The sequence below is a fragment of the Argentina anserina genome, chromosome 6 (assembly GCF_933775445.1).
Source record: "Argentina anserina chromosome 6, drPotAnse1.1, whole genome shotgun sequence".
Taxonomy (NCBI): domain Eukaryota; kingdom Viridiplantae; phylum Streptophyta; class Magnoliopsida; order Rosales; family Rosaceae; genus Argentina; species Argentina anserina.
In genome coordinates, this window is record NC_065877.1 from 36,167,210 (window position 1) to 36,375,228 (window position 208,019).

The 208,019-nt window shown below is 38.4% G+C and overlaps 40 protein-coding genes across 48 annotated transcripts; 23 read left to right on the forward strand and 17 right to left on the reverse strand.

The window, feature by feature from the left end:
• Positions 1 to 2,505: 2,505 nt before the first annotated feature.
• LOC126800307 (nuclear pore complex protein GP210) lies at positions 2,506 to 14,528 on the forward strand. Its single transcript, XM_050527652.1, has 21 exons — positions 2,506 to 2,820; positions 3,326 to 3,591; positions 4,248 to 4,411; positions 4,493 to 4,709; positions 4,911 to 5,257; positions 5,964 to 6,143; positions 6,245 to 6,380; positions 6,464 to 6,612; positions 6,875 to 6,986; positions 7,078 to 9,825; positions 9,940 to 10,052; positions 10,214 to 10,285; positions 10,761 to 10,836; positions 11,503 to 11,610; positions 11,781 to 11,922; positions 12,668 to 12,739; positions 12,826 to 13,036; positions 13,193 to 13,259; positions 13,373 to 13,464; positions 13,655 to 13,715; positions 13,856 to 14,528. Exons 1-21 carry the CDS (start codon positions 2,645 to 2,647, stop codon positions 14,212 to 14,214), a joined length of 5,868 nt encoding a protein of 1,955 aa, XP_050383609.1. The 5' UTR covers positions 2,506 to 2,644; the 3' UTR covers positions 14,215 to 14,528.
• A 1,926-nt stretch (positions 14,529 to 16,454) lies between these two features.
• Positions 16,455 to 19,193, forward strand: LOC126800310 (uncharacterized). Its single transcript, XM_050527657.1, has 6 exons — positions 16,455 to 16,742; positions 16,843 to 16,883; positions 16,996 to 17,159; positions 17,272 to 17,371; positions 17,460 to 17,629; positions 18,248 to 19,193. Exons 1-6 carry the CDS (start codon positions 16,603 to 16,605, stop codon positions 18,791 to 18,793), a joined length of 1,161 nt encoding a protein of 386 aa, XP_050383614.1. The 5' UTR covers positions 16,455 to 16,602; the 3' UTR covers positions 18,794 to 19,193.
• Positions 19,194 to 19,757: 564 nt separating this feature from the next.
• Positions 19,758 to 21,447, forward strand: LOC126800312 (protein SODIUM POTASSIUM ROOT DEFECTIVE 2-like). Its single transcript, XM_050527660.1, has 3 exons — positions 19,758 to 20,740; positions 20,826 to 20,901; positions 21,058 to 21,447. Exons 1-3 carry the CDS (start codon positions 20,537 to 20,539, stop codon positions 21,180 to 21,182), a joined length of 405 nt encoding a protein of 134 aa, XP_050383617.1. The 5' UTR covers positions 19,758 to 20,536; the 3' UTR covers positions 21,183 to 21,447.
• A 3,807-nt stretch (positions 21,448 to 25,254) lies between these two features.
• On the forward strand, positions 25,255 to 27,830 carry LOC126799874 (uncharacterized). Its single transcript, XM_050527139.1, has 3 exons — positions 25,255 to 25,423; positions 25,519 to 25,632; positions 27,484 to 27,830. Exons 1-3 carry the CDS (start codon positions 25,379 to 25,381, stop codon positions 27,661 to 27,663), a joined length of 339 nt encoding a protein of 112 aa, XP_050383096.1. The 5' UTR covers positions 25,255 to 25,378; the 3' UTR covers positions 27,664 to 27,830.
• A 2,051-nt stretch (positions 27,831 to 29,881) lies between these two features.
• On the forward strand, positions 29,882 to 33,289 carry LOC126798153 (serine/threonine-protein kinase D6PK). The gene is made up of 3 exons (XM_050525010.1): positions 29,882 to 30,194; positions 30,642 to 31,825; positions 32,331 to 33,289. The coding sequence occupies exons 2-3, from the start codon at positions 30,666 to 30,668 to the stop codon at positions 33,211 to 33,213; spliced, it is 2,043 nt and encodes a 680-aa protein (XP_050380967.1). The 5' UTR covers positions 29,882 to 30,194; positions 30,642 to 30,665; the 3' UTR covers positions 33,214 to 33,289.
• Positions 33,290 to 34,353: 1,064 nt separating this feature from the next.
• On the forward strand, positions 34,354 to 37,363 carry LOC126797684 (uncharacterized). 2 transcript variants are annotated; one of them, XM_050524369.1, is made up of 6 exons: positions 34,354 to 34,701; positions 34,784 to 34,869; positions 35,596 to 35,901; positions 35,990 to 36,073; positions 36,641 to 37,060; positions 37,215 to 37,363. In XM_050524369.1, the coding sequence occupies exons 1-6, from the start codon at positions 34,354 to 34,356 to the stop codon at positions 37,225 to 37,227; spliced, it is 1,257 nt and encodes a 418-aa protein (XP_050380326.1). In that variant the 3' UTR covers positions 37,228 to 37,363. The 2 variants fall into 2 exon arrangements, with proteins under 2 accessions (XP_050380326.1, XP_050380327.1); XM_050524370.1 differs by having other exon boundaries at positions 36,641 to 37,363.
• A 461-nt stretch (positions 37,364 to 37,824) lies between these two features.
• LOC126797446 (U-box domain-containing protein 6) lies at positions 37,825 to 38,995 on the reverse strand. The gene is made up of 2 exons (XM_050524074.1): positions 38,781 to 38,995; positions 37,825 to 38,629 (listed from the first exon to the last, which is right to left on the reverse strand). Exons 1-2 carry the CDS (start codon positions 38,993 to 38,995, stop codon positions 37,825 to 37,827), a joined length of 1,020 nt encoding a protein of 339 aa, XP_050380031.1.
• A 553-nt stretch (positions 38,996 to 39,548) lies between these two features.
• Positions 39,549 to 41,981, forward strand: LOC126797447 (uncharacterized). Its single transcript, XM_050524075.1, has 3 exons — positions 39,549 to 40,039; positions 40,294 to 41,719; positions 41,880 to 41,981. The coding sequence occupies exons 1-3, from the start codon at positions 39,549 to 39,551 to the stop codon at positions 41,979 to 41,981; spliced, it is 2,019 nt and encodes a 672-aa protein (XP_050380032.1).
• Positions 41,982 to 47,416: 5,435 nt separating this feature from the next.
• LOC126798132 (serine/threonine-protein kinase STY13-like) lies at positions 47,417 to 50,211 on the forward strand. Its single transcript, XM_050524977.1, has 6 exons — positions 47,417 to 47,935; positions 48,320 to 48,452; positions 48,551 to 48,746; positions 49,155 to 49,279; positions 49,377 to 49,535; positions 49,618 to 50,211. The coding sequence occupies exons 1-6, from the start codon at positions 47,805 to 47,807 to the stop codon at positions 49,930 to 49,932; spliced, it is 1,059 nt and encodes a 352-aa protein (XP_050380934.1). The 5' UTR covers positions 47,417 to 47,804; the 3' UTR covers positions 49,933 to 50,211.
• Positions 50,212 to 51,099: 888 nt separating this feature from the next.
• On the forward strand, positions 51,100 to 54,279 carry LOC126799843 (SUPPRESSOR OF GAMMA RESPONSE 1). Its single transcript, XM_050527106.1, has 6 exons — positions 51,100 to 51,168; positions 52,050 to 52,170; positions 52,332 to 52,518; positions 52,740 to 53,233; positions 53,417 to 53,773; positions 53,851 to 54,279. The coding sequence occupies exons 1-6, from the start codon at positions 51,161 to 51,163 to the stop codon at positions 53,905 to 53,907; spliced, it is 1,224 nt and encodes a 407-aa protein (XP_050383063.1). The 5' UTR covers positions 51,100 to 51,160; the 3' UTR covers positions 53,908 to 54,279.
• A 495-nt stretch (positions 54,280 to 54,774) lies between these two features.
• Positions 54,775 to 55,041, forward strand: LOC126797449 (uncharacterized protein At4g14342-like). Its single transcript, XM_050524076.1, has one exon. It carries the CDS (start codon positions 54,775 to 54,777, stop codon positions 55,039 to 55,041), a length of 267 nt encoding a protein of 88 aa, XP_050380033.1.
• Positions 55,042 to 55,683: 642 nt separating this feature from the next.
• LOC126798468 (CRM-domain containing factor CFM9, mitochondrial) lies at positions 55,684 to 58,888 on the forward strand. Its single transcript, XM_050525450.1, has 4 exons — positions 55,684 to 55,797; positions 56,189 to 56,507; positions 56,838 to 57,239; positions 57,503 to 58,888. Exons 1-4 carry the CDS (start codon positions 55,724 to 55,726, stop codon positions 58,727 to 58,729), a joined length of 2,022 nt encoding a protein of 673 aa, XP_050381407.1. The 5' UTR covers positions 55,684 to 55,723; the 3' UTR covers positions 58,730 to 58,888.
• A 1,237-nt stretch (positions 58,889 to 60,125) lies between these two features.
• Positions 60,126 to 62,568, reverse strand: LOC126799431 (uncharacterized). Of its 2 annotated transcripts, none has more exons than XM_050526634.1 (2): positions 62,177 to 62,568; positions 60,126 to 61,518 (listed from the first exon to the last, which is right to left on the reverse strand). In XM_050526634.1, exons 1-2 carry the CDS (start codon positions 62,237 to 62,239, stop codon positions 60,421 to 60,423), a joined length of 1,161 nt encoding a protein of 386 aa, XP_050382591.1. In that variant the 5' UTR covers positions 62,240 to 62,568; the 3' UTR covers positions 60,126 to 60,420. The 2 variants fall into 2 exon arrangements, with proteins under 2 accessions (XP_050382591.1, XP_050382590.1); XM_050526633.1 differs by having other exon boundaries at positions 60,126 to 61,521.
• Positions 62,569 to 67,381: 4,813 nt separating this feature from the next.
• LOC126797499 (golgin candidate 6) lies at positions 67,382 to 72,957 on the forward strand. Of its 2 annotated transcripts, none has more exons than XM_050524124.1 (19): positions 67,382 to 67,474; positions 67,567 to 67,670; positions 67,808 to 67,935; positions 68,029 to 68,081; positions 68,245 to 68,391; positions 68,510 to 68,583; positions 68,661 to 68,730; positions 68,918 to 68,971; positions 69,116 to 69,211; positions 69,373 to 69,423; positions 69,533 to 69,619; positions 69,728 to 69,841; positions 69,931 to 70,002; positions 70,329 to 70,511; positions 70,693 to 70,796; positions 70,955 to 71,003; positions 71,082 to 71,147; positions 71,309 to 72,070; positions 72,205 to 72,957. In XM_050524124.1, exons 2-19 carry the CDS (start codon positions 67,591 to 67,593, stop codon positions 72,745 to 72,747), a joined length of 2,733 nt encoding a protein of 910 aa, XP_050380081.1. In that variant the 5' UTR covers positions 67,382 to 67,474; positions 67,567 to 67,590; the 3' UTR covers positions 72,748 to 72,957. The 2 variants fall into 2 exon arrangements, with proteins under 2 accessions (XP_050380081.1, XP_050380082.1); XM_050524125.1 differs by having other exon boundaries at positions 67,576 to 67,670.
• Positions 72,958 to 73,978: 1,021 nt separating this feature from the next.
• On the forward strand, positions 73,979 to 76,263 carry LOC126799052 (glucuronokinase 1). The gene is made up of 6 exons (XM_050526169.1): positions 73,979 to 74,243; positions 74,352 to 74,501; positions 74,602 to 74,790; positions 74,875 to 74,991; positions 75,081 to 75,241; positions 75,865 to 76,263. The coding sequence occupies exons 1-6, from the start codon at positions 74,016 to 74,018 to the stop codon at positions 76,106 to 76,108; spliced, it is 1,089 nt and encodes a 362-aa protein (XP_050382126.1). The 5' UTR covers positions 73,979 to 74,015; the 3' UTR covers positions 76,109 to 76,263.
• A 2,298-nt stretch (positions 76,264 to 78,561) lies between these two features.
• LOC126799897 (uncharacterized) lies at positions 78,562 to 81,644 on the reverse strand. 2 transcript variants are annotated; one of them, XR_007672663.1, is made up of 4 exons: positions 81,193 to 81,644; positions 80,754 to 80,918; positions 79,584 to 79,734; positions 78,562 to 78,748 (listed from the first exon to the last, which is right to left on the reverse strand). XR_007672663.1 is itself a non-coding variant. In XM_050527159.1 (3 exons), exons 1-2 carry the CDS (start codon positions 81,595 to 81,597, stop codon positions 80,760 to 80,762), a joined length of 564 nt encoding a protein of 187 aa, XP_050383116.1. In that variant the 5' UTR covers positions 81,598 to 81,644; the 3' UTR covers positions 79,265 to 79,734; positions 80,754 to 80,759. The 2 variants fall into 2 exon arrangements, 1 of the variants encoding a protein (XP_050383116.1); XM_050527159.1 differs by lacking the exon at positions 78,562 to 78,748 and having other exon boundaries at positions 79,265 to 79,734.
• A 15,764-nt stretch (positions 81,645 to 97,408) lies between these two features.
• LOC126797450 (uncharacterized) lies at positions 97,409 to 100,248 on the forward strand (the record flags this gene model as incomplete). The annotated part of the gene is made up of 9 exons (XM_050524077.1): positions 97,409 to 98,108; positions 98,210 to 98,265; positions 98,337 to 98,418; positions 98,523 to 98,602; positions 98,860 to 98,970; positions 99,194 to 99,303; positions 99,555 to 99,638; positions 99,809 to 99,846; positions 99,977 to 100,248. Coding segments are annotated over 9 exons (1,332 nt in total), but the record flags the coding sequence as incomplete, so codon positions are not given.
• Positions 100,249 to 100,369: 121 nt separating this feature from the next.
• LOC126800876 (uncharacterized) lies at positions 100,370 to 104,076 on the reverse strand. Of its 2 annotated transcripts, none has more exons than XM_050528296.1 (14): positions 103,942 to 104,076; positions 103,535 to 103,724; positions 103,289 to 103,441; positions 102,845 to 102,949; positions 102,235 to 102,318; positions 102,042 to 102,157; positions 101,850 to 101,951; positions 101,646 to 101,759; positions 101,467 to 101,523; positions 101,322 to 101,388; positions 101,160 to 101,213; positions 100,985 to 101,059; positions 100,829 to 100,864; positions 100,370 to 100,649 (listed from the first exon to the last, which is right to left on the reverse strand). In XM_050528296.1, exons 2-14 carry the CDS (start codon positions 103,640 to 103,642, stop codon positions 100,536 to 100,538), a joined length of 1,185 nt encoding a protein of 394 aa, XP_050384253.1. In that variant the 5' UTR covers positions 103,643 to 103,724; positions 103,942 to 104,076; the 3' UTR covers positions 100,370 to 100,535. The 2 variants fall into 2 exon arrangements, with proteins under 2 accessions (XP_050384253.1, XP_050384254.1); XM_050528297.1 differs by having other exon boundaries at positions 103,535 to 103,664; positions 103,942 to 104,062.
• A 2,487-nt stretch (positions 104,077 to 106,563) lies between these two features.
• Positions 106,564 to 108,285, forward strand: LOC126800873 (elongation factor Tu, chloroplastic-like). The gene has a single exon (XM_050528294.1). It carries the CDS (start codon positions 106,629 to 106,631, stop codon positions 108,009 to 108,011), a length of 1,383 nt encoding a protein of 460 aa, XP_050384251.1. The 5' UTR covers positions 106,564 to 106,628; the 3' UTR covers positions 108,012 to 108,285.
• Positions 108,286 to 108,855: 570 nt separating this feature from the next.
• On the reverse strand, positions 108,856 to 110,597 carry LOC126800874 (GDSL esterase/lipase At5g14450-like). Its single transcript, XM_050528295.1, has 5 exons — positions 110,284 to 110,597; positions 109,988 to 110,197; positions 109,739 to 109,911; positions 109,333 to 109,606; positions 108,856 to 109,227 (listed from the first exon to the last, which is right to left on the reverse strand). Exons 1-5 carry the CDS (start codon positions 110,567 to 110,569, stop codon positions 108,980 to 108,982), a joined length of 1,191 nt encoding a protein of 396 aa, XP_050384252.1. The 5' UTR covers positions 110,570 to 110,597; the 3' UTR covers positions 108,856 to 108,979.
• A 4,499-nt stretch (positions 110,598 to 115,096) lies between these two features.
• On the reverse strand, positions 115,097 to 116,692 carry LOC126799819 (GDSL esterase/lipase At5g14450-like). Its single transcript, XM_050527075.1, has 5 exons — positions 116,446 to 116,692; positions 116,151 to 116,360; positions 115,894 to 116,066; positions 115,450 to 115,723; positions 115,097 to 115,344 (listed from the first exon to the last, which is right to left on the reverse strand). Exons 1-5 carry the CDS (start codon positions 116,690 to 116,692, stop codon positions 115,097 to 115,099), a joined length of 1,152 nt encoding a protein of 383 aa, XP_050383032.1.
• A 936-nt stretch (positions 116,693 to 117,628) lies between these two features.
• Positions 117,629 to 119,264, reverse strand: LOC126799198 (GDSL esterase/lipase At5g14450-like). Its single transcript, XM_050526347.1, has 5 exons — positions 118,904 to 119,264; positions 118,602 to 118,811; positions 118,347 to 118,519; positions 117,979 to 118,255; positions 117,629 to 117,906 (listed from the first exon to the last, which is right to left on the reverse strand). The coding sequence occupies exons 1-5, from the start codon at positions 119,160 to 119,162 to the stop codon at positions 117,659 to 117,661; spliced, it is 1,167 nt and encodes a 388-aa protein (XP_050382304.1). The 5' UTR covers positions 119,163 to 119,264; the 3' UTR covers positions 117,629 to 117,658.
• A 787-nt stretch (positions 119,265 to 120,051) lies between these two features.
• Positions 120,052 to 122,159, forward strand: LOC126798857 (uncharacterized). Its single transcript, XM_050525931.1, has 5 exons — positions 120,052 to 120,300; positions 120,572 to 120,669; positions 120,793 to 121,149; positions 121,548 to 121,587; positions 121,714 to 122,159. Exons 1-5 carry the CDS (start codon positions 120,059 to 120,061, stop codon positions 121,790 to 121,792), a joined length of 816 nt encoding a protein of 271 aa, XP_050381888.1. The 5' UTR covers positions 120,052 to 120,058; the 3' UTR covers positions 121,793 to 122,159.
• Positions 122,160 to 122,286: 127 nt separating this feature from the next.
• Positions 122,287 to 123,185, reverse strand: LOC126798858 (WEB family protein At2g17940). The gene has a single exon (XM_050525932.1). It carries the CDS (start codon positions 123,088 to 123,090, stop codon positions 122,332 to 122,334), a length of 759 nt encoding a protein of 252 aa, XP_050381889.1. The 5' UTR covers positions 123,091 to 123,185; the 3' UTR covers positions 122,287 to 122,331.
• A 560-nt stretch (positions 123,186 to 123,745) lies between these two features.
• Positions 123,746 to 126,753, reverse strand: LOC126800668 (uridine kinase-like protein 5). The gene is made up of 14 exons (XM_050528066.1): positions 126,630 to 126,753; positions 126,432 to 126,523; positions 126,235 to 126,304; positions 126,023 to 126,138; positions 125,806 to 125,902; positions 125,501 to 125,580; positions 125,079 to 125,273; positions 124,869 to 124,952; positions 124,721 to 124,781; positions 124,525 to 124,585; positions 124,320 to 124,413; positions 124,174 to 124,246; positions 124,020 to 124,102; positions 123,746 to 123,943 (listed from the first exon to the last, which is right to left on the reverse strand). The coding sequence occupies exons 1-14, from the start codon at positions 126,751 to 126,753 to the stop codon at positions 123,746 to 123,748; spliced, it is 1,428 nt and encodes a 475-aa protein (XP_050384023.1).
• A 349-nt stretch (positions 126,754 to 127,102) lies between these two features.
• On the reverse strand, positions 127,103 to 130,154 carry LOC126800667 (probable methyltransferase PMT9). Its single transcript, XM_050528064.1, has 8 exons — positions 129,909 to 130,154; positions 129,648 to 129,812; positions 129,370 to 129,552; positions 128,658 to 129,252; positions 128,463 to 128,575; positions 128,153 to 128,373; positions 127,663 to 128,004; positions 127,103 to 127,469 (listed from the first exon to the last, which is right to left on the reverse strand). The coding sequence occupies exons 1-7, from the start codon at positions 130,104 to 130,106 to the stop codon at positions 127,689 to 127,691; spliced, it is 1,791 nt and encodes a 596-aa protein (XP_050384021.1). The 5' UTR covers positions 130,107 to 130,154; the 3' UTR covers positions 127,103 to 127,469; positions 127,663 to 127,688.
• A 1,503-nt stretch (positions 130,155 to 131,657) lies between these two features.
• On the forward strand, positions 131,658 to 135,627 carry LOC126800868 (E3 ubiquitin-protein ligase RGLG2). Of its 3 annotated transcripts, none has more exons than XM_050528287.1 (12): positions 131,658 to 131,818; positions 132,162 to 132,528; positions 132,624 to 132,708; positions 132,795 to 132,935; positions 133,028 to 133,141; positions 133,237 to 133,334; positions 133,921 to 134,000; positions 134,091 to 134,196; positions 134,314 to 134,441; positions 134,542 to 134,785; positions 135,216 to 135,272; positions 135,361 to 135,627. In XM_050528287.1, exons 2-12 carry the CDS (start codon positions 132,214 to 132,216, stop codon positions 135,439 to 135,441), a joined length of 1,449 nt encoding a protein of 482 aa, XP_050384244.1. In that variant the 5' UTR covers positions 131,658 to 131,818; positions 132,162 to 132,213; the 3' UTR covers positions 135,442 to 135,627. The 3 variants fall into 3 exon arrangements, with proteins under 3 accessions (XP_050384244.1, XP_050384246.1, XP_050384247.1); XM_050528289.1 differs by having other exon boundaries at positions 131,705 to 131,818; positions 132,174 to 132,528; XM_050528290.1 differs by having other exon boundaries at positions 131,760 to 131,818; positions 132,355 to 132,528.
• A 938-nt stretch (positions 135,628 to 136,565) lies between these two features.
• Positions 136,566 to 137,628, forward strand: LOC126799901 (uncharacterized). Its single transcript, XM_050527163.1, has one exon. The coding sequence runs from the start codon at positions 136,894 to 136,896 to the stop codon at positions 137,440 to 137,442; it is 549 nt and encodes a 182-aa protein (XP_050383120.1). The 5' UTR covers positions 136,566 to 136,893; the 3' UTR covers positions 137,443 to 137,628.
• Positions 137,629 to 139,086: 1,458 nt separating this feature from the next.
• Positions 139,087 to 143,221, forward strand: LOC126798461 (pentatricopeptide repeat-containing protein At4g35850, mitochondrial). The gene is made up of 11 exons (XM_050525441.1): positions 139,087 to 139,497; positions 139,611 to 139,676; positions 139,782 to 139,879; positions 139,987 to 140,104; positions 140,192 to 140,398; positions 140,908 to 140,984; positions 141,172 to 141,265; positions 141,727 to 141,792; positions 141,894 to 141,971; positions 142,130 to 142,231; positions 142,832 to 143,221. The coding sequence occupies exons 1-11, from the start codon at positions 139,144 to 139,146 to the stop codon at positions 142,925 to 142,927; spliced, it is 1,356 nt and encodes a 451-aa protein (XP_050381398.1). The 5' UTR covers positions 139,087 to 139,143; the 3' UTR covers positions 142,928 to 143,221.
• Positions 143,222 to 144,090: 869 nt separating this feature from the next.
• Positions 144,091 to 145,843, forward strand: LOC126799501 (pre-rRNA-processing protein ESF2). Its single transcript, XM_050526713.1, has 6 exons — positions 144,091 to 144,403; positions 144,502 to 144,569; positions 144,673 to 144,762; positions 144,859 to 144,989; positions 145,332 to 145,481; positions 145,566 to 145,843. The coding sequence occupies exons 1-6, from the start codon at positions 144,192 to 144,194 to the stop codon at positions 145,581 to 145,583; spliced, it is 669 nt and encodes a 222-aa protein (XP_050382670.1). The 5' UTR covers positions 144,091 to 144,191; the 3' UTR covers positions 145,584 to 145,843.
• A 119-nt stretch (positions 145,844 to 145,962) lies between these two features.
• LOC126798466 (ras-related protein RABB1b) lies at positions 145,963 to 147,763 on the reverse strand. Its single transcript, XM_050525446.1, has 6 exons — positions 147,627 to 147,763; positions 147,385 to 147,524; positions 147,125 to 147,207; positions 146,614 to 146,818; positions 146,437 to 146,505; positions 145,963 to 146,317 (listed from the first exon to the last, which is right to left on the reverse strand). The coding sequence occupies exons 1-6, from the start codon at positions 147,670 to 147,672 to the stop codon at positions 146,225 to 146,227; spliced, it is 636 nt and encodes a 211-aa protein (XP_050381403.1). The 5' UTR covers positions 147,673 to 147,763; the 3' UTR covers positions 145,963 to 146,224.
• Positions 147,764 to 150,575: 2,812 nt separating this feature from the next.
• On the reverse strand, positions 150,576 to 153,604 carry LOC126798215 (proteasome subunit beta type-7-A). Its single transcript, XM_050525106.1, has 9 exons — positions 153,526 to 153,604; positions 152,505 to 152,667; positions 152,245 to 152,386; positions 152,020 to 152,116; positions 151,843 to 151,912; positions 151,640 to 151,744; positions 151,410 to 151,508; positions 151,226 to 151,313; positions 150,576 to 150,940 (listed from the first exon to the last, which is right to left on the reverse strand). Exons 2-9 carry the CDS (start codon positions 152,646 to 152,648, stop codon positions 150,864 to 150,866), a joined length of 822 nt encoding a protein of 273 aa, XP_050381063.1. The 5' UTR covers positions 152,649 to 152,667; positions 153,526 to 153,604; the 3' UTR covers positions 150,576 to 150,863.
• A 2,141-nt stretch (positions 153,605 to 155,745) lies between these two features.
• Positions 155,746 to 158,121, reverse strand: LOC126799884 (cytochrome P450 724B1). The gene is made up of 9 exons (XM_050527148.1): positions 158,008 to 158,121; positions 157,577 to 157,901; positions 157,267 to 157,419; positions 156,873 to 157,130; positions 156,642 to 156,731; positions 156,542 to 156,566; positions 156,218 to 156,325; positions 155,975 to 156,086; positions 155,746 to 155,891 (listed from the first exon to the last, which is right to left on the reverse strand). The coding sequence occupies exons 1-9, from the start codon at positions 158,097 to 158,099 to the stop codon at positions 155,768 to 155,770; spliced, it is 1,287 nt and encodes a 428-aa protein (XP_050383105.1). The 5' UTR covers positions 158,100 to 158,121; the 3' UTR covers positions 155,746 to 155,767.
• A 3,069-nt stretch (positions 158,122 to 161,190) lies between these two features.
• Positions 161,191 to 162,356, forward strand: LOC126797451 (uncharacterized). Its single transcript, XM_050524078.1, has 2 exons — positions 161,191 to 161,697; positions 162,030 to 162,356. The coding sequence occupies exons 1-2, from the start codon at positions 161,191 to 161,193 to the stop codon at positions 162,354 to 162,356; spliced, it is 834 nt and encodes a 277-aa protein (XP_050380035.1).
• Positions 162,357 to 163,592: 1,236 nt separating this feature from the next.
• Positions 163,593 to 165,699, forward strand: LOC126797505 (28 kDa ribonucleoprotein, chloroplastic-like). The gene is made up of 4 exons (XM_050524133.1): positions 163,593 to 164,135; positions 164,241 to 164,342; positions 164,553 to 164,834; positions 165,345 to 165,699. Exons 1-4 carry the CDS (start codon positions 163,683 to 163,685, stop codon positions 165,414 to 165,416), a joined length of 909 nt encoding a protein of 302 aa, XP_050380090.1. The 5' UTR covers positions 163,593 to 163,682; the 3' UTR covers positions 165,417 to 165,699.
• Positions 165,700 to 165,831: 132 nt separating this feature from the next.
• LOC126797504 (transcription factor GTE6) lies at positions 165,832 to 169,640 on the reverse strand. Of its 2 annotated transcripts, none has more exons than XM_050524131.1 (8): positions 169,528 to 169,640; positions 168,946 to 168,995; positions 168,405 to 168,837; positions 167,820 to 168,011; positions 167,091 to 167,180; positions 166,878 to 166,936; positions 166,429 to 166,579; positions 165,832 to 166,300 (listed from the first exon to the last, which is right to left on the reverse strand). In XM_050524131.1, exons 3-8 carry the CDS (start codon positions 168,819 to 168,821, stop codon positions 166,229 to 166,231), a joined length of 981 nt encoding a protein of 326 aa, XP_050380088.1. In that variant the 5' UTR covers positions 168,822 to 168,837; positions 168,946 to 168,995; positions 169,528 to 169,640; the 3' UTR covers positions 165,832 to 166,228. The 2 variants fall into 2 exon arrangements, with proteins under 2 accessions (XP_050380088.1, XP_050380089.1); XM_050524132.1 differs by having other exon boundaries at positions 165,832 to 166,113; positions 166,199 to 166,300; positions 168,405 to 168,995.
• Positions 169,641 to 172,938: 3,298 nt separating this feature from the next.
• Positions 172,939 to 175,587, reverse strand: LOC126797452 (uncharacterized). Its single transcript, XM_050524080.1, has 6 exons — positions 175,442 to 175,587; positions 174,646 to 175,040; positions 174,328 to 174,555; positions 174,158 to 174,250; positions 173,680 to 173,793; positions 172,939 to 173,259 (listed from the first exon to the last, which is right to left on the reverse strand). The coding sequence occupies exons 2-6, from the start codon at positions 175,036 to 175,038 to the stop codon at positions 172,939 to 172,941; spliced, it is 1,149 nt and encodes a 382-aa protein (XP_050380037.1). The 5' UTR covers positions 175,039 to 175,040; positions 175,442 to 175,587.
• A 430-nt stretch (positions 175,588 to 176,017) lies between these two features.
• LOC126797454 (uncharacterized) lies at positions 176,018 to 179,651 on the reverse strand. The gene is made up of 4 exons (XM_050524082.1): positions 177,379 to 179,651; positions 176,976 to 177,287; positions 176,768 to 176,870; positions 176,018 to 176,644 (listed from the first exon to the last, which is right to left on the reverse strand). The coding sequence occupies exons 1-4, from the start codon at positions 179,649 to 179,651 to the stop codon at positions 176,018 to 176,020; spliced, it is 3,315 nt and encodes a 1,104-aa protein (XP_050380039.1).
• Positions 179,652 to 196,168: 16,517 nt separating this feature from the next.
• Positions 196,169 to 199,841, forward strand: LOC126800969 (uncharacterized). Its single transcript, XM_050528399.1, has 5 exons — positions 196,169 to 196,718; positions 197,390 to 197,426; positions 197,535 to 197,771; positions 197,849 to 197,896; positions 199,179 to 199,841. The coding sequence occupies exons 1-5, from the start codon at positions 196,417 to 196,419 to the stop codon at positions 199,662 to 199,664; spliced, it is 1,110 nt and encodes a 369-aa protein (XP_050384356.1). The 5' UTR covers positions 196,169 to 196,416; the 3' UTR covers positions 199,665 to 199,841.
• A 386-nt stretch (positions 199,842 to 200,227) lies between these two features.
• On the reverse strand, positions 200,228 to 203,301 carry LOC126799439 (glycerol-3-phosphate dehydrogenase [NAD(+)]). Its single transcript, XM_050526644.1, has 11 exons — positions 202,923 to 203,301; positions 202,495 to 202,571; positions 202,327 to 202,399; positions 202,010 to 202,227; positions 201,808 to 201,915; positions 201,645 to 201,708; positions 201,533 to 201,570; positions 201,328 to 201,448; positions 201,199 to 201,253; positions 201,071 to 201,119; positions 200,228 to 200,702 (listed from the first exon to the last, which is right to left on the reverse strand). Exons 1-11 carry the CDS (start codon positions 203,233 to 203,235, stop codon positions 200,553 to 200,555), a joined length of 1,266 nt encoding a protein of 421 aa, XP_050382601.1. The 5' UTR covers positions 203,236 to 203,301; the 3' UTR covers positions 200,228 to 200,552.
• Positions 203,302 to 208,019: the final 4,718 nt, after the last annotated feature.

The following is a 208,019-nucleotide window of genomic DNA, read 5'->3' on the forward strand; positions in this document are numbered from 1 at the left end:
GTTTCTAAAACATGACTTTTGTTTTGAAATTGGGACTCGAAAATTCAATGGTGTTTTTTTAAATGACATGTTTTAAATACCATTGAAGGATATATGTATAGTAGTGGCAGTGATATGATAACTAGTGCCTGCATTATTTTGGATTATTGTGGTACATTGAACTTCTTCTATTTTAAACAATCTAAAAGAAAAATAAAGATAAGAGGGGAATCAACTCCTTATCTTCCAACTCATAAGCCAAAAGTAACTAAATAATGGCTAATTCAACATTATGTTGTTGTAATGAAAGATAATAAAATTCTTATATATATATATATATAATATTCAATAAGTATGGACATAGCTGATCTTTCCTCTAAAATGATTTAGATTTGGGAATAAAATTCTCAACTAATCATAAAATTTGTGAAGAGATTGAAAACGTTGTTTGTCACATCTTTATTTATAGATCGAGGAAGAGATGAAATTGCAAGTATATGAATTTTATTGTGACTTAAACAATCAAATCGTTTTATTCTCAACGTCAATATAATTTGCCTTCAGATTTACGAATTTCAAAACTTTCATCCAAAATAACATATTTCATCATTGATCTAAAACTAATCTTAAACGATGATAATCAAATCCTTTTTTTTTTGCTTGAGAGATCGAGAGAGTGATGAAATTGCTGACATATGAACTTTATTGTTACTCAAACAATTAAATTGCATTACTCTCAGCTTAAATATAACTTTTTCTTAATTCTATGAATTCCAATACTTTCATCCAAAACAACATACTTTATTATTGGTCTAAATTTAATCTTAAACGATGATAGTCAAATCCTATTTTTTTAGACACACAAACCTTGGTTTACAACTATTTGAAGACCCCACATTTGCAAGCTAAAGACTCAGCATGCAAAGCCAATTTTAAACTTTGAAGACATATATAAAACATATATGAAAGCTAAGGGAAGTTTTAGGAGATTGTATACTATAAATCCAAATTTACACACAAGGAATAGTGTATGTACCTTTAAGCGACAGATTAAGGAGCTATCTTAAGCTTCTTTTACTATGCTATAGCAAGCGTGCAACAATAATGATGTAATATGAAAGCTAATGAAAGCTTTAGGAGTTTATATGATGGTTGTTGGGCTAGACCCCAACTTTCTCAAATTTCATACGAGTGATGTGTGAAATAAGTCTTCGTTCATTAACTTTAAGAAACATTGACCCTAGTTACAGCTAGCAATGATTGTTGAAACTTTCATATTTTATGTCTTTATATTATTGAAATATTTTATGAATTTAAGTGTTTCCCCTCAAAATTTGTAGTTCTAAATTATTAAACTCCTCATAAGCTCCATATGAGGGTTGTTATTGTTATTTTGTGTGGAATATATGGTCTATGCATATGAATATTTATTATTATTCAAACAATCAAATCACATTACTCTCGTCTTCAATATAACTTGTATTTAGACTTTAGTTATACGAATTCCAAAACTTTCATTGAGAACAGTCATGGCTCTAAATTTGATATACACCGATTCAATTATCTCTCATACTCTTTCTTCATAATTTATATGTTTAGACTCTAGAGAAGGTTGCAAATCTAATAAATAAACCACATGAGATATATGGTGTTGTGGAGGTTATGGGAAAAGAGGAAAAAGTTGGGCCTTTGGTCGTGTTTTATTGTTAGTTGTTTTTTGGAAACAATACTACATAATAACGTTTATCATATCTACTCACAATATCAGTGTTGTATCCGTAGACTTGTTTTCCATGTTTTCAAAATCGAGTGCGCCGAACACGAATAACCTTTTCCATAACGCTTTTTAGATTTTTTTCATTAACAAAGTGTTATTTGTTTACCTCTCACACTCTTCTTTATATAGGGTGGGAAATGAGTGAATTGGTAAGTCCTTTAGTAGCCCAAAACATATTATGTATTTTGTTTGATAATATTGTCCATATTTACTATATATGTGCATGAATGAATTGCAAGTTTAGATATTACTGATGGGAAATCTAGTCTTCGGATTCGTTCAATCACTCATGTCAACTATGCATACAACTTTGTGATAGATGCCATAGCTATTCCCACTCTCTTCTTCTTTTGCTATTTACTTTGATTACGTTACATATATATTAGAGGTTTTAAAGGTAAAATTCTTACATGTTCAGAGTTTTGATTCTCAATTATGTTAGCATCAATCTCAACCGTTGAATTCTAATTATTAATAACAACCAACGGTGAATATATTGTCAACCCATTAGAGTACCGGTATTTTGAGTACGTAAGAGGTTGCCGTTTTAAAGTTGTAATTCTCTTATTTGTGTCAGAAAAAAGTAATTTTCTCTTTTCACCCGGTTATACTGTCCTTTGGTGCATTCACGTTTATACTGTGGAGGTAAAAAAATTTTACTCACTGATCGGTGAGTCATGGGTATATAATTGGCCTCAGAAAATCCAGGGCAATTACAAACTATTACTACTTTCCTCTTCTACCTCACTGGCTCACTTCTTCTCCCAAAACCCTAAACCCTAATTTTTGGGTCTCTCTGATTCCTCCTCCTCTTTCAAACCCTAAGCTAATCTCACTTTCACTAGTATGCTAATCTCCCCTGAGCTCTAGTACTCGGCGCTGTTGAAGATGTCGTCGAGCTTCGTTTTCTTACTCGCTCTGCTTCTTTTGACTGTGGCGGAGCAATCGGCGTCGCATTTGAGCTCCGGCGGACCGCACATTGCTGATGTCAATATCCTGCTGCCTCCGAAGATGACGCACCCGGTCGAGTATAGGCTTCAGGGAAGCGACGGCTGCTTCAAATGGTGAGCGAACTAGGCTGGTAGTAGTTATTGAGCTGTTTATAGTGAGATAGGGAAAGCTTTAAGCTCTGTTTGGGTAGGTTTGAAGTGCTCATCTGTATAATGTTAGGTAATTTGGATATTTGGTTTCATATTTTCAATACTGTAGTTGAAATCGAACATGTTTTCGACAACATAGAAGTAGAGCTTTACATGTGGTTTCATTAAGCTGTATCTTACTTGCTTGCCCTTTTTGAGTTTAGGATTGATAACATTTTGATCAGGTTGGCTAACCACAAAGCTCTGTTTGGTCAGTCAGAACTTTTGGAAAATAATGTTGTAGAAGAATGGATATATTCTCTAGTTTGGATGTTTGATATCAGTTTTGTGTTTGAAATGTAATTCTGTTTCATTTAATGGTGTTTCATGAGGCGTTTCGTCCTTTGCCTTTATGTCTAACCAGTGCTTGGATGAATTATGTTAATGTTTATATCTCTCTTTTTCCTAAATTCAGTGTTGCTTTTCGCAGGTCGTGGGATCATCATGATATTCTTCATGTTCTGCCTGAGCGTAATTCTACTAGTCTCTGCTCAACAAGCGCACGCTTGAGATCTGTTGCTCCTTATAGTGGTAGGAAGGAGACAGCTGTGTATGCTACAGACGTATATACTGGAGTCGTGATTAGATGCAAAGTTTTTATCGATAAACTTTCCAGGATCCAGATATTTCATAATTCAGTTAAACTTGACTTAGATGGGCTTGCCACTCTTCAAGTCCGTGCCTTTGATAATGAAGGTAAATATATGATGTTGATCGTACATATGATCATTGCAATATGTACGAGCTTATTAAATTATCTATTTGAGTTGTTGAAAATGCACTGAATTGCTAATGCCCATTTATATCGCTGTTCTCTCTTTTTGTTACCAAATTAATAGACACTGATATCTCTTTTATTGTCTTGGGTAATGTTTTGGGTTGTCACTCAATCCTTATTAAGTAATGCTTGGTACTATATTGATTTCCCTTCTTAGTTTCACAATGTGCAAGTCTGGTTTATAAACAGTGACATATAAACTCTCCTGCTTTCTGTGTGCGTGTCTAAGTGTATAAGTATATACTTTCCTGTAGTTGTAAAGGGACTGAGATTTTTTTAACAATTTATACTAGAGATCCAGCAGCTTGGCCTGTTCATGCTGTGCTGTTAGATTGTCTGATGGTGCATATATTATTCTGTGTTCATTAGATTAGCTTACTGCATGCATCAACTGACATCAAATGCATGCTTGTTTAAGTTGTACATGGATTTTAAAATTATTAGGAGGTTCCTTATATGCTGACCTACTACATTCATTTTCCACCATTGTTTGTTAGTTGTCTTCCCTTCAATTTAGTTTTGATTTGGTTCAGAAAACTTTTAAGTTTAAACAACATGCCATTGTCCATTGCAGAAAATGTGTTTTCGTCACTGGTGGGATTGCAATTCACGTGGCAGCTAATATCTGAAACCAGTGTATCTCATCACCTTGTTCATGTTCCTCTTAAGGACTCACCCCTGAGTGATTGTGGCGGATTGTGTGGAGACCTAGATGTCCAAATAAAACTTGAAGATAGTGTATGCATACTTCTTCTTGGTGTGAATAAGCAATATGCCACTTATTTATCAATCGGTATCTAACAATATCTCTTGCAACAGGGTGTCTTCTCTGACATGTGTGTTGTAAAAGGAATCGAAATTGGGCATGAGATTGTCTCTGTGCATTTGCTTGAGCCACAATTCAAGCACATGGCTGATAAGATTGTCCTAACTGTAGCCGAAGCCATGTCACTCGATCCTCCCTCACCTGTACTTGTCCTTGTTGGCGCTGCTGTTCGTTATAATCTAAAAATTATTCGTCAGAACAAGGCTCAAGGTTCTAACTTATTCCTTCTTCAGATAGAGAATTTTGAATTTGTATTTTTGGGCCTATTCCAGTGTGTTGTCAAATTATATGATCCTAATGATCATAGTTATGTATCGTATCATATTCAACTGTCTTTCAATAGTATAAACATGCTATTCTAGTGACGCCCCGCCATCATACTCTTGTTGATTTGGCTTTCAACCTTTACAGTTGTAACCTTGCCGTCTCCACATCATCAATGGTCTTCATCAAACTCTTCAGTTGCTCATGTTGACTCTCTGATGGGATTGACTAATGCATTGAGCTTAGGGGTAACAAATGTCATAGTTGAAGATACAAGGGTTACGGGTCACATACAAGCATCCTCACTCAATGTTGTCCTCCCAGATTCTTTATATTTATACATGACACCTCTGTCTGCTTCTGGTGATCCTGTGCAAGGAACTCAAGCAATTCCTTCCATGACCCGTTGGTTTGGTGTATCTGATCATCAATACCTCATTCAAATGAAGGTGTTCTCCCAGGGTCCAGATGCACAAGAAATTTACATCACAGAGGTATTGCATGCGTCCTTCCAAGATATTGTTTGCATAATGATATATCCAGTTGTTATGCATTTGGGAATTATAGGTAACGAGTCTCCTTATAGATTAGCATAGTGATAAAGCCATCATTGTTCCCACATAATCTGATTCTTATCTTGTGTATGTTTTCGAATTCTATATATATATATGTGTATATATACAGAGCTTTTCAGGTGCGGACGTCCCGATTCCGGTGACGGCAGGAAGCAACAGCGCGGCGGACCAGCACAACCGCACTACCTCCCGACGATCCCGTCTGTGCCGGCCGGAGCTCCATTGGCGACCCACGGCGGCCGAAATCTGCAAAATTCAAGTTTCTGGGCAGATTCCGGCGATTTTGCAATTTCGGCCGCCGTGGGTCGCTGATGGAGCTCCGACCGGCACAGAAGAGACCGTCGGGAGGAGGGGAGTGCGGCTGTCGTGGTCCGACCCGCCGTTGCGGCCTGCCGTCGCCAAATCCGTACGGTCGGTACGGTACGGACGTCCACACCTGAAAATTCTCCAATATATATATATATATCCAACTTTACAACGTTTGGGTCCTCATTTTTCAAATATACTTTCACATTTGATGATGCATGGCCCTTTTTCTATTAGAATAAATTTCTTTGATTTACTTCATAAATGTCCATTATGGTTTTTGCTACCTTCTGCTGATAAAATGCTTTACTGATTGCAGAATGATGATCTAAAGCTGTCAAAAACTCAGTCAGATTATTGGCAAATTTTTCCTCTATCAGATGATATAGCGGTCAAACATAGCTGGCAGAATTCTGTAGTCCTAAAAGCAATTTCACAGGGACAGGGAAGATTGACAGCTTCATTGTCTTTTTTTAGTGCGTTAAATGAAACGAAGGAGGTAATGTTCATTTTTATTTGTTATTTTCATTATCTGATCTTTGCATTTTTTGTTGTTTTCTCTGTACCTTTTTTGCTTAAATCGGTTCATTTGTCTTGCAGGTTCTCAAGGTTGTGCAAGAAATCACTATTTGTGATCAAGTGAAGTTTAGTTTGGACACAAATTTTGCATCCCCAATCATTCTACTTCCCTGGGCCCCTGCTGTTTATCAGGAGTTGGAGCTGAAGGTTTCAGGAGGTTTGTAGTTCTTTGTGCTCAAATTTTCTTAGATATGATTTTGAGATGTTGATTAATTGCTCATAACACTACTAATTACACAGGTTGTGCAAAAGTATCTACAGACTACAAATGGTACTCCTCAGACATGGGTATTGTGTCTGTATCTGCTTCTGGGGTTGTCCAGGCTAAGAAGCCTGGTAAAGCTACTATTAAAGTGCTATCCATTTTTGATTCATTCAATTATGATGAGGTAATACAATCAGAGAATCTATTAGTTGTCCTCCTTTTGCCTCATTGAACTGAGTATCTGCATACTTGCTCGTTTATGCTTCTTACTTTTGCCAATGGCTGCTTGATTTGAAACTTTCTCTGAACAACTGAATGGTTGATCTCAAGATTCTTCCACACACCCATCTGGACCCCCAGCCTCATTTGCTATCAATTTTCACATTCCTTTTTTGTTATCCCAATTATCGATTCTAGATTTTATAGTGTTTAGTCCTCTATTGTAGGTGGTTGTTGAAGTTTCTGTCCCTGCATCTATGTCCATGCTGCCTAACTTCCCTGTGGAGACTGTAGTAGGATCACATCTTCAAGCTGCTGTAACAATGAAAGCATCAAATGGTATTGTCATGTACTCTGGAGCCACAGACTACTTTAATTTTGTTTCTGGCAACTTTTATTCTTCATTAATGAGTGGTGACATTTCTTGCAGGTGCCTACTTTTATAGATGTGATGCTTTCAGTTCCTTCATAAAGTGGAAGGTAGGGAGTGGGCCATTTGTCTTTGTCCAACGGGAGGTATCTGATTTACACATGTTAGGAAATACTGAGTTCCATACATCGAGTTATGGTTCTCCATGTTCATGGGCAGAGTTATATGCTTCTGCTTCTGGTCGAGCTACTCTTCACGCTACATTACCTAATAAATACCAAAACTTTGAAAGCCCTTTTCATGGACCTATTGTCTTAAAAGCATCTTCGCGTATTGCGGCATATCCACCACTTAATGTTCATCAGGCTGGTGATGGAAATCATTATGGTGGTTACTTTTTTGATTTGGCCTTAACAAAAACTGATAGTCCATTGGTAAAGTTGGATAAAATGTACCTTGTTCCTGGAACACATCTGGATGTCATGCTTCTTGGTGGTCCCAAACAGTGGAAAAATGGTGTTGAGTTTGTGCAAACTGTGGTAATCTTAAATAAAGAGCATGGTCACACTGATGATGTTGGTGCTTCGGTGCAACAGTTATCTGAAACCTATAAGAGTTTGTACAGAGTTTCGTGTGAGAAGCTGGGAACCTATGATATTGTGTTCAAACGTGGTAATCTTGTTGGGGATGACCATCCTGTGCCTACAGTGGCTGACGTGTCATTGTCTCTTATGTGTAGTATACCTACCTCGATTGCTTTGATAGCTGATGAACTGCTAAATCGACTTGAAGTTATAATGACAGCAATTCAGGCTGACCGTAGTTCAGGGAGGATTCGTGTCTCTCCCATTACTGTGGCAAATAACCGCACCATTAGATTAGCTGCAGTTGGCATTAGTAGTGATGGTGAAGCTTTTGCAAACTCATCATCTCTTCATTTGCAGTGGGAACTTAGCAGTTGTGATGGGATGGCCTATTGGGATGATGCTGATAATTTACAGAGATCAAAATACAGTTGGGAAAATTATTTGAGCCTGCAAGATGTGTCGGGCGTGTGTATTGTTCGTGCTACTATTGTTGGCTGCCACAATACTATGGGTCTTCATACTACTAAACCATTGCTTGAGAGTTCAGAGAATGTTCTTACAGATGCTATTCAATTGCAGCTTGTGTCTACATTGAGGATTAGTCCGGAGTTTCATTTGGTAGTTTTCAATCCAAATGCTAAGGTAAACCTGACAATTACTGGTGGGAGCTGTTTTCTGAAAGTTGCTGTAAATGATTCTCAAGTAGTAGAAGTCTTTCAACCCCCAACAGATTTACAATGCTCACAACTGATGCTTTCCCCTAAAGGTTTGGGGACAGCACTCGTGAGAGTGGATGATATCGGGCTTGCTCCTCCACTTGCAGCTCTTGCTGTGGTACAAGTTGCGGAGATCGACTGGATAAGGATCATATCACCAGAAGTTATATGCCTTATGGAAGGGAATTCACAGACTATTGATATAACGGCCGGTATTAGTGATGGGAGAACTTTTGACTCTTATCAGTTTTCCTACATTAGTGTTCGAGTGCATGTTGAGGATCAAATAATTGAGGTGTTAGATATTAATGACATCTCAAACACAGGTGGTGCGTATATAAATGTCCCAAAATTTAAGATTTTTGGTTCACATCTTGGGATTACAACTTTCTATGTCAGTGCTTTGCAGCAATCTGGGCATAAAATTTTGAGTGAACCAATAATGGTTGAAGTCTATGCAGCACCAGAAATTCACCCCCATGATATATTCCTTGTACCTGGTTCATCTTATGTGCTTAAATTGAAGGGAGGCCCAACAATTGGTGTTAATGTTGAATATACTAGTATGGATGATGAAGTGGCAAGAGTAGATAGAGCATCAGGACGATTATCTGCAAGCTTACCTGGGAACACTACTATTCGTGCCACAGTCTTTAAAAATAGAGATACTGTGATCTGTCAAGCATATGCCAGTGTTAAAGTAGGAGTTCCTTCTTCAGTGATATTGACTGCACAAAGTGAACTGCTTGGTGTTGGCAAAGAAATGCCACTTTATCCTGTGTTTTCTGAGGGTAATTTGTTTTCTGTTTACGAGCAATGCCAAAATTATCAATGGAGTAGAGAAGATGAAAAGGTGTTGAGTTTCTATGGATTAGAGCACTTGAATAGTGAAAAGTATGGGTCTCAACTAGACTATGCAGAAAAATTTCGTTTTACAAGCCATATTAGTGAGGAAGAGCTTGGTTTTATAAAAGTAGTGCTTGGAAGATCTGCTGGGAGGACAAATGCCGCAGTCTCATTCTCATGTGAATTCATATCTTCCAATTCTATATCATGGCGAAGAAATTTCAATGCCTCTGTATCAATATTGGTGGTGCCCGATCCCCCGCTTGCTCTTGGAGTTCCAATAACCTGGATTCTTCCTCCTCATTACACTACAACTAGTCTTTTACCTCTAACTTCATACTCACATGGCCAAGGGGATGGTCAAAATCATAAAGGAACTATCATCTATTCTTTATTGAGAAATGGTCCCGACAAGAATGAAGTTCTGCAGAAAGATGTTATTTCCATTGATGGGGACAGAATACAGACATCAGAAAGTAACAATCTTGCATGCATTCAGGCAAAAGATCAAATGACAGGTAGAATTGAAATTGCTGCTTGTGTCAAAGTTGCTGAGGTGGCTCAAATAAGGATTTCAGATGACTGGTTACCATTTCGTGGGATCAATCTTGTTCTTGGTGCTGAGCTTTCTCTCCCAATAACCTATTTGGAGGCACTAGGTATCAATGTTCCGATTCTATCAAGTAATTTTGGTTGTCTGAATGGAAAAAGAAATTTAATTAATGTTTTTAGATTTGAGTCTTAAGTCTATATTGTGGTTTTGCTTGGACCAGGAAACCCTTTTTATGAAGCACATGACACCGTCCTCTTTGATGTTGAAACTGACAATCCTGATGTTGTGTCTGTAAACACGACGCTCGCTGGAAGTGGAATCATCCATCTCAAGGTCTAATTTATTATCTGATTTCCTTCAGAAGAAAAATAATAAATCTCTTATTGTGATGAAATTTAGTACTGGAAGGAGTGGAAGCACATTACTTCTACGTTTGTATATGTTCAGCCTGTAACATATTTTGACTGCTTCATTTTTCTCCTTTGTGTTTGAAGGCAATGCGACACGGTAGAGCTCTTGTGAGAGTATCCATTGCTAGTATTCCGTTGAAGTCCGACTATATCCTGGTACATTTTTAACCCCTCTAAAATCCTGAAAGTGTTGGAAAAGTAATTAGTTGCCATCTCTGTGGAGCTTGTGCGTTCACATATATCTGGTAATCTGGAAAGTTAGAGGTTTCCAATGGATTATTCATTATCTCTTTTCTTTATTGTTTGTAAAGTGAAGGAAGCTGGGGGTTTGGGTTAGAAAGTCGTACAAAGTTCTGACAATGTCATTAGTCATTACCCACAAATGACTTAAGTTACTCTAGTCTATTTTATTCCTCTAAACTCTAAATCTCATATTCCTAGCTGATATTATCATAAATTAAATAAATTGAAAGCTTTACTGAGCAAAAGTTGTTGGTTGTAAATATAATATATTAAAGCTGTGTTATATGCTCTGTGGGTTCTTGTTTTGGAAATCTTTGTGGTTTGTTACACACGTACTCTGTATGCTACTGTTGCATCTTCAAGGTCAACTGAAAATTACTTTCTTCAGATATCAGTGGGAGCGCATATACATCCTCAGAACCCAGTTATTCATATAGGAAGCCAGGTTAACTTCAGCATAGAAGGTAGGTCTTTGTAACTGTGATTCTTTGTAACTATTTACTTTCAAGAAGTAAATTCAGATTGTATCTACATATATATGTAATCATACTATGTATGCATCATTTTCCACTTTATCTTAGTTAGATGTATCAGAAATTGTCTTTATTGAACTGTGATTTATGATGGAGCCTTTCGAGTTACCATTTTCGCTTATAATAATTAGGACACAAGTAGATAGTCAAAGTGATACTGTTTCTTATTTAGATATTTCCATGTTATTGTTGAGTGCAGTACACTGCTGGGTTTAGATTGTCTGAAATCTTACAGGCAGTTGGGTATACTGCGTTTAATTTCAAACATACAACCTTTTATCTTTCCCATGCATGGAGTTGATGTCACAAACGTATGTTGGGAATTCAATTCTGTGTGTTGGTTGTGCATAACTCTAAGGCTCTCAGCCGAATATATTCATGCATAAAAACTGGATGTATAGATGTGCAGATATTACATTGTAGTAATTTAAGGCATACATGATGAGGAAGAGTTAATTCTTTCACTAGACAAACATTTTCTCAGGTTTCTAAATACCTCTTTTTTTGTGAGCTTTCTGTGAATTAAAATTTGAAGAGAAAAGTTGATCTCTACCTCACTTGTGTTACACTGGTAATCTATTTACCATGATTTGATAGGTTTAAATGATCAAATATCTGGTCGGTGGCTCAACGGCAATGAAAGTGTCATATCTGTCTCCCCATTATCTGGAGAAGCTGAAGTAATTGGTGTGGGTACAACCCAAGGTACAAGTAAATAAAACTCTACTGCATCTCTAATTAATATGACACTTTCCATTTCCCTTCAGTATACTCTGATGTAGGTTTAAATTTTGCTGCATGATTTGATGTCAGTTCACAAGTTTATCTAATAACTTTTACCTTACTCACACTCATAACTTCTTACCTGTGGACAGTACGCTTTGAAGCGTCAAGCATGAAGTTGCGAACAACAGTTACAGTGCTAACAGATGATATTGTTTCTGTTGATGCTCCAAGAGAGACATTGTCAAATGTTCCCTTCCCTACTAAAGGATATAACTTCTCTGTGAAGATCAGGTTGGTCACCCAGACATGTTGTACTGGAAAAAAATGTTAACTAAAATAAATCTTGTAGTCAGTATGGTTATAGGTGTGTCATTAAAAAAAGCCATATTGAGTTGGTCGTACGTATAGAGGAAGAATTGCTAACAACCAAACAGTATGTATATATATAGGAGAATTTTAAGGTGCGGACGTCGGTACCTTACATAAGGTACGGATTCGCCGATTCTGATGACGGCAGGCCGCAACGGCGGGGCGGACCATGACAGCTGCACTCCCCACCTCCCGGCGGTCCCTTCTTTGCTGGTCGGAACTCCATCGGCGACCCACGGCGGCCGGAATTGCGAAATCGCCGGAATCTGCCAAATTTGATTTTTGCAGATTCCGGCTGCCATGGGTCGCCGATGGAGCTCCAGCCGGCACAGACGGGATCGCCGGGAGGTGGGTAGTGTGGCTGTGCTTGTCCGCCGCGCCGTTGTGGCTTGCCGTCGCCGGAATCGGAACGTTCGCATCTGAAACGGCCTGTATATATATATATATAATTAAATTCTCAGTAAAGTATGTTATACATTTATTACCCTACATATATTCTTGTCCAAAAAAATTATTACTTTAGATTCTAGATGTAGGTTGTTGAAGCTAGGAGTAAGACCACGATGTATTGATCTACAATATCTTGATGCATTAATTGTTTTCATGTTTTTTTTTCTATTAATCCCTTTTACATTTTTTGTTGGTTTTTTTTTTCAAAATCTTACAGCGACAAGTTTAAGGCATTTGGGAGCACCAAGGGACTCCAGTATCTCTGTAGCGTGGACCCTCCTTTTGTTGGGTATATTTTCCTATACTATGTCTCTTGGCTGTGATTACTGATTAATCATTTTCATGCTCTAATATTCTTTTTCTCATGGACTTAAGGTATTCAAAGCCATGGATTGATCTTGATACTGGTAACTCATATTGCCTATTCTTCCCTTACACACCAGAGCATCTGGTTCGTTTCAAGTCCAAGGAGATGAAACCAGATATAACTGTTTCCATCAATGCTTCACTGAAAGGAGCTGATCATGTTTCGGGATCCGCATCTGCTCTTTTTGTTGGAGGATTTTCTGTTCTGGAGATGGGCAAGGTAGGTATAGCAGCACGCATTTTGAATTTTGCTGAGACATTAAACTTACTGCACTTATGAGTTCCTGATACTTGGATTTTCTTTGAAGTAGATCTTTTCATATGAAACTAAAATTATTGTCGAATGTTTGATATCGTGGTTGCTTGAATGTTTCAGGATTCAGTCCAGTTGAATCTGACTCCAGATTCTAACAAGACTATTATCACAATTCTGGGAAATACAGGTAAGCATTAAGAAGCCTGAACTTTTTGCCAGCCTCACATTTGTCGCAGCTCTCCTCTGGTGCAATACTGGTGGCTCTGAAGTCTGACCTCACTTCTTGTCTTCTAATTGTAGATGTTGAAATTTATTGGCGTGACCGTGATTTATTACTCATTACTCCCATCCATAAAGAGGGTTTTGGGATCGCTGGGCGTGCAAAGTATGAGGTGAGCATGATGTTAAATGTGATTTGCTGTTAAATGTTAAAATGAAGAGTATTGGTATGGGTTGTGAATTTTTATGGTGATGTATGGATGAATGCTTATGCAATTGTGATACTTACAAATTGCTTGCTTAATTTTATGTCATCTGTTGAATTGTGATTCCTTCTGGGATTGTCATTCTTGTACACTTCAGGTCAAAATGCTAGGCACCAAGAGATTCAAAGATACCATATTCATCACGCTCCCATCTAATGGTGAGCAATCTTTGTCCTATATTTTGAAACTAAACTTTAGTAACCATTCATTTTTTCGGAGACAGACAGAGACGAGAAGATTAATATAAATATATTCCAAAAAAAAGAGAAGACTAAGATAAATGACCTTTCTGATGCAGGTCAAAGTGTGGAAATTGATGTCAATGGTGACCCTGGAGAGAAAGCAGCATCAGAAAGTACCGCTATCAGTTATACCCATTTGCCAACCATGCTCGGAGGCCTTGCTCTACTGATTTTGATAGTGGTTGTTTTCAAATATCATTCTGACAAACCGGATAGATCTCATATACCTGTTGCTCCTGCTGCCCCAAGTATGGCATCCCCAGTCACACCTGAACGCGCCAGCCCTGCTGTTGTGAGTGAACTGTCACCCCGGACACCTCAGCCCTTCATGGATTATGTGAGGAGAACGATAGATGAAACCCCGTACTACAGGCGAGAGCCACGAAGGAGGGTTAATCCACAGAATACTTTCTAGTTTCTTGGGCTGCATGTTAACAATTTAGATAGGACACTCAGATCTCAGAAAGATGTACCCATGTAAAATGCAAGTACTCCGAGCCGGGCATTGTTGTCAATTTTTGGTGTAAATGAGGCCAGTCCGATGTAGTTAGTCTGTAACTCTGCATATCTAACAAACTGCTCCATCAAAATCCCTTAGCATTATGCCGTAAGACTTGAGTTTGAATTTACTTTTGTTCAATGGAAAAGTAGATTGAATTTAGGTTAGTAGAACTTTCCATTCTCAAAGCATCACATATTCGATAGGGACTAAGGAGTAAGAATTTAGAACTTGGACCTCTTGAGTGATCGGCACTAGATAGTGGGATGTAATTTTCTATATCATCTACCGGTATAAGGAGGGATAATTTTGAACTTGGACTTAACAAGACATTTTGTTCAACCCTTGCATAACAATTTGAAGCTTATTGTCACGAGCTTACTCTTTCGCTATGCAACTCGTGCGGCCTTAGCAACTCCCTTATGTTAAGTCAGCCTTAATCTTGCAAACGCCATGTTAGAACAATTGAAAGGCAAAGAGAATATCTCAAAAAAGAACTTATATTGAACAAATAAAGAAAGCTTACAAGTATGCTCCTTGCTTGATTGCTTGCTTACTTGATGGATGAAATGAGAGGGGTGCCTTGCTATTTATAGGCATCTTCATCCTACCTCACTAGTTCTAGAGAATTCTAGGACTATATACAATGTAGATGACTCTAGAGAGTTCTACACAAGTCTATTCAAGTCTAAGTGATACCTTGAGTGTTCTAGAGAATTCTTGAGTGGTCTAGTTCTCCTAGCCTCTCCAAGGTTCTAGAGATGTCTGGAAATGTCTCAAGGCTTCTTGAGACTTCCAACGTCTTCTAGCATCTTACATGACCTTCCAAGGATTTCCGCCATATTCCGGATCCGTCTAGAATGCTCAAGGTAAAATTTGGATAAGTTTGACGGGATGTGACATTATGCTCACATCTTATAGCTTATTCTGAATTTGAAACACTGGATTGTTCGGAACTCAGACCACAACCAATGGAATAAGATGCAATCGGAGAAATTGTCTAATGCTCTTCACCTCTTATAGGTTTCAACAGTCTATTATATGCTTAGCTTCGTGATTAATTTACCTTAAATTTTCTACCACTTCGATACCTCATGTTCTCTAGCGAGTGAGGAATGAAGTTGGCCGATAGATACAATCATTCAAATCAAAATGGTAAAATATATGCAACTGGGTTTTGCCTAGCCGGCTTAAAACAGTTTCAACTGAAACCAGAGAGGTAATATTATTTTTTCCATAACGTACTCGATCACCTCCGGCATGTCTCCCGGCATATCCGGCGCAATTTCCATTGTATATTGAAAGGCGCATTCGTTTGGCCCCAAGGAAACGTCAGGAAACGCTCCATAACATGTCGGAAATGTGTCGAGAACGAGCAAATACGCTCTGAAAACATTAGAAAAATACATTTATACCCATAAATGGGTATGAGTTATGACTTCAATTAAATCGAGAGAAATGGTTCAGTTGTCCATTCTGACATGGCTCATCAATGATAATATTTTTTTACGATAAACTCTAATCAATCCACCAATAAAAAAAAAGGAATTATTTACTATTAGAATCCTGACTGGTGCGGTGCATGTGAAAAATTCGTAATGATAATCCCTCAATTTATTCTTCCTACAATCTTATTTTTGTCATCGATTAGTGTTTGAATGACAGTGAGAAGTTATGGTAACAAAAAATAGTGAGAAGTTATCTCCTGCATAGTTACCAAACTGTTTTTTTAATCTTTTTTTATAAATTTTTCTATTTACTATAATCACCCTTACAACATAGTTTTTCATGGATTGATTCATTTATAATAATTGAACATTTTAAAATTTTCAATTTATTGGTGAAATTATTGACAATAAAATCACGTTTCTAATTATAATAATAGAGATTGACGTATAAATTAATTTTTGCACCTCATTCTTTAGGAAAGTTGAGTCATTCCACTAGTTGAGATCACTCTCGGATGCTCATCTAGGATCATTTCATCCATTCTGTTTCATGTCTTCGACGCTCTTAATTAATTAAGTAAGTTATTTTCAATGTCTCTTTATCATTTCGTAGTTAAATTTGGTTGTAATTTTCTATATATATATATATAATGAATTAAAAAAATTCAAAAAAATAAATTCCAGGGTTTAAGCCTTCTTCAATGTATAAGCTTTCTACTACTTTTGGAAACCAAGAGCTTCCTCTATTCTCACTTGCACTCTTTCATTCTCTTCTCTTCTCTTCTCTTCTCTCTCTTAGGGCTAAGCTCTCACTTCCTCTTCTTCTTCTATAAAGCTCTCGAATTCGAAACCAGCCATGGATTCGCACACCGACGACGCCAACCTCGACGGAGAGCCTGAACACATTGACCGGCCGGACCACCGAGTTCCCGAGGCGGAGGACGAGGACTACAAGCCGTCATCTCAGCCTCACACCGGCGACGGCGCCAGCCCCGGGTATAACTTCTCTCATCCTCCTCCTAACTAAACGACGCCGTTTTTGTAATCAGGCTTAGGGATGAATCTCAGCTTAGCTTATAGTTTGTTAATTCCGTAGGAAAATCTTTATAGGGGGTTTGGCGAGAGAGACCACTGCAGGTAGAATTTGAATTAATGATTTGATTGAATTCGTATCGATTTTTTTTTATGATTAAATTTAGGGTTTGTGAGTTTAGGGGTGTTGAATTTTGTGGTGTTTGTGGTAATGCAGCTCAATTTGTGAAGCATTTTGGTAAATATGGAGAGATTGTAGATTCGGTTATAATGAAGGATCGGAAAACCGGGCAGCCCCGGGGGTTCGGGTTTGTGACCTATGCTGATCCCTCTGTGGTTGATACTGTTATAGAGGAGGCTCATGTTATCAATGGAAAGCAAGTAGGGGCTTTGTTCTTTTATTCGTTTTTCGATTACGAGCTGTGTAGTGTTTGTTTGTTTTTTTTTTCGTCGTATGAGTTCGGTTGTTGAGTTGTGTTGTGGTTTTTGATAGGTGGAGATCAAGAGGACGATACCTCGGGGAGCAGCGGGGTCGAAAGATTTCAAGACAAAGAAGATTTTCGTGGGTGGAATTCCCACAACAGTGAATGAAGGTGAGCTGTTCTGTTTTTTTTTTCAGTGTAATGTTATCTGCAAAGTAGCTGTGGTGGTACTTACATGCGTGTTTGTGTAAATGGGCAGATGAGTTTAGCGACTTCTTTTCACAGTTTGGAGAGGTTAAGGAACATCAGATTATGCGGGACCATTCTACCGGTCGCTCACGGGGATTTGGATTTGTTACCTTTGAGACAGAGCAACCAGTTGATGATCTCTTGGACAAAGGGAACAGGCTTGAGTTTGCTGGAGCTCAGGTAAGCAGTCTTCTGAGAGAAAGGCCTTAACATGTTATTAATTGTTTGAACTCAGAATTACTAGTAGGCGTTAGCTACTATATTTGTTTTGCGCATTATCTCTTGAATTTTGCATGGATTGTCAGTTAAGGTGATAGAATGTTGTAGGCTAGACTCAATAGATGTAACTGTGTCCCACTATCTTCACACGAGGAAAGGTCTTGAACTTATACATCTTTTCAAAACTTTAAAAGCACGGAGAACGTAGTATCTTGTTTGTCAATATGTTTGTTGCATATTTTGTTCTTATGTTGGCACTTGCGGTATTAGTCCTTATTTGTGAGCTACTTGGAAGACTCCATGATGGCATTATTATTTCAGTTTTCTTCCATTTTCTCTTGAGCTTTCTTGGATTTGATAAAAAGATTAGTAGATTTACAATCATATGCAGTTGTTATTGCTTAACATAGCTGCCTGCATATCACTGAAAGCGTATTATTTTGTTAAATTTGAAGACCAGTTTAAAAAACCATTTACAATGCGGAAAAACCCTGGAATGATTGTATGGTTTAGTCGTTTCTTTCACTAGATGCATCCATGATCAATCAAGAGGCTTAATATTTTGTTCTTTCTTTGTAGGTGGAGATAAAAAAGGCAGAGCCAAAGAAGCAGAGTGTAGCCCCACCCCCATCAAAACGGTACCATGATTCTAGGCCTGCATATGGTGGTGGTCCTGGTGGATATGGAGATAGTTATGGTGGATTTGGCGGTGGAGGCTATGGTGGTGCAGGTGCATATAGGTCGAACACAACGGCCTATGCTGGTAGAGGCACTGGGTATGGAGGATATACTGGAAGTGAGTTTAGTGGTTATGGAGTGTATGGTGGTGGCGGTGGGGGTATAGGGGCTTATAGGGGTGAAACCTCAATAGGAGGCTATGCAAGCCGTTATGGAGGAGCCTATAGCAGAGGTTATGATCTTGGAGGTGGTGGTGGTGGTTATGGAGGAATAGGTGGTGAGAGTTATGGGGGATATGGAAGTGCCAGTGGTGGAGCTGGTGGTGGTTACGGGACTGGGAGTGGAAGTGGCTATGACGCCGGCTTTGGAGGAGGCTACGGAGCTTCCTTTTATGGTAGAGGATATGGTGGTGCTGGTAGTGGTCGATATCATCCTTATGGGAGGTAGTGTGTCTTGTATTTTAGGTCCAAGGAATCCTTCCAGCCAAGTGAGAAACTAGCTTCTGTTTTCAGTTTCATTTATTTCATCTCAGAGATGTTCCTGGTTTCTGCTCTTTAATTTCTTAAGAGGGCAAAATTCCTTCACCCAGAAATATGCGATCAAAGTGACCTGGTCTTTGTCTTATCTTTTCTGCTAATCGACATCAACAAACTGCACGCAGTGCAGATGTAATACACATTTCTTATTCCGTACCTTTTTTTCGTCTAAACTGCTCTCTCGGCTTCTACTGTGTAATTTGTTATGTACTTCGTAAACATCAAAGAGTCGTCGGTTTTGTTATGTTTTGATCATGTATATCAGCCTGTTCATTCGAGGGATTTATTTATAGTGGTCCTCATTACCAATATGTACAATCTTTCCAAAAACCCCTTCTCTGGTTTGCTATTAAGAACCATCTCACATGGAACAACCTGTGTAGCGAATAGAACCATTCATAGCTATTCTATCGTAAAATTATTAAGAAACATTAGTGAGCTCATGTGCGCCAATAATGGGAGACCTCCTGTCCCATTTTGATCTATCATATTGAAGGCCAAGACAAAACTGTCAACAATTCTAGCTCTCTGGTGGTTTCTGAGCTATTATAGCATCCATCACAAGCACCTTTCGGACTGCTTGGGGGGTTCTCTAATCTATTCGTATTAGGTGAGTGATCATGCACTACTTTACTCCACTATATGCTAAATGACCTAAATGTTTTGAGTGACTTCATGTCTTCATCGAAGTGAATAGAGTATGTTAACATGCTGCGAAGTCATAATTAAACTTCGTAGAATGCTCAGTAAAGTTTCAATTTTTCGTGAAAATATTTATGGAAACAAGAAAAAAAGATCGATCGTGTTGAGTGTTAGATGATGCATTGTTCCATAAGTTGTTCAGATGCTCACCAGATGTTGCTGCTTTTCTTTCCTTCCCTTATTTGTTACACCTAAAACGTTTCAATGAACATTGTTCATGAATTAAACAAGCCAAAGATGCTTATCCAAATTAATCCAGCTATATATATATATATGTAAGCATATTCTTTTATTTTGATCTAACTTGGAAGTACCTAGCAGTCCTCAGTCCTCACATGTCATAAAGCATGGTGCTTCTAGTTCTTACTCCCTCCACTGGTCACTGTGAGCTTTCCTTTTCCTTACTTCCACTTCTCAATCATATGAAACAGGGTTCCTGATCGAAAAGCTTGGTTACAGTTTTCTTCTTTAGCTGAATGGTCACATGAACTTCTATCTCATTTAGGCTTTTATAGAATTGGTTGCGGGTTTTATATATCTTTAGGAGTTCACATTCACATGGCAAAATTTAGTTGGGGTTTGTTCTTGTTCTTAGAAATGTTTACAATAAGTGGTCCTTTTCTGGGTTCCTGGATCTCCTTCTAATGTTTCTTGACCATCTTAGATATTCCAAGTATAAATTATTGAGTCTTGTTCCATTTTCTCCTTCATAGGCTCTATCGGGTTCTGTTCAGCTTTTGGCTTCCCCTATGAAAACTTGACCTTTTACTCTCCTCTCTACAACCCCCCACCCTAGTAAAGCATAAATTAATTCACAGTGGTTTGTCTGGGATTTTTTACATCACTCTGACCGAGTTGGAAGGACAGATCAGGTGTGTGGAACTGTGGATTGCTTAAATAAGCTGTTAAGTTCTTGTCCTCGATCTCTTCAGATTTGTTTCTTTTGGTTGAAATGGGGAAGCTTAGTTTAGGGAGGGTGCTAGACTCTCTTTGTCTTTCTTCTGGTTCAAGTTCTTGTTTCTGCATGAACTACTCTGATGAAAACCAATATGAGTTTGAGAAGAGTCCATTGATTCCTGGTGAAAAGGATCAGTTTATGAGACTCAAGGATGTTGTTGCAGGAAAACAAACTCTGGCATTTCAACTCAAACCCAAGGTGACTATCCCTATCATTTTTCACTTTTAAGTACATATAGATATGTTTGACAAGACAGAAATCTAATTTGGTGAATGATATGCAGATGGTGAAGTTAAGGGTCTCCATGCACTGCAACGGATGTGCCAGGAAAGTCGAAAAACACATTTCAAAGATGGAAGGTATGTGAAAATCTCTCAACACATGCAGGACTTTCAGTCGCACATAATAACAGAAACAACGCTGTTGTTCTTAATGGTTGCATGACTTGCATCTGTGCTTATTTTCTCTAGCTTCTCACATTCTTGCTTATTTTGTATCTTACTTCACCAAATCAGGGGTGACTTCTTACAAAGTAGACCTGGAAAGCAAGATGGTGGTTGTGATCGGAGATGTTCTGCCTTATGAAGTGGTGCAGAGTGTGTCGAAGGTAAAAAATGCCGAGATTTGGAACTCGCCGTGATGATCATTATCATCAATACATGTTTTGCTCTCTATCTGAAAGCCCTGCTTCTTGTTGCCCAAGTGCCAATCCTCAAAGAAATCAAGGATTTTCAAGTTCTGGTTTGTTTCCCTTTACAATTATGCAGAGGGGGGAAAAGAATGACTCCATATAAGTATATAGCTATTGTCAATCGCATCTTCATTGTAAGAATGTTAGCTCTTATGCATCATAAATTCCAGAGGATCTGTAGGCCAACTCATCTCATCATCACTTCATTCTTACATGTCCGGAAGTCGTGCACGCCTTATGAGGGTGTATAAACCTCTTTTGGCTACAAAATTAGTGATACTTGTATCATATTAGAAGTGGATAATATCAGATAACACAAATAAATGTAACTACTTTTTGGTTTCATATACGGAGATATATGCATTCTTAGGATGCCTGAATAAAAATCAAAGAAAAATAGAGTCATATCAAAAATTTTATGAAAATTCTTCTTCAATAATAAATCATTGATGTTTTAAATCATATTCGGATCAAAACAAATAAACGTGACAAACACAATAAAATAACACACGAAACTATAGTGGAGTAAATGCATACTTTAAGCGTTATTTGATCACACCACTGTTTCCTTCTTGGACTAAACCCATAGCTTTCATAATAGTCCTGACTATACCAAACCAGTCTCAAATCACAATCAGATAGTTAATTAATTGAAATATATTAAGTAATTAACAAATAAATATCACTCTTCAGTCTTAACAAACTTTCCACGACCTTACTGCCAATGTCACTTGAGTTTCCCACGGTGAGATAATTTTAAGACAGAAGTAATATTGTCTTTCCACATATGGTCCGATCATATTCAATGCTTATCCGAGCACTTTTAAAATAACATCAATAAGTAATCAGATATAGTATTCGAAAAAATCGCCCGGAAACGCGCTGAAGATACAGAATATGCATCGGAAATATCGAAAAACGCTATGAATACGTATCAAAAGACAGTTATACCCCTCCTCAGTTCTAAGCGCGAGTGCCGTCAAAAACGACGCGTCGTTAGCCGCTGTTGATATAAGAGACCGATCTTGATCTTCCTCTTCAAACAATCTCGGCGAGAATCTGGTTCGGCATGGTCTCGGCGGAGTGGCCGTCCAAGAACTTCAATGACCGCCGCCACTCCTCTTCTTAGCAGGTTCGAATCTGGAACTGTTTAGGGTTTAAATTAGGGAATCTGATTGGATTATAGTGATTGCTGTTAGTGCTTTTGAGTTGTTAGAACGATAGTGATGTATACTGAATCGAGGGATTGTTAATCAAATTGAGCTGTTTTGTTAGTTTCTTTGAACTAAAGGAATCGAATTTAGGCTTTTCATTGGCTATGAATATAAGAATACTATACAGAGTGCGATCATTATGAAATTTCAGAATCTGGATGGTGAATTAATTTTCGTGGCAATGCCTTTTTTGTTCAGCTAAGATCGATGCTACTCTATAAGAATGTCGGACATTTTGCGAGGACTGTAGTCGTGTGTATGGTGTTTGTTGTGGAATCATCTAGTAGTAATTGGTTGGTCTGGTATCGAATTACGGTGAATAATGGGGTATCGAGTCACTATCACTCAATCAGTGAGTGATTGGAAATCTTTAGTGTAATCGCCTAGGTGAATGTCGACTTTCTGGATAAGCATGGCTCTAGTGTCATGGCCTTATGGCAGCATTGAACACAGACAGGTATCTGCCTCAATCTTGTTTATAGGGAGGAAGCCCTTTCTAATGAGGACCCTTAAGTTGAGGACTTTTCGGCTTATTCCACTTTTGATCTTATATTTTCATCTCAACTGTTCAATTTATTGGTATTTATGAGTAGATCATTTATACAAATTTTCAACCAGCGTGAACTTAAGGGTCAACTAATTAGTTATCGGAACTGCATAATTGATGCCAGTGAATGGAAATTTTCTTTCACTGTATTCATTTCGAAGTCCGACTAAAACCTTCCTTCTTATTTTGCCTTTTCTTTTGGTTGAAAAAAAAACTACCTTTTTCACCTAATACATACACCATCAACCAAACCTCCATTATGTCAACTCTAAAGTCCTGTATCTTCCTTGAGCGCGATGAATCTTAAACTGTGACCGGAGACCGATCGTCAACTAGTAACCGAGCCCAGCCAACCCAATGGGTAAGCAACTAAGCATGTATATATGCTCTCTCTCTCTCTCTCTCTCTCTCTCTGGTTCTTTCTTTCTCTTTTTGTCTCCCTCTCACTCTTTGACATGCTTTCTTCAATACATGGCCGCCTGGAAATTATACAGCTCGCTTTATGAAATCTTGGCTCCACCCTTGGTGATCACTAGATATCAAGTCGATCAGATTCTTCTATTAAACATTTCTTTTAGTTTGGAATAAGTGAACAAATTTTGCATTTTGAGGTTAGTACGTTTTGACTCAAAACGTAAAAATTAGATCAAGTATGAATTTGTCGACCATACATACGGACACTGAAGCTTGAAGTTATCAAACACTAAATTTTTTACAATTAGTAAAACACTCGGGAAATATATTAAATCATCAACAAGACAACAATGCTGGTCTTCCAGAAAGACTGATGCTCTCAGCAACTGAAACTGGTTTCTATCTTTCGTCAGTAGTCGTATTTGTTCCTCTCTGATCTGCTCCTTCCACTCCCGATCTTGATATCAATGAACTTAACAATGCTCCACAGACGATCAATTTTAATTCAATCTTTTAGGTAAGCTTCAACTCTTCTTTAGTAATCACTAGTCTAACCTCAAAGCTCCAATTTTACACGTACTCATCATGATCTGAGGGTACTTTCTTGATACCTCGACCATCATCGATCATCTTCATCTTCTTGCAAACTAAAGCTCACTTAGGGCCTCTATCGGTCCAAGTAATACCATCAGTAGTGTACGCCGTCCTAATTTTTCTATTACATCTCCATCTCCACATACTATTATAACTAGAAACTCTCCTTTAATTTGATGTCAACAGCTTCACAAAAAAATAGATTTGCCAAAACTACACACCCATGCTAGAGAGAATGATAAGTTAAAATAATAATATAGGAATGGTCAAAAATGTAAAATAGTAAGAAAACAACAATTACAAGAGATAAAAAAGAAAGAGGTGTTGTAGTTAGCCCTATTTTAGTTGCTAGTGGAAAGTTGAATCCGTGCAAAGGCACGAGTAAAATGCTAGTAAACTATAAATTCCTACTCTTCAAGAATGTGCTCCAAAAAGAGCAAGAGACCGCCGAAAATTGAGTAGATATCGATAGCGTTTCATGTATAACTTGTTTAGTCTAATCAACATATTGCAAAAACGTCATTCATTGCATGAATATCCAGCTTCTAATCAGCAATCGAAAATCTCCTTCGACCAATTTAAGGATCAACAATAAGTACATGTATGGAAGTTGGTACGTTATTTAGTTTTTTTTGTTACAATTATTTAGTAAAAATTTTGAGTACCATTGTTCAGTAATTAGGTGTATGAAAAAAAAAAAGGAAAAAAAAAGGTTGGCTTTCATGTTAGGCCTGACCAGAGACGGATCCATGATTTAATAATAAGGTGTGCTAAATTTCGGCGAAGCCCAAAAAAAAATTTAAGGACTTCGTAGTAGATCAATGATAATTTCAACATGGAAATAATAGTTTACGCCTATTAGAACAAGCCAGAAGACTGAGATTCAAGTTAAATGAATTATCATATGTACTTTGTGTTGATAAAAAAACTAAAAAAACTAAAAAAACATAACAAATAAACCCAAAAAACTAATATAAGAAGTAGATACGAATCAATCGATATATACATGAGATTTCTTAATCAATATGATTATGAATGAGGATTTTTTAAATAAAGTGATTAGAATTTTAGAGTGACAAAGAATTACAGAGGACGAGAGAGAACGGAGTCATGTAGCGGTGGATAAGAAAAATAGTCTTGACTTTCAACCTATTTTTTTAATATTTTTTTTTCTTATGCTCTAACGTAATAAAATTTGAGTTTCTTTTGAAAAAATCCGCAAACCCCAGCCCCCCTCTGCATCCGTGCATCCGTGCTTGGGCCTGACCTTCATTTAATCTCACTTCTGTCTCTTCCAACTTCGACCAAGAAAAACTGGAAGTCCTTCTCCTTTGTCTGAAATATCAGCCACAGAGAGAGAAGCAGAGCTCGTAACAATGGCGATGGTCTCCTTGAACCTCGGCAGCGGCCCAAATCCCAAGGTACGCAGAAATTCATAATTTCCCGCTGTTTTTATTATTATTATTATTATATAAATTGGATAATTAATAAGCTCCTCCATTTCCGATTTGGGTAGGTGCTCCAAGTCAGTTGCAGAAAGAGAGAGAGGAGCAGAGATAACTATGACCCCTACAAAGTCATCGAAATTACTCCTCCGCCCAAGAACCTCGGCGTCCGTTGCTTTCCCTCTGTAACTCTCTCTCTCTCTCTCTACCTCAATTGCCCTTTGCTCATTTCCATACCTCATAAGTTCATATCCAAGTTTCTGCTATTGTTTATCAGCTTTGTGGTTTTGGGATTTCGTAGTTGCCTTTAATCATGTTTATGCTAATTAATTATTATCTTAAGGGATGTCATAGTTGGGATGTGATGAGAGGGCACAAATTGGGATTGGGGTTTAAGTGCATATGCTTCTTCCCTTGTTTATTTTGTGTGGGCTGTAATCCACTATGTCTAATCCATCATGATTAGCGCTCAAACAATGTGAGTATCAGGCTTGAATGGTGGTGAGTAGTGATTAGGATGCTGCTTCTTTCGTGTGCTGATAAGATTTTTGAGGAAAATTTTGAAGTGTATGAATCTGGAGATTGGGAAGAGTTGGTACCAGTTGCGTGATCGATGTATTGAAACGTGAAGGAGTTGTTATTTGGAACCACTTTTGCTTTGGGGTGGCATGATCGCGTATTCCGATGGATTGGTGTAGGCAAAATGGCCCTTTTTAGTAGTTAGAGAAGAATAGGAGACTGAACCAATATACATCCCACTTAGGAACCTTAGTATAAGCCTTTAGGACCAGTTAGGAATCTTAGCTTTTAAAATATTTACTCTGTTTTGAAACTGCATTAGTATATGTGGAGACCTTTGAACTTGTGGAGATGTGGTCTAGGACTAGAAGTAAGAAAGGGGTTCTCTTTCTTGAAACATTTTCAGTGCAAATTTTAGCTGCTGTTTTAGTATACATCTCTTCCTCAGTGCATGTTTCTCCATAACTTTCCAAATCTATGAGAATCTGAATGATTTGTAGGACAAAATGAGTGTTGAAATGTAGATGAGCAATTCATTTAATTGGAATCATTCCTGGCTAACTTTATCAAGCATGAAAGAGAGCAATAATATGTCAGCTTTAGAGGATGAGAGAGTGCTAATTTCTGTAGAGATAGGGAGTCTCCAATTAGAATTCTGGATTCAATCGATTAAAGTTGTGATGGTAAGCTCTCTAACAGAGGATAGCAGTACTGAAAAATAATTGATGAAACAGTAATTGAGAAGATCTAGCAATGCTGATTTTCTTTCTTCTTTCCGTTTTATTCCTTTTGGACTTGCCATCAAACATAATTAACAGATGGCCTCTGATGATCTGAAAAAGAAGTCTGTAACAGTTCAGGTAGTTTTAACTATTTGAAGGATGACATGGGTCATCTTGAGGAAGAGATGGTACAATAACCAAGCAACATGTCAGTTTGGGTTGGATATATTTAGAGGAATGTTTGTTTGCAATTTATGCTTATAGTTTGAAGCACATGGATCATCTGAGTTCTTGGTATCATGGTAGTATTTTCTTATACTTGAAAAAAAAAATCTGCAGTTCTGTATTAATCCATCCTCTTTTTCTGCTAAGCAATTGTTGAAAACCATATGAAACTTGAACCCACTGAGACTCCTCCAGTCTCCATCCATTTTGTCTTTGTATGGATGAGCTCAGATTCCATTTAACTCAAACACCAACCACAGCACTATGCATGAGCTCAGAAAATCATGAAATAGCAATAGAAGCTTCCTCATACTTTATGTACACTCAACAGTGAACACTAATTGTTTTATGTCTGTCATGCTGTTCGTATTAATCTGTTACTTCATTGATGGGGATTACTAAGTAGGCCCAATATGATTAGTAGAATTGTGTCTGTCTTGTTGTCAATATTACTCTGTTGCTTCTATAATGGGAATCAATAGGCCCTATATGATCAGTGGGATTTGAAGCATAATGTATCCTCCATGTTTTCCTCGTGCATATTCTGATTGCAACTTCTCTCTTCTGCAGAACATGCAATGCGGGGAGATTGTGACAATCGAAAGCCAGACTTATGCAATCTCGGCTGTAACTCATAGGTACCAGCTTCGAAAGGGGAAGTACCAACCAAGCGAGAAGAGACTCGATGTCTTATCCACGTCGCGATACGTCTTGAATTTATACTTGGATAATTTACTAGAACAGTCTTGAGACTTGTAGCTTAAGTTAGTTCCACTTCCACACACTGTTGAAATTCTCCATGATTTGATTGTGCAGTTCTTCTATTTCCTTATGCTAACTTTGTTGGTTATCCATGAGCTTTGTAGTAGTTTTCCCAGTGTTGGAATGTAACTAATGTAAGCCTGTAAAAGTAAGAGAGGATGTGATTGGTAAAAAGTAAAAACATGTTTACCTGACTGGTGACAGCGGTCCCGCCAGTTGTGATATTGTCTAACCTCCACCACCGAAATCATTACACGTGTCGAAGACCCGGTGATTAGTTTCCCCTGCCAAAAAATCCACAGCAACCTGTCATGTTCCAAATCCCATGTATCAGAACCCGTTCGATTTCCCCGACCCGAATCACGACTCCAGGTCAAGGGGAGTGGGTTAAAATCGGGTCCCACTCTCTCAGCTCAGGGCATGTTACATGTTACACGTAAAGTGGTTACTCTTACAGTCTTACAAGGACTACCCAACTACCGTGTGTTCCCTCACACCAGAACCTCCGCCCCCACGAAAAAGCCCTCAATGTGGCGGGTCCCCGACGGCGTGGCGTTTTGGGCCCTCATGTCCGAGGTACGTGACCCGAATCAGGGCAACTCGGGGCACCGCGGTGTGGAAAAGAGGACTCTGCCCCTTCCCCTAAGTGATTGGCCGGTACAATTAAAAAAATTGGGTTCACCGCAGGCGGCACCATAGTTTCATGCGCCGGGCATGACAGCCGTCCACGTGCACCTGGCGACGTTCACGTGCGACCATGTGGCGCCCGCGAAAGAAGTTAATGGGGTTTTATTTTTGGTAGCGCGGTTACTTAAGCCCACCATGTGATTACTATTAATATAGTTTTCAATACGTTAGATGAGCCTTTTCCTTGTTATTATGGGAGTAAATTAAGACATAAATTATTGGTGAATATTGGTAATTAAATTAAATTTTTAAGGGCTTGCATGTGCTCCCTGAATCTTGGTGTTTTTGACCAATGAGATATGTAAGAAAAACATAGGGAGGGGGATTGACGGGGACGGCCAATCATATGGGGACATGTCAGCTGGGTTGGATCGCGGCAGGTCATTTTAGAATCAATTGGGGATATTCTTTTCAGTGTCTGATAATTTTTCTTGTTTGGGAGACTTGTATAGTTGTATTATTGGAAGAGTAATATACTGGATTTTTTTAAGGGGACAGAAGTCTGATTTGATGTATGAGAAGAGAATAATGGATAAGCATCCTATATCATAAAACATTGGTTTGGATCAGAGGGTGGAGTTAGGTTTAAGTAGAGAATATCGATTTTTGGGATAGCTGTTTTCTTTTGTGGTTTTGAACTTTTGATCCACGCACTTTTCTTAAAATCATAAGATGGTTTTTCTTTCTAGGATTCCATATAAGCCTTGAACCATAATTTATTTTGTAACATAAGACAAGGAGATCTCGAACTCAACGAAATGTTGTTGAGTTATTATCTCAACATAAAAACAATTTCATAAAAACTTTGAGTATTATCTGATAACGTGATAAAAAGAGTGACATATATTACTATGTCGAAACGTCTCATTCGCATCAAGGCAAGAATCTAGCTCTATCCCAAATTCCCAATATAGTTACCATCATTTTATAACTATATAAGTCATAACCATCTCTATGAAAAATTTGTAAGTTATGCTCCAATAATCTAGCTTTACTCAAATACCACGGGCATTAACTACCAAATTTCAAAATCACTTGCAAACGTGTTTAAACTTCCCCCCCCCCCCTAACATCTTGTCCATGCTCACACACATCATACCTAACTTACGGTATTGTATCGCAACAATTCGACAATAGCTTATCCTAAAATCACAAATAATTTTCATTAATTCACATATATTGTATATAAAATTCATATAACCCAGTTGCTTTCACCTACACTCGTGTTAATTTGTCAACACAAAAGAGTTCCCTGACCACATAACACACGATCAGAAAATAATCAGCACAAAAAAAAAACCGTAAAATGAGACTCCATTAATTATTTATATTCACAAAAAAGGAAATACAATTATCAATTCAAATAATTAAAGGCGTGAGCGCCCAAAGTAAAAGAGGCAGGTGCCCCCCCCATAACCCATCCCCTAACAGACTCTCTCTCTCTCTCTCTCTCTCTCCCTCACTAAAAACCATTTCTTTGTACAAAAGAAGAAGCAGAAGCAAAAAAATTATCGCAGAGGAGGAACCACTCGAAAACAAAGACGGCTTTCGAGCATAAATTGCTTTTGCTTCGTCTTCTTCACAACGCGACGAAAATCCACAGAAGCAAAAACACCCCCCCTCCATTTTTCCCCCTAAATTTTATTACTATTCTCTTCTTCTTCTTCTTCTTCTTGTTCGTCTTCATCATCTTCTTCTTGTGGCTTTCGTCCTCTCTTGCGTTCTTGCTCCGATCGGATCTGAAGCTCTCTTCAGACTCAAAAGCCATTTCACTTTATCTCTCTCTCTCTGGAACCCACCAGCCATGCAACACTGCTCTGCTCTGTGATCAGGTACCCCACTCTCAGCTTTTACTTACTTTTTTATTTATTGAATTCGAGTTGGGTTTTTGTTTGGAATCGAAATTAGGTGCGGGGTTTTGGGCTTATGATCAGTCAGGGTTCTGGGTTTTCTTGGTTCTTTCACCAAAGTTGGAATTGGGGGGAAGTTGTTGCTGTTGCGTTTGGATTGTGAAAGATATGTTCTTTGAGTGATTGAGTTCTATTCAGGAATTGGGTTTCTATTAAATTTGATTGTGAATTAAGGCTGTTTTGATTTCTTGGATTTGATTAGGCTGTGATTATCTTGGTGTTTTTTTGTGTTTGTGGTTATCTTTGATTGTATAGCTGTGCAGAATTGAATATTCGATATTCGGATTATAGTTAATGTGTGATTAATGTGATTAATGGCCTTTGTATGTCATCTGTTATAATATGTGTGGTGAAATTTGGGATTTGCAGTGGGCGTTACTGTGTGCTATAGCAATGGATTCATTGGCTGAAGGGGTCATTTCTGTACCAAAGGCTCGCTATTTGGCGCCTGAGGGAGGCGAGACTGGGACTCCTCGTCCCTCTCAGCCTCCTTCTCCGAAGCAATTGAGGAGTGAAGCGGCTTCATCCACGTCTAGCGTGGCGGCTCATGCTTATGAAGTGAAGGCAGCAGTTGGCTATTCAAATGGTTCTGTGATTAATCTGAACAAGGCACCTAACCACGGCGCGCATCAGGAGGATTTACTCAGTATGGGGAAACGGTACCAGGGTTCAAGTAAAGGAAAGGTTGAACATGAAGGCTCGAATGATGTTCTTGATAAACCAGCCGAAATTTCTTATCAGCATAAAGTTTCTATGGTGGAGGCGAAACCTTCCATCCAGCATCCTGTTGATGATTCTGAGGAGTTTACTTTGAGCGGCTTACCGGAATCTAGGAGTTATGGTCTTGGTCCAGGTAAAGGAGTTGCTGGACGGCAAAATGGTCACTTAGTTTCTCATTCCGGAGTAGGCACTGCCTTTTGTCCTAGCCCTCAGAACAGTTTATATTCTGCCGCTCCCACTCTCTATTGTGAAGCCAAACAGAGTTTTACCAATACAGAAAGTGAATGTACAAGCAGCATTGAGAAGTCTGCTGAAACTGAAAGTGAGGTCACTAATTCCTGTGAGCTTATTGAGAGCAGAAAGACCAGTATCTATAGAGGCAGCACTGGAAGTGATGTTAGTGATGAGAGCAGCTCCAGTAGTTTGAGCAATAACATGTACAAGCCCCACAAGGCGAATGATGTGAGATGGGAAGCAATTCAAGCTGTCAGAGATCATGATGGGATGCTGGGTTTGAATCATTTCAAGTTAAAGAAGAGACTGGGATGTGGAGATATAGGCAGTGTTTATCTGTCTGAATTGTCGGGAACTAGAACTTGTTTTGCCATGAAGGTTATGGATAAAGCTCAACTGGCAGGTCGCAAAAAGCTTCTGAGGGCTCAGACAGAGAAAGAGATACTACAGTCTTTGGATCACCCTTTCCTGCCGACATTGTATTCCCACTTTGAGACAGAGAAGTTCACATGCTTGTTGATGGAGTACTGCCCTGGAGGTGATCTGCATGCACTCAGGCAAAAACAACCTGGAAAGTATTTTCCAGAGCATGCTGCCAGGTTAGATATTCCTTTTCCATTTCTCCTTTCATTTTATTATGATGACTACATCAATGCCACCAAATTACCTCATTCCGTCAATCACATGATATTTACAAATAACTATGGTTAGACCTTGTAGAAACTCGAGATAATTTTGGATCAGAAAAACCTTTGCTCAGAAAATCTCACAAATTGTGAACATATATACATTTTTGCAATTCAAAACATACAGCTCCTGTCTATAATTTGTAAGAACATATTGTTAGGTTTGGTGTAATTTGGGGCTTTCCGTGAAATTTGTGCTTTCACTGTGTAAGTGTGTGGTGTATATGATGTTAATGTTCTTTTTTTTGTGAACTTGAATTGTTTGAATGTAGATTCTCTCTTTCCTCTCTTCATTTCTGTCTTGTTTACATGCACTCAGACGAAAGAGAAATAAAAAAGTAGAGAGACGGAAGTATCCGCATATGTTTATTGACTGAGGTGATAACATGCTAATAAGATTAATTTATTCATTGCACAGGTTTTATGTGGCTGAGGTTCTGCTTGCTTTGGAGTATTTGCATATGCTTGGGATCATTTACAGAGACCTCAAACCAGAGAATGTTTTAGTGAGGGAAGATGGGCATATAATGCTTTCAGATTTTGACCTTTCATTAAGATGTGCTGTTTCCCCTACCCTGGTTAGATCTTCAAACTCAGGCATGGAGACAAAGAAATCAGCATATTGTGTTCAGCCTGCCTGCATCGAGCCAACTTGTGTAATGCAGCCTGATTGCATTACACCGGCGTGCTTTGCTCCACGCTTTTTCTCAAGCAAACCCAAGAAGGAGAAGAAAAAGACCAAACCAAAGAATGATATATATAATCAAGTGAGCCCTCTCCCTGAGCTTATTGCAGAACCGACAAGTGCTAGATCAATGTCCTTTGTGGGAACACACGAGTACCTGGCTCCTGAAATAATAAAAGGTGAAGGCCATGGCAGTGCTGTGGATTGGTGGACATTTGGGATCTTTCTCTATGAGCTTTTATTTGGCAAAACTCCATTCAAGGGAGCAGGAAACCGAGCTACTTTGTTTAATGTTGTCGGGCAGCCTTTAAGATTTCCAGAATCGCCTAGTGTCAGCTTTGCAGCTAGGGACTTGATCAGAGGTCTTCTTGTGAAAGAGCCACAGCATCGTCTTGCTTATCGGCGTGGGGCTACAGAAGTGAAGCAGCATCCGTTTTTCCAGAGTGTGAATTGGGCGCTGATCCGCTGTACAAACCCACCTTCGGTGCCACCAAAACAGAACCTGTTGGACACTCCTTCACGACCTGATACTCCGAAAGCAGTAAGCACAGACGGGAAGGTACCAGGTGCTGATATGAAGCCTTCTGGTAATTATATAGAAATTGATTTCTTTTGATTCTTCTTGTATCCCTTGTTTTCTTTGGATGATCAAGTCTCCAACCGATTCATATGTGGTACTACAATCAATGGTTTCTTTCCATTGCAAGGAATGTACGATTTTAGTAGTTCCTTTGATTTGCACATGTAAAACTGCCCATTATCATGGTAAGCTCTGGATTTTACAGCATTGAAGAAAAAAGCATTGATTGAAAATGAAGAATGAGATTTCTGATATTTTACCCTAATTAGTCTGATTATGACGTCATGTCTGATTTTACCAGTATTAAGAGATTGTCCAAATTGGGCTTTGGCTTGACTTTTTATCAATAATTATGTCACATTGACGGTCTCTTTCGTGGAAATTAAATTATAGAACATTGATGTAATTCAGCAATTTCCATGCCACCTAAAGTTCCTTAGATCCATTAACCAAAAAAAAAAAAGTTCCTTAGATCCACGCGCTTTGCACCCAACTTTCCCGGCACCTGCCAGCTGACTGGTGAGCAGCCATCTTCCATGGTCCCCATAGATTTTATGCGTGCACGAAATATCTTACCCTCCCTCCGATCATCTTGGAGTCCTAAGGCTATCGATAATCCTCGATGATTAAGTTCAAATGCCCGGTTAAAACGAGAAAATTAACAATATTATCAAATTTAATTATGGTTTGGTTTTGTAATTTAATTATGGTTTGGTTTTGTTTGCAAAAATATTTAAGTGTAAATCGAGTCATGATCGTGAAAAACTAATCGATTAACGATACAATATTAGGTTTTAACTAGTACATATAAGGTAAGAGTTTTTACTGTCATTACGAAAACTTTTATTATTTTTCTTTAAGTTAAACTGTTATAGATAAAATCAATGTCATCATATAATAAAATTTATAACGTATAATCTCGTGTGACATTAAATTTGTAACATATTATCTTCTAACACACGTTTAATTCGAAATTCAAATAATGCAGCTTGCATTTAGTTATGTTGATGTGAAGAAAACATTTCGGGGGTTAAATATTACACAATTAAAGTGTGTGAGAAATCATAGCCGAAAATATCCCGCAAAGCACCGGCGCGTGTCCACCACGCTCTGGACAGCGGTGTTATTTCTTGCTTCCCAAAACTTAGTGACACACCTTATCACGCTTCGTCTGCCATGCCCTTCGCTCACCCACACCATTTTCGCTTCCTCACAATCCTAACGAACCGCTGCTATCTCTCTCTCTCCAAACCTCTCTCACCTTCTCAGGCCCTTACAACAATGGCCTCCGACGACCTCTCCTCCCTCCCCGCCGCCTCCGACGACGACAAGTACGGCTTCCAGAGGCCCGAGATGTTCTCCACCAAGCTCGCCGGCACCGTCGACGCCTACGACCGCCACGTGTTCCTCTGTTACAAGAGCCCCGAGGCTTGGCCCGCGCGCGTTGAAGGCTCGGAGTCCGATCCGCTCCCCAAGCTACTCGCCTCGGCTTTCAAGGCAAGGAAGAATGATACATCCATCAAGGTCGGTTGCCTCTTTGCTCTTGTTCGCACTTTGATTTTGTTCGTGAAGATTGTTTGTTGACTCTGTTTTTTGTGTTTGGTAGACGAAGTTGACTGTGTGTGAAGGCCGTGACGGAACTGAGTTTGCCGACGGCGATCTCTTGATATTCCCGGATATGATCAAATACAGGTAAGTAAATTTTGTTGTGTTGCTTTGATCGGAGTTGTTCGGAATTATGATGTGTGGATTAGGAGCTAGGGTTTTGTTTTGGATTTCATATTGTGAATCTCAGGTTGAGCTACTTTTAGTATGTTAGCAAGTAATTGAAAGTTTGAGCTACTTGTAGATTGACTTTGTTGACTGTACTGGAAGTAATTAGAATGAACTGGCCAGGGAATATTGATTCAATTTCGATGTATTTTGACTGCGCATAGTTGTGCTTTTCACTTGTATTGCAAAATTGCTGCTACTAATTCTCTGTGAAGAGTTGTTATCTGTTGATTGTATGTTTCACATTAGTATCAGCTAAAGAAGTTTAGACTAGTCTTGACTGTTTTTTTAGATCAGTTGCTATTTTTATCTGCTGCTCTGTGCGAGAGCTTGAAGTAATTAAGAACGAAACAAGGCAGAAAAATATAGTTTAGGCACTCATACCTGTGAGCTATGGTCTGTTGAAATAGAGTGTCATGACCTATTGTCTAACTCAGATGTCAACAAACCCTTTGAAACCACTCAACTCTAGTTCCTGTCGTGTTAGATATTTTATCTGCTCAACATGAAGGTTTTATTGTGATAAATTGACTGATTTTGCTAGGTGTGTAAGCTTAGAAGTTTAGCTATACATATTTCTTCTCTCAGTAATGGTTATGTTTGGGATTGTTTCTTATGATTTTTTCCTTTGCTTTTATATGAAAGGGGCTTGAAAGAGTCAGATGTTGATAGCTTTGTGGATGATGTTATCGTGAATTGTAAGCCATGGGCATCTGGAGCACAGGAGGTCTTGACCGGTTCTCATGTATTTGTGTGTGCCCATGGTAGTCGAGATCGTAGGTGTGGTGTTTGTGGCCCTGTTCTCATTGATAAGTTTATTGAGGAGGCCGAAGTTCGAGGACTGAAAGATCAGGTGTTTGTTAGTCCCTGTTCTCACATTGGAGGCCACAAGTATGCTGGGAACTTGATTATCTACAGCCCTGATGCAGATGGAAAGATCACTGGTCATTGGTAATATTTATATTAACAATCGTGAAATTTAATTGATAATATTGGATTTGCATGACAGAAATTGAGTGTTGTCTGTTTTTAATTGCAGGTATGGCTATGTTGCACCTGATGATGTACCGGAATTGCTTGATGACCATATTGGGAAAGGGCAGATTATAGAACGACTGTGGAGGTTTGTGCTTCTTTCTTTCCTTTTGTCATGTAATGCCATCATGCAACTCATTAGTTTTTAGTATACAATTAAATGTGGAGAAATATAAGAGCGTTGATTATAATCTGATTATGTATGATTATGGCATGGCATAGTGGAAACTAATATGTTGATACTAACATGTAAATGACTCTGAGTTATGTTAAGAAGACATGCATCACTGTTGAAGATAATCAATATATGTCTGCATATCCATTTGACCATCCAATAGCATGAGTTTATTCGTACTTTCTTTTTTTTAGTGTTTGTGGGAGTTTGCTGGCTCCATCATGAACATCTGTGCTATCAATGTGTTTCCACCCTGCCACAGTAGTTACATAAATGAGATATTCTACTGTTAATCTTGCAATGCGTCATCTTCTTTCAAAACAGGAGAAAGAACGATAAACTTTCTTTTAGCTGTAATTTTATGATGTCTAGTGTTTAGTTACTTCTATCATAAAAAGAAGTAACTAATATCTTGTTTACTTTCTATATATGAAGCTTTTTAGTTTAAACCACGGACTTGATGAATTTCATTTCTAATAGAGGCCAAATGGGAGTTTATGTCGAGGAAGCTGAGAAGGCTAATGGACACAAGCATCCCAATGGAGAAACCAAAAAGCTGAAGGACCAGAAGCTTCCAAAGGGAGAAGATTCTGAGAGAAGCAAGGAAAAGCCCCAAGAAAATGGCTCTCAGATTCAGAACACCAATGAGAACTTTGCTGGTTGTTGCCAGGGTGCTAATGGAGTCTCATGCTGCAGAGATGGGAGTTTGGAGCAGACCAGTGAAATTGAGGAGAAGAAGCAGAAAGCAACCACAGAAGCCACCAGTGGCAAGAAGGATGGATATGCATGCAAACTGGCAAGCTGCATTGGGAAATGGGAGCAAAGTGATATTCTCGCGGCTGTTGCCGTTGTGGGAGCAGTGGCAACTGTGGGAGTTGCAGTCTATAGCTTTCACAGAAGGTCAGGTTGAAATCTTTATCACGTCCTTGCTCTTTAATTGTGGATGTGTATCTCTAGTTCCTCGTCTTTTGATAGAAACCCTATTATTACATCATTCAAATAATTCTCTAAACCTCCACTTACTATAAAAGGAGAATATTTATGTTCTTTTCAGGAGGGTGGGATGAATTCCCAAGGTTAAGCCATAGTTGAAAAGATGTTCCTGATCCCCTTCCCTAGAAGTTTTGTGCACACTATTGATATCTGTCGTTTCTGTGAACTGGTGAATGGTTTAGTTTTATATATAGTGGATTTTGTCATGGGGCTCTTGATGCTTAATTAGGATCTGGTATTTGGCCATGTTTCCCTCTTTGATTGTCCCATGCTGTTCATTGTTAATGACCGGAAGGCTTCTGAATCTTATTGCAAATTTTGTGCTAGTTTTGTTAGTACTACCATCTTATTCCTGAAAATGATAAGACTATTTTTCCAGTGCTCTAGTTTCGTGGTTGTTCTCCATTATTGCCATATTAACTATCGATGAAGGTTTAGTGTAAGACCACATCAGTGCTGATGGCGTAAACCGACTGTTTTAGCATCCTGCAATTGGAAAATATTGAGATTGCTTGAATTACATGATTAAAGTGTTTAACATCAGTCTGTACAAAAGTTTCAAGTGATCACACTTCACATTAAATCTTGTCAGTAGTAGCCAAAGTCATATGTACAGTTAGACAATTATGCATCTACCAAATGGACCAAAATGTATCCAAGTTTCATAGACTCTACTGCATGCTGCTGAGCTTTGCAAGCACTCTCAGTGCAGTACTCCCGGCAACCTCTTCTTCTGCATCTATTTCTTGCATAATTTGCTCTATAACCACATTCCTCGACTGTTGATTTCTCCGGTCGTAACTCGAGCATTCCCTTAAAAGCAACAGCAATTCATCTGCCATAGCTTTTGCCCTCCATGTTCCCTCCACTGTCAACTGCAGTAAACCGGGCATTACTCCTTCCCTCAAAATCAATCCCCTAGAGTTTTCTCGGCAACTCTGGCATATGAGCAGAAGGATTCTCACCGCGTGTTCTTTGCTTTCCATTGACCCCTCTTCGAGGGTCTCAACTAAAGCCCCAATTGCCCCACAAGTACTGGATATTTCCTCGAGCGGAATCTTGGTTGAAGAAACAATGTCATCAAGTAATGCAATAGCCTTCTCAACCAGTTGGGATTGTTTTTCGCAGCTGCAGATTATTTGCAGCAAGGAGAAAACTACACCAGACGAGACCAAAGATGGCAAAATATGATGGCAAGTCGAGAAGTTGTGAAGTGTAGCAATGGCATCAAGTCTTGCTTGCATGCTGATACTGATCATGTTCATGCTATGACCATTAGCATTATCATAGCCTCCATTGAGAATTCCAACGATTTGCTCAATGGCGCCAGACGAGGCAATTGATAACTTGTTTGCCTTGCAAGATGATAGAATCATCAAAGCTGTTATTGCGAGTTCCATCAACGCTTTGCTTCGACATTGGAGGAGGCTTATCAGCGCCGGTAAAGCCCCAGATTTCAGAATCCATCTCTTGTTTCTGGCAAACAGAAGAAGACATAGGTTATTCACTACCACCACAAAAAGGCCAAAACTTGTTAAAACTTTTAGTGTGTTGTAGAACATAATGCGATATGAAACAATTATGAACTGAATATGAAGTACATGACGAAGAGTGGCGGACGACTAACCTTTCACTACCAAAGGCGAGACTAAGCAGAGCTAAGAGAGCAGCTTCAATGGCTTCAAAATCTTGGGAATGAAGCATTGATATCAAAGGAAGCATAACACCTCTCTCAGCCAAACTCTGCCTTTGCTTGCCACTTAGGTTACCGAGTTGAGTAGCAGCTTGAATCTGCGCTACTACATCGCCGGTGACTAGATTTTGGAGCAGAAGTTCCTCCATTGGAGGAGCTCTCTATGCTTCTGTGTGTCTCCAAGTTCTGATTCTTTGATTTACAAGGGATTTTGTTTATTGTGTGGGATTGGTTGCTTCAAGAGGCTTGCACTGATTTGCTTTTTGTGGGTATATAAGAATCCATTGTTTGAGATAGAAGCAACCTACCTTCTTTGGGTCAGCCTTTTTCTGAGTGTCTGATTTGGAAATACAAAAACGATTCCCGAGGATGAATCTTCCACATCCTTTTGGGGAAGGCAAACGCCGTCATCTTTACCTTCTTTCCTTTTGCCAATAGGAATTTCATCATTCAATATTTTTATATTATGGTAAGTTCTTTCGGATAGTAACAAGATCCTCAAGGGGTTAAAAAGCCGAGACCTAGGGTTCTTGTGGTAAGTTTTAATCTCACCATTTTTTTTTAGTTACTGGAGAGTCCGTTAAAACACTTGTATAAGTACAACAAGAAAGAAACACATCTGGAGAGTCTCTCGGATCTTTGATCCCTCGCCGTAAACTACAGAGAAAATGGCCAACGCCGACTCTTAAACAACACCACCCCATGACGTCACACACCACCGATTCCCCTCCTCCCACTAAACACCGCAGCTGCCGCGGCAAAAGGAAACCTAACCCTGTCGATGTAGAACCTCACTCCGAAACCGAACCCGACCTGCACCGGCCTCCTCGCCTCACCCGAGAACAATCATTGCGGCTGCCGACCGACCCTCACGTCCGGATCGGAATGTACGTGGCTCTTGCCCACGCCGGACTAGCTTTCTCACTCGCGCTCCTCTACGGCGTTACGAAGCTTCTAGGAGGCTACTGGCGTCCTATCCAATGGGCCATTCTGTGTTCCATGCCGCTCCGCGAGCTCCACACCGCTCTCGTCTCGTTCTGGTCTGACTCTCTCAATCTAGGCCTCTTCGCAACCCTTATTGCCATCCCCCGTGCAGCCGTACGTGCCACCACCGCGTCCCTTGTCGACTCCCGCACTGCCATTCGCCGGCTGCTGAAACGGCCAAGCCCGCCTCGCCCAAAAAAGAATATCAGGCAAGGTCTAAAATAATGTGCTCAGATTTGTTTTTAAAAATTTATTATACATGCATGGCATACGTACAAACATGCACGTACAGTGGTGTGAACCCTAGCAATGAACGGGTAAAAACTACTACAACTTGCTCTCATTCGGAATTTCGGATCATAAGGGTGTGTGCTATGCATGTATCCTAGAAGATTGGTCTTTATTTTTGTACATTTTCAGTTGATTCTATAAGTTTTCTGAGGCTTGTTATTTTCTTCTTCAGCTTCTCGAAGATTGTACAAAGGTTGATCTCGTTTGCCCTATTTGTGATTATTTATGAGAACATTGGCCTTTACACTCTCCCGGCATTTTCAGTTGCTTTCTTTTTAGTTTATGTTTCTGGTTACAGAAGCATAGTGATCGATCCTAGTGTGGCTACTACACTTTCGGCACTTTCGCGCAGCGGTAGTAGGTTGAAACTGAGGAATAGAAACAGGGTTAGCAGGTATATCACTAACTTTATGCTCAAAAGGTTGAATACCACGGTTGCTATTGGCTTGATCATGGTTATGATAGTGGGGACTTTGTTTGGGATGATTTTCTTTTCGTATAAGATTGGAATGGAAGGGAAGTTTGCTGTGATTTCAATGAAAGGGCACTTGGAACACCAACTAGAGCAGAACTACAACTATGCGGAGAGGGTTGGGTTGAACAAGTGGATGGATGACAATCAAATCCCGGAGTTTATTGATGATTATGCGACGAAGTTTTACGAGACAGTGTTGCAGAATATCGATTCTTGGGCAGCGGATTACAATGTCACTGAGATTGTGGACAATATGAGGCATTATCTAATTAGTAATGATTCTTCTCCAGTGGATGTTAAGAGTAATGGCAGTGTTGGTAATGTTGATCACGAGCAGATCATTAGCAATATCAACCAGCCTTTGTCCGAGAAATTTCATACCATTCAATCGAGGGTGAGGAATAGAGAATGGGGAGTGATCTACAGGAATATTGATGATATTTTTCATTTTAGGGAATTCTTGTCTTTGATTGCTAAGGAAGACTTGGCAAAGAAAATCAAAGCAATTTTGTTACAGGGTTTGAACCTTTCAAGAAGGTTACTTACTAGTAGTACTACAGTTTTAGCAGGAGTATTAAACCTATTGTTGTTCATGGCAGTCTCACTTGTTTCCGGTGCTGCTGGATTGTTCAATTTCATCTTCGAACTGACAGTGTTTTTCTGGCTTTTGTATTACCTAATCACCACGGACTCGGGAGGTGTTATGGATCATGTTTTGGGGATGCTACCACTTTCAAGATCGACGAGGGTTAGATGTGCTCAAGTGCTTGATCATGCCGTAAGCAGTGTTTTGTTGGCCGCTGCTAAGGTCACATTCTTTCAAGGATGTCTTACATATTTCTTGTTTAGATTCTACCAGATTCATTTCCTCTACATGTCTACATCCCTTGCCCTCATGAGTGCCGTTTTACAAATTACACCGAATTGGCTTTTGTCAATCCCGGCAGCGCTGCAACTGGGCATGGAAGCGAAATATATAGACGCCATTTTGTTGACATCATTTCATCAGATACTGCTGGAATATGGAACTGCTGCTATCCAAGATGAGATTCCGGGCCAGAATTCCTACCTCACCGGCCTTAGCATACTCGGTGGCATTGCTCTTTTCCCATCCATGTTAGAAGTAATTTACTCCTCTTGATGTCCACAATGCTGCTCATATCTAAATTATATAATGTGAGACGCATTTTAACAACCATATTAGCTAGGTATAAAATGAAGGTGATACACTTGCTAATGCTATCTGCATCAGAATTGATTTGAAATTGTCCTATCCTTTTCAGGGAGCAATTATGGGTCCTTTGCTGATGACAGTCATGATTGCCTTCAAAAATCTATATGTAGAATTCGTTCTTGCTTCTGGACGTACAGTAGACCAGTGCTGATTGATATTAAATGTAATACACAATTTTGTAGCAACGGATTTAATATCTAACGAAAATGGTCTAAATTTTTCTATCATATTGAATGGTTCTTTTGTACCGAACCAGAAAACTGAGATATGGTTACTTTATGTATAAGAAGATTGTTAACATGCAGAGACCTCTACGTACTACAATACTGCCATTTACACCTGCATCTTTAGCAGTCATTTTTGCAGGATAGCTCAGAGCTTTCTTGAAGATTTCTGCTCTAATCTGCTGAAGGGTGGACTCAATATCACAATGGTTGTGAGTTGTGACTTGTGAGAACTAGTGGAGACTAGTTGAACGTGCTTATGCAAAGTTGCAAAATGATGTAATATGAAAACAGAATTTCTGCCATGAAATTATATGCATTGGTTGCAATTTAGTTAAATACAGTTTAAGGGCAAACGCCACAATGATATGCTACTTGGTGTTTTAAGATTTAAAAACAAACAGTTCCACAATGATATGCTATTTGGTGTTTCAAGATTTGGACACAAAGTCACAAACAGTTAATGCATCGATATTACAAATTAGTGAAATAACTATGCTTCTGTTTACATGCTTCCACTTTGAGCTTGATGTGAAACTGCTTTTACGAGCTGATACCTTTTGTTTGAGTTTATGTTAGTCCCTAGATCATTTGGCTTGATTTGTTTTGATGTCTGAAAACAGTCTAATGTTTTTTTTCAAGAATGTCTGTTGGCAATAAATCTGAATTTGTGGTGCGCTTATATACTAAAAGGGTTGTTTAGCAATCTTTGGACTTTTGGTTAGTCAAGACTAACAGAATTGTATCAATTGTTGTACTTGTGTCTAGTGATTTTAGAAAAAATTCTAAATGGCACTTCAATATTCAACTTTCATATTTGCTAATGCAGAAGCAAAGACGATCTTGAAAATGAATTGGGTTGCCACTTATAAATGAATCTTGTGTTTAATGTCTACTATCTTATGGCCTCTGTCATTTACAGACTTTACAAGAATGTGATGATGCTTTATCTCTAACATGATTTGTAACCAAAATAAACATGATAAATTTTTATTCCTTCATAACAAATATATATCAAAACCATGCAATTAATCAAATCACCTTACATAACATAAATCCATATATTAAAGTACTAACTAGTCTTGAAATAAAAAAATAAAAAACAAGAATAATGTTTGAACTAGCTTCAAGCTTCAAAATCGTCATCATCATCAATTATAATATCACTATTTAAATCATCATCTAAATGTCATCATCACCATCACCTCCAACACCGACACCTCCAACAACATCATCTCCAACACCAACATAGGTTTGGTAGAGGGGATCGGTAGATGTAGTCTTTCTAAAGTCTCAATCTCAAAACCTAAAAGACCTCGTCCAAAAAATAGTTTTTTTAATAAAACAATTGTCTATTAAAAAAAATCTTGAACTAATTTTTTTTAGGCCTTCAACTTTCGCGCTTCAAAACAACCGGCCCCTCATATACCCCCGACCAATTAACCCTCCGTTGAGAAGATCCCGAAATATTACATACATAGGAAAAAATGTCACAGAACACTTAGCATCAGTGTTCAATTGGGGAACAGATATCAAATGATGAGATAAGACAGGTACATAGAGCACATTGTGAAGTTCTATTGTGGGAGTAATACGAATGGACCATTTCCTTAACACAGGGAAGGCCTCACCATTAGCATTAGTAACGTAGGGTATTGGTGGAGGGGACAATACGGTAAAATAAGATTTGCCATAAGTCATATGATCAGACGCACCAGAATCAATAATCTATGTATCAAAACTAACAAAGTTAGAAATATTGAAATCCATACCAATTTGACCACGACCAGCTATGGAGGCTGTAGGTGGTGCTCCTCCTGTTGTATGGTGATCATGTCCAACCACACCATAGATATTTGGTTCCTGAACTAATTGAATAGCTGCTCTCGCCTTGGGACGATAATGAGGCCACTTAGGCCTAAGGTGTGGATACAACTTCCAACAGGTTGCACGAGCATGGTTAGTATCATGACAATAAGAGCAAGGAGGGCGGGGTTGATTCCCGAAGCCTGGTGGTGGTTCTTGTTGATGAAGTGGAGCTGAAGTTGCTTGCGGAAAGGGTGGTGTTGGAGATCTAGCATGAACAGTAAGGCTGAAAACGACATCCGGTGCCTGAAGAAGACTTTCCTGCTAAGACTCATCCTTATGGATATAGGTGAAAGCGGTGATTAGGCTAGGAGGTTCGGTCTTTCTGAACAATTCACCTTTCGCACTGTTATGCTTTGCATCAAGACCTTTCAGGAAATAGTGAACTCGTTCAAGCTCCTTCTCTTTTTGGTACCAAACAATATCCTCCTGATTTTGATCAGGCAAAGACGTTTCGCATCAATCTCAGCCTAAATATTCTTCAGTTTGGTGAAATAGTGTGCCACCGGTTGCCCATCTTGTTGTATTGCCAAAGCGGTGCACATTAACTCATGAATTTGTATGAAATCAAAGTCATTAGTATATAAGCATTCCAGTGTCTCCCAAATTGCCTGCCCAGTGGCACATGCCTCTACCAGATAAACTATCTCGTCATTCATAGCTTTCCACAAGACATACATGACAAGACCATCGTCGTCATCCATTTATTGTAGGCAACAATATCATCATGACTAGGAGTCGTAGTGACTCCGGTGACATGCCATATCTTGTGCATGCCTCGAAGATAAGCGGCCATAAGTCCCTTCCATTTACGGAAATTAGTCTTGTTGAGTTTAACGCCCCCAAATGAACCACTGTCAGAACCTTTGATAGATACTTCAAATGCCGGAACATCAGGGATCTGAGAACTCTATGCTTCATGTCCAGAACCCAAAAACAATTTAAAAATCAGGAATTATGCAGCAAAATCACAAAAAAAAAAACTGATAAAAAATATGTCTTCGGTGCACTTGCACTGTCTGTGGACCTGCACTGACAGCCAAGGCTGCTGAATCTGGGCCGGGCTGGGTCGGATCGGGTCGGATCTGGGCCGGGCCAGGTCAGGTAGTGCGGAGAGTAGCCGAAAGAGCCGAAAAAAACGGGCGGAGGAGCGACGTCGGAGGGCAGCAGCAGCAACGCCGGAGGAAGAGAGCTACGACAACGTCAGAGACCGTCGGAGGGCAGCGGCAGTGCGGAGGAGTGACAGCAATGTCGGGGAGGGCAACGGTGACTTAGAGGCACAAACCGGAGCCGGACGGGAGGAGGCGGAGGGCAGCGGCGGCAACCGGCTGGAAAAAAGAAAAAACCTAGGAAAAAACATAGCAATATAAGGAGAGAAGAAAAAAATGGCTCTGATGCCAAGTTAAATTAAATTACTGTATATTTTCATACACGGATTGGCCCTATATATAATCTAAAGACCATAAATCACGTCCTTGATTCACGCTAACATGTGATATGTCGAATGTTTGTGTTTTCATTGATTAGATTCATATGGTTTATACTCCTGCTGTTCTAGTAACTGCTTATGATCGATATGTCTAGTGTATGTGCTTTCTTTGAGTACATTCATATGGTTACTCCTGCTGTCCTGCAACATTTATACTACATTTCTGGATCCTGAACAATTTGCATTAGTGTCATTGTATGCTTGGAATGACCAACCCTTGAAACATATCAATAGAAGTTCCGGTCCGGGGATTCGGGGAAGCGAGATCTACTGTGGTAGAATTTTGTTTTAGCAGCATATTTATATCAAAATTGAAAAATATATGGTTTGACATGTATGCGTTATATATATATATATGTATTTATCATATATACAGTATATATATATATGCGTATACAAACACACCACTACATGTTTAACTATCTTAGTAGTCCCCAAACTGTTGGCAATTGGGTAATGCATCAGAAATGAGGAACTTTTTTTGTTCTTCCAATCGACTGTGATCTTTCATCGTAGTTGTCCATTGACACAGGGGGTACAAAGAATGTAAATCATTGTGTGTACTTACAGACCCCTCTTGGCTCTTCATCAGTAGATGTTGTTGTGTTCTGCTTGTCATTGATGGGGAGTAATTTCCCAAGTTACCTTAACGAAGCACACAGAATACTTAAGCCACGGCGATGTTTTATTAAAATTTTGATCATATTGCCTGAGTGATATCCTACTCCAACTGATGGAGTGATGGATTGTAATTCACAGTGGCTGGCTAATAACAGAAGTGAAGAGCAGATTTGATTCCAAAGAAGTTCACAAAAGCAGTATGTGATATGGGATTCATTTACCTCTATGGCAAAGGTATCTTTCTGGTTCTCTCATTTCCCTGGATTGGTTGATGGTAAAGTGTCTTTGTGCTGAATTCTGTGTTAGCTAACTGATGTGCATTATTGCAGGATTTATCTAATAAGATGTCTATATTGTTTTACTTGCAGAAAACAGGTTAGGTTTTGATTTTACTTCAATATTAACATATAGATGTTTCTGCTGAATATGGATAAAATTATTACCTCTTTATAGTTTATAACATGATATGTGCTTAATGTAATGCATAGATTTTGGTCAAAAGAATGTTAAATCATCAATTTGTGAGTCGGACTATAATTTGCTTCAGTATTTTGGAGATTATGTACATGTGAAACCACCTGTTGTAGGAGGAAACCAGAGACAGATAGTTACCTATTTTTTCTTACATCATCAGTTTCACAAGGAGCAAATTTCTACGGTAAATAAAAAAGCGAGGTGATGAGACGAACTAAATCGACGTTTTTGTCAACATTTGAAAACTGAGTAAGCAAAGCACACTATTCTCTGACAGAGACTCAACGCCTCTATGACTCTATCTACTTCCAGAACACATCAACTTCCACACGCGCAGAGGAAGACTTGTAGTCAAAATCCCAACTCAACTCTTTTTACTTCTTCTTGACCTTGTTTTTTTACCTCACATTCTCCACCACCTTCATCAATCCAATATCTCAACGGGAAAAACTTGAGTACAAACTAGTATGTACGCGTGCATCTAAACTCTCATTTATTTGCGCATTTTAGAAATATAAATACATGATTTTAACCGTTCAAAAGTTTAGTTTATTACTAAAGATCATTTCTGTAAAAGATCAACATAAACAAAAATCGTCTTCATAGTCGATTGCATCAAACAAATTGACGGTTGATCATGAGACTACTAACTTTCACCATAACTGTTCATTTGTTTGATGCAATCGACAAAACAAACGATTTCTGTTTATGTTGATCTTTTACAGAAATGATCTTTAGTAATAAACTAAATTTTTGAACGGTTAAAATCATGTATTTATATTTCCAAAGTGTCCAAATAAATGAGAATTTGAACTTACGCGTACATACTAGTTTGTACGCAAGCTTTTTCCTTTCTCAACTACCCCCTCCTCTCTCCTCTATTTGTTTTGGGGCCTCCCTTTCCTTAATCCACTCCACACTACCCCTGCTCTGCTTCCTCTACTGACAGAAGTTCTGAGCTTCCTTCCCATTTTTAAAACTCTGACTCTGTTGGTGGGTGCCTCTGGTTTTTTTATTCTCTGCCTCCCAAAGAAAGGCACACATTTGATTTGTGGGATCTGCAGCCGTGTTTTCAGGGCATGGGTCTGTTCTTTCAAACCTGCTACGCCATTCCCTTTTATTATGGACTATAAAAGGAGGTCGCTTATTTTAATGCTAATTTTGTTCCTTTAAGTAGTGTTTTTGCCATTTTTAAAGCTCCCTGCTTTCATTGAAATGTGATCATACCATAAAAGGGTGTGTGCAGTTTTGGGTAGTGGAAATAAATCTACTGAGTTGAGCTGAGTTTGGAGAGGAAAGTATGGGATCTGGTAATGGGGTTTATGTGGTTGGGGAGTTTGATTTGGATGCCAAGTGGCTCACCGATCCAAAGCATCTGTTTGTTGGTCCCAGAATTAGGGAGGGTGCTCGTGCCAAAGTCTATGAAGGAAAGTAAGTCAACTTCAGTCTCTGTGTCTGTGTCTGTGTCTGGATTTCTCTCATTTTCTGTAAGTTCTGGAACTTATGATTGTAGTAAGAATTCTGTTTTTTTTGGGTCATAAAAAGGTTGGATTTTGATAAAGTTCTATGCCAAATTGGTTAAATTTCTGAAGTTATGATTGTGCTCAGAGCTCAGTTGTGGGTTCAGTTTTGTGGGGTTGATGAGTGGGGTTAGGAAAGAGTTAAAGATCTGAACTTTGCAATTTATCCCAGCTTTTGAAATTAAATTTATCCCAACTTTATTGTTCTGCAACTGCAATTATGGTCTTTTATGATGGTAAGTGTTGAATTACAATGATAGATTCTAACACAGTAGTTCTGGTTTTGTATGTTCAGATACAAGAATCAAAATGTTGCTGTGAAGATTGTCAATAGAGGAGAGACCCCGGAAGAGATTACCAAGAGAGAAGCACGGTTTGCAAGGGAGGTGGCTATGTTGTCCAGAGTGCAGCACAAAAATTTAGTGAAGGTTGTTGTCTAACTCTAAGTTTCAAGTATTTTGTTCACAATAAGACACGGTATATGTTTGCATGTTTGATGGGGTTTCTTCATTTTGTGTCTCACCAGTTCATTGGTGCCTGCAATGAATCTGTCATGGTCATAGTGACTGAGCTTCTTTTGGGTGGGACTTTGCGCAAATTCTTGTTCAGTATGCGTCCAAGGTGCTTGGACAAGCCTGTGGCAGTTGGATTTGCACTTGACATTGCTCGTGCTATGGAGTGCTTGCACTCCCATGGAATTATTCACCGGGACCTGAAACCTGGTACAGATTTACTTGTATAATTTATGAAGACTTGGTTGTTTTGGATATTGCTTGAACTAGAAAGTTGCTGTGTGAGTAGATTAGTTGACTGCACCGGTTAATACTTAGGGAATGGTGGAATACAGAAAACTGAACGATCATAGTATTAAGCACTAGAGGTAGCTGATATTCTGGTAGTAAAAACATGATCACAGGCTTGTTTACTAAATCACTTCATGATCAGTAATACTGTACCATTAGCTTTTTTGTTTCTCTGATTTGTTTGTTAATCTCCAACTTTTCTGGAATATTGGTTGTGTTGGGCATAAATGTATGTAACAAAAAAGTTAATGCAAACCAACTTTAGTATCTGAATTCTGAAGACAGGGTCGTTTCAGATCTCACATATTAGTACTATCCTTTTTGCAGAGAACTTGATTTTGACTGCAGACCATAAAACAGTTAAACTTGCGGATTTTGGCTTAGCAAGAGAAGAGTCATTAACAGAAATGATGACTGCTGAAACTGGGACATACAGGTGGATGGCGCCTGAGGTACTGTCTGCGGATTCAAAAATTAAATTTATTAATGATATGTCTTGTGAGTGGCCTTTTATATCAGAAGACTGATCATGTTTGGTGTTGGTGTTAGCTTTATAGCACAGTTACACTAAGACATGGAGAGAAGAAGCATTACAATCATAAGGTGGATGCTTACAGCTTTGCAATTGTATTATGGGAACTCATTCATAATAAGGTGCCATTTGAAGGCATGTCGAACCTGCAAGCAGCATATGCAGCTGCTTTTAAGGTACCAAAATAGTCATATTCACAACTAACTGATCAAGTGTCTTCTTTGGCATCAAAATCTAAGGTTGTAAACATTGTTTCAGAACGTGAGGCCAAGTGCTGAAGATCTTCCAGAGGATTTGGCTTTGATAGTGACCTCATGTTGGAAAGAGGATCCAAATGATCGCCCCGACTTCAGCCAAATTATACAGATGCTACTGCATTATCTATCTACAATTTCACCGTCAAAACCCGCAATCCCCCAACGGATATTCAAATCTGATAATGCTGTACTACCACCAGAGTCCCCCGGTACTAGTTCTCTGATGGCTGCACACAATGAACCGGGCGAAACACCTAAAGTAGACATGCAAGAGAACTCTAAAGGTTTCTTCTTTTGCTTCAACCAATGTTGTTGATACTTGATACTCATCTAGGCTACTAGTCTTAAAATACTGTGGAATTGGGACAGTTATCTTAACCTTAGTTTGGTCTGATGGAGATCAACTCGATAGAAATTTAGAATTCTGGAGTTGGTGGGTTGCTGTGATGTAATTACGTTGTAAAAATAAGGTTCATCCGAAAACCTTTTGCTCCTGTTCAAGATAACCCCTTTGACCATGTCATGATCTGTAGCAATTTAGCAATTGATTGTAACACAATAATGTATCAGGAAGTGTTTTCTTCTTAAAAATCAAATGGATATGCTATTAAACTTTTTCAAATCAAATTGAAAACCATAAGGATTCAATGCAGCAAAAAGTTACTGGGGATCGAACCCAGGTCACCGGCGTGACAGGCCGGAATACTTATCACTATGCTAAAACGACTTGTTAGTCAAAACTTGTTGTATTGACATTTTTGACTGATATGTGATAAATAAATCAGGCGTCCAACTAGCCTCTGATAACGAAGTTTTTCAGTAGGTACTTGATCTGAATATTATGCTAACCGATGGATCTGCTTAAATAGGAGTATCAATGGGAGTGCAATCCAGCATACCGGTCTCCGTTAGTATATCGAGGATGTACTTCTTCTGACACAGATAGATACCATCACTTCCCTGACTACCTTGTATATTACTTGGAGAGCAAGTAGCTTATGACAATTCTCATTCCTAAAATGGCACTGACGTGATTATCGAAGCTTCAGAAGCCTCAGCCTCGTTTTCCGAACCAATGGCCCCCAAAGACCCAAAGGTCCGTCAACTGGGTCCCACTATAGTCTCCTCCAGTCTCCGGAACAGTTACATCATAACGGTTAACGACCAACCACCGCGTCATTCAACTAATTCCTGAGGGGCAAAGACGTCACTCTATGAAAACATTTCCACATATACCTTGGAGAACAAGTAGCCCTCACCTGGAATTTACCATAATAACACTGGCCCGCGTCCCGACGCCCGACAAGCCTTAGCCCACGTCCACCCGAACCTAAGCCTAGTGAAAAGATACCAATACCCGAGCCTAGTTTGGAACCGGGTTTCTTCCCGCTCAGACAGACCCGGTCTTCCCCCACTTTAACTTAGTTCAGTGTAGAAAGGGGTTGAGCTTCTAAGACACACTACACTTTTTTTTTTCTTTTCTATTTTAGTCCTTCTCCGAAGTGGCTTCTTCTTCTCAACTTCTGGTCTTCTACTTCGGAGCTATGGCGAGGTGAGAAACCTTAAAACAGCTTTGTGTTTTTGGACATATCAAACTAACGAAATCTAAATTTTAAGGAGGTCGTGGTTTTTTTTTTTGGGGAGAAAGATTTTGTGCTTGGTGATTGAGAACTGATGCAGTTCAGAGACCCTATCTTCAATGTAAATTTTGGATTTTGGTTTCTGGGTTTGATTGAGACTGAAAGGTTGGAGCTTTTGAATGGGTTAATGGATTTGGGAGTTTGGATGATCAAAAATAGAAACTTTTTCCCTCTTATTGGTGTTTTGGGAGCTTCTTTACCCATTTGAGGTTTATACTTTTTGAAGATTGGTGTTGAAAGCGTCTTAGTGAATCAAAAGCTTCATGAAGTACTTTCTTATAGATTCAATGTCAGGGGGTTCCTCTGTTTGTCTTAACTACTTTGCATTGTAGCTAGAATTGGTTGGGGATTTGATCAGGTTTTTCAGGCTGATAGAGTTTAGATTTATTTTTAGGACTTGGCTGATCAACTTCAGAGGATTTCACTAGCTTATCAAACCAAAGATTCTGACTTTTTGTAATTTTCATCGCCTTGAATGCTTGGATTTGAGCTGGGATTTTGGGTCTTAATTTGGGTGTGATAAGAAAGATAATGTGGGCTTTCATTTTCAATTTTTCTTGTAGGTTTCTCTGAAAAACCCATTTCAGCTTTCTCCTTTTGACTTCTGCAATGTTGGCTTCATTTTGTTTCAATTGGAATTGATTGCGTTGGGGGGTTTCTATTAAAGTTTTCGATGTTTTCAAAGATTGTTTTAATTTTCTTTCAATGTGGTTTCTCTGTTAGTTAATTATCTAATTAATGAAAGGTGTGGTACAATTGAAACTGAGGCTAATGCAGTATATAATCGTTGCAGGACTTGGCTGATGAACAGCCGAGGAATCGCAAACAAAGTCAAAAACTGTGCTTCTCCTATCCAAGATTGTGAGGCGAGTCGGGAATGCCCAAAGTGCCGTTATGTTATCAGCAACGAAGATGTAAGCAAATTTTGAGTTCAGATCATGTTATTTTGATTGAGTTCTATATATGTTCTTTTGCATTGAATTTAAAGTCTGTATCAAAATAAGCTTGATAGAGAGGTGTTTATAATAAACTTGTTCAGCCCCTTAATAGTATAATTCTTGGAACTCTATTGTAGGTTTCACCAAAGTGGCCTGGCTTTCCGACTGGGGTGAAGTTTGATCCACATGATGCTGAACTCATAGAGCATTTAGCTGCGAAAATTGGTGTTGGCGACTCAAAACCTCACATGTTCATACATGAGTTCATCCCAACTCTTGATTCAGACTCCGGCATTTGCTACACTCATCCTGAAAACCTTCCTGGTAAGGAGCTTATGAAAACTTCATTCCTATTCTCATATGACTTTAATGATTCCAGGCATTGATCTTTGCTTTGGTGCATGTACTACTGATATGAGTGGACTACAGAACTACCATTCCTCTCTTTTTGTATATAATGATAATTGATAAATTATAGTTGTATGCAGTATGCTTCTTCGTTTTTGCTCATAAAGCTAAACTTAGGTTCATTTTACTTGGTTCAGGTGCTAAGAAAGATGGAAGTAGCTTCCATTTATTTCATAAAATATCTAATGCTTATGCAACCGGTCAGCGGAAGCGTCGCAAGATTGACAATGAACAGGGCTTGGCTGCACAGGTTGTTCGTTGGCACAAGACCGGCAAGACCAAGGCCATAAGAACTGGAGTTCATCCAGGCTGGAAGAAGATCATGGTGCTTTATAAAAGTTCAAACAAAAGATCCAAAGAAGATAAGACTGACTGGGTGATGCATCAGTATCATTTGGGAAGTACGGAAGATGAGAAAGAAGGTGAATACGTGGTGTCTAAGATATTCTACCAACAACCTAAGGAGACCAACAAGAATGATCAGAATTTGGTCATTGAAAAATCTGAAAGCTACACTCTTCAAGGTTCTCCTCTAACCCCCATAACATGTCCTCCAACTACTCCTGCACCACAGGAATCCAGTTGGCGTGACGCTGATCCTGACGAATATATGCACAAATCTCCTGACAAGGTTGGGATTAATTTTTTTTCTATATTTGTATTGTGTTCAAGCTATTTATCTACTGAGAAATCTATTTGATATGTTCATATATATGCCTATGACAATTAGAATTTTATGTATACTGCAATTACATCAAAAACTACTATAGGAAGAGAGGTCTTTATGATTCTATTCATCTATTCTGTGGTACAGGTAGCAGATTATGTCCCAGAAGTCTCTCAGTATGCCCAACTTAGGAAGTTCGAGGACACTGTGTCTTATGTTCCTCAACTTGATAGTCAGTATGATGACAATATTGGGCAACCTATTTGTTTGGCAGGCGAATCTCAAGTTGATGAATACTACAGTATACATTGTGTGGATGACGCCTTGTTATGCAAGGAGACATTTAATTCTTCCACTACTATAAATGATGGTCCAGTTCCAAATCCCATGTTAAACACTGACAGTGCTAATAATATCGGGGTGACTGGAAACAGAAACACACCATTGGGAATTAGTGACCTTGAGAACCTAGAGTTTGATAGTCAACCAGATTTCCAGCTAACTGTAAGCTTCATTTCCCTTTCTTTTCTGCTTATGAGATTTGTGAAATAAGGTAACTAATAGTAACATCGAAAATGCAGGGTTTACAGTATTGTTCCCAAGAGGATTCACTTGATTGGGTTGACTGGCTTCAATGAGCTTCGGGGAATGAAACTGAATTCCCAAATTTTGTGCAAACGGTGGTAAACATACAAGCTCGGTAGGCCTCAAGGCAGGTGACCATGAAGCTACAGTAAGAATTTGTAAGCTGTCTACTGCTGAGATCAGATTGATCAACCTCAATTGGCTAATGAGTGTATTAACTAATTTGACCATTAAGTTTAGTTGTTTGTATCAAGCTGTTTTTGCAAATGATGTATATACGCTTTGCTAATATGGCAGTAAAAAGCATCCCATAGGATTTTGGGGTACTAAAAAACCATTGTGGCAACCATTACATCATTGGCAATAGCAGATATGTGCCATATAAGTATTGTATTAAATTTGTATCCATATTTATCTTGAAACAATGGTATTCTATATTGTAATATATAACTTCGTGTATCTGATTTCATATTAAGTTACATTTTTCAGGAACCAACTACATCTGGTGTCTTCCCTCTAATGTATTGCATATTGTACTTCTACTTTTGTTTAGCTTAACTAAATGTAATCACGGTGAAACAACTATCAAGTAGAGTTTGTTGTGTTATCTCTATATTGTAATAGGAGGATGCTGTATTTTAGCAAGGCTCATAAAGCAAGACTCAAGAACAACATAATTGTGCTTTCATCTTTTCTCTATCCAATCCTTTTAGGAGAGGAGCTTACTCAATGATTTAGGATACCTATCAATCTTAGGAAAAGGCTTCCAAGTCGCAGTTGGTGACCGACTTTGTAACATATATACAAGTCACTGGGGTTTAATATCAGAACCTTCATCTTGTTTGTAGCTGAAGCAAAACTCCCTACACAAATCAATATTTGCGTTTGCCGTCGGTGAGTCTTCGTTTTCCAGAGCCAAGATGCAGGCCAGTGATAGGTTCAACATTAATTCCCAGCTAGAACACCTTCAAGCTAAGTACGTGGGAACAGACCATGCTGACTTGCATAAATATGAATGGGACGTGAATATTCAGCGTGATAGTTATGCTTCCTATATCGGCCATTATCCGATTCTCTCCTATTTCGCTCTTGCTGACAATGAATCCATTGGCAGAGAACGCTACAACTTTATGCAGAGAATGATTAAGACCCGCGGTCCTCCCCCACAAAGAGAAGAGGATGATTGAAAACATCCCCAATTGTCTGATATATGTACAATTGGGGATGTTGGTTGTGCAGGTCTAGTTTAAGATCAAGCTTTTGTTGCTTGTAGGTTGTAATTTTGATTTCCCAAGTCATAATTAAAGCACTCTAGCTACCTGGAAAGGGTTTAGTTATATTATGATCATAATTGTGAACATGAGTTCATCTATAATAACCAGATATTTGAAGAAAATTTGACATCTAATGTACTTTCATTCCAAGTCTCTTGCTGTTTCATGGTTTGTGTTATGAGTATATGTCTGAATGGTCTGGTTGTATGAAGCTTTGTAAACTCATGTTCTCTTTATTTGCTAGTTGATTCCGACAATATGTTAAACATGCCACATTGAAACTCCTGGAGTAGTTTATGGCATACCGACCAAACAAAATGGCTCAAGGTATTGGGGACCAATGAAAGGTTGAAGCCATTGCCTGTAGATAAATGGTTTCATGACTTACCGTCAACAACAGCAACAAAGTGAGAAAATCATATAACTAAGGCAGTCCCAGATTGGTAAATAAGTGGGAGAAACCGACCCGGTTTAGTAAAAACAACCTTAAAGTCGCTAAAAATCCCCAAAAACCTTAAAACCCTGGATTCAGTCAAATGTTGTAAGCAATGGAATGACATGAAAACAGGGGAAGAGTGAGTTCAGAGGGTCATCGATGTTCGCTACGAGGAACCTCCGCAGACACTGCTTCAATTCCATCTCGTCTCTCCTCCAATCCAATCACTCCAAGTACTCTCTCTCTCTCTCTCTCTCTCTCTCTCTGATTTAGGGTTTAGAGCACCAATTTATTACATTCAAATCATTTATGTGACTACCCATTTGCTCTAAGATGATTCCCAAATTGAAAGACCAATGCTTTCTTAGTTGGATTTTTTACCCAGAAACTAATTCATTGTGGTAGTCTCAGTCTTTTGCTTTAGTTCTTACCATTGTTTGACTGGTTCAGCATGGTTTAGATGGTGTTCACTAATTTGTAGAATTAAGTACTATATTTAAAATTTGAAGCATTTGAGATGCATATTGTATCAATTTGTATGTTAATGGATTATGTTACTGTTGGTATGAGTAGTTAAGGACTCAAGGCCAATTTGGTGAGTGTTTGAATATGTTTTTTCTGCAGGAATGTCTCGGTTTTAAGAGATGTTGGTCCCAAGCTGATCTCGAGCAATGTGGTTCGGCCTAGTAGAGGTAGTGAAGATTGTATTTCTTCTGCATCTTCACCTTTACATCCTTCGGATGGGTGGTCACGGCAAATGTCCACATATAGGGGGTCATCGTCATCTAGAGGATCGACATCTACAGGGAGGGGCATGAGAAGTAAAGTAGCAAGAAGGGTGGAAAAGGAGACAGGAAGAACTCAAAAGGAGGTTCGGAGGGCGAATAAGATTCGAAAAAAGCTGATGACTGAAAATGAGAGGCGTATTTACAACCTCAAAAGGGTATGTTTCAGTTCAATAGCACTTAAGCATTGGTTTCTGCTATTATGAACTCTGGTTAACAACTCTGAGCTTGTTACTGCATTTAGTTTTTTCAAATCCAGTGCCAAACAATTGTATCCGAACATATTCAATGCATGCAATCTATTATATGTTATGCACACACTTTTTCTCAGGTTGAATCTTTTGATATCACTTCATCAAATGGACCCAATCTTATGAGGAAGCTTGACTACCGCATATAGATGTCCTTTAGCATAAAGTGTCCTTGCTATATGCTTTTACAGATATCACGTTTCTCATGTAACCATATTAATTATCTGAATCATGCAGGCCAAGAGAAAAGTAGCATTGCTACTACAGAAGCTAAAGAAATATGAGCTTCCAGATCTGCCAGCTCCACGTCATGATCCGGAGCTATTTACCCTAGAGCAGCTTCAAGCATTTAAGAAGATTGGTTTCAGAAACAAAAACTACGTTCCTGTTGGTGTTCGTGGGGTATTTGGAGGAGTTGTCCAGAATATGCACATGCACTGGAAATTTCACGAGACTGTACAAGTTTGTTGTGATAATTTCCCCAAGGAGAAAATCAAGGAAATGGCAACAATGCTTGCAAGGCTGAGTGGTGGTATTGTGATAAATATACATAATACAAAAACAATCATCATGTTTCGTGGAAGAAATTACCGTCAGCCTAAAAATTTGATACCTTTTAATACCCTTACGAAAAGGAAGGTCTGTGAACATAAGTTTCCCTCTTAAATATGTGTATATATGTTTGATGCTCAGGAGGGTTGCAATTTCACTGCTGGTATTTGCATATGCAGTGCATGTAGAGATTTCCTATATAAGGTGTAGGCTAGTTGCTTCATACATTGAATTTCCAATTCATTTTTCTATGGTTAATCAAAATAAATTGAGTTAGGATAGCTCAGGGAAGTTCTATTGCAGGATATAAGGGAATCGGTAAATAATACATTCTTCATCTTTATGTGCAGGCATTATTCAAGGCCAGATTTGAACAAGCTCTTGAGTCACAGAAGCTAAACATTAAGAAGATAGAACAGGAACTACGCCGAAGTGGTGTTAATCCTGAGGATCCAGTTGCCATGGCCAGTATCCAGAGAGTTGCCTCTTCATTCTTCAATGCAATTGATCAGAAAGACGGGACTCCTTATGTATTCCATGGGGATAAGCTGTCACTAGCAGAGACTGAAGACAAATTGAGACATTTAGAACCTCCTGATAAAAACGAGCAGGAGGAGTTAGACAAGTTCATCTCAGAGATTGAAGATGCAGCTGAACGTGAGTGGGCTGCTGAGGAAGCAGCAGAGAAAGAAGAGTTTGTTAGATTAAGGTATTGGAACAAAGAAGAATTTGGGGGAAGATACAGAAGATCTGAAGCATTTGAAGGTGACAACTCTGATGATGAGCCAAAACAGACAAGGGAGCGGAGGGATACACGTGGCCAGCAGATGCCTGTTGATAGTGATCGTGAAGATGACGAGGAGGATTCGGATTGTAATAGTATTGCACATACTAGTGTTTTTGACAGTGATGCTGATGATTCGGATGGATTGCAAGAGAATTTCAAGCCGTCTACAGTGAGCAGGGTAAAGCAATATCAGATTGGGAGGGGGGGAAATGAGCAACACTTTAAGAAAAGTGTTAAAGCTAATAATAGAAAGATCATGGAAGATGAAGGTACTGAATCAGAAAACACATTCAGTGATCTTGAAAATGCAATGTGGCACTCTGATGATGCGGAGGAGCAGGCATTATCACCATCAAGAGCTGTGAAAAATGAGTACCTAAGTAGCAGTGATGACGAAGAGGACTTGAAGTTAAATTACGTGAAGCTAGCAAAGAAGCAACAGGTAGATAATGCTGATGATTCTGATGAATCTCATGATGAATTCAAGGTATCAAGTGGTGCAAAGGGGAAGCATGATAGTGGATATTTAAAAGGAGAAATTGATTTTAACAATAGAAGAAAGTTGGTTGAAGAGGACTTGGAGTCGGGCGATCTTTTTAGTGATGATGAAACTGCAATGTGGGAAGCACAGGCAGTGAAAAATTCACGGGCATCAACTTTAGGAAGATATAACTACAAGAGCAGTGATGAAGAGGATTATCCAGCAGAGAGAGAAGAGCAAAGGAAAGGGGATGATGTCAAGCGGACAAGAACATCAAAAAAGTTGGATGAGATTTGGGACAGTGATTAGATCAGCGATTCTAGCTAGGGCTGCATTTGAGGCTCAAAGCTTCGAACATGGAAAGATCATTCTGTGTGCATACTATCCCAAATTTTCTTGTTTTTTTTAATTAATTACAACTACAATTACAGAAGTGTTACATGAGAATGATGAAATGTACGTTATTCCCTGAACGTCCATGTCCAAGTTTTGGACAACAATTTCGCACTGGTTAATTTTCACTTGTATATGAATTCTCAGTCATCAGATGATAGAAGGTTTACGTCTACAAACACGTAAAGAGACCAAGTTAAATCTCCCGGAAACCTTGTCATGTTACATGAATTCTTGGCTTGCTTCATGAGTCATGACACGAGTAAATTCCAGATGTGAAGCAGGCAGTGAATAAAGACTACTTCCCCATTGATGAATGATACAATTACCTTCATCTTGGGTAATGTAATTTCGTATCGGAAACTTAAATACATATTGGAAGTATGTGTTTGGAACTAGCTTGCTAATGTGTCGGCTTTTCGTTTTCTCCTATTCTGTAGAATTGGTTTAACAAATACAACCACCTTATACACCATTATACTCAACTCTAACTATTCTAGTTCTACTACAAAGCAAACTTTACTCGAGGCCAATGTATGTGTCTCTCATTCTTCCCCTATTTCCTTTTTTTGGTTTAACAAATACAACCACCTTATACTCCATGCTACTCAGCTTTCTGCCAAACAAACAGATAAGAGCCCTAGAGCTATGCGTAAATTTCACTCCAATATGGGTAAGAATGACTTCTGTGGTATAAGTCAAACAACTGGCTGACCCTTTCTATATTTAGTAGTAAATGGTCTCGATCGTTAGACCATAAGTGAAATGAGGAAGGCGATTTTCAACGCTATAGTTTTTGCCTTATTTTCTAATGTATAGATGAAGGGTCGGAAGATGAGCACAAGTAGATGTGTAGGTTTAGAGAATATAAACAATTGTGGTGAAATAACAAAGCTTTATATATAGCTAGTGGGTTTTGGAAGGTTTAAGATGGTATTCATGTTTAGGAGGTCCATTTTTGTATACTTGAGACGTGCACAAGACAATTTGGGTCTTAAATGAACGATGTCAATTAGATATATTTCTTCAAACTAGTCAATACATAGTGGGCAATCTGATTTCTATAAGCTCAGAATTAGTCTTTGCGAGACTGTCACCCACATCTAAGTTGCAGCGCATGATTTGAACCAGAAAAGAATGCAAAAGTCTTTCAGAAGTCACAATTCTATAAGCCATGTAACCTAAGTTTACAAGCCATATAATGACATGAAGGTGTCAAGAGAAGGATACCAATATGTTCAATTACAACTCCCAGTAAAGAAAAACCTGGGAAATGACATTTGGGATTATGCCATAACAACAAGAGGTGGTACCAAAGCTCTGGAGAAGATTTACCCCTCAAAGAAAATCCTCCATTTAAAAAATTGATATGGTTCCAGAGAAACCCAAGAAAGACAAAGAAAAGGAAATGTACATAAATTTCCCATTAAATTTGCAGGATTCTATGATGTTCTTCTCAAAAACACTCTAAGAATGACCTATCCTTGTATCTCTGCGACACAATAGCTATCAAACTCTAATGGGGAGCACTATTCGGTCCAATTCACAGAGTTCTATCAACAATTTGCCTGTTCAACTGTTTGAACAGGCACTTCGCTTTTCAAGTCTCAGCCATTTTCCCTCTTGCAGTTTCCCGGCAACAGGTACTCGTACTTCTCAGCATTGTTCAGCAAATACGCAGGAAGATGAACAGCTGAATAAGATCTAGGAATAGGTCCCATCTTTCCAATGATCTCCCTAAACGTGTACTCCTCGGGTATCATGTCAAACAGGTCAGTCCCTTTGCATATCACATCCTGAATCCTTTTTGGGTTCAAGTAATGAGAGAACCTCACCCGATCATAGTGGCTGTAAGCTTTCATCTTGAATATGAATTCACTGATATGGCGGAAACAAAAACTACAATGCCACCCGGCATCTGACAAAAGGTAATTGCTCTGTCTGAAGTGAGCATATGTAGTATTACCGGTCTGGTACCTGTGAACTGATGCCCTCCAGCTCTTTTCATCAACAAAATACTCAAACGAGTACAAGTAGTTCTTCAGTCTGAGATGAATAACAGGCGGGATGTCATCACACCACCTCAACAGATTAATTGTGTGGGCACTAGGAATCTCATCAACATCAGACATTATCAGCAGATCATCATCTTCTATACCAGCTACTCTCAGAAGCTGGTCTAGTGCTACTCTCTGAAATGCCTCCTCATAAAATGGGTTCTCGCCTTTCTTAAATTTTCCTCCAGTTGTTACATAAGTGAGCCGGTCTTCAACAAACTTAAACCGGTCCCTGTTCTTAGCAAAGACCAATGGTTTGGGCAGGCCGGTAAAAGTTGAGTTCGATTCCAGCAGCACAAACTGGGTAATATACGGATACAATTCATTCCACCTGATTGTAAGGATATCTACCTCATTACTGAAGAGAACTGCATCATAAACTCGTCTTGGCGACTCTCGAGTACTCCACCCGTGAAGTCTGCAGAGAGTCTCCATAGACACATTCTCGTGATAATAGTGTGGAAGATCAATGAAAGACTTTGGAGGAGATTCCCAGATAGGCCGTAGAAAATATGTAACCTTCTGCCCATGTAAATAAACACCCAAGATGCATAATGGAAGAATGGCAAAAATGAAAATGTATGTCTTCAAATCAAACCCCCGCAAAATGCAGCGGAGTCTGGACATGCTCAATGCTGCTTCTGATCCCTGCTACCAAATGAAACAATAACTTCCTTAAGACATCCTGTTTATGTATTCACAGAAGGCCTATTAAAAATATCAAAAACTCAATACAACAAAAACTCCTGCCTATTCAGAACTATTTATATTTCAATATAGCAAAATCCCTAAGAGCAGCCACAGAAATAAACCACAAAGGTACAGGAATCCAATTCAGAATCTCAAGCAATCTCATAATCTTGTGAAGCAGATAAATTTTTTAAGAAATAAAAAACATAATTTTAACATAAACAATTAAAACAGGGTAATCACCATGACGATAACGAAAGAACATAAGAGAAGAAAAACATAATATACAGAACCACAGAGGAACCAGACAAATGACTCGCACCTTAAAAAAAGAAAAAACATAAAATCCACAACTCCATTTCCAACGCCACAAAAACAAATGAATAGCAATAATCCCTTCCTTTTCATTAAAAACACCAAAAATATCCCATAACAAAACACCACCAACCAATATATCGATTAAAACATCACAATGGCATCACAGAACAACCTCAAAAAACAACATTCCTGTATCAAAAAACACACTATACGAATCCAAAGTCCATCGTTCACCAAAAAAAATGCAAACTTTAACACACAACACACACCATATTAACAACATACAACAACATAGTACCTCTCCACAAACGTCGTCGCATATATCATCAGTCTTCTTAGAACTGTAATACCCATCAGACATGACTCAAAGCCCAACTCCTCCTCAATAAAAAACCAAAATGGCAATGAAGAAAAGGGAAATGCCCAAAAGGTTACACCCTCTGCCTCTTCTCCTCTCCCTCTTTTACCAGATTCTGAAGCACCCAGATCTTCTTTTCCTCATCAAAACCCAAAAAAAGGAAAACTACAGGAAATCAATAAAAAGGCCAAATTTTTGGAAACAAAATCAAATTTTGGCAAAGATGAACCAAAAAAGCTTCAATCTTTAAATATGGGGTGTTTCCTCTCTGGACCTCTCAAACTTCCGTAACGCCAATTATAGCCGTTTGGGTGGTTTTGAATCGCTCTCACCTTCTCACTCACTTTCTCTGAGAGAAGGAGAAGAAGAAAGAACAAGGACAACTAGAGGGAGCCCCCCTTTATATATTTACATGGTTTTATATTTAATTAACCCCTAATTATGTTTCATTTGGACCGTCGGATGAGGCTGGGGGATGATCTGACGGCGGAGAGATAGGGTGCAGGAGTGGTGGTATAGAATGGCAATTGATTTCGTTAAAGATAGTAAAATCATTACGGTGTAACCCGTGGACTTTCCGAATTTAGCCTCCGGGGGGTGGGTGGTATGGGTAGGAGTTTGGCGAGGAGTAGAGGGTAGAGTTGTCAATTGCTCTTCGGTGGTTTATCGGCGGAGACAGTAACTGGTTTATCGGCGGAGACAGTAACGGAGTAAAACCTGTCGCGGTTTGACGCGGTCAAGTGAGGAAATTTTGATTTTGTTGAAGATTTGGAATGATTTTGTCTCTCTAAACCCAAGAAGTCATGGCTTTGGTAAATTAAAATATTTGTTTAGAACTCTAGACTACGTACAATGTTGTTTCTCATGTCGTGTTTGATATGTCATATTCGAACATCATAGCTCGAATTTGTATTAGTTCAAATGGAACATGTTAAAGAAGATGAAAGTTACAAGGAACCCAATATGACATGATAGAAAGTTGAATATGATTGAATAGGTAGATAGATAAATTGGCCATAATGTGAAAATGTAAAGCGATATTTATCAGCTTATATTATTACCAACCGATTTAGATTAACTACACAAAATCCAGTTTTTTAATTTGGTCTTATCCGATTTTTATTGGGTCATAATAAATGAAAACTATACAAAATCAATTTCCATAAAAGTAAATTCGTGTAAGGACTAATTCTTGAAAAATCTTTGATTTGTTTTCTGATTGTAAAAAACCAATTTTTAACGTGATTTTCAATAATGAATAATCTTTTTACTCGGGAATTCCATAAAAAAAAAACCATTTTACTCCTAAAAACTTTTCCATAACCAATCCTTTCACTTGGGAGTAAAAAGGACTGTTCAACAGCACTTTCCTTCTATCCGATTCTTTCAATACTTCTAGAGTTCTAGTAGTCATTTGAAACCAAAATCCAAATCACTTCTGTGCATGCTTTTAGGATACAAAATTACAAAATTTCCGAATGCCATAGGCGCGCTGCTTATTCTCTGTCTCTTTCCCTTGAGTCCTAAAGTTTCAGTCTTAGATGTAGTTTGCTTCATCGAATTGATGGATCTATGACTATAATTTCAATCTTTTTTTTGCGCATATAAATGCCGAATCTGATGAATTGGATCATACTTGTAGATATGTGTATCATTTTGTGTGATATTCAATTTCCTTACAGATGAAAATCAAGTAAGAAAGTCGTAATATTCTCAAATTTTCATATACCACACGTCACTAGCTACCAAACAATTGCTTACGATCGATAGTAAAATCAAGAAATCGAAATAATTGGAACACCACTTTGATAGCCAAGTCCACTTGTTATAGGAATCTCTTCTGTTTTCTCGCTGTGACATGCAAATTAAACCCTTTTGCGGCTGAGTGAAAAGGATGCCCTAATGCCCTTCCTCCCTTTGGTCCAAGCTCTCCTTTCTCTATCCTTTTGAAAATCGAAGACAGAGTTCAGATTTTAATGTTTGATTATATATGATCGTGAGGGTCTGGTTGGGTATCGAAGAATCCATACCCCAGCTTTAACTTGTGGCTACCTGTGTATGTGCATGGCTTAGGTTTATGTTTGATCAATATATTCTGACCTCCCGTGTAGTTCCAGTGCAAGTAACTATGAACTATATATTATATGAAAGGATTGCAAGTTTGATACCATGAATGCTAGCTTTTATAAGTTTCAGTATTCTAGAGAAGTTGCATCAAGTTGTTAGGGTTTCTAAATTCTAATGTATGAATAAGAGTATGAGACTAACAGAGAATCGAGTTGCAGATAAGTTTTAAGAATGGGAAGAGAATAGGGAGCTAGGGTTTTTAACAAATTATGGTCTCTTCTGTGAAGTAGACAGCACAATGAGGGAGACAGTCCCACTGTACGTTATTGTGGTGGGGTTTTGATACTTTGAGTAACAACAAACGCAGTTTCCTGGAAAGTTCAAAGGAAACATCGAAGTTTTGGAATAGCAACGATCTCATGCATGCCAAAACCAAACGCTAGCGCTTTGCCGCTTCGGCATATACTCATAGCTAGCGCTGTTCTATCTGTTCTATCTCATTATTCAGAAAATGGCAGAGTAGAGATAGCTTGAACTAAGAAAATGGGTCGTTGCACTTCGATAGTTCGATTAGTATTTAATTGGTCAATACAGTATGATATCAATTTGATACAAATGTGTCTTAATTTCCTCAATTCCTCACTTCCTCGTATGGTAATTGATGCCCTTCATCATCCCTAGCTGGCACCAACGACTAAAGTAGGGGCTGTAGGGCTTAACTGGTGGATTAGGGTTTTGTTGGCACATACATGTCAATGGAAGTTAAGGAAATTATATACTTTTGGCAAACTTAGGAAGATCTAACCTTCTCTGTATGGAAAATTGGAAATACATCTCTTTCACTACTTTGGATTAGATGGTAATTAAAGTACGTTAAAACCATTTATGTTTGTAAATTGGGTAAATTTCTTCTATAGTACTTGAGATATGGCTAGTTTGACATGTTGGTACTTAATGTTTCAAATATGACAGTTTGGTACATGAAATTAGGTTTTATATGACATTTTAGTACTTATGTTGACTAATAGGAGGGTAAAATATACATTAAAGTATATATTTATAAAAATACAATAAAAACACGAGTTTTATGTGTTCATTATCATCAAATCTTAATGGTTTTATGCGTTTAAGTTAAGATTTTTGAGTCATGTTCATAGTCAATTTTATGTTTATGAAATTCAATCGTCTCATAAAACTACTCTTCGAGACTATGTTTAATTCACTAAAATCATTTTCGTATATAAATCACAAATTTTAAGATTTCTTTAAAAAATCCAAATTTTCACCTTCAATTAAAGTAAAAATTCATGTTTATTTTATTGCAAATGATACAAAATGATGAATATCACCTTGATATAAATTAGCCTTAAATCCATATAAAATTCTATTAGTATTTTTATTTTGATAAATAATATGTAAATGTCAATTTTACTATTTTATATTTAACAAATAAGTTATTATAAGTACCAATGTGTCATATAAAATGTAACTTCATGTATTAAATCTTTGAAACATTAGGTACCAAAGTGTTCAACTAGTCATACCTCAAATACTATAGAAAGAATTTACCCTTGTAAATTTAATACGATAACAATTGAACTCACAGATAAGTATTTGAGTTAATACGTTGAAAGTTATGAAACTTGAAAATAAGCTTCCATTTCATACGTAGATTGAACTAAGTATATATTAGTTTACATTGAGCTGCGCTTAAATTCGATTTCCGATTAAATGTTGTAGATATATATATAGCAAACATTATTTTGACTGTTTTTTTTTTTACCATTTTTACAAGACAATGACTAGACAGCCTTCATGGAATCCATTATATATGTTAGGCTTGTCAACACTGCACGAACTGTACTGGGCATGTTTCAGCTGAATCTCCCCCCGTCAGAACCCACCTTCTTTTAGAAAGCAAATCGATAGAGTTTGAACTGCCAACTGGTTGTTCCTTAATTCACAAGATATCTATCTCCATCAGAATTTCAGGTATCCCAACCCAAGACTTATTTACTCCTTATCATTAAAAAGGCTTGATTGAAGAAACAGAAGAAGTTCTTCACCAGATAACCCTCTTCACCTACCTTAATCGGAATGGCTTATTTGTCCCACATCCACCTTTCAAAGTTTTAGGTTATTCCAAAATCTATGACTATAAAGTATAAACAATACGTACTTTCCAGTAGGAAAAGATAGCTGAATATATATTACCAAGTTTAGCTAGCTATAGAACTAATAGAAGTCAATTCATCATGACTTCGTAAAAGTCAATTGTCGATGGAAACTTGTGTGCTTAATTTAACAAAATATTGCAGCAACATATATAACAAATGCCTAGAGCACATCGTCCATGGCGAGGGGCTTCATGTCCTATATTTTTGGCTTTGGTTTACTCTCTTGTGTCACTTAGGTTATTTACAACACAATAGAGACACGAACATGCGATGTTTAGCGCAAAAGATCGAGTATTAAACCAGGTTGTTTAACCCGGCCGCATATATACTCTTTTGATTTCCTTAATTTGGTGAGAAATTTGCTCACCTAAAGATGTCTTCTATATGTTATAGTAGAACAATCCACAATGAAATGCCATCTTCAATCGGCTATATGGACAATTTTAAAAGCTCCCATCATATCATCCTCTCTCTCGCTCTCTCTTTCATTCTCTTCTTTTGAAAGTACACAAAGACAATACTCTTTGTTAGTTGTGAACTTGTGATCCACATTTAACAACTACAACATAATATTAATTGTGTGACTTGTGTCTTATATCATCTCCTTATGAAAAGAATCTCCATCACCAACTCATATCCATACTAAGCCATTAACTGATACACACTCAATTCCCCAAGTAGTAACAAATACATGCGAAAACTAGTAATTTCCGACAATCCCAAGGTTTATATGTTTTTTTAAAAACAATATCGGTGACAGCCCAATCCGAAGGTGACTCCACTTCTATTCAAGGCCCAATTTTTGCTTTCGGGTCGGGTCAAAAAACCGGGCATCGGCATCACCGTAAACTTTAAAACGAAGCTCTGTGAGTTTTGGTCGCACAATTATTATTCCTCTCTTAAAAAATTGAAATCGGAATCCCTAAATTTCAACTCTGAATCTCTCCGGGATTGGATCGAAGCCCCAAAGTCCTCAGCTTTCGTTGATCCTCAGGCAAGTGAACTCTTCTGCTTCCAGTTTTTACGGATTCCGATTGGCTTTGAGATTTTCCGTTTTAATTTTCTGCTGACCTTTTTGTTTTTTAGGGTTTTCAGTGGAGGAATTGAGTTATGGATTTGATGAATAGTTACAAGGGGGTTGTAGGACGGGTCTTCGGCAATGAGAAATCTTCAACTTCAAATGAAGATAGGTGTGTAACTTTGATTATTGATTTTCATTCATGTTGCTATTGTTTTGTTTGGTTGTGCATTGCATGGTTTTCGGTTTCGCTTTCGGAGTAGTAGTGTGTGATTTGTAATGTAGTTTGGATTGGTTTGTTTTTGGTAGTTATGTTGAGAGGTTGCTGGACTGTATAAGCAATGGGAAGCTGGCAGAGGATAGGAGGACTGCTATGGTGGAGCTTCAGTCTGTTGTGGCCGAGAGCTCCGGCGCTCAGCTGGCGTTTGGAGCAATGGGTGAGTGCTAGTGGGTTATTTTGGTATAGTGGTTTGCGTTTTTTTTTTGTTTCGAGCTTGCAGTGTTTGAGAGTTATTGTTTGGTTTTTGTAGGCTTTCCTGTGATGATGGGTGTACTGAGGGAAGAACGCGACGATGTTGAAATGGTTTGCCACTGTCTCTTGTTATTTATTTTCATCTCGCTTATACGTCTTTGCTGTTTTTTTTCCCTGTCCCGATGGTTATAATGAATTTTTATTCTAAATGTAGTGCTTTAATATCAATTTGTATATGTGGATGTGTCTCACTATGTGCATTCTACATACGCAGGTCCGAGGTGCCCTAGAAACTCTTGTAGGTGCCTTGACTCCTATTGAACATGCAAAAGTCCCAAAGAACGTGATTCAACCAGCTTTAATGAACACGGATTTGCTTTCTAGAGAAGCAGACAGCATTTCACTCCTCCTAAGCTTGTTGGTGAGACTTAATTTATTGTATTACAAAAATACTGAACGTGATTATATTTAGCTGTAAGCTGTTTTATCTATGTAAATGCTGATAAATTTTAACATATATATGTTTTCTCTCATTGTAGTCAGAGGAGGATTTCTATGTACGGTATTACACTCTTCAGCTTTTGACGGCTCTTCTCACAAATTCTCCAAATAGGTATTAGTTTAAAGCTAGTTGAAAAGTTTGGATCTTTTAATAGTTTAGAAAGAATTCTGGCTGATTACTCTTTTCAGGTTACAGGAAGCCATTCTGACCATTCCTCGTGGTATAACTCGCCTAATGGATATGCTCATGGATCGTGAGGTACTAATCTCTTGTGTAAATATCAATTATTCTTCACATTTGTCACTACCATTTACTTTTGAAGGGTGATTTTTCAAGTATTACATTTTTACTCCAGTTTCTGAAATCTTGAACTTGAGAAGATTGAAATAGGAACAAATGTTATCATGTTCGCTAATCTTACTCACTTCTTGTTGTTGCCTTCTAGGTTATACGAAATGAGGCCTTGTTACTTCTTACTTACTTGACACGTGAAGCTGAGGTGACATTTTCTTTTGTGGTGATTCATATTTATCTACTTTATGTTCAAGATATTTTCTTGAACCTGTGACTGAAATGGAGAAAGCCTTGCTCCACTTTTTTGTTTTGGCACTCTTGTATTGATATAGATTATTGTAATTTTCAGGAAATTCAAAAAATCGTGGTCTTTGAAGGTGCTTTTGAAAAGATTTTCAGCATTATCAAAGAAGAAGGTGGCTCAGACGGTGGTGTTGTTGTCCAGGTGATTCACGTGACCGATTCTGTTTATAATTACTAGTTTCTACTGTGTGGTTTTATGTCTAATAAAACAATTTTCTGATTTGGGTACTCTATTTTCGTAGAGAATTTATTTGAGATATAATTTGATTATATAATTGTTCTAATGTAATTGCTCTTGCACAGGACTGTGTAGAACTGTTAAACAACCTTATTCGGAAGAATGCATCTAATCAGGTTTTCAGCTTATACATGTTGCTGTACTTCTGAAATCACGGTTGTTGTGTTGTTGTCTTTTACACAACTGGTGTATTCTTCCTTTAAATTGAAAGCATGTTTCATTCAGATACTATTGAGGGAGACAATTGGATTTGACCCATTGATGTCAATTTTGAAGTTACGAGGGAGTACTTACAGTTTCACTCAACAAAAGGTTAGATGCTCAGTTTTCTTATCACTGTAGCAAACAGCTATAAATTGTTACTGCACAATTCTTACCGGTAACTTGTTGTTAATTTGGAAACAAACACAATGCCAGTAGACAATAAATCTTCTCAGTTCGTTGGAAACTATTAATTTGCTAATAATGGGAGGTTCAGAGGCTGATCCTGGAAAAGATTCAAATAAGCTGACAAACAAGACAACTCTCGTTCAGGTATCTTGAAACATTATAACCAGTGCTCCAATGAAATATCAATTTGGTGTTATGAGTAATGTCTAAACTTTTAGCTTGAATGGATCTAGAAAAAAGTCTTGGACCATCTTCTAATGCTGGGTGTAGAGAGCCAGTGGGCACCTGTTGCTGTCCGTTGTGCGGTAAGATAGTTCTTAATCCTTCTCTCTCTCTCTCTCTCTCATGACACACACACACACACAATACAAAAACCTTCTCAAGAGATAGTAGTCCATGAAGAGTTTTTTTTCACCTTTGATCTTATTCATTTGTAAGAGGTAGATTAATTGTACCAACCTAGTTCTCTAAAAAAAGTGGTTAAATCCATGAAAGGTATGTCACTTATTATCTGAGAGAATAAAACAAAGGAATTTCTAAAGGAAGGTGTAGAACTTTGCTTTAAAGAATTTTTATTGCCTTGTAGACATTGAGTTGCTTCATAATTGTTAATCTTGATTCACTTCATCAGGCATTACAATGCATTGGTAATCTAATTATCGGGCATTCGAAGAATCTTGATGCCCTTGCAAGCAAAGTTCTTGGAGAGGGGCCACAGGAACCTGCTCTGAACTCAATTCTACGAATCATCTTGAGGACATCGAGTGTACAAGAGTTTGTTGCAGCAGATTATGTTTTTAAGAGCTTTTGTGAGGTTGGTAATGTTTAATTTGCTCTTTGTATCGTCGATCTGTACTTTCTTATGGAGCTTAAAGCAATTTATTTGTTACTGAAATGTTAAATCCCCAACTAATATGACTTCCTGATTGTGGATATTTCTCTTTTTTTATTTTGTGTTAATATTTTCTGAAAGTGCTTCCACCTCACTTGATCAGAAAAATGCTGATGGCCAGAAAATGTTAGCGTCAACATTGATTCCTCAACCACATTCAATGACTCATGCACCCCATGAGGGCGATGTCAACATGTCATTTGGAAGGTCGGTTCATTTAGGTGCATCTTTAGATTTTTAATGCATGCTCCCATTCTTTGTTGTTTATTATATATCATCTTTCTGTGCATCCTATTATTTTCATGAATATAGATTTAAAAACTAATTATAGTAATTAATGTTATAAAAACTTGATTGTCTTGCAGTATATTGTTACAAGGTCTTACCATGAGTGAGAATGAAGTTGATCTTGAGGTAATGCAATGCTTAGTTGCGTCTGAGTTTTGTAAGACTGTATAACTCTGCTTCATTAGCTAATATATTGCCGCGCAGACATGTTGCAGAGCTGCCAGTGTTCTATCTCATGTCATGAAGGACAACAATGAGTGCAAGGAAAAGGTATGCTGTTACATCATCTTCTAATTGTTCTGATGCAGTACAAGTATGATAATCATATTTTTGGCTGATCATGCACTTCATTTAAATTCATGCTTTCTTTTGTGTCCTATCACTTGACACAGCTAAGGTCCTAATTCTGACCTGAAAAAAACAATTTGCAGGTTTTACATATTGAACTTGAGGCACCTACGCCATCTTTAGGCGCTTCTGAACCTCTAATGCATTGGGTGGTAAAATATTTGGCCCTTTCCTCATCTATGAAAAACAAAGATGGAAAGTCTAGTGCCAATACATATGTTCAACCAATTCTCTTGAAAATGCTGGTGACTTGGCTAGCTGATTTCCCTAGTGCTGTGCACTGCTTCCTAGATTCACGTCCCCATATCACATATCTGCTCGAGTTGGTGTCCAGTTCATCCTCTACGGTATTCATAAAGGGGCTGGCAGCTGTTCTTCTAGGAGAGTGTGTTATCTACAATACATCTGGTGAAAGTGGGAAAGATGCTTTTACTATAGTTGATTCCATAAGCCAGAAGGTCGGACTCACATCATACTTTCTGAAGTTTGATGAGATGAGAAAAAACTTCCTCTTCACCTCTGCAAGGTCTGCTGAGCCCCCTAAACAATTAACCAGATCTGCTTCTGCTGGTATGGTAGAGCCCGAAGATGTTGATGAGAACAATTTATCAGATCAGAAAGATGAGGATCTACCTGTTCTCTCCTCAATATTTGATGCTGCATTTGTAAATTTTATAAAGAGTTTAGAGGCAAACATCAGAGAAAAGATTGTTGAGGTTTACAGTCAACCAAAGAGCAAGGTGGCAGTAGTGCCAGCAGAATTGGAACAAAAGAGTGGGGAAAGTGATGGGGAATATGTCAAGCGTCTGAAAGAATTTGTGGAAAAGCAATGCTTTGAAATTCAGGTATTGCTTTTACTTTCTTATAGCAAGCACTAAGGATGTAGGGAAGATAATTGTAGAAGCATGCTGTGGTATGTGTGTTATGAAAGCAATTTGTTTTTATCAATATTTGGTTTCATAATCGTTCTATATTTTAGGACCTCCTCGGGCGCAATGCAAGCTTGGCTGAGGACGTGGCAGCAAGTGGTGGAGCCAGTCATAGTCGGTCTGAGCACGGTGCAGGCTCAGATAGAGTTCATGTTGAGACACTTCGACGAGATCTCCAAGAAGCCTCTAGGCGGTTGGAGTTGCTCAAAGCAGAGAAAGCCAAGATTGAGTCTGAGGCATCCATGTACAAAAATTTAGCTGGCAAGATGGAATCAGATCTGAAGAGTCTATCAGATGCTTACAATAGTCTTGAGCAAGCCAATTTCCAACTAGAGAAGGAGGTAAGGGGTCAAAAGGGTGTGGGGTCTTTGGCCTTTCCAGATGTGGATGCAATTAGAGCTCAGGCGAGGGAAGAAGCTCAAAAGGAGAGCGAGGCAGAACTGAATGATCTTCTTGTGTGCCTTGGACAAGAACAGAGCAAGGTCGAAAAGCTTAGTGGTAGGTTGTTAGAGTTGGGGGAGGATGTAGACAAGCTGCTTGAAGATATTGGAGACGATATGGGATTGCCTGCAGATGAAGATGAGGAAGACTGATGATGCCGGTGTCTGAATGATGTTTCATGTCATCTGACCATGCATCGGTTCCTTCATCTTCTGCTTGGATGGTTATGCTTGGCTCTCACTTGTATATTACTAGTTGAATCAATTTATTGTACAGTTTGATATTTATTCTCAATGATACTCGTCTTTCTGGATAAAACTGTTGTTTTAGTTGAACTTGAAATTGACATTGTGAATTTGTTTTCGGAACCTCTTTTCATCAGATTAACGCTTGCCTGATCAATAACTGTTCTAATTTCGATCGTGCTCCAATATAGTGGACAAAGTTGAGGGGAAAAAGCACATGATCTATGAGCTTACTTGTTCCTATCAAATGTTGATAACACTGGTGAAATATGGATATGTGTGAGAAAAGAATTTATGATAATGAATACTAGCTGCATATTACCTGTGGACTGAGTAAACATTACAAGTGCGATTGTCACTTACAAATCCAGCATCATCTTTCCCATTCAAGATGCACATTCCAAGAGTGTAAGCTAATGGTAAGAAGATATGAGGATTTAATCATATCGAGCCTAAGTTTTCCTATTTGATTTCAACATTCATAGTATCTCCTCTATTAGTAATCAAAATACAAAATTCACACCTCACAAGTATCAAGTAATAATATATAATATATTTATACTTTTATAGCCAAAACTCATTTTGTCAATTAAAATGGGTGTGAAAATATATAAACACCTTGTACTATATGTTATTATTAAATGAGATTATATAATTCATGAACAAAAAGTTAATTATTAAAATTAGAATAGAAAAAAAGAATTATTCTCTATACATGTAACTTCTCGTTCCATATAACTGACCAATATCTCTAATATTTATAATAATTGCAATTAAATTTTATTTATATTATAATTATAATTAACACGGTGTATTTTATTCATATATATTTATTAAATATCTCCATCACACGTCACTCTCACCGGTCAATCACGTTATCCACGTCGATAATACGAAATTCGTAGCACCTAAAAACACCGTAATAATTCGGTAGAGAATAATAATGCCAGGTATGGAGAGATGTGACAACTAGGCAGATAAGTTGTACCAGTCAACATCACTAGAGAGTTTGTGATTGACAAAACACTGAGTTCTTGAAGTTGTGCTGTTTGGTGTTTTCTAGGTAAATGCCAGATAAGCAAAGACGTGGCAACAACTAAGCTCTTTATAAATCCCAACAGTCAACATCGATCAGAGTTCGACAAACTCTTTCTCTGGGGGGACCTGACCTCAAAATGGATCATCGGAATTCCAAAACGGCGCCGTCGGAGGCGGTCATCGAGCACCGAGCCTACGCCAGGGTCGGTCTGCTCGGCAACCCCAGCGACGTTTACTACGGCCGCACCATCTCCTTCAGCCTCGGCAACTTCTGGGCCTCCGTCAAATTACACCCCTCCGATGACCTCGTCATCCAGCCCCACCCCACCCACGACCTCGTCGTCTTCTCATCTCTCCCCCACCTGGTACTCCATTGCCCCTCCCCCTCTCTCTCTCATTTGACTGTTTCCATTTGGTCAATGCAGAATTCTAGATGATTGCACTGTTTATGATGACAATGAATTGTGGAACAGGTGAATCGGCTGGAGAACGAGGGCTATTACGGCGGTGTTCGGTTGCTGATGGCAATTTGCAAAGTTTTTTTTGACTACTGCAAGGAGAAGGGGATCCATCTCGACTCTAGAAATTTCACTCTCTCGTATGATACCAATATCCCTCGTCAGGTGAGAACATTTGATTCAGTTTTTGGGTTTTGGTTTAGGGAGATTTGAGTGATTGTGTAATGGTGATGAGACATTTTTTTTTTTTATGTTTGTTTTACAGACCGGGCTTTCGGGTTCTAGTGCTATTGTGTGTGCGGCGCTTAGCTGCCTGCTTGACTTCTACAAGGTGAGGCATTTGATCAAAGTGGAGGCCAGGCCCGGCATTGTGCTCGGCGCGGAGAAACAGCTGGGAATTGTTGCTGGTCTTCAGGATCGGGTTGCGCAGGTTTATGGAGGACTTGTTAACATGGTAGTCTCTCAACCGTTGCTATTGTTTAACTGCTCATATGCCACATATTGTTTAGAGAAATGTTGTGACTTTTTGGCTTCCTAGGAATTTGACAAGGAACATATGGATAGTTTGGGGCATGGCATTTACACGCCGATGGATGTTAGTTTGCTCCCGCCTCTACATCTCATATATGCCGAGAATCCAAGCGATTCTGGAAAGGTTAGCATTACTTATTGTTTATCTTCCAGGTTTGGTTTTCAATTGTTGGAAATTTTCTTGTGGACTGATAGAATGTATTGTAATGACAGGTACACAGTACCGTTCGCCAAAGGTGGCTTAATGGCGACGAGCTTATAATATCATCTATGAAAGAAGTTGCAGATATTGCGAAAGAAGGAAGGACAGCCTTACTTGAGAAGGACTACACTAAACTAGTAGCTCTTATGAATTCAAATTTTGATCTGAGAAGGTTTGTGATCTCTGCATCTCTTCATTTGTCATGCTATAGGGACAACTATGCATCGTTTGTGTTATGAGATTTCTCAGCTTTGATTGTTGGAGCTCTTATGATTATATATTGTTAATAGAAAGCACAAGGCAGTGTCAAAAAGTGCAAAAGAAATGTGATAATTATGTGAGCATATTTGTATTTCATACATAGTGTGATAGGCTGCTCAGAGTTATTATACTGTTGTCTATCAAGGCTGATTGTTCAAAACTTTAATCACTTTCTGTTGGTTGTTGAAGTGTTGAACTTAGAACCATCATTTCACTTTCCAATCCCCTTAAGAAACAAGAAATTTATGTCTCATAGAAAGAAGGTGAAAAAGGATATCCCAATTGCTACAAGTGAGGTTGAACTTTTAACCATCGCCTAATTATTACCTCGATCTGTTGAGAAGTTAAAAAGTTTGTTGCCTTTGTTTAAAAAAGATGAGAAAACAAAGGAATTGCATATAATATGGTGTCTACTTGAATGATTGATGGCCTTGGGTGAGATAGTGTAACAGGTTGCATTTTGTGACAACCTCACAATCTGAGCTTTTATGCATGTTATTTCTGTTGTCTTATTGCTATTTGAATGTTGTGCAGACGCATGTTTGGAGACGATGCACTTGGTGCTTTAAACATAGAGATGGTAGAGGTTGCCAGAAGGGTGGGTGCAGCCTCGAAGTTCACAGGTAGTGGAGGAGCTGTGGTTGTATTTTGTCCTGATGGTCCTTCTCAAGTGAAGCTATTAGAGGTCGCGTGTGTAAGTGCTGGTTTCAAACTTGAACCAATTAAAGTTATTCCCTCTCTTCTAACTGAGGTTGATCTTCAAACCCTGTCAAAATAAGCATTTGAATTCTTTCCAATTTAGTTACTATGCATACATTAAAATTTTACACCCTTCCCCTCAATCTCTTGTCCCATTGAATGTATTGGCTAAGTACAACCTTCAGTTTGTTGATGTGTGTTGTTAATAAAAGAGAGAGATTTCAATTTGGTTTAGATGCTATCAGCCTGAACCCTCTCTACCAAAAATGTAGAGCCAAACAGTATGCTTAGTGGAAAATACAGTATTTTGAGGAGTTTTGAGCTAGTCGTAAGAAGATGTCTTCTCTTTTAAGTTGTGGGACGAATTATTTTCGGCTTTGTATTTGGCTTGCATGATTAGACTCATATTGAAAGGGCGGCATGATCAATGGTACAGTTTGTGATGGCTGCTTGAAATAATCGTTTGTGTTATGGATTGAGCATAGTTCACCTTTTCTGGGATAGAGACTCCAAACCAGTTTGTGATTGCGTAAATTGTTTCACGCTACCACCATTGCACATCTCAACTCGTTAAGCTCAACCAGAACAGATGCTCTTTGTGTTGTATTACCTAGTCGAGCGTCAAAACAGCGAGTGTCATTATATCCCTCCTGGTATATGTGAATATAAATGGCTTTCAGACCCGGAACAAAAATTAACCAAAGCAAAAGAATCACTTGATTCACTTCCACAATAGGGCGCCATAAAATCATAAAGACCAGCCTGACATATTCAGATTGGCCATGAGTAAGAATGACAGAAACACTCGCATTCGGATTAGTAAGCTAACGGATTTTCAGATTTGACGTGAGATGGTGAACTATCCTATAGATTTTGGAGTGAGCCACAAAATATAGAAGTTTTAGGTCGGGTCTTTGTGCTTTAATGACTATGGATGCGGTGCCGACGGGGCTGAAAAGCTTTCACCAAACTAGGATGGAGGATACATGAGATCAGACTTAGATTAGTTTCCGATAAAATGGTCACACATTCATCTAACTTAGTTTTCTAACATTAGTTTTTGAACCCAAAAACGTTCGGTTACCATGTAGGCTTGTGTTAGATCGGACCTTATTTTCAAGACTTTGGAATGTCGCAGTGGTACCTATATTATGCATATTTGTACGTGTTACCTTCTTATCTCCAGTAGCAGTGTGATAGTACTGTAATCTTAAGATTACATAAAAGGAAAAGAGAACCTCAATCTTACATATACAACACACCACTACCATTACTGCTAGAGAACTCAAAGCATATTCCTACACACCGCAATCAACACTGTCTTGAGCTTAAACAAATTAAACACATTGCTTCAAGGGAAAGCTTTCACCAAACTAAGGTGGAGACTACAATATCAAACTTAACCCATCCCGTCAAACTTAGATTTCTAACAATGGTTTTGACAATCTTGAACTCACACAAATGTTCAGTTACCATGTATTAGATTGGACTTATTTTCCAAAAGATGGAATGTTGTAGTGGTACTCATATAGTCATATAGTGCATAGTCGTATGTGTTACCTTCTATCTCCAGTAACATTGTGATTGTAATCAGATCAAATATGCATCAACCCGAAACTGATTGTAAATCATTACAAGAAAGAGAATTATTAGGAACTAATAAAAGGAGATGAGGTTCTCTTATCTCACAAATACAACACACCACCACCACTTTGAGCTCAAGACCGACCTATTCATAGTTTCATACACAGCAATTATCACAATCCTATCCCCAATCTCTCTAAACACATTGCTATGTGCTGAGTTAAGAGGCTACTGAGAGAACCCACTTTCTACTTTCTAAGCTTCATAATCTTGTTGATAGTTAAATTTTGTAGTCACTCATACTCTAATATCACATCACAAGCAAAGAAAACTATCTTATATTTCCCTACTATTACTTGTCACATAGCGATATCATTAGCTCCCGCGGTGAGAGATGAACAATTTAGACATGAGAAGTAGAAGGGTCACTTCACTGTCAAATGACTTAAAATCAGCATGTTGGTTTAGCTCGATCGAGTGTTCTTGGCAATGGTCTTGCTGCCTCGTCTAATGGTGACCCGTACAAAGACTTATGGAAGAAATTATCGCAAGCTAAAGTACCAGGGTAAGGGTACGAATATGTGCGTGGAGAGCATGCCCTAACCTATTGCCTACAAGGAATCGACTGGTTTTAAAGGGATATAAGAGTACTCTCTACCGTCGTCTTTGCAACCAGTGTAAAGACTACAGTGCATCTATTTTGTTAGTGTCCAGTTGCGCAAGATTTCTTCAGAAGAATGTCCTTTGATCATCAAAGTGCTCTTCTGCCCAATGTGTTTCAAGATTGGAGGCTTGAGAATTCAATGCATCTGAAACCGGACGTTTTGGAAAGGGGTTTTAATGGCTATTTGGTCATTATGGAAGAATAGAATTGCTGCTCTACGGTAAAATAAAACCCCGGCCTACTGCAGACTTGTACGTGGGAGGTTTGACTTGGTTTGAGGAGTAGCACTATGGTACATACAAAACAAGACAAGGCTTGATGGAAACCAGAAAAGAGAGGCAAAATCAAGTTAATGTTGATGGTGCCTTCTTAGTTCTTACCTTCACGGACTCATGGAGGATTGGGAGTTCGCAAAGATGGAACTGGAGCTTCTAATGTGACTTTTTTCCAAGCGGGTGCAGCACGTTTTATCTGCAAAACACGCGGAGCTAATTGCTATTAGAGGGACTAGAGTTGATCCCGATTCCAGACCATGAGACTAAGAAATGTGGACATCGAAACTGATTGTCAAGAAGGCAGTGGTACGATATATCATATATATCACCCAGAAAGAAATTTAGAGGTTCTGACACTTCACGATGATATTGCCGACGGGTTAGCTTGCTTAATATATATCACTTTGATTCAGAGTTTAGTCAGTTTACCCAATATAGTAGTGTTAGCTTCCAGTAGCTGCTAGCTAATATTGAATTTGACAGCCATTCTCAGTTAAGGATGTCCTGCGATCAAATTATAATCCTCCTATTTGAGTCTTGATTGAGAATGTTCAATACCTTTCAGAAAAAAAAATAAAAGGCAGACACCTAATTCTTAGGTTGGGTCTCGAGTAATTTATTGACTAAGAAATGGGGGCTCTACACTGCCGATGGGGCTGACAAGCTTTCACCAAACTAAGATAGTTGGATAAAGGATATATCCATTAAGATAGTAAACTTAATTGAATCAAGCTGAAACTGATGAATACAAGAAAGAAGAAATATAAACTAACAAAAAGGAGAAGACAACCTCAATCTTACATATACACCCACATCATCACACTACTGCTAGAGAGCTCAAGAGCTAACAATACACACAGCAATCAGCATAGTCCTAAGCTAGATCTAATTAAACACAGATTGCTCTGTGCTGACTTAAGAGGCTACGGGGATCCCACTTTCTACTTGTTAAGCTTCATCATCTTGTGGTTAGTTTAAATACATAACTCACTCATACATAAAGCAAAGAAAACTATCCCATACTTCCCTACCTCTTGTCACTCGTCGCAGAGTGATCTCATGAGCTCGCGCGGTGAACCCCAAATTTGAAGATCGATCAAAGAATGAGCTACATCTTCCTCTTCTGCACGACACTTTGCATTGACAATGTCATCCAGACTCGATCGATTTCTACGCTTCTGCCTGCACAAATGAAAGAGAATATCAATTCAATTTTGCTCACAAGCCTAAGTCAATATTTAACACAGAACCTAAAACAGTTCAGTATCAAATTTATATACAAAATATCAAGGGCAGTTAAGAGGTTAAAGTAGATCAGAGACATGTAATTGAGCATTTGGTTTAGAGGAAAGGGAAGGATTTCAATTTGGTTAATTATGATGCAGCTTGAAACCTCTCTACCTATACATCTAAAGACAAAAGCCATATATACTTTTTTTTTTCTTTCTGAAAGAAAGCCAAACATTTTGCCAAGTGGAAAGTAAAACACTTTGAGACGATGGTAATAAGTAAACTGCAGCAGGAATATATATTTTCTGCTTCGTATTGCCTTTCATTCTGACATGGTGATATATAAACAGGGTGACTCATGTTGAAAGGGTGACATGCTCTATAGCACAGTAATTTTTTATGTTATAGATTGAGGATGCTTGCTTTAACAAGGATAAAGATGAACAGTGATCCGACCAATTTGTGTTAATGCTGAGATTATTTTTCATGCCACCAACATCGGAAAAAGACTCAACCCATAAGGTTTAACATAAAAAGATACATTACTATTGTATTGCCTAAGTTTTTAGTAAACTAAGATGGAGGACACAATCCTCATTTATCTTCACTAACACTGCGATACTAATCTTAAAAGAAATATGCATCGAGCTGAAACTGATATTAATCATTACAAGAAAGAAGAAATGGAATTAGTACAGAAGAAGAGAACCTCAATCATAGTTATCATACATATACAACCCACCACCACTACTATTTGCTAGAGAGCTCAAAACCTATTAAATACACAAAGCAATCATCACATTCCTAAGCTCAATCCAATCAAACACATTGCTCTATGCAGACTCGAGAGGATACTGGAGAACCCCAGTTTCTACTTTCTAAGCCCCATCATCTTGTGGCTAGTTCGGTTACATAACTCACTCATACTATATCACATCATAAGCAACAAAAACTACCACATATTTCCCTACCTCTTGTCACTCGTCACAGAGTGATCTCATGAGCTCGCGCGGTGAACCCCAGATTGGTAAATCGATCAAGGACTGAGCTACATCATCCTCTTCTGCTCGGCACATTGCTTCCACCATGTCACACAAACACGAAACATCAGCAATAATCGACTCCTGAGCTTCGGCCTGCACAAACGAAACAGGAAACTCAAATAACTTTTTCTTCTTAATTCAAGTCAATTCTACCTATAACAAGCTACAATTCAAGTCAATCCAGTATACGAATTTATATACAAAAAGATACAAAATTTCCTAGGGCAATTAAGAGGTTATAAGTAATTCAGAGTAATGTGAAATGCAAGAGAACCCTAAAAGCCCCAAATTTCTAAATGTTTAAAACCCTAATTCCCAAATTGGTTTCAATTTCTATAAATTCCGCCAAAATTGAAAATTCAACTACCTGCAGGAGCAGCTCGTCCAGCGCCGACTCCGAGCTCCCATTCCCGGCGACGCCATTACCGCCAAATGACGCCGTTTGGTCTCGTTCGCTTTGCTCCAACCGCCGCCGCCGAATTAGACTCGTCTTCTCCTCCATGGCCTTCAGCCTGGTCGTTAAAAGCTCCCACTGCTCAATTTCGGCCTGGTACTGAACCTTGAGCTTCAGCAGAGCCTTCTCCCTCCACTCTCTCCGCCGCGCCTCGGCTTCCTCGTCTGCGGCGGAGGACGGAGGCGGTGGGGCGTCGTCACCGCCGTCGACGTCTAGGCGGCGCTTCTTGGTCCTGTTGCGCTTGTAGACGAAGCCGTCGTCGTCGCGGCGGAGTTCCCACACGACGTCGTTTTCGGTGGCGGATGACGTTGGTTCCATTATTGCGAGTGGAGCGGGAAAACCCCCGAAATTTAAGAGAGCCAGAAAAAAAATTGAAGTTTGAGTTTTGGTTTCAAAGGTGTAGAGAGAGAGTAGAGACTACACTCTTAAATGTGGGGACTCCCCAAAACGATGTCGCATTGAGAAACGACACCCCGTTTTAGCTGGCCTTCTAAATGGAACCTCCAAATGAACTTCCACTATTGCCCTCTTCCCTATGTGATGCGGATTGTGGAATCCTCAAATAGTCGAGTTGGTAAGCGGAGCTTATTCGGTCCACTGCCGTGGAGGCTTCATGGAGGTAATTGACGCGCGTGTTTCGCACGCTTTGTTTGTTTTACCCCTTTTATAATTGAGTTTTTTTTACCAACGGTCCCTCAATTCTGGTGTACCTACCAATGTGATACCTCAACTCTTAATCGTACCAATGTGATACCCAGACTCTAGTATTGCTATCATTGAAGTACTTCCGTCAGTTTTTTTCAACTTTTCCGTCATCTTGGTGACATGGCAAGTACGTGAGGCCCACAAAGAGGGTTAAAAGACAAAATTAACCCCATCTGAGAGGAGCAATGTTTTTCTCGCCCTTTACCTTGAGAAATTTCCCTCCATACTCCTTAATTTGTGTCTCTTATCTAAACTAAAGAACTACCGCCAACCAGTCGACCACAATATGATAAAACCTAGATCAATCTCATTTTCTATTTTTACCCTAGCACTTGTTAAACTAACAGAATAAATATAGAAATTTATATGGAACATCTCATTTCTACAATCTCATAAGAATATAGAAATACATAACTTAACGAAATTCAAATACATGTTTAAGTACCATTAGTTCTTACAAGCAAAAATCATGACAGATCAACATAAAAGGTGGCAACTAATGGTACTTAAACATGTATTTGAATTTCGTTAAGTTATGTGTTTCTATATTCTTATGAGATTGTAGAAATGAGATGTTCCATATAAATTTCTATATTTATTCTGTTAGTTTAACAAGTGCTAGGGTAAAAATAGAAAATGAGATTGATCTAGGTTTTATCATATTGTGGTCGACTGGTTGGCGGTAGTTCTTTAGTTTAGATAAGAGACACAAATTAAAGAGTATGGAGGGAAAATTGGCGCCAAAATTGGAATTGTTGGGTGTCTTTCTCAATGTAAAGGGCGGGAAAAACATTGCTCCTCTCAGATGGGGTTAATTTTGTCTTTTAACCCTCTTTGTGGGCCTCACGTACTTGCCACGTCACCAAGATGACGGAAAAGTTGAAAAAAAACTGACGGAAGTACTTCAATGATAGCAATACTAGAGTCTGGGTATCACATTAGTACGATTAAGAGTTGAGGTATCACATTGGTACATTGATAAGTACACCAGAGTTGAGGGACTGTTGGTGAAAAAAACTCTATCTAGAAAGGGGCTACTTGGGAACATATTGAGCAACGATAACGAAGCTAAAGAATTGGGTGGAGTTTAATTAATTAATTCCAGCTACATACGTACGAGGCACGTTTTAAACCGCTACGTCATACAGCATGGGACAGCTCCGCAAAAAAAAAAAAGAGAGGCCTTAGGAACGTATGAACCTTGGGAATTTTATTAGTGGGATACTTATGAACCTTAGGAATCTGTCTAAATTCTACAAATTCTACTCTTGGGAGTATTTTATTAGTGGGATACGTATGAACCTAATGAATCTGTCTAAATTCTACTTCTGCTCTTGGGAGTTTATGGAGAGCTCCGCCAAAAAAACTGAGGCATTTGATATACAGTAATATAATATAGTATAATAGTGATCCCCAGGCGAGCATCCGCCTATATAGTTGATGAGTCTGAGCCTCTGAGGCATTACCAGAACTTACCTCTGCAAAAACTCATTTAGTTTCTTTCTCAAATCTATCATTCACTCTCACCCTCAAGCCTTTTTTTTTTTTTTTCTGTTGCGCTAAGTACCGTCTTATTCTATTAAGAAGATTGAGAACCTCTTAAAAACCCCTCAAAGTCACAAAATTTCAAAATGTTTGCAACATCAGGCTTTCCACGATTTACATGTCAAATTAGCATAAAATTGCTTGGTATTTCCCTTTACAAAACAATCAAACTATTAAAAAAAATATATATACACACACAAATTGAGCTATTAAATATATAGTATTTGAACAAATAAAACAAAAGACTTATCCATGAGACCGTGTGTGAAAATTAATTTGGACGAATAAGTTTGTTTTATCATGACAACATGAGTTTGTGTACCCTATCATAAGTTATTATATCAATTCAAATCTTTATATTAATATGTACCACTATGTATCAGTCATTTGTTTATCTGTTTGCAAATCTCGACCTACAGCACAACGCGGGCATATAACCTCGTTTATCTTCTAATTGACAAACTTATTGACAAATGCTTCTGCATATTAATTAATTCCAGCTACAGAAACGCTACGTCCATACAGCATGGGACAGCTCCGCAAAAAAAGAGAGAGAGGCTCGAGTGGGAGTGGGAAAGTTCTTGTGTGGTGGGGCTATCCGATAAGGACAAAGCAGTCACTGCTTTGGTTATTGTGTTGGAAACGAATGGGGCAAGAATTAGCAACTACAGAATTATGCAGCCTAACACACTCTCGGTCATTTTCTAACAACCTTATATCTATTATTTAATTATGTATGTATATTATACATTGCTGTACATAGCTGAAAACCTACTTTTGTATGTATTTACTAAATATTAAGCGTCGTGAATCGGTACTGTTCACAAGGATTTTCGGTGTATTTACCGTTTTGCCATTCTCATTCTCATTCTCATTCTCATTGGTGCTGCACAGTTTTATCGTGGTTTTGTCCTCATATAGTACAACTGAGACTCTTTCTCGAATAAAGATTCAAACTTCCAGAGCTAGCCAGCCACGTAAGAGAGAAAGGAACTTCTGATCGATCTATAATCATTCATGCATAGTTCTCCCTTCTATTCAAGCTTTGATCGGTATGTCCCTCTAACTTTTTTATTTTCCGATACTTGCTGGGTTAAAAAAGTTCATCATCAAGCCACTTGCTGGGTATCATTGATCTCATCTGCTGCTTCACCTATTAGTTTGCTACTTACTTTCTGGGATTTTCGTTTTGATTCTTGATATTCAATATTTCAATCAGTTTGGAAAAGAATCAGCTTTTGATGTGTTTCCAACAACTAATTCAACCACCAACTGTGACTATAGTGGAGTAACTATTTCGTTCATCATAGCAATCAGGTTTTCTTTGATCATAGCAATCAGGTTTTAATTGGCGTTAAACTCAGAATCCAGATCCCAAGTTTTATTTCAGATTAATTGGTACTATTGTCGATTTTGTTTGTTTCATCCTCAGAGATTGCTCGATAGTAAGATTCTGGGCGCTTTCATCGTGGAATCGATTTTCCTCCGTCATCGGCACAGCAAGATCGGGTACTCTTACTTCTATCGCTTTGGGTGATTGATTTCCTGTTGTTTTTTTTTCTTTTTCTATTTTGGTTTCTGTTGTTATCTCAATGAGTCTTCCGACTTCTTCGGTTATCTTTTGTTTGTTCATTTGTTCATTGGTTTTGCCATTTTCGCAGAATCGATTTGTTGGCTGTGGGTTGGGTTGGGTGTTTTCTGTGCTCCAGGTTAACTTTTTTTTTTGTGTGTTGTTGGGTTTGTTTGCGGCTGGCTTTGTTCATCTTTTGATCTGTTTCGAATAAGAGTGAAATTTTTGTGGGATTAAATGGTTGCCAAATGTCTTATTTGCAGGGGCTAAATCTCAAGCATCGGCTTGCAGTGGCTCAGGCTTCTTTTGAGTAAGGGAACGATTGTGGAAGTAAGGGATCTTCTCCTGAGGTAATATTTTTCTGGGGTTGTTTTTTATTTATAGATTCTTATAATAGGGTTTATTCATAGATCCATTATTTTTTATGATAAAGACTAAATGATTAGATATTTTCATTTGTTTCATATGGTTATTAGTAGTTGCAGAAGGACAAACCAAACTTAATGCCTAATCGGACCAGAAAAAGATATGAAGTTGTTGGATATTATAGGCATATTTGTAAAAGACGATGGTTATTTTAACTCCATATTTATCATATTACAGTATATCAAAATACCAATCAGAAAAGTAAGGACATTGAAATCATCAACTAATATGCGGATATAGATAGGTCATTCTGCGTTTTTTGGATTTTGGTAAGATTCTCATTTTGTTTCTCCTGCCTCAGATTGACACTCCTCATTTTTATATTGCTTATGAAATTTTCTGGGTGTAATTGGGTTTGTTGAATCAAGTTTTTGAGCTTTCTAATTAGTTTTTGATAAATTTCTGGGTGTAAGGGGATCGCTCATATCTCGGTTTTTACTTTTTTTTATGGGGTGTTCTGTTTTTTTTATAAATATTAGTTGATTTGGTGTGTTCATTTTTAATTAACTAGAATGATATAGTTAATGGATTCCTATTATAAATCTGTATTTTTGAGCTTTGTAATTGGTTTTGAATTTGGTCTGTGTTAGGTTTGCTATGATGTTTGTTGATAGATCATTTATTATTTTTTGGGTTCTAATTGGTTTTCGTTGGTTATTAGTTCTTTGATTTCTTAGGAGGTCTGTCTGTTTCTATTACTCAATCAATCAGGACAAGAAAATCATTGGCTAATCTAATTATTTGGTTAGCTAATACGGATATCATATCACTTGGAAGTCAGCTTACAAGTAATACAGATATCATATGTCATAGAGCTAACTTAGAAGTAGCAGGATAATTATGAGGATAGTTATCTCAGGAACAATTACCCTCTTTTGTATACATAAATAATTATCTCTTTGATAAAGAAACTTCACTTAGAAGTGTGTAACTGATAAAACACTAACCATGATTGAATATGTATCTATTATTCATTAAAAACGAATAGAGAAAGTGATTTTGACCAAAATTAAGGCATGGAAAGTTGAAAAACGATGAGCAATATGGTAATTTTTTGACATAATCAAATGTAGTGTAAGTAGTTTGATTCTTCTTGAAAAGCGTTTATAAATTTGGATTTGTATTTGTTTTTTGCACCTTGGGTTTCATCTCAGTCAATCTTGGTTTGCTTTTAATTTTTTGATATCTCATGAGTCTTATACATAATAGTGGCTGCATTTTCCCTATGAATTTGACAATAGATTGAGGTATGCTTAATTAGTGGTTTACAGTGTTCAATCAGTTTTATTGTGATTAACAATCATGTAATTGCTTTGTAGGTATCTAGAATATATCTTCTTCGTTTCACCTTGAAAAGGTTATAAGTTGTTGGTTTTCTTACTAATTATACTTGAAGTCACCTAGGGTTGGTGAAGGTACTTTTATGGATGTATCCACCTGTAGAGTTCTAACTTTTCTTTACCGATTTCGTCTTAATTACTATTTACTAATCCTGTGTTTCTCCCTTGGTTGCAGATTTTATGCACCTTTTTGGTCGTCGGTTGAGCACACTCCAGCAGCTGTTTGTTCCCTTATTGGTCTTGGTCTTGCTGCTCTTCTGTATATATTCAGGTTTTATGTTATGCGTGATTTGTTTGTTTATTTGTTGTATTGGTTGATGTATATTTGCTGTCATTGCTATATGTTTCATTCCTGCTATTGATTTTGAAATGCTATTGTCGGTTTTGTGTAGGCGGTATGGCCCCTGGTAAAAGAACATCAGTGAGAATGAGGTTCTTTCAAACAAATGTGTTTGGTTCTGACCAGGAACTTGATGCAATTAGAGCAGAGGGAACAACAACTGGTGGGGGTGTCGTTACAGCAGGTCTATTTTTAGTACATTTAAATAATAAGCTGATTATAATACACCATACCAAGAGTAAAACAAGCCAATCACTTAGTGAATGATATTTTATTAAATAGAAATTGGCTGGAAAATAGAAATCTAATTATATTTGTTTTAATAACTCAAAAACAAGTACTTTTAGGTCTTTGTTGATTTTCTTTTTCATATATGAAGTCTTTTATCTTAAGTACAAGTGTAGCACACCAGCCACGAAACAAAACTTGGTTATCTTTTAGATTGCAAATCATTTTTATTTTATTGTATCTTAATCTAACTTTTTGATTTTTCCTTACATGTCATTGTATCTCAGCTACAGGGAATAATCAAGAATTTGGTGCGTTTGTGATGCAAGATGCACCATCTGAAGAACATGTTGATGCATCAGGTATTAGTTCATGTACATGTGTAAGTTGGTTGGGAGTGTTCAAGTTGGATGATGATTTATTGATGTGTTTGTCGTAGTTCGGAGAAGGACGAGGAGAAAACGTAAGGGTGGAGAGTGTTCTGTGGGCACAGGTGACTAATATTGTAACTATTTCTATTGAAGTAAAGTGGATCATTGCAGTTTTATTGAATTCTATAGTTTATATGATTGGCTTTGTCACTGTTTTGTGAACCGTGTTAACACTTCTGTTTTAATTAATGCGTACTCTTTGTTGTGTGAAAGTATTGTATGATGAAATCTAATTGTGTAAGTGAAAAATTTTCTAATATGCTTATTTTGTTACTCATTGGTGATGAGTTCATTGTGTAAGTGACAAATTTGTTGTTTTTATTTTGTTTTGAGAAGCGAGTGGATTTCTAACCAATTTAACTAAAACTATTGCAAATGGTGTTAAAGTTATCTTTTAATAATGTATCACTTCTGGTCATTGTATGTTGTTTGCTTTGTATATGTATTTATCGGCAAATATCCTGGTAATTTCATTGCTTAATTTGCTTTAAAAAAAAACTTTCCTTAAATGTAATATTTACAATCTTTGTTCCATGTAACAGCAGTGGTGTCTGGAGGCCATTGTAACAAGAGGACAAGAGTGGGTTTGTTAACTGATACAGTTGATGGTTCTAAATTGATTACTGAGGCTGATGTTGATTCTGAATGTGAAGTTAGTAAATGTATAATAGGTATGATTCTATGGTGGTTTTATCTTCATTATTGTTGGATAATAATGATAATAAAGATAAACACACATGAGAATTTGTCAGACAAGTTAAAACTAACTAGATAATAAAGGGGATACATTGTAAATGCATAGTTTGCAGTTTTTAACTTAATTCTGTAGTGTTTTTCTTTTTTGTATTATTTTGTTCGTTCATTTGTCCTTTAGTTTCTCTATTCTGTTGTAAAGACAGTACATTCTTTAACTTCCTATAGGTTTTGTATTGTGTTATGTTTTGAAGTGTACTATAGTATTTATGGTGTCTTCGTGTCTGTTTTGCAGTTAATGATGATACTGTTAGCTCAAGTCCGTATGGCCAGGCATTCTATCAGAGAAATAGAACAGGTTATGCATATTATGTTTAGTAAATGAAAGTGATTTTCCTTGATACTTAACTGTATTTGCTTATTTTCATAGGTGGTGTGGTTGAATACCATGATGACGGTGATGACATATATCAGTGTGGTTTTTGTGATGCAAACTTTTGGTATGGAGAAGCCATTAAACGCAACTTGAAAAGTAATCATATCATTTATACCGAATGTTGTCAAAAAGGACGTGTCAGACTTGAATGTGTTAGGCCGACTCCTGTGTTGCTTGATGATCTATTAAATCCAATGAATGGTCGAGAGAGTGTACTGTTCAGAAACAATATTCGTATATACAACTCTATGTTTGCTTATACTTCCATGGGCGCAAAGATTGATTATAGTATAAATAATGGATCTGCTCCTTATGTGTTCAAAATTTGTGGTCAAATTCATCATTTAATGGGTTCTATGTTGCCACAAGAGGGTGAAACTCCTAAATATGCTCAGTTGTACATCTATGATACACAAAATGAAGTAATGAACCGTATGGATATTTTGAATAATGCTCATGTTGTACAAGTGAAACCAGAAATTGTTGCTACCTTGATTCAAATGTTTGATAATCACAGTGAGTTATGTAGAACTTACCGAGCTATACGAGATAGATTTCAATCAGATGGCATACCTTCTTTAAACATGAGATTTGTTGCCGCACAAACATCTTCACGTAACGATAGGCAATATGAACATCCTATAACTGATGAAATTGGGGGTTTAATAGTTGGTGATATTGGGGAATTTCATTCAAATAGAGATGTTGTGGTTCAATCTAATGATGGCCAACTACGACGAATTTCAAAAATACATCCCAAGTACATGTCATTACAATATACATTGTTATTTCCTTATGGAGAAGATGGATTCAATATAAATTTGACATTAGAACCACTTCCTGGGAAAGAAGATGAAGAGAAAAATTCTATGTCAATGCGAAGCTATGTAGCATATTATCTTCATGATAGAAATAATAGTATGAGCACATTATTGAAAGGTGGACGATTATATCAACAATACTTAGTTGATGCTTATGCAACTGTTGATGAAAACCGTTTAGACTATGTCAGGGCGAACCAAGATAAAATTCGAATTGAATTAGTTGATAAGGTTTATGCTGCTGTATCATCTGGCATAGAAAAAAGTAGTGGTATTGGACAAAGAATCATTCTTCCCAGTTCTTTTACTGGTTCACCAAGAGATATGATGGAAAATTATCATGATGCTATGGCTATATGTCGTCAATATGGAAATCCAGATTTATTCATAACTTTTACTTGCAATCCTAAATGGATTGAGATAGAGAGGTATTTTCAAAAACACCCTGGTTATAAACAAGAAGATAGACCGGATATAGCCTCACGTGTTTTTCAAATGAAACTAAAAGATATGATTGGTTACATTAAATCAGGTAAACCATTTGGCCCAACAAGAGCACATGTTCATACTATAGAGTTTCAAAAAAGAGGGTTACCACATGCTCATATATTATTTTGGTTGAGAAAACCAAATAAATGTTACAGTCCTAATGATATTGACTCAATTATTTTAGCAGAATTACCAGATAAAAATGTAAATAAAGAGCTTTTTGATATTGTTAGTCAGCATATGATGCACGGACCATGTGGACCTATAAATTTACGCTCTCCTTGCATGCGGGATAAGCGTTGCTTGAAAAATTTTCCTAAGCCATATTGTGAGAATACTATATTCGAAGGAATTACTCCTCCTATATATAGACGCCGTAATGATAAGACGAAATTTACAACAAAAAACAGAATTGAAATTGGAAATGATTTTGTTGTTCCTTATAATGCAGAGCTTTTGTTAAGGTATAAAGCACATATCAATGTTGAACTATGTTCACAATCTATATTAGTTAAATATTTGTTTAAATACATTACTAAAGGTCCTGACAGAGCTCGGGTTTTAATACATGGAGAGAGGCATGATGAAATTCAAAATTATCTCAATTGTCGCTATCTAACTCCACATGAATCTGCATGGAGATTATTTGAATTTTCAATTCACTCTAGATATCCTGCAGTACAACATTTAGAAGTACATTTACCGTCAAAGCAACATATTGTTTTTAAAGAAACAGATTCTGTCAAATCATTAATAGACTATCAATCACTTTTGCCTACAACTCTAACTGCTTGGTTTTTAGCAAATAAAGATTACGAATTTGCACACGAGTTGACTTATCCTCAAATCCCAACAAAATTTGTTTGGAAAGCCAAAGATCGACTATGGCAACCAAGACATCGTTATGAAACAATAGGACGATTGGCCTATGTTAATCCTGTTTCTGGAGAAAGATATTTTCTAAGAATGTTGTTAAATGTTCAAAAAGGATGTTGCAGTTATCAAGATATTCGAACTGTCAATAATGTCGTTTATTCAACATATCAAGAAGCATGTCAAGCTTTAGGTCTACTAGGTGATGATAAGGAATGGATTGATGCATTAGTAACGTCTTCTGTTGTTGCAACTGGATTTCAAATGAGACAGTTATTTACAACAATTATTTTATTTTGCGAAGTTAGTAATCCAAAAAAATTATTAGATACATTTTGGCCTCATATGTCTGAAGATATATTGTACAAAGTTAGATCAGAATTAAGAAATTCAAATCTAATTATAGCAGAGTGTGAACTAAAAAATAAACTCTTATTTGAATTAGAAAAATTATTCAATTTGTCGTCATCTTCATTAGAAAAATTTAACTTACCCATGCCGAATAATGATGATATCTTAAGCTTTGACAACAAACTTATACGGGAAGAACTTAGCTATGATTGCAGATTATTAAGAGAGCAACATGATACTTTTATCACACAATTAAATATTTGCCAGAAAGATATTTATGATTATGTTATATCAGCTGTTACCAATAAAAAACCAGCGACTGTATTTGTTCATGGTTGTGGAGGAACAGGAAAAACATTTTTATGGCACACAATAATTAGTAAATTACGTTCTGAAGGTAAAATTGTATTAGCTGTTGCTTCATCGGGTATTGCATCATTATTACTTCCAAAAGGCAGGACTGCACATTCCAGATTTAAAATTCCTCTTGACATGGACAAATATAGAAATTGTAAAGTTAGTAAAGGAACAGATGTCGCTGAGCTGATGAAGAAATCAGACTTAATAATTTGGGATGAAGCGCCTATGTGTGACAAACGCTGCTTTGAATCATTAGATGAGTGCTTACGTGATATTCTTAAAGAAGTTAATCCCGTTAATGCGAATGTACCGTTTGGTGGGAAACCGATTTTATTAAGTGGTGATTTTCGACAAATATTACCTGTGGTTACTGGAAAAGGAAAAGAAGAAATTATTCAAGCCTCTATAAATTGTTCTAAATTGTGGAAATCATTTAAGATATTTCACTTGACAGAAAATATGAGACTGGCAAAAGCGGGTTTAAGTAATATTGAGAAGCAAGATATAACTGAATTTGCGAATTGGATGTTACAATTAGGTGAAGGAAAAATTGCAACAAATTTTGACACAACTGATATGGATGTAGCATGGATTAAAATACCTAACGATTTATTAGTACATAGTTCATCAGAACCAATTGAAGCAATTTTCTCTGCTACATATCCAAATTTCAGTTTGAATTATAGTAACAAAGAATATTTAAGAGAACGCGCTATTGTGACTCCACGAAATATAACAGTTACTGATATAAATAATTATGCAGTTAATTTATTACCAGGTGATACAAAAAATTATTTAAGTTCGGATACAATTGCTAAAGACTCTGGTAGTAGTGAAAATGTTGATATGTTATATCCAACTGAATTTTTAAATCAACTTGAATTTAGTGGTGTTCCTACACATGAATTAATTTTAAAAATTGGTATGCCTATAATGTTATTAAGAAATTTAAATCAAGTTTGTGGATTATGTAACGGCACTAGATTAATAATAACAAAATTATTTGATCAGTTAATTGAAGCAGAAATTTTAACAGGAAATAATATTGGTGAGCGAGTTTACATCCCGAGAATTGTTTCTAAGGGTAATGAGTATAGATGGCCATTTACATTTAGACGACGACAATTTCCTATAAAACCGTGTTATGCAATGACGATAAATAAAAGTCAAGGTCAATCACTTAATCAAGTCGGGGTTTATTTACCCGAACCTGTTTTTACCCATGGCCAATTATATGTCGCTGTTTCAAGAGTCACTTCTAAAAGTTGTTTAAAATTTTTGATACGCAATACTGATGATATACCAAATAATTATACGAAAAATATTGTATTCAAAGATATATTACAAGAAATAATTAATCAGCATTAGTACTTGCCTACTTTTATAATGCCTGTCTTTTTATAAAAAAAAAAATTTAACGTTGATCCATTTTCAGAAGATAACAGCAAACACACCCAAAATCTGGTATTTTCTTACTGCTCTTCTCTAAACTTCTTTCCTCACCAAACTCTTATCTCATGTCTCGCTCTCGCTTCTCCTCTCTTCCTCTCCTCTTCTATTCTCTTTTATCCATTCCTTTTCAGATTCGAATTAATGACAAACCCCAATTTCTCTCTCCCTTGATGTGGATGTCAAGCTGTTTATTTCTGTTTTAGTTGGTATGTTCTTCTGCGTAATTGGTTTTCTTCTTAATTTTCAGGCTTTCTCTTGCTTTCTGGGTTGCATCTATCTTTGCATCATCTAATCGCAATGGTGACTTTAGTTTGTGATTGGATTAGTGATGCTGAACAACCTAAAGGTGGGTGTTCATTTAATTTTTTTTGTATTTTCGTTTTTTATGGAGTATGATTGTCAATGTTGTTGTATCATGATTAGGGCCTTATGATTTTTGTTAGTATGAAACGAAACATGAAGCACAGAAATCAGTTATGAAGCTGCGTTTGTTGGATCCATCAAAGTACAAGGTATTAATTGAACTATTCATGTAGTTATAGAATATGATCAGATTGTTGGTGAATTGAATATTTGTATGTAGTTCTTAATCCTTTATATTATATCGTAAAATGTGGCAGGACATTCTTTGTCATGCCACAATATTGAGGTTTCCATTCCATAGCGGTTGGTGGTAAATGCTCACATCAGATAAAATCATTTATCTTGCCCCATTTATGGAGATCAGGAATCAATTCCAGTGTATAAAATCATTCTTTACATCTGTCTTCATTTAATGTCTATTACTTGCATGCTTTGGTCATTAATAGTCTAACACTCTATGATGGCATCATACAGATATAGAGGTTTCATGACTATCAAGGATGAGAAGGATCAAATTACTATGGCATTGATTGGCAAACAAACAGAAGAGCTTTTTGGATATTCATGTGCATGTAATCAACAAACGGAGCTACGCTTCATAATATGATCTTCCCGTTGAAATAACTTCAACTGTCAGCAGAACACACCTTTTTGAGCTAAAATTGGGTTATAATAGTGAGTTTGTTGTCAGACAAATTCATATCAACTTGCAAGAAAATGGTGACCATGATGAGTTCCAGTACAAAAAAGATACATCCATATTAATGGAAAATATTGTTCCCGTGCACAATGGTTCTCAGTTGGATCTAATGACTCATGAGAAGATTTTCAGATAAGAAGAGAGGGCCTGTTTCAAATGTGGAATTGCAAGACGATGGTGTTTTCCTGAAAGGAAAAACAAAAGGTTGGTTATTTCATCATTTAGTTTGGTAGACTTATTCTTATAATTACTTGATGTTATCTGACTTTAAATACCATAGTTTTAATACGAGTATAACATTATTTGTTTCAGACATTTGGTCAAGAGTGCATCAAAAGCTTCATGTGAAGAAACTTCTGGAAAGGAAAAGGAAGCGTAAGAATGCTACTATAATGCTCTTTGACTGTGTTATTTTAGTTATTGTCTATCGGCTTAGGGTATTCTTAGGATCCGTTTTTGTTGTAACATATGTCTATGCTAGATGACTTATTTCTGCAAACTAACAAGGTTCAGTTTAATGTATAATTATATGTATTAATTGGTCTTTGTACCATGCTTGAACTTTTGGTTCTATTATAGCTTTTAATCAATGAATGTGAATATTGCAAGTAATATTACCTTGATATAAGTTTGTGTGATCAAATATAAGACAAATATATGCTGAAAACTGAAGACAATGGTTTATTTAAAGAGAATATGGAGTGGAGGGTTTGGAGACAGGAGCATCAGTGCTTGAGTTGGGCATAATTATTGATTGTATAAAGTAGGTCAGAAATCTGAAAAAAAAAAAAAACTCTATGAGGAAGAAGTGCAGTGCAGTAGGGAGTTAAGAGGAAAGGTCTGGGTTCATTTGTGCAGATGATAATGGTTTTAAAGTTGTGAAAGAATAATGAGTAGTAAGAAACACTAATGAGCAAGCTGAGGAGTAATGACTTCTCTCTATTGTTTGATTGTAAAATTTGAGTTTCATCACTATGCTAGAAAGTTTTACTGAATTATGTAATAATTGAGAAGCAGTTTATGGTCTTTCTTATTTCTCATTACAGGTGAACAAACTCGGATCTACACTTGGGGAGTTTCTGTGTAGATCTACATTTGTATAATCTAAACTACTTCTTAATCAATACATAATCTACATTTGCTCTTTCTTAATTACAAAGTTTAGATTGAACAAACTGCTTAATTACATAGAGATATAATAGTATCAATGTGAATTCCCATTGAGACAAATCATCAAACACTTTACGGACATAACATTCATTCCACTATCTATTGACTATATCTTTCATTTGTTCAAAATTAAGATTGCTCTCCATCATTTCAATAAGATTATGCATTCATCTTTCACACAATAACAACGTGTAAAGGGCACAACACAAAAAATAGATCAATATAATGCAAGATCAGCAGTAGAAAGAAAGTGTTCGATGAAATGTTTGTGAGAAAGAAAACTTACTGTCCAGATGCCGGCGCATCGCGCGGCCAACAGACTAGTATTATACATTGCTGCACATAGCTGAAAACCTACTTTTGTGTATAGTGTCTGTACATCAGACAAACCGAGAATCGGCAACCCATGGCAACCCATGGCAACCCGCAATCCTCAGGAGAGTTCCGCCAAAAAAACTGAGGCATATAATATAGTATAATAGTGATATACAGTAATATAATATAGTATAATAGTGATCCCCAGGCGAGCATCCGCCTATATCGTTGATGAGTCTGAGCCTCTAAGGCATTACCAGAACTTACCTCTGCAAAAACTCATATAGTTTCTTTCTCAAATCTATTATCATGCACTCTCACACTCGCTTGTCTACCCTCCTCACCAGACTCCTTCTATTCCATTTGATGATGAGCTCTACCAGCTTTGCCCATCAAACTTCATGGGCATCCAAATCCCGTCGACTTTTACAGCAACATGCATTCAATACGGTGGCTCAGCCTCAGCAGGCTGAAGCTCACCAGACTCTTCTGTCCGGAATTCTCTCATCTTTGTTGGTCCTTGGTCTCATTGAATTTGTCACAGCCTTGCTGAAGTTGATAACTACTATCCTCAAGCTCTGTCGCGCCGTCACTCCAACTCAGCCGCCGCCACCGACCCCCCATGGTGCTGTCAACGTCCCTCCACAGTACCTGCAGAATGATCTTCCAGTCATGCAGCAGGCTCCTCCGGCTCCTCCCCGTCCCTACAATCTCAACGTCCATCTCGATATCGAAGAAGACATCGCCTGATGATTTCATCGGTGTGGATCAGTGGATCTCTAGTTACACGTACTATAATGATAATGAATTAATGATGGACATGGTACTCACACCCGCATGAACAACATATGAATTGTCGACCTATAATAATATGCATGACGTATATATGATTTGTTTTCTTCGATGGAATGCTTTTGTGATTGACTAGCGACGTACTTATGAATTATGCATGAAGTCAAATTCTGTTTTAATGATTTTTTTTTTGTCACAGTTTTCTTTTCTATTGATTTGTTAATGATGATAAATAATGTGTATATAAGTGTGTGTGAGTATTCGGAACGTGCGAGTATTGTAACAGAAAGGGGTTTCATACGACGTCGTTTTGGGTCCATTCTTGTTTTTAGACAAGGGGATATCATCGCCCCTCTCTCCTAAACGCGTCCGTGTGCGATCGACCTCTCTCGCTGATCTCCAGTTCCTCGATCTCATCAGGTTAATTCTTACTTCAATTTTTCCACCACTTCCCCCGATCTATATATTTTTCTCTCTGTAACTCTTCTCTATCGTTCAATATTTGTCGATTTTTGAGTTCAATAGTCGGATTGGGTTCGGTTTTCAGGGATCGGTGAACTTTTCGATGAATTTGTGCTAAAACCCTACAAAAGATTGAGACTTGGATGGTGAATTGCTGCTGGGGTTTGCTAAAATTGAATTCAATGAGTCTGTGCTTTTATATAGTGAATTAAAAATGTGAACTTTAAGGGAATTGATTTTTCTATTAGGGTTTAGACTTAGTGTTAAATTAATAGAAGAAAAAAACGACACGACCTCATCCTCAACCGCCCCACCCCCTCCTCCCTCCACCCCCACCCCCGCCGCCGCGCCACTCCCGATCACAACTCCTCCTCCGATTCAAACCCCGACGAACTAGGCTTCGACAACTGGCTCGACCAGAAGCTCACCGGCGGCGGCGATGGTGATCTGGACAGGTCGAAGAGGAAGTACTACATCAAGAGGCGGAAGCGGATGCACGGCGGCGATTCGGAGGAGGAGGAGAGTATGGTGGAGCTGAAGCCGGAGGTGGTGGAGTTCAACACGTTGCACAAGAGGGAGGAGGAGCTCTACTTTTTTGACACGTTTGCTTATCCATGGGAGAAGGTGTACCAGCTCGAGAAGAAGTACTTCCCTGATCAGGGCCTTGATAAGGCATTTCTAGAACCCGGCGAGACCAATTCAGTTAGGAATTCGAAGAGTAGGAAGAAGATAGAGCAAGATAATAAAGGAATGGTGTTCTTTGAGGAGGAGAAGGAGAGAGAAACTGCGGCCGCGGCGGCGGAGATGAATGAGGTGGTTAAGGAGAAGGAGGTGGAGGAGTTTTTCAAGTGTTTGAAGAAAGCTCCTAGTGAAGAAATGGAGCCGTATTTGCTGACCAGGAGTGATGAGCTGCCGCCGAGGTGGGACGGGCCGAATGGGACTGTGGTGTTGGTGAATAAGCCGAAAGGTGAGGTGTAATGCGGCATTTTTGTGTCGATTTTTCATGTTGTGGATTTTGTTGGTGTTGGCAACTGATGGAAAGATAGTGATTGTATTTGTGTGTTGCAGGGTGGACGTCTTTTACAGTTTGTGGGAAGCTGCGGCGCCTGGTCAAAGTGAAGAAGGTGGACAATTTGCTCTTGGTAGTGCATTTTTGTGTATGATTGTTTCGTGTGACTTATTTAGTGCGTTGCAGGTAGGGCATGCTGGGACGCTTGATCCGATGGCAACTGGTTTGTTAATTGTGTGTGTTGGTAAAGCTACTAAGGTTGTGGACAGGTAATTGCTCAATGCCATTCGGTTTATATAGTATGATTGCTAGTTAGCCAAATAATGTGATGTGGAACACATTTGCGGAGAGGTTTAAGTATCTGTCATTGCTGCTATCAAGGTATGACCAATGGTTACAGTGGAGTTTTCCGTTTGGGAGAGGCTACTTCGACTTGGGATGTGACTTCACCGGTGTGTTTATCACTTCTTAATTCATGGATTTCTCAGTAATTTTCAAGTTAGCTACACGCTGTTGCTTATACATTAATAGACTACTAGGAAACAGCTGACTTAATCCGGTGGATAATTCTCTCTGCATCTCATTGAATCTTGTATGGTGGATGACATTATTTGGTCTATTCTCTAAGAACTACTGTTCTTGATTCTTTGTTCAATTCTATAAGCTCACTGCTTATATATCGTCTAAATTTCTGTCACCTGATGTGCAGATCATTCAGCGTGAACCGTGGGAGCATATCAAAGATGAAGATATAAAGAAAGCTGCTGCATCCTTTTCTGGAGATATCTGGCAAGTACCTCCAATGTTTTCTGCTATCAAAGTAAGGATTTCTTCTCTTATTTCAGCTGATTATTGGCAGATTAATACTCTTTACATTTCATTTAGAACTAGTTGCATTTGGCAGAGCAACTCTCAGGATACTCTTTATCTTGTGTCTATGTACATGTACACTTTCATATTCTATATATAAGTACAGAGTACAGACTCAGTCATCTTCTAGGATTAAAATTTGTTAGTTCATGAGTTTCCTTACCTTGCCACAGTTTGGAGGTGAAAAGATGTATGAGAAGGCAAGAAGAGGAGAGAGCATAGAGCTCTCACCCAGACGATTATCAATCTATCAGTTTGACATTGAACGCAGCTTAGATGACAGGTGACCTAGGTTCATTGTTATTATAAAATGTTGTTCATGTTAATTCAGCTAGTTAACCACATGAAAAGGAGTGTTTCTATATTAGAAGACAGAGTATAGTTAGTTTTGCTGCTCTCATATCATATCTGAGGTTGCATTATATTGGGTGCTTTTTGATAGAACTGAGTTAGAGGTCAAAGCTACTGAGCTATAAGTCAGCTGTCTAATTTTTCTTATGTTCTGAGCCATATACATTTATATTGACTTTGCAGACAAAATTTGATTTTCCAGGTTTCTTGCTCTAAAGGGACATATATTAGGTCTCTATGTGCTGATTTGGGGAAAGCCCTCGGCAGGTATGCGATTTTCAAAAGTCATTCTTGACTATGATTTCTCCCACTTTACTTTAGCTATATAGCTGATGAAGGAAGATGGAACCTATCCATCTCTGGCAGCTGATATATATATTTTTAGATTATTCCTCGTCTAGGTTTTGAGTTTGACAAGATTGTAACTCCATGTGCAGTTGTGCTCATTTAACTGCCCTTCGAAGAGATTCAATTGGTAAGTGCTTTCATTCTTCGATTTTAAATTGCTGATTGGGGTCGTATCCTTTGTTACATTCGTTATGACGTACAGTTACGCCCATTCAGCAAGTTCAAACATCTAATAAACTCTATTTTGTACTGCCCAGGGGAATATTCTGCAGATAATGCATGGGATTTCCAAGAGCTGGAAGATGCAATTACCAAAACGTATTTTTAGCTTAACTAACATAGTCTGATTCTTTGTCTTGCACTGGGATTATTAGTTATGTTTTATTGTAGAAGGAACTATTGAAGGGTCTACCATCTCTTTCTTGGCTTTCTTCTGTTCAGAACTTGTTATGGAATCTCCCTTGGGGTTTTGCACTTCACACCAAAATTGTGTTTCCTAATATATCCACATAGCTGTTTAGGCTACTCGGCGCCATTTAGTGTTGGATAGGTTGACCGGCAAACAAGAAGTTACCATTCATATTAGACATCTCAGCAGAATACGTAGTCCGTGTTTGTCTGCCAAATGTTTCCATTGATATGATTCTAGTTATATATTGATTCGAGTTCCGACTATATGAAGTGTAACACATGAAAATGACAGCCAGAGATAGAAGGGGGGGGGGGGGGGGGAATAAAAGCAATGTTACTGTATACTGAAACTACACTTAATTCCTTGAGTGGCACAAGTTCCTTTTGGCCAGTTTTGGCTACCCTCTAACGTGCTGTTGAATTTGAGGAATCAATTCCCATTTCCTCATAATACGCTTTCTCTGCACCAACCATTCGTGCTTGAAACATAGTCCATTCTCTTCTACACCTCTCCCTCACCTGACATGAAGGTAATTCACATTAATCAGGCTCTTATATGAACATAATGTAAATTCAATACAAATGTGAACACAATGTTTGCATAGATTATGAGGAGTTCAGGTCTCTGCAATTCTGCCTATGCGTTTTTGCGCATACACACTGGAACAGAAAGAGCAAGGAAAGAGATTGTTACATACCCCTTCCCATGGCGCTCTCCCACTCTCTGCTTGCCCCTGATCAAAAATAGCAACTCTTGATCATGATTTATTAAAAGATAAAAATAAATTTATCAATCAAATTTTTTTGTTGTTTTAGGGCCACATATAAATTAAGGTCAGAAGCTAAGGTTTTACCTGGTTTCCAAGTGAAGGAACACCTTGATGGATAATCCACTGTGCATCTACGACTCCTATTTTCTCATGCGCAGGCTTTTTCCAAGGAAAACACAAAGGTGGAAGACCAGATCACAATGGAGCCAAGGCACAACGATAGAAGAAGAAAAAAATAAAGAAAGGAAAAGGTTTGAACCTCTACACATCGTCTGAGAGCAAAATCAAGACCCCAACCATGGACCAGGTCATTCTGCAAAATTAAGGCTTGTCTTTCATGGTAGTTTTAAGCCTTTAAGGACTTGGGATATCTTGAAAAGAGAAAGTAATATTAAACACAGGCGCCATGATTTCTACGAACCTGAATCATATGCCAAACACAACGCCATGCATCCCGAGAAAACACAGGCGCCATGATTTCTACGAACCTGCACGTTGTGAATTCATGGTAAGATCTTAGAGCACCTATTTGCCAGAGGGTCATGGATTAAGATATTATTACATACGCTGCGCAGGGAGGCAAATGCGGATCGTTGCACCAACCAGGTTTCTCCTCTGTCTGCCTGTTGGAAGAGGTTCAAGATAATAAACAGTCAAGTGACTAGCTTAGCCATCATCAAAACTGATTAACTAGATATGAACAAAATCTTAAGATTTTAATGAGCAAGATCATTTGCAAGCTTACATGTGAACTTGACTATGACCTCTCCGCTTTGTCATCTGCCATGTTAGCCCATTGTTTGGTTCTAAACCAGGCTGTGATATTTCCAGCCCATGTTTCCTTACTAATTTTATGTATCTGGTATAACAAAAATTAAAGTCTGAATACACTAGTTCATTCCAAAAGTAGTTCTCAAATAAAGCAGCATAACGAATTCTATAAACTCACTCCTCGGCGTTGAAGTGCTCCACACTGAGATCTTCATCCCAAATAAATATGTATTCATAGGATGCCACAATGTCAGGATGCAAAAAACGCTTGGCATACCACCTGGAAAATTTTGAGTGAGCATAACTTTTGCAGATCTATTGCAATTACGATGAAAAGTTCAAATATAAAGATATGTAACTTGTTTCTAACCATTTAGTTTGCTTCCGAATGCTCACATGGATAGCCCGCTTTGACCACTCAAACTCATCCCATTCACTTGTCCGACCATCATAATGGAATAAAACAATTGTGAAGTTTTCTGAGAACTGTACAGCATACATTTAGGAAGGGTAAGAAAAAAAGGAGAGCAAGAACTGGGAATGAGTTTCTAGAGAGAAGCAACCTTTTTAACTGCTGCATTAATATTCTTTTTCTGAGCATAGCCTACAGTAAAGGTTACAAGATACTTTGGCTTGATGGTGAAGTCCTGCAAGTGCCACCTCCACAAGAAAAGGTTCAAATTAGAGAACGGATTTTAAACATATCTACACATAAGTCAAAGACAGGGAGGGCATAAATGACCAGCTGGGTACTCGACCACTATAAACTCCACCTTGCCCCTCCCTAGATGAGTGCCAATAGATATATCGTTGTACCACCAGTCAAAAACAAAAGTTGTTACTATAGGGATAGAGTGCATCATATTTTCTATATAATTAGTATGGCAGGTGGCCTGCTTCAGTAAATTGCTCTCTATAATCTCTTGTTAGTTTATAGCAACTTCCATTTTCTAATGCAAGAATTGCTCATATTTGAATTTCAAATGAACCTAGAGCCTAGATAAAGTATTACTCTATAAAATTTACTCCCTCGCAAACTCAGAACAGCCGTCGAACCATCTCAATAGTTGGTAAGATAGGGAAGCAAAATGCTACAGGGTTAAATGACTTTATATACAGGAGGACTTAAACAAGAAATGTTTTACTAGTAAAATGATGATAACAGATGCACACCTCACTGGGCAGACCCCATAACCGACGAAGATAAAGATCTGACTCAGATTCTACGATGCCAGGGGGTAGTCTCTCAGCACCTGGAGGATTTGTTGGAACCCATATCTGCATTATAATAAATTGATATTAGTCAATGTCAGCACATTATTGTCAGGACTCTAGACTATTCCAGTGCCAATTTTTGAGTTAAATTTACAACATCAGAACATCTTGAACAAAAGTGTGCATCATTAGTAGCATAGTACTAGTATACCATGGTACTGATTAATAATGTGTTTCTCACTTTGTTCAAAAAACGCTATTATGGGAATTGTGTCCCAGAGAACTACTATATTCTCTTCAGTAACAAGCAATCTTCTCAGTATCACCCTAAGAACTAATCACCAGAGTACAAGCTTGCATCTGTACTAGTACACTACAAATATTACGAAGGAGTGACCTTACCTTTGCATCAGTAGAGATGTATCTAACGGAGATATCTTTCTTGCCCTTCAAAGAAGACCAGGCATTCACCAGTGCTTCCGTTGAAAACCCCGAGTACTTTTCCTCTATGTATGAAAGGTCAATGGAAGGAAAAAGGCTGGATGGGAGATTCATCTACAAGATTTAAGCACCATTACAGTGTCAGTCTTATTATGATCTGAACCAAATAAACTAGAAACTTGTTCAATACAAACAACAGTTGTTCACCTTAGTCAACGAAATCGTTGGAAATGACACTCCTAGAAAGAAGCCGAACACAATCGCCACGAGAGCTGTCACAACTAACCTCATTTTCTCTTTGGGTTTTCTGCCCATATTCGGTCAAGTTTCTATGAATCTACAATCACACAGATCATCAGCTCCTACTACTTCAACAATGAAGTGCTTGTCTTAAACCCTGAAAAGGTCAACCCTTTGGCTTAAACCCTACTATGTGTATCTAAATCAATCAGCAACTGAGCTTAAACCCTATTTTACTTGACAAAAACTACATCAAAATTAATGGGCAAAATGAATTAAGCCTAAAAGGTTTGAATTCAATTTGGGTTTGTTCATACAAAGAAAGTGAAGTTAAACTCCCAAAGAAAACATAAATAAGTGAAAAGTAAACGTACGAGGTATGCTTCAAGCTTCAAGCTTTTGACCAAGTGGTTGAATATGTTCAATTTCCAAATTCGTTACCGCTGAGTCTCTGTGATTCTGGAATTGATTGAAAAAAATGAAGGAGAGAGTCAGCAACTTGAACTTAACGACTCACTCACTTTAGAGCTCCGGTCGTCTAATGGCAGAGTAGAAAGTTTGGAAAGAAGAATATGGAGATCGCACCGTTCTTTTATTCTGGGACGCACGTGGACGATGGATATTGGAACAAAAAATTTGAGGGGACTATGTATTTTTGCCCCAATTAAGTTTAAGTATTTTTGGCTGAAAATTATACAGTGTGAAAATGAGTAAAATGTGAAGAGTTTTTAATGTGACATAAAAGCAATCTATCTATCAGCCTATATTGTGAGAATTTTTTTTTTCACTATATTCCTTCCTGTGTTTTGGCATTCTATCGAACATTGTGGTGTTCTTATAAATTTCTCACCCTATATAATAGTGGGCAAATGATGAAAATAACCAGTGTTTAGATTTACCAATACAGAAAAATTATTATATATACCTTCTCCATATCATACGTGACATACCTCCTTAATGTTATTGATCTATTTTTTACTGTGATTGTTCTGATTGGTTCTTATATGTAAATAAAATTTTGTTATTTTCACTGCGTATATGTTAATTATACCATGACGTAATATAATTGACTGAGTACACCACGTGATAGTGTCACATGGTGTGCCGAATACCAATACATTACCTTTTTGAACATGGGTTGTTTCAACTTCTTCTAAAGAGCCAAGCTGGTTTCCTAAGACTTGTTTAGATTTCTTGTCACATCATTTTGCACTGAGGGTGTATATAGAAGCTGCTCTAAAACCTAGGCCGTATGAATATAACGCTGTAACTGCACTTAGGCACAAGCATCAAGTATTAGTGCCCAAAACAAGAACCATTGTTCATTATGTTTTGCACCTCCTCACCCGAGATGAAAATAATTCACATATTTCACCCTCTTATGTATGAAAGATGATGTAAACTCTGCGTGGACTTTGTATAGAGATCATAAAATTTAGAATTTACTTTTTCTCTTTTTCACCATAGTCTAAATTTGAAACAACTATTAGTTGAACTCAATTCATCACAACACTAGATATGTACGGATTACATGAACAATATATATCAAGGAATCAATGGCCTATATATTCCTTTGGCCTATTAGAAATTGGGTGGCTTCTCATGTGTCATATCATCAGTTCTCCAAACGAAGTGTTGTAAACAATGCAATCAAGTTGGTGGAGTTGGCATAGTTAGTTTACTTTCACTTAATTTGACACTAGGAGTATAGGACATTAGGACAGATGCAAGTTCTTTGTTCTTGGTTTAGATAAAAGACAATTCGAGTCTGCTGCAAGTCTGCAACTTTAAAAATCTGGTCTTTTAGTTACAGGATTCTTCAGCATTAGTCATCGCACCCTTTACTTTATTTTGAAGGCACCGTTCAACCTTTTTGCTTCCAAAGATGAGGATGAGGTTCCTCATCCAAATCCTAAAAACAATGAGGCAGTTTTCCAACACAAATTACCACATAACACGCGTAAAGATAATCGCGAGCATCCTCGGTTGCGTAGGCACGAGCAACATCTGTGGGAGGTGTTGCTGCTGCGGCGGCTGCGGGAGGAGACCTTGTGATGACAGAGATCGATCGACCTTGTGTTGTTTGTATGTTTCATAGCTTAATCTCATTATTACTTTGCTTTTTATCTTCCTCACTAATGATCTGCTCCTAATTGTATACTATTGACAACAGGTTAACAATATTGATGGTGTGAACTTCTTGTTGACGTCTGGGTTGAGGGTGTTTTGTGTCAAGAATCATAATGCAATCGCATTTGTGCGAGTAATTGATGAGCATCAGTTGATTGAATCTTCATGCAGGAATTTTCCAGAATAGAAATAAGAGATTATAGTTTAAAACTTAAATAGAAACAAAAGAGAGGAGATTACCTTTCATTGCTCATGTAGATTGGGTTCATCTGTTGTACGTATATGTATAACATATAACAGGATTTACATGTATTAATTAGGGGAGCACGTGGGATGCACGATGGACTATGTGTAAGAATAAACTATGTTTTACTGTATGTATTGCATACAACCGCGCACAACCGTTTTTTCCATGTAGATTGCATTGACATCAAGTACCTAGCTCTTCTTGTAGTTACATTACCGAAGTTCTAGCTTCATCTCTGAATTAATGGATTATAAACCAATCTCTTGCATATTTTCTGGCTTTGTACATATTAAATTACAAAACTGCTAGACGTACTTGTATCAACTATAATATTGTGGGACTTTATTCTGAGAAATAAGAACATAAAATATATTGTGCGAATGCAAGGTTTGGTTTGACAAAGATAACAATGTCATATGCTTCTCAATCGATTCTAAAATTCTAAATGCACATATCATTTGGTATGTGGAAGGACGAGTAGTCGAAGTACGTACGATTGTACAACCGTACAAGTACAGCATTAGTTGGGCCGGGTCGGGCCATGGACCAACTGAAAACAATAACCCGTATAAACTCTCCCACTCGCCTTCAAATTCCTCGTTTTTGTTTTCTTCTTTCTTCCTTCCCTCCGCCGTCGCGCTCTCTCCTAATCACGGCGGAGACTCCAAGCCGATCACTCAATCCATGGCTTCCGCTATCGGAGCTCCACCCTCACCCAAACTCCTCTTCCCTCCCTCACTTTCTCACCCCACCCGCCTCTTTCTCTCTACACCCAACGCCCTAGCCCCAACCGCCGTCTCTCCCTCCCTCCGCCGCCGACGATCCTTCACCGTCCGGATGGCCCGCGGCAAGTTCGAGCGCAAGAAGCCGCACGTGAACATCGGCACCATCGGCCACGTCGACCACGGCAAGACCACCCTCACCGCCGCCCTCACCATGGCCCTCGCCGCCGTCGGCAACAGCGCCCCCAAGAAGTACGACGAGATCGACGCCGCGCCGGAGGAGCGCGCGCGCGGCATCACCATCAACACCGCCACCGTCGAGTACGAGACCGCCACGCGCCACTACGCGCACGTCGACTGCCCCGGCCACGCCGACTACGTCAAGAACATGATCACCGGCGCCGCGCAGATGGACGGCGCCATCCTCGTCGTCTCCGGCGCCGACGGCCCCATGCCGCAGACGAAAGAGCACGTCCTGCTGGCCAAGCAGGTCGGCGTCCCCAGTGTGGTGGTGTTCCTGAACAAACAGGACCAGGTTGACGACGCCGAGCTGCTTGAGCTGGTCGAATTGGAGGTCCGGGACTTGCTGTCCTCCTATGAATTCCCCGGCGACGATGTTCCGGTGGTTTCGGGTTCGGCATTGCTGGCATTGGAGGCCTTAATGGCGAACCCGAAGCTAAAGAGAGGAGAGAATGAATGGGTGGACAAAATCTACGACCTGATGGACTCTGTGGATGACTACATTCCGATTCCGCAGCGGCAGACTGATCTGCCGTTTCTGTTAGCCGTTGAAGACGTGTTTTCGATCACAGGGCGCGGCACGGTGGCGACCGGGCGGGTGGAGAGGGGGACTGTGAAGGTTGGGGACCATGTCGATGTGGTGGGATTGAGGGAGACTAGGCATACAACTGTGACAGGAGTCGAAATGTTTCAGAAGACACTTGATGAGGCACTTGCTGGTGACAATGTAGGGCTTTTGCTGAGGGGGATTCAGAAGATGGATATTCAGAGAGGGATGGTGGTGGCTAAGCCCGGTAGCATCACGCCTCACACCAAGTTTGAGGCGATTGTGTATGTGTTGAAGAAGGAAGAGGGCGGGAGGCATTCGCCGTTTTTCGCAGGGTATAGGCCGCAGTTTTATATGAGGACTACTGATGTGACCGGGAAGGTGACGCAGATTATGAATGATAATGATGAGGAGTCGAAGATGGTTATGCCGGGAGACAGGGTGAAGATGGTGGTGGAGCTTATAATGCCGGTGGCTTGTGAGCAAGGGATGAGATTTGCGATTAGGGAAGGTGGCAAGACTGTTGGGGCTGGTGTCATCCAGTCCATTATTCAGTGAGTTTAAGTTCTATAAATACATCACATTTAGCTATTTAGTGATTATTTATCATCGTAGACAAGTGGAGAACTCTGTGTTATAGCTTTGTTGATAGTTTAATATATCTTGTTTCTGCATTGTTTATCATCTTCTTGGTTGTGTAGTTACAAATCCCTCCATTTTTTTAAGGATGCACTCATTCTGCATTATGTACCTTAATTGCTTAGCCACCTGATCAATAAAATGAGGCTTGGTCCCATTTGTTTGAAGTTGCCAAAATCATTGTTTGTGCTTGCAACTTGCTAGAGTTTTGTGGTTATTGGTTTTGGACCCTCCGCCGTTATGTAGTTTAGGGTCTTGTTTGACTCTTGTCAGTCTCCTAGTGGAACTGGGAAGGAACTGAGGTGGATGTGAACGTAAATAGATCAAAAGTTAAGTCATATCTCCCTGTCCTCATCTTGTTTTGCATTCACCAGTCTCCATCACCATTGTATTGATGTTTGGTTGGGTCAGTTGAATCCAGGATGCATCTTAATTGAATCTGACCCTAGTTTTTGCGAGCATTATTATTTTTATTTGAAGTTTTAACTGAATGACTCGAACCTTAAGGCAGTTTCTGGGTTTTCATTTCTTTGATGCTCTTAGCATTAACATGTGTCATGATTTCCATATCTTTTGTAGTAACTGACGTACAGAAATAAACTCCACCTAAATTGACATAATCTGCGAGTCTATCTCTAACATGAGGGTTGAGGCTCCTATATTGTTCAGGTATTGATGTTAATGAAAATCAAAATAAAAAAGAAGAAGAGATCATCTTATTCTGTTGCCGTTCAAAATCAAGATTCTCATGAAACACCCTCCCTCCTCTGAATCCGTCTTCCTCTTTGATTGTTCTGAATCTTATTACTGTCTAGTGCTATTTCCTAGGCTTCTCCAAAGAAACATACCCATTTCCCTTTCATAACTCTAATAGAATTGCACATAACTTAGCTCCTATGACAAGCTTGAGTAATGGGAATCGGCGGGTTGGACAAGGCACCATTGAGTATACGATTGGCAACCCACTGATTGGCAGCCTGAGTGTAGTGAACTCCATCCCAGCTTATAGCAGATGAAGCATTTCTACAAGAAGCACCATACACTTCTCTTCCATTTACAGTTGCTTTATTTCCACACCACACATGGTCGTATCTCACATGATACCCACAGCAAACCTTCATTGGATCCACAAACCCTGCAGTAATAATCATTGTAATTACAAGAAACTATTAATGTCAAGCCAAAATTCCCAATTTGATAGTCAGTAGTGAGTATTAAACTATTAGTTGAATTTATGCACCTTCATTCTTTGCATTGCTGATTAGTCCATATTTCGCAGCATAGGCATCTACATATGTGATTGCAGCTTGCGGGAGCTCAGCTCTGAGTTTGATGACTCTGTCCTTGAGCTGCCTGTTGAATTCTATGGCCATGTCGTTTTGGCCCTTCACACAGCTGTGTTCATCGACATATCCCGGTGCGGGATTCAGATTGTAGAACAGATTCACTGGCAAGCAACCAATCGGACCAGTGTTGTGAATCCAAAATGCCCTCCCCCCTTGTTCGTATATACGCTGAAGTTATCAGTAAATCACAACCCATCAGAACTTTAGAAATTGTTTTACTTACATACACAAATGCCACACACTTATTCTTCATCATAAGCAATTACCATTGAAACAGTTAAGAGCTAATGTGATACTCACTCGGACTGCTGTGGCCAGCTGGTTTACAATGTCAGGAATTTGTGCACGAAGCTGATCAAAGCTTAGCTTTCGAAAACCAGCTGAGAGATCATTCTGCCCAATATCAAACGTATACAGTGCCTTTGCAAAGTCTTCTGGATTCGGAAGTTTGCTTCTTTCATAGGGATTCTTGGCTGGACATCACCAATTCACAATCAATAAGCATTGCAACATATTTTACTAAGTCAGTTTAGTGTCTCAGATTCGAACCTTGTCGTAATAGATCAGCCGTTCGAGCTTTGAACTGCAGGAACTGAGCCGTCTGCATATCAAGCGAGAAGGGGCTAATGCCATACTCGAAAATGGTCTCGTTTGGCCTTCTAATGGTTGATCCTCCGGTGGCAAAATTCGCACCATGCCGGTAGTTTGTTCCCAGCGAGTTCAAGTATGCACTCAAGTATGGCAACCTCAGGTGCTCAGCTACATTACACATAATCAATACACATAAACACCACACTCATAGACAAAATTGAAGTCTACGAAGCACCAAAATAACTACACTTTACCTATGAAGTCTATGATGAGACGACCATCGGAGTCCCTTCCAGCTGGCTTACGGAAGAACCCTTCACCGTAGGGTGCCCGGATCGGTTCAAATGCAGCTGAGATCCCGCCGGTGTCGGAGTTTGAGTCGCCGAAGTTGTAGATTGCCGGGAAAGAACAAGATGGTAACGCCCCACCGCTGATACCCAGAACCCACAAAGCCAACAACAACCCACAAGACAGTAGCACTAGCTGTTTCCGAATCTCCATTCCCATCATCATCTCAGATTTTGAGAAGGCTCTTCTCATCACTCACTCTCACAGTGAAGAGTGTAGGTTTGGCTACTCACTCAACTTATAAGGAACAAGAGAAATCCTGGTTTTTAAGGATAAAACGCTTCATCACCTTTGTTGTATATGCCACGTGCTCTGAAACCAACAGCAGTGACACTGACACCGGTTGATTAGAATCAAGTGGCACTGAATGAATGAAAGAGATGGTGACTTCAGTATAGTCGGTGATTAATATATTTCGTGGTTTCCTAGTAGATCAGATGGACCAGGCTCACCATGAGGCTACGTCATAATGCCATAACATTTTTGTGCTCATTGCATTTTCATACTTCTTAGGGTATGTCTTTCACAATTTATGATAAAGACTCAGTTTTACATGTGAATAGGTTGTAATAACCCCAATTTTTCAAAACGATATTTGATTGGAAGTAAATTCTATAAAGTCAGGAAATTCATTTAAATTGATTTTGTTAGTTTGCAACTTTACGGAACGGAAGCGGAAACGTTCTCGGAACGTTTAATAAGAAAAACGTTACGTTTCGGAACGAAATTATCGACTTTTATTCCGTCGATCGTTTGTGAAAACTTCCTTCACGAACGTTGTAGAACTCGTCGATACGAGTTCGTGGATATGTGACGCGTACGAATCGGACATCGAACGTAAAAGTTATTAACGAATGAAGTTGGTTTCCGATTTAAGAAACGGGTATAAATAGAAATTTTTGGAGTTAGGGTTTCCATTTCTGGAAACCCTTACCCCGCGCCTCATTCCCTCTTTCCCTCGTTCTCTCTCTTCTCTCTCGCCTCTCCCCGATTCCCTCCCTCTTCCTCAAGCCTCATCGGCGATCTCGCCGACCGACCCTCCGTAGGCCACACCGCCTAGCCCAAGAGGACCGCGCGGCCCTCCGCACCAAACCCTGAGCCCGCGTCGCTCTGTTCCGCCGCCAAGAGTCCTCCCTCGCACCCCGAGCCTTCCTCGATATCGCGCCGCGATCTCCGCCTCCGAGCCGTCGTGCGCCTCACCGTAGCTCCCTGGGACACCGCAAGACCCTCAGCTACCACCCTTGAGCACCCCGTGCGTCGTTTCGTCGCCAAGGAGTCGGATCGACAATTGAGGATCATGTGAGAAGCCCGTCGACGAATCGATCGGTTCCATTACGTTTTGAGCTCCGATCTAGGTAAGGCTGCATTCGATTCATGGTTGTGATGATTGTGTGTTGATTTTGGTTGAATCTGAGTTGGAATTGTAGAGATCGGAGGGGGATTTGACGAAGGGGGATACCGCCGCCTTAGGCGGCGCGTGAGGTAGCGTGGAGGAGGTGAGGAGCGGGGTGATGCCGCATGAATGTAGAGGAGAGGGAGAGGAGAAGAAAAGGGGCGGCGGTGGCGTGCTACGCGCCGGCCTTAGGCTCGGCGCGTGTGCCCCACGCGCTGCCACAGTGAGTGGCGCGTGAGCGCCACGCGCGGCTGCCGGCGGGTGGCGCGTGTACCCCACGCGCCGCCACGTGCGGCGGTGTGACAATGTTTTCCGATAGGGGTATTTTGGTAATTTACTTAAATGTAAATGTAAATTTTATTTACTATGATAAATGTAATTAAATTTTACCTTCGGTAAATGTAAATATAAATTACTTTCAGTAAATGTAAAAAGTAATTTATAAAAGGTAATTAGTAAATTTTATTTACTGAGATTGTATTTACATTTAAATAATACGTATACGTACAAAAATACGTATTAATATTTATACGTATAGAAATACGTATATAATATTTATACGTACAAAAATACGTATAGAATATTTATACGTACAGAAAATACGTATATAATATTTATACGTACAGACATACGTATTAATATTTATACGTACAGAAATACGTATATAATATTTATACATACAGAAATATGTATATAGTATTTATACGTACAAAATACGTATTAATATTTATACGTACAGAAATACGTATTAACTGTATATTTGTACAGTAAACGTGAATAGTAACAGTGAACAGTAACAGTGAACAATAATTTCGTAAAACCGAAAATTGCTGAACAGTAAGCGATTATTACTGTTTCGGCATTTAAAGGTTTACGAGACGATTCTAAATTTCTTTTCTTATCTTTTCAAGGTGATCGTTAAAACGAGGAAATGAATTATCGTCGGAAATTGTGGAATATCGCTCAAGTCAATAAGGTGAGTAAAATCTCACTGAATTACGAATCTACCCTCGTGGTGATTCAACATTTTTGCAAGTGTGTTTATCAAATGAATTACAACATGTATATAATTTAGTGGACTACATATATACAGTATAATGGTAATAAGTACATATATATATAGTTCATTAAATTACGTACTGTTATTAATTCATTAAAAATAGTCATTTCGATAACGGAAGTTTGTGAATTGAGCATGTGTGGTGAAATATGACATGTATAAGATATAGTGGACTATATATATATTGTATAAATGGTAAATAAGTACGAATATATATAGTTTGCTATATAATATACTGTTATGATTTTATTGTGATTCTATTGAGCATGTGATTTGAATTGTACAATATGATGTGAGATTATTGTACGTGATTTTTAACATTGAGATTGTTAAAATGTGAATTGTCTTCGGACCTGATTTTTGGTACAATATGATGTGAGATTATTGTACGTGTTTGGCAAGTCGAAACCTAGCCTTTGGCCGGGCGAAAGTTACGATACAGTTAAAGCTCTAGTCTGTCAGCCATAGTACTTCATGTGAGGTAACGGGTGGTTATCTACTCATGAATACTCAGATTGTTTTGGATGTTGGGTAGCGGGTGGTTACCCAATATCACCATAGTACTTCATGTGAGGTAACGGGTGGTTATCTACTCATGAGTACTCAGATTTTTTGGATGTTGGGTAGCGGGTGGTTACCCAATATCAGCGTAGTACTGCATGTGAGGTAACGGGTGGTTATCTGCTCATGGGTACTCAGACTGTTTTGGATGTTGGGTAGCGGGTGGCTATCCAATATCAGCGGTGTATTACGAGAGGGGTAACAGATGTGTACCAGCGTTCTTGGTACCCGTATTATAAATGCATTTGGGTAACCAGAAGGGTTACTTAATTTCTCATGAGTGTTTTATTTTCATATTTCTTTGGGACAACCTGATGGGCCGTCCATTGACTCATGAGGGCATTTATATTTGTTGATTGTGATTTTTCGTATATATTGATATGCGAACTGTATTGTCATTTTACTCATACGAGCTATAAGCTTACCGGGTTTGTGTTTACAATCCCGGTGCACCAATTCAATGGTGTAGGGGATAAATCCACAGGTGTTGATTAGCGGAGTTTGAGGGATGACTCCGGAGACCCGAAGTCGTTCGTACCCTGCTTGTGGTGAAGTTTCTCGCGTGGATTGGTGTGTGAGATTAGTGTGGTTTATTTGTGAGTTTTGTGAGAGATGGTGAGGATTATTACAGTTCCGTCTTATGTAATGTTAAATTATAAATTTAGTTTGTAATAATCGGTTTGACTGAGTTGTATTTGGAACTCAGTGATGATCTGCTGTGCACGTTAAATGATTTCATTTTCATTGAGATTGTTTTGGTGTTCTAACGACTTTGAGATTTTGAGTTTTTAGGCTCGAAATTTTAGGGTCGTTACATAGGTGAAGCTGATTGTGATTTGTGAACGACAATGATGAGGACTTTGAGGAGTCGAAGACGGTTATGGCCGGAGATAGAATGAAGATGATGGTGGAGCTAATAACGCCGGTGGCTTAGGGAAGGTGGCAAGACTTTTATCATTTAGTCCATTATTCAGTGAGTTTGAGCTCAATAATACATAACATTTAGCTATAAAGTTAGTGAGTATTTATCATAATACACAAATCAAGAACTTTGTGTTACAAATTTGTTGATAGTCCATTAATATTCAGTGAGTTTAAACCCAATATTACATCAAATTTAGCAGTTTAATTAGGTAGTGAGTATTTATCATCATAGACTGGTTAAGAACTTCATACTATAGCTTTCTTGATAGTTTGATGTCTTTTTCTTTCTTTTTTTCCTGCATTCCCCGTCATATTCTTAATTCTGTAGTTATCAATCCAAATTTTAGAACGCACTCACTCTGCGTTATGTACCTTGGATTCTCAGCCCCCTACCTAAATCTATAAAATGAGTTGTGGTCTCATATATATGAAATTGTCCTAAAAAGGTTGGAAGTATTGTTTGCTGTCATGATTCATTTGGTTATGGTTTCGTTTGAGACTCGTCTACTAATGGAACTAGGGAAGGAACTGAGATATATGGCATGGATGTGAATGTTATTGATCATATCATACATATATAAGTAAAATTAATAATCAGTTCTGTTCCAAATTCAAAAATGAAGATTCTCATGTGCACCCTCCCTAGTTTGAGTCTGACTTCATCTTTGATTGTTCTAAATCTAATACAGCTTATTACTATTAAGTGCTATATGCTAGGGTTCTACAAAGAAACATTGCCAGTTAATTTCCCTTTCATACCTCAAATTGAATGGCATATAACTTAGCTCCTATTACAAGCTTGGGTAATGGGAATCGGTGGGTTGGACAAGGCGCCAGTGAGTATACGATTGGCAACCCACTGATTGGCAGCCTGTGTGTAGTGAACTCCATCCCAACTTATAACAGATGATGCATTTCCACAAGAACCACCAAAAACTTCTTTTCCATTTACAGTGGCTTTGTTTCCACACCACACATGGTCATATTTCACGTGATACCCACAGCAAACCTTCATTGGATCCTTAAACCCTGCAGTAATAATTTTTGTAATACAAGCAACTATTAATGTCAAGCCAAAGTTCCAATATTTGCTAGTGTTAGTGAGTAGTGAGCGATAATTCGAGTTTTTAGTACCTTCGTTCTTTGCATTGCTGATGAGTCCATACTTAGCAGCATAGGCATCGACATATGTAATTGCAGCTTGAGGCAGCTCCGCTCTTAGTTTCATGACCTCGTCCTTGAGCTGCCTGTTGAATTCTATGGCCATGTCGTTTTGGCCCTTGAAACAGCCGTGTTCATCGACATCACCCGGTGCGGGATTACGATTGTTGAACAAATTAATTGGCAAGCAACCAATCGGACCAGTGTTGTGTATCCAAAATGCCCTCCCCCCTTGTACGTATATACGCTGAATATTTGTTAGTAAATCCACGTACTCATCAGAACATTAACAACGTACGTACATAATTAGTGGCTAAGAAACTATTCATCATCTCTCCGACAAAACAAAACAAAAACTATTCATCTTCTTCAGCAATTAGCATTGACACAGGTAAGAGCTCATGTGATGATACTCACTTGGACTGCTGCGGCCAGCTGGTTTATAATGTCTGGAATCTGTGCACGAAGCTGATCAAAGCTTAGCTTTCGAAAACCAAGAGAGAGATCATTCTGCCCAATATCAAACGTATATAGTGCCTTCTCAAAGTCTTGAGGATTTGGAAGTATGCTTCTCTCAAATGGATTCTTGGCTAGACACCACAATTCACCAACAGTTAGTATTGCAACACTCTTTTTAAGCGTCGTCTCAGACACTATAGACTAAAGATTTGAACCTTGTCGATATAGATCAGCCGTTCGAGCTTTGAACTGCAGGAATTGAGCCATCTGTATATCAAGCGAGAAGGGGCTAATGCCAAACTCGAAAATGGTCTCGTTCGGCCTCCTAATGGTTGATCCTCCGGTGGCGAAATTTGCACCATTCCCGAAATTTATTCCCAGCGAGTTCAGGTATGCACTCAAGTATGGCAACTTTAGGTGCTCAGCTACGTTACACAGAAAACACACCATATTCAATAGAAGCATATCAAGTTGAAGTCTACAAAGCACCAACGACTATACATAGTTTACCCATGAAGTCTATGATAAGGCGACCATCAGAATCCCTTCCGGCTGGTTTACCAAAGAACCCTTCACCATAGGGTGCCCGAATCGGCTCAAATGCAGCTGAGATTCCGCCGGTGTCGGAGTTTGAGTCACCAAAGTTGTAGATTGCTGGAAAAGAGCAAGATGGTGGCGCACCTCCACTCACACGAAGAACCCACAGAACCAAGAACAACCCACAAGGTAGTAGCATCAGCTGTTTCCAAATCACCATTCTCACTCGCTTGGCTCTCACAGTCAAAATTAGGGTTTACTTAACTTATAATGCCAGAACAAGAGGACTGTTTTAAGGATGAAGTTTATCAACTTTTTTACGTGCATGTGCTTTGAAACCATGACGGTGATTGCAGTGATGAAGAAGCGCACTGGATTAGGGACAGTGTCACCGTTTGATTATGATCAGGTGGCACTGAATGTAGGACAATCTTGCGAGGTAGTGACTTCAGCATAGTCGGTGATTTCCAAGTGGACCAGAGTCACCAAACTCACAAGAGGACGATGTCGCAAGCCCTAACAGATTTAGGCTTGTTACATATTGTTAGGGTATGCCTTTGAAGTCGTAATAAAGCCATGTATGTCTTTGAAGTCGTAACAAAGCTAACAATTTTATAAGACCTAGTGCCGAATTTCTTTTACAAATATATGTTTGACGGCTAATAAGTTTTCTAATATAGGGTGTACAACTACTTTTCTTTCCTTGTATCGGTATCCTTCAAAAGAGTTTTTCTTACTAAGGCACCAAAATGTCTACATTTAATGTTACAAATGACGAATTGAAGTCCTTCAATATTGGTAATACATCCAACAAACCAGACTCACCAGAGGACTACGTCACATTTGATAACACTTGTTTAGATTTGTTGCATTGTAAGGGTAAGTCTTTGAAGACGTAACAAAGCTAGCTATAAATGTCATTAGACTATCTAGCTAGATGGTTTACTCAAAACCGTACCGTTTCCAATGACGATTATGTATGTGGTTTAGAGTGCAATTTTTAAGGTACAAATCATATGATTAAGTTGGTAAAAGTTTGTGTGAAGTGTGTACGTACCCTGTAACTTCAAGTCAATGAACAGGACTGCAAACATTACGCAGTACATCGACCAAAATTACCGAGTCGAATTGTCAATTACTTCATGTTAACTATAACTAAGATTGGAAAGTACTAATTTAACAGAGTTTAAAGCCTATGACATGCATTTGTGAGTGAAACTGGTGGATCTGAGAAAGAACCACTGGCAATCTGATTAGCGATCCAATGATTTGCAGCCTCTGTGTAGTGCACACCATCCCAGCTTATATACATGGAAGGATCTTCACACGAACCTGCATATATTTCACTCCCATTTATCTTTCCCTTATTCCCACAATACACATGGTCATAATCCTGATGATATCCACAGCAGATCTTCGTTTTATCTAAAAACCCTGCATAGATTTAAGTATAAGTGTACCAAATTTAATTGTTGAATTGAAATCATGAGCATAAACTAATCTTACCTAGCTTCTTTGCATTGCTGATGAGTTTATACTTTGCAGCAAAGACATTGACATATGTTATTGCAGAATAAGTGAGTTCCTTTCTTAATTGGATCACTTTCTGCTTGAGTAGCTTATTGAACTGTCTCGCCATATCGTTTTGAATCTTCACGCAACCATGGCGATCAAGGTATCCGGGAGGGCTCGGGTCATGGATGTAGTGTAATGTCACTCCCAAGCAACCTAGTGGACCAGTGTTGTGTATCCAGAATGCCCTTGCCCCTCGATCATACAAACTCTGTGACATAAGAAAATGTGCTAAATTTGTAAGCAAGGGCTATTGGCATAGAGAGACAAGATTCACAATACACAGGTGTACATATACGTACTCGGACTGTTGCAGCCAACTGGTTAACAATGTCTGGAATTTCTGCTAGAATTTGCTCGGTACTCAACTTCCGAAAACCAGCAGCTAGATCATTTTGGCCTATATCGAAAGTGTAAAGAGCCTTTGAGAAGTCCTCGGCTCTGGGGAGATCTTGTGTGTCGGAAAGTTCCTTAGCTGCACATCAAACCAAATAATGAGGATGAAATCTCTCATACATGTCACTCAAAACCCAAAAAAAGGCGAATTAGGCAAGGACCTTGGTTGTAAAGAGTGGTGGTACGCCCCTTGAATTGATCATACTGGACAAACTGGATGTCAAGAGGAAAAGGACTCACACCATTGTCAAACCATGACTCATTCTGCCTCCTGATGGTTGCTCCTCCTGAAGCAAAATTGGCACCGTGTCGAAAATTGCTCCGAATTGAGTCCATATATGAACTCAGGTACGGCAACCCCAGCTTCTCAGCTGCATATCATACCACAGTACAATTCATGAACAACACTAATTGTTAACAATGCAAACATGATAACATGGGACAACGGTCCTTCAGAATTTACCTATGAAATCTATTATTAGACGGCCATCACTGCCCCTTCCAGCTGGTCTGTGGAAGAAAGTGTCGCCGTAGGGTGATGGCATGGCGTAGAATGCAGCAGATATACCACCGGTATCTGAATTCGAGTCTCCAAAGTTATAGATTGCTGGAAAGTCACAAGCCGAAACCGAAGGTGGCGATGCATCTGCTTCACCTCTCACACAGATTACTAGCGCATATGTGACCAAAATGCTCGCCACCAAAACTCTTCCAATCTTCATTTTCTTTACTGCACTATATATGTGATATGTCACAGATATGCAGGGCACATTTGAATATAGGCCCTCACCTCTTAATTTATAATCAGATCAAACCGAATGATGTTCCAGACAAGTAAGCTAGTCATTTGAGAATTGAGACTAATGTCATCTATAAGTAAGCTACTTATAATGAGAATCTCCAGCAATTGTGATCTATTCCACTAATGTCTTCCCGTAATGGTGCCATAATTTATGTACTTTGGTTTGGAAGACAATTGGTTGTTTTGGTCAGCATATGTTGTTTCTTAATTCTTGATGATTATGGCATGCTGCGAGAGAGATGATTACTTAAGCAGGATCTTTTCTGTAGTGATGCATGTGACACATGCTCATCTTTTTTATTATTAAACTAGAATCATATCATTACAATTAGTGTACATGAGTATTGAGTATTGTGAGAGGATCCTATGAACTGGCTTCTCACCTGTATATCATGAGAGTACATGAGTATTGAGTAGAAATGTAGAATATAAACGTGTATCAATTATTTGACTAGTTCGATCAAACATTCCGTGAAAGTTATAACCTTATTATAATATTTACGCAACAATACACCACCGCGATAATATAATTTCACAGCATGAATAATAGACGAGCCACCAAGAATTTAACTATTTATTTCATTGAAAGAATTTCTAAAGATGCTGTATGTTTGTTGACTCGTGACAAATCTTTGAATCTAAAACACAATTACCAAAGAGAGCACTAATTATTTTGGCTCAAACAATTTGTTAAAAAACCAATTGGGTCATCACTCAAGATGGGCCAAAACTTTGGGCTTAGGTCTATGAAACCCAATCCACTCTTCCTCTCTCTCTATTTGTGTGAAGCTCATAGGTAGCTTTAGCAAATCAGCAATGGCGACTAGTGAGGAGAAGAGCACTAATAATACTAAGGAAGGGAATAACCTACTGGGGTCGCCGACCTTCAAGGAGCTCGAGAATGGTCGCTTCCAGTGCGTCGAGACTGGTCACCAATTGCTGGCCAAAGACATCGAATCCTACTCTAACAGCAAACGGTGCCGTTTGGGGCTCATTGAATTTGCGCTCTCTCATAAGAAGCCTCCTCTTAACATGTTTAAGCAGGACCCTCTTTCTCGGTATAGCTCTCTACCCTTTTTTAATTTGGTGGAAAATCCTTAAAGGTTTGACCTTTAATTGTGTTGGGTCTTGGTTTTTAGGGTTTAGGGTTTAGGAGAAGACACATAAAAGGCTTTAGCTTTGATTGTTTTCTGGGGTAATTCATGTTGGGTATGTCTGGTTTGCTTTGAATTGTTGTTGCTTCAATGAAATTTTAGCTGATAGGTAAGTGAATATGTGTTGAGTATTGGTTTTGGTGCTGATACTCTGTTAGTTTGCTTCTTTTTGTAGGTCAAAGGTGGTGTGTAAGTTAACTGAGGATACCATTAATAAGACGGAGGAGCACATTTGGAAGCATATCAATGGAAAACGATTCCTCAACAGACTGGGTTTGTATTTGTCTTTCTTTCTTTGTTATAATGTGTTTATGTGCTTCTTATTAGTACTTGTTTGAAACAAATGTATGCAAAGTTCTTGGTGTATGAACTTGATGATAATTTTACTTAAAACAGAGGAAATGGAAGAAGGAAAGCTAAGTTTGAACGAAATGGAAGAAGAGCTGGATGGTCAGAAACCTGAAAAAGTATCTAAGCCAAGCAAAGATGGTGCTAAGAAGGAGAAAAAGGATAAGAAGAAGAAGAAGAAAATGAAAAAGGAGGCGGCGGTGATGGAGGAGGAGGATGGTGATGATGACATCATCACTGACACACCCAAGTCTCATAGTGAAGAAGGTGATTTGGAAGAAGCTGAGTTTTGGATCCCTCCACCAGGAGCACGTTGGGATTTTGATGATGGCGGTGACAGATGGGGTTCTGATTCAGAGTCAGAGAGCAATGATGAGAACAAAAGTGACGATGTTGATGAAATTGGTATGAATCTGAACTTGCTTTTATTTCTATATGCTGTCTTTGTTTCCAACTTTTGTAGATGTAATGTTGATTGTTGTCATTATTTTGGAAGTTGTCATCAGTTGAACTGCTCAAGTGTTCTGCATAAGTCCATTGTTTTAGATTTGGCTTGTGATTATTGATATATAAGTTGTGGCTTTATACTCTTTTCCATCCACAAATCGACTGGTTGTACTCTTCTTTTATGCTCTTTTTTGAATCAAGAATGTTGCATGTATCATCAACGACACATACAGGAATATGCGTTTTAGTGTAGAGAATTGTCAGATTGATGGCATAAAGTTGATAAAAATCAGTAGTGATTTGAACCGTCCTACTTGAACCACAATTTCATACCTTATTTCTTTGACATTATGCAGCTGAAGATGGTGACAAGGAATCGGAAGAGATCTCAATGCGGTATGCCACTGCTTCACTATGTGCTTTGGGTGGAAGAACCAATATGCATCCCGGTTTTCTTTTCTTTGGAAACAATTATATTTCATGTTCTTTTGAATCTGGTTAATTGATCTTGGTGTCTTGCAGGACAAAAAGAATGTCCATAGAAATTGGACCAAGCAGCTTTGCTTCAAGAAAGAAGAAGAGTAAAAAGAGCCCGGCATGATCTGACCACCTTCACATGATTGATGTAGAAAAGTTCATTCTATTACTACGAAGAGTTTATCTGGTAAGACATAGGGTACCTGAAGGCTTTTAAAATACAATTCTTCTTCCTTGCACTTGACCATTTTTGCATTACTCGCATAATCTTGTTTGCTTTGTCTCATTTGTAATTTGGGTTGGGAGAGTGTAGGATTGTGCCAACATATCATGTACCACCCAAGTAAAGGGACATGATTGAACCTAAAAATAGATATGTTGGAGGCACCATCTAATAGTTGGGTTTCGCATTATCCTAGATTAAGATTTCTGAACTCTTGTAGGACGTGAAATTTTGCATTTTGATCAATTTGTAAACATTGTTGTACATCTGATTACGTAATTTCTTGTGATGAAATATTTGATTTAAATTGATACAAAAGCTGGCTTGATAATATATATGAACAGCATACACAACAATTTGCATTACACAGTACTTCAAAACAAATAAAACAGAAATCAGGTAAAGTTGCAAATGATATTTTTGTTGATATTTACCCATGCTCAATAATAGAGTTTTGGAGACGAATAGAGATGGTCATGGAGGGGAGTGGAAGACCCCTTTTTCCAAGAAAACAAGTCCTGCAGAAGAGGAACAATAGGTTTTTTCTTCATCATCTTATTATTCCTCTCTCTTTTGCCTCCGCTCCCATAGCCATATTGCTTCTCATGTTGAGCACCAATGCTCAACATCTGAGCCAAAGATGTAGAGTCCTCCATCCTGATCATCGACCACTGGTCCATCTTAACATTCCTCTCTGCTTCCTCCGAATTTGTTCTCATGGAACTGATAACATGGTGATTACTACTATCCGCTGCCTTAGCTGCTGCAGCGGCCTCAGCCTGAGCCAACTTGGACATGTTCTTGTGAAGCTCTGCATTCAAGGTTGCCAATGCCACCTCAGTTTCGGACTCTCTCTCCTTGAGCAACTTCAACTCCACCTTGGTTTGTTCAAGCTCAGCCTCAAGTTTCTTGAGACTATCCAAAACATGATCACTTTCATCACTTTGTGGATCAGCACTAGTACTTGGTGAAGTGACAAACTTGTTCCTTGATGAAATTATTTCCGTTTCTTCCTTGGTGTAAGGTGGAAGCAGCTGCGGTGGTTTAGGGGATGGTGATGGTGAAAAGAACTCTCCGAGGAGAAGCCGCTCTCCGAAGACGGCAACAGCTTCCTTGACGGAGCTGAAGGCCCGAGAAGTGTCAACATTGGCGCGGTAATCATGTTGTACTGGAACGACTTGAAGATTTTGGGTCTCCATTGAAAGAATTGAAGGTAGGAGACAGAATGTGGTTAGAGGTGTGAATATATTTGATACATGATTGGGGTCGGGTTTGGTTATTTCTTCGCTTGCACTTCAAGTGTACGGTTCATCAGTGGGAGACTTGGTTTCAATGTCAAGACAATTAAGAGTGTGACATGAACTAAGGTGGATGAATATGACCACATAACAACTTGGTCTGTATAATTAGTATATGCCAAAGTGTCAAACACCATTTTTTTAAGGCTTTAAGCCACTCAGTGACAGAGGGTTGATGACTTAGATTTCGGAATATTATTTGATTGATTGATAGGATAACATGTCAACAAAATTAAGACGCATCTTAGGCTAATACAATCCATTATTGAAATGGTATGAAGTTGCTTACTAACAAACAATGGTATGTCAAGAATTAGTGCATTTGATTCGAGGCTTACAGTCATCGATAACAAAATCTCTTTTTAGAATGTCACATTGAAGCACTACTCTTCTGTTCTTACACTACGAGAACAGAAGGCATTTATTTAGGTGTCACCTTGCAATTCCTTTGCGGAGTGGATATATGTACATGGATAGCTAGAACATATGTATATATGGTTGAACATGATCTTAGCAATTACAAAACCTGAGACACTGGGAATGAACTAGAAGGCATTTATTTAGGTGACTTTGAGCTTGAACTAGAAGTTGAACCAGAACCGGCCTCATTACTATCTGTCCCAAAATAACGATCACCAAACTCTCCCATGCCTGGGATCACACGCAAATCCTCGTTCAAAGATAAGTCGATCTCCGATGTAACAAGTTTCAGCATTGGAAATCTCTTGCATACCGCATGGATTCCCTCCGGTGCCTGCATGAAAGGATTTGTTTCATACACTACCACAAAATAGGAATTTCCATGGAACATGATCAGAGTGATTACTCACTGCTATGAGGTTAAGGAAGATGATGTTGGATTCTGGTACTCCCTTACTGAGTAGCAGAGATATAGCTTTGATGGCCGAGTTCCCTAACAATTCAGAGATTTAGATAACTTCATATGCTGCTTGAAAATTAGATGATAGGTGTTTTTTCTCAAACCTGAAGAGAGAACAGGATCGAGGAATAGTACTTGCCGGCTTGAGATGTCTTTCGGTAGCTTCTCATAGATCAACTGCAGCAACACACATTGTAAGGACATTGAACATACAAAGAGAGATGTGACAGAAAGATTATCTAACACAAACCTGTCGACCATTGTTACCCTCTCCGTGGATGAGGATCTTTCCGATTTTTATTCCCTTACAACATGCTCTAAGTGCATTCTCCATGCTTTCTCCACTGATATTAGAAGATCAAGCACAATCTTAGGAAATGTGTCTATCATTACTGGTTTTGGGTTAGCTCTTGTGCATAAGATATCTATCATCAGAAGCACAATAAGAAACATACCTTCTAATAACTGAAACACCGCACAGCCTTCTACAGAAAACAACTCCACTGTATATAGATCCTGCAACAGATAACAACAATTACTTGTAATGATTATTAAGTTACGAGTTTTCGTCTGAGGTCCTCTATGAGTATAACAAGGTGGTGACAGATGAGAACAAGTTTTGATGGCTTGGAACTGAATGCTGAGCTATACCTGTTGGGGTAGTAATTTGTTGTTCATGGAAGGGAAGATGACCTAGCCCATGCTCCACAACCTGAAAGTTTGGCGCAAGGTGCACAGAAGTTTAGAATATAATGTTTATCAATACTCTAGTATTGTGTGTATGCAACACTAGTTATACCAAGCGAATAAGTCGGTCCGAGTAAAATACAAAGTCATGCTTTGTTGTTTCGGCATCACGGATTAATGTATGCATTCCTCGTATCTGAACCAAACCAAAGAAGTAGCAGTCAAAATGCAAAGATTTCACTTATACATTCAAACATGATTGAGCAGTTCAAAGACATAAATATATTTAGTGGTGTTGGGTTAACAAAGCTATGAATGCTACCTGAAATGTGGAAAAGATGAGGAAAAGATTTGGATAAATTTTACACAGATCATGTTGGCCAAGCTTGGTCTGAATATGTTGTACTATCAAGTCAATTGCAACATCATTATCTCCACCTCGAGGTATGATTATATCTGCATACTTTTTCGAGGGCAGTATGAATTCATCAAAACTAGGCTTCACGAATTTGGTATACTGCAAAATTTTCATCAAGAAGTAGGCCAAAGATATTAGATTATGTCATTTTAAAACAATGTCAGGAGAAAAAGAGCTAGAGCAAACATTGTAGACTTCATAAAATTTAAGACTGCATGGAAGCTACTATGTGATCAGTTCTCTGCAGTGCTGCGATGAGTAGTCGAGTAGATTAACAACATTAGCATTCAAGATAGTTAGAAAAGTACAGGAGAAATCTAACTAACTTGTTCAAGCACATTCTGTATATTTCTGCCTCTTTCGACAGTATCACGTTGAATTCTCCTTGAGAGCCGTAAATCAGAGTCTGCACTGGTGTAGGATATAGTTTTGGATAAGTGACCATACAAGATCAAGAGGCAAATACAAGAAAGCTCAAGGTCTCCAGTCATGAAGTTATAAGCAAGTTCTTCACATTTAAAATTGAGTGATCAATGTGCAACTTTCTGTGTGGTACACCATAGTCAATGGTGTTGAAGGATTTTCTTTATAATCAATGATTCACATTCAAGAACAAATAGACAAAGATAACCTGTGTCGACAAAGATCTTCATGTTCATGAGATCACGGACACGAGGATCATGAAGAACAAGTATTCCTTCTAAGATGATAATGTCTGAGGGCTTAACCTGTAATTGATCAGCAATGTTGCAAAACATTTTGATCAATTATTCATGGTTACATTCCAATGTGGCTAAAACAAACACTATGAACTTGATTGGATTCTAACTGCAGATCATATTCACTACCTGTCGAGCCGGTTCTATGCTTTGATGGGTCTTAAAATCATAGTTTGGGATGCTAACTGCCTGTCCAAGCTTTAACTTCTCCATACAAGAAAGCAACAACTCCGTATCAAAGGCCTCTGGAGAAGACAACACGAAAATAAAATCGATGCAGATGATGGTAGTGGTAAAATATTCAGATGAAGTCAAACATTGCGGGTTAATTAATCATTTACCGGGATGGTCAAAGTTGTATTCATGCACCTTCTTCAACTTCTCCTCATTCAAGGAGTGATAAAATGAATCCTTGACATAGGAAGCACAAGAAATCATAATTACAGCCACCAAGAAAACCTACCTCCTCCGATTTATCACATTGTGTAAACTCAAATAACCCCAAAATTTGAAATCAAATTAGTGTAACAAAGATTACTTGATTTACTAAAACAACTCGTTGATCACGTAGTTGAGAGATGATCAAATTGCACACTGTGGTTTTTCCAGATGCAGTGCCTCCAGCAACACCTAAACAACACAAATATATGTGACATAATCAGCATTTTAAGAACATTATGGTAAAGATTCAATAACCACGTATATTTGGTATTAGGGTTTTGATGAGTATAGTTACCAATGAAGAAGGATTGCTTAGTTGGGGCTTTGGAACTAGAGGAGGTTGATCCATTGTTAGATTGGAGAGAAAGATGATGTTTGATGCCAATGCTCAATGAAGAAGCCACATCTTCAGAATCCATTGCTTGCTATGATGAAGCTCGATTGTCTGTCTTCGTAGTCTATAAAGCTTTTTGGCAATGCCCCTAATCCTATGGAATTGGAAAGCCTGAAATGGAAAAGTGGAAAATGGAATTGCTACGATATTAGCGGGAACAGAACGACGCATGTCTCGTGTCTTTCCCATGTGGAGACTATTGTTCTAACATGTTTGGTTTTGCCTCCAACAAACACTACTCTCCTGCTTAGCTTGCTACAATGTTTCGATTTCGGGCATGTTGGGGATTGTTCATCACAAGACTCGAGAGCATTAGCGCAGGTATTGTGAATGACTTTGTCATAGTATAGATCAAATGAAGATCATAAATCATTGATCCAAAATCATATATGTACTCATTCTTAACCACAATTTTGACAAAATGTCTTGTACATAAGGGTTATTCTATAATGAAATGAATGTAAAAGAGTAATTGTAATCAAAAGTGAACATCTCAATTCCAATTGGGTACTTTGGACAGTTGAAAATAGTTACAGAAAACAAAAGTTCCCTGGTCCTGGCTAAGCAAGCTTTTCGATAATCGATTGTGCTCTCTCTTCACTCCCAAAGAAATCACATCTGCGGCCTTCAGTGGTGATGAACATCTGCTGAAGGCATCACATTGTTGCCTTTCACATATTAGTACATTCTCTTTTTCATCATCTGAGGTGAGTTAAACTCAAAGATTGTATTGCAGCGGGCCTGCATCATAAAGCAATGTCAAGATTCTCATATACAGCAGTGGAATTTGAAGTACACAACAAATACGGGCAATAATAATGATTTAACAGATTTTTACTTCAATGATTGGAGTTCAATTGCATGCAGAAAAACTTGCTAGCATTAAGAAGTCCACAAAACCAATTTTAATATGAGGAAAAAATAGGGCATATACCTGAAAGTCTGAAACTCATGGCCAAATCACATTGATGTATGCTCCTCATCCCACAACTTTTTTCTTGCAATCAAAACTCTCTCTTCACCTGAGGAAAGAGCATCAACTCGTGGTTCAACTTCTGACAACCAGTCATCCCACTTCAAGGCAGTCACAAACTTTCGGATGTAGTTAATAACAGAGGGTTTGTCTCTTATGATGACAAACCCATTGGGTCTCAATATCCTATCCATTTCAATCAATAGATCCTCTGTACTGCATCCACGTTCCTCAATATTTGAAAATACTGCCCATGCATGTAGAAGATCATATGTACGTGGGTACGTGGAAAACGCTTCACACCTATAATATACAGTGAGGACAAACAGTCAGGGAAAGTAACCAAATTTGGAATGTCAAATTTCAACAGAGCAACCACTTTTATGTAGAAATCATAGATTCACAGATCAGTTCCAAACACATAACTGATAGAAGTGAAAGGAATGTGTACCAGTCATGAATAGTTCCAATCAATCCTCGATCATAAACAATCTTTAAATTGGCAGAAACATGGACAGGAGCAACGTTCATTACCCATACATCTTTTCCATTCAAGGCAGTAGCAAATCCACCAAGGTGTGAGTTCATATCCATGACATTTCTGAATGAATTTCTCTCGATAACAGACTTCATCTGCTTCCAGTATTCAATGACTCTATAATGCCATATGATCTGTATCACAGGGATTTCATAGGTACTCATTTAACAGATCAATAAAAGATAACATCGAAAAGAGTTAAGCTTGTGATCAGGAATCTTACACTGTCCTCTTTGAATTCTTCAGGACTGACACCAATTTCCTCCAGGCGAGGGGGTGCTGCTTTAAGCCTCTGAGGCCAAGGGGCAAGTTTGCTTCCTCTTTCCCTATGCACCTCTGTATTGTAATTTAATAGTGAGAAAATCTAGATGGTGAAAGTCGAAAGAAACAACAGTGGTCATATTATTAACCTACTTACTCGCAGAGTATTGAGAAATGCAGGCCTTCATGGTCACATTCCAACTTGCATCTGGGTCATCATCAGAATTGCACAGAGGGGGCTGGGTCCAAGAATCTCTCTTCAAGTAACAACTATTAGACAGTGGCTTGGCCCATACTACACTCTGATCTTTCTTGGCTACAACTCTCCAGCACATTCTTTTTGTAAGATCAGACATAGCACTCCAGATCCTCTGATTTTCAGGGTCATGTGCATATGCTTCAGGAGAAGTGTACACAAAATACCCTCCAGGTCTCAGTACTCTGTCAAGCTCTAATAAGAGAATTCCATCTCTTTGAAGCCAATCTATCCGGCAGCGTGAGCAATGCGCCAGCTCAAACGATCTGCTTGGATAAGTAAGTCTTTTTGTACCCAAAATACCAAGAGTTGATGGAATCCCCCTCTCTAACGCAAACTGTATCTGATTCTCATGCACATCATTAGGAGCCAGTGACATGGCAATGACATGATGCGAAAGAAGATACGCCCCAAAACTCGCAACCCCACAACCGACATCAAGCACATTGCGAATATTTCCACCATTGTTGAATCTAGAGTCATTAAACTTAAGCATCTACACCAATAATAAACCATAGCTTAGGAGCGATCTTATCAAAGAACCATCACATTCACTAGCATCATACACAATATAAACGGTAACTAAAAAGTCATTAAATCAGCGCAAACGTACTTTGGAAAGAGCAACAATGTACTTATCGGCTCCATTATGGAAATGCGTCCCTCCGCCGGGGAAATTGATCTTGTCACCATTCACAACCATCCAATTCTGATCCGACTTCTCTTGCGCAAGCGACGTGTGGGGGATGTTGGCCTTCCACACCTCATCCCTACTCGCCGGCCACCTCACCGGGACCTGAAAAAAAAATCCTACAAATGAGTTCATCAAAACTACTAATACCAACCAAACCCAAAACTAAACAAGGATGCAAAATGTGCAACCAATCAAACCTTGTATCCAAACGGCGGCGGGATGAGGCAATTGAAGCGGCGCTGCGGCGGTGGACAATGCCTTTCGTAATGCTCCATGAGCGTCAAATTGAGCTTCAGTTTCAGCTGGTAATGTTGGCTTCTGTCCAGACACGGTATCAGCTCCGAGAATTGGACATCACAAATCTGTTAGGATATTCGAAACCGGCATTAAATTAGCGAAACCCTAATTGACGTCGGCGAATTCCGAATGAGAGAGAAGGAAGGAAGGATTAGAAGTACCGGAATGCTTTTGAGGGGCTGGGCCTCGCGGAGAAGACGGGGGAGGGGCCCACCGAAAGCGTCTTCGTCGTCGGAGAGGCGGGAGCCGGGGCCGAAGGACCAGCCGTAGTAGAAACAGAGGAGGCCGAGGCAGACGGTGAGGCCCAGCAGGGAGGACTTGAGCAGCTTCCGGAAGCTGACGTCATTCCTGTGCTTCATTGTTTGTTGTTTGTGGGTGGGTTGATGATTCGAGGACCCGACCCGAACCGACCCGAGGGGGTGGGGCTGAAACCCTAAGCCGGGGAGAGGAGGGAGATGGCCATGGACGGCGGAGCGCGGGAGAGGAAGGAAGAGATGGGCGGGGGTTAGAGTGAGGACGAGTGATAAGCTGTTAGTAGTACTCGTTCATCTGTGTGATTTGTAAATTTGGCAACAATTTGGGGGTAATAAGGTCATTTTATTAAAGGCCTGATTGCGTGTAACTGTTTTTCTTTGTATTATTCGTTTGTTTGTAACTTTGGTCAGTTTGGTGGGGCTATAGTAATTTGGAAAATGATTTGGGTGTATTAGTAATTTAGTATTGTAGATTTTTGTAATGCATGATTCCATCATTGTTTTTTGCATGTATAAATAATCATGGTGATATAGTCTGCCAATGTCACATAGAGTTTGCTAATTTTGTATTTTTTTTAGTATATGTTTCATTAGGAAAAAAAATAGTTAGAAGAGGGTGGGTGAAAGATAAACTTATTTGTTTTTCCTTACATTCATTTATTTGTTTCATTGTGGTAATGATGTTTAAGATTTTGGAGGAAACTTAATATGAAATATAGACTCTATTAATTAATGGGCGTATCTTTTTAAAGTAGATTAAACATGAATATCCACACGAATTGGAATCATTTGTCAAAGTAATTTGGTTGAAGTTGTTCATGTATATGAATATACCCACGAATTATAATATTTTATTTAAATACCCAGGTTGAAGTTGAATTGATTTATCAAGTAGGCTCATATTGATTTGGTTTTAAAAGTGTCTTGTTCTAATTTATATATAGAGTATAGACACATACGTTTTACAACAAACCGTAACTAAGTTATGAGTATATATTAGTGAATTTTCTGCTGTTTTAAAACTTAGCTTCTCAAATCAGATTTAAATTAGATTGTGATAGTAATCATGCTTGTAAGGAAAAGTTCATGTTCACGTTGTCAATTTTATATCTGACCTGACATAATGGTCGACTTGTAATGTTGTATCATCTAACATTTTTTTTTGATACAAAAAGTTTTAATAAGAGCTTGATTACGATATACCACTATCGTCAGGACATACCCATAATTTCAATTCTGGATGACTTACGACGGACACGTACCTGTCACACAACTCTCATGTATTGATTTCCGCAAGAGAATGTACATATCACGAGTTAACGAGACTTGCTGACAGCGGGGATCGAATATGTGTGGGTAATACCTGTCACACAACTCTCATGTATGGATTTCCGCAAGAGAATTTACATATCGCGAGTTAACGAGACTTACTGACAGCGGAGATCGAATATGTGTGGGTGATACACTTCAAGTCCGCCCTTACCAACTAAGCCAAACCTCATTATCCTCTAACATTTTTAAAAAGTTTAGAAAGAAAAAAAGAAAGAAGCAACCATCATGCGATTAGCCGGTTTGTCAAAACATTCATGTGACTCACATGATGTGAGCTTCACGTCTGTTTTCAATATCCCCCACTTTTGAAAAATAAGGAGAGATCGACATGAAAGGATTAGCACTTTCTTATTATTCTTCATAGAAAAACAGTCATCAATTATTGGATCCAGAATCTCACTGTAACTTGAAGAAGACTTTGGCTTGGGGAAAATATCCTGTTCATCAATGTTTCAGACACCTTCTTCTTCCTTAAACACTCCCAGGTACGATCTTCCTGCCTTCACTTTTGAATTTCACGTAGCCGTTGATTTCAGTTTGTTGGGTCATAATGCGTATCTGGGCCAGAAACTTCCCCATATCTGCTTACCTGATATGGCTAGTTCAACTCTGTTACGTTATCTCATCAAAAAAGAGAGAACTGTTCTCTTGAGTCGGCGGCTACACGACTAAGAAACCGGAGCCGTGTCAAACACCGCTTCTTTAGCTCATATGAAACTTCCTCGCTCTGTTTATATATGTATACACATGTATACACATATATAGAGCTTTTTGGGAATTCTGAATTCATCAGAGGGTTGATTTTGTTGTTGGGTTTTTGTTGGCTAGTGAAAATTGCAGGTGTTGATTATTTTGGTTGTGATTTGCATTGTGGGGAAATATGGGTGGGAGGAGTTCAAAGGATGACGGGGGTTTGAGGCGGAATAGTTATAGTTCGAGGTCTTCTTCTTCTTCTTGGGGTGGTGGTTATCCTCAAGTTCCATCGTATGCACCACCTCACCAATCCTATCCTCCACCGCAGTATTCATATTCACCGCCGCAGCAGGAAGAGAGCCAAGGATATGCACCCCAGCAGCAGCAGCCAGCATCTCCTCCTTCACAGTATTCCAGTCCTCCCCAGCCGGATTATGGCGGGAAGAGGAAGATGGACAGGAGGTATTCTAGGATTGCTGACAATTACAACTCCCTCGAGCAGGTATGTGATCTGTTAGCATTTGTGTAATTGTGTTGGTTTTTAATGAAGCTTGTTACAATGTTACTTAGTGTTAGGATGGTCTAATTATTTTGTAGGTGACTGAGGCTCTTGCGCGTGCTGGACTTGAGTCTTCCAATCTGATAGTTGGTATTGATTTCACTAAGAGCAATGAGTGGACAGGTGAGGCTTGTTTGCGCATCAAATGTATGGTTTGAGATGTAAATGTGGTGTGTGTTGGTTCTGACGTGGTTTTGTGAAATATGTAGGCAAGAACTCGTTTAACAGAAAAAGCTTGCATCACATTGGGGGTGGTCAGAATCCATATGAACATGCAATTACCATTATTGGGAAAACATTGGCTGCATTTGACGAGGATAACATCATTCCGTGTTATGGTTTTGGAGATGGTAATATATAAATTCTTAACTGGTATTCTGCTCCTCTGAGATTTTGTTTCTTTTGAGTGAGACTGAAAAGAACTGCTTCTGTTAATTGGCAGCATCAACTCATGATCAAGATGTTTTTAGTTTCTACCCAGATGATAGACATTGCAATGGATTTGAGGAAGTGTTGACTCGGTACAAGGAAATTGTTCCTACTCTTCGCCTTTCTGGTTTGCCTAATGACTCCTAGTATCTTTTTATTGCTTGAAGCAGTTACATTCTAGCTAAGCCGTCACTATACATTTATTCTTGTAAATTGTGGCAGGACCAACTTCATTTGCACCTATAATTGAAATGGCCGTGACTATTGTTGAGCAGAGTGGTGGACAATACCATGTCCTAGTGATAATTGCAGATGGACAGGTAGTTTTCCTTGTTTCTTTTATTTGCAATGCCACTTGAGTGACATACGTGCCGATCAAGCAATAACTTTGCCTATGTGTGTGACTTATGCACAAGTATTGAGCTGTTTTTTCATGAAATTGCAGTTTTCTAGTTTAAATTGATCTTAGGTACTTGTATAATAATAATCAGAGCAAAAAATTTTTTTCCTGCTGAGAAGTTATGTGTTAGGGTTTACAGTATGGAGTATGGACATATAAAGAGTCCAATTGTTTACTGATACCATGATATGAGTAACCAACTTGCACCAGCTCCCCTTCTTAGACTCGAATTCAGTGTTACCTTAGGTTGTTGGCATACATTCTGTAGTCATATGATTTCCTAGTATAAAGAAGCTATGATAACCCATGCTGTCCAGAATTTTTGCCTCAGTTGATCAGTAATGGAGTAGCACATAGGGTCATTTATTCTAGTAAATGTGGCATTGCCAGTTCTATGAAAGCTTTGAAGTGGCATTAATATTATTATAAATATTATAATTATTATAAGTTTTCACTTTTCACCTACATAGCATGATTACCATCTCATCAAATTGGTGATTTCTCAGGTAACCAGAAGTGTTGATACTGAGCGTGGCAAGCTAAGTCCACAGGAACAGAAGACAGTTGATGCAATAGTTGAAGCAAGGTTAGTGTACTACATTAGTACTTTTGTCATTTCTGTTTTTTTTTCTTTTAAATTATTATTTATCCACTCATCTCTGGTTTTTCATCACAGCAAGTTCCCTCTATCAATTATATTAGTTGGTGTTGGAGATGGGCCCTGGGACATGATGAAAGAGTTTGATGACAATATTCCTGCTCGGGCATTTGATAATTTTCAAGTGAGTGGTCAGCAATTAAATAGGTTTTTGTTCCAATTACCCATGATCTTCTATTATTTTGTTTCAAGAGTATTTTTAGATATAAATTTAATCACAAATTTCCTTTCTTGTCTTTAGTTTGTGAACTTTATGGAGATTATGTCAAAGAATGTGCCTTCTCTGCGAAAGGAGACTGAATTTGCTCTTGCAGCGTTGATGGAAATTCCGCCTCAGTATAAAGCGACAATAGAGCTTAATCTCCTAGGGTAACAGCATTCCCTATCTTTTTATTTTATTTTATTTCTAGAGGCTTTTGATTACTCTTGATGATTTTTATGTATTTATTTGCTTCTTTAAAACTGGTAGTGGTCGGAAGGGCAATTCTCCGCACAGGGTTCCTCTCCCACCACCTCTCTATGGTGCATCGTCTTTCCAGAGTTCGAAACCTTCATATGGTGCGTCGTCTTTCCAGAGTTCGAAACCTTCATATGGTGCTCCGTCTTTCAGCAAACCTTCTGCTGAGCCTAGTTTTCCTCCTTATTATGAAGACAACAGTTCATCCACTACAGCCACAGCTCCACCTGCTACCAGTTCTAGTTATGATAATCAGGTGTGCAAACATGGCTAACATCTGAAATTCAGTTTACCATGTTTATAACGAGGGATTAACTTGCATTCCTGAATAATTGCACATGTTACTTAGCTTATGGTTGTCTATAGTGATACTCTCTGTCTAGCACCACAACCAGAGAGAATGAAACAAGTTGACGCCGTTTGATTGCTAGTTGTAGAACTAAATCTATGTGGAGTTGTGCATACATGAGTTTTCACTGCACATATGTCTGTGTTTTACTTTTACTGCATGATTGTCCAACCAAGTAGTAGCTGTGTTTTGAGATCTAACTGTAAAATCATTTTGATGGAAGCTTTAAATCATTTTGTTTCTCTTGCCCGCCTATGCAATTTGTGCTGGTTCATACTGTGTCTAATTGTCCCGAGTTATGATGACTAAGATTAAGACTTTACATGGTTTTGAACAGGTTTGCCCCATCTGCCTTACAAATTCAAAAGACATGGCCTTTGGTTGTGGGCATCAGGTATTTTAATTTGAAACATTGATCTCTAAATAAGTGAACTCAACCCTGTATTGTCATATTTTTGCTTAAATGTCTTATGTTTTTGCAGACGTGTTGCGACTGCGGAGAAAATCTTCAGACGTGCCCGATATGCCGAAGCCCAATTCAGACCAGAATAAAACTCTATTAACAAGCTGCTGTTTCCGTATAAATCCGTCTCGTTAGTGAAGGCTGCTGACATTCTTTGATTTTATTTGTTCTTTTGGCGCTCAGTATATTCCTTGTAGTTCAATTCCTTCTTTAGACGTTCAGGGTGGTTAGGTTTTGCAGACTTTACAACTTGAGAAATGTCGCCACAATCTGTATATCCTTGTAATTGCTTGTCTTTTCTTCTTCTTTCTTCAGTGGTGATTGAATATATTGTTATTGCCTGTAGCATAAGCTTTACCAAGTGATTTGAAATAAATAATAGCAAGGATGAAACAGTAGGTGTGGTAATTTCAGAGGTGCATTACATATCGTCGGTGATCTACTTTGAAAGTTGAACCGAGAGCACATGAATGACATGCTGCACTTGACTCTGTTTCAATTTTTGCCAACTGGGGATGAAATGGCCATCCGATATATATAGAAAAGGAGGTTGATCTTGGGGCTACCTGTGGCTGATGCATGTGTGATGTGATTTGTTTGCCAAGTTCGGTCACCTGCACTGGTGTATTTGTTCTTTCATACGATGAATGACAATGAGTCATCGTCTATCTTTAGCTCCCGATTGATAAGCTTTCACTTCGTTTTCTTGGATTTATAGTTTGATGATGATGCTCACTAGACACCAACTTTTAGTTATTTTGTTTGCGAAAATATAACGATAGAAAAAGACACATTCGACGTGTTCTTGGCACTTGCTAATCGTTTTTCTACCATATGCCAAATTATTTTGTCTGCTTTCAGTTAGAGGTGCACATCCTCATTGATCGAGCTTATGGTGTCATCATCAGTTGAGAAAGCAACTAGGAATTGTAGTCTCTTATTAATCCCAAAGTTAGTGGCCTGTGCAACTAAGTTTCAAGCTTTACAGCATAGAAACATTGTTAAACATTTCAGTTAAGAGTTACAAATTCTCATAGATCGAGCTTCTAGTGTCGCCGTCAGTTGAGCTTATTAACCTGGCTAGAGATTGTGATCTCTAATCATGTCAAAGTGTGTGTTTGTGTGACCATAAACTCATGTCTGACATCTATCGCGACATGCTTAATCTCTAAAAAAAAATAACATAAAAACAAACGACACACACTTACATTCTTACAATGAACAAACAATGGCTAAAACCATTGAATTTTCATTATTAATCTACTTTCTATGTATTGGTTTAATGTGCTTGAAATACATGCATATTCAAAATGGTTGATAAGTCGCAATATTTTTGCACCTTCTCCGCCGCCACCAAGAAGGGAAGAACAATAATATGGACTCCCCAGCCAGCCTTGTTTGTTTCATTTAATGCAAACTTAATAGCTAACCATCTTCCTGAACCAACTTTGCCTTCTTTTCCATCACAATATTAACACCACATAACAACACTCATCCTCCACATTTCGTCACACACCCTTTTTAGCTACCAGCAATTACATCTCCGCTAGAAATGACGACCTCCTTCGCCGTGAGGCTCCCTTCATACCGGAGGCTGAAGCAGCGCCACGACGACGAAGATAATGGGTCTGAGGAGGATGGTTACTACGACTTCGAGAAGGAGAGGGTGGTGGTCGCGAAGCCGAGGAGTAGTTATACTAGCAGCAGTATGATCAGTTGGTACAAGCTCAAGTCTAAGCTGGCGCCGAGTGTAGGCCTGAGGAGGAGGAGGCTGAGGGTGAGGAGGAGAGTGGTAAGCTTGAGTAGGTTGTTGTTGCTGAGGAGGAAGCTCAAATTGGCTTACCGTCATCTCAGAGTTTTGTGCCGGAAAGTGGTCAAGAGATTCAAGGACGGGCAGTCTCATCTTGGCGATCTGTTTGCCGGGAACTATATGTTCTTGCAGATCGCTCCCTCGTCGTTGAAGTGCCTTGAAAACCGCCGGAGCTATCTCACCGGAGCAGTTGGGGGTCAGAAGCAACACCACCACCTCCACCACCTTCAGCTTCAGAGCTTCCCTAATTCGAGGACAACAGGGATGGGATATACCTTCCCCAGAAACTAATTATCATCGTTAGTATCTTTATTTTCGTCGAAATCAAAGTGCTTCTGCTTTGTTGAGTAGCTCTTTTGTCTGAAGCATAGCCAAACCTTAAGGTGCTGTGTTTGCTTCTTGTAGAAAAGTGCTTGTAACAACTCGGAAAGCATTATTAACTCTTTGTTTAAGAAATTAAGTTTTAGCATTACATCATTTACGTACGGAAGTACGTAGAACGATGAAGTTCATGATGCAATTTACGTATTCTCGTTTATAAGCATGTATAAGTGCTTTATTTAACATCATTATTAGATGGAACTCTTCACCATGCATCTAATATGTAACTAGCTAGATGATCGCACAGTGGAGATGAATGGTTTAGGCATTGTTAGGTTTACTATTTCAGTCAAATATAAGAGATCGATTTATATTGGTCGACAGATTAGACGAACTTATGATTAACACGTAAAATGAAATTAGTGGTGAAAGAATTGATGATGGGAAGGTTGTTGCACAATGATGAACGCCTAATTAAGACAAAAGCAGTTGGCAGGTGGGATCGAGTTGAGGTCGTGACCACTTGTGAAGTCAGTAATTCTAAGGTTGGGAAGTTCGGATCAGCAATTAATAGTATATACTAGCATTGAATTTCATTTTCAGGAAAAGTTTTATTTTCCAAAAAATGTGGGGAGGTAGTTTATTTACAAAACGTGGGATAGATCTTGCAGATAATTTCCATCAATATTATCTTTTTTCTCTTAAAATTTTACTTCAAAAAAATATGAGGAATGTAGTTTTTTTTTTGGTTAAGAGGAATGTAGTTAACTTGGGGATAAAAGTTACATGATGCATTGATGCATGATGGAAGTTATCACATTAGCATCTTTTTTCATATAAATTTATTTATGTATATTATTTTGCTATTTACTTTTATATCATTATTTATTTAAATTTGAATTCAATTAACATAGTGCGAGAGTATTAATATAAATTTTACAGATGTTTTGATTGACAAAGTTTGTTTGAGTTATTAATAGTATAGATATACGAACGTGTCATAATATATATTGACAGATGAAACAAGCCACCTTATTTTTGACTAGTGATTAATGTCATGTACTTATTTTTTGAATAATTGATATCCTTTATTGAATGTCATACATATACTTGTATATATAGTATGCTCTAAGCTAGGGTCTAAGCTTGAATAATGGATCTTAGGAGCAAGGTCCAACTGCAAAAAAATAGGTCGTTGATGAAAAGTAGTCATGGTCGGACGACGGGCAGCAAGGTTAGTATTATCGAGATTCATTTCGTTTGCGTATCTAATGAACGAAACTTTATTTGTCATTAACTTGAATGAAAAAGACAACAAATGTTACAACTTACAATTAGTTTAATCTACAATACAAAATCCCTCAAAAAAAAAAAGATCTTCAATACAAAACGTTTAAAATTTTGTAGCACTATAACATTACTACGAGTCTACGATTGTGCTTGAATGAAGAAAAAATAATGATATAATTCAATCAAAGGTGAGGATTTCATATAATAGGCTTAGTAAATGGGCCTCATGGATTGGGTTTAATTTCATAAATGATAGTCGCATCAAAACGGTGCGTTTTATCCACTTCGGCTTCGCTGAAATGAAAACAAAACGAAGTGCAAGGGTTTGGGACTCTATGAGGTTTTAGACAGAAAAACCCTTCACTCAGATTCATCAAAACCATGAGACTCCTCCGATCAGTTTCCGGCGCTCCTCACCGGTCGCTACTTCTCCGAGCCCTCGGCCGGCGGCAACTGTCATCTTCTCCGTCTCCGTCTCCGCCTCAGACGGAGGAGTACAAGAGGAGAAACTACGCGAACAATGTCGACGAGTACATCGGCGTCATCAACTCCATCAACGCTCAGAGAAGATTCCCTTACTTCCTCAGAGACGTCTACGACGACATGTCGCTCGACGGAGTCCAGCCGAACCGAGACACCTTCCACTCTCTCATTTTGGGCTCCGTCAAAGGGGCTAGGTTGCAGGAGGCCTTCTACTTCACGGAGCAGATGAAATCCATGGGCATGTTTCCTGATGTAAGGTTTCCTTTTGCTTTCGCTTTTCGATTAGTTTCGATTTTTCGTGTGATGAATTATTTATCACTTTGTGAATTGAATTGAATTTGTATTTTGAATTTCGAGGTGTGTAGGTCAATGTATACAACTTGCTGATTTCGCTTTGCGGAAAGTGCAAGAACTCGGAGCAGGCGATTCAGGTAGTGTGTTACGATTTGTGTTGAGCTGTTGTTTTTGTTTTCATAAGCATTTGGTTGTATAATGGAGGATTGATGATTTGTTTTTCGGTTTTTTGAATTGTGAAGATTTCTGAGGAAATGAAGAGGTATAAGGTGAAGCCGACGGCGCAGACCTTTGTGTGCCTCCTCAATGCCTGTGCAGCCGCTGGCCGTTTAGATCAAGTGTATGATTGCTACTTTTTGTGCTGTTATTGCTAACTGTTTTGGTTATGTAATGTGCATTTAGACCTAGGACTTCATTGGAATTAACAATGTGGGTCGGCATCTGCAGGTATGCGATCGTCCGTGACATGACCGCTGCTGGTCTAGGGTTAAACAAGTTTTGTTATGCGGGGCTTATTACTGCACTGAGGAACATGACACCATTGCCAGATGATTATGCTGCCAAAGTAAGTATTAAATTGTTGCCTCTGATTTGATTAACCTCTTAATTTGTTATTTGAAGTTCTCTAATATTCTGTTTTTTTGGGGGTAAGATTATAGAGTTTGTTGAGCGGTCAAAAGAGTGGTCATCGGTTGATGCTTCAGATGAAACTGCTGAAAATGTAATGTCAGGGGTGACAGAGGAGGAGCTGTATAACATACCAACAGCTGATTTTGTTCACAGACGTGGATATATAATGAGGCAACTAACTGTGTATCATGTTGCATTGCATGCTTGTGCGGACCTAAGAAATGTTGAGGTACTATTGTGTATCATTATAATATTCAGCTCAATTTTTGTTCAGAAAACAATTTATACTTTCTACCTGCCTTGTTTTCTTGGTGGTTCTTGTTGTTTTTTTTTCTAATTCTGGTGATTACTTACTTTTATGGTTATGTGGAATATCATGTATTATGTCTCTATGCATGGCATGCCAAACTTGCACGTTATTCTCGATCCTCCATTACATGGTTCTTGAGCTTTTGGAAAGTTGTCGCATCTCATGGGTTCATACTTCGTAAGGTTTTAGTTTGCTTTTATACAGACTGAAAAGTAGAAGGTCTGACACTTCCCTGTTTCAAATTTAACGTTGATTGCATTGCATTGCTGAGTTTATTGATAGTTACCACCTAAATTAGTATACTTGATATGATTACTTTTTCATTTTCTCCTGGCAAGGCTGGCATTAATATTGAATAATGCTCCTTGCTCAAATATAAAATACATCTGATTTTCACATTTTGTATTTCATTTGTTCACTGTTGCTAGTTGATGGAAGCTCTTTTGGACATGCTTGAAAAGAATGGGAAATTTCCTGATATCTATATTTTGATTCAAACTATGAGGTAAAGACTAGTTGACCAATTCTTTATAGTATGATTCACCTTTGTAGAAACAAGCAAACTCTTACGTTTATTTAATGAATTTATAAATGCCTTCGAGTTCGATTTGATTCATTAGTGACTTGGGTTTCAACATACATCAATCTATTTATGTGTTTAAATTCTTTACACTGCTGTCCTTTTAATTCAGATGCTATTTGAACTGTGGGAATATTGATCGTGGTTGGCAAATGTTTGATGATTATCTGAAGTCAGGGAGGCCTCCTGTAGCAGAACTATATCTAGTGAGTTCTGCAACAAGACAACATATCATTTCTTTGTATGCATAGTTCCATTGGTCCTGATGCTTAGACACATATCAAAAGTTTGACATAACATGCTCCGTTGTGCACAATATTCACTGCAGTCTATCACATTTATTGTTGATTCACTAATGTGAAACTTATGAGTCACATTTATCACTGTAACCCGTACAATATCTCCCCCTCGCAAATATTTTTAATAACGTGTCTTGTTTTCTGAAAAATTTAGTGAAAACATCTGTACCAGAAACAATTGTAATTTGCCATCTTTCCTGTCCACTAAATGTTGCAGTGTTGAAATGTACTGAGTTATTGGTTTGTGATTTAGGCTTAGTATATTCTGATTTTAGGTTTTAGAAATTTCTGCTCAACATGATAGTGTCTATTGTTCACTTTCGCAGACAATTTGATTGCTCTCAAATCTGGCATGTTATTTACTGTAGGTACTTGCAGAGGGCGCCATGATTGGATATACTCCCAAGGGAATGGAAGTCGCCCTTAAGGCATTGGTATGGTTGGGCAGTGGAAGTGCCTTAATCGGTATAGCATTTCTTAATATTTTAAATCATGGTCTCCTCCAGTACTTATTTGATGACCTTTTCCAATGCAGGAGGATATGAATTCTAGGAAATTTTTCTTTTACCCAAAACAAGGGTCTGATCTCCTCCTTGTAGCTGCCGGGGAAAAGGTGTGCCGTAAATTTCTTTTAACTTCAGAGTTCTTTTTATTACTGACATGTTTTCTCAAAAGGATAATAATGTTCTCTCTGTCATGTTTTATATGCAATTTCTTCTGGGTTTGAGTCTTTGGACCGTCTTACTATGAAACTTCCTTACTTTTTGGCAGACTGGAGGTTATACTACTGCAAACTATATATGGGATTTGATGCACTCTCGTAATACAATTCCTCTACTTCCCGCTGTAGAAGCTTATTACAATGGCTTGAAAGTGAGTCTCTTGCATTCGTTATCCCATCCCTGATTATATATGTCGTAAACCTGGCTTGTTTTTATATGAAAAATATATAACTGCCTTGGTCTAAGAGTCTTGTGTTGGTCTATGGTGTGTTCATGTTCTGGAATATGATCATACATACTTGCTAATGAATATCATTAAGAAATAATGAAAGTAAAAGAGATTTGAAATTTCCTGTCTTTTGATTCTGTGAATCCATCATGTATTTGAAGAAGATATTACAATTGCCATTCTACATATACCCTGATACTTGCACCATCTAACCACACGATTCAGAGCTATAATAGAGACACTGGGGAGTGGTTCACTTTAATACATTTAGAATAGAGTCCAGTGGTGTAGCTTCATATGTAGATTTTTTATATGTTTATGACCTGGGAATATCACAAGTGCTGTTAGAATAAATTTTAGGAATACTTGTCTTGGTTTTGCCGATATGATTTTGAGTTCATTACACTCGTGTTTTTGCATTCACTAAACTCGGCTTTTAAACGTTGCTTGTACATCAAAACGAGCAGGGTCTTTTCATTTGTGTCGTTTGTGACAATTGCTTCATTGTTCCTTTATTTGCAGGAGCGTGATATTCCTGCTGATGATCCACGGCTAGTACATGTTACGAAAACTTATGAAAAACTTTCTCCAAAATTCAGAGCAAGACGGCCAAATTAAGTGTGATGAAAGTCTCCAACACCGTTCCCATGATCTGTCGTCGTTGAACTGACATAATGACATTGGTTTTGTTTCAAAGGAAAGGGTCATTCTTCCGTGTTGGCTAAATTAACCTCGAGTCAGAGGTGTGGATACCTGTATGTTTAATCCTGGTGACTAAGATGGGCACCTCCTCCGGCAGAATGGAAATTCCTGACTAATTTCTATTCATTTTCTCGATGCCTCAATTTCAATGAATAGAATGGTTGAAGAGCAATCTGCTTCAAAACCTAATAATGTAGAATTGTTTTGTCTCGAGTTTAATTTTTTTGCTTTTAGCTGGGAAGGGCAATAACAGCAGCTACGTTTTTCTTCATGTTACCAGGCCGGTTTAGAGATCCCAAAAAGACTCTCTCCCTCGTTCTCTCTTTTTAGTACACCAAAAAAAAAAAAACCAGGCCGGTTATACCTTTATAGTCTCCTAATTTTCCTTAAAAATCTATTGTTGTGAAAGATAAATTAGGCTTATCAATTTTGTTTTCAAATTAACTGGTGCACATTATCATTTGGCTACTCTTTTCCAAGATCGATCCACAACCTTCTCTACTATCTCATTCGCTCTGTCATCTGTTCCTCTTTACAGTTTCGTCGAAGCTGTGTACACGTGTACATTAGTTTGTGTAATTCATGATACTGTAAATCTAGTCCGAACCTTGTATTGGGTATGATTACGCGTATTATACTTGAGTCCGCTATGCATGTGCATGAGATTTCGCAAATCTTAATCATTTTGACATCGTGTCCTTCTCTCTAGTTCAATGTGAATTTATATTTCGTAATCTCTACTATTATAAAGTCAGGCCCTTAAATACGGAAAATTCTAGTATACATCAATGTATGTTATATATCTCACATCCGATGATCGATATTGTTTTGTGAGTGAGGTCAGAAAAATAATATCCGCTGTCGGTACTGTTGGATATAGGATATATAACATACATCGATGTATAATAAATTAACCCCTCAAATGCTACCAAATTACGAATTGCAAAATTTACCCATTGTCATATAGTGCAAAGAACTTACAGAGAAAAATTACGAATACGCCGGGGTATACCTGACATTTGCCTAAGAAATTATATAAACACCTCGCACTCAATACTCCAGACTCCAGAGCTCTTTAATTTCTTCATCTTCATCCTCTCGTCTCGAGTTCACCATCGCCGCCGTCATCTTCTTTCTCTTCCAGCAATTCCGTGAACCAAGTCCTTGATAATCGTTGGCCATGGACCTGAGCAAGCCCAAAAAGAAGAAGCATGTGTCGCCCGGGGTGTGCTATCTGGGTAGGATCCCTCCTCGCATGGACCACAAGGTCGTTCGTCACTTGCTTTCTCCCTACGGCGAGCTCGATAAGATCTACCTTGTACCCAGAAACCCTTCTTCTTCTGCTCACCGTGACCGCCCCGGTAAACGCCAACTCCAGAGCTTTTCAGAAGGGTATGTTTGTCACATAACAACTGTGTGACATTGTGTTATTAATGGAACATGAACATTGAACATTGGATTCAATGGATTGTATTTGTTTGTAAGTGCAGGTGGGTTGAGTTTAAAGACAAAAGGGTTGCTAAGAGAGTTGCTGGAATGCTGAATGGTGAAAAAATAGGTAAGTAGTGATGACTTGAATTGTGTTTAATTTTTTTACAGCTGAATTGATGATGTGGGTGATAGCTTTTATCTCTAAGGTGTGGTTGTTTGGATCAGTATAGGTGGGAAGAAGAGGTCAGTTTTCTTCCATGATCTTTGGAACATCAAGTACTTGAGTAAGTTCAAGTGGGATGATCTTACAGGAGAAATAGGTACATAGATTTTTTTAATGATATGTTGTTTTGGATTGGTTTTCTTTGTTTTGGTCATTTGTGTAACTTGTGTTTGACATAATGCTTGTGTTGCAGCTTACAAGAACGCCGAGCGGGAGCAGAAGCTAGCATTGGAAATTTCTGCTGCGAAGAAGGAGCAGGAGTTTTACCTCTCTAAGGTTGACAAGTCTCGTAAGTTGAATGCCATAGAGGAAAGAATTAAGAAGGTATGGTGTCTGTATTGTAAATCAGCAGTGTCCTTTGAGTTATGGTTTCATTTTGAGACAAGGAGAGTGAACCCTTTACCAAATGGTACATTGCCATGCCATGCTTTCTCAATTGTAAATTGGCCGCAGTTAGCATTAGTAAAATTATGTATCTGCTTCATCAGTCTTCTGTTACTCGTGAATAGATTGTGTAGATTTGATACTTAGGCTCTCCTACACGTTAATAATTAGCTATAGAATCTGTGAAACTTGTGGCGCAATTGCTTGCATAATATCTATGCAGCATCGTTTTGCTTGATGTATAATTTTATAACTACATTCCATGACTTTTTGGTCTGACAGAAACGGAAGGTCCAGGAGGAGTCAGGAACTACTAATGATGTGCCTGTTGACCAGCCACTGAGAGTAGTTCGCGAGTTTCGACAGAAATCACCAGTTGCAGATGGTGCTGCAGAAAAGAAACCGTCAGTCTCTAGAGATCTATTGGCAGGGGTGAGCATCATTTTGATTTTGACAAAATCATATCATCTACATATATCTCACTGTCACTGAATACTTACTCCATATCATTTGTAGGTATTTGGTAGTTCTTAGTGCTCAACTGGAGGTGCTTGAAAGCCAAAATCCGAGGTGTTTTGGAATTGTGGAACTTGTTGTAGTCGCGCTTTATTATGGTTTTGGCATAGTTCAATTTTGGTTGTGAAGTAGGTTCTGTATCAGGATTACGAATGCCAGCATACAGTAAAAACTATCTGTAACGTTCCATTACTAATCACCATCTATTAATGTTCTTATCAAACACAACTACACAAGTCTTATGTGAACATCAGCAGCTTCACTTCTCAAAAGATTATTGTTTGGTTTCCACTTTGAATTTCACACAATTTAAGTCAAAATTTCTTATAGCACACAAATTTTACCTTCTGTCTTTGACAACAAAGTAATGTTAGACAGATATCTCCAATGCCATAAATTTCTTAAAACAAAATAATATATATTTCCTTGTGATCTTGAACAATAGAATAATGGATTTCTTTGAACAAACACTGTACAAAGTCGATCCCTGTTGAGACATACTTCAGAACTAAACGAGTCGAATAAAGCAGAATAGAATATAACCAAGAGCTTAAACCTATACATTCAACCTTTTCCCTATGTGGCACAAGGTATGTTCAAAAGCACATATCCTGGACATACATGTGACTAGAACAAAGGAATGAGTACAGAATCTCCAGTTAGCTGCAACATCCGCTTCTTTGAGCAACAGTTCCATCTCTTGCGCCCGATGGACCTTGGGGGCGTCCGTATCCAACCTTGATACCAGATGACTACAAACAACAAAACATTACTCAAGTAACCATCACAAGTATTAAGGCCACAAGAAGAGCTTAGAATTGACCCAACTCTTGAAGCCAACAATCTCTTTGACAAGTTACTTGAAAATTACCTCATTAGATACATCAAACACACCATCCTGGATATTCTGAAGAATCTTTGCGGCAGTCTTTATGAAGGCCTGATGGTTATGTTACTAAATCAGTTTAAACGGACTAGAGTGTAGTAATCAGCCACATATAAACACAAAAGAGGGGGGAAAGAAGAGTTTGTCTTCTTAATCTATCACCTCTTCAACATTTTGAGCAGTTCTTGCAGATGCCTCCAAGAATAAAAGTCCATTCTCCTTGGCAAATTGCTCCCCTTCCTCTTTGCTGACAGCCCTTCTATGAGCAAGATCACATTTGTTCCCAACGAGCATGATTGTCATGTTAGGATTTGCATGCTGCCGGGCATCCTCCAGCCAGCTCGCCAGATGATTAAACGTCTCCCTCCTACAGAAGAAAACAACTTTAGCAAGTATCCCGTCTTCAGTTTAAGCAGCTAAGCAACAACATGGGGCCAACATTTATATGGAACAGTCAAACTCAAATCCAATGTTAAGTTGATCACAAGCATATAACACATCCCAACATTTGAGTTGATCATCCTCAATTTACATAAGAATGACTCCCCTGTTAAGTTGCAACAAGAGAGAAATCGGGCATAAGAAATCAAATTGTAAATATCATCTAACAGTTTCTCCTACTCTCGCAGCGATTAAACCATTTATGTAACACACACAATTCTCTCCAACTCACCTGGTGATGTCATAAACCAGCAGTGCCCCTGCTGCTCCTCTGTAGTAGGATCTAGTAATGGACCTGAAAGACTCCTGCCCGGCCTGAAATAATCAAAACACAGCATATCAAATGTCTAAACTACTTCCTCCACATCCCTAAACACAACACAATCTAATCGAAAGCCGAAATACAATCAAACCTTTGTGCAACAACAACAACAACAACACTTAATACTTTATCAAACTGCAATTATGTTCCTTAACAACTCAATCACTTACAGTGTCCCAAATCTGGAGCTTGACGGGTCGGGTTTCAATGGTGACCATGCGAGCTCCGAACTCGACGCCGATGGTGAGATCATGAACCGGCTGGAACCGCTTGTCCGTGAATTGCAAAAGCAGGCACGATTTCCCGACACCTGTAAAAACCCAACCCCCACAAAATCCGGAAAGCTTTCGTCATCAATCAGCGAACATCAATTGTAGTTAAGTTTGGTTTCGAAATAGAGGAGGGATCATACCTGTGTCGCCGATGATGATGTACTTGAAGAGGTAGTCGTAAGACATGGCGCTCCGATGAAACGGTGTCGTGTTGGAGTTGGGGTTGGAGTTGGAGTGCTCTGCTCTCCTTCTTGTTCTTCTGGGCTTTGCTGGTTGCTTTTAGCTTTACCCGCCTCATTATTTTTGGTTATTTATATTATTATTATATAAAACTGATTTAGGATTTTAATAGTTTATTATTGTTATGATGATGGTGACGTATGAGTCACCGACATGATAACGTTTGCTTCGTTACTCTGATGAGGTTTCTACTCGGCAAATATCTCATATCTGATCGTCGATATTATTTTGTAAGTGTGATCTGAAAAATAATATTCGTTGTCAAACGTCAGATATAAGATGATGTATTGATGTATAGTAGATTAACCAACATTCTTTAATTTATACTATTTTTAGGGTTTATTATTTGTTTTGCGACTTTTGTCACATCTTGTTATTTCTTAGTGTTCTCAAACTGAGACAGAAGGAACAAGTTTGAAGTGATAAGGGGAGAGGCTTCAATTCAGGAAGAATCAAACTCCCCTAGCCAGTTTTAATTTGAGGGGATTACTGTTTATCACTTTGAGCTAGCTAAACCAAAGAGTCTTCGTAATAATATTGTTTCTCCAAAATGGTTGTATGTTGGAAACTCATTTCTTATCTTATTGTAATGATATTCTATACCTTCTAGCGCAGACAAGGTATATGAATGATTGCCAAGTGAGTATTAACTTTCTTTTCTTTTGCTGGTACGTACAAGGTACGTACTCTTCTCTTTTCCTTTGGGAATAGCACGTCACAATTCGTAGATCCCTATTTTAGCTAGGTTCGAATTCTATTATTTACACGAGTTGTTTATCAAAATATTATTTAACCCAAACCAAAAAATCGAATGGATGTTTAGCCATCTTCTATTTGGATTGGGAATCGAATGTTTTGAGTCTGTTTTGCTCGATTGTTTAAATATAGGAAGACGGTTTGCCCTAATATAAGAAGAGCAGGAAGCAAAAGAAAAGGCCGATCCTGATATAAAGAGATGTTTTGCAGTAGTGTTATGGTTGTTGGATCCCGATCCAAGCCAAGACTGTGGAGTAGCTGTTACACTAGTAGCAGCAGCAGCAGCACATTGGCAGAAACCATAGCCAACATTGAACAAGTCCTCATCGAGATCCTAGCTCGCTTACCAGTTCCATCTCTAATCCGCTTCAAATGTGTCTCCACGTATTGGCAGTGTCTCATCTCCAGCCCCAAGTTTGTCACCGCTACATTCTCCTAAATTCAAGAAACTCCCCCAGCTCCGGTGTTTTTGCCGGCGAGTTTTCTTTCATCCCTATTACCCTTTATCATGAACGTTCTCCTCTTATTTTCGCCGGAAATTCATGTGATGGCCCCTGTATTTGTCCACTCTAGCTATGGCCTCTCAAGTGAGGCGATATGTATGGATACATCCCTATATATTGTTGTCGATCCCACAACCAACCGGGCATCAAGTTTTGGAATTCCCCCAGAGGTAGAAATGGAATGTATCATTGGTTGCGGTTTGGCTTTTGATCCTTACAGATCACCTCATTACAAGGTCCTGTATTTTCACACCACTCGCAAAGCAAATGATTACCAAATACATGTATATTCATCCGAGACTAGCTCAAAGTTGGAAGCTTGTAAGTTCTTCTTTCAGTTGAACCCTGTTTAGGTAAATAAATTCCAAGTGTTGGAGATGCCGAGAGACTACTATCAAGTATTACGAAAATGATATTAATTCTCTTATTAGACGAAAATGAAGGTGAGGGAATTTCTTCATTGATCCATTTTTCATGTTGAATTTGGAGGGATATGTGTTCATAATGAATGGAACAAGTGCGTGCATATCGTACTTTTGTGAGTGAAATATAAATTACAAACATGCTGGAAGATTTCTTCCGAATGTAAAAGTATAGCCCTTTCTCCTAGCTTAGACTAGTCCCTCAATTTGTCACGTATGTGATTGATCTAGTGGACCATGTAGCCCTCCCAGCAGTTGAGAGACCTGTGGTTGGGTGTGGCTAATCCCAACGAGCTTCCTTATGTTGCAGAGTACTCTGTAACATATAGGTGAGGGGCTCATTTTCACATACTTCACAAAACCATTTTCAATCTTACTTTAATTATCTCTAATACCTCATACATCCAAGTAACTATCACATGATAATATCAAACACTAAAACATACTAGGAGTAGATATAGGCTTGAAGTGCATGCAAATTGTGAATATAAAACTGAAGTCATCATAGTTTCATTTTAACCATCACCATTATGTTCCCGGCCTATAATGAATGAACCAATAATGAAGACGTGTTCATATCAATATTTGACTACGTACATTGATCTCTCCACTCTTGTTGTAGTATATCACGAAAGTTCACACAGCATATGAATATATAGTTATCGTTAAGATGATAGTTAAATAACAACGTCGGATACCATGGTACGGTGCTTCCTTATTCCATTTTATGTGACGGTTCGACATGGCTTCAAGCATCCACATCTATCTGATTATCACCATCTGGATGAATGCTTGATTTCTCAACAAATGCGTGCTGCTTTAATACTTCAATATTGCAGTATTTGTGTACATTGGTTACTAAACCGTGATAAATCTTTCAAATGCTTACTGATTTTGAAGCCTAAATCAGAATATTGTTGCTCCGAAAATGGTTATATGTCAAGAAAATAAGAGAACAGAGACTAAAGTCATTGTTGAAACTCATTTCATATCTTATTGTTATGGCAATTTTCCTTCTAGCACAAACAAAGTGGTAGCATATTCTGTCATTACTATCCAATAACCAAAAGCCATGCCAAGTGCTATACTCTTCCCTTTACTGTCTTTTTAAGAAACGGAAAATTTAACCATGATAACAAAAGAGGATTGGAACCCATGCTTTTGAGTGTAGGAGCCAGCCATGCACTGGTGATATTCGTCCCCAAAAATAACAAAACTAATATCAGAACCTCAGTTTCAGGAGGTCACAAGCTATCCAATAGTATAACATAACACATCAAAGCACAACAAATTGTGGTATCTGCCATCCAATAGAACATGAAGTGCTGATCAGAACAGCAGAACTCTATAAAAGAGGAAAGTTCTATTTAGTTCAGCAAGGAATTAAATTAATACTTGAAGACCCACTTAGAAAACAAATTCAGAAAAAGTTGGGATCCATTTCTTAGGATAGTTATCATTCTTCCATTGCGTCTCCAACTTCAATGACTTCCACCTTCTCCTTCAAAGGTGTAACTTTGGTTACCAGAACCTCTGCAAGAAAGAAAGCACAGAAAAGTAAAGCCTGTTACCGAAAAACTCCACAGGTAAAAATAAAGCAAATATGGAAGGGAACAACAGATGCATGAAGAGGCATAATGCCTATGTGATAATAGCAGAGGCAAACCAAAAGTTAACATGATGTGAAGACATGAGTTTCCTATATGAGAGACATGACAAATGATGGTAGCTTTTATTAAACGAAAGTGGTGTATGACACTGATTAAACAATTTGTGGTCATATCATGAAAAATAAGGTGACGGAAGTTTTATGCTAACCTGTCTTCTTGGTGAATGAGTATTCTTTGGGGCTGATATAGGTTCGAGGGGTAGGCTTCAAATGGTTCCGCAGAAATTCTTTATTGCCCTGAACCCGCACAAATACATAAAAGAGTTTACATTAGCACTAAATTATCACTTTATAATTTCCAGAAAAGGTGACTACTAGTGAAAACCAACAGACCTTAGTTATTACACAGATATCGACATTGCTACCACTTCCCAAGTCATTGAATATACCAGAGCAAATAGCCTCTGTAACAAGCTGCACCCCTTCATCTCTCTGCATCAAAGAACACAAACAGGAAGTTAGAAAAACCTAAAAGTATACAGTGCATTGCCTGTAATCTAAAACAAAGATATCATGAACTAGCATTTCCAACTGTGACTTCAGAAAACAAACAGGATCCTTACAGTCAGGCCTTCTTTGTACTTGGACTCAAAGATGGCCATAGCAGCAAGTGAGCCAGAACCCATAGTGGCATAAGGGAGTGTGTCAGTCGATCCATGCGGATAAATCTGCCATATTGGGTGAGAACAATTGCCACTCATCAGATTTTTCCAGCCAAAAGAAAACAGCATTGTTACATCCACCTTTCTGAAGCAATAAAGCTTACCGTGTGCAAATGAGGGCCGGTGAAATCAACACCCCCGAGCACCAATGCAGCCGAGACGTGACCTTGGTAACTAAATAAATAGATGTATGAGTAAGAATAACGTTGTGCTTATAAAAAGGGAATGTACCTAAAAGAGCTAATAAATGCAGGAAATACTTGAGAGAGATTAAACTCTACCTGAAAAGATGTCTTTTGAGGTATGTGAGGGCAGTCACAACTCTAGATTCCCTACCAGTATGGTAACGGTGCAACTGCAGCTGTGAGCTGACCATGTCTAGAAAAAAAAAACAGAACAGCAGCAGATTAAGAACAAAATTTATGATGATACTTTGAGAAATCATCATGTGACTCTAAACAGATGGATATAAACATATCCAGCAGTATACAAATCCTAATATTTACCTGTAACTGCCTCAGTATCAGCAGCAGTTCCTGCCCCACAGCAATATATATTTGGCGCCATGTAATGAATTTTCTCACAGTTTTTATCGCACACAATTGACCCGGAGGTGGCCCTGGTATCAGCTCCAAGAATGACACCGTCCTAAACACAATTCGAAAAGGAAAAGTTCAATACAGTACATCTCAAAGAAATCTATTGTTTGAATAAGAACAAAGAAATAATTGACTCACACGATTGTTAAATAAAAAAACAGCCGTACCTGAAAAATTAACCCAACAATGGTGGTTCCCGTCTTCGTAAATGGAGGTAGCTGAACCCCATTCTTTGAAAGCATAGCATTTCTTTTACACAGATCAAAGCTAAATCCACCCTTGGGAGGAACATCAATGGCTGATTTTGCCATCTTATAGTGTCAAACAAGCCTGCAAACAAATTATATTTTCTAATCAATTTCCTGACCTGAACCATATACCATTCCATTTCTCCAAGCATAGGAACACAAACAAACACAGATTATTCCACCTGAATTAGTTACTAAACTACTCAACCTCAAGCAAAACAAAACAGACTCAATTGGAGCTATTCTTGGAAAACAAACAATCCATTCAAACACTTGGTTAACCATTTACTGAGAAAAGTAATAGAGGACTTCAGTTTTCACACATACAGATACCAAATTTATACAGTACTCTACATATTGAAAAGAAACCAATAGCAATAAAATCAGAGAACATCAAATACGATTTAAAATCAACAGATACAAGCAGATAAGAAGAAGCAAAATCAAAGCAATACTGATACGGTTAGAACTAGCTTTAAAAACTCATTGTGTCCCAAACACAAACTCATTCAACCTTCACTTTCCTCAGAAACATTCAAATCACTACTCAAACAACCCAACTTCCCATAAGGATCAACCAACTCAGTCCCATATAAACACACTCAACTACCTCCCATTACTATCAACATACCCATGAATTTGCTTGCCCCAATATACAGACTCCCTCTCATTCATCGCATTACACGCACCCACACACGGTTCAGTCATTTCATCAAACACCTTCCGTGCCTCAATACAAGCTCACAAACATTAATGGGTCTCCCCTAATACCCACCACAGAGCTATATCAACCCAATTACTCTAAGCTTTCGATTCCACAAAACCCAGCTACAGAGTTCGGCAAAAACCCTAAATCTAAGAAATAGCTCAAGCTTCAAACTTTTCGAATAGTCGTAGCTTTTAGTAAAAATCCAAATCGAGAGAGTGAGATTAGGGTTACCTGAAGATGATGAGTAGTCGGAGATCGAAGCCCTCGGTTTCTTCTATCAGGGATTTGATTTCAGTCTCCGTCTCTATTTTACTGAGTGTTTATAATTTAAACAAATATGAATAACGTTTTGGACAAGAAAGTATCTCCACTTTGGGCCTCCAACAGTATTGGGCTACAGCCCAGTTTCGGCCCAATTGCGACTATGGAACATTGGATCGTAAAATCTAATCGCATCATGATATTAATTCCTTTTCCCTAACTATATAGGAATAATTGAACATGTATACATACACTGGTATGGTCCTTCCAAATATTCATATCAGCTAGCTAGCGAATTTGGAAGAAGAAAAGCACGTCGTGAATGAATCTTGTAATGGCCGTAAACAACGTAGATCTATCTGAATTACGAAACCTTGCAATCCATGAAATCCTAACCCGTCTTCCCACCAAAACCGTCGTGGGCGTGAGGTTTCTTTCCAAGGAGTGGGAGGGTATATTGGCCTATGTTCCTACATTAGATTTTGACGAGGGTGGCGACGATGACGACGAACCGGAGCACCATAAGTTCGTCAACATGTTAGAGAGGTGTGTGGTAGTATGCAACAATTTCAGAAAAGAGAAACCAGTATTGGATAAGTTTAGGCTTCACATGACGAGCTACTTGTCCAAGGATGCTATCATTGTGACCGAGTGGTTGAGTTATGCATTTGAGAGAAGCGTGAAATTAAGGAGTAGATGTCAGCCTTAGAGATACTAAATCGCAACAGCGAATGAAGGTTATTGGTGGGAAAACAACAAGCACGGCTTGTCAAGGACTAATTTTGTCAATGCAAAGTCTATTAACTTTTCTTAATCTGGAGTATGTCAGAGTAGGACTAAATGATACTTGTAAAAGTTTGGAGCCTCTTCTTCCCTCCTTGAAAGAGATGTCCTTCAAAAATGTGCATTTTGATGGGGATTCTCTCCTACCTAATTGAGGAGTGCCCTGCGATTGAGTACCTGTCCATAAGTTCGTCTTCCATTGGATGCGTTAATGTTAGTGTTTCAAATTCTAGTTTGAAATCTTTGGAAATCAAGCAATGCAAGGCAAGCATGGATTTTATGATTCATGTGCATGCACGAAGCTGCGAGTTTGGAATCTCTTACGATAATTTCACAAAAACCTTATGAATTATGATTATCTTACTCATGTTCTCTTGATAAAATGCTTCAGTTTGAAGTACATTAGCATTGATGCTGGGTACTTGCAAACACTTCATCTAGAAGAGAGTCATGACGTGAATGGCACAATCAATGCTCCAAATCTGGATTATTTTAGCTTCGAAAGTTACTTGGAGTCCAAAATTTCTTTACAAGCTCCAAATTTAAGAAACTGTCGCATCATGTTTTGGGACATTTGGGGTGAAGATTCTAGCTTCAACCAGCTGCCATGGAAATATTTTCCCAAATTGACAGAGTTTCTTAAAGTATTCGGTGGCTCCAAGCGGATGGCACTCTTTGTTCATGATTTCAGGATCTCATATTTCTCAAAGATCTGAAAACCTTGTCATCATCAATATTGCCTAGTGTTGAAACTATCATATTCGCGATGGACACTGTTGTTCCGGTAAATGCGAGGGATAGGGAGGACCTGATGCAGTCGTTGCAGTGGATGGCACCTCTAGCAGAAGTAACCCATTATCAGCGATGAACTGCAGCATTGGATATGTCATACTTAAACTTCAATTCGATGACGATGATAAGAAAATTGAGGTATATATAGAAATGTTGTACCGATCGAAATGGAAACTTTATAGTATCAGTTGACTCATACCCCGTGATCTTTTCGAGCAAGAACAAGGCATAGAGAAAGAGTTTTTAAAATAATTGATAGATCATGTTAGCTTGGCAGTCAAGGCACTAATGAATGTGATCGATCGGATGATTCGTTGATTCGACTGACCATATTTTATACTGTACTGTGAGAAATTATATAAACGTCTAAAGTAATTTGTGACGGATAAATATATTTCAAAATTTGGTAAAATAAAAACAAGAAGTTTGAATTTGATAGTGAACAAAACTCACATAAAGATGGTGGTACTTGATTGAAATAAACCCTGAAATAAAAGCCAACTCACATACTAGTACTTGTACTTTGTGCTATTAGATATATATATATGTATGTATGTAACTATGTATATGTATATGCTTCACTATAGCTTAATACATACGACTCTTATTATTATTTTCTATCCTATAATTTGCAATCTTAGCTCGATCGGGAGCATAATTTCATCGAGTCCTTTGCAGCAGGTTCAATCTCTATCAGTAAACCTCTTCGGAATTCAACGTAGGGGTAAGCAAGTGGGCACTCATCTGATTTTGTTTTCCATCTGCAATTGTATACTGGTTGATTAGACCAAATGTGGTTATAGTTACCAGGCTTCAGTAACTAGGTAAATTCTTAGGTGTATACCTATACGTACGGACTAGATGGTGCAGAAAGAAACAAATGACTACTTTAGCGAGCTCAGCTCCTGGACAAAGCCTTGCTCCTCCACCAAATGGTGTCACTTTTCTGCTCATTTCTTTGAAGTGATTCTGCATATGAAGATCATATATATATATATATATATATGAATGTCGAAGATCAGTATATGTATGTGATCTAGAACTCTAGACAAAAATTATTCAATTGAAGTTAGCGATATACGCACACTAGTCCATCTCGTAGGATCAAATTGTGCCGGATTATCATGAAGGTCTGGATCCACATGTGACGCGGTGAAGATGGGAAGAACCTTCCATCCAGACGGTATAATTATCTCTGTAGTTCAGAATCTCTTCAGATCAGAAACCAATTCAAATCAAATATTATGTGTACGTTAACACCATAAATTAATGAATATAATACACCATATACAGAGGAATTTAACTAGCTGCAACAGTTTTAACTGAATGATCGAATAACTGTTGAACTGCAATCAACCTTTAAATTTCACATCTTTAAGAGATTTCCTGTGAACAAATTTGACGACATTGCCACATCTCATGGCTTCACAAATAACCTGAGAAATGAGAATATTAGGTTTGTAAACGTTAATTTACTGAAATATATATCATCCTGCATTATATTTACGTACATGGTGAGAGTACTCCATTTTTTTGTAATCTTCCCAGTCTAAGGGGGTGCTCTCATTCTTTTTGTTTTCCCTTATAGCTTCGTGTTCTTCCTGCCGACAGTTTGAAATAATTAATTGATTAGCAGATGCAACTATAGGTAATTACTAATTAGCAAAAGCATATTGCATATACATACATATTATAGATATATATAGACCGTATGCATGATATATGCAAGTTAATTATGTCACCTTTAATTTGGCTAAAGCAATTGGCGAATGATGAAGAAAGTAGACAATCAAGGCCATGAGTGTGGAGGTTGTCTCGTACCCTCCCAGCATTATGTCCAACATAATGCTAACTATTTCATCGTCGTTTAGGCTTTGTTTCAACAGTATCGCATCTAAAAAGTCTACTTCTCCTTCTTCTATTTCTTCAAGCTCTTCGCGTCTCCGTTTTCGCCTTTCTTCCATAATGTCCTTCACGCATGAAGAAAGCCGTGCTCTAGCCTGATTGATAGAGTGCAAATCACAATAATAAAAGGAGTGAGTTTCTTTTGTAAGACAATCAACATCAATTTTTGTATATACAGGCATATCAGATTTAGCTTAATGAGTACGTACAGATGCAATCATTGATTGGTACCTTAACAGCCTTAGCATAAGCGGTTCCGGGGAGATTTATCGGCAGAGAAAGAAAGCCTCTCATGTAAGTTTGGAAATCTTCTAAAATCCTCGACGCTAACGTCTCGTCCGGGTTAACACTCAGGAGGTGCTTCACCATGAGACGAAGGGTGAACTGCAATGAGCATACACGTTGATCTATTAGAAAGCAAACATGTTAGGAGGGAGTTATAATTGGTTATGGTCCTTATGGAGTTGATCTCCTCCGATTTTATACGTCTAAAAGGCTTGTAATTAGAGAATTGATATCTTGAGACTAGTGTTCACTGTACAGCTTTAGCTTCTTTGTAGAAAGAAACTTCATTCTGGCCACTCCACGAGTCCATCATGGAGATTGAGAGCTTCTCGATCCAGTGGAGAAAATGGGGCGAGGACTTGGAAGAGGCGATGAAGCTGACGCCAACATTCCTAAGCTTCCGGTGAAGGTCACCGGAGACGATGAGCAAAGAGTACTTCCCAAGAATGCCATGAATGGGTTTGGGGTAGCTTGCTTGGAAGAGCTTCTCTTCATTTTGAAGAACGAACATGTTGAGCTCAAGGTCGCAGGAAACTATGGTCGGCGAACCAAATAGATGCGACTTGAAAACCTTCCCATACCTGCACACAGGATATATAATATATTAATACTACATCATACATATATGTTAACAAAACTTTGATGAAGAAGAAAACGAAAACGAAAACAAATGATCGATATGATGACCTAGAACAGTGTTGTTGCAGAAAGGTTCCGGGAGAACCCGAATAATGAGGCTTGAGGAAGTGAAGAGTTTCACCGAAAAGCGGCCACCCCATGTTTCCCGGCGGTAAGTTTTTTGCGGCGAGATCAGAAAGCTTTTCATCTCTACTTGGAAACAATCTGATGAGAAGAATATAGGCCAGCGTTGATAGTAGTATAAGCAAGAAAGATAATAAAAGAGGGGACAATCCATCCATTATTGCTCCTTTGGGTGCATGAACTGTTTGAGTACTACTAAGCATATTACATATATATAGGCTTACACTTTCTATATCTCATGCATGGACGGTAATGTCTTTCATATAGAAAAGTATCGCATGTTTGAGATTCTAGCTACGTTCAGATAGTGTTCCAAATCCTTCAATTTATTTTGTCTTGAAGGTGATAGTACAGGATGTATAGTAGGTATATGTATTGCAGATTTTAACTCGAAATTAAAAGAGAAAGTGCAACTTTTGCCATTTGGTGCGTAAGTGTAAGATTAGGAAGATGGTTCCTATTGCAAGGCAATAAATCCTTCGATCTATTATCCTGAAGAACTAATTTCCTTTCTCATTTTCAACATTAATTACACTTTCTTAACAAAAATTAATGTATGTTTAGATCTTTCGTCCATTACATTTTTAGTTATTGATTTCAATATTCCTTATTATTCTCAAACAGATTGGTTCCTACATTCATATCCTTCCCGAACGCAATCGAACAGCTTTACTAAAAAAATCCAACCAAACAAGAGTTTTGACCGCAAGTTTCTTTTGGGTTCATCTTTAAAAGAATTTTTTTACTTGCGGATTATGCATTTATGATGATATGGAGGCAACAAAACTTTAATTCAAAATTGCTCGTTACTTTGATAGTTTGATGTGTTCATAGCTCGTTTTTGATGTAGGCAATTTAAGTTTTTCATGTGGGTCTTGCTGGTAATGTAACTTTTTTTATATTTACGAATTTGACGCCTGATGGATTAAAAAAAATGAAGATTGAAGAAGAAGATAAATTTAGGGAATGAGTTCTTGATTATAAAGTGCCTAGTTTTATTCGCATTTTTTTTTCGTGTTAGTAATTGAAGAGGAAAATGTAACTCGAAGTCCATTTACTTATGATCGTGAACTTGAAGGTTTCTTATATAATTATCTGTAAGACCGTTCAGCATGCCATGAGTAAATCAAATGGTCTAGCCAATGCATATGAGGCAAAAACTAATCATAAGATATGAACTAGATAGCTAGCTTGTATCAAGATTATATATATAGCTCCACTAACCCTTTTGTTGTTCGCTACCCCCATATTGGACGTATTTTAATTCCTAAATTTAAAGAGATACAAAATGATTTCGAGCACATTAATTCAACTTCACACATACAATCAGATATATACTAAACATTCCCCACTCTTTAGCATCGCCTATTTTTGCTTCGAACATTAGTTATATTTTGTAGAAGAATTATGAAAGGTCCCAAGTTTATAGGTAGAAAACGGCAATTGGTTCCCTAAAGCAATAGCAACGTAATACACACTCGGTTGAAAAATTAATCACTTTCGAGAGCTACACACTTATAATTAGCAACGAAACTTTGACAATATTTGTTTAAGATTGGTTTGTTTGGATGTGGATGTTTGGAATAGAAACCCGACCAAAGTCGAGACTAATTGCTTGTAGTAATCATTCGTATTCTTCCAAAACCATAAAAATGGGGTACGGCCCCTTATATGAAGCATTGTGAATGAACTAATTAATGAGACAAAGGAAAGGAGATCAATTCAATCTAGTGTGTCTAAACTTTTTCCGAGTGTGCATGGAGCACGTGCAATTAAGTCGATCAATTAGATTTGGATGGTTGGCATGCATCTAGAAATCCCTAGCTGGATTACATTTTAACTGTTAATCTTGGCTTATTATGTCTATTAACTTTTAATATGAAATTTCTTTGATTTGTGATGTTTTGAAATGAAGGACCATATGTTTATATATGATGCATGTATATATAAACTTTTGATCTGAAAGTTCACTTTACAATATAATGTGAAATGCGAATTACGTGTAAGTGAATGCGATAAGACGATTTGATGTTTTTCTAGACGAATTTGAGTTGGGAAGATTTTCATCAGAGAAAATAAGAAAGAATTACGTGTAAATGAATGCATGGGGTAAAGTGATTTTGATGTTTGATCTTCTTCAATTAGTGCCATCCAATCTAAAAGTAGTGGCGGAAGCAGAATTTAGATTGGGGGTCGAGACTCGAGATATCAAACAAGATATAGTATCAATGTTAGTTTTAGCAAGTCTTATGTTACGTACTTGATATAGCCTAACACACATTATTAAGTTTTATTAATAAAACAATTGACTTCTTAAAAAAAATTGAATAAATCAGCTCCCACTAATAATTAGTTGTAATATCCATAATTTGAGCAACATTTATGTATTTCTTTCTATGAATCTGGTGTAGTTAGTACACATTAAGTAATATTTGTTCTAAATTATCATCTTTAATTATTCCTTCCTTGTTATTCGCTTTGATCAGGGGGGGTTAGTAAGAAGCAAATTTGCCTACCACCTTTCATTTGCCCACCTTGTACTCACCATTCTATACTCATGTTATGTGTCTTTTCTCAATTGAAAGTTAGATATAATTGAGCAATTGGACACATGACATGAGTTTAGAAGGGTGAGCATAAAATGGACAAATGAAACGTGATCGATAAATTTGTTTCCGGATTCAGTAATGGAATTAACACAACTTTCATCAATTGTATAAGGTATATATATAGTGATTATGGGAAGATTATAAATGTCCAGACCCCTTCAAGCTTGTATGTAACGCCACTGTCTAGAAGTATTCCTCATACCGTTGTGTAAGCACTAGGATTGTTTGGCTCCAAAACTCAGTTTATTTCATGTTTATATTAATTCTTGAGTCGACATGTATCAATGAAATTTTGTTTTCATTTCTTGAAGTCTGATGATTTTAGCGTTCAATTTTGTCATATATTTCGTTGCTTGAGAAATCGAGTAGCGAATTCACTCCATTTTTCGTGGTTGGGAGTCAAGACAACACTAGTTAGCTTCAATCATTCTTTACCAATCGACCTATAGGCTATCGCTCTACCATTAACAAGCTATCTTCACTATTCATCTTCAAAGACATGGTCACCATTCATTCAAACCTCAAGCCATGGCATCAGTCCATGACAAGCAACCTGCAGCACTACTCGCACACCACCGTCTCTCCTCTATTCACCACCAAACTTAACCCTTCAAGAATTTCATGCACTTCTTCATCAGAAAAGAATGAAACTTCCCCAGCAGGCAGAATCAAGCGCCTTGTTCTTCCTCAAGACGGCAGAACCAAGCTCAATACTTACCCGGACAGAGACTTCTATGCCTATCCGCGCTTCGTGACCCATGTCGACGATGGCTTCATTTCCACATTGACCAATCTGTATAGAGAAAAGTTGAGACCCGAGTCAGAGATCCTTGATCTCATGAGCTCATGGGTTAGTCATCTACCGAAGGAGGTACAGTATAAGAAAGTCGTGGGACATGGCCTAAATGCCCAAGAGCTTTCCAAGAATCCTAGGCTGGATTACTTCTTCGTCAAGGATCTGAATCAAGATCAGAGTCTCGAGTTGGAAAGCTCTAGTTTTGATGCTGTATTATGCACCGTTAGCGTTCAGTATCTTCAACAGCCCGAGAAGTTACGTATATATATACTAACGTACTGAAGATCGACGTGTCTTTGTGTATATTTACCATTTCAGAAGCTTCTGGCCGGCGATCTAAGATATTTCTTGAGCGACATTTGTTACCTGTTATTTATTTTGCTTAATACATTTGTAGCCACATTGTTATTGAACTCTATGACATGTATTTGGAGGGTGTATTGAGTCGTAGGTGTATACGTATAGCAGTAGAGAAAATAAGAACTTTACGTACTCAATTGATTCTTCACATTCGCATCTAATTATGTACGTTTGTATGACAGGTGTTTGCGGATGTTTTCCGGGTTCTAAGACCAGGAGGGGTGTTCATAGTGAGCTTTAGCAACCGATTGTTCTACGAGAAAGCAATTGGGGCATGGAGAGATGGGAGTGCGTACAGCCGAATACAGTTGGTAGTGCAATACTTTCAATCTGTGGAAGGGTTCACAAAAGCTGAAGTCGTTAAGAAATTACCGGATGCCGATGGTACCAAGAGTCGTCAATCACCATTCGGTTGGTTTATGGGTTTGCTTGGATTGCTCTCCGGGTCTGATCCCTTCTATGCAGTCATAGCTTACAAGAACTTCAAACCTATATATGAAACAGAATGATGGACTAAGCTGCTGAAGCGTATGCGGGCACAGAGGTGTGTGTGTGTGTGTGTATATATATGCATGTGAATTCCGGCAAACAAAGTTGATTCTGTACCACCTACGTATGTAGTTCATACTACGTCGATCAAGTGATCAAACAATGATATTAACTAATTATGCCACTGCCATCAAATCATCAATCAGCTCCTAGAATCGAAATTCCAATGAATCAAATTATGAAAACGTCGACTAATCGATCATAATATGGATGCATGCAAGAAAGGAAACTCGTTAGGGAAAGCCTACCTCGAGCCTGCAGATTGATGTTTTTATTTCCTTCGATCACTTGGTCAATATGGCTTGTGAGAGGGAGACTCCAACCTGTTGGAATTATCGGATGGTATCACTCATTATTGTCATCATAAACTGGAAAGGCTGAACATGAACAATTTGTAGAGCTTACCTGCGACAATGAAGCGACTTGCAATTGATCGTTGTTCTTGTTCGACACATCTTCAATTGACAGAATGAGATTACCAGAGATTTCATATATGCGCATGATTGCGTCAACTTCGAAAATGGAAATAGTTTTTGATGCCAAAGCTTCGGTACGATACGAAATCACGAATTATATCCTGCCTAGTGACCGCCTACACCTGCTTACTGACTGCCTAACCCCTTCACAAACCATCTTTTGACCGCCCAAGTCCTCCTAGCGCCCGCCTATCCCACGGTCCAGCCCCGTCTAGAGTTCGCCTAACAACACTCTAATCCCTTGGGTCAATTGTTGTTCCAAAACAAATTCTTTCAAGATTGATAATGATTATTGTAGTGAACTTGTGTTTCTCGTCATGGAGTTAAAAGAACATTCTCTCATACTCATAATTTTATCAAAAATACAAAATATATTTTACAATTTATACAATAACTTCAATTTACTATCAAGAAGTGTTAGTATGTTATAAATTATAGGAAATTCAATCACTGGTAACACTTTCTACCGTGGATGGGTAAAACCCCGTCTCTCTTTTTCCCCACTAGGTGTTAGAGACTTGCAATGTCTCTTATCAACTTTGGTCTACCATCGGAGAAGTGTGACTTCATAAACCGTACAAAATTTGGTCGTCGGCAAGACTTTCTCCGGTGGATGGTATTTTTACCGTCTCTCTTTCTACCCATCGTTTTACCCTTTTTACATCGTTTTTTTCGTCAAAATGGAAAAATATCTCCTCACCTGCAAATTCACTGGACCATCTTCGCCTCTCATGTAAACCCAACTCTTCTCTCATTCCTTATCTTCTCCCCCTTCTATCTCTTCCACCCTCTTCACTTCTCTCTGCAACCATGTCTTCTGCAACAACCACTGGGTTTCTGAAGCCACTTACAATAGCCGAAACTTGTCTAGCCTCTGTTTCGACCCCCAAAACCCAATACCCTTTTCTTTCATTTCCCTCCAAACCCACCAAGCTCTCAACTCTCTCATGCTCATTCTCTTCATGGCTCTCTCTGAAACACAAGTCTCTGCCGCTCCATGTGGCTCAGACATCGGAATGGGCCCAGCAAGAGGTGGCAGAAGAGGTTTTGGAAACAGAGGAGGTGCCATTAGAGCCAAGTGCAGTGTCTGAAGGTGAAGCAGAAGCAGAAGCTGAGGAGAGCTCTGTGGTTGGTGCGGAAGAAGAGTTCTATCCGGAGCCGCCGGAAGAGGCCAAGCTCTATGTCGGTAACTTGCCTTTTGATGTTGACAGTGAGACTCTTGCTAACACTTTCAATGAGGCTGGAGTTGTTGAGATTGCTGAGGTTAGTTTTGGGGTCTTTTGTTTGGTTTAATGTTGATTGCAGCATTGGGATTATTGTCACATTATGTTCTGTTTTTTTTTTTTTGGTTTTTTTTCGAATTGGTAGGTGATCTACAATAGGGAAACTGATCAGAGCAGAGGGTTTGGGTTTGTGACTATGAGTACTGTTGAAGAAGCTGAGAAGGCTGTGGAGATGTTCAACCGATATGTAAGTGACACCCTGACACATTGCTTTTGTTAATGTAGATTATGAAATTAAGGGGAAATTGTAGAAGAAGTATGCATGTTTGTTTGAATGTTGATGCATTTGGGTATATTACATTGGTTGAATGCGTATTTTGATCGCTTAGCAGACTTGTTGGATTCAAAGTTCTCTCGTATAAGCTGAGTGTTTGAAAGTTCCATTTGTGTCTCACAGGATTTAGGTGGAAGGGCTTTGACTGTGAACAAGGCTGCTCCTAGAGGGTCACGCCCCGAAAGACCACCTAGAGTGAATGAACCTTCTTACAGAATTTACATTGGTAACCTGCCTTGGCAGGTGGACGATTCTCGTTTGGAGCAGGTGTTCAGTGAACATGGCAATGTGGTGAGTGCTAGGGTAGTTTATGACAGGGAAACTGGCCGTTCACGCGGGTTTGGTTTTGTCCAATTTTCTACTGAGACTGAAGTGCAGGATGCCATTGCAGCTCTTGATGGACAGGTATATGCTTGCCTTGATTCGTTGATGTTAAATTTTTCTTGTTCACCCACCTAGTGTGTGCAGAGAAATTGAGAATTGAACTTTGAGGATTCACTGTCCACTAGATAGGACATAATGTTGCAATAGATTAAGTTCATATCAAGGAACATGAATGGATGATGATCCGCCTTTGGTCTTATCTATGCAACATTTAAAGAGCTATAAGCTTGAGTCTGTGCAATGACTTGGATTAGAATTTAGTTTTCAATCCCACAATGCCTTGAATCCCTTGAACGCCTTTCAAACACGGTTCTTCATAACAAGATCTATGCGTTTAGACTCAACGGATCTCACCTTTCTAGTAGTTGACTTCTTGTTTAATGTAGAGCGCCGAGAAAGCTTTTTTCAACTCTATACATATATAGTGAAATACAAACGAGCTGCGAGTCTGCCATATAATGTGATTATGTTTTGCCTTACTGCTAGATATTTATAATTGACAAAGCCCCTAATTCTCCATTGGCTGTGCAGAGTTTGGATGGTAGAACAATCCGAGTGAATGTTGCTGAAGAGCGACCAAGGCGTGGCTTGTTTTCAAGTTAATAAGAATGTTATTGTGAGCCCTTCAAGGATGGTGCCTGGTTTTGCGAGAGGATGTTAGCATTCTTGTAATTTTTCTCTGTATCCACAAGAGAATTTATCTTAGGAAATTTTATGTTCATATAGATAGGCCCTTCTACCTTATGCATCCTCTACATCTCGCCAGCAGCATATCACCAGTCGTTATATTTACTAGGTCCATTGCAATTCTCAGTACCATTACTTTTCATTGTATTGGAACAAATTGTCACCCTGCTTTCAATAGAATTGATTGATTTTCTCACAAGATTTCAAACTTCTGATGGTGTTGTAGATATGATATAACTGACAAGACATGAAGATCCAAAGCAGAAAATTTACATAATCTTTTGTACCCGGAAAGTACAAGAAACCGAAACACATTCTCTCGTGCAGGTCTTGGCGTTAACAACCTGAAATCATCATTCAAATTGCAAAATTTTGATTCCTTAACTTTCAGTAGTCCGTATACAGTAAGACATGTACAGCTTTCCCTGTGATTACAAACTAAACTGTGCAGGACAAAAGAACAAAAATCCTCTTCTAGCATGCATCTGAAGTTGAGTGCTCTAAAACTTATGCACTACTAGGCCATAAATCAAGACCGTCAAAACTACTGGGGTTAATCTACCCAAAATTCTACAGTCAAAACGTAGAATCATCAGCAACTCCTCTCAAGTACCTGTTCTCCCAAATACTGGGTATCAAAATCAGAAAAGAGTAACCATCTACAACTCAAAGCCTTGGGGAAGATACAAGAGAAATACCCGAAAACTGATATCTTCATATAGGGCCTGCTACTTGGCAAGCTTCCTAGCATTCTCAATTGCTTCTACGTAATGAAACAATCTCCATAGTGTTACATTAGACTGCAAGTAAAAGATACAACGGCAGAAAGGAATTGAGACGTTATCTTAGTTCACAGCATCTAATGATAAACTGCTGAAAGCAATCTAAATCACGACAGCTATTTCAATGGTGTGTAATTGCACATTACCTCCTCTTTAAGATCCACATGAACTTCATCAGAGGAATTCGTAAAAGCTGTGTTGCTATTCTGGATAATTTCCATAACACGGTCAAGATTTTCTGGTGGTAACTTCTGAATCAGTTTTCCAAGCTTGTTCTTCTCATAAATGGTCATAGGCCTGGAATTTGAAGTTTTAAGTTCATCAATTGCATGCACGGATGAAGCATTTCTTCTTCCATTCTCATTTTAGATCCAAAATTCCACCAAACAAAATCTACACCCAGGTTATCTCTTAAACCCCATCCTTTCCATGTGAACTATTGTCTACATTTTGATTTCAACTTATAAATATCTCCACCATCTACTTCCAGACACTTATATAAACATCAGACTACCTCATTTTTTCAACTCATGTACAGTGTAAAGCAGCTGGAGCTATCAAATATCAACTCTAAGTGAGCATTATTAATAAATACCTGCACTTGGACATCACACTGTCCAGAATTTTCTCAAGCTGCTGCTCCATGTGCCCTAGCTAAAAAAGAGAAAAAACTTCCGTTCAGATGTAACCATTGTAATATAGGAAGCCTAAAAAGCACATAAAAATTGTTCAGAGCGGAAACAAGGGAAGCTGATCAGATTGTGTAGTAATAAAAAGAGAAGGACCAGAAGGATTTCCAGAAAATTACTTCATTATGATATTGATCAGAATATTTTTTTACCACTTCCTCAACCTGCAAGCTGTTGCTTTCAATAAGGGACTGCAATTCATCATCGACCTGAAGAGTAGAATTGCAGTACAATATGAAGTCACCCATTCGTGCATCAGTAATTGAGAACAGATATGGGTATGAATGCTGCACAAACTACCACCTTTGAGTAACATCTCATCCAGTAGCATAATTTGACCAACACTACCAAGGACTTTGAACCAAAAATTTACTCCTCAACTACCCATTCTCTATCTCAGCATCTAAGGCCAAACCTCATTCTGTATATTTTCATGTTCCTAAGTGAACTCGCAAGCATTTCACAAAGGCTGGGAAAACAAAATGAAAGAAGGCATGTCTTTGAAGGATCTGTGTGTGCAGACTTGTGAAGTGACATAATCCAAAAAATAAGAAAGGCCACTTGAGCAGAGTCCTAAGCAACATTAGAAATTTGACCATAGATTTTTTTTTTTTGGTAATATAGAAATGGAATTCTACGACATATCTAATTCCACCATTTCAAGCTGGGGTTATACACCACTAAGAAAAGGAAAATGACAATGGTAACTAACTTATCCTTTTGATATCAATAATACAAGAGTAGAGGGAAGATGTTTCTTTAGTACTAAGTACTAACTAAGAAACTGAAACCGACTTTAGATATATCTGAGGTATTATACGCCCATATAAGACAAAGATAAAAGATACCTCTCTGTTTGGTTCAGGATCGGTGGGACAAGATAGTGCAGAGAGGCTGCTAGAAGAGCATGAGGATCTCTTTAGTCTCTTAGGTGAAGGTGCTTTCTCTGCATCAACATCACATGCTGCACTGCTTGATAAACACTTTCTGCTCTCCAGCTTAGATTTTAACCTGCTCATTGCTACAGCAGGTTCTATCATCTGCATTTACACATACAATTAGTAGAAACTACAGGATTCCAATAATGAGAAGCTAATGTCATTTTCACAGATTAGGTTGACATAGTGAATGTGGACATATATCAAGTTTCACATTAGCCATATGTGAATAAATATTAACGTAAAATATACACAGAATTCAGTTTCCCAAAGGTTGAGGGATCAGGCAGAAGCCTAGGGATTAGGCGAAAGTGTTGCATACATTCCAGTAAAGTAACATCTAGATCGCTACAAGTCTACCACTTAAGGATCCATTAATTAAAAACATCAACATCATTTTATATAGTTCAAGAACATGAATCTATAACTGTACCTAATCCTTTTTTTTAAGCAGACTCAAAAGCAAAAAATACGCATCCCAGTTCCCCAACATACCTCATCGACTTCTCGTGCAAGAACTTTCACTCCCTGCCTGAGCAACAACCTCAATCTTTCTTTTTTGAAATCTGATAGCTCATTCCCTAGTCTGTCACTAAACAACAAAGCAGACACACCATTACTATGCTCAGTCCTATCCTTGCCTATAACCCCAACATGTCTACTCCGAGATACATCTGAGGAGACGGAAGCAAAAGGTGAAACATCCACACCATTACTATGCTCAATCCTATCCTTGCCTTTAATCCCCACACGTCTACTTTGAGATATATCTGAGTTGTCGGAAGCAAAAGGTGAAACATCTTCATTGCGTGACAACAACTCTACCACCTCGTTTGTATAGTAACCAAAGTAGTCTGGCCCTAATTTTCGGTGTTTACTCGAAACAACCAGATCCTTTTCAGCTTGTGACATAACAACAGAAACGCAACTGCACCAAATAAGTAACCTATATTTATACCACACACGAACGGAATTTCTAAACAAAGAACACTCCAATTATCTTCATCTCAGCCATGTAACAGCCAAGGTCACACACCTTTCCCCGGCATCGAAAGCTCAAATGCAAGAACCCTACCAACTCATAACCTGCAAGCAACTATACAAATCAGCATATCTTTCGACAAAAATAACTGCATTATCTCAAACCAATAGCGTTCCAGCACTCGAGAATCGACTGGAAAAGGCATCAAATTACACAAAATTCAACACTACTACTCAAGAATCATGAACTAAAAACACGTTAATACATGCTCAAAATCGCTCTAGTTTTCCACTCAAGGCTAAAATCAGCATGCAATTTTCATTTATATAAACCCTAAACCCAATCCACAAGAAAAAAATTCGAATTCGAATCAGCTTCCACTCTTCATAAACCCTAGCTCTCCGTTTTTGCTTTCTTCAAAATCCACACAAGAAAACTCGAGAATCAAAAACCAAAACCATTTAGAGCTCGAACCTCCGGCATTGCCTTCTCTATAATATAACGCTTTAAATCATTCAAATATTCCGCTCAATTCCGTCGCCGGAGCTTTTCCGGCGAATCGGACAGTGCCTAAGTCTAGGAAAGCGTAACCAAAATAACGAAAGAAGGAGGCGCAAAAACGAGAGAGAGAATAACCGTGTGTGAATGGCGAGCCGGGGGAGGCGGTGAGCCGGAGACGGAAAAAGAGAATTCCGGGGAACGACGACGTCGTAAAATTTGGAAGCTCCGGAAAGAAAGGTAAAAAAGTGTGACAGATTTTCAGAAAGAGAAGGCAGCTGGGTGATATTTATAGTTACTGCAATTTAAAATTTTTATAATTTACCCAGCCTGCCAAGCTCAACAGTGGGCCGGCCCACATATTTATGCAAAAAAAAAACGAATTGCCAGCCGAATATTCCGTTTTGTTTTTTCAGAGGCTAAATATTCTTCTTCTTCTTCTTCTTCTTCTTCGTGTTCCTTCAAATGGAGAGAAAGTCCTAATTCCCAAGCATACATTGTAAATTTGGCGGGAGCTCAGTGTTTATCAGGAATAAAAAACTAATTCTTTTGCGATTTTAAATATTAGTTTTTCAAACGGTGCTAATTCGATTCCCCATCTCTTTATATTTACGATTTTGTTTATTATCATCGAACATCGTGATTTTTGTATCCAAATAATAGTATTATGGTTTTGATTCTAGGAATTATAGAGATTCAATTACTCTCATCGGCACACTAGAGAGGTTTATAACTAGATCGTTACACTTTATTATAAAATTACAGTAGCAGCGGCACACTAAATATGTTTATAACTAGATCGTCACACTCTATTAGAAAGTTACCGTAACAGCTTATTATTTCTTTTGAATGAAAAAAATAAAGCAATGGGCAGTAGCAGCCCATTACTAGTTGCTAGTGTTAGCCCGATGAGTGCAAACATCATTCGAGATTTAGGGTTTCTCTCGTCTCTCTCATTTCTAAAAGCACCAAAACTACTCTCGTCTCTCCCACCTCCTGGATGGTCTCAAGAGACCGATATGGATTCTAGTGAAAGTGCTTCAGGTGACAGTTTTGCTCTTTCTCACTTGAGTTTTGTTTTGTTCTGCTCCAACTTAGTGACTATTGATTCTGAATTGCTTTGTGGGGATTGATCAGTAGTAGTGGAGAATGGCAGGTAGAGGGGAAAGATAAAGCTAATTTTTGTTTTGAGTTCAAGGGTAATGCCAATTCATGTTTTCACCGTCTTCCTAGACTCTTCAACACAAATTTTGTGGATCAAACTAATGCTCCTTTCGGTTAAACATTGATAAAATCTATGAGAAAATGTGTTTTTTACTACTGTTTTGTTAATGTCTTACATAGGGTTAAAAATTACCAAATTCAGGGACGGGATTAGAAAACAATAGATGATTACTAGGCTGCATAGAAAGAGAGGATTACTTGCAAAGAAAGCAAAATCACTAATAGCTTCTGGAAAGAACAAAGAATATTTAAATAACTTCAAAGAGCCTCTTAGCTTACAAAAGCCTGGCTTAAAGGTTGCAAATATGTTTCCAGCCTCTCTGAAGTATTGGTAACTTTATATTGCCATTTGTATACTGACCTTTAGAGTTCCTTTTGCATTCTGTAAGCCCAAAGAACGTTGGAAGTTCTTGTGGAGTTGTGGACAATTAGCCATGTTATTCCATCTTATTTGTATTACTTGCTGATTATTGAACCTTATGTGCAGGTAGCAGCAGAGAGTTTTGTGTTGTGAGAGACAACAGAGGCAAGCATAATTCAGATGGAGATCTCAAGCCGGCTTCATCTCAATGTACGACCTCCACCAACGTGCAAGTGATTTCAAATATTTCTGAGAAGGGGTATGTTATCCTATTGTTCTTGGGTTTTTTAAGGAGCATTCCTATATTTATTTTTCATTATATGCCTACCAGATTGCCAAAAGATGTTATAGCTTATAGGTGAGTGATGAACAGTTATAATCATTTACTAGAAATGCAGTCTAATCAAGGATAGAATTTGTTCGTCAAATAGTAATAGTACAAAATGTTAAAATGTCAAGGATGTGAGGGTTTCACCAACTCAGAATGCTGTAGGTAATGGTGTTCTTTCACCCATTGAAGTTTGGCCTTTTAGAGAGGGTATCTTCACCTTTTTAAAGCAGTGCGTTACTGCAGCGGTCTGTGTATCCCCTAGCACTGGAGGAAGATTACAAGAAGGTTATCTGAGGAAAGGGTCAGAAGTGGAGATAAATGAAGATAGACATGTGATTTATTACATGAGCAACAGTTTTGAGCAGTTTGTTGGAGAGGAGAGATCCCACATCTAAGAAGTGACAAAGAAAATAAAGCTTATAAGTGGGTGGATAATAACCAATTGTACCAAGGCCTTTTGTGATTAAAACCCAACACCTGTGAGGTGGCTAAGTTGGGACAATATCGGTACAGTTGGTCCACGGGCCACGCTTGTCGCTGTTTAACATGGTATCAGAGCGGGTCCCTCTCCAGTCGCGCCTCCAATCTTTCGTGGGCCTGAGTTGGGTGCCACTACTAGCAAAAAGAGTTCTCACACTGATTTTAATCAGTGAGAATTGAAAGTATTTCACACAGATGTCAGTGTCAGAAAACTATTACACACGGTGCGCATACGGAATGTCTATCGGTGTACTTTGGAGGGGGGGCTAATAGCTATTAGGCACGGATGTTAAAGTCCGTGTGAGTTGTTTACGTGGGTCCCATGAAAATCCACGGTCATACTCAATTTGTCTAACAAGTTTTCAGTGTGAATAAATTGTTTATTCACACTGATATCTGTGTGTCATACTACAATACACTGATATCAATTTATTCACACTGATATCTGTGTGTCATACTACAATACACACTGATATCAGTGTGATGTCCTGAGCTTTATATCCACACTATTTTGTGTGAGTAGTTATAATAGATTTAAAAAAAACATCAATATTGGTCAAATATATATTACCATACTCATATATCTCCATTATATATATATTCAAGTTTTTAACAAGAAAGCAAACAAATTCATAACTCCATCCAAAATATTACATTTAACATTTAGACCAAATGTTTGTAGTTCATTTCATACCAAAATATATATTTTCAAACTAGATTCATTCTTGGATTACAAAAAACACAAGGCTAGTAGTCTAGAATACAATGTTGTTCAAGATGTAACATCACTAAGATTTTCCCCCTTTGAACAACATAATCATTGTCCAAGAATTAAATCCATTAAGATTAACAAAAAATGATCATCTAAAGCAATAAGGTTAGCTATATGAGGTGAGACTAACCATCTTCAACAAGGTTGTGAATCAACATCCCTTTGATACATTATAGGCTGATACATGCCATTGCCATCTGGGGTTGGGATGCATTGTGGAAGTTGTGTCATTGGCTCTACTTGTGGTGCCGTATTCATCTGCGACCAGCCAGCTTCTCTCATCCATTTTCCTATTTCAAATAGAGCTAGCTCTTTCACCTTGGTTGACATTTCAATGGCTTGTTGCTTCTTAAACTCCTCCATCTGTTCCTTTACTCTTTTCTATGTTTCATTCCTCATTCTCTCTTCCCTTTCAGCAGCTTTTTCTCTCTCTTTGTCGGCCTCAATCTTTAATCTTTCGGTCTCCAAGCGATGTTCCTCAAGTTGTGCTTTTAGTGCTTTTAGTGCTTCCACAGTGGAAGAAATACTCTTTTTCTCAGTGTGAATATGTGGAACATCACGCCAACGGACTCCCGCTCCAAGTCCCCTAACTCGATTACGCTTCTCCGGCCCTAAAACTTCTGCGTATATATCTTCCCTAATCTTTGGAGTGATCTCAACATTTAATCTCCTTCTCTCTTCTTCAGCCCTCTCCAAACGTTGCTGCGTTTAAGAAGATATAATTATGGCCACTGACAAGGCAAAACTAGTGCATATTAAAGTTGGTTGAAAACAACACCAAGCTTAAATGGGAAAAACAATTTATATTAAACTTGATACAAAAACTTAAGAAACCTGCAACAGTATATACACAGCAAAAACTTTGTAAAACAAAGCAAGATTGCTATTAAGCACCCGTCAGTGTTCCCAACACATGATGATCAATGAATAAGATAAGCTAAGCCCTCATAAAAACTTTCAGTCAAACAAGGCAGTAAACAATTTTATAAAAAAAGTTTGAACAGATGCAAAAACAAACAAGGCAGTCAAACAAGGTAGTAAACAAGGCAGTCAAACAAGGCAGTAAACAATTTTATAAAAAAAGTTTGAACAGATGCAAACACAAACAATATTAGTTCTCACCACTGCGTTGGCGGACGAAGCATCTACATATTCATTTGTTTTCCCCTTCTTACCATGTGTTAACTTGAATATCTCTATCCTATCAGGTTCTCCCTCAATCCCATTTAGCACTTTCTGCAACACATATATGATACTTTTCAATAAGCATGAAGTTACATAAATTGTAAATTAAAGCAATAGATCAGAAATAAGTTTTAACTAAGATACTCACCCATTCATGAACAATTAATAGAGACATTTTACCTATTAATAGAGCCACAGACTACAATATTATCATATAATTACTATTAATTAATTGAATTTGGCAGATCATTGTGTAAATTAACATAATATATATAAGGATAACTATTCGAGTAGGTACGTACTTCTTATGTGATTAAGACATTTACATGTTACAACTTGCATTGATTTTCTTAATATATAACTGACATACCACTCAATTATTAATTATTTTTGTCATTTTAACTAAGATACTCACCCATTCATGAACAAATGCTGCAAAAGTTCTTGTTCCTGTGCTATGATGCATTGTCCTTTGTGAGCGATTAGAAACATTTATATCAGCCTTGACCTGTTAAGGACAAGTAAATATTCCTCACCCATATATATAGACTACCATAAATATTAAGGAATTTCTTATTTCAGTACCTGAGTATTCTCGTCATCTAAGTGAGTAACAAAAGCTCTCCATTGAACAGGATCAAGGGAATTATCAGGGCATTGAAAACGTGAATCTTTCCCTTTTTCTTTAAGCCAATACACTTTCTTCAAGTGTGCCTTGTGGTGCTTCCAACGATCTGCAAGTCTTTCAAATGCTGTTTTCTTGATTGTTGGCTTCTTAGCAGCAGTTTCAGCCTCAGACCAATCAATTGTCCCCTACAAGAGTTAGTGTTACACAACTAAGTCTTTTGGTTGAAGGATATTTATATCCATAACAATAACATTCTAGATTAGCAGTGCACATACCTCAATCTTTGTCCATACTGGGGCAAGGTCCTCCTCTTCAAAGTGTCGCCAATCCTTGACATTAATTGGGAAATAACCACAGTCAGCTGCCAGGTTACCAAGGTAAATAGAGTATTGTCCACATTTATCCCTTGGCCACAGAGGCACCCCATTCTTCCCCCAAATAACTCGTTCTCTCATTCCACTAGTGCCCCACTTAACAATGGTTTTCCCTCGGCCTCTTTTGACACCCCGCTCATTGGCTTCACTATTTCTGTTTTCAATGGAAACAGCCGATTGAGGGACAAATAACCCACCAACATCTTGAGTCTCACTATCATCAAATTGGACATTATCATATGGTGGTCGTAGAATGTCATCACCTAACTGAAAATCAGTGAAATCTTCGGCCATATCTGGAATTGAATCTTTCAAACAGTCATTAATTTTATATTTTTACAAACAAATGAATGCAATAACATGAACCTCTACATTCAATAAATCACCTCACAGTGTGTGAAGACCACTTTCTAGATCACATAAGCGTATACAAATTCCCAAATTCTACGATATATATATATATATATATATATCCATCTATCTAAATTCCACCTTCCCAACAACATATAAAATTTCCAATTCCAATTATCAAGCATGCTTAACAATAGTTTCTGAATCCCCAATTCTTTTTCAATAACTACATAGTTAGGAATCCACATAGAACAATAATACTTTATGATTCACAAGACCCAGATAATCAACTCAACTCATATGAAAATATAATCGAATTGCCCAGCCAATTTAGAGAATAACATACCCAAAGAACAACGATTTAGAGAATAGCATATACCCAAAACAAGATGCCCAAAATCTTGTTTGTATGGATACCACGACCTCAGATTACTGCAGGAACGAGGATATGATAAAGCTCCTAGTTTCGACTTCCGACTTCCGAGCAAGAATCTGAAGTATTCTCTCTTTGTTCTAGAGCTGGTGTTCCTCAATAAAAGAGTATAGTGGTGTTCCTCAATAAAAGAGTATAGAGCCCCCCGTTTTCTTGAAGGTCTAAAAAAGAGATAATAATAATAACAAGTTTATTATTATTATATCTCGGGAGTTTTTGGTTGGCACGGTCATCCGTTTGTAACCACATATTGAGCGGGATTAAACCCGCCCCAAATTTTCTAGATGATTCATTTGCCGCCCTGTGCTTTATAATAGAAGATAGCTCTCTCACTTCTCCTAGGGGGATATAATAGAAACCAGTACTGTTATCTCTAACTTCTCCTGTTAGTCAAATAAGTGAATAACCATTACATAATTATCAAAACGAGGATTACAAATTACGAACACCGTCTTATAAATATATACAAACATGTAGATAAAGGTGTGACTAATCGAGATTAACTCCGGAGATGTCGAATCGGGATATCATCCCATTGTCTTCGGCATTCACTCCATCAGCAAGTTGTTGAGGCGCGTATGGTTCTGGATCAAGATCGGCCCCCATATCAAAAAAGTCTCTTGGTTTAGCCTTCACAACAACCTCCCAATGAGGTTCAATCAGATCTTTTATGTAAAAAACTTGTTCTGCCTGAGAAGCGAAAATGAAGGTATCAGCTGGTGGAAGCAGATAACTAAAATTTACCAAAATGAAGCCAAACTCATCCTTTTTCAATCCCCGATTAGTGGCTCGACTATCAATCCAATCCCCCTCAAACAACAAAACTCTCCTGCCATTGTGATAGTCCAATTCGATGATATCTGTCAATACACCGTAGTAGTCGAGCATCTCATTTCTTGGTTGCCGGTCATTGGCAGTCGCATAACAATTACTTTCAGCTTTGACATAAATACCACTATTTTGATATGTAGAACCGGTGTCAACTGACTTCACATGAAAACGGCAACCATTAATGACATACTTTTTGTAACGTTTGGCAACATTGCTCGGTCCTTCGGCCAAAGCACGAATGTCAGGATCAGTTGTTACATCACCTTCATCAATATTTTCTCTTATCTACATATGCAACAAAATAATAGTTACTAAATGAAACTGAAAGAATAACATTTACCAGACTTTCCTCCTGATTTTGATATGTAACCTGGGTATATATATATATATATATATATTTAAATCTACCTTGCTCTTAAAATAGTTGGAGAAGGATAAATTTGCTAGTCTCTCAGCCTCTTGTATAGAACATCGTCTACCTCTTCTCCTTTTCTCTATATCCACATGTTCCCTATAATTGAAAAGTATATACAAGTAAATTCATTACTTCAAATATTTTGGTTAAATTGAATCTCCAAAAAAAATGAAAAACATGATAAGGCGGTAGCAATATTACTTCAAGTGGTGGTCAATTTCTGGACAATTGAGTAGCACATGTGTATGAGCTCGATGTTTCTGCTCATCAGTCAATGTAAACTTTTTACCATATTCTAAAGCTCTTCCCTTTGTAACGAATAATGGCAATCCAGATCTGACAATGTTATGAGGGTCATCACCATTACGAGATTGTCGAATTCGTTCTGATTCAGTATCACCTGATAAGTACATAGTACAGAAGGAGAGACATTCATCTATTATGTATCCTTCAGCAATGCTTGCTTCAGGATGAGCTTTATTGCGCATGTACTCCTTCAGAGTGTGCAAGTACCTAAAAAATGACCATTTAATCAATAATGTCAACAAATAAACACAACTGTTTTTCCAGTAACTACTATACTATACTCATTTTATAAATTTACCTTTCGATAGGATACATCCATCTATATTGAACAGGATCACCTATTGCAGCTTCTTCGGCCAAATGAATCGGTAGGTGCTCCATTATGTCAAAGAATGAGGGTGGCATGATACTCTCCAAGTCACATAAAGTTAAGGCAATCTTCCGAGATAATTCTTCAAAAAAGGCTTTGGAGCCAACCTTTGTGCATAACTGTCTGAAAAATCCACTCAATTGTAGTAGGACTGTAATAAGTTTCTTACACTTAATAGGCCGACGAATGGCAATTGGTAGTATATATTGCATCAAAATATGGCAATCATGACTCTTCAACCCAATTAGCTTTCTTTCTTCAAGTCTAACACAACTGCTGATATTGGAGGACCATCCATCTGGTGGTCGATAATCTGCCATGACTTCATATATCATTTTTTTCTCCTCTTTTAATAGATTAAAGCTTCCAGCAGGATACCTTATCTTGTCACCTTCTTTCACAGGATGTAGATCATGCTTGACATCGAGATCAACCATGTCGTCCCGAGCATTTTTACTATCCTTATTTTTTCCTTCTACCCCAAGCAAGGTGCCAAAAAGATTATCAAAGAAATTTTTTTCAGTATGCATGGGGTCTATACAGTGAGGCAACAAATTATGCTCCCAGTAAGGTAATTCAAACAATATGCTCTTCTTTTTCCAGTTACCAAAGTCCTTCTCAGGGGGTCCTTCAGACGGTCGCTTACGTTTTCGACGAGTTTTCTTCTTTTTCTGGTTGCCAAATTGAAAGGTCAAACCATGTGTTGCTCTCAGAACCTCGAAACCTGTCTTGCGCCTTGGGGCATACCTTCTTTCAACATCACCATTGAAATTATTCTTCCATCCACGGTACCTATGACCAGCATCCAACCACCGACGATGTCCCAAGTAACATTGCTTTTTACATTTCTTGAGCCTCTCAGACACTGTATCTTCACAACACACCGGACAAGCTTTCTTCCCTGATGTACTGTAACCAGATAACATTGCATATGCGGGAAAATCATTAATCGTCCATAATACCGCAGCTCGCATGGTAAAGGTCTCTTTCTTGAATGCATCATATGTTTCTACTCCTTGATTCCACAACATCTTCAGTTCTTCCACTAATGGTTGTAAATAAACATCAATACTTTTACCTGGTCCTTTTGGCCCTGGTATAAGTAATGACAAGAACATGTATGGTTGTTTCATGCATAACCAAGGAGGTAGATTATAGACAGACATCACAACAGGCCATGTACTACGTGAAGAGTTCATCATTCCAAAAGGATTAAAACCATCACTAGCCAGCCCCAAGCGGACATTACGGCACTCGTTACCAAAATCAGGGTACTTTTCATCCAAATGTGCCCAAGCTGGAGCATCGGCAGGATGTCGAAACACTCCATCTTTAGTCCGTAATGTTGAATGCCAAGACATAGACTCTGCAGTATGGCGAGACACATATAAACGCTGCAATCTCGGAGCTAATGGAAAATAACGTAAGACCTTACGTGCTTTTGGTTTTCCATCGTCAACATTGCCTCTTTTCTTCTTTTTCCATCTGCTGGTATGGCATATATCACAACTATCATCATTGATACGGTCTTTCCAATACAACATACAATCATTAGGACATGCATCAATTTTGGTATATGACAACCCAATGTCCTTCATGATTTTTTTAGTCTTGTAAAAACTCGTCGGGAGAGTTGTACTCGTAGGAAATGTATCTCTCAACACATCCAGGATTTTAGAAAACGCTACATCACTCATTGAGTGCAAGCACTTGATCTTATATAACCTCACTAAAAACTCAAGCTTCTTTATTCGTGCTCCAAGGAAAAGATCAGTATCTGCAGCATCTAGTAACTTGTAGAATTTAAGGGCATCAATAGATGGAGTAGAGTCTTGATGACCTCCACTATCCTCCTCCATATGATCATGAAACCCAAATGCATCTTGCAACATATCAGCCATGCCATGGTCGGGCACAACTTCTTGTGGGGATGATGGAGGTGTTGCATCTTCATTTAATATGGGCAATTCCTCACCGTGTGAGGTCCAAGGAACATTTACGTAGTCATTCCACATGCCTAGGCAGCGTATATGATCCTCCACATTTTTCAAACTCTGTCTCCACCGGTTTTTACACTCTTTACAGGGACAAAAGATTTTACCAGGAATAGGGGAGATACTTTGCGAGCGACTGATAAATGCACGTACACCAGAAATATATCCATCACTTTCTCGAGCGAGAAATACCCAATCTTTGTCCATATTACTCAGGTACTCAATCCCCTGCATTCAATCAAATTCCATCACCAAATAATCATGCTGCTGTTATATATGCAAAGGTAACACAATGTTCCAATACCAAAGCGTTGCAATTTATTTCATCATGTATGTTCTTAATTAACAAACCTATCAACCTACTTCACAACCAACTATTTATGTTCAATCTAATCTCCATACAACTTTCACAAACTAAAATACATACAAACTAAACCAATAATTTTTTTAAAGAGTTAACTAATCATCCATAGTATAAAAGTTAATGCACCACCAATTCTATTAAGTAAATACATGCTTAGATTTAATGAAGAGAAAGACACAAACCTGATTCAGAAGCTTCTCACAACAGCTGGGGCATTTGCAGATACCAAGCATCGATCATCAATGGCAAAATCCAACTGGTTTTAATCAGTATTACGCCTATTTCACACTGAAATCCGTGTGTAATTACCTTGGAAAATTCATAGATGTCATGTCATTTTATTTACACAGATAACTGTGGATCAATTTCCATAACACACTGATAAATGTGTGTGTTATATCACACACTGACAACAGTGACCATTATATAAATATAATAAAAGAAAACAATAAATTGATAATCAATACTCACTGAAATATGTGTGTGGAACTGAGATTACACACGGAAGTCTGTGTGTAATTTTAAAGACACTGATTTTAGTGGTTATTGTAAGTATAAATTTTCTGATGGGCCCATGTTAATTTATCTCACACGGTTAACTGTGTGAATTAGCATATGCCACTGATTTATAGCAGTCAGTGTGAGTAAAATCAGTGTGAGAGATTTTTTTGCTAGTAGTGTGCCACTTTGTCATGTCATCGGAAGATTTCCGATTGGATGACCACTAAGTGTCGTTGGTTACTGGACCTTAGTTTCTTTCATCCCAGTATGTGGGATGTTAATCTGTCACGTGCAGACCTAAAAATTAGGTTGCACATGAGGGGGCGTGTTGGAGAGGAGAGATCCCACATCTAAGAAGTGACAAAGAAAATAAAGCTTATAAGTGGGTGGATAATAACCAATTGTACCAAGGCCTTTTGTGATTAAAACCCAACACCTGTGAGGTGGCTAAGTTGGGACAATATCGGTACAGTTGGTCCACGGGCCACGCTTGTCGCTGTTTAACACAGTTTGAGAAATATTTTCAGAACTCTATATTATACATCAGCTATAATATCATTTGTAGGGGGCAAGAAGCGGAGCATGATGAGGATAAGTATCAAGAGGTGATAAAAAAGAAACTCCAAGGCATTTTCCACATCCAGGTGATTGGAATACATCTTTAAAAACTGAAAACTGTAAGACTTATCAAGTTTAGCAGTGATAAGGAACTTAAGGGAGCTGTGGCAGTTGCTAACTCTGAGATAAGGGAAAGTAGGGCTAAGAGTAAATCAAAGAAGAGAGGCAGGAATGGAAGGGAAAATTTGAAACCACATGTTGATGGGAGTAGTCCTGGATGGTAATGGAAAGTTGATGGGAGCTATTTCTATTCCTTTACATGCAAATTTGAAACCTCATGTTGTTGAGGCTTTGGCTCTTTGGCATGGATTAAAATTAGCTAAACATGTTGGAGCTGGCAGGTTGGACATTGCAGGTGATGCAGCTTTGGTAATCAGGGGTATTGGTAAAATGGGGTTGGACCTGAGTGAGATTGGAGGCATTATGGATGCAGTTAGGTTGTTGAAGGCAGAATTTGAATGGATTTCATGGAAACATGTGTGAAAGCGCTATAATCAGGTTGCTCACACCCTTGCAAGAAGGGCTTTGAAGTTGGAACAAACTATGCTTTGTCATGAATCAGGGCATCCTTGGCTTATTGAGATTATTGACAGTAGTATTAGAAGCTAGTGCATGAACCTTTGTTATGATTTTCCCAGGATTGTTATATTTTTTGTTTCAATTCAAGTATGTTTCAATAAAAAAAACAATAATGGGAAATAATTCAATATGGTAATTATTCAGAATGTTCTAGTATAACCATATTAGTCAAAATGTAGCACGTGTTCAAGGTATTATGTCCCTCTCATTGCGTAATTCTTATTCTATTTATAATTCAATAAACGGGCGTGGGGATGAATCTCCTAAAAATTACCAAGATAAATCATAGCAAATTAACAATTATGTCTTTAAATGGAACGGGTAACCCGTGTTAAGTTTCTGTTTAAATGTGGGTTAAGTTTATGTTTAAATTTTATGACACCGCGTGCAATACCCATTGACTTCATAAGGGAATTAAACCGCGTGGAATAAAACGCCCGTAAGCTACAAGCATAGTGCATTCCTCTGAACTACCCTTTTTTCTTACAGATTCAGTTTTTGGTGGTTGATCTTGGGTTCAAGTGAAAATGTCATGGAGTTGCAAATAAATCTGGAAGACGTCTTCCTCAATAAACTGAAAACGGGAGCAATTAGCGTTACTGAAAACATGGGTGTTAATCCTCATCATCTCTAAATTGCAGTAGGACCAGCATTTCTATATTACAGTAGGCCAAAACACAAAAAAATGCACTTACTAGAACACATAACATAGAACACTTATTCACTAAGACACATGCTGAAAACAAAAGGTGTTGGCATCACTGGAAACCACAAACAATGACTACACACTGTGTCCCTTGTGAGATGCCGTACCATCTTCATCTTCATCTTCATCTTCATCATCATCTGAGGTATCTATAGCAATATCTAAATCTGAAATTTTATAAGGTGTAAGAGACTAGGAATGATAAACTACAACTTGAATCTGATTAGGGGCGAGTCAATTAATGTGAAGACAGAAATAATATACCACCAAATCCTTCAATCTTTGTGAATTGTGGGAACATATGGTCCAAAGGAGAGACACCTGTTCAAGGAAAAAAAAACTAGTGAAAAATTGTCGAAACCCTCGGCTTGGAAGCACATGACATTGAACAATAAGAAGATCCAATGTTTTGCTGAATAGCTGCAGTGTAAAATGATCTTATGAGCAAACTAATTTTACATATATACATTTAACACTTTAATTTATCCTATAAACAGCGTAAAGCAAGTCCAAGATAAATGCACTCACAAGAGTGCAAGTATGAAAATAAAAACATACCCGAAGGGGGACAAACAGGATCTTCATTCGAATCACCTATTTCACAGCAACATTGATAGTTACATTATGTTCAATGGCGCCAACAGACCAGAATTTTCAGATACTATATATATATTCTATCCTGGGTATGCATAATTGCAGAAATCAATGTTCCTTGGCACCAGGAATCATCTCACAAAAGTGTAAGTATTAAAATAAAAACATACCCGGAGGGCGACGAACGAAAACTTTATACGTAACACCTGTTTCACAGCAACATTGTTGGTTAAATTATGTTTAATGACTCCAACAGAGCAAAATATTTAGATACAATATTGGAGGGTAACAGAGATCCCACAGCCAGATGGCGGGGGCACATGTGTTACGTCATTGTTAATCTTACAATATGCGTGCAGCTAAATTTCACATTAGGAAACATCAAACTGCTGCCGAATCAAAACCCCAACATCAAAATATATGGATTCTTTTTTTTTTTTTGGTTAAAGCTGAAAATTCAAAGACAAGAAAAGGGGCAAACGCCCAAACAGAGGTTCAGCCATAAGCTGTAGCCCATTACAAATAACCAGTAAGCATTATTGTCCAATTCTCAGCTCAACAGATGAGAGAGGAAGCAGGACAAGCAACGCACAAAAAGAGGAGCATATGCTCCGACACAAATAAAATCAGTGAGGACAGGGGAGTCCATCGTTTCTCAGTACCATTGTTAGAGACGGTGGGGGAGTCTCCGACCAGCAGCGAAGACCCACCGTCCGAAAACCAAGCTTGGCTGCCTCATGTGCAGCGCGATTAGCTTCCCGGGGAATCCATTCCCAATCAATCCGATCAAAAAACCGGCACCTCCAGGTAATTTCTTCCATGATGATTGATGTTTTCCAATTAATACAAGTGTGATTTGTCTGCAACTCAGATATAACATTCTGAGAATCAGAGCGGAATCTCACTGATTTATAGCCTCTTTGTAAGGCAAGATCCACACCAGTCAAGACAGCACGGGCTTCAGCAATCTCAGCGTTCTCTGCCTTCAAAACAACAGCTAAACCCCCCAAATGATGACCCAAATGATCAAATATCACAACCCCAACACCACCTTTCAATTCATCTACCCAACAAGCATCAGTACACACCACAACTGTACCAGGGAGGGTTGGAGATTCAGAGAAAGTAATCATAGATGCAGGGATATGAATTTTGGTACTCAGAAACTCAAAGGCAGCATATGAGCTAAGAGAAATCACAAGTTCAGGGGAACATGGAGTGGCCCTGTAGACAAAACGGCACCTAGCTTTCCATATAAACCAACAAATGAAGCTGATCATGGTAAGAGCCCAATCACGATCCTCCTTACTCTTATATGATTGATAGTTATGTAATAACCAACAATCAAATGTAGTAATGGCTTGCATATTGATCTTCATACCCAATGGGGAACCAAACCACACTAACTTGACCCACGGACATAATAAAAGAGCATGTTCAATTGATTCATCTTCACCACCACACACAGGGCACTTGGGGTTGGATTTCATTTTGATTGATAGGTTGAGAAAAGTAGGGGTAGCACAGTTGATAGCCCTCCAGAGAAAATGTCTAATCTTTGGGAGAGTGGGCATTTTCCAAATAGTCTTCCATGTTGCTTTGTTGATGATGTGAGAGGAATGACTCTTATTAGCATCATAAGTATTGGAAATAAGATGGAGATGATGATAGGCACTCTTAACAGTGAAGGCACCATTCTTAGTAAGTGGCCAAATGAATTTGTCTCTGCCAACCCCTCTCCCAATAGGAATCTGAAGAATACGATTTTTCAGCTCCGGTTGTAGGTACTCAGTAATCTCATCCAACCTCCAAGATCGATTACCCCAATTAATCAAATCATTAACAAGTAAGGGAACTTCTGAAGGAATTGGTCCAATAGGTAGAACATGAGACACTCCCCCGGTGGAGGACATAAGAGGAATCCACCTATCTCTCCATATATTAACAGAAGAGCCATTAATAATCTGCCAATGACCATTATTAGCCACAAAATCTCTTGCCTCAATCAAACTCGACCATCCCCATGAAGCACGATATCCTTTCTTGGCCTGTAAAAAAGAGCACTTCGGAAAATATCTAGCCTTCATAACTTGAGCCCATAGAGAGTCAGGTTCGGTGATGAGTCTCCAAGCCTGCTTAGCCACTAGAGCTAGGTTAAATTGATGAAGGTCTCTAAAACCCAACCCCCCTTTTTCCTTAGGCATACACAAGTATTGCCAGCTCTTCCAATGAATACTCTTGTCACAACCACTCTTCCCCCACCAGAATTTCCCAAAAATAGAGTTCATATCGTCACAAATACCTTTGGGAAATCTAAAACATGACATGGGATAGGTAGGAACAGCCAGAGCCACTGATTTAATCAGTATTTCCTTCCCTGCATGAGATAGTATTTTTTGTTTCCACCCTTCAATCTTCCCCCTCAGTCGATCTTTAATATAAGCCAAAGCACCATTTTTGGATCTAGCCCATATAGTAGGTAATCCCAAATAAATTCCAGGAGAAGAAGTACCACTAATACCAAGAATAAGACACATTAATCTCCTCATTTGAACAGGGGTGTTGAGTGTAAAATAGATGCTAGACTTCTCCACACTAATCACTTGACCAGAAGCTCTACAGTACTCTACAAATAACTTTGAGAGCCTGGTACAATTCAGCAGAGTAGCTTTCATGAAAAACAAGGAATCATCAGCAAAAAAGAGATGGGATAAAGGAGGACAAGTGGGGGTGAGTTTTACACCAATAATGAGTTTCTCCCTCACAGCTTTAGTAAGTCTGAGGGAAAGAACCTCACTAATCAACAAGAAAAGGTAGGGGGAGAGTGGATCTCCCTGCCTAAGCCCTCGGCTAGGAAAGAAAAACTTGCCAGGATATCCATTTAGCACAATAGAGAACGAGACTGTAGTAATACAAGCCATAATGAGAGCAATCCACTCACAAGAGAAACCAAAACGGACCAATACAGCTTCAAGAAAATCCCACTCCACCCTATCATACGCCTTATTCATGTCAAGCTTCAACCCCATCTCCTGTTTATCACCATCTCTTCTCATTCTCAAGTAATGAAACCCCTCATGTGCCAACAAAATATTGTCTTGTATCAATCTTTCAGGAACAAAAGCATTTTGGTGTGGGGAAATAATCTGAGATAAATATGGCTTTAATCTGTTGGACAAGAGCTTGGAGAGAATTTTGTAAGAGTTGTTACACAAACTGATAGGCCGGAAGTGAGTAGTCCTTTCCGGATTTTCAATCTTCGGGATGAGCACAATATGAGTCTGGTTAATATCTTGGAGAGAAACACGACCAGCAGTAAAATCCCTAGAAGTACTACAAACAATTTCTTTAACTATCTCCCAATACTTGTGATAAAAAATACCTGGGAAGCCATCCGGTCCTGGAGCCTTGAGTGCTCCAAGCTGAAAAGCAGCCAGCTTCACCTCCTCAAGGGTAACAGATCGACAAAGATCAAGATTCATCTCTGGGGTAACAATCGGAGACACTCCAGATAGGGAATCCCCCCAATCCCTACTACCCCCACTAGTAAAAATCAATTGAAATTGCTGCTCAAACTCACCTCTGATCTGACCATCCCCAACTAGCCAATTATCAACATCATTCTGGATCTTAATAATACGATTTCGTTGCCGACGATGAAGAGTAGAAAGGTGAAAGAATCTAGTATTTGAGTCTCCAGTTTTCAGCCATTTAACTCTAGATCGTTGGTGCCAGTACTTCTCCTCTTTTGCCCATAAAGTACTCAGCTTTTCCGAAATAGCCCCTTGCTCACCAGTACTATCAAACGGATCAGTAGTTTGTAAATCATCCAACTGGGTCATACATCTCCGAATATCAGATTTGTTATAGTTGGGAAATAAGGTTTTGCTCCAAGTCCGTAGACCATAACTACACAATCTTAAATTAACAACCCATTGATAAATGCCAGGGTAGGTAGTAATAGGCTTCCAACACTTCTTTACAATATCCTTGGGCTCCTCTTCATCAGCCCAACTGGCTTCAAACTTAAATGACTGTTTTCTTCTAATAGAAAGTGCCTCCATAGACAAGAGGATGGGATTATGGTCTGACCCAATCCTGGCCAAATGAGTTAGAAAAGAGCTCGGCCAGTTCATCATCCACTCCTCATTAAGTAAAGCTCGATCAAGCCTTTCTTGCAAAACGACCACACCACCCTCTTTCCTACTCCATGTATAACTGGAACCCTTGTAACCAATATCAAGCAAAGCATTACCATTCATAAATCTTCTAAGAAAGTTATGTCTACCATGAACCCATACATTTCCGCCCTCCCGCTCATAGGAGGCTGCAATTTCATTCAAGTCACCAATCACACACCAAGCAATGGATTCATCATGATCCATAATAGACCAGGTATCCCAGAAGACCTCTTTATCACCAGCATATGGTGGCCCATAAAACCAGGTCATCCTAACCTTTTTTGTACCACCAGGAAGAGTCACCATAGAGTCAATAAAAAACTTTGAGAAATCAACAATGTCAATCTTATAATTCGGTCTCCACCACAAACTTAAACCCCCAGCAGTACCCACCGGAGGAACAACAAAATACTCACTAAAACCCATCTTATTACGAGTAGAATGGACATATTCATCTTTGTTGTGTGTCTCCGAGAGAAAAATGATACCCGGGTCATGTGTACCAATCATGTCTCGGAGAGCTTGAACTGTCAAGTCTGGTCCGAGTCCTTGACAGTTCCAGGAGAGAAAACTCATCGAGTGGATGCGGCTGTAGATGGCCAGCCGCCACGACCATAAGGGGTGGTTACTTCCCTCGTACCTTCATCTCCAACAAAAGTAGAATTATCACAATCAGTAACAGACCTACCTCTACCATGGCCAGTGCTCTTCCTCCCCCTGCCTCTACCACCAGTACTTTTCGATAGTCGCAGACCCGGAGAAAGACTAATCTTGCTTTTCTTCTTTTCTTCTCCATCCTCCCCCAAGCGTTTCTTTGGTTTCCTCTTCCTAGTAGAAGATCTAGGAGATGCAGTCAAAAGATCAGGAATGATAGAAGGAGTATCATCAGCTACATCCGAAGTAATACAAGGGAGAGCAGCAGTAATCACTGGAGGCGCAACTTTTTCAAGCTGTGATAAACTAGAACCGTTGATGCCTAGCCCCAGCTCCTCCACTTCTAACTCAAAATCCAACTCAGTGGGCCTGGGATAAAAAGGATTTTTATGGAAGTATTCAGAGCGAGTATCAAATACCCACGGAGGAATAACTTCCGGGTCAACCCATTTACCATCTTGTAATTTAATTCCACCGAATGCTCTAGTCAGACTCCCATTTCGATACAATGACCCATGTGCATTAGGGTCATACCAACATGGGCCTACCCGTTGGGGAGGTATAGGTCGAGGAACCACTACCGTTGTGTATCTACTGGCCCCACTATTTTGAAAATGACCAGTATCATCTCCATCAGGAGTTGAAGAGTGTGCCCTCTCACACATGTTCCCAGGTACACTCTCGCACACGCGCCGATCACCAACTTTTTCCCTGTCATTCACCTTCCGACGAAAAACTCCGAAGTTTGGAGCATAGGGATACTCCAATGGAAAACTGGATTGAGTTGAAAATGGCTTGGTTGGAGGCTCAGCAACTAAAGATCCATTGTATACTACTCCCAACTTTAATATTAGTGGATGAACACTATATCTACACCCCAACTTTAGATGGCCCAATCTACCGCACTTAAAACAGAATTTCTTAAGCTTCTCATACCTGAGATAGATCTTCATTGGAGCTGCATACCTACGTGGGAAATTAATGAACGTAGCCAGTGGACGGGAAGCATCAAAGTCCACTCTGATTCTTAAGTAGCCCCTGTTTCCAACCACAACAGGATCCTCAATATCCAATACAGAACCCAGCATGTTTCCTAACTTCCTGCCATTAGTTTCTTTCATCAACTCAGGAGGAATACCATGAGCTTGTATCCAGAAAGTCGCCCTTGCGGTATTCACCTCCTCCAAAGGCAAAGATCGAGGCCATATGCGGACTGAGAAGCATAACCCCCGAACATCCCAGGGGCTGTCATCAATAAGCTTCGCAGCCAACTTCTCAGAACCCACAGTGATCGAATAAGTGTTCTTCTTGACTCTGATAATGCGAATCTGTCCAAGAGTCTTCCACTTACCAGTCAAAGTGGCCTTGGTACCTCCCAAGCTTGGTTCCTCATCAGCAATCAATGTTCCCAATAGGCAGATACCACTCTCCAAATCCAGGAAGTCAGCGCTCTCTTCGAAACTACAAGCCATAGCTTCGATGATATCATCATCTCCATAAGGGATCTCATCAACATCTCTTGAACTAGAAGCCATAATGGCTTTAAAAAGAGACAAGCTCAATAAATACTCACAACAGAGTAGGTATGATCTAACCAACTGAGAAAGAATTAACCAGTAGATCAAGTACAGCTCAAAAGAACAAGCACCACCTCCAGTAAAAACACAGAAGAAGGAACAAGGGAAAAGGATTGTGAGAACTATGGATAGAAAAGGGAGATGGGTAGTCTTTGAGATCTATGGGGTTGTGGAACGGTAAAGGAGGCTGGGATAATAGGGGAAGGAAGAGTTTCTAGTGAGAAGGCAGAGCTTCTCTCTCTTAAGGCATCACACTTCTCCTATGCTGTTTTCTTCTTATATGGATTCTTCATTGTTATTTAGAATGGCAAAATTATCGAGCACAACTCAACACAAAAATAAGAGCATACCTGATCGATCCATATCTATTGTAGGATAATCTGTTTCCATCATACACAATTAAAGTCAATAATTAGGGACCATAGGGCGAAAATTAAACAAATGGGGCAAAGATACAATGATGTACTGTAATCAACTGCAAGTCACCCTGATCTCTTCAGAATTTCGTGTTTACATCTCCAATCACACGGTACGCTTTTGTGTACAACTGAGAATTGGAGCGCTAATTGTCACGAATGACCAAAGACAATCAGGCTAACGGCATGGACGGTTCGTAGGTGTTTAAAATGTTAAACCGGAAAACAAAAATAAAGAGCCAAACGATAATAATAGGGTAAAAACAACAATTAAGAGCTTACCGTAAGTTGTGAATGTAATTCCGGTAAGACCTGCAAGTGACAATGTCAAAATCATAAAGTCAGTACCACAAGAATAAGAAATATGAATATCTAATGAAACATGAAGCTCTGACGAAACATGAACAATTGCGATGAATGTGAATCCATAATCTTATAAAAAGATATACTAAATTAGAGATGCATTCTGCAGCAGGGTCACGAACTTTGGATAGAGAAGTTGCCTACAACTAGATCACATGTATATAAAAATCTGCCTCATATGTTCTCTGATCATATAATAAAAAAACAAGTCTTCTTTTATCCAAGTACAAAGCAAGCAAATCTAAGAGAAGTTTAATAGAGGAATACCATCTGATCATATAATATAAAAACAAGTCTTCTGTTATCCAAGTACAAAGCAAGCGAATCTAAGAGAAGTTTAACAAAGGGATACTGTATGTAGCTGCATTTGTAACAACAGAGATCAAATATTACTATAACAAGAGCAAACATGAAATGTATAATAAGATATCAACAGCTGTAATGCAAAATTATCCATAATCCTATCAGAACAAAAAACCAAAACATAAAAAAGAAAAAGGAGAATCCAATTGTGGTGCTTTGGTTTGCTGGTGAGTATTTAAGGAGTAAATATTGATATGATGAGAATGGTTGGGGGACAAAACCAGTTCTATGAAGTAATCAAGACATCTCAGCCGGAACAAGCAAATCCTTGATTTGTTAAACAATTGAAGGCAGATGCGGAAGGGAACTTATTATGGGCTACTTCTGAGTAATTATACTCTTTCTTCCACTTCTGAACTCTTAACTAGCAAGCTATTGTAGGATAAACCTTGATAGTCTAAGCTTTAAGTTAGCATTAGCAGAAGCCTCTCTACACCTAACTGCCCTGATAAGGACAGGTGAACTTGATCCTAGAACACAGAATAGCGGAAAAAAAAAATACATTTTCCACAACACAGAGCACTATGGAGTTCCCACATGATACTTCTCAAAATAATTCAGTAGAAATCTGGAGCTTACCACCAAGAGGAGGGGCCATTCCGTAGTGATCTACAAGATCCAAAGAGAACATTGCATCAGTTTCAGAGTTGAATAGTGAATAGAGCAAAACGAATACGAATGTTTGCTACACAAAAGAAGTTGAATTTAGAAATGTACTCTTCGCAAGTCGAGACACAGGTTCTTTTGCTGGATCAGCACCTGTATCATAGCAACATTCTTAACTTAAAAAAAAAACCATAATAATCAAAAGTAGACATTTCTCAAATTACATGATAAGTAATCAACAGATTTGTTTACACACAAGTTCAAAAATAACTCGTGTAGTTGAAAAAAGTAGGAAATAAGAACATACCCTTCACATAGGGAGACACGGGTTGTTTTCTCGGCTTGGCGCCTGTACCACAGCAACATTGTTGAATGTGTTAAGTTAAGTAGAAATAAATATCAGTATAGTGAACACAAGATATCGAATAGCTTAAGTAGAGCAAATTCAAAAGGAGATGAGCTGCATAAAATTTAAATAGCTACCCACAACTTAGTTTATGTAAATATAAGACAGAGCCCCAGAAAATTTAACCCTAAACGATGTGAAGGAGCAGGAACGTTGAGCTTGCCACCTTTTTTTTCCATCTTTCGTAACCTTGCTTTCTCGACTTTCCTCCCTGTTGGTAGTAATTTTGACACACATACATGCATCACTGAATGACCGAATCAAATCGAAACAATATAAATATGTATGTATATATATATATATATTACCAAGATCCCAGGCGGATCGCTGGGGTTGGATTTGTTTTTTCCCTTTTCTGCCTATCATGGTTTCGCCCGCCGATGAGAGATGGGGAATCGAAACGAATCAGCCACCTGGATGGAGAACGAGCGCGGCTCCGAGGAGACGAGACGGCGCTGCGTTTATAGGTGATATTTAATTTATTTTTTAAAACACATATAATTAAGCAAGTATTAATTGTAACACATTTATGTTGGGAACAAAAAAACAATTATTTAAGTTTTGCATTCCCAAGGTTTACGACCAGAGAGAGGTCGAGAAATAAAAATTAAATTCTAAACACCCCAAAAATACATATACAAATAATGTGGCATGTGCCAATTCTAACACTTCAACTCATTCAATTTTCCGCTCAATTCCGTCGAGCTTTTCCGGTGAATCGAACAAAACCTAAGTACGTTTAGAAAAACATAACTGAAATAACAAAGAGGAATAGCAAAAGAGAGCGAGAGAGAATGAGAGACTTACATGTGTTACTGAAGAGTCAGGAGAGCTGGTCAGCCGGAGACGGAATTAGAAATAGAATTTCAGGAGTGATGACATCGTAAAAACATGTTTTTGATTCTCTATGAGGTCTTTTGTTTGCTGACGAAATGGTTAATGGATGGAACTCAATGTTTTTTAGAAAAAGAAAAGGACTTGTTCTTTCACAAATTCACACGTGTGTAGTTAGTTTCAAACGGTGCTTGCAATATTCTGTGGAAGAACTCAGGTATCTTCATTCTCATGCACACATGCATCGTGTGTGTGATACTTTTTTTTTTCCTCATGATCTATCATATGCAGATCATATATCATACATCTCATGGACTTTTATTTTATCAAAATTCATTGATTTGGTGATCTGCTATGGATTACCTTGTAGTACTATTATATTGACCAAAAAATGCCGGCATGATCTTTGAATCTATGAAAATGGTTTTCTTTCATCAAGTAATAACACTTCCAGCTCAATAGGAAATAATCGTCTTCGTATATCAAGAAAAGGAATGAATTTTCTTCCAGATTAAGAACATGAATACACACAATTCCTTAGAGTGAACAAAACTTAGAAAAAAAAAACAAAGAATATAAGTTTAGAACACATAGGCACCTATAGTGTGAAAAATCAGTCAGAGATTGTTCTTCATGACTCTCGATAGATTCTTCATCATGATTCTTGGTAAAGTATTCAAGGGAGCGAGAACAAAGCAACTTGTATTTGATGCATATGACTTCCTCAATTTGGTACTAAAAAAAGCATGACAAGATCCTTTATCCGGTATGGTCGCATCAAACATGAAAATTCTGGTCTGAAGTATGTCCCATAGGAGGATTTTGGTGCCTGAAATTCCATGAATGAAATTGTAGGGATACTTCCGATCATGAGGAGAAGACACATCCATAGACAACCAGCCATCCTGTATTGGTTCAAACACCTCGAATGACTCGCAGTCACACTGAAACAATCGTTTGTCAATATAAACTTGCCCAATTTTGGGGGCATTTCTGTTTGAAACAATCGCATGAATGATACTGATTGTTAGGCCAAATATAGTGAGAGATTCTCACTCTCCGTTGTAACTTACTTTAATGTATATGATTCTTTCTACCTATGGGAGATCCTTTAACAATTTGTAAGACCTTTGCATCACCTGAAAATGAATTCTTTTTTCATAATTTTCAAAGGGTTGGAGTATGTCTCACATCACATAGAACCCACAACTTCTTGTTCTTGAAAAACAATATTCATTCCTATTCTTGTTTTCAAATCATTCTCTTGTGCTGCTTTCATGTAATAGAGACTCGTAATACTATGTGAGATCTAGTCATAAAAAGAATTAAAAAAGAGTTGGGGAAAGATTAAAAAATCAACATGGAAATTAGTTACGCAAAAGCAACATTTCTTATTAATTGAAGAAGAGTACATTTGAGAAATGCAACAGCCAGGTCAGGGGTTTGGTTTAGTTGTAAAACTTATAGATGATATACAATTGTATTTTATTCACAGGAAAATAACCTTTAAACGCCCAATTATGTACAAGTTAATTATATATATTAGGCATTTGCAGAATATATGCAGCTTCAAAGAGACATGTCTCATCATCCCATCACAGTTACAGGGATAGATATAAAGGCAATGAGACCCACCATCCCTTTCATAATTCTTTGCTTCATTCCTGCTGATTTATTTGGTTGGTTTTATTAGAATTAGGATAGTAGTCAGTCATCTTCTACCTATGTGTTTAGTGCTTGTCTTCTTGTCCTGAATTTTGTATTTGAGTCATATTCCTCCTGAAATCCGGTCCTAAAGTTGTGGCTGATATCAATAATAATAAGTTGCATTAAGAGTAATAGAATTTGACCAAATGGCCATTTGGTATGTCATATGCATACTTCCCACTTCGATTCAGGAAGTTCCAGGATCCCAAAGATGAAGAAGTGCTGGCATGTTAGCTAAGCAGAGGGAAGCAAATTTGCCCATCTTGTGTTCATCATTCTAAACTCATGACATGTGTCTTTTTTCAACTCATAGTTAGATAATATTTGAGCAATTGGACACATGACATGAGTTTAAAAGAGTTTTTACAAATTGGGCAAATAGATGGTGGTCGACAAATTTGTTTCCTAATATGAGAACTTAAAATGAGCAACCTTTTTCATTTCTGCATATTCTACTGAAGAACTCAAAAATAATAATAAGGTCCATATTAGTATGTTTCTCAGGTGCATAGCTTCTTTGTGTGCATGTGCTTAGGTTTTTACCAACCATGAGCGAAAGCAGATTAACCAATCTAATACTAGCCTTTACTCTGTTCACCAAGAGTTGATTATGAGCTTGGCTTTTTCTGGAAAAGAATATGGCTAGTGGTGTAGACAATAACAAATTTCAATATAGGCTTGGAACTTCTGGGTTAGGCAATATGGTTTGTCAATATAATCTTGCACAATTTTGGAGCATTTCTGTTTGAAACAATCGTATGAATGATACTGATTGTTAGGCCAAATATAGTGAGTGATTCCCACTCTCCCTTGTAACTTACTTTAATGTACATAATTCTTTCTACCTATGGGAGATCCTTTAACAATTTTTAAGACTTTTGCATCACCTGAAAAGGAATTCTTTTTTCATAATTTTCAAAGAGTTGGAGTATGTCTCACATCACATAGAACCCACAACTTTTTGTTCGTGAAAAACAGTATTCATGCCTATTCTTGTTCCCAACTCATTCTTGTGCTGCTTTCATGTGATAGAGACTCCGAATACTATGTGAGATCTAGTCATAAAAAGAATTAAAAAGGAGTTGGGGAAAGATTAAGAATTAAACACTCATGAATCCACATTTTTATTAAATATTATGGTGTTATGTTTTCATCAAGTTTCAATTAATCCATATTTATGTGTTTATTTAAATTATACAGTAATTGGTAAAAATATAACACATTTAGTGTATGCAATCACTCTGTTTTTTTTCCTAAACAAAGTCGACCTGCTCATCCTGCAACTTCGTGACCCATAGTGGCATGTTTATAGTTAATTATGAACATTCAATCATTCATATATATTTTTGGGTTGGAATGGCTCTTGAAAATTCAAACCACAAGCAACTTTATCCACATGGTACCAAATAATTTTACCAAATTTTTCTTTGCATCTTCTTCTGTCAATTTCCCCATTTAGACCCTACAAATATGATAGCATGCAACAAAAGGCCCATGTTTAGGGATGCCAATAGGGAGGGTAGGATCAGGAGATTGAAAAACCATACCCATATCCAAGTCTGTTTGTATCTACGTACCCGCCCCGATTCCCGTAATAGGATACTGGGTATTCCCCTTACTCATATCTTTATGGATCAAGTTTCTATACCGGTTCAAATACCCGTTAATAGTAATTTATTTTAATATAAATTTTTTTAGTAAAGTACACAAAATATATAAGACTGAAATAAAAATCAAATATTATGATAAAATTATATCCTTATGTCAAAAATTATTGTACATGCAAATAATCACAAAATATATTTTGATATTTTTTAATTTATTTTAATTTATCTATTAACTTATTTGAGTGAATATATATTAATTAATTATATTAAATATATAATACATTATTGGATGGGTATGACCGTATGGGGATAGGGATCGAAATATCATCCATGCCCCTTATTCGTTTTTGCTAACCGAATAGCGGAATCCTCGTACCCGTTACCCGATTATACCTGAAACATTCCCCAATTAGGATCGAATACCCATAAGTACCCCGCCGGGTAATTTTGTCGTCCCAACCCATGGTCCATCCCTCTATCTGAACCTCAAGCTTTTCAATTCCCCCTCTCTGTGTTTCCCCCATCCCAAGTAACCCACTGTAAAAATCAAAAATCAAAAACCAAACCTTTTCTCTCCCTAAACTCTTAACCTCTCTCTCTCTCTCTCTTCCTCCTCTTATCAGTTCTCTCTTTCATTTTTGCCCACATTGAGCTTTTGGGTGAGCTTAACAGAGTAGAGCTTAGTAAAAATGAAAAAGAACCAAGTTCTATTCTTTATGATGCTCACTCCACTTTTTCTTTGCCATAAAGAATAAAGGTCCAATCTTCAGAGAGAAAAGGAGAGAGAAGGTTGGGGGATGTCGATCTGGGTTTACTAAGATCCCCACAACAACAACAACCCCATTTCAGTTAAACAAACCAGAAACACTCATCACTTGAGTGTTTTCCAGAAGCAAATGGGTGGGGTGACGTCATCAATGGCGGCCAAGTTCGCGTTTTTCCCGCCGAACCCGCCGTCGTATAAGCTGATCACGGACGAGCCGACGGGGCTGCTTCTGCTGAGCCCATTTCCGCACAGAGAGAACGTGGAGGTGATGAAGCTGCCGACTCGGAGAGGGACTGAGGTGGTGGCTATTTACATTAGGCACCCTTTGGCTACTTCAACTCTGCTTTACTCTCACGGCAACGCCGCCGATCTGGGTCAGATGTATGAGCTCTTCATCGAGCTCAGCATCCACTTGAGGGTTAATCTCATGGGGTAACTTCTACTACTAGTTCAAAGTTCACTGCTTTTATCTCAGTTTTTGGTAAAGTTTGATGCTTTATCTGAGTTTTGCTAAAGTTTGATGCTTTATTAGTTTTGGCATCTGGGTTTTATCAGATTGTTTGAACTCTATGTTGGGTTTATGAGTAGGTTGCTGTTTTTGGCATCTGGGTTTTTACTTCATTCTGTGGCTTTTGCCTTGTTTAAATTTTATGGTAATTGTGAATTTTTTCCTAATTTGATTTGCTAGAGAAAGTAGAATTTGGTGTATTTTTGGAAGTGTATAAGTTCTTCTAAGCTTCAAGGTATGATTTTTAAGTGAATTTAGTTGCGTGAATGATGGTGAGTTTGAGTCCAGTGATCTTCTACGTTTAATTTGATCTGTACTGAAAGTTTGGTTGCTTGATCTCCAGCGTCCTGGGTGTTTGGACAGTCTGGTTTAAAAATCATAATTATTGGTAGCTCACTTCTTTATGTGGTTTAGTTATTTGTTGTCCACCAACTTTGTGGCTGAAGCTCAGAATGGGTTGTGTAGTACTCATGTTGAGACAGAGTTGAGTTAATGCTTCTTAATGCCTAGCTATAAGATAGATGTTAATGGAAAATTTTACATTTCTGACTACTGAGAATATATGGGGCTTACATGTATCTGAAATGTGTTGCAGGTATGACTATTCAGGGTATGGACAATCATCTGGAAAGGTCAGTTGGAGATTTAAGCATTTATCTTTTCTATTGGAATTTGGACCTCATAAGCTTGTTTGATCACAATGCATCACGGAAGGCTCATGGTTTGATTTTCTGTTCCAGGCAAGTGAGCAGAATACGTACGCAGATATTGAAGCTGCATATAAGTGTCTTGAAGAAAGCTATGGTACTAAGCAGGAAGACATCATTCTCTATGGTCAATCTGTTGGAAGTGGCCCGACTTTGGATCTTGCTGCTCGGCTGCCTCAGTTAAGAGCTGTTGTCCTGCACAGTCCCATACTATCTGGTTTGAGAGTCATGTATCCTGTAAAGCGCACATACTGGTTCGACATTTATAAGGTAACACATTGCTTATCTATCTGGCGAGGTTATGACTTTAATGTAATTGTGTCCCTCATCTTGTCATTTGTGTGCAGAATATTGATAAAATTCCACTGGTCAGTTGTCCTGTTCTCATCATTCATGTAAGTAATTCTACTCCAAGTTCGTTCAACCTTGAAATTGCATTTATCATCAGTTCACCTCCATACTAAGTTTAGATTATGCATGAAAATCTGGCATAAGAACTTTCTTGGTTTTTCGTCTTTTGTGTCATCTAAGTTGCATAGCAGTTGAGCAGATTTATTTGCTGGTTGGTTGCTTTATCATTTGTGTAGTCAGTAAGTATATATAGATGGCTAACAATTACCTGCCAGCACAATGATTTGTTCTTCTGATTTACTCTAGAATGTAGAGTTCAACATGATATGAATAAACTTCACTTGGGGATAAGGGTTCGGTCTATTTGACAAATTAGATTTAAACATCATATTTTGAACGTATTTAGGTTATCTGTTTATCTTATCAGTCAGTATCATTACTCATTACGACATGCAAGTGGAGTTAGCAGATCAAATGGATTAACTTGAGCATATATTACTGTTTATTATGAGGGTATCTGACTCATGGTTTTAGACACTCCAACGAGATGCGTTACAAGACTCATTATAACATGAACAGGTTATTTGGTTTTAAAGGTTATCAAACCCATATGAGTGTAGGGACTCCTGGAAGCTAATCAATTCAATAAATAGTTTGTATGACCTACTTTCTCTGCTTCAAGGGGTTTATGCTCCTTTGTGAAGTAGCTACCCACCTTTTTCGGGTGGGGTTAGTTAGTATGACTTACTTTGATCTCAAAAGTTAACATAAAATGATGAAACTTAAATACTGAGAATATTTTAGACACTCCAAAGAGGCCTAGTGAGACTCAAGATAAGGTGAAAATTTTACTTTGGTTAACAAAATCCATCTCAATTTAGTACCAAATTCATGAATATTGTTTAGAGTCAGAAACAGCTTTCTGAAATGGCTAGGCATATGTATGGAGAATGGTGCTAGATGACAGTAGCCCTCGTGTGTTTTAAGATCTCAATCATCTCATGTATCTTCCAAATGTTCAATGGCAGATAACAGTGGTATGTGTATGATTATTGCATGTAGTTGCCTTTGCTTCAGTGCTTAGCTGAGAGGGGAATTTTAAAAAAAAAAAGTACTGTTGAATGAGTATCTCTTTGATCCTCTTCTGGTGTAACCTATATTTATAAAGTACCAAGCTGATCTTCCTCTTCATATTGCAGGGATTCTTTTTTTGCTTCAGAGATTCTAGATTGAGAAATAAAGAATACGAGTCTATTCAGTTCATTAGTCATTGTGAAACACCAAACATGTACAAACTATTCCTCACAGATTTTAATTTTCTTTTAGGGAACTGCGGATGAAGTAGTTGATTGCTCTCATGGCAAGCAACTTTGGGAGCTATGTAAAGAAAAGTACGAACCGCTATGGCTTAAAGGAGGCAACCACTGTAATTTAGAACTGTATCCTGAGTACATCAGGCATCTGAAGAAGTTCATATCAACTGTCGAGAAGTCTCCATCCCAAAGATACAGCTCTAGGAGAAGCACAGACCAGTTTGAGCAGCCTCGGAAGAGTACCGAAGTCTACGAAGTTTCTAGGAAGAGCACTGATCGAAGAGAGAAACCAAAGAAGAGTACCACTGATAGACCTGAGAAACTGAAAAACCAGTTCATTAGTGCTGATAAACTAGAAAAATTAAAAGTATCCTTTGACCACATGGACAGGTCTCGGAGAAGTGTGGACTGCCATGAGAAGTCCAGAAAAAGTGTTGATCACCAACTGGATAGAGCGCGGAAGAGTGTGGATAGATTGGATAGAATACGGTCTGGATAATTGGTGTTGTAAAGGGATATGCAGAATTCAAGCCTTGTCTGGTGTTGTGGGAAAAGTATTTGTTTTTTCTTCTTTTTCTTATAATTTATGGTGATCTTGCTGTGTAATTTGGCTTGTAGCAGTTATAACAACGATTGCATTGCATAAAATGAGAAGGGGTTTGGTATCATCACGGTATTTTTCTTGTGAATTTAACAGGGTTTTCCTTCCAGTTCCACTCTTGAGTTCTGAGTTCCAACTTCCAAGCAATTGAACTAAGCCTTTGATGTGAATACTAAATTTCTGCTTCACTACAAGCTTTACGGAAGCTGTATATATGAGTAACTACATAAACTTCTGACAAACACTCCAGCACAAACACTAAGGCACAAAACATTACAACGACAAAAATTGGTTGGAAACTACTATGGACAGAAAAGGTGACGTTATGGAATTTTACCAAATCAATAGCAATCTTTGTATAGTTGTATGAACGTTGCTGTCAAAGAACAACAAGCCAGGAGATACATGTTCTTATCCTGAACTAGACGGTGTTAAAGGATTTCAGTCTCTTGTCGTTTATATACTAGCTTGTATATGCTAGGACAATATACAACTTGGTGTTCATTACACATTCTGCACAAAATAAGAAGGAAATAGTGAACTGATAAACAAGACGGAATTGAAACTTCAGAGATTCATTTAACCAAAGTTTCTAACACATCCTGCAACGGATTTTTCCAAAAAAGAAAAAAAAAATCTGCAACGATATATTGTTGCATAAGCTGCTGTGTGAGACCCACATTCCAAAGTTTCACCTAAAGACTCCTTGGAGTCCTTGCTTTAGTCTAAGGAATATCACTTACGTCTACTTTCATGAACAACGACCAGGGTCGTGGAGGAACCTGGCTAATTAGGTGTGCGCTCACTGTGTTCCACTATGGCTGATGGAGGGAGAGTGCCAATGCAGATCTCGTGAACTGTTGCGAAAAGCGGGAAGAACTGTAACCACCCACGGTGGCTTAAAACTTCATAAACTTCTTTGGCAGTTGACACACCCTTCATATAAGAGAGGAACAGTCAAATATAATGATCAACAGAGTTAACTGTCAGGGAAAGGAATTTTGCAAATGATCTATATACTTTCAGTTCTTTTGAACTGTAGAACTGATGAAATGTGATATGTTTTTTGTAATTACATCTGAAAAAAATTATGATTCTTTTAATTATTCAGGAAGCAGCTTGTTGTGCATTCACAATACAAAAGCTTTTCCAACTTGCCACTACATACTATTAACAAGGTAACAAGAGCTTTCCAATTTCAAAAAAAAAGTAACAAGAGCTTATATATCTTTAATAATATCATTTTTGTTGTGCATTAGTTCAAAAAAATTGCAAGTAATTCCATGATACTTGTAAGTGTAAACCTGTAATTTTTGACCCTGCAGCATTTCAGCTTCAAGCTCATCAAACGATCTGCAAATGACAAGCACAAAGGTACTGAAATTACTACCATGTTCTTATAACTTTCACGTCCCAAGATGAGAAGCGTTACCTTTTCCCTCCATTCTTTGCGAAAGCTTCTGCAACTTTCCTGTTTCTTCCTCCCACTGCCATACAGAGTGAGGTTAAGTAAAAAGAAATAAAAGAATAAATAGGAGGAGAAATCCTCATGCTTCCTTACAGCAAGTTGTGATGAGATCAGCAACACCGCAGCTCTCAAAGAAGGTGCTGTCCTTGACAGATGAAAACAACATTTTGGAAAATGCCTTCATCTCTCTCAAACCAATTCTCATAATTGCAGCCTGGTTGTTCATACACGCATGCCAAAATGAGTAGAAAGGCGGTAAAGACCAGAGTTCAACAACCATACAGACATTTGAACTTACCTTGGTGTTATTTCCCATGTCCAAGCCATCCACGAAACCTGTTCCATAAATGATTAAGCTCTTTGTTCATCATTGAATTTTGACAAGGGAGAGATAACTAGTAGATACAAACCTGCTGCTATGGCCACAACATTTTTCAGAGTACCACATAGTTCTACGCCTTCCACATCTTGGACCTATAAGTCCATATAACCCAAGTTTGAATTTAATGCGTCTTCAATACTTATTATGTAGATTTAATAGCTAAATCCATGTTTATGATTAGCTGCACTCACAGGTGTGACTATGAAGTAGGATGTAGTAAAGAGTTGAACCCATTTCTCCGCAATCTCTTTGTTTTCTCTGTATCCAACTGTGGCTTCACTAAATTTCTCCACAGCAATCTACACAAGCAGTATCCAATTTCAGTAAAGGCTGGTGTACAATGATCCAGCATATGAAGCTATAAAAAATAGAGAGAAAAGTAGCATTAATAACCTCATTAGCTATGTTTGCTCCCATCAGAACACAGCAATTTACGCCCAATTGCTGAGTGATGAGATTAGAGATCATGCATGGGCCTTCCATCTTGACCTCCATTCCTTTAATAAGAGAAATAGCCTCCACATCCTCGCCTATCTTCCCTGCTAGTCTTTTGCATATACCTTCCATAAATTGATGTGGAGTAACAAACACCAGCATGTTTGCACCAGTCACTGCAACACTCCCCCATTAGAATCACTGAAAGTTTTCCCAAACTACCCAAAATAGTAACTTTGAAAACGCCACTAAAGCTTTTCTGAGATAATAAATACCTGCATTAACAAGGTCTGGGTCTGCAACAACATTTTTCCCAAGCTTTATGCCAGGCAGATACTTGACATTTTCCTATCACACAAAATGGTAAGAAGATTAAAATGAAATATACATATATATAATTCACATATAACATAAATCGTAACTCAAGATCAATGTTTTTTTACATTTCTTGTGTTGATGGCATCTGTGAGCTTCTCACCACTTGGCAATGTCTCCTCAAACACCCACATTCTCACTTCATCTGAAAATAACCCAAATTAAGAAAATGGAAACCCACTAAAATCTCCGAAACCCCCCAAAAGCCTAGACCAAAGCATATTATAAACTCAATTCAAATCACATTGGCTATTTTGAGTGTTCACAACTTAGAGCATCATAAATCTTCATTTCTTTTTTGAATGCTCACACTTACTTCCCAATAGGGTTTCCACCACAAGCTCCAAACTTCACACAAAAATAACACTCAATTCATTACACACTGAATCCTAGTGAAAAACACCATAAAGCCTCCAACTTTACAGTGCACACACAAACAATTCACAAACACCAACATTCCTGCATGCAAAGAAAGCCATCAAAACGTAATTTTTACCATGAAAAGAAGGAAGCCTAATGGTGTTGGAGGCAATGAGCTTAGCAGCCACACTACCCCAGTTGCCACTGCCCACAACTGTGATTCTGTTCTTGCGAGCAGGTGATCCATCATTGGAGGAGGTCTTGTGGGTCGTCACAGTAGCTGCTGCTGCTTCTTGTGGAGCCATTGCTGAAGAAGAAGAAGAGAGAAAACGAGAGAGAAATGAAGAAGAAGAAAAAGAAGAGTAAATGGGTAATGCATGGAAGAAGAGAGGGAGAGATGCAACACTATATAAGAGAGGAGAAGACACTCGTCGGGGCGGAGATGCCATACACGTTTCGGTACAAACGATGTGTCGTTGTGTATTCCCCGTTAAATCTGGCGATCTCCTCTATGACTGTTTAGACATTTCAGACTACGATATGACAGGTCAAAACTCTAAAAAGGGGTTATAGCGTGTGTTGTACTTGTCTTCATATCTATCAATCTATGTTTCTATTCCTTAGTCAAGTAGAGAAATATCATGGTGTGTTTTACATTTTTACTTGCATGGATTAACCCTCCTAAATCCTCGTTCTGCCTTCCTTGATCCCTCCTTGATGTTTTAGCAAGGTGATTATAGTTAGTGCCTATCTCATTTTTTGTTAGGTTTGGTCCAAGCTATGATGAGTGTTCTTCGCTAAGAACAAAGAATTGGATTAGATGATATTACAGTTTGGAATCTCGTTGATTTGATTTGTGATTTAGATTATGGAGTTGATACACGAGGAATAATCGGTCCAAAAACAAATTAGGAAGGAAATGTGAAACGGTGAAACCAACCGGCCCCTTTGCCCGTCTTCGATAATAGCCTCCTCATTTGGAGGAATACTGATAACCTAACTTGACTATTCTTGTGGCAATGAATGGTCCAAGATATGACAGACGATTTCATTCCCATTTTCGAAATACTCTTGCATTTTAAGGGAATTTCCACGTAGAATGTGCGACTTATATTGACTTTGTATTTCTATTGCATTATCTTAAGATAAAAAACGCATTTCATAATGCATTAGCTTATATCAAACAGTAACTCATCAAGCAAGTGATATATCGTATCTATAAGCACAAGCACATGATGTACGTATTCCTATTTTATATCGATCAATTCATATACTTTCATTGTACGTACCTTCAATTCATTCATAGTACCTACCTCTTCGGAACCCAATTTTGCCAAATGTTAAAAAATCACACTGTTCAAAACGTATACTTTACAGAAGAGTATTCCTTATTTTACAGACACTACTTATACTCTTCTTCTTATTGGATCTTTTCCCATGAAAGCAAACACAGTTTTACACTAGTTTTATCCTATTGAAAGAATATCAGATTAATGCACTATAGTATCCAAGTGACCGAAGCAATATAAACGACACACATGCATATCTCTGTGTAATCATGTAGATGTCAAGATTCAACGGAATGGAAGGACATATGTCTTCTCCTCTCGTGTCGCATTTTCCATGTACTGTTGGCCTGTTGCCAAGCCATTCGAACAGGCAACTGGAAGAGTGTCACCGTACGTATGAAAGTTGATTAGTTGCGAGTTGCAACTCTTACCTGAAATGTAATTAGGGAATCAATTAAGCAAACCACTGCATTGCTGCAATGCGTCATGCCGTCATATTAGTACTGCATGTTACTGTATATATAACCTGAAGCAAACCTTTCAGGAGGTAGACTAACATGAAGGGGGTAGCAAAATTTTCTACAGTTACGGTTCCGATCGGCAGAACTACAAGTAAGAAGTAGCTAGTAAAAATTACCTTTTGGCTACATCCTGCCTACCTCTATAATTAGTTGAAGATTTATGAAAGATACTAGTAAAAGTGCTCAAGTTCATTAGTTTGAATTGGAAAGTTGGTGTTATAATTGTTTCTATATTGTCCAGGATATGCTTTTGCTTCAATAATAAGTGACAGACAATTTTGTTGCCTACAATGATCAATAATTTATATATATTAAAACTGAATTTAAAAAAATCAGAATTTAAAAATGAAAGGAGACGGGTTGGGTTTTGTCTCCCCTTTTTTGTCATCGGCGCCAAATTTCCGCAGGCCTTACTCGGAAAATGGGAGATGAAAGTTTATTGAATTAAGGACAATTTACATTTGTACCTTATATATATATATATATATATATATATATATATATATATATATATATTAGAAGACAGAACTTATCATTCGCTGCCCTAAATATTTAGGAACTAGCTTTAGGAGATGACTTTATCCACAAACCAATTAATCAATTATGTCTCAAATTATTTTGGGGAACGAAATCTCAACTTTTGGAGTCAAATTGATTTTGTCTCTGGACGGGTTATTTGTAGTAGTGATCTTATTACTAGCTTATTCCATATTATATATATATATATACTACAGTATGGATCATTTGGATCAACATAACTTGCTTTCATATCTTATGGAAAGCTAGGTTGCACAGACACGACATTGCAGTGGCGTATCATATGTCCGACACGGAATACGGACACGCTCCAATACGCGTGTCCGCAATCGGACATGTGAACTGACTTTAGACACGGCCCGGACACGCGGACATGCACCAACTCATAATAAAAGTGAAAGTGCTTATGGTGATAATCGAACCTTGGTCATCCAAGACACTCAACAACTTCTCAACCATTCCAACAGATTCATTTTTTGTTATATTTATGCACACTTTAATATATATATATATAAGAGAGAAACTCGTGATAAAAATAAGAATGCTTGTGGTGGGATTCGAACCTTGGTTATCCAAGGTACTTATCAAGTCCTTAGCCATTTTAACAAGTTATATTTTCATCATTTTAATGCACACTTTGACATATATATATACATCTAAAATTATAAATACTTTCAAATTTATAAAATAATTTTTAAATATATATATATATTAAAAATAATATTTAATTAACGTGTCAGCCACCTGTCCGTGTCCAAAAAAATTTATATATGCCGTATCTACGTATCGAATCGTGTTTAATACGGACACTCGTGTCCGTGTCCGTGCTACTTAGATGGAAAGTCATCTAGCTCGTCCTTTTTCTTTTCTTCAGTAATTTATGATAATTAAGCTATATATCTGGATCGGATTAAGCTTATTATCAATATTATGTATAGAGTTCTTCTTTGAATATCGCCAATCTATTCAAATATGAAGAAATGATAAACCGACATATATACTAGCTAGCTATCTGCAGATTCAACTCGATCTAGTTCTTGCCGTTAAGCTATAGCCACAAATCTTCAGCAGATATCGGACATAAGAGCTAGCTCAGAAAGATCTTTAACAATACAATTAAGTAACTATTAACTAAACCCACTTAAAAATCTACAACTCCCTTAGTACTCACGATCGATTATGCAAATTGGGGTTTTAGGGTAGTGTAAGTGGAATGTAGTAGGTGTGAGTGTGAGTGGAATGTAGTAGGTATAGTGGAGATAGTGGAGTGAGTAGGTAGATGAATTAGCCTATATATATCATTGTAATATGTATATGAACATCAATTAAAAATCAAGCAAGTGTAAATTGAAACTCAACTTGGTATCAGAGCTCTTGTTGAGTCTCTGTTTTTTTTTTTTCTGGGTTTGTTTCTTTTGGCCGCCGAGTGTTGCTTCTCTGCCGTGCCACTTCCGCTCCGTCATCTGCTACGACGGCTCTGGTAACTTCCAATTCTGTAGATAGGGCGACTAAATCAAACAGGAATTGCCAGCCCTTTCTTTGCCATGCTATCCAAGATGTCATTGAGCGCTTGACACAAGCCAACAATCTGTTGATCCCATTGTTGCAGCTCTTCAGTGTCATCCTCAAAATGTATCACAGCTTCAACCTGATCAATAGATCCCCTCATTTTGTCCTCATATATCATTCTTGAATCAATCTTCTCAGCTTTTGGAGGCTCAATTCCCAGCAAGCAAAGGCATCAATTTCTGGTTTCCTCAAAATTCCTTGACGACTCCCACGTCTCGGGGCTCATCTCCACCTCCATTCGCTCCGCCCTCCCGACTGCCCTCGCTGCTCCGGTGTCGCACCCGCAGCGACGACGACACACGCACACGCGCTCCACCGCCGGAGACGCTCCTCCTCTCCGGTCGCGCTCCACCGCTTAGAGTCGCTCTTCTGCCCCTCGGATCTCCTCCGTCAAAATCTTCCATCATCTTCTTCAACTGAGCAGCTGCTTCTCCCCCGATCCGATCCGGTGAATTTCGGGGAATTTCTGCCCTCTCTCAACCCGACCCGCTAGACAGGACCCGACCCGGTAACGTGACCCGACCCGGTCCACCGATCCGACCCGGTTCGCCAGATTCTGTCAGTGCATACTCACCGTCAGTGCAAATACACCGACGACAGATTGTTCGGTGCATACTCACCGTCAGTGCAAATACACCGACGACAGATTGTTCTCAATTTTTTTGTTTTTGTTTGCTATCTTAATACCTTGTTTCTTTTCAATGGGTTCTGGACACGAAACTGAGGGTTCTCAGCTCCCGACCTTCGAAGTATCTGTCAAAAGTTCTGATAGTGGATCATTTGGGGGCACCAAACTCAACGGAACCAATTTCCGTAAATGGAAACGACTCATGACTGCTCATCTTCGAGGCATGCACAAGATGGGACATGTAACCGGCATCACTAAGGCCCCTAGTCCTGAGGATATTGTTGCCTACAACAAATGGGACGACGACGACGGTCTTGTCATGTCCATCTTATGGAAAGCTATGAATGATGAGATAGTTGATATGGTGGAGGCATGTGCCACCGCACAGGCAATATGGGAGACACTAACTAGCTTATTTACTAATGACTCTGATTTCATACAGGTTCATGAGTTAATGTGCACAGCTTTGGCCATACACCAGGATGGGCAACCGGTGGCGCACTATTTCACCAAATTAAAGAATATTTGGGCTGAGATTGATGTGAAACGTCCTTGCATGATTCAAAATCAAGAGGATATCGTTTGGTACCAAAAGGAGAATGAGCTTGAATGAGTTCACCATTTTCTGAAAGGTCTTGATGCAAAGCATACCAGTGCGAAAGGCGAATTGCTCCGAATGACCGAACCAC

Bases quoted from the DNA above. Each gene is read 5' to 3' on its own strand.
- LOC126800307 (XM_050527652.1), top strand. From the start codon at position 2,645: ATGTCGTCGAGCTTCGTTTTCTTACTCGCTCTGCTTCTTTTGACTGTG. The intron at 3,592-4,247 runs GTAAATATATGA...TGTCCATTGCAG, and splicing joins CCGTGCCTTTGATAATGAAG to AAAATGTGTTTTCGTCACTG. The intron at 6,381-6,463 runs GTTTGTAGTTCT...CTAATTACACAG, and splicing joins GGAGCTGAAGGTTTCAGGAG to GTTGTGCAAAAGTATCTACA.
- LOC126800310 (XM_050527657.1), top strand. From the start codon at position 16,603: ATGGATTCGCACACCGACGACGCCAACCTCGACGGAGAGCCTGAACAC. The intron at 16,743-16,842 runs GTATAACTTCTC...TTAATTCCGTAG, and splicing joins GGCGACGGCGCCAGCCCCGG to GAAAATCTTTATAGGGGGTT. The intron at 17,372-17,459 runs GTGAGCTGTTCT...GTAAATGGGCAG, and splicing joins TCCCACAACAGTGAATGAAG to ATGAGTTTAGCGACTTCTTT.
- LOC126800312 (XM_050527660.1), top strand. From the start codon at position 20,537: ATGGGGAAGCTTAGTTTAGGGAGGGTGCTAGACTCTCTTTGTCTTTCT. The intron at 20,741-20,825 runs GTGACTATCCCT...AATGATATGCAG, and splicing joins CATTTCAACTCAAACCCAAG to ATGGTGAAGTTAAGGGTCTC. The intron at 20,902-21,057 runs GTATGTGAAAAT...TCACCAAATCAG, and splicing joins ACACATTTCAAAGATGGAAG to GGGTGACTTCTTACAAAGTA.
- LOC126799874 (XM_050527139.1), top strand. From the start codon at position 25,379: ATGGCGATGGTCTCCTTGAACCTCGGCAGCGGCCCAAATCCCAAG. The intron at 25,424-25,518 runs GTACGCAGAAAT...CGATTTGGGTAG, and splicing joins GCAGCGGCCCAAATCCCAAG to GTGCTCCAAGTCAGTTGCAG. The intron at 25,633-27,483 runs GTAACTCTCTCT...TCTCTTCTGCAG, and splicing joins GCGTCCGTTGCTTTCCCTCT to AACATGCAATGCGGGGAGAT.
- LOC126798153 (XM_050525010.1), top strand. From the start codon at position 30,666: ATGGATTCATTGGCTGAAGGGGTCATTTCTGTACCAAAGGCTCGCTAT. The intron at 31,826-32,330 runs GTTAGATATTCC...TTCATTGCACAG, and splicing joins TTTCCAGAGCATGCTGCCAG to GTTTTATGTGGCTGAGGTTC.
- LOC126797684 (XM_050524369.1), top strand. From the start codon at position 34,354: ATGCCCTTCGCTCACCCACACCATTTTCGCTTCCTCACAATCCTAACG. The intron at 35,902-35,989 runs GTAATATTTATA...TTTTAATTGCAG, and splicing joins GGAAAGATCACTGGTCATTG to GTATGGCTATGTTGCACCTG. The intron at 36,074-36,640 runs GTTTGTGCTTCT...CATTTCTAATAG, and splicing joins ATTATAGAACGACTGTGGAG to AGGCCAAATGGGAGTTTATG.
- LOC126797446 (XM_050524074.1), bottom strand. From the start codon at position 38,995: ATGGAGGAACTTCTGCTCCAAAATCTAGTCACCGGCGATGTAGTAGCG. The intron at 38,630-38,780 runs GTTAGTCGTCCG...TCTGTTTGCCAG, and splicing joins CTCGCCTTTGGTAGTGAAAG to AAACAAGAGATGGATTCTGA.
- LOC126797447 (XM_050524075.1), top strand. From the start codon at position 39,549: ATGACGTCACACACCACCGATTCCCCTCCTCCCACTAAACACCGCAGC. The intron at 40,040-40,293 runs GCAAGGTCTAAA...TTTCTTCTTCAG, and splicing joins CGCCCAAAAAAGAATATCAG to CTTCTCGAAGATTGTACAAA. The intron at 41,720-41,879 runs GTAATTTACTCC...TATCCTTTTCAG, and splicing joins TTTTCCCATCCATGTTAGAA to GGAGCAATTATGGGTCCTTT.
- LOC126798132 (XM_050524977.1), top strand. From the start codon at position 47,805: ATGGGATCTGGTAATGGGGTTTATGTGGTTGGGGAGTTTGATTTGGAT. The intron at 48,453-48,550 runs GTTGTTGTCTAA...GTGTCTCACCAG, and splicing joins AGCACAAAAATTTAGTGAAG to TTCATTGGTGCCTGCAATGA. The intron at 49,280-49,376 runs GTACTGTCTGCG...TGTTGGTGTTAG, and splicing joins ACAGGTGGATGGCGCCTGAG to CTTTATAGCACAGTTACACT.
- LOC126799843 (XM_050527106.1), top strand. The intron at 52,171-52,331 runs GTAAGCAAATTT...ACTCTATTGTAG, and splicing joins ATGTTATCAGCAACGAAGAT to GTTTCACCAAAGTGGCCTGG. The intron at 52,519-52,739 runs GTAAGGAGCTTA...TACTTGGTTCAG, and splicing joins TCATCCTGAAAACCTTCCTG to GTGCTAAGAAAGATGGAAGT.
- LOC126797449 (XM_050524076.1), top strand. From the start codon at position 54,775: ATGCAGGCCAGTGATAGGTTCAACATTAATTCCCAGCTAGAACACCTT.
- LOC126798468 (XM_050525450.1), top strand. From the start codon at position 55,724: ATGTTCGCTACGAGGAACCTCCGCAGACACTGCTTCAATTCCATCTCG. The intron at 55,798-56,188 runs GTACTCTCTCTC...TTTTTTCTGCAG, and splicing joins CTCCAATCCAATCACTCCAA to GAATGTCTCGGTTTTAAGAG. The intron at 56,508-56,837 runs GTATGTTTCAGT...TGAATCATGCAG, and splicing joins GTATTTACAACCTCAAAAGG to GCCAAGAGAAAAGTAGCATT.
- LOC126799431 (XM_050526633.1), bottom strand. From the start codon at position 62,239: ATGTCTGATGGGTATTACAGTTCTAAGAAGACTGATGATATATGCGAC. The intron at 61,522-62,176 runs GTACTATGTTGT...TTCATTTGGTAG, and splicing joins GCGACGACGTTTGTGGAGAG to CAGGGATCAGAAGCAGCATT.
- LOC126797499 (XM_050524124.1), top strand. From the start codon at position 67,591: ATGGATTTGATGAATAGTTACAAGGGGGTTGTAGGACGGGTCTTCGGC. The intron at 68,082-68,244 runs GTTTGCCACTGT...CTACATACGCAG, and splicing joins AACGCGACGATGTTGAAATG to GTCCGAGGTGCCCTAGAAAC. The intron at 68,584-68,660 runs GTATTAGTTTAA...TACTCTTTTCAG, and splicing joins CTCACAAATTCTCCAAATAG to GTTACAGGAAGCCATTCTGA.
- LOC126799052 (XM_050526169.1), top strand. From the start codon at position 74,016: ATGGATCATCGGAATTCCAAAACGGCGCCGTCGGAGGCGGTCATCGAG. The intron at 74,244-74,351 runs GTACTCCATTGC...ATTGTGGAACAG, and splicing joins TCTCATCTCTCCCCCACCTG to GTGAATCGGCTGGAGAACGA. The intron at 74,992-75,080 runs GTTAGCATTACT...TTGTAATGACAG, and splicing joins ATCCAAGCGATTCTGGAAAG to GTACACAGTACCGTTCGCCA.
- LOC126799897 (XM_050527159.1), bottom strand. From the start codon at position 81,597: ATGGAACCAACGTCATCCGCCACCGAAAACGACGTCGTGTGGGAACTC. The intron at 80,919-81,192 runs GTAGTTGAATTT...TCGTTTGTGCAG, and splicing joins TGGACGAGCTGCTCCTGCAG to GCCGAAGCTCAGGAGTCGAT.
- LOC126800876 (XM_050528296.1), bottom strand. From the start codon at position 103,642: ATGGGCAGAAAACCCAAAGAGAAAATGAGGTTAGTTGTGACAGCTCTC. The intron at 101,214-101,321 runs GTTCGTAGAAAT...TTAATTTTGCAG, and splicing joins GTGTTTGGCATATGATTCAG to AATGACCTGGTCCATGGTTG. The intron at 100,865-100,984 runs GTAAAACCTTAG...ATTTTTGATCAG, and splicing joins TTCCTTCACTTGGAAACCAG to GGGCAAGCAGAGAGTGGGAG.
- LOC126800873 (XM_050528294.1), top strand. From the start codon at position 106,629: ATGGCTTCCGCTATCGGAGCTCCACCCTCACCCAAACTCCTCTTCCCT.
- LOC126800874 (XM_050528295.1), bottom strand. From the start codon at position 110,569: ATGAGAAGAGCCTTCTCAAAATCTGAGATGATGATGGGAATGGAGATT. The intron at 110,198-110,283 runs GTAAAGTGTAGT...TGTGTAATGTAG, and splicing joins TCTCATCATAGACTTCATAG to CTGAGCACCTGAGGTTGCCA. The intron at 109,607-109,738 runs GTGAGTATCACA...TGATAACTTCAG, and splicing joins AGCTGGCCACAGCAGTCCGA to CGTATATACGAACAAGGGGG.
- LOC126799819 (XM_050527075.1), bottom strand. From the start codon at position 116,692: ATGGTGATTTGGAAACAGCTGATGCTACTACCTTGTGGGTTGTTCTTG. The intron at 116,361-116,445 runs GTAAACTATGTA...TGTGTAACGTAG, and splicing joins CCTTATCATAGACTTCATGG to CTGAGCACCTAAAGTTGCCA. The intron at 116,067-116,150 runs GTTCAAATCTTT...TGTGGTGTCTAG, and splicing joins GGCTGATCTATATCGACAAG to CCAAGAATCCATTTGAGAGA.
- LOC126799198 (XM_050526347.1), bottom strand. From the start codon at position 119,162: ATGAAGATTGGAAGAGTTTTGGTGGCGAGCATTTTGGTCACATATGCG. The intron at 118,812-118,903 runs GTAAATTCTGAA...TATGATATGCAG, and splicing joins TCTAATAATAGATTTCATAG to CTGAGAAGCTGGGGTTGCCG. The intron at 118,520-118,601 runs GTCCTTGCCTAA...TTTGATGTGCAG, and splicing joins CACCACTCTTTACAACCAAG to CTAAGGAACTTTCCGACACA.
- LOC126798857 (XM_050525931.1), top strand. From the start codon at position 120,059: ATGGCGACTAGTGAGGAGAAGAGCACTAATAATACTAAGGAAGGGAAT. The intron at 120,301-120,571 runs GTATAGCTCTCT...TTCTTTTTGTAG, and splicing joins AAGCAGGACCCTCTTTCTCG to GTCAAAGGTGGTGTGTAAGT. The intron at 121,150-121,547 runs GTATGAATCTGA...GACATTATGCAG, and splicing joins TGACGATGTTGATGAAATTG to CTGAAGATGGTGACAAGGAA.
- LOC126798858 (XM_050525932.1), bottom strand. From the start codon at position 123,090: ATGGAGACCCAAAATCTTCAAGTCGTTCCAGTACAACATGATTACCGC.
- LOC126800668 (XM_050528066.1), bottom strand. From the start codon at position 126,753: ATGGATTCTGAAGATGTGGCTTCTTCATTGAGCATTGGCATCAAACAT. The intron at 125,274-125,500 runs GTTAGTTAGATT...AAAATTTTGCAG, and splicing joins TACAGAATGTGCTTGAACAA to TATACCAAATTCGTGAAGCC. The intron at 123,944-124,019 runs GTGAGTAATCAC...CCTTTCATGCAG, and splicing joins TCTTCCTTAACCTCATAGCA to GCACCGGAGGGAATCCATGC.
- LOC126800667 (XM_050528064.1), bottom strand. From the start codon at position 130,106: ATGAAGCACAGGAATGACGTCAGCTTCCGGAAGCTGCTCAAGTCCTCC. The intron at 129,813-129,908 runs GTACTTCTAATC...ATATCCTAACAG, and splicing joins AGCCCCTCAAAAGCATTCCG to ATTTGTGATGTCCAATTCTC. The intron at 129,253-129,369 runs GTACGTTTGCGC...TTATTGGTGTAG, and splicing joins ACATTGTTGCTCTTTCCAAA to ATGCTTAAGTTTAATGACTC.
- LOC126800868 (XM_050528287.1), top strand. From the start codon at position 132,214: ATGGGTGGGAGGAGTTCAAAGGATGACGGGGGTTTGAGGCGGAATAGT. The intron at 132,936-133,027 runs GTAATATATAAA...GTTAATTGGCAG, and splicing joins GTGTTATGGTTTTGGAGATG to CATCAACTCATGATCAAGAT. The intron at 135,273-135,360 runs GTATTTTAATTT...ATGTTTTTGCAG, and splicing joins CCTTTGGTTGTGGGCATCAG to ACGTGTTGCGACTGCGGAGA.
- LOC126799901 (XM_050527163.1), top strand. From the start codon at position 136,894: ATGACGACCTCCTTCGCCGTGAGGCTCCCTTCATACCGGAGGCTGAAG.
- LOC126798461 (XM_050525441.1), top strand. From the start codon at position 139,144: ATGAGACTCCTCCGATCAGTTTCCGGCGCTCCTCACCGGTCGCTACTT. The intron at 139,498-139,610 runs GTAAGGTTTCCT...CGAGGTGTGTAG, and splicing joins CCATGGGCATGTTTCCTGAT to GTCAATGTATACAACTTGCT. The intron at 142,232-142,831 runs GTGAGTCTCTTG...CTTTATTTGCAG, and splicing joins CTTATTACAATGGCTTGAAA to GAGCGTGATATTCCTGCTGA.
- LOC126799501 (XM_050526713.1), top strand. From the start codon at position 144,192: ATGGACCTGAGCAAGCCCAAAAAGAAGAAGCATGTGTCGCCCGGGGTG. The intron at 144,404-144,501 runs GTATGTTTGTCA...TTGTAAGTGCAG, and splicing joins CTCCAGAGCTTTTCAGAAGG to GTGGGTTGAGTTTAAAGACA. The intron at 144,763-144,858 runs GTACATAGATTT...CTTGTGTTGCAG, and splicing joins TGATCTTACAGGAGAAATAG to CTTACAAGAACGCCGAGCGG.
- LOC126798466 (XM_050525446.1), bottom strand. From the start codon at position 147,672: ATGTCTTACGACTACCTCTTCAAGTACATCATCATCGGCGACACAG. The intron at 147,525-147,626 runs GTATGATCCCTC...GGGTTTTTACAG, and splicing joins CATCATCATCGGCGACACAG to GTGTCGGGAAATCGTGCCTG. The intron at 146,318-146,436 runs GTAATTTTCAAG...TGTTGTTTGTAG, and splicing joins TGTTTGATGTATCTAATGAG to TCATCTGGTATCAAGGTTGG.
- LOC126798215 (XM_050525106.1), bottom strand. From the start codon at position 152,648: ATGGCAAAATCAGCCATTGATGTTCCTCCCAAGGGTGGATTTAGCTTT. The intron at 151,509-151,639 runs GTAAGGATCCTG...TCTTTGATGCAG, and splicing joins AGTACAAAGAAGGCCTGACT to AGAGATGAAGGGGTGCAGCT. The intron at 151,314-151,409 runs GTCTGTTGGTTT...GTGCGGGTTCAG, and splicing joins ATATCTGTGTAATAACTAAG to GGCAATAAAGAATTTCTGCG.
- LOC126799884 (XM_050527148.1), bottom strand. From the start codon at position 158,099: ATGGGGTGGCCGCTTTTCGGTGAAACTCTTCACTTCCTCAAGCCTCAT. The intron at 156,732-156,872 runs GTGACATAATTA...AACTGTCGGCAG, and splicing joins TTGCTTTAGCCAAATTAAAG to GAAGAACACGAAGCTATAAG. The intron at 156,087-156,217 runs GTGTGCGTATAT...ATCACTTCAAAG, and splicing joins TGATCCTACGAGATGGACTA to AAATGAGCAGAAAAGTGACA.
- LOC126797451 (XM_050524078.1), top strand. From the start codon at position 161,191: ATGGTCACCATTCATTCAAACCTCAAGCCATGGCATCAGTCCATGACA. The intron at 161,698-162,029 runs GTATTATGCACC...TTTGTATGACAG, and splicing joins AAAGCTCTAGTTTTGATGCT to GTGTTTGCGGATGTTTTCCG.
- LOC126797505 (XM_050524133.1), top strand. From the start codon at position 163,683: ATGTCTTCTGCAACAACCACTGGGTTTCTGAAGCCACTTACAATAGCC. The intron at 164,343-164,552 runs GTAAGTGACACC...TGTGTCTCACAG, and splicing joins TGGAGATGTTCAACCGATAT to GATTTAGGTGGAAGGGCTTT. The intron at 164,835-165,344 runs GTATATGCTTGC...TTGGCTGTGCAG, and splicing joins TTGCAGCTCTTGATGGACAG to AGTTTGGATGGTAGAACAAT.
- LOC126797504 (XM_050524131.1), bottom strand. From the start codon at position 168,821: ATGTCACAAGCTGAAAAGGATCTGGTTGTTTCGAGTAAACACCGAAAA. The intron at 167,181-167,819 runs GTATCTTTTATC...TCTACTCTTCAG, and splicing joins ATCCTGAACCAAACAGAGAG to GTCGATGATGAATTGCAGTC. The intron at 166,580-166,877 runs GTATTTATTAAT...TTCAAATTCCAG, and splicing joins AGTGTGATGTCCAAGTGCAG to GCCTATGACCATTTATGAGA.
- LOC126797452 (XM_050524080.1), bottom strand. From the start codon at position 175,038: ATGGCCGAAGATTTCACTGATTTTCAGTTAGGTGATGACATTCTACGA. The intron at 174,251-174,327 runs GTACTGAAATAA...TGTCCTTAACAG, and splicing joins TAGATGACGAGAATACTCAG to GTCAAGGCTGATATAAATGT. The intron at 173,260-173,679 runs GTGAGAACTAAT...TCTTAAACGCAG, and splicing joins CTTCGTCCGCCAACGCAGTG to CAACGTTTGGAGAGGGCTGA.
- LOC126797454 (XM_050524082.1), bottom strand. From the start codon at position 179,651: ATGGACAAAGATTGGGTATTTCTCGCTCGAGAAAGTGATGGATATATT. The intron at 177,288-177,378 runs GTAAATTTATAA...GTCATTTTTTAG, and splicing joins TGGATGTATCCTATCGAAAG to GTACTTGCACACTCTGAAGG. The intron at 176,871-176,975 runs GTAATATTGCTA...TTTCAATTATAG, and splicing joins GAAATTGACCACCACTTGAA to GGAACATGTGGATATAGAGA.
- LOC126800969 (XM_050528399.1), top strand. From the start codon at position 196,417: ATGGGTGGGGTGACGTCATCAATGGCGGCCAAGTTCGCGTTTTTCCCG. The intron at 197,427-197,534 runs GTCAGTTGGAGA...TTTCTGTTCCAG, and splicing joins ATGGACAATCATCTGGAAAG to GCAAGTGAGCAGAATACGTA. The intron at 197,897-199,178 runs GTAAGTAATTCT...ATTTTCTTTTAG, and splicing joins GTCCTGTTCTCATCATTCAT to GGAACTGCGGATGAAGTAGT.
- LOC126799439 (XM_050526644.1), bottom strand. From the start codon at position 203,235: ATGGCATCTCCGCCCCGACGAGTGTCTTCTCCTCTCTTATATAGTGTT. The intron at 201,916-202,009 runs GTTATTAATGCT...CTGCTTGTGTAG, and splicing joins GAGCAAACATAGCTAATGAG to ATTGCTGTGGAGAAATTTAG. The intron at 201,449-201,532 runs GTAAGTTCAAAT...ATGAACAACCAG, and splicing joins ACATGGGAAATAACACCAAG to GCTGCAATTATGAGAATTGG.